We start from the raw sequence: 265156 nt of genomic DNA, 5'->3' as shown, positions 1-265156 counted from the left end.
TAACCATGCAAAAAATCACGCCTATCCATTGCTCCGTTGCGGCGTGATTGAAGGACAAACCAACAAACCGATAAACCAATAAACAAACACACTTTCGCATTTATAATATGGATAGGGATAACCCATATCACATCACAATCACACTAATATTATAAAGGCGAAAGTTTGTATGTGTGTGTGTGTGTGTGTGTGTGTGTGTGTATGTTTGTTACTCCTTCACGCAAAAACTACTGGACGGATTTGGCTGAAATTCGGAATGGAGATAGATAATATCCTGGATTAGCACGTAGGCTACTTTTTATCCCGGAAAACCAAAGAGTTCCCACGGGATTTCGAAAAAACTAAATCCACGCGGACGAAGTCGCGGGCGTCAGCTAGTAATTATTATATCCCACTTTCTCGTATCATTTCCCGCTCCCACCGCAGACAATAGACAAGACACAAGTCTCCCAGAGCACAGTAGACATTAGACGTAATTGAGGCGCGCCGTGACTTGCGGATCCATTGTCCTTCTATACGCGCTACCAAATTACAAGGTGCTACCTTACCACTGCACCAAACGCCTTGTTAGGTGCCGACTACACTCCACTTTATAATTTTATTGACATTGATACCCATTTCATGTTACCGAACATAATATTTTTTAATTAAAAAAAAATTAAGGCTCAGGGTGAACTGAATATAGGTAAGTATAGGTACTTTATTTTTTCAGTAACTTAAATCTTTTTCCAGTAAGTATTTAAAATATCCCCTAAACATAACAGCTGTTTTGAGCCTGTAAGTCTGATTAGGGTATCAAGTAGTTAGTGTCGTAGATTACAATGATATTCGATATATTATGTAAATCTTTGTTCATTCATTTTTCATCAATTTTACTCCAACGTAAAAAGATTACTTCATCATTTCATTACTGCACGTTCACTGCTGAGTAAGGCACCACTAAACCAGGTCCTCATCCTTCCTCATCCAGCCACTTCCCGCCACGCTCTTTTTATCGTCGGTCCATCTTGGTAAGGCATGGCATATCCACTGCCATTTCAACTTGCTGATGGGTTGAGTTATGTCAGTGACCTTGATTGTACTGCAGTTGTCTCTTCATTTCGAATAACCTTGAGAGAAACTCCTAACATAGCCTTCTCAATAGCTCGCTGACAGACTTTAAATTGGTGGATCCAAGCCCTTTTGCCAGTGTTCACGTTTGAGACCGAGAAAGAAAGACTGATTAAAAACTTTCGTCTTCAGCCACTGAAATATTGACGATGAAAAGATCTGACATAATTTTCCAAACGCTGCCCAGCCGTATTATTGGCTTCTTCATCATTACATACACACTATTTTTCGCTCAGTCATAATATTACAAAAATAATACATATTTCCGTTGATATTCCCCAAAAAAGTTGTTGAAAATAAAAAAAATTGGTTGTCTGTAAAGTCGGTTTACTGACGATAGTTAAACTTGACGACAAAGGCCGATTGTGCTTCTTTGTCGCTCGTTCCACGCTCTCGCTTGCACTTCAAGCCTTACATGGAACGCCTCAGAGCGAGGTAACGCCGCATGTGTCATGTTTTTTCGTGCGTGCAGCCGGCTCTATCGAATTATAAGACGTTGTCACGTCAATAAATAATGAGTGAGATCAAGGAAACGAGCATGTAACGGGCAGTGTCACGGTGTAACGTGTATGCTAATGCTATTGTGAAGTAATCATGTTGCGCGGTTTCGTTGCTACGCCTTTGTGCGCGCCGCCGCAATTATTGTAATTATGTTTGTTCTACTACCGCAGGGCTTGCGCACACATTACTACAAAAAAAATTACACATTTTGGCGGCCTCCCTGGCGCAGTGGTGAGCGCTGTGCTCTTATTAGTGGGAGGTCCCGGGTTCGATTCTCGACAAGGGTTCGGAATTCAATAATTTCTCTGGTCTAATCTGGTGGGAGGTTTCAGCCGTGGCTAGTTACATCCCTACCGCCGTGCCGCCAAGTCATTTAGCGTACTAGTACGATGCCGTGTGAAACCAAAGGGTATGGGTTTTATAAAAACTGCCCTTCCAGGTTACCCTAGTTCCACCTTAGACTGCATCATCACTTACTACCAGGGGAGATTGCAGTCAAGGGCTAACTTGTATTTGAAGAAAAAAAAACACGATTGCCCAAAAAATAAGTGTTATGTTATCAGGGTTCATACTATAACTAGGATATAACTAACATATCAATGTATCTGCAGCATGATTCAAATTTTCAATACATTTTTGTATCAAGTGTGCGCATGAACTTTAGCGTGTGCATGACTATTTGAATCTTTTGTATTAAGTACGTGTATAACAAACAACACCTCTTTTGCTTTGCTTTATTCCCGTTAATTACATTTGTTTGGGAATATGCTTCTGTTATAACTTTTCGCGTTCTGAATAGATTAAATAACTGCTGAGTTTCATGCTGGCTCTTCTCACTAGAATATTCTTTCCGACTTAGAATTTTGACTTACATGGAAATAAAGATTTAATTTGGAATTCAATCATGTGTTTTATTATCAATCAAGACAGTTAATTTTTTGCGTTACAAAGATCTATTTTAGGAACTAACGATTTTACAGTTTTAGAATATGTACTGTTTCTTTTGTATGTAAGTAGGTTTTTATATTTCGGGTAGCTGCTTTATTTTTCGATGAGTAAAATTTTAATTCTACGAAAATAGGGCTTAGATTAATCACACCACATCGAAAGACATTAATTATGTTAATCCAATTTGCACACATTGTTATCTTAATCTAATTTGACACATTTTAATCATTTAATCCTAACGCGGATTCTGCTGCTAAATACAATAAATAATAAGGGACAATAAATTGTTATTTTATCCCTCTTCATGTAGGTCTTTATTCGGCATCTTTCATTGGAATGAAATGTCTGAACACAAAATGAATGAAAAGTAGTAAACATAAAAATTAAATTAAAAATTTAAAAAACCCCCGACACATAAACCTCTAAAAAGTAAAAAATAATAGGTAAGTATGTATGGGCCCTTTAAGAATAGTATAAATAGTAAAGTTTTTATCCAAGCGCTCGTTGCGCCAGGGGACCGCTACCTATCATAAACTATGAAAGTCATCTGTTGTAGAAAGAATAGTCTTTAGCGGTCCCCCGACGCAACGAACGCTTGGATAAAAACTTTACTATTTATACTATTCTTAAAGGGCCCATACATACTTACCTATTATTTTTTACTTTTTAGAGGTTTATGTGTCGGGGGTTTTTTAAATTTTTAATTTAATTTTTATTTCACGCTTTTTAAACTTTTATTCATAAATTACCGTTTATTTGTGCCATTCTAAAACCCAATTTCTATTATACTATATATAGCTCGATTACCACTGACTGACTGACTCATTGACATAATTGTTCTCCTAGAAAGAGAAGGAAAATGATATAGTGATGTAGAGGAGATGTGTTTGGATTCGGGAACCCTCTGGGGAAAAATTATGACTTTTCGGAAAAACAAGATGGCGGCCGACGTGATTTTTGCAGCTCCGTTGTTTTCCAACCGATTTCGTTGAATTTTGCAATCTTTGAAGAAAGTAGTAAATGATTGATAAAAAAAGTAGAAAAAATTGGAAAAACAAGATGGCGGCCGAGCCGTAGCGTTTTCAAAATTTTGATTTTTCGACCCCGAACCGCGGCGCCACAGATCCGAAACGGGAAATCGATAATAATTATTTTGTTCTGGTTTCGTCTACGATTATCCTGAATTTTGACAGAACGGGAGTAGTTTTTAATAATTCAAGATGGCGGCTGTCGTGGCGGCCATTATGTTAGAGACACGAAAAATCGCAATTTTAAAAGTTAAATATCTCAAAGTTGCCAACATCGGAGCGATTCGGCTTCTATGAAGCGGTTGTACGTATAGACTCGAGGTATAGATTGGTGGGGAAAAATTACCCCATTTTTCGGGAAATTTCAAGGTTTTTGGGAAAATGTAAAAAATCGAAATACGGACTTTTTGCAAAATCCGAGTATGAACGATTACGTGTTTTGCTCGTACAAATGACATTTGAGTATTTTCGTCGCCGGAGACTGGCAACACTGGAATTTATCAAAAAAAAAGTTATTTTCGACGTGGTCTTTTTTTAGGGGCGATCGTTTCGCGTGGGTGCAAGCGAGAGGAGAGATTGAACCGTCATCGGGAGCGGTATATCCTGTAGTTAATAGGAAAGTTGTAAAATTATCTAATTTGCTTCTGCAAAAAGAGTTGGTGGCCATTTTGTATTTTCTTTAAATTTTCCGATATTTTGATCATGTTTTTGTGGCAGTTGGCAACATTTTGGAAAGTCGACATGTATCAATCGATTGTGTGACTCAACCAGCAGTATCGAAATATGTAAACAGTGTTGCCACATTTGGGGAAATTTTCGAGATTTTCCCCAAAAACTCCTCCTGTAAAATTTTGTATGAAATTATTTTTTTTCACTGATGGTTTCATATAGAAAACAAAAAAAAAATCGAGGAAAAATTTGGAAATAGCTGATGATCGAGGATGTCGGAGACGGGTGAAGGGTCCGCTCAAGGTATTGAAGATAGGTGGGGGGTGCTCGACCAAATGTCATTCATGACGTCATCCAATTGCCAAAAAGCTGAAAAAAAATTCAAAATGGCGAAGAAAAAATGGCCGCCATACAAATTTCACCGGTGTCCAGCTCGGAGGGTATAAAAGATGGAAGTGTGGTTTCTTGGCAAAAGAGAATCAAGATCCGAAGGTCTACTCGATGAATAGAAAAAAAATTCAAAATGGCGGAATTTATTTTTCCATACATTTTGTATGGCGATTATGAATGTCTCATTCTCCTAGAAAGAGACGGAAAACGATACATTGATGTTTGGGAGATATGTTCGGATGCGCGATATGAGTAGGGGAAAATTATGAAATTTCAGAAAAACAAGATGGCGACCGACGTGATTTTTGCAACTCTTTTGTTTTCCAACCGATTTCGTTGAAACTCGCAATCTTTGAAGAATGTACTAAACGATTAATAGAAAAAGTGGAAAATTTTGGAAAAACAAAATGGCCGCCGTACAAATTTCGTCGGTGTCTATCTCGGAGGCTATAAAAGATGGAAGAGTGGTTTCTTGGCAAAAGATGATCAGGGTCCGAAGGTCTACTCGGTGGAACAAACGCTGCATGCTCGCGGACCACTTTAGTGGTCCGCGCACCCACGCACCCTACTAACTTATTATCCTAATTTACAAAAAATAATATGGATATCGTTTTCAGGGTTTCCAGGGTGCTGATTTTGATAATGACATTTATTTTCAAATCCAAGATTGCGGACTTACATTTTCTACAAAAAATAGAAATGCCTGTCATTTTATGGGGTTTTTCGGGGTGAATTATCTTAATAAATCAATTTGGTTTTATATAATAAAAAAGTTAACCTTACCACGTCACGTGAGCTGCTTTAGCAGCTCGCGCACCGAGCAAAAACTAGTTATTATACTATATATAGCTCGATTACCACTCACTGACTCACTGACTCACTCATTGACATAATTGTTCTCCTAGAAAGAGACGGAAAATGATATAAAGATGTAGGGGAGTTGTGTTTGGATTCGGGAACCCTCTGGGGAAAAATTATGACATTTCAGAAAAACAAGATGGCGGCTGAGGAGATTTTTGCAGCTCCGTTGTTTTCCAACCGATTTCGTCGAATTTTACAAACTTTGAAGAAAGTAGTAAACGATTAATGGGAAATGTCGAAAATATTGAAAAAACAAGATGGCGGCCGAGCCGGAGCGTTTTCAAAATTTTCATTTTTCGACCCCGAACCGCGGCGCCACAGATCCCAAACGGGGTAGTCAAGGATAATTATTTTTTCTGGTTTCGCCCACGACTATCCTGTATTTTGACAGAACGAGAGTGGTTTTTCAAAATTCAAGATGGCGGCTGTCATGGCGGCCGTTTTGTTCGAGGTACGAAAAAACGCAATTTTAAAATTCGAATATCTCAAAGTTGGCAACATCGGAGCGGATCGGATTCTATGAAGCGGTTGTACGTATAGACTGGAGGTATAGATCGGTGTGAAAAAATTACCCCATTTTTAGGGAAATTTCAAGATTTTCGGGAAATTGTAAAAAATCGAAATACGCACTTTTAGCAAAATCCGAGTATGAGTGATTACGTGTTTTGCTCGTACAAATGACATTTGGGTATTTTTGTCACCGGAGACTGGCAACACTGGAATTTATCAAAGTAAAAGTGATTTTCGACGTGGTATTTTTTCAGGGGCGATCGTTTCACGTGGGTGCGAGCGAGAGGAGAGATTGCAACGTCATCGGGAGCGGTATATCCTGTAGTTATTGGAAAAGTTGTACAACGATGTAATTTATTTCTGTGAAACGAGTTGGCGGCCATTTTGTATTTTTTTTAATTTTTCGAAATTTTGATCACGTTTTTGAGGCAGTTGGCAACATTTTGGAAAGTCAATATGTATGAACCGATTGTGTATCTCGGCTGGTAGTATGGAGATATGCAACCGGTGTTGCCACTTTTGGGGAGATTTTCGAGATTCGAGACTAAGAAACTCCTGTAAAATTTTGTATGAAAAATTTTTTTTTCACTGATGGTGTCGTATAGAAAACAAAAACTTAGTAAGCCAAAATTATGGAGAGAGCTGATGATTGAGGATATTGGAGACGGGTGAAGGGTCCGCTCAAGGTATTGAAGATAGGTGGGGGGTGCTCGAGCAAATGTCATTCATGACGTTATCCAATTGCCAAAAAACTGAAAAAAAATTCAAAATGGCGAAGAAAAGATGGCCGCCATACAAATTTCGCCGGTGTCCAGCTCGGAGGGTATAAAAGATGGAAGTGTGGTTTCTTGGCATGAGATGATCAGGGTCCGAAGGTCTACTTGATGAATAGAAAAAAAATTCAAAATGGCGGAATTTATTTTCCCATAGAAAATGTATGGCGAATATTGAATGTCTCATTCTCCTAGAAAGAGACGGAAAACGATACATTGATGTATGGGAGATATGTTCGGATGCGCGATATGAGTACGGAAAAATTATGACATTTCAGAAAAACAAGATGGCGGCCTATATGATTTTTGCAACTCTTTTGTTTTCCAACCGATTTCGTTGAAACTCGCAATCTTTGAAGAAAGTAGTAAATGATTAATAGAAAAAGTGGAAAATTTTGGAAAAACAAGATGGCCGCCGTACAAATTTCGTCGGTGTCTATCTCGGAGGCTATAAAAGATGGAAGAGTGGTTTCTTGGCAAAATATGATCAGGATCCGGAGGTCTACTCAGTGAAACAAACTCTACATGCTCGCGGACCACTTTAGTGGTCCGCGCACCCACGCACCCTACTTTATTAACCTCAACTACCCCGTTTTTACAAAAAATGATATGGATGTCGTTTTCAGAGTTTTCCAGGGTGCTGATTTTGATAATGACATTCATTTTTAGATCCAAGCTGGTGGACATGCACTTTTTAAGAAAAAATTGATATGGGTGTGGGTTTTATGTGTTTTTGTGGTGAATTGTGAATCTTACTAGATACTCGTAAAGTTAATATGCCAATATTTATTGTAAACCTGTTTGTATATTGTTTACTAGCTGATGCCCGCAGCTTCGCCCGCGTGGATTGGTCAGATCCCCTGCAGCATCAGGATTGAGGAGTTGGACTCCAAATTTTTTATGAAACAATGTCGCAAAGTTCCTCTATCGATTAAAAAAGAAATGACGCAAATCGGTTCAGAAATCTCGGAGATTTCGGTGTACATAGGTAGAAAAACACAACTCCCTTTTTGAAAGTCGGTTAAAAAAGTAGCCTATTTTACGCCCTGGTCAATCCTCTACTTGCCTGTGAAAGTCCCGTCAAAATCGGTTCAGCCGTTCCAAAGATTAGCCTTTTCAAACAGACAGACAGACAGACAGACAGACAGACAGACAGACAGACAGACAGACAGACAAAAATTTTAAAAACGTGTGATTCAGTTATGGTATCGTTCAAATAACCATATGAGCTTAATATGAGGTAGTTATTTCGAAATTACAGACAGACACCAATTTTATTATTATACTATATATAGCTCGATTACCACTCACTGACTCATTGACATAATTGTTCTCCTAGAAAGAGACGGAAAATGATATAATGATGTAGGGGAGATGTGTTCGGATGCGAGATTCGACTGGGGAAAAATTATGACATTTCGGAAAAACAAGATGGCGGCCGTCGTGATTTTTGCAGCTCCTTTGTTTTTTAAGGGACTCCGTTCAAATTCGAAACTATTAAAGAATGTAGTAAACGGTTAACAGAAAATGTGAAAAAAATTGAAAAATCAAGATGGCGGCTGAGCCGTAGCGTTTTGAAAATTTTGAATTTTCGACCCCGAACCGTGGCGCCACAGATCCGAAACGGGGTAGTCGAGGATAATTATTTTTTCATGTTTCGCCCACGATTATCCTGTATTTTGACAGAACGGGAGTGGTTTTTAAAAATTCAAGATGGCGGCTGTCATGGCGGCCGTTAAGTTAGAGGTACGAAAAAACACCATTTTAAAAGTTAAATATTCTAAAGTTGGCAACATTTGAGCGATTCGGCTTCTATGAAGCGATTGTACGTATAGACTCGAGGTATGGATTGGTGGGAAAAAAAATCCCCATTTTTTGGGGAAAATTCTAGATTTTCGGGAAATTGTAAAAAATCGAAATACGGACTTTTCGCAAAATCCGAGTATGAGCGATTATGTGTTTTGCTCGTACAAATGACATTTGGGTATTTTTGTCGCCGGAGACTGGCAACACTGGAATTTATCAAAGAAAAAGTGATTTTCGACACGGTCTATTTCACGGTATCCCCTTTCGCGTGGGTGCGAGCGAGAGGAAAGATTGAAACGTCATCAGGAGCGGTATATCCTGTAGTTAATAGGAAAATTATGAAACCCTGTAAAATCTTTCTGTGAAACGAGTTGGCGGCCATTTTGTATTTTTTTTAATTTTTCGAAATTTTGATCACGTTTTTGAGGCAGTTGGCAACATTTTGGAAAGTCAATATGTATGAATCGATTGTGTATCTCGGCTGGCAGTATGGAGATATGCAACCGGTGTTGCCACTTTTGGGGAGATTTTCGAGATTTTCAACTAAGAAACTCCTGTAAAATTTTGTATGAAAAATTTTTTTTTCACTGATGGTGTCGTATAGAGAACAAAAACTTAGTAAGCCAAAATTATGGAGAGAGCTGATGATTGAGGGTTTCGGAGACGGGTGGAGGGCCCGCTTAAGGTATTGAAGATAGGTGGGGGGTGCTCGAGCAAATGTCATTCATGACGTCATCCAATTGCCAAAAAGCTGAAAAAAAATTCAGAATGGCGAAGAAAAGATGGCCGCCATACAAATTTCGCCTGCGTCCAGCTCGGAGGGTATAAAAGATGGAGGTGCAGTTTCTTGGCAAAAGAGGATCAGGATCCAAAGGTTTACTCGATGAAAAGAAAAAAAATTCAAAATGGCGGAATTTAATGTTCCATACATTTTGTATGGTGAATATTGAATGCCTCATTCTCCTAGAAAGAGACGGATAACGATACGATAATGTAGGGGAGATATGTTTTGTTATGCAATATGAGTAGGGAAAAATTATGACATTTCAGAAAAACAAGATGGCGGCCGACGTGATTTTTGCAACTCTTTTGTTTTCCAACCGATTTCGTTGAAACTCGCAATCTTTGAAGAATGTAGTAAACGATTAATAGAAAAAGTGGAAAATTTTGAAAAAACAAGATGGCTGACGTCCAAATTTCGTCGGTGTCTATCTCGGAGGCTATAAAAGATGGAAGAGTGGTTTCTTGGCAAAAGATGATCAGGGTCAGAAGGTCTACTCGGTGGAACAAATTCTGCATGCTCGCGGACCACTTTAGTGGTCCGCGCACCCACGCACCCTACTTTACTAACCTCAATTACCCCGTTTTTACAAAAAATGATATGGATGTCGTTTTCAGAGTTTTTCAGTGTGTTGATTTTGATAATGACATTTATTTTGAAATCCAAGATGGCGGACATGCATTTTAAAAAAAAAATCGATATGGTTGTCGTTTTATGGTGTTTTTGGGGTGAATTTGGAATCTTTATAAATAAATTCGTTTCAATACTTATCAACCTAACCACGTCACGTGAGCTGCTTTAGCAGCTCGCGCACCGAGCGAAACACTAGTTATACTATATATAGCTCGATTACCACTCACTGACTGACTGACTCATTGACATAATTGTTCTCCTAGAAGGAGACGGAAAATGATATAATGATGGGGGGGAGTTGTGTTTGGTTTCGGGAACCCTCTGGGGAAAAATTATGACATTTCGGAAAAACAAGATGGCGGCCGACGTGATTTTTGCAGCTCTTTTGTATTCCAACCGATTTCGTTGAGTTTTGCAAACTTTGAAGAAAGTAGTAAACGGTTAACAGAAAATGGGGAAAAAATTGGAAAAACAAGATGGCGGCCGAGCCGGAGCGTTTTCAAAATTTTCATTTTTCGACCCCGAATCGCGGCGCCACAGATCCCAAACGGGGTAATCGAGGATAATTATTTTTTCTGGTTTCGCCCACGATTATCCTGTATTTTGACAGAATGGGAGTGGTTTCTAAAAATTCAAGATGGCGGCTGTCATGGCGGCCGTTATGTTAGAGGTACGAAAAATCGCAATTTTAAAAGTTAAATATCTCAAAGTTGGCAACATCGGAGCGAATCGGCTTCTATGAAGCGGTTGTACGTATAGACTTGAGGTATAGATTGGAGGAAAAAAATTACCACATTTTTAGGGAAATTTCAAGATTTTCGGGAAATTGTAAAAAATCGAAATAAGGACTTTGTGCAAAATCAGAGTATGAGCGATTATGTGTTTTGCTCGTACAAATGACATTTGGGTATTTTTGTCGCTGAAGACTGGCAACACTAGAATTTATCAAAGAAAAAGTGATTTTCGACGGGGTCTTTTTCACGGAATCCCCTTTCGCGTGGGTGCGAGTGAGAGGAGAGACCGAAACGTCATCGGGAGCGGTATATCCTGTAGTTAATAGGAAAATTATGAAACCGTGTAAAATCTTTCTGTGAAACGAGCTAGCGGCCATTTTGTAATTTTTTTAATTTTTCGAAATTTTGATCACGTTTTTGAGGCAGTTGGCAACATTTTGGAAAGTCAATATGTATGAATCGATTGTGTATCTCGGCTGGCAGTATGGAGATATGCAACCGGTGTTGCCACTTTTGGGGAGATTTTCGAGATTTTCAACTAAGAAACTCCTGTAAAATTTTGTATGAAAAATTTTTTTTTCACTGATGGTGTTATATAGAAAACAAAAACTTAGTAAGCCAAAATTATGGAGAGAGCTGATTATTGAGGATATCGGAGACGGGTGAAGGGCCCGCTTAAGGTATTGAAGATAGGTGGGGGGTGCTCGAGCAAATGTCATTCATGACGTCATCCAATTGCCAAAAAGCTGAAAAAAAATTCAAAATGGCGAAGAAAAGATGGCCGCCATACATATTTCGCCGGTGTCCAGCTCGGAGGGTATAAAAGATGGAAGTGTGGTTTCTTGGCAAAAGAGGATCAGGATCCGAAGGTCTACTCGATGAACAAAAAAAAAATTCAAAATGGCGGAATTTATTTTTCCATACATTTTGTATGGCGAATATTGAATGTCTCATTCTCCTAGAAAGAGACAGAAAACGATACATTGATGTATGGGAGATATGTTCGGATGCGCGATATGAGTAGGGGAAAATTATGACATTTCAGAAAAACAAGATGGCGGCCTATATGATTTTTGCAACTCTTTTGTTTTCCAACCGATTTCGTTGAAACTCGCAATCTTTGAAGAATGTAGTAATCGATTAATAAAAAAAGTAGAAAATTTTGGAAAAACAAGATGGCCGCCGTACAAATTTCGTGGGTGTCTATCTCGGAGGCTATAAAAGATGGAAGAGTGGTTTCTTGGCAAAAAATGATCAGGATCTGAAGGTCTAATTGCGAAACAATCTCTGCATGCTCGCGGACCACTTTAGTGGTCCGCGCACCCACGCACCTTACTTTATTAACCTCAACTACCCGTTTTTACAAAAAATGATATGGATGTCGTTTTCAGAGTTTTCCAGTGTGCTGGTTTTGATAATAACATTCATTTTCAAATCCAAGATGGCGGACATGCACTTTTTAAGAAAAAAATTGATATGGGTGTCGTTTTGTGGGTTTTTTGAGGTGAATCGTGTATCTTAATAAATAAATTTGGTTTAGTATAATAAAGTTAACCCAACCACGTCACGTGAGCTGCTTTAGCAGCTCGCGCACCGAGCAAAACACTAGTTATTATACTATATACATATAGCTCGATTACCACTCACTGACTCACTGACTCATTGATACAATTGTTCTCCTAGAAAGAGACAGAAAATGATATAGTGATGTAGGGGAAATGTGTTTGGGTGAGGAAGATGACTAGGGAAAAATTATGACATTTCGGAAAAACAAGATGGCGGCTGACGTGATTTTTGCAGCTCTTTTGTTTTCCAACCGATTTTGTTTAAACTCGCAACTATTTAGGAAAGTAGTAAACGGTTAATGGAAAAGGTAGAAAAAATTGCAAAAACAAGATGGCGGCCGAGCTGGAGCGTTTTCAAAATTTTCATTTTTCGACCCCTAACCGCGGCGCCACAGATCCGAGACGGGATAGTCGAGAATAATTATTTTTTCACGTTTCGCCCACGATTATTCTGTATTTTGACAAAACGGGAGTGGTTTTTAAAAATTCAAGATGGCGGCTGTCATGGCGGCCGCTAAGTTAGAGGTACGAAAAAACGCAATTTTAAAAGTTAAATATCTCAAAGTTGGCAACATCGGAGCGACTCGGCTTCTATCAAGCGATTGTACGTATGAAATTGAGGTATAGATTGGTGGGGAAAAATTACCCCATTTTTCGGGAAATTTCAAGATTTTTGCGAAAATGTAAAAAATCGAAATACGGACTTTTCGCAAAATCCGAGTATGAGCGATTATGCGTTTTGCTCGTACAAATGACATTTGCGTATTTTTGTCGCCGGAGACTGGCAACACTGGAATTTATCAAAAAAAAAGTGATTTTCGACATTGTCTTTTTTCAGGGACGATCATTTCGCGTGGGTGCGAGCGAGAGGAGAGATTGAAACGTCATCGGGAGCGGTATATCCTGTAGTTAATGGGAAAGTTGTAAAATTATCTAATTTGCTTCTGCAAAAAGAGTTGGTGGCCATTTTGTATTTTCTTCAAATTTTCCGAAATTTTGATCACGTTTTTGAGGCAGTTGGCAACATTTTGGAAAGTCGACATGTATCAATCGATTGTGTGACTCAACCGGCAGTATCTAAATATGTAAACAGTGTTGCCACATTTGGGGAGATTTTCGAGATTTTCCCCAAAAACTCCTCCTGTAAAATTTTGTATGAAATTTTTTTTTGTCACTGATGGTTTCGTATAGAAAACAAAAAAAAAATCGAGGAAAAATTTGGAAATAGCTGATGATCGAGGATGTCGGAGACGGGTGAAGGGTCCGCTCAAGGTATTGAAGATAGGTGGGGGGTATTCGACCAAATGTCATTCATGACATCATCCAATTGCCAAAAAGCTGAAAAAAAATTCAAAATGGCGAAGAAAAGATGGCCGCCATACAAATTTCGCCGGCGTCCAGCTCGGAGGGTATAAAAGATGGAGGTGTGGTTTCTTAACAAAAGAGGATCAGGATCCAAAGGTCTTTTCGATAAATAGAAAAAAAAATCAAAATGGCGGAATTTATTTTCCCATACATTTTGTATGGCGAATATTGAATGTCTCATTCTCCTAGAAAGAGACGGAAAACGATACGATAATGCAGGAGAGATGTGTTCGGGTGGGGGAGGCGAGTAGGGAAAAATTATGACATTTCAGAAAAACAAGATGGCGACCGACGTGATTTTTGCAACTCTTTTGTTTTCCAACCAATTTCGTTGAAACTCGCAATCTTAGAAGAATGTAGTAAACGATTAATAGAAAAAGTGGAAAATTTTGGAAAAACAAGATGGCCGCCGCACAAATTTCGTCGGTGTCTATCTCGGAGGCTATAAAAGATGGAAGAGTGGTTTCTTGGCAAAAGATGATCAGGGTCCGAAAGTCCCTTCGACCAAATGTCATTCATGACGTCATCCAATTGCCAAAAAGCTGAAAAAAAATTCAAAATGGCGAAGAAAAGATGGCCGCCATACAAATTTCGCCGGCGTCCAGCTCGGAGGGTATAAAAGATGGAAGTATGGTTTCGTGGCAAGAGATGATCAGGGTCCAAAGGTCTACTCGATGAATAGAAAAAAAATTCAAAATGGCGGATTTTTTTTCCCCATAGAAAATGTATGGCGAATATTGAATGTCTCATTCTCCTAGAAAGAGACAGAAAACGATATATTGATGTATGGGAGATATGTTTGGATGCGTGATATGAGTAGGGAAAAATTATGACATTTCAGAAAAACAAGATGGCGACCGACGTAATTTTTGCAACTCTTTTGTTTTTCAACCGATTTCGTTGAAACTCACAATCTTTGAAGAATGTAGTAAACGATTAATAGAAAACGTGGAAAATTTTGAAAAAACAAGATGGCCGCCGTACAAACTTCGTCGGTGTCTATCTCGGAGGCTATAAAAGATGGAAGAGTAGTTTCTTATCAAAAGATGATCAGGGTCCGAAGGTCTACTCGGTGGAACAAACTCTGCATGCTCGCGGACCACTTTAGCGGTCCGCGCACCCACGCACCCTACTAAATTATTATCTTTTACTACCCCGTTTTTACAAAAAATAATATGGGTGTCGTTTTCAGGGTTTTCCAGAGTGCTGATTTTGATGATGACATTTATTTTGAAATCCAAGATGGCGGACATGCACTTTTTAAGAAAAAAATCGATATGGGTGTCGTTTTACGGGTTTTTCGGGGTGAATTGTGTATCCTAATAAATAAATTCAACCTAACCACGTCACGCGAGCTGCTTTAGCAGCTCGCGCACCGAGCGAAACACTAGTTATACTATATATAGCTCAATTACCACTCACTGACTCATTGACATAATTGTTCTCCTAGAAAGAGACGGAAAATGATATAATGATGTAGGGGAAATGTGTTCGGATGCGGGATTCGACTGGGGAAAAATTATGACATTTCGGAAAAACAAGATGGCGGCCGTCGTGATTTTTGCAGCTCCTTTGTTTTTTAAGGGACTCCGTTCAAACTCGCAACTATTAAAGAATGTAGTAAACCATTAACAGAAAATGTAGAAAAAATTAGAAAAACAAGATGGCGGCCGAGCCGTAGCGTTTTGAAAATTTTGATTTTTCGACCCCGAACCGCGGTGCCACAGATCCGAGACGGGGTAATCGAGGATAATTATTTTTTTTGTATTCGCCCACGATTATCCTGTATTTTGACAGAACGGGAGTGGTTTTTCAAAATTCAAGATGGCGGCTGTCATGGCGGCCGTTTTGTTCGAGGTACGAAAAAACGCAATTTTAAAAGTTAAATATCTCAAAGTTGGCAACATTGGAGCGATTCGGTTTCTGTGAAGCGATTGTACGTATAGACTCGATGTATAGATTGGTGGGGTAAAATTACCCCATTTTTCGGGAAATTTCAAGATTTTTGCGAAAATGTAAAAAATCGAAATACGGATTTTTCGCAAAATCCGAGTATGAGCGATTAAGTGTTTTGCTCGTACAAATGACATTTGGGTATTTTTGTCGCCGGAGACTGGCAACACTGGAATTTATAAAGGTAAAAGTGATTTTCGACACGGTCTTTTTCACGGTATCCCCTTTCGCGTGGGTGCAAGCGAGAGGAAAGATTGAAGCGTCATCGGGAGCGGTACATCCTGTAGTTAATAGGAAAATTATGAAACTGTGTAAAATCTTTCTGTGAAACGAGTTGGCGGCCATTTTGTATTTTTTTTAATTTTTCGAAATTTTGATCACGTTTTTGAGGCAGTTGGCAACATTTTGGAAAGTCGACGTGTATGAATCGATTGTGTGACTCAACCAGCAGTATCGAAATATGTGAACAGTGTTGCCACATTTGGGGAGATTTTCGAGATTCTCCCCAAAAACTCCTCCTGTAAAATTTTGTATGAAAAATTTTTTTTTCACTGATGGTTTCGTATAGAAAACAAAAAAAAAATCGAGGAAAAATTTGGAAATAGCTGATGATGAAGGATGTCGGAGACGGGTGAAGGGTCCGCTCAAGGTATTGAAGATAGGTGGGGGGTGCTCGACCAAATGTCATTTATGACGTCATCCAATTGCCAAAAAGCTGAAAAAAAATTCAAAATGGCGAAGAAAAGATGGCCGCCATACAAATTTCGCCGGTGTCCAGCTCGGAGGGTATAAAAGATGGAAGTGTGGTTTCTTGGCAAGAGATGATCAGGGTCCGAAGGTCTACTCGATGAATAGAAAAAAAATTCAAAATGGCGGATTTTTTTTCCCCATAGAAAATGTATGGCGAATATTGAATGTCACATTCTCCTAGAAAGAGACAGAAAACGATACATTGATGTATGGGAGATATGTTTAAATGCGTGATATAAGTAGGGGAAAATTATGACATTTCAGAAAAACAAGATGGCGGCCTATATGATTTTTGCAACTCTTTTGTTTTCCAACCGATTTCGTTGAAACTCGCAATCTTTGAAGAATGTAGTAAACGATTAATAGAAAAAGTGGAAAATTTTGAAAAAACAAGATGGCCGCCGTACAAATTTCGTCGGTGTATATCTCGGAGGATATAAAAGATGGAAGAGTGGTTTCTTGGCAAAAGATGATCAGGGTCCGAAGGTCTACTCGGTGAAACAAACACTGCATGCTCGCGGACCACTTTAGTGGTCCGCGCACCCACGCACCCTACTAAATTATTATCCTAATTTACAAAAAATAATATGGATATCGTTTTCAGGGTTTCCAGGGTGCTGATTTTGATAATGACATTTATTTTCAAATCCAAGATGGCGGACTTACATTTTCTACAAAAAATAGAAATGCCTGTCATTTTATGGGGTTTTTCGGGGTGAATTATCTTAATAAATCAATTTGGTTTTATATAATAAAGTTAACCTTACCACGTCACGTGAGCTGCTTTAGCAGCTCGCGCACCGAGCAAAAACTAGTTATACTATATATAGCTCGATTACCACTCACTCACTCACTGACTCATTGACATAATTGTTCTCCTAGAAAGAGACGGAAAATGATATAATGATGTAGGGGAGTTGTATTCGGTTTCGGGAACCCTCTGGGGAAAAATTATGACATTTCAGAAAAACAAGATGGCGGCCGAGGTGATTTTTGCAGCTCCGTTGTTTTCCAACCGATTTCATCGAATTTTACAATCTTTAAAGAAAGTAGTAAACGGTTAATAGAAAATGTGAAAAAAATTGGAAAAACAAGATGGCGGCCGAACCGTAGCGTTTTGAAAATTTTGAATTTTCGACCCCGAACCGCGGCGCCACAGATCCGAGACGGGGTAGTCGAGAATAATTATTTTTTCACGTTTCGCCCACGATTATCCTGTATTTTGACAGAACGGGAGTGGTTTTTAAAAATTCAAGATGGCGGCTGTCATGGCGGCCGTTTTGTTCGAGGTACGAAAAAACGCAATTTTAAAAGTTAAATATCTCAAAGTTGGCAACATCGGAGCGATTCGGCTTCTATGAAGCGATTGTACGTACAGCTTTAAGGTATAGATTAAAGAAAAAAAAATTACCCCATTTTTAGGGAAATTTCGAGATTTTCGGGAAATTGTAAAAAATCGAAATACGCACTTTTCGCAAAATCCGAGTATGAGCGATTGTGTGTTTTAATAGTACAAATGACATTTGGGTATTTTTGTCGCCGGAGACTGGCAACACTGGAATTTATCAAAGAAAAAGTGATTTTCGACGTGGTCTTTTTTCAGGGGCGATCGTTTCGCGTGGGTGCGAGCGAGATGAGAGATTGAAACGTCATCGGGAGCGGTATATCCTGTAGTTATTGAAAAAGTTGTACAACGATGTAATTTATTTCTGCAAAACGAGTTGGCGGCCATTTTGTAATTTTTTTGAATTTTTCGAAATTTTGATCACGTTTTTGAGGCAGTTGGCAACATTTTGGAAAGTCAATATGTATGAATCGATTGTGTATCTCGGCTGGCAGAATGGAGATGTGCAACCGGTGTTGCCACTTTTGGGGAGATTTTCGAGATTTTCAACTAAGAAACTCCTGTAAAATTTTGTATGAAAAATTTTTTTTTCACTGATGGTGTCGTATAGAAAATAAAAACTTAGTAAGCCAAAATTATGGAGAGCGCTGATGATTGAGGATATCGGAGACGGGTGAAGGGCCCGCTTAAGGTATTGAAGATAGGTGGGGGGTGCTCGAGCAAATGTCATTCATGACGTCATCCAATTGCCAAAAAGCTGAAAAAAAATTCAAAATGGCGAAGAAAAGATGGCCGCCATACAAATTTCGCCGGCGTCCAGCTCGGAGGGTATAAAAGATGGAGATGCGGTTTCTTGGCAAAAGAGGATCAGAATCCAAAGGTCTACTCGATGAATAGAAAAAAAATTCAAAATGGCGGAATTTATTTTCCCATACATTTTGTATGGCGAATATTGAATGTCTCATTCTCCTAGAAAGAGACGGAAAACGATACGATAATGTAGGGGACATGTGTTCGGGTGGGGGAGGCGAGTAGAGAAAAATTATGACATTTCAGAAAAACAAGATGGCGACCGACGTGATTTTCGCAACTCTTTTGTTTTCCAACCGATTTCGTTGAAACTCGCAATCTTTGAAGAATGTAGTAAACGATTAATAGAAAAAGTGGAAAATTTTGAAAAAACAAGATGGCCGCCATACAAATTTCGTCGGTGTCTATCTCGGAGGCTATAAAAGATGGAAGAGTGGTTTCTTGGCAAAAGATGATCAGGGTCCGGAGGTCTACTCAATGGAACAAACTCTGCATGCTCGCGGACCGCTCACTTTAGTGGTCCGCGCACCCACGCACCCTACTTTATTAACCTCAACTACCCCGTTTTTATAAAAAATGATATGGATGTCGTTTTCAGAGTTTCCCAGGGTGCTGATTTTGATAACGACATTTATTTTGAAATCCAAGATGGCGGTCATGCATTTTTTAAGAAAAAAAATCGATATGGGTGTCGTTTTATGATGTTTTTGGGGTGAATTTTGAATCTTAATAAATCAATTTGGTTTTATATAATAAAATTAACCTTACCACGTCACGCGAGCTGCTTTAGCAGCTCGCGCACCGAGCAAAACACTAGTTATTATACTATATATAGCTCAATTACCACTCACTGACTCACTCATTGACATAATTGTTCTCCTAGAAGGAGACGGAAAATGATATAGTGATGTAAGGGAGTTGTGTTTGGTTTCGGGAACCCTCTGGGGAAAAATTATGACATTTCAGAAAAACAAGATGGCGGCCGGTGTGATTTTTGCAGCTCCGTTGTTTTCCAACCGATTTCGTTGAATTTTGCAAACTTTGAAGAAAATAGTAAACGATTAACAGAAAATGTAGAAAAAATTGGAAAAACAAGATGGCGGCCGAACCGTAGCGTTTTGAAAATTTTGAATTTTCGACCCCGAACCGCGGCGCCGCAGATCCGAAACGGGAAATTGATAATAATTATTTTTTTCTGGTTTCGTCTAGGATTATCCTGAATTTTGACAGAACGGGAATAGTTTTTAAAAATTCAAGATGGCGGCTGTCATGGCGGCCATTATGTTAGAGGTACGAAAAATCGCAATTTTAAAAGTTAAATATCTCAAAGTTGGCGACATCGGAGCGATTCGGCTTCTATGAAGCGGTTGTACGTATGAACTTGAGGTATAGATTGGTGGGGAAAAATTACCCCATTTTTTGGGAAATTTCAAGATTTTTGCGAAAATGTAAAAAATCGAAATACGGACTTTTCGCAAAATCCGAGTATGAGCGATTATGTGTTTTGCTCGTACAAATGACATTTGCGTATTTTTGTCGCCGGAGACTGGCAACACTGGAATTTATCAAAAAAAAAGTGATTTTCGACATTGTCTTTTTTCAGGGACGATCATTTCGCGTGGGTGCGAGCGAGAGGAGAGATTGAAACGTCATCGGGAGCGGTATATCCTGTAGTTAATAGAAAAGTTGTAAAATTATCTAATTTGCTTCTGCAAAAAGAGTTGGTGGCCATTTTGTATTTTCTTCAAATTTTCCGAAATTGTGATCACGTTTTTGAGGCAGTTGGCAACATTTTGGAAAGTCGACATGTATCAATCGATTGTGTGACTCAACCAGCAGTATCGAAATATGTAAACAGTGTTGCCACATTTGGGGAGATTTTCGAGATTTTCCCCAAAAACTCCTCCTGTAAAATTTTGTATGAAAAATTTTTTTTTCACTGATGGTTTCGTATAGAAAACAAAAAAAAAATCGAGGAAAAATTTGGAAATAGCTGATGATCGAGGATGTCGGAGACGGGTGGAGGGTCCGCTCAAGGTATTGAAGATAGGTGGGGGGTGCTCGACCAAATGTCATTCATGACATCATCCAATTGCCAAAAAGTTGGAAAAAAATTCAAAATGGCGAAGAAAAGATGGCCGCCATACAAATTTCGCCGGCGTCCAGCTCGGAGGGTATAAAAGATGGAAGTATGGTTTCTTGGCAAGAGATGATCAGGGTCCGAAGGTCTACTCGATGAATAGAAAAAAAATTCAAAATGGCGGAATTTATGTTTCCATACATTTTGTATGGCGAATATTGAATGTCTCATTCTCCTAGAAAGAGACGGAAAACGATACAATAATGTAGGAGAGATGTGTTCGGGTGGGGGAGGCGAGTAGGGAAAAATTATGACATTTCAGAAAAACAAGATGGCGACCGACGTGATTTTTGCAACTCTTTTGTTTTCCAACCGATTTCGTTGAAACTCGCAACCTTTGAAGAAAGTAGTAAACGATTAATAAAAAAAGTGGAAAATATTGGAAAAACAAGATGGCCGCCGTATAAATTTCGTCGTTGTCTATCTCGGAGGCTATAAAAGATGGAAGAGTGGTTTCTTGGCAAAAGGTGATCAGGATCCGAAGGTCTACTCGGTGGAACAAACTCTGCATGCTCGCGGACCACTTTAGTGGTCCGCGCACCCACGCACCTACTTTATTAACCTCAACTACCCCGTTTTTACAAAAAATGATATGGATGTCGTTTTCAGAGTTTTCTAGCGTGCTGATTTTGATAACGACATTTATTTTGAAATCCAAGATGGCGGACATGCACTTTTTAAGAAAAAAATTGATATGGGTGTCGTTTTGTGGGTTTTTGTGATGAATTGTGTATCTTAATAAATAAATTGGGTTATTAAATATAATAAAGTTAACATACCCACGTCACGCGAGCTGCTTTAGCAGCTCGCGCACCGAGCAAAACACTAGTTATACTATATATAGCTCGATTACCACTCACTGACTCACTGACTCATTGACATAATTGTTCTCCTAGAAAGAGACGGAAAATGATATAATGATGTAGGGGAGATGTGTTCGGTTTCGGGAACCCTCTGGGGAAAAATTATGACATTTCAGAAAAACAAGATGGCGGCCGAGGTGATTTTTGCAGCTCCGTTGTTTTCCAACCGATTTCGTTGAATTTTGCAATCTTTGAAGAAAATAGTAAACGATTAATGGGAAATGTCGAAAAAATTGAAAAAACAAGATGGCGGCCGAACCGTAGCGTTTTCAAAATTTTGATTTTTCGACCCCGAACCGCGGCGCCACAGATCCCAAACGGGGTAGTCAAGGATAATTATTTTTTTCTTGTTTCGCTCACAATGATCCTGAATTTTGACAGAACGGGAGTGGTTTTTAAAAATTCAAAATGGCGACTGTCATGGCGGCCGTTTTGTTCGAGGTACGAAAAAATGCAATTTTAAAAGTTAAATATCTCAAAGTTGGCAACATCGGAGCGATTCGGGTTCTATGAAGCGATTGTACGTATAGACTCGAGGTATAGATCGGTGGGAAAAAAATTACCCACTTTTCAGGGAAATTTCAAGATTTTCGGGAAATTGTAAAAAATCGAAATACGCACTTTTAGCAAAATCCGAGTATGAGTGATTACGTATTTTGCTCGTACAAATGACATTTGTGTATTTTTGTCACCGGAGACTGGCAACACTGGAATTTATCAAAGTAAAAGTGATTTTCGACACGGTCTTTTTCACGGTATCCCCTTTCGTGTGGGTGCGAGTGAGAGGAAATATTGAAACGTCATCGGGCGCGGTATATCCTGTAGTTAATAGGAAAATTATGAAACCGTGTAAAATCTTCCTGTGAAACGAGTTGACGGCCATTTTGTATTTTTTTTTATTTTTCGAAATTTTGACCACGTTTTTGAGGCAGTTGGCAACATTTTGGAAAGTCGAGATGTATCAATCGATTGTGTGACTCAACCAGCAGTATCGAATTATGTAAACAGTGCTGCCACATTTGGGGAGATTTTCGAGATTTTCCCCAAAAACTCCTCCTGTAAAATTTTGTATGAAATTTTTTTTTTTCACTGATGGTTTCGTATAGAAAACAAAAAAAAAATCGAGGAAAAATTTGGAAATAGCTGATGATCGAGGATGTCGGAGACGGGTGAAGGGTCCACTCAAGGTATTGAAGATAGGTGGGGGGTGCTCGACCAAATGTCATTCATGACATCATCCAATTGCCAAAAAGCTGAAAAAAAATTCAAAATGGCGAAGAAAAGATGGCCGCCATACAAATTTCGCCGGCGTCCAGCTCGGAGGGTATAAAAGATGGAGGTGCGGTTTCTTGGCAAAAGAGGATCAGGATCCAAAGGTCTAATTGATGAATAGAAAAAAAATTCAAAATGGCGGAATTTATTTTCCCATACGTTTTGTATGGCGAATATTGAATGTCTCATTCTCCTAGAAAGAGACGGAAAACGATACGATAATGTAGGGGAGATGTGTTCGGGTGGGCGAGGCGAGTAGGGAAAAATTATGACATTTCAGAAAAACAAGATGGCGGCCTATATGATTTTTGTGACTCTTTTGTTTTCCAACCGATTTCATTGAAACTCGCAATCTTTGAAGAACGTAGTAAACGATTAATAGAAAAAGTGGAAAATTTTGGAAAAACAAGATGGCCGCCGTACAAATTTCGTCGTTGTCTATCTCGGAGGCTATAAAAGATGGAAGAGTGGTTTCTTCGCAAAAGATGATCAGGGTCCGGAGGTCTACTCAATGGAACAAACTCTGCATGCTCGCGGACCACTTTAGTGGTCCGCGCACCCACGCACCCTACTTTATTAACCTCAACTACCCGGTTTTTATAAAAAATGATATGGATGTCGTTTTCAGAGTTTCCCAGGGTGCTGATTTTGATAACGACATTTATTTTGAAATCCAAGATGGCGGTCATGCATTTTTTAAGAAAAAAATCGATATGGGTGTCGTTTTATGGTGTTTTTGGGGTGAATTTTGAATCTTAATAAATAAATTTGGTTTAGTATAATAAAGTTAACCCAACCACGTCACGCGAGCTGCTTTAGCAGCTCGCGCACCGAGCAAAACACTAGTTATACTATATATAGCTCGATTACCACTCACTCACTCACTGACTCATTGACATAATTGTTCTCCTAGAAAGAGATGGAAAATGATATAATGATGTAGGGGAAATGTGTTCGGGTGGGGAATTCGACTGGGGAAAAATTATGACATTTCGGAAAAACAAGATGGCGGCCGACGTGATTTTTGCAGCTCCGTTGTTTTTCAACCGATTTTGTTTAAACTCGCAACTATTTAGGAAAGTAGTAAACGGTTAATAGAAAAGGTAGAAAAAATTGGAAAAACAAAATGGCGGCCGAGCTGGAGCGTTTTCAAAATTTTCATTTTTCGATCCCTAACCGCGGCGCCACAGATCCGAAACGGGGTAGTCGAGGATAACTATTTTTTCGTGTTTCGCCCACGATTATCCTGTATTTTGACAGAACGGGAGTGGTTTTAAAAAATTCAAGATGGCGGCTGTCATGGCGGCCGTTTTGTTCGAGGTACGAAAAAACGCAATTTTAAAAGTTAAATATCTCAAAGTTGGCAACATCGGAGCGATTCGGCTTCTATGAAGCGGTTGTACGTATAGACTCGAGGTATAGATCGGTGGGAAAAAATTACCCCATTTTTCGGGAAATTTCAAGATTTTCGGGAAATTGTAAAAAATCGAAATACGCACTTTTAGCAAAATCCGAGTATGAGTGATTACGTGTTTTGCTCGTACAAATGACATTTGGGTATTTTTGTCACCGGAGACTGGCAACACTGGAATTTATCAAAGTAAAAGTGATTTTCGACACGGTCTTTTTCACGGTATCCCCTTTCGCGTGGGTGCGAGCGAGAGGAAAGATTGAAACGTCATCGGGCGCGGTATATCCTGTAGTTAATAGGAAAATTATGAAACCGTGTAAAATCTTTCTGTGAAACGAGTTGGCGGCCATTTTGTATTTTTTTTTATTTTTCGAAATTTTGACCACGTTTTTGAGGCAGTTGGCAACATTTTGGAAAGTCGACATATATCAATCGATTGTGTGACTCAACCAGCAGTATCGAAATATGTAAACAGTGTTGCCACATTTGGGGAGATTTTCGAGATTTTCCCCAAAAACTCCTCCTGTAAAATTTTGTATGAAATTATTTTTTTTCACTGATGGTTTCGTATAGAAAACAAAAAAAAAATCGAGGAAAAATTTGGAAATAGCTGATGATCGAGGATGTCGGAGACGGGTGAAGGGTCCGCTCAAGGTATTGAAGATAGGTAGGGGGTGCTCGACCAAATGTCATTCATGACGTCATCCGATTGCCAAAAAGCTGAAAAAAAATTCAAAATGGCGAAGAAAAGATGGCCGCCATACAAATTTCGCCGGTGTCCAGCTCGGAGGGTATAAAAGATGGAGGTGCGGTTTCTTGGCAAAAGGTGATCAGGATCCGAAGGTCTACTCGATGAATAGAAAAAAAATTCAAAATGGCGGATTTTTTTTCCCATACATTTTGTATGGCGAATATTGAATGTCTCATTCTCCTAGAAAGAGACGGAAAACGATACGATAATGTAGGGGAGATGTGTTCGGGTGGGGGAGGCGAGTAGGGAAAAATTATGACATTTCAGAAAAACAAGATGGCGACCGACGTGATTTTTGCAACTCTTTTGTTTTCCAACCGATTTCGTTGAAACTCACAATCTTTGAAGAATGTAGTAAACGATTAATAGAAAAAGTGGAAAATTTTGGAAAAACAAGATGGCCGCCGTACAAATTTCGTCGGTGTCTATCTCGGAGGCTATAAAAGATGGAAGAGTGGTTTCTTGGCAAAAGATGATCAGGGTCCGAAGGTCTACTCGGTGGAACAAACTCTGCATGCTCGCGGACCACTTTAGTGGTCCGCGCACCCACGCACCCTACTTTATTAACCTCAACTACCCCGTTTTTACAAAAAATAATATGGATGTCGTTTTCAGAGTTTTCCAGAGCGCTGATTTTGATAACGACATTTATTTTGAAATCCAAGATGGCGGGCGTGCACTTTTTAAGAAAAAAATTGATATAGGTGTCGTTTTATGGGGTTTTCGAGGTAATTTGTGTATCTTAATAAAAAAAATCGGTTTAATACAACTCATAAACCTAACCACGTCACGAGAGCTGCTTTAGCAGCTCGAGCACCGAGCAAAACACTAGTTATACTATATATAGCTCGATTACCACTCACTGACTGACTGACTCATTGACATAATTGTTCTCCTAGAAAGAGACGGAAAATGATATAGTGATGTAGGGGAGTTGTGTTCGGTTTCGGGAACCCTCTGGGGAAAAATTATGACATTTCAGAAAAACAAGATGGCGGCCGAGGTGATTTTTGCAGCTCCGTTGTTTTCCAACCGATTTCGTTGAATTTTGCAATATTTGAAGAAAATAGTAAACGATTAATGGGAAATGTCGAAAAAATTGAAAAAACAAGATGGCGGCCGAACCGTAGCGTTTTCAAAATTTTGATTTTTCGACCCCGAACCGCGGCGCCACAGATCCAAGACGGGGTAATCGAGGATAATTATTTTTTTTGGTTTCGCCCACGATTATCCTTAATTTTGACAGAACGGGAGTGGTTTTTAAAAATTCAAGATGGCGGCTGTCATGGCGGCCGTTTTGTTCGAGGTACGAAAAAACGCAATTTTAAAACTCGAATATCTCAAAGTTGGCAACATCGGAGCGATTCGGATTTTATGAAGCGATTGTACGTATAGGCTTGAGGTATAGATTCGAGGAAAAAAATTACCCCATTTTTAGGGAAATTTCAAGATTTTCGGGAAATTGTAAAAAATCGAAATACGGACTTTTCGCAAAATCCGAGTATGAGCGATTATGTGTTTTGCTCGTACAAATGACATTTGGGTATTTTTGTCTCCGGAGACTGGCAACACTGGAATTTATCAAGGAAAAAATGATTTTCGACGTGGTGTTTTTTCAGGGGCGATCGTTTCACGTGGGTGCGAGCGAGAGGAGAGATTGCAACGTCATCGGGAGCGGTATATCCTGTAGTTATTGGAAAAGTTGTACAACGATGTAATTTATTTCTGTAAAACGAGTTGGCGGCCATTTTGTATTTTTTTTAATTTTTCGAAAGTTTGATCACGTTTTTGAGGCAGTTGGCAACATTTTGGAAAGTCAATATGTATGAATCGATTGTGTATCTCGGCTGGCAGTATGGAGATATGCAACCGGTGTTGCCACTTTTGGGGAGATTTTCGAGATTTTCAACTAGAAAACTCCTGTAAAATTTTGTATGAAAAATTTTTTTTTCACTGATGGTGTCGTATAGAAAACAAAAAGTTAGTAAGCCAAAATTTTAGAGAGAGCTGATGATTGAGGGTTTCGGAGACGGGTGGAGGGCCCGCTTAAGGTATTGAAGATAGGTGGGGGGTGCTCGAGCAAATGTCATTCATGACGTCATCCAATTGCCAAAAAGCTGGAAAAAAAATCAAAATGGCGAAAAAAAGATGGCCGCCATACAAATTTCGCCGGTGTCCAGCTCGGAGAGTATAAAAGATGGAAGTGAGGTTTCTTGGCAAGAGATGATCAGGATCCGAAGGTCTACTCGATGAATAGAAAAAAAATCCAAAATGGCGGAATTTTTTTTTCCATACATTTTGTATGGCGAATATTGAATGCCTCATTCTCCTAGAAAGAGACAGAAAACGATACATTGATGTATGGGAGATATGTTCGGATGCGCGATATGAGTAGGGGAAAATTATGACATTTCAGAAAAACAAGATGGCGGCCTATATGATTTTTGCAACTCTTTTGTTTTCTAACCGATTTCGTTGAAACTCGCAATCTTTGAAGAATGTAGTAAACGATTAATAGAAAAAGTGGAAAAATTTGAAAAAACAAGATGGCCGCTGTACAAATTTCGTCGGTGTCCATCTCGGAGGCTATAAAAGATGGAAGAGTGGTTTCTTGGCAAAAGATGATCAGGGTCCGAAGGTCTACTCGGTGAAACAAACTCTGCATGCTCGCGGACCACTTTAGTGGTCCGCGCACCCACGCACCCTACTTTATTAACCTCAACTACCCCGTTTTTACAAAAAATGATATGGATGTTGTTTTCAGAGTTTTCCAGGGTGCTGATTTTGATAACGACATTTATTTTTAAATCCAAGATGGCGGGCGTGCACTTTTTAAGAAAAAAATTGATATAAGTGTCGTTTTATGGGGTTTTCGGGGTAATTTGTGTATCTTAATAAAAAAAATCGGTTTAATACAACTCATAAACCTAACCACGTCACGCGAGCTGCTTTAGCAGCTCGCGCACCGAGCAAAATACTAGTTATTATACTATATATAGCTCGATTACCACTCACTCACTCACTGACTCATTGACATAATTGTTCTCCTAGAAAGAGATGGAAAATGATATAATGATGTAGGGGAAATGTGTTCGGGTGGGGAATTCGACTGGGGAAAAATTATGACATTTCGGAAAAACAAGATGGCGGCCGACGTGATTTTTGCAGCTCCGTTGTTTTCCAACCGATTTCGTCGAATTTTGCAAACTTTGAAGAAAGTAGTAAACGATTAATGGGAAATGTCGAAAAAATTGAAAAAACAAGATGGCGGCCGAATCGTAGCGTTTTCAAAATTTTGATTTTTCGACCCCGAACCGCGGCGCCACAGATCCAAGACGGGGTAGTTGAGGATAATTATTTTTTCCTATTTCGCCCACGATTATCCTGTATTTTGACAGAAAGGGAGTGGTTTTTAAAAATTCAAGATGGCGGCTGTCATGGCGGCCGTTAGGTTAGAGGTACGAAAAAACGCAATTTTAAAAGTTAAATATCCCAAAGTTGGCAACATCGGAGCGATTCGGCTTCTTTGAAGCGATTGTACGTATAGGCTCGAGGTATAGATTGGAGGAAAAAAATTACCCCATTTTTGGGGAAATTTCAAGATTTTCGGGAAATTGTACAAAATCGAAATACGGGCTTTTTGAAAAATCTGAGTATGAGCGATTACGTGTTTTGCTCGTACAAATGACATTTGGGTACTTTTGTCACCGAAGACTGGCAACACTGGAATTTATCAAGAAAAAGTGATTTTCGACGTGGTGTTTTTTCAGGGGCGATCGTTTCACGTGGGTGCGAGCGAGAGGAAAGATTGCAACGTCATCGGAAGCGGTATATCCTGTAGTTATTGGAAAAGTTGTACAACGTTGTAATTTATTTCTGTAAAACGAGTTGGCGGCCATTTTGTATTTTTTTTAATTTTTCGAAATTTTGATCACGTTTTTGAGGCAGTTGGCAACATTTTGGAAAGTCAATATGTATGAATCGATTGTGTATCTCGGCTGGCAGTATGGAGATATGCAACCGGTGTTGCCACTTTTGGGGAGATTTTCGAGAATTTCAACTAAGAAACTCCTGTAAAATTTTGTATGAAAAATTTTTTTTTCACTGATGGTGTCGTATAGAGAACAAAAACTTAGTAAGCCAAAATTATGGAGAGAGCTGATGATTGAGGGTTTCGGAGACGGGTGGAGGGCCCGCTTAAGGTATTGAAGATAGGTGGGGGGTGCTCGAGCAAATGTCATTCATGACGTCATCCAATTGCCAAAAAGCTGAAAAAAAATTCAAAATGGCGAAGAAAAGATGGCCGCCATACAAATTTCGCCGGTGTCCAGCTCGGAGGGTTTAAAAGATGGAAGTGTGGTTTCTTGGCAAGAGATGATCAGGGTCCGAAGGTCTACTCGATGAATTGAAAAAAAATTCAAAATGGCGGAATTTATTTTCCCATAGAATATGTATGGCGAATATTGAATGTCTCATTCTCCTAGAAAGAGACGGAAAACGATACATTGATGTATGGGAGATATGTTCGGATGCGCGATATGAGTACGGGAAAATTATGACATTTCAGAAAAACAAGATGGCGGCCTATATGATTTTTGCAACTCTTTTGTTTTCCAACCGATTTCGTTGAAACTCGCAATCTTTGAAGAATGTAGTAAACGATTAATAGAAAAAGTGGAAAATTTTGGAAAAACAAGATGGCCGCCGTACAAATTTCGTCGGTGTCTATCTCGGAGGCTATAAAAGATGGAAGAGTGGTTTCTTGGCAAAAGATGATCAGAGTCCGAAGGTCTACTCGGTGGAACAAACGCTGCATGCTCGCGGACCACTTTAGTGGTCCGCGCACCCACGCACCCTACTAACTTATTATCCTAATTTACAAAAAATAATATGGATATCGTTTTCAGGGTTTCCAGGGTGCTGATTTTGATAATGACATTTATTTTCAAATCCAAGATGGCGGACTTACATTTTCTACAAAAAATAGAAATGCCTGTCATTTTATGGGGTTTTTCGGGGTGAATTATCTTAATAAATCAATTTGGTTTTATATAATAAAAGTTAACCTTACCACGTCACGTGAGCTGCTTTAGCAGCTCGCGCACCGAGCAAAACACTAGTATTAATATAAATCCAATAAGGCAGCTAATATCTCTTCAAAAGTAACATCAATGTTATGTTAATTATACGTTCCATGAAATATTTTTGACCGAACATCACTAAATCAAGAATTATCTGAATGACTCACATAGTTTAACACGACCAAAACGAAATATCTGTTTCTAACATGTCGTTGCTTTAAAAATGTACCCATTTTACGTAGTCGTATAATAGTTCGCTTTTCACATGGCTTTTCAAGATATACCTACGATTAAATTGAAATCGACTTTCACCCGATGAAATAAGGAATAAAGTGGCTTGTATTTCATTTTGTTTGTTATTGCATGTCAAATTTTATTTGACATAACTTTCAAAAACCGGTCAAGTGCGAGTCTGCCTTACACATGAAGAGTTCCGTACAAGTTTTTTTTAATGTAATGACAATTCAGTTGTCGGATTTTTCTGTTTACTTGGGCCACAGGAGTAGAGTGCTTGGGCTATAAGATATTGCTACCTGCCTTTCATGATTCTACGTAAACGGGAAGTACCCAATTTATAAGTTTTGATTCTCTTGAAAGATGACACACAGACAGACAACGAAGGGGTGAAGGAAAACATCGTCAGGAAACCTGCATGCTTAAGAGTTGGCCATAATGCTCCCTCAAAGGTGCGTGAGGTGTGCCAATACGTGCTTGGCCAGTGTGGTAGCTTCTCATTCTGAGAGGAGACTTGTGCTCAGTAGTGAGCCGGCGATGGGTTGATCCTGATGATGATGAATTTTAAACGTATTTTGTCAAAGTAAATAAGCTGAGTTCAAGCAGATAAAATATAAAGAAGGTGCGCCTAATGCATCATCCAAACCTGCGCGACAAAGCGACTACGATGCGGGAACCTCAGCCGCGCGGAGGGTCATCGCCTCCTACGATATTTAATGGTGACATGCACACCTACGCGACTACAACAGAGGCTACAACATTTTTTTTCTACAGATACCTACTGAACCCTAAAAATAGTTTGACTATGGTTTGGGTTTGGGTTGATTGTTCGTGGCCTTTGGTTGACTGTTGGATATTATAATTGAATTGATGTTTTCTCGTTTAACTGTGATTATAATATTTTATAAATTAGAAACTCCGCGCCTACGATCCAAAGTATCGGAGTTTTCCAAAACATTATTTTCAAATAAATAATTATGTATCTAAGCAACGTCCATCTTGACAGCTTGACATTTGCCAATTGACATAATATTATGAACCTCTGTTACAATAGTGAAAGATCCCAGGGCCACCAGCCGTCACGTATTTTCTGACGAACGAAATGTGGACGATTGAGTAGTGTTAGTATGTACTAAGAACGCATGCCTACAGACCTGCTAGCTTGCTTAGACGGCCAATTTTCAGGTATCAGGTAATCAAGGTACATAAAAACATTACTTACCTCACGTAAATTCTCCAATTTTTTGAATTTTTAGCTGATTTTTTTTAAATATTAATAATTAATTGACATAAGTATAAGAGAGTGAGAGAGAAGTCAATATATCCTAATACATGTCTTACTCAGTCTCATGCGCGTAGATAATGATGCCCTCGCGCTCAAACCCACAGAGGCATTAAAATTGAATTTAGGGGATGATTGGCCCTCTGGATGGGTCTGTCTTCTTGTAAAAGGTTTTAAAATAGTTGTCTGGTGGAATATATAAAAATGGAGCATCAAAATTTACGTGCAGTTAAGTAATTACTTATTTTGGGAGCTTTAAAGCGTCTGCAAAGCAATACGGCCGACGCGGGAAGTGTCTAGGAGTATTGGCGACATATTTTTAAGGATATTGCCTAAAATATACGTAAAAATCAGTTTGGAGAATTTACGTGAGGTAAGTAATGGTTTTATGTACCTTGATTATCAGATACCTGAAAATTGGCCGTCTAAGCAAGCTAGCACGTAGGCTAGGCATGCTTTCTTAATACTTACTAACACTACTCAATCGTACATATTTCCTGTGTCAGAAAATACGTAACCTCTGGTGGTCCTGGGATAAAAGTAATAAGAAAACCAGAAAAGAGCTGATAGCTTCCAAACGGCTGAACCAATTTTTTTGGATTATAGCTAAGAACACTCTCGATCAAGCCACCTTTCAAACAAAAAAAACTAAATTAAAATCGGTTCATTCGTTTAGGCGCTACGAGGCCACAGACAGATACACAGATACACAGATACACAGATACACAGATACACAGATACACAGATACACAGATACACAGATACACACGTTAAACTTATAACACCCCTCTTTTTGGGTCGGGGGTTAAAAACGAGACTATTACTCGAGTTTAACAGTTGTGTGGTACAGCCTTTATATGCGTTTCGCAGAGCTGTGTGGTAGTAACTTTATTATGTCCATTCCCGTGTGGTAGAGCCTTTATTCCCAACTGATCGCAGCGCCGCCCGCCCCAAGCTGTGTCAGCTGTGTTTCGCGGTTTCGATATTAAGAGGGCTCTCTCCGTCACTCGCTTCATACAAACGTAGTTCCAATTTCATTTGCATATTACGCAACCAACGTCGATGAAATTTTGCAGACATATTCTAGAAACTATTATCTATGTCTGTGGTTTTCCAGATTTCTGTTAAAATATTCGGTTTCAAAGTTACGCGGTCTTAAACATTTACATACAAATCTTTGAGCCCCTGTAATTTTAAAATTAGATATTTTTAGAAAAATCTAAAACACCACAGACACAGATATTAGTTTCTAGAATATGTCTTCAAAATTTCATGTGCTTTGGTTGCTTAATATTCAAATGAAATTGGAACTACGATTGTATGAAACGAGTGACGGAGAGAGCCCTGTTAATATTGATGCGTAAAATTGCCCAACTCGCATGCCGGGCGGTAGCGGCGACTGTTCCATATATTCATCGCTATCTAATCTAAGAAAATGCTTCATTCATTGTACTAACCTTGTATTTTCATACTTGTGTTTTGTGTGTGTGTGAGCCTTAATGCGCATATTTTATGTGGTACCTATCCAGCATTTCGTATCTACAGTGTGGTAGAGACTGTATAATAACTTTTACCCTCGTGTGGTAGATCTTTAATTCCTAATCAATCGCAGCGCCCGCCCAAAGCTGTGTTTAGTGGATATATAAAATTGCCCAACTCGTAGGGCGGGCGGCGTAGCGGCGACTGTTCCAATATTCATAGCTACCAACTGTAAGGTAATGCTACATATTTATTGTGCCTGCCTAGTACTTACCTAATTGTTACTGTCATACCGTGATTTGTATTAATGTTGAAGTATCATTACAGATGATTATTTTCAGGTATGTATAATTTGAAACTCACTACAATATTAATAGGTACTTACGTTATAAGAGGGTTTCCAACAATGTTTACTCACTAAGAGTGCATTTTGTAGAAAAAGCATAAAACAAAAGAAAATGATTTCTTTATACCTACCTACTTAATTTAACGTTTAACATTTTAATTTTCTATTAAACTTGAAATACTAAGGGGCTTTTTAGTTACCACAAAAAATTGCAATCTTACCTACCTACCTACTAGTGGTTAAATATTTTTCAGGAATATTGTGCCAACCCTAAACAAACCCTGAAGGTATGGAAAATATTGTGGTGGCCATTGTAATATGTGTATTTATTACGTGAGCGACCGACCAGCCGCTTAAATATTTATCCCGTAATGACATACGGACGTACGGAACCCGCCGCCATTACATGTTGAGACATGTCATTTGTACACATTAAATTGTAACAATATGAAACGGTGGGTAATGTAATACATATGTAGTTCTGGGATCTGAATGGATGTTCAGAAACGTTTATTTTGTCATACAAGTCAAATTAGGTAGGTATAAGGTAATGCTTTTAGTACACTGATACCTGATTGCCTATTTGGATTAGGTATAGCCTAACTTGGACTTTCAACGGGTTAAATAATGTCCGTAACATCCCAGCAAGCTGAGATTAAGACCGAGCGAGTAAATAGTATATCTAGCAACAAGATAAAGTTGAACAGCACTAAAACCCGACTTCTATACTCTCGAACCGCCGAAAGATAGCGATAGATACAATAAAATTGTTTTTCTCTCTGTACAATAGCAAAAAAAAAATCGAGACCCCACTTTTTCGGAAGTAACATCCGTCAGGTCGATTTTTTTCGTATAAAATGTAGCCTATTTTACCCGGCCCATAATAACAAATGGATTGACACCTCATTCATCAAAATCTAAATACAAACCTACATAGACTGCTAAAATCATAAACGTTCTTTTGGCTTTGCCGTAATCGGGTCATAACCGAAACTTATCATAACAAGTGTAAATTAAAAATTTTCAACACCCCCGACAAATCATTTTCAAATAAATAATTATGTATATCTAGGCAACGTCCACCTTGACAGCTTGACATTTGTCAATTGACACTTGAATATTATGAACCTAAGGGTTATCTAACCTTCTTTTCTACAAGAAAACTAGAAAATAGCTGATAACTTTTAAACGGCTGAACCATTTTTTTTGGATTATAGCTAAGAACACTCTCGATCAAGCCACCTTTCAAACAAAAAAAAGTAAATTAAAATCGGTTCATTCGTTTAGGCGCTACGATGCCACAGACAGATACACAGATACACAGATACACAGATACACAGATACACAGATACACAGACACACAGATACACAGATACAGACGTCAAACTTATAACACCCCTCTTTTTGGGTCGGGGGTTAAAATGTCACGAGAATGCACTTCAGGATGTTGATAGAAATCGGTTACATTAAACAAAATATCGAGAAGATCATGCTAAGGCTTAGCAGCTAAGCCTCTGTCACTCAACCACGGATAAGTGGTAATAATCCATATCCATACTAATATTATTTTTTTAAACGGATTTTCGTTTAGGATTTTTTAAAATACATTATAGGAAAGCGCTGGACCACGATCACACTCAATGGAAAGTGATGATGTGACATAAGATGGGACGCGTTTACCTAGAAGCTTCCTAGAAGATGCCTATTCACATAACCGAATTGTAATTGCTAGGAAACAGATGAAAGAGTATTATCCAAACCTTAGCCATGCGTATGAGAAATGATGACGCAAAACGTTTCGTGCGTGTAGATAGGGTCTGTCCAATCTAACTGCAAAAATTCAACGGTTATACATAATTATTATTAGTACCTATTGTAGGTGAGGTATACTACATACCTACTTGCCCAATGCGTTCGGGCACATGAGGCCGAGGACAAAGCCACTTATCAGGCATTGCATCGCCGAACAAAGACGAAAGCCGAAAATCGCAAATATCGTTATAATAAAGCGATCATATTTCGCCGATCGTATCAGCGGGTGACCAAATAAAAGATAATAATAGGTAATCCTATTCAGTGTTTGGGAAAATGATAATTTGCTTTTGTTGAGTTTCGGATGACATTATTCCTTCCTATATTTTGTGGTTGTCCGGTGCAAATCTATATTTGTGAGTTAGCTTGTGGGTTTCGAATAACGGTTTAGAAAAAATCTCTACTGCAGTCGTATTTCGAATACAATATAATAAACTTTATCTATTTATCTAATTTATCCAGGAAACATCATATTATATCAACCCTTGTTTAACATCAAAATAAAACTTAATTTCCGTTTTGAAAAGAAAGCCGTTGAATTTTTGAAATATCCTAAGAAAAAGTTTTTTCTTAATTTCATGACCTAATTACCTTTCTAATAAATTATGTTTCATTATATCCTATTTAAACAGATGTACAAAATGAGAAACGCTCATCAGCCTACAGCTAAAAAGGCTGGATCTCCGAAACTTTAGATTCTGTATATAGGTTATCTCTCTAACTTACCTATACCTATAGACCTCTGCTGAGAAAAGATTTGATACTTATTTCACCATATAAAAATAGATATATAAAAATGAATAGATATAATAATAAAAATGAAACAAGTACGATAGTTACTTAAATGGTAGATACCCATTTACTTTTTAAATCAAAATAAGAAAGAAAGCGGAAGGTAAAAAGGACTCTATCGTACACCTAATAAAAAACCTCCATTAGAAAACCGTTTAGCATTAATAAAGCCATTTAGTATGTAACTGCTTATCTCACGGCAATAGCACTGATAACAATCTTGGCAACAAAACGGGCCACTTTTAGTTATAGAGTGAAAAACGATATGTTTGTAGATGCTATCGCAGCTCCCAAACACAGGCCGGCTCATATTTCACATTCGAAAATGAAAGTTTTTACAATACTCATTGTGCAACAAAAGATTCAGTTTTTGTTGTCACCCTATAAGATAGTAATAACATTGTAAATTCGGCCCCCTGATATAATTTGATGATAAAATCATAACATTATTACTGCTTTTTGAATTTCATATCAATTTTAATGGTTGTTATTTTTATGAGAGCTTACTTAGTTCGTAGTACGAACGAAGTAAGCTCTTCGTACCTATAGGAAGTTTGGTTAATAACTTTAAATGAAAAGAGGAACAACACTAATTAATAATTAAGTAAGTATGTGAACGAGCTTTACAAAATAACAAGAAAATTAGAAATTTATGTAAATGGGTTTTAAAAAAAATCTAAGTGAAAGAGTTCATGACTAGGTAAATTTTAATTAGCAATTACTACTCATGCCCGGTAATCGTTGAGCAGAGTCCGAAATTGTGGACCTCCCATCGGGAACCGCAGCATTGAAATACCCCTCCACTAGTTAGACAGGCAACATAAAACCAGTCGCAGAGAGCCGCTGGATTCAGGCGGCACAAGACAAAGATGTGTGATGTGACAAGAGTCTTACGTCCAATAGTGGTCATCTAAGCTAAGCTCTTTATACCACTAAGCTACAAGGTTCTGTTAGATCAAAGCCAACGTACCGAGGACGTAGTAATTAAGGACGCATAAATTCGGCTAAATATTTAATAACCTGTCATTATTAAGTGTGTCATTTGTTTAGACACAGATAAGAATTTGACAACTACATTGAATCATATACAACTTGTTATTTTAATTTTGAAATAAACTCATTTACTAATTGGTATAGTTCGCGACAGGTCGACATGGCAATCGGAGAATGGAGCGGGAAGACGTCCCGCACACCCGCACAGCGCCCGCGCCGAGGCCCGGGTGTGGTAGCGCTTTTTGGAATATATAAAATATGATTAAAATTAGAGGATGCCCTCGATTTTGGTTTTTAAAGATTTCGTGGAACCGTTTGATTTTCCGGGATAAAAAGTTGCTTATGTCAATTACACGGACGTGAGCTACCTCGGTGCCTTTCATACAAATCGGTTAAGCGGATGGGTCTATAGGAAACCCGTGGGAACACTTTGATTTTCCGGGTTAAAAAGTAGCCTATGTCCGCCCCCGGGATATAAGCTGACCCCGTACCAAATTTTGTCAGAATCGGTTAAACTGTTGGGCCGTGAAAAGGTAGCAGACAGACATACACACTTTCGCATTTATAATATTAGTATGGATAAGCAAAACTAGCTAATATATTTAGAGCCTGTCCAGAAAGCGCGATTTGCGCGCGTGTCCACTCGCGCGTTTTGATTTGTATTGCGTCCAGATGCGGCGAAATCACTCGCGTTTCACGCGCGCATGTGATGAGACGGCTTTAGGCCAGTTATAAACATGGACTCGGATAAAGCGGTTCTGTTGTGGCTTGCATACCGTCGATGGAGACGTCGTAAACGAAGAGAAAGTCGACGATTTAACGTGCATCCCATTCTACGCGACAGAATGACGCATAGTATGTTTATAACTTTATACCCAAAACTCAGAGAATATAGTGAAAAGTTTTTCAACTACTTTCGGATGTCAGTAGCATCGTTTGATGATTTACTAGAAATTATCAAAGAAGATTTGACTCCTTGTCAAAATTATGTGGTACGGGATACTGTTTCTGCAGAAGAAAAACTCGTGATTACTTTGAGGTAATATTTTTTATAGCTTTAGTAAGTATAAACTAAGACCTAATTAACAAAAATAAAGAATTTGAACAAAATTAACAAAAATTAGGAATCATTCTTATATAGGTAGGTACTTAATATTGAATTTAATTATCGTAAAGTTCCATTAATTCAGATTCATTGGAATCTTGTGTAGATGCCGGTGATGGGGTTTTGTAGCTAGACGTCATTGGTGGTCGTGAAGCAGTACAATAACCTCGATTGTAAGTCGAAAAGGTTGCAGGTGGAAACGAAGATGTTGAAGGGTCTGTTGCGGTATACCCTGTTTCTCCAAAATAATCTCTCTGTCCACGTTGAGTCATTCCTGTTTGGTAATGATATTGTGACGAAGGTTGGTAGTCGGAACGAGCAGCTGCAGGTTTAAGGCACAGTACTTGTTGAGCTTGAAGTACTTTCATTAATTCAATTTTTGTTTGAAGTCTGTGTTCCTCTGGTACTTTAAGAAGCTCTTTGTGTAAGGACAAACAAAATAGTTTGTCATCATCTGACTCCGTTTGGTTTAATGTCTGTGGCTGATTTCCAGATGCTAAATTTGTTTTTATGATGGAAAGAAATTCTTCGTCGGCTGCATTTAGTTTTTTCTTCTTTTTCGCCTGACTACGTGGAGGTCTCATTACATCTTCCCCATCGCCCGAAAACTCCTGTTCTTCAACTGCAACAGACGCGGTGTTGATATTACTCTCAGTTATTTTATTCCGTGTCGATCTTTCGAGGAACATCAAACGTTCAAAATAAATATATTTGGCTTTGCTGGAGGCTCCTGATCCAGACGGTGTGGTTTTCTTCTTCTTCATTTCTCTTACAAAGCCATCACGCAACCCTTTCCACTTCTTCTGCAATAAAGTACCTGTAAACAATAAAAAGATTGGAATAAAATAATAATTCTTATGTAACTTTTTTTTCAGATATTTGGCTACAGGATGTTATTTTGCGGACCTGCATTATGCCTACAGATTAGGAAAGTCTACAGTTATCGAAATAGTACAGAAAACCTGTTACGTCATATGGAACAAACTGCAAAATATAGTAATGAGAGAACCAACGAAAGCTGAATGGGAAGAAATTTCGAAACAATTTCAAAAATACACAAATTTTCCAAATTGCATCGGCGCCATTGACGGCAAGCATATCCGTATTATAAAACCTAACGATTCTGGATCTCTTTTTTATAACTATAAGAGTTATTTTTCAACTGTTTTGTTGGCCGTATGCGATGCAAATTATTGTTTTATTGCAGTGGACATAGGCGCATATGGAAAAAGTAATGACTCCACAATTTTTAAAGACTCTATTTTATATAAAAAACTTGTCGAGAAAACTTTAGATATCCCAGATCCAAAGCCAATATCGCAAACAGATACAACCCCCTTACCTCATGTAATAGTAGGAGATGAGGCGTTTAGTCTGTCTGAAAATATAATGCGCCCTTATTGCGGTAAATCTCTAACAACCAAAAAAAGAATTTTCAACTATCGCTTATCCAGGGCCCGGCGCTACATTGAATGTTGCTTTGGCATCTTGGTAAATAAATGGAGAATATTTCATAGACCGTTGAATGTGGACATAAAATTTGCAGAAAACATCATTAAGGCTTGTTGTGTTCTCCATAACTACGTAAGGTTAAGGGATGGCTACAGGTATGATCACACTCTCTACGAAACATCTCTGATTAATTTGAACACTGAGGCAGTGAGGCCTAATGCGAGATCATTGAATGTAAGAGATAGATTTGCTGATTATTTTGCTAACGAAGACAAACTCCCTTGGCAAGATAAAATGATATAGCTTATTACTGTAAAATCTATGCAAGGAATAATATTATTTAATAAAGTATTATTTACTTACCTAAAGTTTTTTTTTTCTCCTCGGAATCACCAGCTTCACAAAAAATTTCTACTATTTCTTCCCAGTTCCTACGTTTAATGATTCTATTAGAATAATCTGATGATTCCATATCCCATATAGCTACCCTTTTCTCAATTTCGTCGATAAAAAGTTCTGTGTCAAAGTTATCACGCTCCATTTTGAACCGAATACGTCCACTCGCCACGGACACGCGCGTAGTACTGGACGCAGCAATGGCGCCGAAGTATCTCGATATGCGCGGCACACGCGCGTAAAACGCGCGAGTCGAGAGTCCCGCTCATTGCAAGCGTTTTACGCGCGTGTGAGGTAACGCGCGAGGGCATCTGGACGGGATGTATGTAGCTCTAGTATCTCGAGAACGCGCGAGTGCTTACGCGCGAGTTGACACGCGCGCAAATCGCGCTTTCTGGACAGGCTCTTAAAGACATCACAAGTACAACGATCCATACGCCACGCTCAATTGTTACAAAAGCTATTAAACACGGCTGAAGTCACACGCAATGGGAATGTTTCAATATTATAATATTAGAATATTACAATATTAGACACAGATTGTGTTACGTTGGCGTTGGAGTCGAGGCGTGCGCGTACAAGACATCAGATAATATCAGTGTTATGTTCTGACACTTGACACGAGCTGGCCACAAGATCGCCACGTCTAGGATACTCCTGATAATGAAATGAATTTATTTATTTCATATAGTCCTAATAATTAGTTGAATTTATTTATTTCATACTAAAGGATGCCCGTGACTTCGTCCGCGTGGATTTAGGTTTTTTAAGATCCCGTGGGAACTGTTTGATTTTCCGAGATAAAAAGTTGCCTATGTCAATAACAGGGACGCAAGCTACCTCGGTACCAAATTTCATATAAATCGGTTAAGCAGATGGGTTTTTGGGAATCCCGTGGGAACTCTTTGATTTTACGGGATAAAAATACCAAACTAACTAACCCTGTACCAAATTTTGTCAGAATCGGTTAAACTGTTCGGCAGTTAGCTGGTCGGACGTTATCAAACAGCTGAGGAGTTGATGAGTTCTAATTATAAAAAATAGACGTGAATAGAAAGCGATCTTCTGGATCACCTGTAAAAATAGGGGTCCCACAAGGTTGTATTTGAGGACCTTTTCTGTTCCTCATTTAAATTAATGACCTTTCTTACCTCGCTAAGTACCTATAATCACGGGATAATAGTGTTTTCTCCTGTATTTAATTACAAGTACGTATTCTAAATAATTTGAACTCATGTTGACCCTACAGCGACCTCCTACCGCTAGCGGCTTGAAGCAAACGCGGTGTTTGACCGCAAATAAACAAACAAACAGGCGAACTTCACACGGACACAGCACCGACTGTCACTTACACTACATCTCTGACATCTCACGCGCTGCGCTACTGAAACAACCGTCAAGGGTGAGACGGAGCCCAGAAAAGTAGTGTTCCTTACCATAAAACTATATCATCATCATTAATTAATTTTATCTCAATACCGCACGCACGAAGGCACAGCTAAATATATCAATCTTTAAAATGTTTTATAGTGAGCAATATAAACGCACCCTTACATTTTAAAGAAATAGTTATACCCACTGACCCAGCACAATCATAATTATATAGTGTATCCTTTTCACTTCCTTACAATTGTGGAAGAGAGAGCGATTTATGTTAGCTCGACTTAGTGAACAAAGATTTACAAAAGTTAAAAATAATACCTTTTTTCTAGGCAGGCGCACTTCGCCTTAGGCTGCATCATTACCTAGCTACTAGGTATTTATTGTGATTGCTGCAGTCAAACGCATTTCTATTTAGTTGAAAGAAAACGCAAAGAAAAATATGTAGTTTTAAAGATTCTTCCTTTCGCGCGGATCTCCAAAAGAACTACAATAAATAAACCCTATACACTCGTGATAGAAGTGTTATATTTACGTATTCAGAGTAGCAGTCAAAGTGAGCCGTGCCTGCCAATCACAGGCGGTATGCGAGCGGTACGTGTAACACGATATACCGGGACGGTACCGCTTTGTGGTACGGTCTACGGTGTACAGCACCGAATTAGATGTGCATTGTACTGATTTGTTTGCTTTTTGTAAAACCAGACTCTATCAACCTAAATACTTCTATCAAACCACGTTTTTTAATTGCGGCATTTTTCACACGGGCATGTAACTAATGGAATGAAATGAATTTATTTATATCTTGTGCCACTTATTATATTACGCATATCAAGACTCTACCACCGATTCAGGAATAGCCCAGTCATATTAGGTAAAAAAAGGGGTCAGGATTCCGAGGTGAAACCCCTAATATGACTGGGCTAAAAGCAGATACTACTGATACAAGAAACTCGGCAGATAATTGCTCTTTTAACAAAATGTTACAATATGTACATATGAACAGGCAATAATATCGTAATACCTTTTTAGCTAACATCACAGAGTTAACTTTACAAGTAAACAAATCGACTCAACTAATACCAAACTACTTAAAATATGATTTAGGCCGGTAATTACCAACAATTACACGGCCGGTACCGGGCGTGCATAAATGACCAGCTAATGAAGTAAACTGCGTGACCACAACATTGAAACATTTTTCCGTCCGATGGGCGGGCGGCGCACCTGGCGATCTTCTCATAGTTCCTTCTACCCTGGTATTAGTTTTTGAATTGCGGCAGTCTTTTTTGTATGATTTTTTCAATTGCCTCATTACAATTCTCCTTAAGAGGGCTCTCTCCGTCACTCGCTTCCACTCGCTTCATACAAACGTAGTTCCAATTTAATTTGAATATTAAGTAACCAAAGTCCATGAAATTTTGCAGACATATTCTAGGAACTAATATCTATGTCTGCGGTTTTCCAGATTTCTGTTAAAATATTCGGTTTCAAAGTTACGCGGTCTTAAAAATTTACATACAAATCTTTGAGCCCCTGTAATTTTAAAACTACATATTTTTAGAAAAATCTAAAACACCACAGATACAGATATTAGTTTCTAGAATATGTCTGCAAAATTTCATGGACTTTGGTTGCTTAATATTCAAATGAAATTGGAACTACGATTGTATGAAGCGAGTGACGGAGAGAGCCCTGTTAATATCAAAGGGGATGTGAAGTTTGCCAATCTACCTACACTTGGTCAACGTGGCGTTCTATGGCTATAGTAAATAATTTTGACGATTCAATGTTCCTATTTGAACAAAAATGTATTACATTCTTGGCCTAAACCTTTCTTCTTCTGAGAGGAGAACCATGTGTTGTTGATAATGGTGATTAGGTACAATTTTTAGGTCAAACTTACCGAAGGAGTTAAATACTTAAAAGTATTGTAGATTTGTGGGAGACCACACCATTATTTTTGACGTCCAATTTGCATAATGGCAAATATAATACCAACTGAAACCCCAGCTAGATTTGAATCATAAGAGAGATAGGTAGTTACTCTTTAAAAGTATGAAAACATTAAAAGCTTAAAAAGTTCCTATCGATGTTAATTTCAAACATGTTATTTAGTTATATTAGTTTCTTCTCATTGAATATGGACAAATAAACCCTTCGATCCATAAAACCAGCAATGAACATCAAACACTAGCAATATAATCATCTACAAGAAATCCCTCGAAGAGCCTCCCTAGTAAAACAGTCCACTCAAATATGCAAGCGATTAAACGTGTACAAGCGATCATTTCGCGATCGTTCCGTAATTTGACGGGGGCCCAACAAAACTGTAATTTACTCCAAGAGTCTCGTTTCACCGTTAATATTTTAGTCGGTTTAGTGTGGCCTGTCCCACTGTTAACACAGGGCTTTATGGGGACAACAAACATGGTGGACAATCACAGCTGACTAAGGAAACTAAGGAAACTTTAGATATGTAAGAAGATTTTAACGAAGACTAACCAATTATACCCGAAATATTGTCTAAGTGTAAACAAACACAGAATCGCTATCTATTCCCTCTCTTTAATTTTTTAGGGTTCCGTACCGCCGGAGAAAAAAGAACCCCCATAGAATCACTTAATTGTCTTTCTGTCTGCCTGTCAAGACTCCTTTAAGGAATACCTATAGGGTACTTCCCGGCAGGTAGCAAATAGCAATGTCTTATAGGAGTTACAGCAAGGAAAAAGGGAATAATCCGAAAACCGTGAATTTGTGGTTACATAACAAAAAAATTTTTTTTTTTTAAAGTTAAAGTAAAGTTAAATTAAAGTCTTATTTCTTGTACGATTGTACGGAACCTTTCGTGTGAGAGTCCGACTCGTACTTGACGTTTTGAACATTTATTAAACAATAAAAAATTAAAACTGTTTTTTGTCCAACCCTGCTGTACAGTAAGTACAACTACTTAGTCATGTAAGTCATGTAGGGAAAGTTAGGACAGTAAATAAATGATGGTAGTTTACCAGCTTTCCAAGAGCAAACTTTGCAACAAAATAGATGGCAGGTAAATCATAATAAATCGGTTTGATGTACAAGTGTAAATTAAAAATTTATAACACCCCCGACAAGTGAAGATTACAGTAACTAGAAAAGACCGAAAAGACCTGATAACTTTCAAACGGTTGAACTGATTTTCTTGGACTACTCCGCGCCTACGATCTAAAGTATCTGAGTTTTCCAAAACATCATTTTCAAATAAATAATTATGTATTTAGGCAACGTCCATCTTGACAGCTTGACATTTGTCAATTGACATAATATTATGAACCTAACGGTTATGTAACCTTCTTTTCTACAAGAAAACTAGAAAAGAGCTGATAACTCTTAAACGGCTGAACCAATTTTTTTGGATTATAGCTAAGAACACTCTCGATCAAGCCACCTTTCAAACAAAAAAAAGTAAATTAAAATCGGTTCATTCGTTTAGGCGCTACGATGCCACAGACAGATACACAGATACACAGATACACAGACACACAGATACACAGATACACACGTCAAACTTATAACACCCCTCTTTTTGGGTCGGGGGTTAAAAACAAGCAACTGCAGTGACGAGTCGCGGTTACCGTGAATTATTGACGAGCACGATCGCCGGCCGTGAGACGCTGCACGTGACAGAGGAAGTGTATGAGGAAAGTAACGGGTGCAGGAAAAAACATTTTTTTTATTAAAGTGGCGAGCAAACGAGCAGGGATATACACGCTTCTTGAAACTTTAAATATTACAGTATTTAATTACCATTTTTACCTAAAATAACTCTACAAAACTGCATTTATAAAAAACTAGAGGATGCCCGCGGCTTCGCCCGCCTGGATTTCGGTTTTTTAAATCCCGCAGGAACTCTTTGATTTTCCGGGATAAAAAGTAGCCTATGTCCTTCCCCGGGATGTAGCCCATGTCTGTACCAAATTTCATCAAAATCGGTTCAGCGGTTGGGCCGTGAAAACGTAGCAGACAGACAGACAGACAGACAGACAGACAGACAGACAGACAGACAGACAGACACACTTTCGCATTTATAATATTAGTATGGATAGACGACATGCCTACTTATTAAAACACTAATAAAGTTATAGCTAACTAGCTGATGCCCGCGACTTCATTCACATCGATATAGGTGATCAAAAATCTCGTGGGACTTTTTGATACAAACAACAAAGGGACAAAAAGTCGAAGAATTCTCTCGCAATCAAATGAGGTATGTAATATAAGGCACTTACTTAACTATACCTACTTACCATCCACTTACGCAATGAGTTAGTGGTACCGGACCTCCTACGGCGTCTTCCCAGCTTCTTCAGATTCCCCACCTCTCGGTTACATGTGGATACATTCTCGAGTGCCTCAGGTATAATTCAACATGTTTAAAAGGTGACAGTTTGGAGTGAGGTCGGCTGGCTGGAGTCGCACCAGGGGTCTTACGTACAACGGACGGCCATGTCTAAGTGCCTAAGAAACCCAGGAAGAAGAAAAAGAAGAAGAAAGTGGCAGTTTATCATGAGAGTTTTTAGCGTGAACAATTTTTTTGTCCGGTCAGCAAACGGTCAAGAAAGATTGCTATACTTTCGTAGTTTCTGACATCTCCCGTTGCACTTTAAACTCCTAGGACAGTTGGAGAGAAAGAGATATTTTTAGGGTTCCGTAACTGAATGATTCCAACAGGACCCTATGGCCTCCGCTGTCCGTCCGTCCCTCCGTCTGTCTGTCAGCGGGATGGATCGCGTTAATTATTATTATTATTTACAGAATGCGTACCTATTTATATATTGGCGTTATAACAAAAAAATAATCACATTAATAGTTCAATGCAAATAATAAAGATTCGAAATTCTATGAAAATAAAAAAAAATGTTATTTCTTGTACGGATGCAACGGAACCCTTCGTGTGCGACTCCGACTTGCACTTGACTGATTATATTATTATTGTATGAGACACATGCTGTTTGTTAAACCATTTCTATTGATACTGAGATCTACCTATTCCTATTACTTATCTACTACTAGCTGATACCCGCGACTTCGTTCGCGTGGATGTAGGTTTTTTAAAATTCCCGTGGGAGCTCTTTGGATTTCCGGGATAAAAAGCAGCCTATGTGCTAATCCAGGATATTATCTATCTCCATTCCGAATTTCAGCCAAATCCGTCGAGTAGTTTTTGGGTGAAGGAGTAACAAACATACACACACACACACACACACACACACACACACACATACAAACTTTCGCCTTTATAATATTAGTGTGATCTAGCTACTGATTCGAAGCTCAATAAAAATCTCTTAAGAAATCTATAAATAACATTTCAAAACAAACCCATTAGTTTAATTAGCCGTGATATCTAAATGGCGCCATAGAATAAATACGCCATAACACAACACTCGCCATATCAGGAGTAGTAATAGCATTCAACCATTCAACGGAAGCCGCGTGCTTCAAGTAATCTATTTGTATGTGAACTGATAACAACTATGAAATGAAATGAAAAATGAAATGATTTCTTTATTTTGCGATATGGATGCAGCTTATCGAGCATAATATACGTACTTACTTTGGATTTTTATACAGATCTCTCTCACGGTAAGTATGACCACTGCATTATCTTATTGGTGCTACAATGTAGCAGCTACATAGACATACAGTCATAGCAAATAGCTACAATCTACATAGTATTTTTTTTTAAATTTATAGACTAGTGGTTGACTGCAATTAGGCTTGCTGGCAAGTGATGATGCAGCCTCAGATGAAGCTTGTCTAGGTATAAGATGCCTATTCACTCTTGACTTGAAGATAACGTTACGGCTACTTAAAAGTTGACGTGTGGTTTCATCTAGTTTTACCCGGCTAGTGCGGCTGATAGCAGTTAATTATAATTAGTGTATCGGTTGCATTCCGCTATGCTACGTTAGAAGAGTTGCTTCATCGTCCCTTCATTCAGCTTCAACTACTCTACCTTCATTACAGATGTTGGCGGCTCACTTCGCTTGTCACCTTCGCCCTTTACCCCGTAAAAGAAGAATAAGTATGTAAAACAAATATAGAAGGTGGGTTTTTTGATAAGAGTCTAGGTTGGTAAATCTTATTCATCTAACCTATTTCTCTCCGTATTGCAGAAGCTAGGTTTCATCTGTACATTTATTTCGTGCAACATATCTACTAAATCCATCACCATTTTAAGCCATGACATAACTTAAAATATTTGAATTAAAACCTTATTAATAATATTCCATGCTACTCGTCATATTATCAGTGGAGTAGTAGTAAAGCGCAACAGAAGCCGAAGCATCAAGTATAGTCTATTTGTATGGGAACTGATAACAGAGTCTCAGCTATGACTCCACTCAGCATTATTCAGATAACGGTGAGTTCATCACCTCGTTAAGATTGCCCAGTTACCTTGCTGGTTCCGTTTAATAGATCCGACCGTGATCCGGTAGTTAAATAATTTTATAGTTCAGGTCGAAAGAAGAACAGTTAATGTTGTTTTACTAATACGTACCGCTACCTATTTGTAATTTGAATCGTTAATACCGCAAAGCCTAGACTAGTTTATAGCCTCGATAGCTCAACGGTTAAAGCGGCGGACTGAAAACCGACAGGTCGCCGGTTCAATCAAACCCCACCCGTTGCACTATTGTGTACCTACTCCTAGCACAAGCTTTACGCTTAATTGGAGGGGAAAGGGCAATATTAGTCAGCATAATAAACTTGGCTAATATTCTTATAAAAAAAGGTCTTCAATAAGTGTGTCCTGCCTATTAATGACATATGGACTATTGGAGTGAAAACGACTGCATCCCACAAATTAAAAAATCACTCAGCGCTCTATGGAGCGAGAAATGTTGGGTTTTCTGAGGGATAAAATCCAGAACGAGGAAATTCGTTGAACAGCGAAAGCGACCGATAGATACTTATAGCTCAAAGGACTAGCAATGTGTCCTCCAGCCAGCCGATGACCTGAAAAAGCTGTGGCAGGAAGCGGATGGATGAGGAAAGCGGAGGACTTTTGGTGGCGCAAAAGCCTAGATCTATGTCCAGCTGCTGTGGATGCATACAGGCTGATAGATTGGATTAGATTTGTAGGACTTATAAAAATACTAAGGCGTATAGTACCTATTTTACAAGTATTACAAGTACTGAATACCTGCACAAAAAATAGCTATTGGACTTTCGGTCACAAATAAAGAATTTTAGAAGAAGTTTTTTAGGATTTTTGGAAATTCCAGCCCCTTGCCATTTTATGAAAAGATCCACTCTAGCGAAGACATCATTCTGGGCATTAGATTAGTATGCCTACATAGGTACCTTGGCTACCTACCTTGGCTTTTCATTACTAAATTGGTAGGTACATTAGTCTCTTACACTTTTAATAAACAGCCATAATAAAGTCCTGCCACTCTTTAACTTTGAAGTCTCTGCCAAGGATATTTTAACCATCTGCAATTCCACTCATTCAATTTTCAACATTGTTTTCACAGGCTTAAAGTTTCGAATCTTTCTCCTATTCTTTCTGGGGCGCATAAATAAAGTTATTCAGTATTTTCTAGATATGTCAAATGATAGGGCAGGAGTCAGGACACACGGACATGTGCCACGGACAAGTCGTGAGCATTGGATTAGAGCGCATCATATTCTCAAAAGAGATCATCAAATGATTTTATTTGTCAGCAATATTCCATGGTAGGTAAACTATGACTCATGGCATAGAATGACCATATCACTCTCTACATCTGTATCGTTCAACTAATTACTGAGATACCTCTGTCCATTAGTCCCATAATGGTATAGGGGTTCTTTTGGGCACATGGGACAGTAATGTATAATGCCGTACCTACGTATAGGTAATCGACTAGGCACTAGGTAATTAGGTATGATCTAGGAACCTACCTACCTACTACCTATGACAAGTCACATCTAAGAACAGTAGCTAAATAATATACGGTTGGTAGGTATATTATTTAGGTATAGTTTTCTATAATATATACCTACACACCATAATATAAATACGTATTTTACATAGGTACTATAAGTTATTATAGTACCTATTTATATGTATTTTACATATAAATCAGGTAAATTAAGTTTTGTGCTGCAATTAGCTCGGATAAAGATTTTTAGTTTTGTTTATTTTATCCGTCTTTGTAGGAAGGTACCCATAACCTTGTAGGTAGTACTGGAACTGCACCAGAAAATATGGCAGTTGATTCTACCTTCAAGATTTCCAAAAAGTGACCTAAGTTTTTTTATATCACACATAATAATATAAAGTTCGGAGCAATTTAAAAGCTACCGCTGCGCTTTGCTGGACTCCCCGCAGACAGACGGACTGACTGCCAACACTTGTTATACAACTTTACTCTACCACTATAACCTACGACTATGTATCTTATGTGTTAAATAATAAGGTTCAAAAGCACTGCAAATATAAAACGGCAATTTTCATTTCAACTTGATAATTACTAATAACTCTCTCGTGTAATTTTGAACTTTATCCGCTAGAAAATTGAGTTTTAAATGTGTATTTTAAATAATTGTAAGTTTGCTTTGAAGTTTTGCTAATGTTATCTACACCTGCTGAAAATGAAGACACATATCATGACCCTCCTTAATGTTGTTAAAATCTAATTACTTACCTAGTTAAAAAAAATATAGAACTAGGTACCTATAGGTACACTTTATTCGCGTAACAAGTGTAAATTAAAAATTTATAACACCCCCGACAAGTGAAGGTTACAGTAACTAGAAAAGAGCTGATATCTTTCAAACGGCTGAACCGATTTTCTTGGATTATAGTTAAGAACACTCTCGATCAAGCCACCTTTCAAACAAAAAAAAACTAAATTAAAATCGGTTCATTAGTTTAGGAGCTACAATGCCACAGACAGATACTTACACAGATACACACGTCAAACTTATAACACCCCTCTTTTTGGGTCGGGGGTTAAAGAGACCGCTCAAAGCTTAGGTACTATTTGCAAGCCGGTTCGAAAGTTAAATAAGTAAAACCTTTGATAAGTGACCTCCTTAGTTGGCATGTTTTGAAGTAAAACATCGTTCCAATTTTAAATTACACGACAGATGAGTTTACCGTGTAATTTATTTGGCCGCTAAACCACGATAGATACCTATGGGATTTTCATACACCATGCCGGCCGCTGCACGCATTGTATTTGGCCAGTAGAGCAATTTTGATTTATTTTGAAGAAGGTTGTCAAAATAACGTTCAAACCAAGCATGTTTGAGAAAAATAAAATAAATTAGTATGAGCTAGAGTTGTGAACATACAAAACACAGGAAGAGCCGAATGAGACAAGTAGTAAGTTGATACAATTGTCTATACATCTCAGTTGTGCGCACGAGTGTCATCGCAGCTCTAATTGTGTGACATTGTGACCGTAGGAGGGCGTCACCACTGAACACTATCTCGAGCCTAACTCGAAACGTATCTAACACAGCTCTTTCAGAGCCTAAACGATAAGTTTCCAAAACCAAAATCAGTTGTTTTTCACAATTGAAAATCGCACTGTACCTACAGCTGCCATATTGAATTTTTTTTCAAAAAATTTAAAGTCAGTGTTGCATGGGATGGCTTAAGGATTCTAACGATACCCCATACATCTAAATCTGTTCAGGCATTTAGAAGTTATACTTAGTGGAATAAAAAAACTCACATACCATGAACCTTGAAAAGATTACACTCCTTTTTTGGGCAGTCTGTAATAAAAAGCAGTGCAACTATGGCACCTTATGATAAGTACCTACTACCTATGATAAATAGTATGATAAATAATAATATCTAAGTTCTACTAATCTAGTAGGTATCTCTTGAGCATCTTAATTCTTAAACCCGTGGTAGCCCTCTAAACCTATCAGAGCTCGCCCACGCGCGACCCGCCATCCAGTGTCACTCGTAATTCAATTTCTCCCTCAGCGTTCGAGTGATGTGCACCTTTCTTCTCCTTCTGTCCTGGGTTCTTTTTCAAAGAATCTACCACTGGTTCGGAATACCATTCCTACTGAGAGGAACCAGCAAGAAACTCGGCGGTTGCTCTTTTCAAATATTGATTTCAAAATCTTAATTCTTAGTCTTTTTTTAAGGGAACTTTCATCCCGTCTCCAAAATCCACGGGTGACCAAAGGTCTGCAGTTACCTCGGTATAATTAGTCTGGCCATTCAACGATGTAACGCAGCCAGAGTTTTGATAACCTTGCCTCGTTACAGAGGTTTCGAATTTAAATGATATCTTTGGTTAATTTTATTTTAAAATTAAGTTTTAAGCGTTTAATTTGTAATTATATACATAAACCACTTGGTTTTAAACAATATCAATATAAGTATCTTGCTATAAGTAAGTATTATTGCATTAGGTACCTAGGTAAGTACTTACCTACCTCTGGTGCTGCAAAATCAAATGTTCATGGGCGGCATGGGTGGCAATCAAATGCTCGTTTGCTTGCTATTTTTTATTTTTTTTTAAATAACTTGAGTCTAATAAATAGTACGATCTGGTTCTTCGGGATGTCCTCACATCACTAGAGGCAGGCAGGCGTCCGCCTCAATTATTTAACCTTACTTAAGGTGCGGGTCACAAACATTGCGCCGGAATCGAAGGTGGGACAACGAGTCGACGTCCATCATTACTGACTCATCGCTATTCTAGCGCTGATAGCCTGATGGCGACCTATTCGGCGGTCCAGGGTTCAATCCCAGGCACGCACCTCGGTATTACTTTTCGGAGTTAGGTAGGTATAGGTAAGTAACCTAAGTATAGCCAGAGATACTTTACTTGTAATAAATTATCTCTAGTATAGCACAGTAAGGATGGTAAAATGCAATTAAATAATGTATGTTCACTTGCTTCAACTTTGAAGGAAATCTACAAAATTGACGACAAATAAAATCTCATAAAAAGTATTATGATCCCATACTAGGAAGTACTAGGTATAGTACGCGACAAGTCGAGATGGCAATTGGGGTGGGACGCCCCGCACAACCGCACAGCCCCCGCGCTTACCTGGTGTGCGGTGCGTGCCCCCACCTCATACCCCGATTGTCATCTCGACCTGTCGCGTAGGTACCTACCTATATAACGGCTATATTCACAATCATTAGGGGAGAGTGTGCATGAAAGAGCCAGGCTTTGAAAGAGCCGATGTGATTTTCCATTACTTATCGATATTCTACCAAAGTTTAATTTTACTCCTTAAATGGCAACACTGGATAGCTGTTACCCACAAACATTTGACAGTTCTACGACAGCAAATGGCCTCACAGGACTGTTACGAAAATTCGGAAGCCAAAAAGTAAGTTTCTTTGTGTTTCTTTCATCTTTTTTTTCAAAAAGGGTATTGCATAAGTTGACAAAACTGATATACAGTATTGGCGTCTATATATTTGCCCTTGTTTTGCATAAATAATATCAGATCAGCGTTCTGGTATAGTGCCTTTTTTTTGAAGTTATATTTTTAAAAGCGTCGTGTTTTGAAAGAGCCAGTTATTTATGCTTTGAAAGAGCCGCCTCTTTCATGACACGAAAACTGGCTCATTCAATACATCGTTTAGTTTTAATTAACCCCCGACGAAAAAAGAGGGATGTTATAAGTTTGACGTGTGTGTCTGTGTGTCTGTCTCTGAGTGTGTGTGTGTGTGTGTGTGTGTCTATGGCCACGTAGATCCTAAACCAATGGACGAATTCTGATGGTTCTTTTTTTTGTTTGATAACTGATGTGATAGAGATTGTTCTTAGCTATAATTTATTTATTTATTTATTTAATCTTTATTGCACAAAATACAAAAAAACAAACAAAAGGCGGACTTAATGCCTAATGGCATTCTCTACCAGTCATATTTATAGAGGTCGGGGGTGTCCAAAATTTTTAATTTTAGTTATTTCATTATTATATGATATATGTTTCAGAATAAAAAGATATGTCTTCGCAAGCGTCAACAGCTAAAAAACGGGTAAGGCCCACAACTGCTGCAATAGAAGAGGCTGTAAAAGAAGTGCTTGCTGGAAATCAGTCCATAAATAGAACAGCGTTAGCGTTATCGTGTGGCCTCAAAGGGGTGATTAATTTCTTCTGCCAAAAATGTTTTTAATTTTAAATTTTTTTTATATTGTTTTTATTTTTTAAGTTATAGAGTAAGAGAGATTTTTATTAATTATTTAATTTTTAACTATGACAAAGTTCAAAAGTTTTAATTGTTGATTAAGACAATGTTTAATTATTACTGAGACTGTTTAAAAATTGTGATTTTCATAGAAATACTAAAGTAAGCTTAGTATTAATCTGATTTTAAATACTTAACATAATTTTAATTGATAATAAACCGTTTAGTACCTCAAAAGTAGGTATCGGCTCTTTCATAACACATGGTGGCTCTTTCATTGACCTGCTGCTATGAAAGAGCCGATTTCCTTTTTTTTTTAAAGTATTTATATAAGAGATTATCAGCGTTGTTATCCTCTTTATTTTTATTTTATAACATTGCCAATTAAAGTGATTATAAGAAAACCTAGTTTCATTTGAAAATAATATAGTAAAAGTGTGTTTTTTTTACACTATTCAAAACTGGCTCTTTCATCCACACTCTCCCCTACTATGAGGTCTCACAGTGCGCTCGAACGCATAGTGTAGGTTCCACCAATCAGATCATTGTAAATTGACGTGATACGGTAATCTGATTGGTGGAACCTACACTGTGCGTTCGAGCGCACTATGAGACCTCATAGTAACGTTTGTGAGTACGGGTATACCTAACTCTGCTGTGGTCCGCCAACTAATCGGGGGTCGGAGGTTCGATCACGGGCACGCACCTCTAACTTTTCGGGGTTAAGTAAGTAGGTAAGTAACTAAGTAAGATAGGTAGGTATATGAATTTTAAATAATTAAATATCACTAGCTTTAACGGTGAAGGAAAACATCGTGAGGGAACCTGCATGTCTGAGAGTTCTCCGTAATATTCTAAAACGTGTGTGAAGTCTGCCAATCCGAACTTGGCCAGCGTGGCAGACTTCGGCCTAAACCCTTCTGATTCTGAAAGGAAACCTGTGCTCTGTAGTGTGCCGGCCATGGGTTGATCATGATGATGATGATGACTATAGGTAACTGCTTACTTACTAAATCGTGATGGAAGTGCTATGCTAAGGCTAAGATACCTAATAGGTAGGTATGCCAAAATTTTATTTTGAAAACTTTATTGCACACACAAACATACCTTAGGTACCTATAAGGAAAATTTGAGAAGAAACTAAGTAAGTATTTTTTTTGTCTAGTATAGTTGCTTCTTACCTATATTGTTTTCCTTATGGTGCAAAGACGGCCTTATTTGCTATAGCAATCTCTTACAATCAACGCTAATTTATATCTAATTCCCAAACTAGCTAAGTACCTACTACCTATGTACCTACCTACCTACCTACTACCTAGATATTTTTGCAAAACCTATTTTCTTATGGTTATTTTCTATTTCAATAATTATTATGGTTATTTTATATATCTTATAAACTATGTAACTTAATGGCGATAGGTAAATACGGCGGCCCACATGGGTAGGTAATAAATGCAATAATATTATGTAGGTAAGTAGGTATATTGTTTTCTACACGTGTAAGAAAATAATGTTTGCTGCCACCACAATAATTATTGATATTTGCCCACAAACTTCACACACGCTCAATTCAACCACGGCACCTGTTCAAACTCTCTCGATATTTTTGCAAAAACATCCGCTGAGTTTGTTGATAGTTCTTCTCGATAGGAAGGACATTCCGAACTGGTGTTGGTAGCAGACCAGGCACTCACCTACCTACTTGTTACTAAGAAAAGATTGAACCACTGCAATGGCGCCGATGCAAGTACCCATAGGTACCTATAGGTAAGTAAATTGTGTGAGTGGGGAAAAAAAAAAACAAATTAAGTAAATTAAATATTTAAAAACCTCCGACACAAAAACTCTCTTAGGAACTCTTTAATTTTCCGAGATAAAAAATTGCCTGTGTCCGTCCCTGGGATGTAAGCTAACTCTAGGTACCTATACAAAATTTCATCATAATCAGTTAAACAGTTAGGTACGTGATAAGCTAGTAGACAGACAGACAGACAGACACTTTCATATTTATACTTAATAGGTAACCTACCTATAGGTAAGTATGGAGGAGATCCTCTACTTATGCTAATATTCTGTCTGTCTGTCTCTCTGTCGGCTAGCTTTTCACGTACCTACTTAGGTAACTGTTTAACTGATTTTGATGAAATTTGCTGCATGTAGACATGTAAACACACAAGTGGGCAAACAAGCAAGCATGCATCAAGGCCAATTGATGAGGATGTAGGTACCTATACCTACCTAGACTAACACAAATAAAATAATCTAATCTAATCTATCGGCAACTAATACCTATCTCCAAACTACCTAAGCATATTTACCAAATTGCAGCATTTCCAATGTAAACATCTGATAGCGATACAACAACCGCATAGTGACCTATTCATCATCATCATCATCCACCCATCACCAGCTCACTACTGAGCACGGGTCTCCTCTCAGAATGAGAAGGGTTTGGCCACAGTCCACAACGCTGACCAAGTGTGGATTGATGGTGACCTTTGGGAACATTATAGAGAACTCTCAGGCATAAAAAACTTCTTAAAACGCATAAAACTCCGAAATGTTAGAGGTGCGTGCACGGTATCGAACCCCCAACCTCCGAATGGAGGCGGACTTCTTAACCACACACACATCACAGCTTGTAATTTATTGATTGAGACCTAAGTAAGTACTTACCTATTTAGGTAACTATACGATCGTACGGAACCTTTCATGTGCGAGTTCAACTCGCACTTGGCCGGTTTTTTATCACACTATAATATTATAAAGGCGAAAGTTTGTATGTGTGTGTGTGTGTGTGTTTATGTTTGTTACTCCTTCACGCAAAAACTACTGGACGGATTTGGATGGAATGGAGATAGATAATATCCTGGATTAGCACATAGGCTACTTTTTATCCCGGAAAACCAAAGAGTTCAAACGGGATTTCGAAAAACCTAAATCCACACGGGCGAAGTCAGAATAAATTTTTACAAGTGCTTTTGAATTGTCAAGAGAATAGGTAGGGACCATTTGGTGAAAATTATATTATTCCAAAAGCATATTAAAACGCTGCGTCCTTGGCTGCGTCTAGGTTAGTATCTATCTAGGTAAGTAAGTAGGCCTAATTACTTACCCAATTCAAACCTTTATACCTACACAATGTACCCACCTGGGTAGGATAAACTCATTCCATATCTCGGTGCCTAGGTAGGTAATGAGGTACCTACCTATTACTAAATCAATACGTACATACCTACCTATAATAGCTAGATTATCAAAATCATTTGCATAATACTTATTTGTACTACCGGCAACAAAGCACTTCAATATAATTACTTAGGCAATTAGGTACTTAGATATAGGTATGTAGTATTGTTTTATTTTATACCTCATAAATTACTTCTGTTTATATTCAGCAATCGACCCTAACGATAATCGTTAATACCACTTACCTACCTACTGGCAAACTCACAATGATTCATTTTTTCTTATCAACATCTTATCAAACAAACATTAATTTAGCTTCGTGTTACCAATTACGCAAGTTGTCAAACTTAGGTATAAAATATAATTAAGAATGTGCTAATATGTTAACGATTATAACAATAATGAATCAGCGCTTTAAAAAGATGCAGTCGAATAAAATGAAACAAAATAAAACTTGAGCTCGAAGTGCAGCGAAAATAAAACGTTAGTAGAGTCGAAATCATTGAATGCAACACGACGAATGGAATGAGTCTCGAAGAGGGGCCTCGCGGAGGGGAAGAGACGCGCGGGGGCATTTCAGAACGAGGGGCGTGGCTTTATATAGAGAAAAGCTCGCTTTGTGATTGGTCGACGAGCGCGCCCAAAGCTTCCGAGGAGGCAAGATTTCCTCGAGGTATAAATATCCCCGCCCGGCTCCCCGCCCGCCAGTCTGCTCGCCGCTCGCACCCAGCGCACACGCGCAGCGCGTCCAGTTACTACTAGCTACTAGTGTTCACAAGTGTATCCAACATGGTGAAGTTCGAAGGAGATTTCAGTATAAACGCCATACTGATGAACCACGCAGCGGCGAAACCTCCCCCCTCGCCGACTGCATCGTCAACAGCTACGCCTTCCGAAGCTGACCTTAGCGATTCGGAATTAGACGTCACGGGCACGGAACCCGTCGACTGCACCAAACCTAAAGAAGACGAAGACAAGAAAGATAAAAAACATGAGAAACCAGCGTACAGCTACAACGCTTTGATCATGATGGCGATCAGAAACAGTCCTGAAAAACGTCTCACATTGAACGGGATCTACGAATACATTATGACCAACTTTCCTTACTACAGAGAGAATAGACAAGGTTGGCAGAATTCCATCCGTCACAATCTAAGCCTGAACAAGTGTTTTGTGAAAGTGCCACGACATTACGACGATCCTGGGAAAGGGAATTATTGGATGCTCGACGCGTCGGCCGAAGACGTTTTCATTGGCGGCACGACGGGCAAGCTCCGCCGACGATCAGCGCTTAACGGAAGATCTAGACTAGCCTGTTTTAAACGTCCATTATTCCCTGGTGCTCCGTTAACTGGCCCGTATCCCCCAGCCACTTACAGTCAACTAGTTGGTCTGTATTCTCAACTATTGTATCAAAGGTACGCACCGATGCAGATGAAAACGCCGCCGGTAGCTCCAAGTGCTGTACATCCAGCGTTTAGAGGAGAAATAGGTTATAATGGACTACCTTACTCCCCAGCTTTATACTCTCCGGAAAGGCTACAAAGTGCTCCTTTCTTCGGCCAGACGTTATTGCAGAATTCTCAGCTAGGACAATCAGCAATGCTTGCGCAAACGTCTCCCTTGTTGCCACCTTCCCCTCCTATGATGCATTCACCCCCTACGTCTGGAGCGTCGAGTCCTGAGCTTCCAGCACCATCGCACCACCCCCTAACGCCGCATATTTACAAACCTGTGACAGTTTTATCGCGACAGTGACTTTGTGAAGACTTTATGTGACTTGAGGGTTGGTAATCTCAAAGAGGCTGACACTCCCACGTATGGGAATAGTGGGACGTTCAATCTGTGATTTAGTTTTAGTTAGTTTAATACCAGTGTCGAGTATTAAGGATTTTAAGGCTGTTTGTTCACCAGATATTATGTGCAAGAATTATGAGCGAAAAAATCAACCAATACCTAAGGTTTTCTTCAGTAAACAGATCTTTTTGAAGTTTTTTTGTAGCTTATTTTCTTCACAGTTTGAAGTACTGGTGAAAAGCTAGCTTTAAGGATTTAAATACAGTAATCTCTAGTTGTATAGTTTGCAATATAGCAGTTATATTGTTGTTCCCTGTAGCATTCCGCTATTGTTTGTTGATATAATATTCTATTATTGTAAATATCTCCAAAGTTGTATATTTATTGAACTATTAGGCTTAAGATAAGAGATGTAAAGAATAAACAAAAGTATTTCTCCTTTAAACATTTCTTTCAATTTTTTAATACCCAATTTATATTGGTCTGGCTGATCCCCTATGGCTGCGCACGGGTTGTCTGCCAATTGTTCTGGTATGTAAAAATATACCTGTTTATCCTCTAAGCGACTTCTGAGAAGCACTCTATCTACTGCAACTGTTATGAAAACTTTAAAAATCCGATCAACATTTTTTTTGGTAACGGGTAAAATGCCGACTTTACTTTTGGTAACAAAGGTTTACCTATTATACCTGCCTATCTAAGTAAGCACTAGGTTGTGTACCTACTTAGTACAATTTAATTAGGTGGGTAAGTGGTATCTACCTAATTAAGTAGGTAATTTATACCAAATGCGACCTACGAATGTTTCATAAGAGTTTTTAATTCAGTAAAATTAGAAGTGAAACAATACTTAGATAAGTAGGGGACATTTTATTCAATTAACATTATATTAACTTACCTCCTAAGTTCTTTTATATCATAATCATTTTGCTTTCTTTTGGATTGAAATTTTTGGGACATGTTGATAGTGTTGCCTTATCAATAGAACTTTTATTTTTCATTTTAATCTCTCTCAATACTCACCTAAATAAATAAAAATATTTTCACTGGACCAAAACCTCTATCACTGGTTGGGAAGAACCAGCAAAAAACTCAGCGGTTGCTCTTTTCAAGGATTTTATATGTACATACAGTACTTAGGTATTATGCCATGTATAAAAGTAATTGAAGTCGCATTGCTGGAGCGAGCCGCAAGTCAAATCCTCTTTTATTATTTACATGATCTTCAATTTTATATTAGGTAGGTACCAATGTTTTGTTCAGGAGCATATTTTTAATAGATTTTTAAACTTGTGTAAAGGCAAATCTAAAACTCTAGGTAGGTACTTACATATTACTACAATAATAATTAATGTAGCTACCTTCTTACTAAGGTACGTTTCCTATTTAACCAAATCTCAGGTAAAAACAGGTCAACTAAAAACAACTCTATAAATGATAGATACTCGTAATTGTTATATGTAGATGACTATAAAAAGCTGTTAAGTTTTGGTGAGAAAATTAAATCGTTTTTTATTATGAATGTTTTTTGTGTACCCAGTGCTTTACAATTTGTTTCAGTGTACCTACCTACCTAAATCTTTTTGTGCGTCGTGGTTCAGCAATTAGAAAAAAATTTTCAAAAGAAAAATAAAAACCGACTTCAAAAACCAAAAACACTAAAAAGTAGAAAATAATTTTTGTTTAGCTACACATGTAATGTACCTAGGTATGAAGTCGAGCGAGCATATTAAAACAAAATTAGAAATCCAAGAGTGAAGCTCGCCCGACTTCATACCTAGGTACATTACATGTGTAGCTAAACAAAAATTATTTTCTACTTTTTAGTGTTTTTGGTTTTTGAAGTCGGTTTTTATTTTTCTTTTGAAAATTTTTTATTTCACAATTTTTAGTGGCCCTACTGTACTATAATATGCTATGCCCAGTTAAAACCCTACTGTTTACTAAGCTATTACAGTGATCACGAGCAATTTGCTCTTATCCATTGAGGAGTTCTGTTCTCCATCTCCGAAGATATTCATTAGATCTTCACCAAATTTATATGGGACCACCTGCACAGTATACCCTTTCAAACAAAAAAAAAAAATTCCAAATCGGTCTAGGGGTCTTTGAGTAATCGGGGAACATACATAAAAAATAAAATAAAAAAAAAAAAAAAAAGATCCCGACGAATTGAGAACCTCCTCCTTTTTTGGAAGTCGGTTAAAAACACGAAATAAGTAGGTATAGATAAATTGGGTAACTAAATATTATTTCCTTAAGGGAAAAGGGTTTTTAAAGATCAATAAAACAGCGTAAGGAAACGTGCATGCCTGGGTAGGTACATATTCTGCATAATGTTCTCAAAGGTAGTAGGCAGGTAGGTAGGCAGGTACCTATATGAAGTTTGCCGATTTGCACTTAGCCAGCATGGTGGACATTGTACTCTGAGGTAGTAGAGCCGTGACTTCGCGTAGATATAGATTGAAGAAACCCGTGGGAACTCTGATTTTCCGGGATAAAAAGTAGCCTACGCCATTCTCCAGGTCTTTAACTACCCAGGTATCACGTAAAATCACGCCGATCCATTGCGTCGTGATTAAAGGACAAACCAATAAATAAACACACTTTCGAATTTATAATATTAAAGTTAGGATGTGACTTCGTCTGTGGTGGCGTTTGCTGGCGCGCGTGTTGTGACTTTTTGGAGTGTTTTTTTGTTAGAAGTGGCCAGTTTTTGTGTTCTGCTGGTGTTTATTGGTGGTGGAACTGACTGGGAAGCGCTCTAAAGGGGCGCCGCATGTATGTCGGCGGGCGTCGGCGCAGACGAAGTCCATACTTATACGTATAGTTACCCTAACTTGTAAATAACTACAAACTTGACATTGGCTAATCAGTGTAAAGCCAGATGAGAGAGAAAAAAAAAAGAAAAAAGTTAGGATGTAGACGGTATAATTCCCAATAGACACACATACAATTTTTTTACCAAGTCTATCAATCGTCATTTAATTCTCAAGGAAAGGAGGGACCACCGCTACCCGTTACGAAGCACAAAACATTTGATTCGCGACCGACGGAAAGTGCAATGTGTTAAAATTCATCCAACACTCATCTATCACAGGCGATGTGGTGCAAGCTGTGTAGTTATAGCGTTTTCAACAAACTATTGCTTAGAATAGTTTTTTTTAATAGACAATCCGGAGAAACAATACTTAACTAATTTTATAGTTTGTGAAAATTTTGAAGTTTCTTGCCGTATTCAATTTTATTTTTTCAAAATACTCTATCAACTCAGTACTGCATAAACAACTAGACGATACCCGGAAATTCGTGTGCGCAGATTTAGGACCTACTTGAAAATCCCGTAGGAACTCTGATTTCTCTGGATAAAAAGTAGTCTACGTCTCTATCTAGAAGCAAGCCGCAACTGTGTCCATAATCCGAGAAGATTTCTACGATATATCTCTAAGGAAGACTAAAGTATACCTAAAGTGTAGATACAGATACCGGTGGCGGTAAATACCTACCTATTGAACTTTAGAAAGAGACTTCTGCTTTGTAGAGCGTTGTCTTTGTCACTCATTCCTATTTGACGTTTCGTCGATCTCAACGATAGAGACCTCGTTCTATAAAATCGTTATCTCTTTCTAAAGTTCGATGTGCAATTATACTTATTTCCTACCGGTTCGGCGCATGTTCTTCAGAGTTCCCGGAGCTACTCAATAGGATTGTGCTGACGAGAGCCACCGAGGGGATTTTAGTGGGTAGAAATCCTACATTACCCAAGCGGGTATCAAAATCAAAGTCAAAATCATTTATTCAAAGTAGGTACAATTGTACTCCTTAGGTATCTTAAGAAGATTTCCCCCTCGAAAAAGAAGAACTTTGAAGTTGATCGTTAAAATCGCTTCCTCTTACAATTGAAGGCAGGCTATAGTAACAGTTCATCTGAGTACAAAGCAGTCACGACAACAAACAGACAATCATGCGCGCCTGTCAGTGAGGCCGATCATTAATCATCCATCATCAGAGACAGTCGGAGCCAGCATCGTGGACCTATCGTGGAATCCGATGAAAAAATCATTTCTTTTAAAGTTTTTCCGCTAGTTATAACTCGAAGAATTGATTCGATTAGCTAAGTATTTTCAACAATTAGTTTTTACACAGTTTCATGATTATATAATATTTTTAGATAGACTTACCTAGATCATTAAAATGGTTAGCAAACTTATAACTAGCATGGAATGTGGATTTTACATATTTTGGAAGACCCTCTATTTAATAATCACTGAGAGATCATATTTTGTTTTTGATAATATAAGATATATCGTATTAAACCACAATGACACAAGTCACAATTATTCACAGTTTTGCGTTTGTTTTCGTAAAATCGTTGTTATACTTAACAATATCAAAAACTTCATCATCATCATCATCTACCGACCAATCTTATGTTTAGTTTTTATAATCACACTAATATTATAAAGGCGAAAGTTTGTGTGTATATGTGTGTGTGTGTATGTTTGTTACTCGTTCACGCAAAAACTACTGGACGGATTTGCCTGAAATTTAAAATGGGGATAGATTATAATACCCTGGATTAGCACATAGGCTACTTTTCATCCCGGAAAATCATAGAGTTCCCACGAACGAAGTCGCGGGCATCAGCTAGTGCTTTATGAATGGCTTTAGGTAAGTACTCAATTACTTTATTTCGTCATCATCAGCAGTAACGTTGCTCTCACAACCATTGATAGACTTCTACTAGTTGTAAATTCAACGTTTTTCGTTTTCTATTGTTGGGTTCAATATGACTAGGTATCTCTGTACTACATTGAGTGCATAAATCTAAGTCAAGAAAATGGCAATCATCGACTTATTTACAGCGAAATCTGATCGCAGATCTCACAGAAACTTGACATAAATTAAGATCTTCAGATTGTATAGAGATTCAGACAGTATAGAGTTCTCGGATTTATGTCCAATAAATTCAACTGAAAACAGGTACCTACCTGCCTAAAGATAGGATGCTACTGGGCTCCCATACAATCTTCTGTAGGTATGTATTGTAATAGAAATTCCTATTAAACTGCCATTAATCACTCGCGGGAACAGGCTTGCCTAACGCGAGTGTTGTGTTGATCGCCAACCTCCCTGAAACGTCCCTAACCTGCCATACTAACCGATCTCTCCCATGGGACTACCTATGGTGCCCATCCATGAGGCTTTATTCATATACTAGAGCCCGTGTAGTGTAGGATTCCGTACCCGAGGGTGCCAACGGGCCCCTATTACCTATTCCTAAGCCTCCGCTGTCCGTCTGTCAGCGGGCTGTATCTCGTTAACCGTAAATATGCAGGGTTGAAATTTTTATAGATTATACGGAATCCTCGTATGCGAGTCCGACTCCCACTCGGCCGTTTTTTCAAAAACTGTCGAAGCTAATAATGATTTTATTAAATATCTAGGTATTTAATAAGGAGTTTATGGCATTACTTGAGAGTCGAGGGGGTAAACCAAATTTTTTTCGACTCTTATTTTTCACGTTTAAGAGGCCTGTTTTTTTTCAAAATTTAAATAAATATAGGTAGATACAGATAAGTTTCTATAACTGTACCTACTGAGTTAGTACCTATACTTAAGTATCAAATTTAAAACTTAATTTTCAAAAGCTTATTTTTTCTATCAAGTGTGTGAATAACATTTGACGACGTACGAGTATGTATAATGAATGTTTTGTGCAGCATTAACTACATCTTAAGGTGAACGCACACTTATCCGAGCCGAACGAAACGGATTTTATAATTCTGTAAGTATATGAAATCTCATGTAACCTCGCGCGCTTCCGATTCGGACGATTCGACGCGAGGAAGTGTGCGAGTTTTCATGAGATTTCATATTCAGAATTATAAAATTTGTTTCGTTTGTTTCGTTCGACGCGTTCGGCTCAGATAAGTGTGCGTTCACCTTTAAATTATCATAAATGCGAAAGTGTGTCTGTTTGTTGGTTTGTTACTTACGCCACGACGACGCAACAGATCGACCGGATTTTTTGCATGAATATAGTTAAAGACCTGGAGATTGACATAGGTTATTTTTATCCCGGGAAAACTAACTGTTCCTGCGGGATGACATGCTATTTTTCACACTTTTGTCCTTCAATCAGCAACAGATCAACGGATCTACGCAATTTATCGCATAGATATAGTTAAAGGCCAGTGACGTAAACTATCTACTTTTATCCCGGAAAAATATAGAGCTACCTAGTATGGGATTTGTAAAATAGGTACCTAAATGAATGCAGACAGAGTCACGAGTATCACCTATGTTCTAAAATATTATTATTTAAAGGTACCTATGTGACAAAATTACGCACTTACTAAACAATTTGATTGTGTGATAATTTCATGCTGCTGTTTTTGACGAACGAGTTTTTTAAATACATTTCAATATGTATTTGTTGACCCCTAGACCAAGTTTTTGTGTAAATAGATTAAAACAATGCCGTTCTATTTACAGTTTGACAAACCTATCCACGCACGTTATTATGTTAACGTAGGTACCCGTACGTATCTTTACGTGATGTTTTTTTTTAATGTTTTTAGGGTTCCGTAACTCAAAAGGAAAAACGGAAGCCTTATCGGATCACTTTGTTGTCTGTCTCTCTGTCCGTCTGTCGTGTCTGTCAAAAAATCCTATAGGGTACTGCCCGTTGACCTAGAATCATGAAAGGCAGGTAGGTAGGTCATATAGCACAAGTAAAGGAAAAAACCGAAAATCGTCTGGTTACATCACAAAAAAATTAAAATGTATTATTCTTGAACAAATAATAATTACTTAGTACTTATTTTCAATTTTCATAGTAAGATATCTAGGTAAGTAGGTATACCACGTGTATTTGTAAGTGTGAAAGGGATTTACCTGTACATTCTAAAAACAGTTTTTAATTTCACTAATGCATTTTGATGCAATGTTTTTGATTTATCGGAAAAAATTCCCGAGTAAGGAACTCTCGGTGCGCGAATCTGACTTGCACTTGGCCGGTTTTTCTTGATTTTGTTAGTGAAAACACCCGAAACTACAAACTATCCCGTGTAATAAACTAAGGCGGTATAATATAGGCAACTTTAAAGTTTTTCCATTGAGAATTTATAATTAGAAATTAGTCATATTAAAAAAAATCGTTTTTGGTTATTATTAATCCATTTCTTTTATTGCTCTTGCTGTCTACAAATAAATAATGATGTAATTATTATTTAATATCTAATCATAAATTACCTATGTGTTATTTTTAGCCTGTTCTTATCAAATAAGTATACAGAGTTTGTTATTTTGTTTTCGTTATCGAATGATAAGTGTATCTTTATTGATCTAGGATTAAAATTTGTATCAGATTTTAGCAAAACAATTTGGAAATAGACTTATTAGCCACTAATTCTTGCAAAATGTACCTACTTATATTCTATTTCTAGTTGTTTCAATATACCCTTTTTAACCCCCGACCCAAAAAGAGGGGTGTTATAAGTTTGACGTGTGTATCTGTGTGTCTGTGTATCTGTGTATCTGTCTGTGGCATCGTAGCGCCTAAACGAATGAACCGATTTTAATTTACTTTTTTTTGTTTGAAAGGTGGCTTGATCGAGAGTGTTCTTAGCTATAATCCAAAAAAATTGGTTCAGCCGTTTAAGAGTTATCAGCTCTTTTCTAGTTTTCTTGTAGAAAAGAAGGTAAGATAACCGTTAGGTTCATAATATTATGTCAATTGACAAATGTCAAGCTGTCAAGATGGACGTTGCCTAAATACATAATTATTTATTTGACAATGATGTTTTGGAAAACTCAGATACTTTAGATCGTAGGCGCGGAATAGTCCAAGAAAATCGGTTCAGCCGTTTGAAAGTTATCAGGTCTTTTCGGTCTTTTCTAGTTACTGTTACCTTCACTTGTCGGGGGTGTTATAAATTTTTAATTTACACTTGTAAAATACCTCCCTATCTGCTTTTAAGGAAAACTTTTATGAGTAAACGGAACTTTATTATAATACCTAAGTAAAATAGGTACACCTGCTCTTAATTCTTTTTTGACCATCTGTGATATTAGTTCCGTCTGTGGTGTTTGGCGGCCACGAAAGTAAAGCGATCATTAGGTTCTTACTTCTGACTGACGGTATCAAGCTATGAACGTATAGTACCCGACATTTCGAGATGACAATCGGGGTTGGGATGCCCCGCACGCCTGCACAGCCCTCGCTCGGTGCGGAATAGCGCGGGTGACGTGCTAGAGTGCAGCGCGTCCCTCCGCCTCATACCCCGATTGCCATCTCGACCTGTCGCATACTATAGGTGGGTACAACTCTACCTGGGTCTAGAAAATAGGTATTGAATATATTAACGTAAGTGCCCTAACAATCCAAACTATGAAAGGATTTTTAGAAATTCCACCCACACCAGTCGGATAGAGTCATACAAGGAATCAACAGCTTAATTTGCTTCTTCTACTTCCTTATGTGCCTCTCCATTACGGAAGGTCAGCAGTTAGTTCTCCGACTGTTTTAATCCCAGTCTACTCCCTTATATATTACGTAGCCATGACTTCTTCCTTCTCCCCTCTTTTTCCAGCTATTTTACCCTGCTAAATGCTAATTTTATGCTAATTCAGCAGACGGTATTGTCTTTAGCAGGCAGGTTTAATTAGCTATGATCCACTAAACCAGACAAATCTGAAGACATGCAGCAAGCGATGTGCACCGCCCGCCCGCCCAAGATAGTTATGTTTGTCTCCTGTAGAGAAGGCTTTACTTGTCACTCTCTCCTTTATAAAAAAAGCTACAACGTCTTCATTCCCTGATCTCACTTGACGCGGGAACCACGAGCGATCGCCCATTAATTGGCAATTAAGCAAACCGATCGAACTCATTACCAACTGACGATCTACGTGACTTGTGACACGGTGCATCGTCGCCAATCAAAACAAACGATTTGATCTAATGGCGCCCATTTTATTGCGATTAACGCGTCAGCACACACCTCAGACATATTCATCCATCCATCCAACCATCAGCCAACCCATCCTTCCTTCCATCCACCCATCCATCTTTTTTTCCGAACCTCAAAAGGAAAAACCGAACCCTTATAGGATCACTTTGTTGTCTATCTGTCTGTCTATCCGTCTGTCTGTCCGTCTGTCGTGTCTGTCAAGAAAACCTATATCTAGGATACTTTCCGTTGAACTAGAATCATGAATTTTGGCAGGTAGGTAGGTTTTATAGCACAAGTAAAGAAAAAATCCGAAAACCATGAATATGTGAAAAAAACAGAAGTGTGTGTTTTTGAACAAATAATTAATATTGTCAAATTATAATATAGTAAGATTAGGTACTAAGTATATTAAGTGGGGTATCATATTATGAAAGGGCTTTACATGTACATTCTAAAACAGATTTTTCATTTATTTTTATGCATAACTGATTTTGTTATCGTGCAAAATGTCGGAAAATACCCGAGTACGAAAATCTCGGTGCGCGAGTCTGACTCGCACTTGCCCGGGTTTTTAATAAGTACGCCTTGTTATACATAACTAACCCTGGTAGATTTATTAGTAGACAAAATGTTTAGCGACAAAAAGTCGTCAATGTAACCCAACAATTTTGGAACGAGTTTCCAATTCCCTCGATGGCCTCATTGAATTCGAATTAAAGTAAGTATCAAAAATATTTTGATTAGTTTCATTGTGGTGAGGAGGAAAATAAACACAATGCTGTATTAATTGCTTTGCAATTAGGTAAATTGACACAACCGGGTATCGAACCTGCTGTTTTACTTGCGAGGTAATTCCTAGCTAAACGTTCCCCTTTACATTAAAAAAAAACACCATCTTTAGAGTTCCGTACCCGAAGGGTGCCAGTCAACGGAGCCCAATTACTAAGCCTCCGCTCTCCGTTCGTCCGTCCGTCTGTTTGTCAGCAGGTTCTATCTCAAGAACCGTAACAGGCAGAGCGTTGATCACTTTGGATTTAGGCTAAGTACTTATATAATATAAGTATAATACTTAATACCAGAAAAGCAAAAAGTTTTCACGGGATTTTTTAAAACCTGCGGGCATCATCCAGTACCTAAATCTAATAAAATATACGTAATAATAATTGAATAGATCATTTTGAAAGATATCCTATCCTATCTTTCAAGGTAAGAAGATGGTGGGTACTTACTTAGGTACTTACTACCTATCCATGTGCTAAGATTGGTCATGGGCCATGGCATGGTCGTTTGAGTTTGGTTGCCAGGTGCCTTTGTAACACAATCAGTAAATAAGTAGTTTTCACCGCCACCTTTTTAAATATAAACTAACTCAAATATTTGTGGATAAATAAGTAAATATAGTTTCAAGTTTCAATTCTCACATATTTACATAATATTTTGTATTCTTTGTTGATTCTCAATGTCGGCCAAGCGTAAAGGGGCTTGAGCTTGTAGGTAGCCTAGAGGTAGCTCCTATCAACTTATGTCTTTTTTTTGATATTTCTAGGCTATCTGCAATCAGTCATATTTTATGTGGACTATAATCAGATTATATGAGTGAGTTAAGGGTCTAAGGGTCTACTTATGTCTAAATAATACCTATAAAAGTAAAAGGTGATTGACTGACTCATATTATGTATCTATCCACGCAGAGGTCAACGAATCGGACTATTTGGCATGTAGATAGTTATTATGACTGAAAATCAATATGATATATGAAAAATCACGCCAATCCAGTGCACAATTGCAATTGTTGAAGAACAAACCAACAAACAAACACACCTCGCATTTATTCGCGTGTCCACAAAGCGGGTGCACAAAGCCGCCTCTTCCAAAGGAAAACAGAAAATAAGATAGGTTCATGAGATTACGCCCACAGAACCCTAAAAAGTAAGTAATTTTGAAAATAATTAAGTAAGTGAATGTGTTATGACATTCATAAACGTTACACGTGTTTTATAAACAAATAACTACACTCTTTTGTTAGTTACACGCGAATTCTGTAATTGTTTGAACAAATTCTCTTACACGTGGATAGTCCGACCTTCATGAAAAAAAATTAAAATACCACGTTTTTAAACGACCTAACAAGTATCATCATCATCATCACTTCCCGCCACCCTCTTTACATATATCGTCGATCCATCGTGCTGGAGGGCGCCTCACAATATACGCTTGTACGCGGGCTCCACTCAATTAAGTAGATATAAATATATTTATTATACCTAGCCTTGATAGCCTACTGGTAAGATGGCCGCCCCTTATTTAGGAGGTCAAGGGTTCGATTCCGTGCACGCACCTGTTACGTTTCGGAGTTATGTGTGTTTTACACTAGCACTTAAGTATCACGTGCTTTAACGGTGAAGGAATCGTAAAGAAACCAGCATGCCTGAAAGTTCTCCACAATGTTCTAAATGGTGTGTGAAGTCTGCCAATCCATAGGTACTTGGCCAGCGTGGTAGACTATGGCCTAAGCCCATATCATTAGGGCATAATAGGGCACCTGTGCTCAGATGATGATAGGTACCTATAGCTATGAGAACTTTGAGTTGTAAGATTTGAGTTTTACGCGCCTTGATTTTTATCTAACGTTTTTGGTTAAAAGATTTTGTTTTGTCCTATTTTTAGACATCTTGCTTCTAATCTAATTCACGCTTCATTAGTTGCGAAAAACAACAAAAGAGTAGTTATTTGACCTTATTAATATCTAAGCCGATAATTATATCGATTATTATTTACTAGCTGATGCCCGCAGCTTCGCCCGCGTGGATCGGTCAGATCCCCTGCAGCATCAGGATTGAGGAGTTGGACTCCAAATTTTTTATGAAACAATGTCGCAAAGTTCCTCTATCGATTAAAAAAGAAATGACGCAAATCGGTTCAGAAATCTCGGAGATTTCGGTGTACATAGGTAGAAAAACACAACTCCCTTTTTGAAAGTCGGTTAAAAAAGTAGCCTATTTTACGCCCTGGTCAATTCTCTACTTGCCTGTGAAAGTCCCGTCAAAATCGGTTCAGCCGTTCCAAAGATTAGCCTTTTCAAACAGACAGACAGACAGACAGACAGACAGACAAAAATTTTAAAAACGTGTGATTCAGTTATGGTATCGTTCAAATAACCATATGAGCTTAATATGAGGTAGTTATTTCGAAATTACAGACAGACACTCCAATTTTATTTATTAGTATAGATTATACCTACTTACATGTCGAGATATTTGTTGGGAGCTAGGAGCTAAGTATGTGAAGTTGTCCAATCTAAGTGAGTTAAATATATTTATTTGCTCACTCTTGCGATTTGTAGGATTACGAAGACAACGGATGCACATAGAGGTCGCAAAGCATCTAGATCCTAGATGCGCCTTGGATCAACTCAGTTATATAACGCCTACGCGGTGGACAATCACACTTAGCGTTAGTGTTTGTTGCGACAATAGGCCAGCGTTGCGTCACCACGCCAGTGTACACACAACAACGGCGGCTGTTGTCATTCCTTCACAGCGTGCCCAAAGTGTGGCGAAAAAATTCATCAGTCATTCATATATTGATGAATGAATGATGATTTTTTTGTCACTTCAGCTTCGCAACCTGCTGGGCTATGTCGGTTACTCCAGAGTTTAGTTCTTCTATGGATCTCCTCATTTCTAATTTGATCACGTAGAGAAAGCTCTCTCCATCGCGCGCTAAATGACTCCGAGCTTTCATCTTTCATAGGAAGTGAGCACGGCTCTCCTCTGAAAAGAGCCGCTTATGGTTCGGTCACGGTGATGATGATGCTTTCCTAGAATATCGCGCGGCATTATAAGTACCTATCATCAAAATCAACGTTCGCTTGTTGCCCGAATTTTGAGGCATTTTGGTCTCGATGACATATGTATATGTATTTATTATATTATGGGAAATATGCGGAAACGTGTCTTTCTATGTATCTGCTAGCTTTTCCCGGCACCGATGTTGATGTAAGAAACAGAGTAACCTTACATCCCGGGGATGGATATAGACTACTTTTTATTCCGGAAAATCAAAGAGTTCGCACGGGATTTTGAGAAAACCTAAATCACGGGCATCATCCTAGTTCTATGTAGCTATTTATAATAGGTATTATTATATTAGCTCATACCCGCGACTTCATCCGCGTGGAGTACACAATTTTCAACCCCCATTTTATCCCCTTAGGGGTTATATTTTCAAACTTTATTTCTTAGCGAATGTCTACGTTATAATAGATATCTACAAGCCTTTCAGCCTGATCAGTCCAGTAGTTTGAGCTATGCGTTGTAGCAACAGTCAGTCAGTTTTTCCTTTGATATATTTAGATTGTGCGAGTAAAGTTTGGGAGGCTCGGTGCAGCTAGACGGCAAGGATGCGGAGGAGGAGTGCCGGCAAACAATTGTCAGTCAAGTGAACACATCCTTATCAGCGTAATGGCTGCTGAGAACGTCTTGCAGCGCTTCCGCCACGCCGACCGACTAGCGGACTAGTGCCAGCGACCCACTGTTGCCTCTACAAGCATTTTACTCCTCATTATAAGGTACCAAGCACTTAGGCACCTACCTACTTACTGTATGCGTTCTTTTACTCATTATTATTAAATAAATTAAATAAATAAACTTTTATTTCAGGCCTCGTGATACTATTACATGACATAACATATTTTAAGGCAATAAGGAATAGTTTGTTCGACAGTTATTACTAATTTGTATTGTACTTTGTGATTTTCGCACAAGCTATTTCAGGCTTAAACGTCATATCAGATAAAAATTCCACGAACAGTGAACGGCCAAGCCGTACTTTTTTAACCAAGATGTAGGGATTGTAGAATCAGAGCTTATAAGTAGAGTTATTTGTTAATTGTTATAAATGTGATACAGTCAAGAGCATTTAAGAGCTATATACTTTGGACTTGGGATAGCTCCCATGGCCAGCACAAATCTAAGCTTAGTTAGGGGCTTGGCTCTACTAGAGATCTCATAACTTTTTAACAGTAAAAACATTATGAACTTGTGAGTCTTGGCAACCTTTACATGAAATGTTTTTGGTGGGATTTTGTCTTACTACGAAAGAAACCAGTTACGTACCTACTTACGAGGACTTTATATACTTTGTAGGTACGATACCAATAATATAATAATTAGAATTTACGGGGGTTCCAACTTCCAATAGCGCCCTGGTCAAAGAAGAAGCCATTTTTTTTTGTTTGATTGCAAAAATATCTATGTACAATACTTTATAAGTTATAGGTAAGTGTTATAAGTTATAACACTTTAAAATGCAAAACAGTTAGTTAACTGTCATAGCGTTCATAGGTTACACATCACACATCCAAGGTTCAATCATCGACATAATGATAATGATGAACAGATTTGATTTAGCTAAATCAACGACCCCTTGTGGGCATACGAGTGGACACACAAACAAACACTAATCAAGTAGCATTGAAACTGAAATGAAACAATTTGTACCACGGGACGGGGTCATGCGCGTGCGCCGCGTTAATTGCATACAGCCTTCGGAAGATTACTTCTGCAACATATTATAGGTAAGTAAACATAATGAAAGCGGTGATAGGCTAGTATTTAAGACATCGGCTTCCTAGTCGGGGGTTCTGGGGTTCGATCCCGGGAACGCACCTCTAACTTTTCGGAGTTACTCGTAAGTAGGTATAGGTATGGCGTTAGAAAAACATCGTGAGAAAACCTGCATTCCTGACAGTTCTCCATAATGTTTTCAAAGTCGTATGAATCCTGCCAATCCGCACTTGACCAGCGTGGTAGACTATGGTCAAACGCATCTTATTCTGAGAGGGGACCCATGCTTAGAAGTGAGTCGGCAATGAGCTGATGATGATGATGATGAATATTTACTGCGAGGCTTGAATTAAGTAAGTATTAGAAGTTATTACTAACATAATCTAGAAGATGTCTGGAACTCTGTGAAGTTCACACAGATTTAGTAAGTATACAAATCAGATTTGATCCCCATTCCCTTTGAAACTACACATTTTAACAAAAATGTGCCAAACCATTGACACAAATTTATTGAATTAATTTTAAAATTAATTTCACATACCTACTTTAATAAACATCCCTAAAGGCAAAGCCGTGCCGCCAAGCGATTTAGCGTTCCGGTACGATGCCGTGTAGGAACTGATAGGGGTTTGGGTTGCCATAGGTACCCCTTCCAGGTTAGCCCATGCTTCATCTTAGACTGCATCATCGCTTACCACCAGGTGAGATTACACGCAAGAACTAAGTTGTAACTGAGTAAAAAAAACACAAACCGAGTTTGTATGGAGAGCGCTGGAAAGCGCGCTAGGGAAAGTTCTACCTATTTTAATAATTAAAATAATTTTAAGGCTAGTGAGTAAGTATTATAAAAGGCATTTAATTACTTTTAACCCGTCACAGCATATCGGGTCCTTTAAGCCGTTTCACAGCCAATGATCAAAACAGATAAAACGTCACGATACGACACATCAAAGGGGTGACACAACAATGCAGTCATCACACAACAATACCCTCTCTAATACCTACATTAGCACTCGGCTGCGATCCGGTGACAACGCCTAATGTACCAACATTCAAAGACTTAAAAAGAAAACAACCAAAGAGTTCCTATACATCTCGCATCTGACAAATTTTCGGACAACAATACCGCACAGAATGATATAAGGGTTAAACGGATAAAATTCTACAACCTTAAACTCGACACTCTAAAAACCTTTTTAATTTTTTCGAACCACTCAACTTTGTTCCGTATTTCTTTTCATTAGGGTTGTCAAAAACTTTGTCATCGTAAAAAGCGAGAGGTAAATTCTCCAGTTGCGTGATAGGAAAGGGCTATAGAACGCGGCTCGTTTGAAGCCGGGTCGGATGTCTCAATCGGGAAGGCTTTGCGCCCGCCGCGGCCGCCTACACTCCCACAAGCGGGAACTATAAGAGCCTTTTTATTGACATTATTGAATATTTTGCAATAGAATTTTTTTATCAACCCTACCTATATCATATTAAGGCGATTATATTTCTTAATAAATGGGATCAAGGAGATATGATTCGTGTACTTCTACTTATTATAAAAAAAGAGTTTAAGTACACGTACAAAAAATCTTCTGAATAGAATATAATGTAATGCTTAATACTTACGGCAATCATATTTATTCTGATTACTGAGTGAGAAATATTAATAAAATATAATATTCTTTAAGTAATTTCTGTTTTTATATCTTTAATACATGTAGGGTATGTAATATTTACTTTGGTAGTTATATTATTTTAAAAAATCAGTTTTTTTTTTTCAGTTTTCACCTCGGCGTAAATAGGTCAGAATGCGTTTAAGGTTAGCACAAAGATATTGACACATTTCGGAAAGGACATACAGACCTACTTTCATAGTAATAATATTAGTATGGAACTATGGACTATGTATGTATAGTATGTAAATATAAGTACGTCAGTATTTCCAACAAAAGATCAGAACTCTGAAGGTCGTAAAGGCGGCGTCGTATAAATAAACATTTCCAATTCTCCACACATGATTATAAAAATTAGAGAATCACACTACGACCGAGGCATGTCTAAACACACGACACATAAACACATGTTCCTCAGTCACGGGTCGTTTTGTACCCGCGAGAATAATTGCCGGCTGTAAATCAAGGATGAGCACCGAGAGGGTTAACGCGGCGATGACAATATACCCTATAATTGTACCCTTTACCCTACTCACGTCAAACTATTAAAATAAAACCTTATGGTGTTTCATTTAGAGTTTAAATTTAATTGAAATAAGTTTTTGTGTTATTAGACGTTTTAAATCGAGAAATAAATAGTTGATAGTCGGTAATGCGGATGTGAAGATTTCTTTGTTTCTTTCTTTGAGGTCTTGTGAGTTGTATTTAAATGGTTTGATTTATATGCGTATATCATTTCAGCTTTCAAATAAATAAGTATAAACATAAACATGCAAGCATTGTGACTTGCAAGTAAATTATGTACTTATTAATTTTATGATACATACTTACTTACGACTTCTTATTTTGCCTTCGTTATGGAATGGAGACCAAAAAGTTGTCACAAAACAAGTTGAAGTTGCAAAACCAGTTGTTATTTAAAAAAAAACATGACTGCTCTGCCAAAAACGAACTAAAAAGCAACAGTAAAAAATTTCACATTTGAAAATGGTGCCATACAGCCTCCATATTGTTTTTTTTTTTGACGTAAAGATTCTAACACCTATACATCCAAGTCTGTTCAGGCATTTAGAAGTTATAGTTGAATAAAGAAACTCACATACATACATAAACCCTGAAAATATTAGCTACACTTCTTTTTGAACCCATCTTAACCCTTCTAACCGCGGGCACTTAAAGCCCCGTAACCTAAAAAGAAGGACACGGAATGAAAGAAAAGCAAATTAAATTGAGGTCGCATACTTTCAACTTTCCATCACAAGTTCAGCGCAATTAAACGTTAAAGTACGCAAGTAATCGCGGCGCACTTAATACCAGGTTACGGGTAATCTAATAAAACTTAACCCTCTCCTACCGCGGGCACTCGGGACCCCTTATAAACCAGTTGAACCCTGAAAACATTAGACACACCCCTCCTTTTTCGGGCAGTCATGCAAAAATACTTCTTATTTAGTGCACATACCTACTTGCAACGTTTTACATCAAGTTATGCGTAATCCGATAGTTCCTTAACCCTTCGACCCAAGGCAATTAAAGCAACGTAACCCAAAAAGAACTACACGGAATGAAATTAAATTGAGGTCGCATACTTGCAACTTTCCATCACAAGTTCAGCGCAATGAGACGTTAAAGTATGCAAGTAATCGCGGTGCATTTAATACCAGGTTACGGGTAATCTAATAAAACTTAACCCTCTCCTACCGCGGGCACTCGGGACCCCTTATAAACCAGTTGAACCCTGAAAACATTAGACACACCCCTCCTTTTTCGGGCCGTCGTGCAAAAATACTTCTTATTTAGTGCACATACCTACTTGCAACGTTTTACATCAAGTTATGCGTAATCCGATAGTTCCTTAACCCTTGACCCAAGGCAATTAAAGCAACGTAACCCAAAAAGAACGACATGTAATGAAAAAAATTTAAATTGAGGTTACATACCTACTTGCAACTTAGTTCGGCGCAATGAGACGTTAAAGTATGCAAGTAATCTCACTGCACTTAATACCAGGTTACGGGTAATCTAATAAAACTTAACCCTTTCCTACTGCGGGCACTCGGGGGCCCTAATCCCTCTCGACGCGCTCAGTAAATCGGAAAACGCAAATTATACAACAAAGACGTAACACATCTGCGTTCGCGCATCCAGCCAAGACACGCAAAAAATCTGGTCAAGAGGAACTGTAGATATAAGATGGAGGTTCCGTTATGACTGCGCATTGCACCTACAAAAATAAATTTCAACCGGGGTTGTGTATATCAATCTTCAGTTAGTCTTTGGTCCCTTGTGTCGTCAGCGGTAGGATGGAAATTCGTGAGGTTTTTAGTCGTACATAACCACTGTGCTCCCCGTGGCCAGTGGTATCCATGGCGAATTTCCCTCAAGATAAAAAAAATGACCTGCGCAAACCTGCATATTGCAACTTACAACTTAGATTGAATTTTTTTACGATTAAATAGAGATAAAGATTTGACACGATTTGACGATGAGACAATGAACAGTAAAGGAAAACATCGCGAGCAAACCTGCATGCCAGAGGGTTCTTCATAATGTTCTCAAAGGTGAGTAAAGTCTACCAATCCGCACTCGTATACAGCGTGGTAGACTATGGATAAATCCTTATACTCTGAGACGATATCCGTGAAACGACTTACTTTTGACAAATTTTCATTTCATTTCATTAATAAGTACCTACCATTTTTCAGTACGTTTTGTGAAAAACAAGATCCTCAAAACTGCAACGGATCCCTAAAACTGAAGGTTTGCGGGATAATTTTGAACCATAATCAAAAGGGTTAAGAGGCTATAAAGGAGTTGCGATAAGATTTATTATTTGCTATAAGATATGTTTAATAAATGCTAAAGGAAGCAGTCGCGCGGACTGGCGAGAATTGAGTGTTCCAGGGTGACCACGGTTTTGATATAATTTGACTATAATGAATTATACGTATAGGCCGAAGTTTAATGTTTTACATCATCATCATTGTCTCGGTTCAAATAAGCTCAGATTTTTCGGAGCTAAGATTTTTTCAGATGTAGACTCCACCATCAAAATCCGATAAGAGCTATAAAGGTACAGATAGCTAATAATAAATAATAATCTTTCCGAACAAAGTTCAACACTAAATAGGAGGAAGTTCTTAATAATATTCTAATGAAGTGGTAATCAATCTGATACCAATCAAAATGATATTGCAAAAGATTGCAAAATGATTCTCTCTGCAAAAGCTTACACTTGACACATTTTGCAGCGCTAGTGTCAATTCAGACGGACCGCGCCTGACACCACAACTACAATGGCAAAAAGTTTCTTCAATCATTGCTATAAAATCTACAATTAAATTCTAATAGGACTGACTGAATTTAATCATGTTATTTTTGCTACAACGAGGTATTTCAGCCAATAAGTGAAAGATAATAATTACGATAAGTCGTCACACTGTAGGTTTTCGTGTGTGAATGGACAACTGGAAAACTGTGCATAAATTGTGATAGTGAAAATTTTCATACAATTTTATGCCCAGATGCATTATTGCCCCTGTGATGTGGTCGTGATTGTGGCAGGTTCAAAAAGAACCTAAATGGCAACCATGCTCCTCTACAATCTTCCGCACTATTTAACAACCTTTCTGGGTAATCTGATTTAAAAAAGTTACCATAAAGCAACATAAGTGTACTACCATCGCCTTAAGAAGGATAGGATGTGTTCATAGAAAATGCCTTCTAAAACGATGTTTTGTGAACAAGCCTTTTGTTAGAAAAATTAATCTTTTCTAAAAATCTCTTACAAAATATAAATTTAATACTTTTCAATCGCTTTGGCCCCATTGAACATTTTTGAAGGGTTAAACATTAACGCTATTAAGAAAACCGTTTACAATATAGGCACTTTATTTTTTATTATTTTGCTGTGAATTACTTTAGCTACGTTCAAAATTAATCAAAATTAAATAATTCGTATTTTTAAAATCGGGTATTTTACTATGCAGTTCTTTCGAGAAGCTTTCTAAGCCTTTTCTAACTTTTGAATTTTAAAAATAAAGTAAATGAATTGTACAAGATAGTTAATTCACAGAGCGGCTCTAAATGCTCCAAATAATAATATGTAATTATTTGGAGTTTTTGGTTTGTTTAGAAATACTCGTTTATTTGCTACTTACCTACCTATAGAAAGATTTTTATTCAAATAATCACTTTTACAAGTGCTTTTGAATCGTCAAAATAACTTACCACTGGTTCGGAATGCCGTTCTTACCGAGAAGAATCAGCAAGAAACTTGGCGGTTGCTCTTTTCAACTGTTCAATTTACAATAATATACCATACTATACAAGCAATTGCAACCCCGCGCATTGCTGGAGCGAGTCAAGTGTTACTATCTCTAAAGTGTGAATATGCGCGTAATAAATAAGAGCCTAGTACCACATTAGTTCAACGGACTCGGCCAATGTGTAAAGTTCCACTTATGTGTGCGGCAAACGGTAGCCTGATCCCTGTTTTAGCTTTCAGTTTTCATAGAAACATCAATGATCTTGGCGCAATTGGCGAGCAACAAGCACAAGCAATTGGCCGGCACTCGCCAAACGCATTGGGCCAATATGTACCTACTGATGTAATTAGAATACAAACAAACAACTAATCAGTTATGTATCTACATAGGTAAGGATTACAAAAGTGCCACCGGCGGCGTAGCCCGTAATATTAATTACTGATAATAATTATATTATAAGCACTTTGTGACAGCAATTGACATATTTTGTTGCGTAACCCGTGTATGAACGCTATTAAATCTTACCCAATAACTGAACCTAGGGCAAAAAACACCCATTGTATGACTTAATAGGTTTTAAGTCCCATATCTACCGACGGCATAGTACTTGATCTATCTCAAACATTATCGGTCCGATGACGGCCGTTGTTTGTATATCGATTAATTAATAAATCGGGCCCCGAATCGAGACATCGAGATGTTGCGCCGGAACATGCCGCCTCTCTAATTGAGTCGTGCCGCCACAAAAGATATTAAACAACATAATCAATTTTACCTTCAAATATCGATTCCAACACTCGATTTCAAATCGTAAGTTTAAACGAGTAGAGACGTATGTAATTTTCGTAAGGCTTAACCCCAAGATGGTTTAGAAAAAAGATAACGCCGAACACTAAATGCCGAGCATTTTACCTGTCATATTATTAAAAAATAAATAGCCTAGCCCCGACGTATGGGAATCGATACGTTTTTGATTAATGGAGGCAAAACTCGATTATCTTGTTGGCGATACAGAATGGTGATTGATAGATGTTGTTTTTTGCGAGTGCAACACTATATGTCGCCCGCATAAGGGCTAATAGAGCCTTTGTTGAGAACCACATTGTAACATTAGTGTTGTTTTTTACAAAAAAAAATATGTTTCACCCGTTCCCACCTGTTCTGTTTTCTCAGCGATTTGCGAATGTGTTCAACGTTCAAACTTGTAAAGAGTTTCGGCTTGTTTGACACCTTATACCTTCGTAACGCGATATCGATCTTTTTCGCGATTTCTGTACGATGGTGAATAGACAATAGCCTCGCACGGGGCTTTTTGTTCTTTTTGGCATCGCGCCGCCCGCTGTTTAGACTGTCCTGTAGCATGTCTAGGTTTTTTATATCTATGTTTCCCTAGACTTCTTATTGCATGGTGGTAGTGGTTATTTTATTGAATAGTCGAGTAGGTAAGCTGAATGAAGGGCGACAGAGTGAGTCTTTTGGCGTAGCCTATTTAAAAACTTGATCTTTGATCATCATCATCTCACTCATCCCCTTCTTCCCTTCCCTTACTTTCTTTCTCCTTTTTTCGCACATCAAGTTTGTGAATGGGCTACGCCAAAAGACACTCCGTCGTCCCTTCATTCAGGATCTCTATCGCGAGCTTCTGGCTTCGCGATTTACAAAAATACTCCATAATTATGACAGACAAGACTGGGTGGAATTGGGGTGCTCAGATTTCGTTCTAATGCTCTCTCTGCTCCCTTTAGTGCTCAGATCGCGTCGTGGCCTTTTTTCATTGCCACAATGAGATGTGAACTGTTTTCGCTCAATGAGCGTTTTCGGTCTTTGAGCGTTACATAATAGATATGTAGGTAAGTATACGAAACGCAATAGGTAAGCGTCAAAACGTTAGAGGTGCGTGCCCAGGATCGTATCACCGACCTCGCGAATAGAAGGCGGACGTCTTAACCACTAGGCTATCACGGCTTGTACGCTACTCGCTAGTATCTAAATATTATAATATGTAAGCATGTGATGTGTACATAAGCGACCGCAGTATTGCGTCTAGTCGCTAGGTAGTGTACCTACTTGTGTGTTGTGGTAGACCACTGCTCGCAAGTAACTAATCCCAAGTAAAGGGCAAAGCAAACAAATGGCTTTGTGTATGACACTAGGATTAAGTATTTATTGGTTTTAATTACACGTGTGTGAAAGGATCATATTATTTGATATGGTATATTTTGTTGTAGGTAGGGAAGAGTCGGATGTATCGTACTAGTTTTCAGTTTTTATAAATTATCTCTTTTTCATAATAAATTTGCAAAAGTAGGTTTCTTTCAATGTAAGCATTTATTATTTAGGTTTTGCCAGCTTTGCAATACAAAAACTGTCAAAAGGTCAAGGTTCCTCAATTAATAATTAATTTGACGTCCTAGCCCAAATGAAATGAATCAAATCCAAGTGAAAGCTACCAAGCCCAGCGTCATCAGTGACCTGTATAAGGTCATCTCTCAAATAACCCCGTATAGGGTTACCCACTTGGCACCTCCGCTGAAACCCTAGCCCCGCGCGCGAAACCCGACGCCCCACACAAGGCCCCTTTCAACCCGGCTCACAGTCTTTCGCGCACATTGCTTTGCGCACTTTGCGCTCTCAATTGAAAGACGAACGAGCTTAATTGAACTTGTTATGTAAATCTGTACGTGTTGTTGAACATTTTGACGGCGCCGACATTCAAATGCTTTCCATTCATAAAGTTTTTAGGGTTCCGTACCTCAAAAGGGAAAAAGCAACCCTCGTAGGATCACTTCGTTGTCTGTCTGTCTGCCCGTCTATCCGTCTGTCATGCTTGTCAAAATACATTTGTCCAAAAATTCATTTTTTTTTGTGATGTATCTACTTAACCACAAATTCAAGGTTTTCCCACCTACCAAATTTCATGATTCTAGGTCAACGGGAAGTACATACCCTATAGGTTTTGATTCCCTTGACGGGTCTTGACAGACACTACAGACAAACAGACAGACAACGAAGTGATCCTATACCTAATACTTCCTTTTCTCTGAAAATACGTAACCCTGAAAACACACTAGTACACGGCAACACATGCCATCTATTTTTAATGTAGGTATAAATTAGTGTGTAATTTTTTATTAAGTTGATAAGCTTTTACTCTACTTTTATACTTAAGTACGAGCATGTATCTTAGATATTGCTAAAGTTGTACCTAGCCAACTTAATTGGAAGCTCTAAGAGTTCTAACTGTACCCATTATGATAATGATCTCGGCGAACAAAATAAACAAATGCGGTCCATTAAGATCGCGCCATTGTTTTACAATTAGATTGCTGCGGACCGACACAGCTATCGATCGATTCATCTAATCCATAGATACCAGTATCCTCGATAGACGTGACTATCATCCAAAGATAGATAGCAGGTAAGTACCTACGTAACCTGCCTGATGCCTCTTACACCATGCTTATCTCCATGAATATGTATCCTTTACTAACAGTACTGTATTCTTATCCAACTACGGATTTAAACACTAGTTTAAAATATCTATTGATAATAATAATTATGCTCTTGAAAAAAGCATACCGAAGATTACGTAAATAATAATTATAAAAGAGCGTGGATTTGACTCGCAGCTCGCTCCAAAAATCCGGTATTGTAGCATCGCAAGATGATGCTGATCATACCTAGTTGGTTTCCTACAAGGTTTACCATTTCAAAGAAATTTCCATTCTTCCATAACTTCCCAATCTTAATTTTTGTAAAAGTGGTGAAAAAATCTATCTGCATTAAAAATAAATCGAAAGTCTTAGAAAAACGGTCACTTTCCCCACTTTGTTTGTTATTTTAATAAAAATAAGCAATTTTGTTAAAAATAAATCTCCGAAGATTAACGCAACAATCCGTAAGCCTTCTAAACACTCAAAGAGCAAAAAACATAAATATTTATTAAAAAATTATAAAAAGTAGTTTTTAAAAAAACCTCCTCTAATCTTTGTTAGCTCTGCTGCAGGTACCATTTCAACGATAACCAAACACAATAACTGACGATTATCTTTCGCTAATCTCCCTTTACTTCTAAACCACCTTATATCAAACATGATAGAGTACAAAATTGTACGACAACCATCTATAGAAGGATCGCACGGTCAACGAAATGTTTCTAATAATTAGTTATCATCGATCATCAGAGCTTGGCCACATTAATAAAGATATTAAATGCCTTCGACAACTGACTTCCTTTCAAAAAGCTACTTTAAACCTAGTAAATAGAGCTTTGATTCCTTCGATTTGAATACCTTTGGGCGGTAAGATCAAAGACGGCGGCGTCTTGATCGGGTTCAGGCAAAACCAATTGTGTGACAGCAGCAAAGGGGTAGGGAGGGGGTGGACAAAATGAAAAAGACATCAAAATGTTTAGGCGTTTTTCAGAGATGCGTCGATAATGCGAAATGATACTAACGCGGATGGACGTGTGATAGCGTCGACAGACCCTTAAGTCGCCGTGGATATTGCAAAACCATGTACCTATAAGTTTTAATGCTCATTCGGTCATAAAATGAAATGGTAGATAATTTTTTGATGATTTGTTAAATGGTAAGAGGAATGGGACCAGTCCACAAATGGGCGATGGACGCATATAGGCTGATTAATACAAAGAGCTAGGTATCCAAGAAACGCAGAAAATTGGCGTTCCGGATGTCACAGTATTTCACAGGACATGGGGTGTTTTATGCAGTAAGTACACAGTAGGGGTGGCTCTTTCAAAATCAATGGTACACAGAGAGCACTAAAAAAAGAGACAGCAATAAATGCATGTACCTACCTACTTACCTACTGCATAAAATCAATAGACGATGCAGCACATACAATATTGTTCTGTTGCCTCAGTTTAAGGAAGAAGAAAGTCGTGGATGAACTGGGAGGAGAGTTTGGGGTGGTAATAATGCTGAAGGACAAAAGGAAGTGGAAGGTGGAAGTTAATATAAGAAAAGAATAAGTTATGGATGGTATAGTGAAAAGAAAGGAGAAGTATAAAAGAGAAGAAAGAAGATGAGACAGATTTTGTCAGTAATGGTAGGCCAATAAGGCGGGAACATTACTGCTTGCAAAAAGGAGGGGTTTCAGCCCATAGGAGTCCGGCACTATCCGATTCGCATATCCATTAGGATTTATCTCTACGAGGAAACAAAGAAATGTTATTTTTATGAAATGAATGGTAAAAATCAACTGGAACAAGAAAAGATGAACAACGTAGAATTTTTACAACATATAGCGATAAGCAGATGTAACGATGAGTAGAATAATGAGTCTTCTCCCTCGCATGATCTTTGGGAGAAGGTCAAAAATAGTAAAGTTTCTTAGGTACCTATAAGATTTTCTTTTACGAGAGGCATATACAAAACTATATATAAGATAAATCTACACTATACACTTTGAAAACTTGCAAATGCTAAAACGGTAAATGGTACGATTGTTTACTCTCGATTCCGCAAAAATGTTAAAGGCACTGCAATTCGGCAATTTACTTTTATTAACTTATTTTTGTTTAGACACAACAGATATGAACTTTTGCAATTTATTATAAAAGTAATTGGGGAGGGACATTGGTTGCAGCCTGCAAACAAAAGGTAAAGCGAAAAGTGCAAAACGATTCGCAGCGAATTTGCTCCTGCTAGACAAGATCGGAGGGTTGAAGAAATCGGTTAAAGCGATACTTACTAAAGGCAATAGTTGTTTGTTTAGCGATGTAGCGGCTTACACGCTTAGAGGCACGCTAACGATATATCTGTATCGCTGACAAGCAGATTGATTGCAGCCGGAACCGCGTCACGAGCTGACGTATTGACCAGGACTCAGGAGTTCACAACTCAACTAATTACTCAAAATATTTTCTAGGTTAATGACAAAGTGGCTTGAATCGACCTAGGACATCTTAGGTATGTACTATGTATCCATCATGACATGACATGATTGCTGTTTATTATACAACTCCCTAAAAAAAGAGACTCCCTAAAAAAGGAATGTACCTACTGTTTCCAGGGTTTAAACCTATATGTTTTATGACTTTATTTACATAACCCCTAAATAACGAAAGTAACGCAATCGTTACTTTCGTCAGTATTTAAAGTAACGCAAACATTATTTCCGTTCGAAAAAAGATCTGAGTTACATACTCTCAAGTCGCGCCCAAAGAAGATTTACTTCAAATTAACCAAAAATCAAAAAATCATTCAAATGCGCAAGCATCAACTACCTATAGTTTTTTCCGATACAAGTTAGCCCTTACCTGGTAAGTGGTGGTGCAGTCTAAGATGGAAGCGAGCTAACTTGGAAGGGGTTAGGTACCCCTGACCAGTTTCTACGCGGCATCGTACCGGAACGCCAAAATGCTGGCGGCATGGCCAGTAGGGTTTTAACTAGCCACGGCGGAAGCCTCCCACCAGACCAGACCTATTTGGTCAAGGTTAGTACATAATATATCTAAAGTTATTTATATGTAAATGCGGCACAGGTTGGGTACCCCTGGCGCGGCGGGCTCAAAGAGGCTTGATCCGTCAGAATGTTGACGTCTTTTGATGATCTCCGACAAATAATAACAAAATCATTAGACTTGCACCCGTCCCGATGATAACGAGCCTATAACTTACTTATGTTGATTCTCTTCGTATTAAGCTAATCACCATAATATTAAGTTTACCTACTTACTTGGCGCAATAATTGTAAACGTTGTGTACATTTATTATTGACTAGCTGATGCCCGCAGCTTCGCCCGCGTGGATTGGTCAGATCCCCTGCAGCATCAGGATTGAGGAGTTGGACTCCAAACTTTTTATGAAACAATGTCGCAAAGTTCCTCTATCGATTAAAAAAGAAATGACGTAAATCGGTTCAGAAATCTCGGAGATTTCGGTGTACATAGGTAGAAAAACACAACTCCCTTTTTGAAAGTCGGTTAAAAAAGTAGCCTATGTTACTCCCTGGTCAATTCTCTACTTGTCTGTGAAAATCCCGTCAAAATCGGTTCAGCCGTTCCCAAGATTAGCCTTTTCAAACAGACAGACAGACAGACAGACAGACAGACAAAAATTTTAAAAACGTGTGATTCAGTTATAGTATCGTTCAAATAACCAAATGACCTTAATATGCGGTAGTTATTTCGAAATTACAGACAGACACTCCAATTTTATTTATTAGTATAGATATACATATCAGTGTACGTTATAGTCCGTAAGTATGTTGTTTATGTAAAATAAGTATGTATATTGGCTATGATTGTAAATATTCCTTATTAAATAAATAAATATAAAAGATATATTAGTTAAATAAGTCCTTTAACTAAAGGCTTTGTTTCACGCAATACAGCGTTAATCTTCCAGTTAATCAGCCCGTCGCCGGCTCACTAATGAGCACGGGTCTGTTCTTAAAATGAAAACGGTTTAGGCCATAGTCTGCCACACTGGTCCAGAGCGGATTGGCAGACCTTACACACCTTTGAAAACACTACGGAGAACTCTCAGACTTATAGATTTCCTCACAATGTTTTTAGACTGCGTGTAGAAAGAACCCGCCGACGTCTTCTATTCAAGAGGCTATACCTAGGCTTTATAAAGCCTATCACATCCTTTTTTAATTACTTGATATTACCTGTGTTAAGTAGGTGTTCTGTGGTACCTACTTATACTTAGGTATTATAATATCTATACATTTGGTCTGTAAAATTTTCATTTTGCTTGCTTTTCAAGCAAATTATTGTAGCTTGGCCCTGTGGCTTGAACCATCTCAAGTATTACTTATGTACGTTAGATACTTCGGTAGGCCGAAATAGGTATCTAACGGTCACAGGCCATCAAAAGCATCAGATCTCGATCGCCTCGGATATGCTCCATCTTATCAGAGCTGCGTGGATTCCTTCGGCGCGGGCGCCGCGGTTCAGATGTCGACTTTTGATCGAGCGGGTCGTGAGTTCCTGTTTGTGTAGGTACAGTTTGTTTGTTGCTCTATTTGAAAAGGTTGATGAACTTTGTAGAGAATACAGATAGGTATTTGGGTTGATGTTAGGTTGAAATATATACACTTTGACTTTGCTTAGATTTAAGACACCGTTAAAACGAGACAGAGTTATATCGCTTACAAAATCTTTTTTTTTAAAGAATATTAGCCATGTTAAATGACTAATATTCCCCTTTCCTCTCCAACTAAGCGTCAGGCTTGTGCTAGGAGTAGGTACGACAATGGTGCAACGGGCGGGGTTTGAACCGTCGCGTCGTCGGCGTCGACCTTTCGGTTTTCAGTCCACTCCTTTACGGGTTGAGCTATTGAGGCTCTATTAACTAGTAATTCTACAATCAGTTTTTTTAACTGAAGCTTAAATCTGAGCAAAATCAAAGTAGGTACGCTCTTAAGATTTAGCCTCAGATCTGCCATTACCAAACTACAAGTTCTTAATTTAAAGTTTGGTGTAACGCCAAGCGTTGCGGTACGTTGCTGGATGATGTAGGTACGACAAAACCGATCAAAGTTATGCTATAACCCTTTCGATTTAGACCGCCTGCCATCTTCACTTATCATCAGGTGAAGTTATAAATAAAGTATCAAACTCAAAACCTCAACAAGGTAAAACAAGACATCACTGTGCTGAGAAGTGCCTATGACTTAATGTTCGTTAAACTAATAAGTAGGTATGTACCTACTTACCTAATAACACCAACAAAATACCAAGATGTTCATTCAATTGTGATTAGGATAACTGAAGTGTTATCATGATGAATAGTGCTGCGGGCGTTGCGGTGCAAGAGTAATTATAACAATTATTGTAATTGTTACTTTACATGTTACATGCTCACGCCTACGCTTCCGGATATTCCCAATTCCGAGAGTAGGTAGGAAATTAGCGATGTTCATTACACCTCTTGTAATTAAAATTACACCTCTCGTTAATTGATAGAAAAGCGGTGATAGCCTAGGGCTTAAGACGTTGACCTCCTATTTGGAAGGTCGGGGGTTCGATTCCGCTAAAACAGACAAATCTATTTGGTAGGTAGTTAGGTAGGTACCTACAGGCTACTCGCAGCATGCAATAGGTATGTAACTATAAAATTATCGCTCGCCCTGCCCCTCTAACACACACACAAACCTGCAGGAAAAGGCAAGCAATGGGTAACTACCACGACCACAGGCCACCAAATAAATCTAAAAAAAATTAAGCAATAAGGACCTGTCACTTGCTTTAACGGTGAAGTGAAACATCGTGAGCGAACCTGCATGCCTAGGAGTTCTTTGTAACGTTCTCAAAGGTGTGTAATGGTAGACTATAACCAAACTCTTCTCATTCTGAGAGGAGACCCGTGCTCGGTAGTGTGCCAGTGGTGACCCACTCTGGAGAATCCTCAAGAGATGTATTTTGGACTCTACACTGCCCTTTTGCTAAGTACCTACCTACAATGTTGTAAGGAGATACCTACAATGTGAAACGCAAAAATCCTACTAAGTAATATTATAAACGCGAAAGTTTGTATGTATGTACTCGTATGTATGGATGTTTTTTACTCTTTCACGCAAAAACCTACTGGAAAGATTTGGCTGAAATTTGGAATGGAGATAGATTATACCCTGGATTGACACACGTTACTTTTTATCCCAATGAGTTCCCACGGGATTTTTAAAAACCTGTAACCACGGGAACGAAGCCACGGGCATCAGCTAGTAAAGAATAAAGTAAGTACCTACTTAATTCTCTCCAATATCTTTAGGTACAGCCGAATTAACACCGCTGTCTTCTAAAATCAATTATAATCACACTAATATTATAAAGGCGAAAGTTTGTGTGTGTGTGTGTGTGTGTGTGTGTGTGTGTGTGTGTGTGTGTGTGTGTGTGTGTGTGTGTGTGTGTGTGTGTGTGTGTGTGTGTGTGTGTGTGTGTGTGTGTGTGTGTGTGTGTGTGTGTGTGTGTGTGTGTGTGTGTGTGTGTGTGTGTGTGTGTGTGTATGTTTGTTACTCCTTCACGCAAAAACTACTGGACGGATTTGGCTGAAATTTGGAATGGAGATAGATAATATCCTGGATTAGCACATAGGCTACTTTTTATCCCGGAAAATCAAAGAGTTCCCACGGGATTTCAAAAACCTAAATCCACGCGGGCGAAGTCGCGGGCATCGGCTAGTTTGATCATAATAATGAAGTTATCAAAGCAACAAACACGTAACGGCGTGTCCGATGGAGGAGTGTGCAATGATCAATGGCAGGGGCGGCCACGCTTGACGGAAAACGTTAGGATCCCACTATTTAGCCAGTAGGATACATATGCAGTTCTTGTATCCTGAGCTTCTACTGCATCTGTGTAATTGTAGGTATAATAAAATACAAAATAGCTTTATTTATTTGCTCTCACAACTTTTTTTGACGTGACAACGTCTTATAATTCGATAGAGCCGGCTGCACGCACGAAAAAAACATGACTCATGCGGCGTTACCTCGCTCTGAGGCGTTCCATGTAAGGCTTGAAGTGCAAGCGAGAGCGCGGAACGAGCGACAAAGAAGCACAATCGGCCTTTGTTGTCACGTTCAACTATCGTCAGTAAACCGCAAAGCACTTGTAAAAGTTTATTTGAATAAAAATCTATTCTATTCTATTCTATTCTATTACATGGTACTTATTGTAACTGTTTAGTTTTTATGAGTTCAAAAGAATCTGCAGTCCAAGCAGGTGGTAGAGACACAGTATAATTTTGATTTTGAATCTTATAAAATTTTCGTTTGGGAGTACTTTCAGAAAGTTCAGCAGACAGTCAGCAATTTACATTAAAGGAAAAATCTTCATAGATATTTTTAATCACTTCTTAATAAGTTGATACCTATCCCCATGGGTATACATAATGTAACATTGTACCTAGGTACTACCTGTACCTACCTACTAAAACCAAACTCCCAATTAAAATAAATATTCTATCCTAAGATTCGAAATAACACTCCAGACATAAATTAAAATCCTCATAAAACATCATCTGCATTAGTTGACAATCGTAAAATTTGACCATAAAACGATAGGGACTCTATAAACCCAAAATAAAACTCAGAACGGCTGAATATAACACAATAATTCGATTTATACGAAACAAATCTGTGATAATATAACTTCGATGTGATCTATAAAACTACAAATTAAGGTTTCTCGGATTTTCCTTTTCCTTGTGATATGAGACCTTGTTTCTTTCTAAAAATGATTCTAGAGGTCAACGTGAAGTGTCTACTGTTATTTTTGATTTATTTGCAAGTGTCGAATTATGCGGCACAGGTAAATTTTATAACTTAGAAGATTGATTTTTTTACAGTCCCAATTCCTTAACTAATATCACTAATGGCGACTAATGTAGGTACAATCTGATAGTCAAACCCACGTCCAGTCCGTCCGATTTAAATTGATTAAGGGGGTGTCCACTGAAGAGTTTCCATATACTTAAATAGAACTATAATAAACATTTTAAATGAAACCAACTTAACGGTAGATAAGTAGGTAGGTATATTCTTTTAAATTAAAAAGGAAACATTGAAATAGGATTGGTTTTAATGGCCTTTTATTAGAGTAACAACTTCAAAAATCACGTCGAACTGAGACCATACTTCTTTTTAAGCCATGTTAAAAATACATCATCGTAAAATCCGACTATAAAATGATGGGCACCCTATAAAATATCAATTCTAAACAAAACGTAGAACGGCTGCACAAAAAAGCATGCGATCGGGTAAACTGATAGGTCGTTTCTATGACTGATGGTCGTCAGCTATCTTTATTGTATCATCTTCATTTACACCTCGGTTAATTTAGTTTACGGACATTTGTTTGGGGACTACTAGTGATATTATGATTATTATTGGTATGGTTTTGGAACCGGAACATTAGTGTTTTTTGTTAAATGTGCAGATGTATGCAGGCTAATTATGGGGAAGATAGCTAAAATAGTTGAACCATTTACTTTATGGGTAGATTTTCAGAGTTGGAGAGTTCATATTTCCATCACCCTTATAGCGTTCAGTTTTCCTTATTTTCTCAATCAGTGATACTAATTTCCAAAAATCCATTCTCAATGCACAGTTGCTGACTTGTTGACTTTGGCCTGGTAATTTTTCTTGAATCAATGAACTCCATCGTAAACAGATCCATCTATAACTTCTGTATATTTATTTAAATATCAAGTTTGAATAATGAATGAATTTGTCTTTTTTTTGTTGATCCAAGTTGCAACACATATTAACAGTTACCTACATAGCAAACAGTATTTCAAACGTTACTGCGAAAAATCTTTTCTTTAATATCAGCTATGGTTCGCACTTCGCAGTCAACCGCAAATCTATTAGTAGATAAAGCGTTCTGGATTGCAACAGATCAAACGAGAATTGCAAGAACGATTGGATGGTAATGCATACTTAATGCAGTAACAGTTGAACCCGGGTCATGTCCAATGAAAAACAATGAGAGCAGTATAAATAACAAAGTTAACCGACTTGCAGATTGCAACGCAGACGCGTGCCAGCCCTCCCAGCCAGGGGTGCAACACTTCGGTACAATTCGCAAACAAACAAGTAATTTAAAAAGTTTTCAAAAAAACCCCCGACTGGAGTGTGCAGTGCATCTTTTTCAGCCCACACATTAAAGCGCATACAATCCACCATTTTGATTTTTAAGATTTTTATGTACTTATCCAGTGACACTCGCGCCGTCAAATTATTAAGTAGGTATGATTATTGTATACTCTTGTGATATTTTTGTTGACATTATACATAGGTTATACATTATCAAAACGAATCTAATGACGTATTTTATTTATCAAAAACAGTTGAAATAAAGACATGTGAGTGGCATAGGCCACTTTTCATCCCGCAAAACCCGCGGAATTTTTAAAAACCTACATCCACGTGGATGAAGTTGCCGGCATCAGCTAGTTTCCTACAACTGAGTTTCGGGACAGAACAAAATAAAAATATAATTTCGAAAATGTTGGGTACCCCGGCGGCGTCCGCGCAGCAATTGCGTCCAGATTATCCAATCAAGGCGCTTTCTCCGCAGCTGTTGACCCTTGCCCTCGCTCAACTTGCTCTGCCTTGCATATGCTACTGTGATTCATGAACAGCAGTGATGCATTCCTACGCCCTAGGTGTCTAGGTGGTGCATATGCAACGAAAACCATGTAAAATATGGTAACTCCCTGACGCAGCGGCGAGCGATCTTATAAGTAAGAGGTCCCGGGTACGATTCTTAGCTAAATTTTGTCAGGACTGGTCTGGTAGGAAGATTTGGCTATGACTGATTATCCCTTGGTGGCACAGTACGGCGTGCCGTCAAGGGATTTGGCGGACTCTTACGATGCCACGTAGAGAAACTGATTATAGGTATGGGTTTAATTAAACTGCCATACCCCTTTTACGGCTAGCGCGCTTCATCTTAGATTGCATTGTGACTTACCACCAGAATAGATCTACCCTGGTTAAATTCCGAAAACATACGCGATGCTAGGAACAAAAATAATATAGTTATGTTGAATGAATTTTATTATTAATTGTTACCTTAACATTTTAAAATACATAATTCAGCTCAAGATACGGAAACAAAGTAATAATTACCATACAAAGAAAGATTTCGCAAAGTACAAAACTTATTTACAAGAATAAAATGGTTCAAATTCTAATATTCATACCCTTACTACCAACAAACGAATCGATACCTCGCTCCGATGTCAACAATTTCTTTGGCAATTTACAAGATGTTCGATCACAAAGAACTCTACTCGCTTGAGTAGGCCTCGGTATTCTCGAACTCACAACTAGGCTGTGCCTAGTACATTCATCATCGTATCGAAAATTAACCTTTTTAACTGCCTCTTTACAATCATAATGATACTTAGAATAGTTTCGATGAGCAAAAGGAATTCCGGGTTCCCTTTCACCAACGTATTTATCAGTAGCCTGTCTGCATTGAATTTTCGTAGAGGGTCTAATAGGACTGTGAAAGCGACTGAAGTCTTTCCTTACTGGACTTTTCATTGGCGGCTGCATACGCATAGGGCATCCAAGAAACTGTGGAATGGTGTTCTCAGCTATAGAATCACTAATTCCTTCATTATACAGATTTTTTCTACCATTCTCATTATCTACAAAATTGTCTCTATTAGGTAGACAAGAATGTGTGTTGATAAATTTTCTCTTTGGAATGGAAATTAAAAGTTTTTCATAATCATTGTCCCTAGTGTCCCTTACAAGTTCATCATACACAGGTACACAACTTTTATTTTGATTGCCATAACTTTGGTAGCAACATGTATCGCATTCACGTTTCTTCAGAATAGGCGGAGGATACCACGAAGACGTTTGATTTTGTATCCTCTCCCTGATATCCATATCCGACGTGGATATATAAACGTCTGAAGTGTTAGGTGTTCTATTTATAGGGTTGTAAGCTTCGCAGCATGCATCTGTTAGTTGCGGTGTCATGGTGCTGTTGTCTGTAAACCTCATGATGTTGTCCCTGAAAGCGAAACTTCTGGTATTTTCTTGAGGCATATTATCCCTAACAGCGTAATCTCTGTTTTCTTGAAGATACTGTCGAGCTTGGCAACGTTTCATTCTGCATTTGTTGCACCTGCAGTGGAATTTTTGCTCCTCAGTTATTTCTGTGTGAGAATCTTCACAGTTTGTTTCCGCGGAGGGATCCCAGCGTAAGTTCTGCACTAGAGAAGGATAGGTTGGTACGACTCGTTTTGGAACAGGTATTATACCGGTGTGAGATGTCATAAAATGAACAGGATTATTGTCGCTTATTCTGCCACGGTAATAAGATCCAAATTCCCTGGACGAGTCATCGGGGTTTTTGACCAAATCCATCATCAACCTTGCTCTAGAACTCGCCACAGCCATACGTTCTTCATCTCCAGAACTGAGAACGAGCGTTCTTCGCGAACATTTTTCAGCTTCATAACTTCTGTTGACATTTGATAAGCCTAACGTATTATTTACAATGATACTATTTTTTTGATTGTGATTCATTATTCACCTTTGGAAATACATACAGCTTTTAATTTTGGATTACATGTTTACATTTTTAGTTGCTTGACAATTCAGTTCAGTTGGTATTCTTTGACATCTTACAATGCTTCTGTCTTCTATTCTATAGTTGCGTTCAGAAAGATTTATAACAAATTGTAGAAGAGCAAGGAGCAGAATAGTTTTCATAACAGTCAAGATAAACTCTACCACCAACCCAATAATAAAAATGATAAAAAAGCAATATAATAGAAAGGCTTGAAGGAATGACATTTTGTAACATTTGGTATCAAACATATCTATGGGTATCAAGTAGTTCAAATAAAATTGAAACTATTTTATGCGTGTGCTTCCAGGCTAGTCCATTCAATCTCTTAACAGCAGAGCAGACAATGAACGGGTGCAGTAGATCTATGGCTCAGTTCATCCTAACCTCTTGAAAATGTCGAGTTTCACAAACTTATACAACAATGTATGAGGATGTAAACATCTGACGCGACGGAAGCAGCTAGTTGATCGCGAACCACTTCAATTCATAATCTCGTGCCAACACTGGATTGAGTAATATATTTCCTTACAAACTTAACTTTGCGGCCACTTGCTAGATCTTTCTAACTTAAGACAGTACCGTTAAGATCTGATCTAACCGTATGAGTAACATTGTTAGTGAGGTATCTTGACCAGTGTAAGATGAGCTTTTGTTGTACTATATCATCTTTGGAGTGGTTAGTTATTATCCGAGAACAAGCGGGACATTTCAAGGAGGTACTTGACATAAACTAGAAAACGTTTGTATTATATGAGTTCCTTTTAACTTCCCTATTCCCTTAAGTATGACAGATAGTAATTGATATGATAACCTATAGTTTGCTCTATAACTTTTGCCAAAATTGTTTCAACTATTTACAGTTTTATAAAGTGGAAGGTTCAGTCTAAAACATGCAATATCGGACTAAGTACATGTCAATACCTACAGCAAAATTGCGCTACTATTAACTATACCTGTCAATACTGCAAATTCGCGAACAAGATTTTACAAAATCAGCCCAATCTTTGACTACAACCCTTATTTTCCAAAAACCCATAATAATTTAAAAAATATTGCAATGGAAAAAATCGTTTTTCCATGATTTTTTCATTATTGATATGTTATGAGTAGATAACATTCATCCCGCCATTTCCCGCCAGGTCTTCGCCTATGAGGAGAGGTCAGCAGTAATTGGAGAGGTAGGCCATGACGAGGGCTCGCGAAGACGGCAGATGCGTTTGATTGGTCGAGTCAAAGATCAGAGGAAGTGAGGCTGGCAGCTGCCGGCCGCGGCCGGCGCGTGCGCAACTTGCGCCTGATTACGAATCTTCACGACGCCGACGCTTAATTGCGCGTTTGTCATCTCAAGGCGACAATTAACCTCGTCGCGTCGAGGATGCAAGCTGATGCATTTTATGGTAGCATAAAAAATGGCGGTCACAGTTAATCATCATCGTCATCGACGGGTGGATGTCCACTGCTGGGCATAGGTCTCTTGTGCACACGCCACGGTCTTGCCGCCACGACTTGATGTCGTCTGTCCACCTTGCAGAACATCAAGAACATCGAGGCGCAAGAGTTTACGCGATCCCTTTTCCCCGCAGCAGCGTCCAAGGTGCAGATATCCCTAAGGGTTGCCAACCTCTGGTAGGAGGCGGCACTTCAAGAATAAGTAGAAGTCTACCTTGCGGAGAGTCTGCCAACACTGCGCTTCCATCCCAGTTTCCATTCTAGTTACCTTGGAAGCCCAGCGTCAATGGGTTTTTGGACTATATGCCCTGCCTAATGGGCAATGTGCGCATGGGAAGCGCAGCGGTGCACTCGGCAAACCCCTCTCTACTTCGGTGGATCGACCACATCAAGCGGGGGCGGTGTACAAGAGAGCTATGCCCAGCTGTGGACGTCTATCGATTTACAATGATGATGATGGTGTTAATGTCTAGAATTCATAATTTGAAAAAATATAATCTTATTTTTCTTTCCTTCGTGATCGTTCCATGGTGGCGGGCGCAGTCGAGGTCCAAAATGCATAAAACTTTACGACCACCTGTTATGTTATTAACGACATAATGTTTAATTGCCTTTTATGTGCCAGAGGCGCAGTTAATGGCTTGTCTTATCGTCCAACTTGTTTTGGGCGTAACATAGTAGTGTAGTCCTGGAGCCTTGGACGAAACCGTTGAACTGGAGTGTGTGAGATATGACAGAACTTTGAAATGTTATATAGAAGCAGTCGTTACTTTGCGAAAGTCCACGAAGTAGAAGGAAAGGCTGGTTTTTCCTGCATGTTTAGCAGTGGGAGGCCGGGCGGTGCATATCGCACGCTGCGTGTTGCACCATACAGATTTTTCGGATTCAGCGGTTTATAGAAAACTAAGCTTTTGGTTCCTTGAAAGTTGCATGTTGGCTGCCGTTGCCGCATATCGGTTAGAAGTACATTATATCCTTGGCCAGGGTCACTTTATTTGACATTCCTGGCAATAAACGTCAAAGTAAAGCCACTTATAAAAGCACGGTGACATCTATTAATTGATTATGCCCATAACAATTTTAACGACGCCGGAACGCGCCGCTTTCCCACTGTTTCACAATATCTGGGGGCACGGTAGTGCCCCCGGGCCAAGTCGAGCTAGAGGCACACCGTAACATCCTTTTCTCGAACCCATTCGTGTCACTTTCGACCCCCCTGTAACTTCGTTGCAGATAAAGCTAGAAGTCTGAATTTTCAGTGACCAAGAGGACATAGTAAAACCAGGTATATGCCCAAATTACATTTAATTTGAACCAGTAGTTTATGAACTATTACAAGTCAAAGTTCCTTGATTCTGTAAGTGACACACTCACCGATCATCAAAATTCTAAGGTACTTCTAGCAGACCTACAAGTTTCAAATTTTGCACACAGTAAGTGTTTAGAGTATAAAGCAAGGAAAAATTTAAAAATATCTGAATTTCAGTCCCGTTTTCAAGATATACTTATTTTTAATTATTACTGCATAAGTAACTTTGTAAACCTATATAAAAAGATTGCAAACTTGCGTGATTACAAAGTTACATTTGCAGTGAATTTCGAATAACTTAAGCGCCTATCTTACTTGAAAATAGACAATAATGAACCCTACTACAAAGTAATAAAAAGGTATATTTGAAAATAGACAATAATGAACCCTATTACACAGTACTAATATGGTGTATTTGAAAATAGAAAATAATAATAGACCCTTTTACAGAGCAGGTAGGCAGTGGGAGTAGGTATGGCATACTTGAAATAGACAATAATGAACCCTATTACAAAGTACTAATATGGTACAGAATATGGTATATTTACTTCGAAAGCAACTTATACGCTACAATAGAAATATACAATAGAAAGCGTGAGTCGGAGTCGCACACAAAGGGTTCCATACCATCGCACAAAATTGAAAATTATGTACTTTTAAATGTAATTTGGTTTAAAAAATAAAAGAGACGCTTTAAAAATATCACATTTCTTGTATAGAGGCCCCCTTTATTTATTTTATTTTCATTATTTACTGTTATAGCGGCAATATAAATACACAATCTTTCAAAATTTCAATTATCTACCTTCATTCTACATTTCATGAGATACTGCCCACTGACAGACAGACGGACAGGCGGACGGCGGGAGCTTAGTAATAGGGTCCTGTTGGCACTCGTTGGATTCGGTCTTCGGAAAAAAAGCTTGTTTCTTTTCAATCAATGCTATGCATTGTTTTTACAGACTCAGTCGTTTAGAGTTATTTGTCAATTTTGCCAGATGTGATATGTCAGTAGGGTTGCCAGTTGCCACCTATTAAATATATTTTCTTTTCTTAAATATCACCCGATTTCATATAAGGATACAAAATACTAAAGGGAAAAACTCACGTTAGTAGTGAACTTAGAAAAATATAATAAGAATAAGAATAAGAATAAGAAGTGTTTATTTATTTTATTTATGATGTATTGTGATTACTTGGTAGATGGTCTTGTTTGCCAATACACAGTCAAATTTTTTATTATATTACCAAGTCCTGATGCCAATATTTATGGCCTTATGGCATAAAGCTATGTGGCTGAACTAAAAAAGCAATATTATTTTTTCTTCTTACATTATTTGATATCCCACAATAGCAAAAAAATCTTAGAGACTCCCACTACCTATTTTGGATGTTAGATTCATCAGGTCGATTTTTTTCGTATAAAAAGTAGCCTATGTCACCCGGACCATAATTACGAATCGACTGACATCTCATTTATCAAAATTGGCTCAGTAGTTTAGGCGCTACAGTGGAACACACAAATACAAACCATACAAAAACTGCTATAATCATAAATAACACTTTCGGCTTTGCAGTAGTCGGGTAAAAAGACCACTAAAGGACTTTATGTAAGAAAGTGAGACATTATCTTGAAGTGGGAAACCGAACGGCAGTTAAATTTAACTGCTACGCATTTCCCCAATTAAACTGGAACATAACTCCAAACACATAAAGTTTCAATGAACCAGTATATAAACTCACGGCGACAAAATAACTAAAGGGTCTTACATATGAAACGCGTGACGGCAAGTAAACATATTCTATTCCAAGAGCGAGCCCTGGTTATAAGACCAAGTATAATATAGGAAAATATATGGGATTAGTTTCATCATCAAAGTTAAAGACTGAAAAACCCGGTCGATTGCGTAAAAATAGCATTTTTTAGCTCTAAGTTTCAAAGAATAAAGTATCAAAAAATGAATGTATGAATTACCAAAAAGTACATTAAATCTATTAAAAATGCTTTAAAGAGCTTTTGTCTTTGTTTTTGTTTTTTTGTTATTAGTTTTTCTATTGCTAAAGGATAATTCTGTTGTACACAACCTCTCAACTAAATTGATATTGCACATTCATACTATTCCCTGCAGAAAAGTATACTAGGTACTAGACATACCTGTCAGTTTAGAGATTGTATACAGGGTAGTTAACAGAATTAGCCACATTGTTACCTAATAGTAGTTTTCATAATCAATCTTTTTATTCAACTCCAAGTTAGCCCTTAACTGCAATTCACCTGGTGGTAAGTTATAATGCAATCTAATATAGTAGCGAACTGACTTGGAAGGAATATGGCAGTTTTTATGCTTCACAAATCAAATTATGGCACGCAATTTTCCTGTCATCTTGCCCCGCAGTTCCCGCCGCTTGTCGTGTTTGTCCCGGGCTTAGGGACTCGTAAAATACAAATTAACGCGCGGTGGGCCACGACAATTAAAGCTATGGCCGATCATATCGACCATTCGATATTTTATCGCCCATAAAGCAAGGGAATGTGTCCATTCCAGATACTTGGCTACTCTTCTCTATCAATAACACGTTACGTTGTCTAACACCTCCCTTCCTGGCGCAGTGGTGAGCTATGTGCTATCATAAGAGCTCATTTAAATTTACAATCCTTAAATTGACTCAGTACCCTTGAGTACTTCGGTCACATCGCAAGGAACAACGCCAGCAATTTTGAAAAACTTATGGTCGCTGGTAAGTTCGAAGGAAAGAGACCCCGCGGACGTAGCCCGAGACGTTGGTCAGACCAAATGAAAAAGAAGCGGTCGACACACCTATCTGCGATGCAATCCACGCGGCAAGAAACAGAGAGCAATGGAGGAACATCGTAGCAAAGATTGCATCTTAGAGGAGCCATGATCCTCAAAATTAAGGGAACGACGCAGGAAGAAGAAATTGAGTCAGGTTTGAACTGGTGGCAGTGGCGGTGGCTATAGTTACGCCCCATGGGCAAAATCGAGCCGCTAAGCGATTTTTAACATTCCGGTAGGTTGCCGCGTAGAACCATGATTACTCCAATTACAACATGGGGGTAAAGTAATGTTTTACGCCACGGGCGCCGGGATAAATCCCAAGCGTAACGAGAGATTTTAGAGTAACTCCCGAGCGTAGCAAGGGTGTTGCATCTAGAATCCTGAGTGAAGCGCCATACCAAAATTATGAGCCATGTTAATTATATTCCTCTTTCCCATCCAACTAAGCGTAGCTTAGGTTTGCTCGGAGTGAACACGAGCCATGACAATAGTAAGTACAACGCGTGGGGTTTGAACCCCTGACCTTTCGGATTTCAGTCCGCTCCTTAGCCGTTGAACTATTGAGGCTTGTTAAAAGGGGTCTCTCCGTCACTCGCTCCATACACACGTAGTTCCAATTTCATTTGAATACTAAGCAACCAAAGTCCATGAAAGCAGACATATTCTAGAAACTAATGCCTGTGGTTTTCCAGATTTCCGTTAAAATATTAGGATTCAAAGTTACGCGGTCTTAAAAATTCACATAAAAATCTTTGAGCCCCTGTAATTTTATAAACTACATATTTAAAAAAAAATTAAAACATCACAGGCACAGATATTAGTTCCTAGAATATGTCTGCAAAATTTTATGGACTTCGGTTGCTTAATATTCAAATGAAGTGGGAACTACGATTGTATGGAGTAAGTGACGGAGAGAGCCCTGTTAAAGTTACATTTAAAGTTGTTATAGTTTATCTGTTTGTGCGTGGATCTAAAATACCTACTCAATTATTTCCCTAAAAGTAACCCCCCTACAGCGTCGGGGGTAAAATTGACCCGATAAACATCTCAATGCATTGTGAACAATTGTGAAGTGTATTTATTTGTTTAACAAAGATATCTTCAAGCGTATCATTTACGTATGAGACAGCTCTTATTAAGGAACACATAAGGCATATTTTAAATTTAAAAGTCAATTTCTACTGATTAGGGACTTGGAAATTATATCGATACTTTTGCACACCGACCATATTTTTACTTATACCAAATATGCAAAGCAGGGTTTTCTGCTGGCTAGTTCTATAGTGCTGGCAAAAAACTTCTTTCATGAACGGAAAGCTAGAATTAAACAAAACAGAATTTTGCTTTCTCTCACTATACCTACTTACTGCTTGTTCCAAGTTTAGACTGGATCAACTACACACATTATCTTAGTGGAATAAAACTCGTTATAGTTATAAACTCGTAATAAGTTTGTATATCATCATAAACGAACTATTGCTAATACTGTACAAAGTTACTGATTTTACTTTTGTAGGTAGTAGGTACTTATTATAAAATCTGATCTATTATTTAAAATTAGTATGGATTGCGGAAACATTTACGTAAAATTGACACTTTGATAGTCATTATCCTGTACCTAAATGGTAGCTTTTTTGAATGATTGGAGAAACCTATGAGTTTAAAATAGCTATTCAACGAGATATCACTCGCAGGCTGGCAAGATGTAATATGTGATATACAGTCGAACAGACGGACTGAACTAAACTATGAGATAAAAGAGTTCTTTGTTGAGTGACTAGATCGCGTGGTTGTTTATCGAGGATTGCAAGTTCGAAACCAACTATCAAGACACTATGCGTTACGCATATGCGGGCATCAGCTAGTAAGTAAAATATCGATAGTTTTCATTGGACACCGAGTCCCCGCGCTACGGCATACACGCGCGATAATAGGCGCCCCGCGGAGCGGCCGCGAGTCTTTTGTATGGGTAATTTCATTCCGCTCTCCCTCGCTCAGCGCCAGAGTTGCAGCTCATTACACACTCTATGCGTCGGATTTGAAGTTACATTGTCAGAAAACTGTTAACAAGCGTTATAATATTATTTGCTTTTTAAATTGTAATAAGAGGTACATTTTGTTGCTACGCTTATTCAAAATTTTGGTTTTTACTTCTCATGTTCGTAAAGCTCTAACTAGCTTATGCTCGCGACTTCGTCCGCGTGGACTACACTAATTTCAAACCACTATTTTACCCCCTTAGGGGTTTAATTTTTAAAAATCCTTTCTTAGCGAATGTCTACGTCATAATAGCTATCTGCATGCCTTTCAACCTGATCCATCCAGTAGTTTGAGCTGTGCATTAATAGACCAGTCAGATCAGTTAGCTTTTCCTTTTATATAAGTATATATTTATAAAATGTAAGTGGACTAAAACTGATCTATCAACGATAGACTCTGATATCAACTGATTACGCTCTCGTGTATAAAATTCTTGTATGGAAATGTATAGTGCCTGAGCCTCCAATGCTCCCATGCTCTGCTGATAGGGAGGTAGTAGGTACTTTATGTAAGCTACAGTAATCGGTGTCACGCAAAGGGTCTCCGACCTTAAAATTGCGCAGTGAGTGATATATTGCTCTATATATTTGGCGTTTCATTCAAAAGCCTCTGACCTTATACCTGTGCAGTGAGTGATTTATCGATGTATGGCTAGAGCACATCATATAATGATCAGAAGATGTGAAGTATGACAGTGAGCTCACCCACCAGTGGGTCGCGTATCACTGTTTCATTTTCACTTAACACTAATCCAATTATGTAGTTGATATCACAGGTAACGATTCAAAATAGATAATTTCAATAAAAACATGTTTTGGACACCACAACTAACGGTTATTAATAACTTTCCACTTATATTTTTTCAAATTAAGGGAATTTTTATGATGTCATAAATAATACTGTAGCATAACATAAAACAAAACAGATAACGCCCCAGAAATCTACTCATTAAGGGCAGGTGTATCGCTCTACGCCGCATTGTATTAACTTGTTATAATACTAATGTTTTATTTTGGCAACCATAGATTGTCAGTAGATTGGGATACAAACTTTGATAAAGAATACAATTCACAAGCGAAAGCGGGAATACTTCTGCCTAATAATATCTTTATAATTCCTATGAGAATCTATACTAATTTAAGTACCTACTTAATATTATAAAAGGTACCAATTAAAATTTATTCAAGCTCGAAATTGATAGCTTTGATGGTGTGACCATCAAATCTGTGTATTTCAAGAATAAGTGTGATCTTTGTTTGAAAAAATAATATCCACAGAACTGACAGACAGCTAGCTCCCAAAATAGTAAAAACTGTGTCAACACAAAATACGACAAACACTACGTAATTTCAAATATTTCCAAGCGACTAGTTGATTACAGTTAATTTAAGTTTAACACTGTCAAATGTTGGATTAAGGGTTGTCAGACAGTTGGTTTTACCGCTGTAAGCTTGTAGTTTGTACGCTAAGCCGTGACCCAGCGCTCCGGCGGGGGTCCGTCAGGCCCCGCGCATCAATTATACCGGCCGACTGTGCTGCCCTCTCCCGGTGTCATAGCAGACGTCAACAGGTGCCCGATGGAGATGTAATTTAATTTAAGAATCACTCGTAAAAACCAGGATCACCCGCTGGAACGAGGGACTTTGAATAAGATGTATCGAAATTTAATTATTTTGAAAGTCAAGGTGTCTGACATGGAAAATTATACTAAAGTAGGGTAGCCTGGTTTAGGAGTACGCACTTAAGGTTCAAAATATTCTAAAAAAATCAAAATGAAGTCTAGTAATCCACTAAGCATTTATTACGTCTACAATTTAAACATCTTTCATAAAATAACATAAAAAAAGGCAAAATTACGTTGTATCGCTAAAAATAATTAAATTAATCAATAATGGGAATTGCGTACTCTTACAAGTACTAGTGGGTAAGAGTACGCGTGTACGTCGATAAGAGTACGCGGGTCGTGTGTTACTTTTTTTTTACTTGCAGAGGCTGTAATAAAACTATATATTTTATATTTTATATATTTTATTATTTATATTCTATATTTTATATTTTTACATACGTATACAATTACAGAGGCGGCAAATAAAATTTCCTGGACCCTCATAGGTCGTGCATGCCTCATGCCACCATTCGGAGCATTTTGAGCATCCTATCCAGTCTTCTGCGGGGGGGTCTACATAGATTTCAGTACATCCTGGGCATCTCCAAACCTTTTTTTTTGGCATTTTCTTTGGCACTTTAAAAAGTTTTTTGGCCTTTTTAGGAAGTGATTTTAAATCTGGTTTTGGGACACTCTTTGGCACTTTCTTTGAAGCCATAGACTCCTCGAGAGCCAGTTTGTATGGAGACCCACTCAAAACATCTGACTTTGCCCTTTTGCGGTTAGATCTTGAAAGAAATTCAGCTCGTGGTAGGGGCACTACATCTTCGAGGGGTACATGAGGCGATTCCATGCTTTGGATAGAACAGGCAGGTGGTGTACGCACTCTTTCTATCTCAACCAACGGCTGAACAGACGTATAATTTGTTGAGCACGAGGGCTGCGGAGAATTGCAGGGAGCGTTATTCCCATAGTCTATATTTTGTACCAAATCATTTGTCGGTTTGGAAATGTTTGCTTCATTATATTCTGTCATTGAAGGTAGATTTTGTCCTAAGTTATCAACCGACGGGGCAATCTGTTCATCACAGGATTCTGTCAAAGGCATATTTTCTGGTAGCTCATCAGCTGATTGGGAAATCTGTGTTCCATGAGATTCTATTAGTGGCCTTTCCGTTACTGCACTAGCTAAGAAATCTTCTTCTCCAAAAATGTCCGGGTTGAAAGGTTGGATTCCGGTTATCTTGAAGCTCTGTATGGCATTTGCGGGAGTAGCTGCTCTAAGGTAAGCTGGAGTCAATATTTGTGCAATTTGATAAACGGTTATTACTCGACCAGGATGGTTACGCATCCATTTTTCACACTCTGATGCATAAAAAATCTTGAGGCTATTATAGATGCAGCGATCAAGTGGCTGAGTTTTGTGACTGCTGTGAGGTGGAATTGTCAGGGCGTGAATGTGGTTTTCTCGGAAGAAATGAACCGCGTTTAAGGTGCAGTGTGACGTGTGATTATCTAGTATTAATAATACTGGATTGTCTTTGCTAGGCTTTGCGTGGTCTTTAAAATGTGATAACCAGTCTACAAATAAAGAACTATTCATGTAACTCGAGTCTGACACCATTCCTATAGAGGAAGGTGGGGCTCCATCCAATAGCTCGGCCTTCATACGTTTTCGTGGAAATATGAAGGCTGGTGGAATAAAATTCCCTGCAGCGCTGACCGCATTCACGAGTGTCACATTGATGCCACGTTCAGCACTGGAAATCTTGTTGACGCAACGCTTCCCTTTAATAGATATCACCTTCGGAACTTTATTTGGCACTGTAGAGACTCCGGTCTCGTCCATGTTATAAATTGCATGTGGAGGGAACTTGTACGTGTCTAACAACTTCGCCAGATTTTCAAAATAGCGATTGCATTGAGGCTTATTAAAACCTATTGCACGAGCAACGCTGGTTGAGGTTGGTGCACGTAACGACAAATCTGGGTGCCGTTTCAAAAAAAGCCGAAGCCACTCCGTACCTGCCATTTTTTTTTCTTTGTTGAAGCGATGTTCTAATCCATTCCTTTCAGCAAAATTATAAGCAATTTCTCGTATTTTTTGGGAGGTTAATCCATAGAACATACTATCCACTTTTTTGATGTAGTTACACAGCTCTATTTCCATTTCATAGGAAAAGGTTTGGGAGTATCTGCCCAAGCTTGAAGCTGGAGACGATCTCCTCAGTCTCTTCCGCAAAGTGGCTTCATGCATCCCCAATGATTTAGCAACTGACCTCTTTGATTCACCTGCCTCGACGCGTGTCTTAGCATTGAGCCACTGCTCTGGAGTACAAAGACTTCTTTCGCTTTTTCTCTGACGTCTTGACATCCTGTGTAAAACATGAACAATTACCTACAAATTACATATTGCATATTATATTTTTATTTATATATTTGCAACTAATAAAAAATAAATACACTAACGAAACAAACTTAAAAATAGTCGCGTGTAAGAGTACGCGCGTACTCATATACGGTACATAACTGCGTACTCATACACACTCTAGCCGAATTGTATATGAGCTGAATTCAACGCCATCTCTCGGCATCGACCGGAATAACGCTAGCTGCATGCACTAGGCCTCGTCCTTGAAAACTCCACAGTGTACTTCATTTTTACAAAATAATTGCATTCTTGTGTCAAAATTACTTGAAAAATGTAAAAAATATATTAGATTTTAAGCAAAAATCTTCAAACTTACGTAATTTCTGTGTTTTCTTCCGGATTAGATTTTTTTTTCGCACAGCACTTCTTATCACAGTTGACATCAAAATACGACTGAAGTTAGCCCCGCATCATAAACAACTTCACGGCTTCTGGTGATGCGTACTCTTATCGGATGCGTACTCTTAGACCAGGTTACCCTACTAACTATGCCTGGAAAATATCAACTACGGTACAAAATATTTTTGCCGTTAGTCACTGAACAACAGCTATTAAATGGTAGAGACAAGGATTATCTAGGCACTAACTACTTGATCTGCTTGTGGTACCATCTTTACAAAATATGGCGGCTTTAAAACAGCCGTTCTATTTAGCGTTCATTTTAGGTGAAAGTAACGGATAAAAGATACTTCCACCTTCCATCCGAAAAAGATCTGAGCTAGGTACTCTTGTTTCGCCACTAAAGAAACACTATTTATTAAAAATATTTTTATTAGATGTTAAACATACTGCAATTTATTTTAACTTGTTATTAAAAGAAAGTGAAAATCCCAATCCCAAATAATAATATAAAAACAATTTACTGATAACAATATTAGGATTTACGGGCATAGATTTTAGAATACTATACAAAAAAAAGTGAAATTTGGTCTAGCGCATACATACTTAATTATTTGTAATCGTGGAAAGAATATTTGTTTTCTTACTATAGTAGGCAGGTATATTATTCAGGTAGGTTATTTAATTCTATAGATATCTAAATAAAATACTACTATCTATCGGTTGATATGAAACGGGATTTCCATTTTACAAACGATCCCAATGACCAAAACACATAATTAGTTTGATATCCCCCGTGTCATTATTCGCATTCCGAGATGATTTATCCGTCTCCGGCGAGCTGCGGCGGCCATAGATCGTGATTACCGCTCACAGCGTGATCGCGTTTCTCAACAAATTGAGACGTGGATGATTATTTACCCCCGATCGCCATTAGCGGGTTAGCAAGTTCAACGCGGTACACTATTAAATGATTTTTACTCGTAAGTAGTTAACAACTTAATACTCATTATTTTATTTATTTACAAGTGTAAATTAAAAATTTATAACACCCCCGACAAGTGAAGGTTACAGTAACTAGAAAAGAGCTGATTTATAACTTTGAAACGGCTGAACCGATTTTCTTGGATTATAGCTAAGAACACTCTCGATCAAACCACCTTTCAAACAAAAGAAACCAAATTAAAATCGGTTCACTAGTTTAGGAGCTACGATGCCACAGACAGATACACAGATACACACGTCAAGCTTATAACACCCCTCTTTTTGGGTCGGGGGTTAAAAACTGATGATGCTTGCAATGTTGATTGAACTCTTTAAATTTTTTCGGGATAAAAAGTAGCATCTCATAGATGTTTATCCATCTCTGAGATGCATGCTAGGTATCTCTGTTCAAAAAAAATGTAACACTATGTATACTCTAATTGATGGTCAGAATTGTTAGCCTTGTAAGATGATAATATAGTGGTGATGTGAACTTAAAACTAAAGCTAAGAGCGGTTCCAAACGCGCCCAGGTCTGAGAAGAGCCCACAACAATCTCAGCCGGATATTCTTTTATTAATTGGTTAAAAGGATTACCTTTACATATTTCTACAAATTGTGATTATTCGTAGCTTATAATATTAATGATATCGATAGTCGATACTGTGTGGAATAACTTAACAGCTTCTTTAATATTAGTACTGTATAATCTGTTATTTAATGTGTTCCAATCTCTCTTGGTAGGTACTTAATGAAACGGCATTATTACTACGAGTATTAGGTACTTGTATCTATCAGGCGTATTATCTGTGGTATTATCTAAAGATCTAGTCTTTCTTATTCGCTAATTATGTATACTTAGAAAGAATTATGTAGTTATCTTATTTTCGGTTATTATTCGATTTTCTTACGATATTCCATTACGAGTTTTGCTTCTTTGTTATTCAAAAGCTTAGTTAGTCACCAACCATTAATATTGGACCACATTTTAATTTTTAACGCTTTTTAACCCTCGACCCAAAAAGAGGGGTGTATAAGTTTGACGTGTGTAACTGTGTATCTGTCTGTGGCATCGTAGCTCCTAAACTAATGAACCGACTTTAATTTATTTTTGTTTGGAAGGTGGCTTTATCGAGAGTGTTCTTAGCTATAATCCAAGAAAATCGGTTCAGCCGTTTGAAAGTTATCGTAGCTCCTAAACTAATGAACCGACTTTAATTTATTTTTGTTTGAAAGGTGGCTTTATCGAGAGTGTTCTTAGCTATAATCCAAGAAAATCGGTTCAGCCGTTTGAAAGTTATCAGCTCTTTTCTAGTTACTGTAACCTTCACTTGTCGGGGGTGTTAAAAATTTTTAATTTACACTTGTTATTTTAGAATTTAAGTTAATCTGCCACCAGTTTAAATATTATTCTAAATAAACCATCAACAAGTTCAGCTCACATTTCAAGTGGACTAAATTTAAATATTTACAAACCCTACTCGCCAGTCATTCAACTCTTTAGGAGCTCTCATAAATAAGCTGCCAAGTTGTAAATTATATTTTACAGTTGTTTATATTCTAGTTTACAGCAACAATGGGCTAACAGAGGGCCTAGAGGTGCCACAACGGACGCGTTTTGTGGCTGATTTTAGTGCCTGTAGAGACTGTAAAATAGTGTAAGAGCTGACAGACATTTTATAAACAAAAGCTTATGAAAATAACTTTTTCTTCCTCGATTTGGTTTCAGTGTGGTCCCACTTAGGATGAACCCCATTTGCCTTCATATTCTCTCCCAATTCACCCGATCTTTGAGTTTACGGTACTAAAAATCTAGGCTCTCAGATCTACGCTCATAATATGCCTGAATATGTGACGCGATAAGATTTTCAAGACACATAACGCTTAATTTGCTATAATCCGCGGAAACGTCATGAAAATAAGCTTTTACTAATTCTATTTACTATTTAAAAAAATTAAAGAAATCAATCTCCATTAGACGAATTTTTAAGAAAAAAGACCTACGTTTATCGACTTCAAAAAAAGTAAGAAATGGCCAGAGGTTTTAAAATCGCACGCTTCATTTCAAATAGAAATCATTTCATCAAAATGGGAATTAAGAGCAAAGTACCAATACCTAGTATGCGCTTGTTTGCAATCACACCAAATAGTAGGTGATGAGTTGATGCTCGTGTCCTTAGGCTGCATCATCATTCATCAGTCATCAGTGACTGATGAATGATGATGCAGCCTAAGGTGGAGTACACCAGCCTAGATGTTTATTTGCTCTTATTTTGAAAATACCAACATTGTAGCGGTAAGTAATTACTGGCGGGGAAAATGGCGGCGTTTTAGTATGATCACTCATGATAATTTTCAGTCATCTCTTGAACTATTATTTTGAATAATTAACAATTTCAGCTGTACAAAACATAACGCCAAACATAAACTCTGTTCGTTCGTCATATGGAATACAATAAACTTGTTTTTTCTCACTTTTCTGTTCCCAAAGTTTAAAACTGCCATATATTACGCGTTCCATGGGATCTACATGGGTTCTATGGTTTTATGATGCCCCTGAATGGTCAGCATTATACAAAAGAAAGTCGCTACAATATGGGCCCTAATTTGTTTTGGTTGTAGCTTTGTTTCCTAGATTTATTGTGTTGATTCCCGCTTGTTTCCAGCCCGCGGGGGATGGAATTAGAAATTTTGTTTTGTTATATCAAGACAAGATTTTTGGACAGAAATGACGCATTAGGAGATAAATGTGAGTCGAGGACACCTATTGTGTTTTCAAATGTTATCTTGAAACTAATAAAATAGATCGTTAATTTAATTAAATTGCTGACTGCACTCACTTAGGTATTTAAGTAATTAATGACAATCACCATCATCATCAATCAATAAACGTCCACGGCTGGTCTTTTGTTGGGATTTCCATACGCCACGCTGTTGCGCCGCCTGAATCCAGCGGCTCCCAGAGATTCGTTTGATGTCATCTGTCCACAGTGACATAGTGAAGGTCTGAACGCTGCGTTTTCTGGTGCGAGGCAGCCATTCTGGCACCTTGGGACCCTGGGGTGATATACCCCCATAATGATTATGTATTTATAATGTAGAAAACTCATACAAAACAATAAGCTACCAAAAATCTTGGCCCTTTGGTGAAGGAATCAGTGAGATCCAGGCTCAAAAGTTTGGTAACCCCCTGGTCTAAGGAAGGCCTATAACTCCTCGAAAGCCGTTGGTAAGTACTAGTTAAGTATATAGGTCCCTAAATAAAGCCATAAAGATAAAGTTTAATAATTTAAACGATAGATTATTTCGCCCGTGATTCATGGGCGGAATCAATTCACTTTACGACTTGACAGGACGTTAAAAATTTAATGGCGCCCGTAGAATTACTGACGTTATCTTTATAACACTTGCGTTTTGGAAATACGTGATCGGTGTTGTGCCTTAACCTAAACCCGCCTAGGAGCTAGAAGTTTTTAAAATTTAATGGGCTACCTGGCTGACTTGGTTATTAAGATCCGGTCAAGTCTGAGTCGGACTCGCACACGAAAATATCTTGTAGGTGGTACGGAATACCACCTACAAGATATTTTAACATTTTTATGTGCAACACTGCAAGTTAATGACAAGAGCGCCATCTACATAATTATAATATGTGAGTTAGTAAATTATTTATTTTCGTGGACACATTTTTTTTGTGATGTTCGGATTTTTTTCTTTATTTTTGTGGTAAAATACCTACCTACCTGCCAAATTTCATGATTCTAGGTCAGACAGAAAGACAGACAGACAAAAAAGAGATCCTATAAAGGTTCCGTTTTCGTACGTTGTTCGTAGTTGAGGTCTACGAAACCCTAAAAATACCTAAGTATGAAATACTTAATTATTTTTTCTTCGTTATGTTCATATTTTTATAAGAAGGTAATCAATACTAATTATTGACTAATCGTACTTTTTTTTTAATTTACTCTATGGCTCTAATAAACTTTCTTATTCCGGGAACGAGGCAACGATCGTGTGCCATTCAGCCACACAGTGGGTGCTGGCTACACGCGTCTAGACAAAGATAAATAAGCATTAGAGCCATTCAGGGGACATTCACGCCACTGTGTGGACAATGTACCCGCAACAATGTACTTAAAATAATGAGACTTTAGCCTGTTGCTACATACAGGATGTTTTTTACCCGCGTAAATTCATGTCTTTGAAATCCTGTATGAACTCTTTAATCTCCCGACATCAAAAGTAACTTCTAGTAGTAGGTATCCTTGCAAAAACGTCGATCAGTTGCTCTGTTACGGCGTGATTATTTAAAGACAAACTAACAAAGAAACACATTTTAGGATTTATAATACTTATTAGCTTAAATAATTTTCTCTCATTTATTTATTATTCTTATACATATTACCTTATTTTTAGAAATAATTACAAAAATAATATAACAGAAAATATAATAACATAAAAACAGACAACTAAAGTAACGGATTAGCTTAAATTATTATTATCTTAACTAGTCAAGTAGTATTGCCAACTAAGCAGGCCATGTCTGTCACAGATTCGAATGAAGTCAATATTTGAAGTGCTTGAAGTTTTAATTCATCGAATTCAACTACATAATATGGGCAACAAGCAAATCTAGTAGGTTTATGCTAGAGTATAGGATCTGCCAATAAATAATCATAATAAATGTAAAGACAACATAAAGACAGGTCCTAGATAAAGACAATAAATAATACCTAGAGACAATAAATCTAATTCGAAGCACAGCACTGATTTATTGTCGAGCACATAGATCGATGCCGGGCAGCGTAACTAATAGATTCAATTAACCTCTGTCTCCGCATCACGCTGTATACAAGGTAGATAATGCTAAAGGCTAGATAATGTCCGTCATCCACATGTTTTTGTACTCACCAAAAAAAAAAACTGGCCAAGTGTAAGTCGGACTCAATTCAATTCAATTCAATAATTCAATAATCTTTATTGTGAATTTGGGTTAGTTTACAGATCTTAAAACTATTATTGTTAGGTGCTGCCAAATTCTACCTTTCGGCATGCAATAATACAATAACATAGTCATGAATACAATCTTGTCATACCATTATAAATATATAATATTCTAGTTATTATTACAATTCATTCAACATTAATAAATTCAAAATTATTTTTAATATGTACCTACTCTAATCAACTTTAATTCTATATACAGTATATATTATTATTTGATGTCAATACTTTTAGTCTAATAGGAATTATTATTTTACAAGTCAACTCGCACAAGAAATAACACTTTGTGATGTTCTTAACCACAAATTATTCAAAGTTTTCAGATTTTTGTATCTACTTGTGCTATAAGCGATTGCTACCTGTTATCGCACATGTTTGCCGCGCTTTTGAACGGAAGTCACGTGACATCTGTTGGTAATGTTTTGAGGAACGCAACGGTGGCGCCACCTCGGAAAACTATCTTAAAAGTGGCCTGCGAGAGTTCGACTCACTTTGGTTCGGTCGATCTTAGTGTGCGGACGTGTTTTATCAATCTGTTATTATTGCGCTAACTTAGTTTTGTTGAGTATCAAGCCTTAATCATGCAAATAAGGGTTATATTTATTCTTTCTTATATTTTTATTGAGGTTCACTTCTGGTATGCTTATATACCTGCCAATTTTCATGATTTTAGGTAAACGGGAAACATCCTATAGGTTTTGATTTCCTTGACGGGTATTGACAGACAGACAGACAGACAGTGTTCCTATAAGGGTTCCTTTTTTCTCTGGAGTAAGTATCCCGTTTGCCATAATATAATTTATAATATGATTTATCAAACACCCTGTGGATACTGCTATTTATGAAATGAATAACGGAACGCATTCCAAGGTCGCCCGACCGCGCGGTAGCTCCCAGCGAGGTGATGGATGACTCCTGCAGGCTCCGGACGTCGCAACTACTTAAACACGGAGCTTTTCCAAAAATCCTTCGAAAAAATCTCAAAATACGACCTAAGACAATGTACACGCGACAAAACATGCCCAGCGCCGCGCCGCCTACACAATGTCACACGTTTACAACGATTCAAGGAAATCGGCTCATTGCTCATTGCTTTGACTGTAAACATTAGCTGAGTTTGTATTGGGTCTTCTCACAGACGCGTTTGGAACCCTCGCAGCTTTAGGGCCTTTTCAGTGCGACGCGGACGACCCACGCGGACGTCCGCGACGGACGGCAAAATGTATGAAACCTCAACAACTCCGCGACGCGGACAGCTCCGCGTCGCTCTGAACGCGCTGTTGAGGTTTCATACATTACGCCCGCGCAGGCCATCCGCGTCGCACTGAAAAGGCCCTTAGTTTTAAGTTAACGTAACTAATTAATCATTATTCTTTTATAATCCAACAATTGCCAGTCAAAAAGTGTACGATGGTATACTTTTAGGGTTCCGTACCTCAGAAGGAAAAACGGAACCGTTATAGGATCACTTTGTTGTCTGTCTGTCCGTCGTGTCTGTCAAGAAACCTCTTGGGTACTTCCCGTTGACCTAGAATCATGAAATTTGGTAGGTAGGTAGGTCTTATAGTACAAGCACAGGAATAAATCTGAAAACCGCGAATTTGTGGTTACATCATTAAAAAAAAAATTAAATGTGTTTCAATTTTCAAAATAAGATAACTTTACCGAGTGGGGTATCATATGAAAGGGCTTTTAGATTCTAACCAACTCGACCACTATATCTCACAAGATCTCACACTATAACCACGCTGCCTGAAGCCTAGGAGTGCTACGAGTAGGACGTACTTCTTTCTTCTGTTAGAAGCCATTTGCCCTGCTATGGGCTATGGAATACTCATAGGAAGTTAACCGCTATACAGCTAACTTACGATTAAAACGATGATAATTGTATAAAACGGGGACATCATTATTGTCGGCTGATTGTCAGCTGTCACGGTGACATTCGTCCATTTTGCAATTAAATAAGCTAAATAAATTGCGCCGTATACGGCCGGTGATCTCAGGCCGTAGCAGCTAAATAAATCAACATGTCAATACGTCCAATCAATTATGCACATAAACAAACAAGGACAATAAATATTGCATTAATAGACTTTAATAAAGCCATTATAAAATAAAAAATGGTTTTTTTGTATTCAGTGACGTAGAAATGTCGAAATTGGCGCGCTTTTGTTTTGTTGTAGTAGGGATGGGTAGGTATGATTGCTAATTTTTTTTTAATCATTTTCATTTGGAGCAATTACTTAGGGACAGTTACGGATTATTTATGGACAGTGATTTTTCAATTTTCGCACTTGCTATATTTATTAACTAAGAATAATTACTTACTTAAATTAAGATTAAGGCTAATAGCGCTGATATTTTGCAGATTCCTTTTTACGAAAAGTGAATTTTCTAAACCATGATTCCAAATGTGAAATTTCGCTTTTCGTGAAACACATCAAACCGATTGTTTGTTGCATTAATAATAATAATTGAACTACGATAGTTTTCCCTTTCTAACACGCAGAGATGTGAGTATTCTCGCTCACGCGCTCTTTAGCTCAAGTCGATAAATAGAGTGGTAAATATAATAATTTTCAATCTTTGTCATTTGTCTATCAAGTGTTACTGTTATGAAAAGGCTTTTTACGTGATTTTTCATATGCTAAGTACCTGTGAAATGGTCCATATCTAGTTAGGTAGGCCTCGAGTAGGCCTGCAGTTTGGATGCGTTCAGAAATAAATAGGAAGTTAGAGGACAATGGGTGCGTTCGTTGCTCGCTGAGCGGGTTCGGTGGGTGGTTTATTGTTTTATGGGGGGCATTACACGCCTCGAGGCAGTCTTACGGGACACAATGGGGGACAGTGACGGGACAAATGGGAGGAATTCAAGCCTGTTGTGAGATGCGCTGATAGAGCGTGGCAATCTGTCTTCCTGTCACACGCGTGTGTTGTGTATATGGCACTGCATGTATGGTAATAATATGTACCTACTGGGTTAGTCTTTTAATTCAACATTTTCTTCTTTCGAAACAGTGTACCTATGTTTTCTGTATTTTAGAATTCTTCGAAACAAATCTTGATTATTGGGTACAGAGTTAGATAGGTATAGGTAAGTATGCCCTATGCCCGAAACTTCCGAAATAAATCTATCTACTTATCTGTAATTTGTCAGAAATTACCCAAGTTTTTTAAATTATTAATCTTTTTAAAGACGTACGTACGGTCTACTTACATAAATTTTATAATTTTAACAAATTTTCAGCCTGTAATTTAAAGACGCCATTTTGAAAAGTTTGTTTTGAAAATAGAGGAGAGGAAGACCGTGAAAGAGGATATCCGTACATAAAGGGGGGGATAATGCATTGACAGATGACAGAAGTGAGTGGGAGGAGAAGCCATGTTCGCCGACCCCACGTAGCCTGCGACAGGAAGAAAAGATCTTGAATAATTTATTCACGAGCCATTTTCCTTTATTCAAGTGAAAAATTGTCTATTTCTAGGCACCTATACTTAATATCTTGCTACATACGTATACCTACCTGATATCAGCCATTATGTCTAGGCAAATAACAAAATGTTTCCAATTTATTAAAGCTTCACAGTTAATTGTAAAGCCGTAGTCTATTATATCGATTCCCTTTGTGTCGATGGATAAAAATCGCCGTCCCGGTGACTAATGAAGCGATAATCATCGGAGATCCCACTAAAGACTTAAACAACACTATAACGCACAATAATTTTGATGTATGGATGCAGATAAATCTATTAGGAGTTGACATCTCCATCGCGCGGCGGCGCGGCGTGGCGGCGCGGCGTGGCGGCGGCGGCGCGGCTCAGAGGCGCATTATTATTATTTTAATGTTATTATTCAAATTATTATAATCTCGGCGTCCATATTTATAGCGCGAGAGTAATCCTTTTTGATACGCCGCTTAAGGATTTTAAGGGCGGCGTACACTGAGGCCATGACAACACTGTATTGGCGATGTCTCAGATTTGATACTAGCTAAGAATAATAACTATAGTGGTGACAGTGCGGCGACAGTGAAGTCGACCTATTTTGAGAGTCGAGATCCGGGCACCTCTAACTTTTTACAATAGAATAGAATAAATTTTTATCCAAATAAACTTTTACAAGTGCTTTTGAATCGTCAAAATAATTTACCACTGGTTCGAAGCTACGCGCGTTTTAAATAAGTAGGACTTACTTGCTTTTTAATGCAGAAGAAAAATGTCGTGAGGTACGTGCTCAATAGTGAGCCAGCAACGAATTGTAGATGATGATCATGACGACCAATTAGATATTATTAGTAGATGATACGTTTGGGACAACGCTTGGAAAACAATTACCTACTCAGATTGATTGCTAGGTATTGTTTCTTAATTTTGTTAATTTTTAACCCCCGACCCAAAAAGAGGGGTGTTATAAGTTTGACGTGTGTATCTGTGTGTCTGTGTATCTGTGTATCTGTGTATCTGTGTATCTGTCTGTGGCATCGTAGCGCCTAAACGAGTGAACCGATTTTAATTTACTTTTTTTTGTTTGAAAGGTGGCTTGATCGAGAGTGTTCTTAGCTATAATCCAAAAAAAATGGTTCAGCCGTTTAAGAGTTATCAGCTCTTTTCTAGTTTTCTTGTAGAAAAGGAGGTTAGATAACCGTTAGGTTCTTATTATGTCATTTGACAATTGTCAAGCTGTCAAAATGGACGTTGCCTAAATACATAATTATTTATTTGAAAATTATGTTTTGGAAAACTCAGATACTTTAGATCGTAGGCGCGGAGTAGTCCAAGAAAATCAGTTCAGCCGTTTGAAAGTTATCAGGTCTTTCGGTCTTTTCTAGTTACTGTAACCTTCACTTGTCGGGGGTGTTATAAATTTTTAATTTACACTTGTTAGTATATATTTTTTATGATTATACTATAAGTAGGTATAGGTACAAAACATCCACACTTACAAAAACTAAATAAGTAGGTATAGATACATTTTTCTGACTACCTATGCAATAGGTACAGAAATTCTAAAGGTAGGTAAGTAGACCAATATCATAGAAAACTATAAAAAGTAGAGTCATAAAAGCATAACCATGATTATAATATAAAAGCAATCTACCAATGTAACTAGGCTCGCTGTTTAGTATGCGTTGAGCCTATAAAGGTGTAAATGCTTAGTAAAATACGCGCGGGGATATATCGGAGACAATTTATTTGAAGATACCTCTTCCCTTCCTCATCCAGGCTCTTTACAAACGAGTTACACTCTTAATTTTGCAACAATAAGGTATCATTTCATTTGATGGTAATCCGTATCAAAGGAAAGGTTCTGAGTAACTTTATGACTTATTCTATAACGAGTAAAGTCCATTTTGATTAATTTAACATGTAGGATACATTCCGTAAGTGTATAAAATGCGTGCAAACCTTGCTGATTGCATTGCAAATAAATAAGTCGCCATGTGGTTAGGGTTAGCAAACATCTAGATTTATGGAGATTTGTTGCAAACTTTAAGATTTGCCGGATTCTTTAGCTTTACTTTGACCCCCACGACAAAAGAATACCCGGCTGAGTTTGTTGTGGGCTCTTCTCAGACTTGGGCGCGTTTGGAACCCTCGTAGCTTTAGTTTCAAGTCTACGTAATTAATTATAAATCTTACAAATCTAACAATAGCGACCATCAAAAGGTGTACATTTGTATCGATTTTGAATAAATGATTTTGAGTTTTGAGTTTTTTTTAAGACGCCCTAAGCACGTCCTCAACAACTCCGACAATCTAATCATGACCGACAATGCAAACTATTTTATACACATCAATCTCTCACAGCGTCTTCGCCGGCGAATACTTACCAACCAAATCCCCGATTTCTAACGTCACCTATATTCACGCCATGATCTGGGGACCACGGGATGTTCAACCAACCCATTCGTCCAAACGTTACTCTTAAGCCGTGGTCCGAGCCTCACAGGAAGCGCCCTTAGCTGGATACTTGTTATCATTATTGTGATTGCGCTATTCATGGTAGCCAATTATAACCGCTATGGTAACCCCTTTGGGTAACCCTAAGGAGTCCCGTGCAGAGGTGCTGAGCTAATTTAGTTGTCACGCCGCCCCGCTGTTTATTTTTAAACATAACTGGGCATTTTTTAAGTTTATGATAGTCAGAAAATACTCTGTCACATTTCGAACATGCTAATTTAGCTGTTGTCAGAAAAGATTTACGTTTTGGGACGGTTTTGTTCCGAAAGACCTAACTGTGGTATCTTTGTTTGTACGCAAGGACAAATTGACCTTTTCCTTTTGTTTTGTTTTGGACCTCACTTTTACGACAAATGAAGAATCATTGCAAAAAAATTGATTTATCTCTTCTTTCATTAAAGGTGGTTTCGTTATAAAATGTTTTCCTTCCATTCCATCAGCCTGTAAGCGTCCAGTGCTGGACATAGGCCTTTCCAAGAGCGCGCCACCAAACACGGTTCTCCGCCTTCTTCAGGTCATCAATCCAGCGGGCTGGAGAAAAAAAATCGAATAATATAGTAGGAGAAGAAAATAAGTATTTATAGGGAAATTTTCATTCTTGAAAATGTGGAATTTCAAATTAGTAGGTACCTACCCCACTATTAGGCAGGTACATAAATAAAATAATTGGTACTCATACAATTCCCCAGAGTACCTACTGGAGCTGTCAAAACGTTTCCTCCACAAGCAGACAGCGGCGGCGTCCTTTTGACAAAAACTGAATGTGTTCACTCTTTGTGCGCCGCCCGCAGTATCCAGTGTCGTGCACCTCCACTTCCCACCTCCTACGCTATGCTCTTGCACTATACGGTCACCTGATCCACGCCAGCGATATAAACGCCCCACTAGATAGGGCGTTTCATGTTCCAACGGAACCGCGCTTCGAAGCAACACAAAATAGCATGCATTCCTCTCTAGCATTCCTAATTCAACGACCCTCCACGACAACACAAAACAACACCACACAAACAAAACTCCGCCGAAAACAGACAGTTACTGTTGCCCAAATAATGAACATAATAGTGCGTGTATCAGGTGACCTATAGTGTAGTGTCAGCGATATAAATTATCCACTAGATGGGGCGCTTCATAGCAACAACATGTTCCAATGAACATCGGTGTCAGCCAGGGGCGGATCTACTTAAAGGCTTTTTGGGCTGCAGCCCAGGGCCCCGCGAATTCAGAGGGCCCCCAACCGAACTGAAACCAATAGACAATATTGTCAATAACAAAAATTATCTAGAATTTTAAAAAATCCGACCATAAGGTTGGCAACACTACGATCAATCAACCCGTGTTTCAAACAGAAAACAGTTTCTTGTCAAAATGGCAAATAGTCTTCAATTAGTTGAGTAATTAGATAGGGTCCCTAAGCAGTATTAGCCCAGGGCCCCACAAATTCAAGATTTGTCCCTGGTGTCAGCGCTCCTGACACCGGCGATGGCTCGATTCAGGATTAACCCGAGAGCTCACTCACTCTAGTTTACTCTGCTATATCTACCTAGGTACTAAAGCTACCTAGTATGTGGTGTGAATAAAAAAAATATGCTTAGTTATCGCGCAAGTTTAATTTTTACAAACGGACCGCGTCTAAAGCGGATTACGATTTACGATTGACAGCAGTGCGGATACCACATTCGTTGGAACTTGGAACGTGTTACTACGAAGCGCCCCATCTAGTGAATCATTTATATCGCTGACACCACACTATAGGTCACCTGATACACGCACTATTATGGCCATTATTTGGGCAACACTAATTGTCTGTTTTCGGCGGAGTTTTGTTTGTGTGGTGTTGTTTTGTGTTGTCGTGGAGGGACCGTGAATTAGGAATGCGAGGGAGGAATGCATGCTCTTTTGTGTTGCTTCGAGGCGGGGTTTTCTTAAAGGGGTAGGCTTTTGAGGTACTTACTTTATGTTTATTTAAGTTCAGCGTATATGAAAACTTTAAAGAAGCTGTATATTTTTGACGTAAAAACTTCTTAAGGTGTGTTGGAAGATTTTGGATTGGATCAAAACTTCAAGCGTCAGCGACATGCTTATGTTATTTAGTTTTAAAATTATTGTTGAAAAATCAATGCTGCTGATTTTTCTTTATGCCAAGCCATTCAATAAGTAGGTAAAGGTACCTAATGTACCTGTTAGGGCACTTTGCGGCTAATTTGAATAAGCACCCTAACTGTAGGTACTAAATACTAATGCCTACCCTGAATTAGAACCTGAAGACCTTAGAAGCTGCTTTAGACAAAGCTTTTCGCATGATGACCACCTAACTTCGAAGATGAAACGTCTTGATGATAATCCCAGCCATGGAAATTGAAAATAAGTATCTACAGTTGCGGCTACATTCAGATTATGACAATGCCCAACAACGCCATAATTATCGCGATAATCAGCTAAGTGGCCACACTTGAACGGTTAACGTCCAATTGAATTGGGGTTAAAATCGTCTAACGCCAAACGGCATTGTGAATGCCGTTGTACGTTGATCCTAGCTACATCTACATTTAACGGGCAACGCCATTGAACATCGCACTGTTGGCCGTTAATGTGGCCGGGACATTAGTCAAGCATCTAAAACATCTAAACTAACAATGTCTATAAATATTTCCAAAACATGTAAAGCATCCGCGTGAGCCGTGAAGCGTGGACTGTCACACGTGACACTTCAAGTATCAATTTAGCTTTTTAACCGACTTCCAAAAAAGGAGGAGGTTCTCAATTCGTCGGGATCTTTTTTTTTTATTTTTTTTTTTTATGTATGTTCCCCGATTACTCAAAGACCCCTGGACCGATTTGGAAATATTTTTTTTGTTTGAAAGGGTATACTGTGCAGGTGGTCCCATATAAATTTGGTGAAGATCTGATGAATATCTTCGGAGATGGAGAACAGAACTCCTCAATGGATAAGAGCAAATTGCTCGCGATCACTGTAATAGCTTAGTAAACAGTAGGGTTTTAACTGGGCATAGCATATTATAGTACAGTGGGGCCACTAAAAATTGTGAAATAAAAAATTTTCAAAAGAAAAATAAAACCGACTTCAAAAACCAAAAACACTAAAAAGTACAAAATAATTTTTGTTTAGCTACACACGTAATGTACCTAGGTATGAAGTCGGGCGAGCTTCACTCTTGGATTTCTAATTTTGTTTTAATATGCTCGCTCGACTTCATACCTAGGTACATTAGGTACATGTGTAGCTAAACAAAAATTATTTTCTACTTTTTAGTGTTTTTGGTTTTTGAAGTCGGTTTTATTTTTCTTTTGAAAATTTTTTACTAACTGCAGTAGCACAAGTATCAAACGTTGTGCAGTTGTACAAATACGAGTGTCTTATTACTACACCAACGCGATATATACGGACTCTTGTGTGACACTTTTGAAGTTCTTTATGTTGGGACCACACCGACCTGACAATGCCTATCTTCACCATAAACAACGCCAAAGACAAGGATTTACATTTATATCGCTGATTTTAACGTGAAAAATTGAGTGAAAAAATATTTTTTTCCAAAATTTAAATATTGCTTTGTGTAGCGGTAATAGCTTCTTATAACAGCTGTACTTTAACAGCTAACAGTTAGGACTAGGTAATCTTTTTCAATTTTTAGGTAAGTATTACCACCCTTTAACAGGGCTCTCTTCGTCACTCGTTTCATACAATCGTAGTTCCAATTTCATTTGAATATTAAGCAACCAAAGTCCATGAAATTTTGCAGACATATTCTAGAAACTAATAGCCTTATCTATCAATACTCATACATACTATAGGTTTGAGTGAAACGCATACGGAAAAAACAAAAATTGATATGAGAACTGAAAACTTTTCAAAACGTTTCAGGGTTCCGTAACCGAAGGAAGCCAATGGGACCCTATTACTAAGACTCCACTGTCCGTCCGTCTGTCTGTCAGCGTCAGCATTCAAAAATTAAAAAACAAAATTAAAAAGTGTTATTTCATTTACGATGGTACGGAATCCATACTGTGTGAGTCCGACTCGCACTTGGCCGGTTTTTTTCAGTTTGTTTTGTTACTTTTTGTTCACTACTCATAGGACAAAGTACAGTTTTGTAAACATCGCGGCTAGACAGATTGGGGTAGACTGTAGGGTATAGAGTTACCTACTTACACAGACAAGGCGTGGGGTTATGGTACAATAAATTAGCCGCCAATTATTTATATGAGTCGCGCCGCCGCTGGTGTAAGATTGTACCACAGAGTAGGTTAAGATACTTACTATGAAATTAAATAGAGAGATTCGACGAAATCGTCTACCGAGCAATCGTCCGGTAAGTGTGGAACGAAGGAGCGTGTGGTATCTTGAATGGTCTTGGTCGTCATACATCACGAGATCAAAGGCGACGGACTGTTAATTACAAGGAACAAAAAGCTTAATTTGCTATAATCCGCCAAACCAAAGAAATCTGTATGATGCAACATGCACCGCCCGCCCACCCACTGATAAACATACAGGAAAAGCAGATATATATCGCCTCAAAATCAATTAACAAGCGGTTATCAGTGGGAGGGCGGGCGGTGCATGTCGCATGCTGCATGTTGCACCATACAGATATCTTTGGTTTGGCGGATTATAGCAAATTAAGCTTTTTCTTCCTTTTAATATGTCATAGACTTCCACAAAATAACGCCTGCTTCTATACTACATGGACTATCAATTGTCTCCCTCCACAGTGTGACTGTAGTCTGTAGGTACCTACTATGAAAATCAAAATCAATAAACTATGAGACGAATAATAATAATTTACAGTCGACTTAAAGACCTCCTACGTATAAGACATACTCAACTCACACTCTTACTCTTGTTTGATATACTTACCTAGGTCATCGTCATCGTCATCGTCAACCCATCGCCAGCTCACTACTGAGTACGGATCTCTCTACAGAATGAGAGGCTGGTATTATACCATCACGCTAGCCAAGTGCGGATTGGCAGACTTTATACTCTCAGGTAGGTAGAGCTTGTCTATTTTGAAATGACACTACATAATTTTGTGTAGTAGTGATGTGTAAATTGCGGTGGTGGGACGCGTCATTTCAAAATAGACGAGCTCTACCTTCCATTGAAACATGTAATTACTAGCTGATGCCCGTGACTTCGTTCGCGTGGATGCAGGTTTTTTAAAAATCCCGTGGGAACTCTTTGATTTTCCGGGATAAAAAGTAGCCTAATCCAGGGTATAATCTATCTCCATTCTAAATTCAGCCCAATCCGTCCAGTAGTTTTTGCGTGAAGTAGTAACAAACATAAACACAAACTTTCGCCTTTATAATAAGTATGATAGATATTTAGAATATGATAGTGTGTGATTTACACCTTACTCATAAAAATTTGATATGCTCGGATATGCCTCGGATTCAAATCGGACATAATATAACGTAGACTAGAGGACGCCCGCGACTTCGTCCGCGTGGATTTGGTTTTTAGAGGTCCCGTGGGAACTCTTTGATTTTCTGGGATAAAAAGTTGCCTATGTTAATTACAAGGACGCAAGCTACCTCGGTACAAAATTTCATACAAATCGGTTAAACGGATGGGTCTTTAGGAATCCCGTAAGAACTCTTAGATTTTCCGGGATAAAAAGTAGCCTGTGTCCATCCCCGGGATATAAGCTAACTCTACTATACTAAATTTCGTCAGAATCGGTTAAACTGTTGGGCCGTGAAAAGGTAGCAGACAGACAGACAGATAGACCAGGGGCGGATCTACTTAAAGGCTTTTTGGGCTGCAGCCCAGGGCCCCGCGAATTCAGAGGGCCCCCAACCGAACTGAAACCAATAGACAATATTGTCAATAACAAAAATTATCTAGAATTTTAAAAAATCCGACCATAAGGTTGGCAACACTACGATCAATCAACCCGTGTTTCAAACAGAAAACAGTTTCTTATCAAAATGGCAAATAGTCTTCAATTAGTTGAGTAATTAGGTAGGGCCCTAAGCAGTATTAGCCCAGGGCCCCACAAATTCAAGATCCGTCCCTGAGATAGACAGACAAACAGACAGACAGACAGACACACTTTCGCATTTATAATATTAGTATGGAAGTATGGATTACTTATATGTCCACTGAATTAACTTGGATTTGTATCAGAGATCGTATTAGTTCGTAAGCAATATCAGAGTTTGGTCCGAATTTTTTATACTTATCCGTATTTTCACGGACTCGGATCGGATGAGTGCGTAACCGCTCTAATACGGGAGGGCTAATTGTACCTACCCTTGTCTTGAAATCCGAAACTCTACTCTGAGATCTACGTTACTGTTTACAAATCTGTGTTACATCTTAGCTTTGTAACAAAAAAGAAAGTAAAAACACGATGGAAGCTTGTTTCTTTATTCACTAGAACTAGATAATGCCGCAACTTCGTTCGAAAAAGGCACACATTGATGACGCCATTGCTCATCAAAGTTGCTCCGAACGCGAGCTGCAGCCTGTATAACATTGTCTTGCTCAGAATGACTAAGTGCGTAGTACTTAAAGGTACATAGTTCAAGTCGTTCGGTCTAAGCTTTGATTTCTATTTAATTTAGCTAAATACCTGGATATATTTTTAAGACTGGGCCAGTTTTGGTGAAATTGATATGGCTTTTCCTAATTTAAAAACTAAATATCTAAACATGAGTTTTTTTTGTAAATAAGATTTTGAAGTAATTGTCATCATCTCGAGGTCTTCCACGCGGACCCTTGCGGGTCCCGGGGTGACTGGTCAGGGCCCTCTTCAGTGGTGGCTACGCCGCCTGCGACTGCGGGCGGGGCACGGCGTTGGACCACTGGTCTGGGAGTCAAGTCCGGATGTCATGTCCGGTGATTGCCGCACGGCAGTGCGATCAAGCCCGCGGATGGCTCGCGAGCGATCGGCTACTACGGCGGACTAAAAAATTAAATGAACGAAAGATTTTTACTAAGTGTATGGTTGCGTCATCTGTTATGGAATAGATTTTTTTAAATTTAGAAAATAAATCAACGCCATCTAGTATCGGATAGCAATTCATGATTGTTCTTTTCTGTACGTGTTACGCATTTCCGATAGATGTCGCTATCACTAAATAAGTACAACATTCCATCTTCTTTTTAACCCCCGACCCAAAAAGAGGGGTGTTATAAGTTTGACGTGTGTATCTGTGTATCTGTCTGTGGCCTCGTAGCGCCTAAACGAATGGACCGATTTTAATTTAGTTTTTTTTGTTTGAAAGGTGGCTTGATCGAGAGTGTTCTTAGCTATAATCCAAAAAAATTGGTTCAGCCGTTTGGAAGTTATCAGCTCTTTTCTGGTTTTCTTATTACTTTTATCCCAGGACCACCAGAGGTTACGTATTTTCTGACACAGGAAATATGTACGATTGAGTAGTGTTAGTAAGTACTAAGAAAGCATGCCTAGCCTACGTGCTAGCTTGCTTAGACGGCCAATTTTCAGGTATCTGATAATCAAGGTACATAAAACCATTACTTACCTCACGTAAATTCTCCAAACTGATTTTTACGTATATTTTAGGCAATATCCTTAAAAATATGTCGCCAATACTCCCAGACACTTCCCGCGTCGGCCGTATTGCTTTGCAGACGCTTTAAAGCTCCCAAAATAAGTAATTACTTAACTGCACGTAAATTCTGATGCTCCATTTTTATATATGTCCACCAGACAGCTATTTTAAAACCTTTTACAAGAAGACAGACCGATCCAGAGGGCCAATCATCCCCTAAATTCAATTTTAATGCCTCTGTGGGTTTGAGCGCGAGGGCATCATTATCTACGCGCATGAGACTGAGTAAGACATGTATTAGGATATATTGACTTCTCTCTCACTCTCTTATAGTTTACTTATGTCAATTAATTATTAATATTAAAAAAAAACAGCTAAAAATTAAAAAAATTGGAGAATTCACGTGAGGAAAGTAATGTTTTTATGTACCTTGATTAACTGATACCTGAAAATTCGCCGTCTAAGCAAGCTAGCAGGTCTGTAGGCATGCGTTCTTAGTACATACTAACACTACTCAATCGTCAACATTTCGTTCGTCAGAAAATACGTGACGGCTGGTGGCCCTGGGATCTTTCACTATTGTAACAGAGGTTCATAATATTATGTCAATTGGCAAATGTCAAGCTGTCAAGATGGACGTTGCTTAGATACATAATTATTTATTTGAAAATAATGTTTTGGAAAACTCCGATACTTTGGATCGTAGGCGCGGAGTTTCTAATTTATAAAATATTATAATCACAGTTAAACGAGAAATCATCAATTCAATTATAATATCCAACAGTCAACCAAAGGCCACGAACAATCAACCCAAACCCAAACCATAGTCAAACTATTTTTAGGGTTCAGTAGGTATCTGTAGAAAAAAAAGGATGTTGTAGCCTCGACTGTTTTAGTCGCGTAGGTGTGCATGGCACCATTAAATATCGTAGGAGGCGATGACCCTCCGCGCGGCTGAGGTTCCCGCATCGTAGTCGCTTTGTCGCGCAGGTTTGGATGATGCATTAGGCGCACCTTCTTTATATTTTATCTGCTTGAACTCAGCTTATTTATTTTGACAAAATACGTTAAAAATTCATCATCATCAGGATCAACCCATCGCCGGCTCACTACTGAGCACAAGTCTTCTCTCAGAATGAGAAGCTACCACACTGGCCAAGCACGTATTGGCACACCTCACGCACCTTTGAGGGAGCATTATGGCCAACTCTTAAGCATGCAGGTTTCCTGACGGTGTTTTCCTTCACCATTTCGTTGTCTGTCTGTGTGTCATCTTTCAAGAGAATCAAAACTTATAAATTGGGTACTTCCCGTTTACGTAGAATCATGAAAGGCAGGTAGCAATATCTTATAGCCCAAGCACTCTACTTCTGTGGCCCAAGTAAACAGAAAAATCCGACAACTGAATTGTCATTACATAAAAAAAAACTTGTACGGAACTCTTCATGTGTGAGGCAGACTCGCACTTAACCGGTTTTTGAAAGTTATGTCAAATAAAAATTTTACATGCAATAACAAACAAAATGAAATACAAGCCACTTTATTCCTTATTTCATCGGGTGAAAGTCGATTTCAATTTAATCGTAGGTATATCTTGAAAAGCGAACTATTATACGACTACGTAAAATGGGTACATTTTTAAAGCAACGACATGTTAGAAACAGATATTTCGTTTTGGTCATGTTAAACTATGTGTCATTCAGATAATTCTTGATTTAGTGATGTTCGGTCAAAAATATTTCATGGAACGTATAATTAACATAACATTGATGTTACTTTTGAAGAGATATTAGCTGCCTTATTGGATTTATATTATTATAGAAATTGGGTTTTAGAATGGCACAAATAAACGGTACCTAATTTATGAATAAAAGTTTAAAAAGCGTGAAATAAAAATTAAATTAAAAATTTAAAAAACCCCCGACACATAAACCTCTAAAAAGTAAAAAAATAATAGGTAAGTATGTATGGGCCCTTTAAGAATCACACTAATATTATAAAGGTGAAAGTTTGTATGTGTGTGTGTGTGTGTGTGTGTGTGTATGTTTGTTACTCCTTCACGCAAAAACTACTGGACGGATTGGGCTCAAATTTAAAATGGAGATAGATTATACCCTGGATTAGCACATAGGCTACTTTTTATCCCGGAAAATCAAAGAGTTCCCACGGGAATTTTAAAAAAACCTACATCCACGCGAACGAAGTCGCGGGTATCAGCTAGTAGTATAAATAGTAAAGTTTTTATCCAAGCGTTCGTTGCGTCGGGGGACCGCTAAAGACTATTCTTTCTACAACAGATGACTTTCATAGTTTACGATAGGTAGCGGTCCCCTGGCGCAACGAGCGCTTGGATAAAAACTTTACTATTTATACTATTCTTAAAGGGCCCATACATACTTACCTATTATTTTTTTACTTTTTAGAGGTTTATGTGTCGGGGGTTTTTTAAATTTTTAATTTAATTTTTATTTACTATCTTCTCTGTTCGATGGTATTATCCATATAATATATTAATATAAAATAAAAATTAATGTGTTCGTTCGTTAGCTATTCCTTCATGCAATCATGTTGAATCTTTGTACAGTTGTTATGGGCACTTGCGTGAAGGTTTTCGGAATGATTTTGTAGAAAATATTGCGAATTGCATTGAAATTTGGAGAATTGGTTAGATGCCAGGCACCAACCTTAACGATCACTAAACACAGCCCAGACGGATCTTTTTATACAGAATTTGAATCATCATCGTGATCAGCCCATCGTCGGCCCACTACTGAGAACAGAGTTTAGACCATAGCCACCATAGTTAGGCCACCATTATGGCCCAGTGTGGTTTGGTAGTCTTTACACCTTTGAGAGCATTCAGGCGCAGGTTTCCTCACGATGTTTTTTCCTTCACCGTTGAAAAGCAAGTGATATTCAATTGCTTAAAACGCACATAACTCCGAAAAGTTAGAGGTGCGTGCCTAGGATCGAGCCCCGGACTCTCCGACTAGGATGCTGACATCTTAACCACTAAGCCATTACCGCTTTTATTTTTCGCCCGGTTGTCTGCTGGTCAGCGGAGTGATTCGAATGTTAATAACATTCAGTGAAGCAGCTGTGTAGAACCTACATGCGACGTGATGATTGGTTAATCGTCGCTACGCATGCACAATCCACTATGTATTTTTTTTTTAGAATTTTCATTTGTGATGTAATTTTGTTCGCAGAAACATTTAGCGTATGTGCTAGTTTAAGAAATAACCTTTTTAGCTATGTGATTTTGATCTAAAAGTAAAGTAACTTTTTCCAAAAAAAAAGTAGTCCCCTGAAAACTTGTGATTTTCCACATAGCGGAGTTTTCATGCGCAGCGACGCAATATCAAATGAGCTCGGCGGCATCTTGAACGCTGAGGTTGAAATCTATTGAGCTCACTTTGACTTTGCTTAGACTTAAGTTTCAGTTAAAACGACAGATTTATTGTGGTACAACAGTTTTAACAGTGTCTTAAGTCTGAGCAAAGACAAAGTGCGCTCTATAGACCCCAGCCTAAGTTAGCGAATCAGCATGCAGGAATATTCTTACACTCAATACAATCTTTAAAAACAGTGAAAGTATTTATTACACAAAAATTTAATACAAAATAAACAGAGTTTAATATAGTTACTCTAAATCAAAATGTCAACTAACACACAACAATAGTGTTGTGCTTGTAGAAACAAAGATACAATTGATTTAAAATTAGGACTGCTATACACATAGTCGGCGCGGCACTGCCGGCCGATAAATCGGATATAATATTATGCAGATAAAATGTTCGACAAACAAACACATTATACATATACCTACAAGTACCCTGGGTACAATTTGGTACATACCAATTTGTCAATGTTGATACACTATAAAATAAAAATCTAATATACAATATAAAATAATAATGATGTAAAATATCGCAACACAGAAAATCAAAGTCACATTTCTACCGATTTTTGTTTTTCAATTTATAATGTTTATGACAGTGTTTTTAACTACACTTCAAGGAAACTTCCAATTTTTTTTTGAATAAATCATATCAAAAATTGCGGAACCGGTTTACCGTAAGTCTAGCGGTCAAGGTGTCCGGGCGCGATGCATAAGAAGACACAGGTTTGAATCCTGCTAGTTCCGCTATTTTTGATATGTATTTAAAAAAAATGTTCTATAAAGATTCTGTTTGGGGCGCCGGTAGTATATGTGTATGAACGATTTCGAACTTTCGATTTGTCAATTGGCGAGCTGAATGAGTCAAACTCACTAGAATAGAAGATACGAATCAAATGGTGACTATGTGTATAGCAATCATTATGTCGCTTACAATGGCACTTATAATACAAAATCATTCACAAATTTTATTCGTGTTCACACATCCAGTATGTCCTACGTGTTATAGGCAAAATCCACAGTGTGGGTAAGCTGACACTGCTAAGGTTATTCAAATAAAAAAATCAGACCACCGTTGGCTCTTACATGTCAAGACAACTTTTGGTTTACCCAAAAATGCATTAAATTAAAAAAAAAAGCTGGTCAATCATGAGTCGGACTCGCACAATAAGTTTATTACAGACAGCGCCATCTATGACCTGATTTAGTAAGCTAATTATTTGTTCGTGAACACATTTTGATTTTTCTTGATGTAACTACTAATTAAAGGTTTTCGGATTTTTTCCTTTATTTGTGCTGTAAGACATTGGTACCTGCCCATGATTATAGCTTAACGGGAAGTAATTCTATAAGGTATTTCCATTTGAAGTATGGCAGCCTAAAAAGTGGTCAAATACATCCCCGTAGTCCATAGACATGCTAGTCACTAAAAACTTTGGCAGTTATATATTATTTTTCGACAGTAGTATTTTTTACCAAAAACATTTTTTTTATTATTAAAAATTTTACTGACAAACCTCTTAAAATTTTAAAATACCCATTTAACAAAGTACTCAAAAAGATGCAGATACTCTAAATTTGGTTTAGAGAAAGACTGACTGATCGACGCCAGTATCAACAATGCACACTGCAGGTCTTGTACCATAAACATTCATTTTTATCACCTAAATCCAATAAGTTAACATTGTAGCTACTAATAACACATTTTTGTAATTATAAGTGGATCATATCTATATTCTATACAGCACTTTCCTTTTTCCTTCCCTATACAAATATTTTGTTTCAAAGCAAGCTTTGTTATAAATACATCAATATCACATTAAGTGTCTCTGATTAATAAACACTATCATTTATATGGGATAGTCCGATCTTGTGTGATCATCTATACACAATGACCCAATGTGAAGGGACTGCTGGCAAATGTACAAACACTGCTTGCAAATTGTGCCAAAATTGCTTGACGTTTGTATCAAAACCAACAAAAGTTGGTAAGCCTGCCAGCATTGGCAAAAGTTGGTAAGCCTGCCGGCATTGGCACTTTGGGTCAATGAGTATGAGGCTCTTTAAAATACACTTGCCAATATAGCAAACATCCATCTTCCAATATTGTTGTGCCTATGTAAATTGTAAACCATATAATATAATATTACGTGTAAACCACCACTCTTGTCGCATTGAGAGACAATACAGTAGGTAAGGGATAAGATAGCACACATAAACTTTACAAAGTATGACAAGATATAAAAGTATGAAAATTAACTTTATCTACGCCGCGTGAAGACACGTTTCTAACAATGAGGCACTTTCCAGAGTGTGTTCCTTAAAAACCACATAGATGGCGCTGTTCATGCTATTCCAAGGAAATAAATAAAGGATGATACTTAAAAGTTCCTACTGGATTTTAAAAACCTAAATCCATGCAAACGAAGTCGCAGGTATCAGGTAGAGTAGTAATAAATAAATCTATTATCAAAACCTAGGTGAGCTTATAAAAACAACAAGTGACATTTTTCAGTGTTTCAGGTTTCTAAAAATGCTAAATAATAAGCCATCTATGAGCTTTTAAGCAACACACCCTAAAGTTGCTCATTGTAGCACCAGGCTCTGATTGGTTCAAGTACAGAGCAGAAACGATGGATTGCAGTTCGCCCTCAGGGTTTATTAAGATCATATTAAAAAAATTAAACAAAAATAGTAAAACATATTCAAAATATCATATTTTCCAAGGTGTGCCATCTTGTTTCCTACCTTCCATGTTGAAATGACCATACAACAATATGGTGGAGTCTAATTATCTGGAATATAGGCCTCAAAACCTAACTGCCTCCAATGGGTCCAATATTTTATACAAGAGAATATGACATACGCCAAAAATGTCTACCAGAGGAAAATTTCAGTTATAGTATAAAGCTCAAAGCTATTAAAATTATGAATGTTTCAATACGCTAACAGAAAAACTTGCGTTGTTTCAACGGAGCACTGTCACTGTCACTGTCGGAGAAACAAGCAGCAAAGCCACTCTTGTCCCTTAGAGAGTCCCTGCTCAAGGACTGTGCCGTTCTGCCCGCTGACTTTTTAACTTTTCTAACACATTTTGGTGTGGATTGTACCAAGGCACAGGGCAAGCCACCAGAAAGTTTTTTATTACTTCCCTCACTAGACGATTCCTTGTAAAATTGTCCTACTTTATCCCTATTCACTGTCCGGCTGCGAAGACATCTGGATGACGTATTGTCCTTCCCCGTGCTCTTAGTGTTGGGACAGGCTACGTTCACCCCTGGACTAGAAGTGACCTGCTCCATGGAACTATCCAACTGCAGCACTGAAGGGTTGGTTTCCTCAACATCTAATTTCAAACCTCTTCTTCTTCCACTTCTAGTCTTGGAAACTACTTTTTCTTCTGAATTTTCCTTCCGATTTACGTTAAGAGTCCCTTTACGCATGTTATACCTCCTACCGGTGGCAATGGGTTTGGAGAGAGCGATGTTAGTTGAACAGTTTGGTTCATGAGTTTCTGTGTTGTTTCTGTGCCGTCTGGGATACCTGGATGCACCGCTGCTTCGGGACTGGAAAGAAATATTCAAATTATTCTTACTTTCTCGTTTATTACTTTTACTAGTGTTATTATTGCCTTCTAACTTTGTCTCCATGAATTTTAGTAAGGAAGTGCTCTTGTTCACCCTAGTGGACTGTTCCTGACTTTTCACTGTTACTAATTTTATGGCATTTTCAGAAGAATCGGTGCTGCAACTCAATGCAGCAGTGTCTGGAAACCCCGTGTTGACAGACTTATTTACACACATCATTATTTTATCGCACTGCACTTTTTGTTTTGAGTGCTTCGTCAGGGCCCTAGTGTTTTGATTCCTCAACTTTTGTGGCCTCTTTGATGAGTGTACTTTGGTGGAACGGATATAGTTGGCTGTGAAACCAGAAACATCACTCAAGTCCTCAAACTGACCATTCAGTACAATGTCATTTGTTCCTTTCCTAGGTGACATTACCTTGCTCTTGCTCTGGTTGTTTGTGGCCACTTTGTTTGATTGTTTATCCTCTTCCTCCACAACATCCTGTTTACCATTAACAATGCTAGCGTTGAATATTTCAAAGGAACTATTGAGGTTACTATTATTCCATTTCTGTTGAGCAGTTCGCAAGCTTCTCCTTAACTGCACAACTTTTGGTGTTGAAGTGCAAACTTTATTCTTTTTAGACTTTTCCCTTGTGAGACAAGTCTTTTGCAACTTCATGTTTTTGGATTTCTTCCGCCCTGATGATGAATTAATATTGAATTCAATATCGGAGTCCGCTCTGTCAGACTTGCAACTGTTGAGGGCAGGTTTTTGAATCTGTGGAGTTTTAAAATAGACATTCTGCTGCTTCTCTGTTGACACAGAATCTTCATCTAACAACTTTTTCTTTTTCGGGGACGGCTCCCGATCTTCGCTTTTAACACTGGGGGGTTTGGCTGTGGAGCACTGCGGCTGCTCAGATTGTTTTTTAAGGATATTGTCATAGTTGAAGAGGCAGGGGGCTCGCTTGGTGTAGATCCAGTAGGATATCTCGTCCATGTTGCTCATAAAGGGAGGGTCCTGGTGCGGAGGGCGGGGCGCGGGCGGGGCGGGAGACGCGCGCGCACGAGCCGCGCCAGGCACTGCAGCGGTGAACGCCAGCCGCACAATGCCCGGAGCACCAGCTCCGCAATGCCGCTTGATCCCGCGCCCGCGCGCGGCTCGGGCCTGCTCGCTCCCATCATCATCACATTCCATGCACCTGCACATTCAACAGGCTCTGAGCATCATCATCACCTACTGAAACACTTTTTAAATTGAAGTTTAGCTGTCAGAGAAACTTCAGATTGCATGCCATCATGAAGATAAGATGCAGGTTGTTTAGCATATCACTACCCATATTATTAGTGCAAAAGTATATTTGTTTATTGATTTGTCCTTCATATTATGTTTGTATAGTTGAATTTGTGTAGATTGACATAGGCTACTTTTATTCCAGAAAATCAATTCCCATGGGATTTTTAAAACCTAAATCCACACGGACGAAGTCGCGGGCATCAGCTAGTTAAAACAATAATTTTGATGTACATTTATACAAAAATCGAACTGCAAAGCATTTTTTGTACAACAAATTACTCAACCAATTGGTACTTGCATGTAGATCAATACATATAATATCAATAATGAGCATATATACTAAACTCAGTTTGCTCAAAATCGGTTGAGTCTAACTCAAGTTACAGTTTGACTAGATTTTCTCGCGAACTACGCCAAGGGATAAGACGAATAGTTTCAAAAGCTTTACTTACAATAGGGAATGATTCGATTGACTCAATAAACTACGCTATTGCAGCTGTACACCTCAAAACCTGTCAGTATGACGCCGTCTTCACATGAACGGGATACGAAGGAAAAAGTTGATCAATTTACTTACTTTTACAATTCCGACTGTGGCAAAACTTGTTTTTACAATTTCCTAATACGAACAGACACACCAATTTTACTAATATAATGAAATTCGACGTAGTTTTCGCAAAACTGGTCAACTGAGAATGGTACCCGACGACGAGGCACTAGTGTCAACACAGGTAAAGGATTTTTTAAGGAGTCACATTTAACGTTCACGATGAAACAACACGCGAAATTTGTGAAATCAAAGCGTACCTATCTCAAAAGGGCTTATTTATTTGAGACGAAATAAAATATAAAAAGAAACATTACGGCACACAACCACAGCAAAGCTTTTTTTTTTTTAGTTCTAGTCCAGTTCCACACCACAGACATTATTCATTAGATAATATTAATAATAGACAGCAGACGCTGACTGTAGATTACAGTAGTCGAGGGTAACATTGTTAACAAGTAAGCAGCTCAATGGAAATAATGGCATAAAAAGATGACAAAAAGTTAAAAAAAAATCAATTAGGTATCTGTAAAAACTTTTTCGAATTAAGCAAAAGCGTTCTTCATCTTTGCATTCAACAAAATAAATAAAAACGTTTGGTGTTTTATTAATGTACCTATATTATTAGTATATTAAGGGTTGTGAGTTTTTTTGGGCTTTTTCAACGGTAATATTCAAACTAGATGATGCCCGCGGATTCAGGTTTTTTATTTTCAAGAGCCTCGATAGCTCAACGGTTGAGGAGCGGACTGAATGATTAATTATTATTTATTGAGCCGTTGACTCACTATTACACGCTTACAATGTTATACGTGATGACTGTACTGCATATTCCGTGCTCCTTCTGCGCATCTTAGGTATCTATTCTGTGGATATTATGACAAATTCAACTGTCAAGCCAGGGCCGTTAAAAAAAACAACTGTCAAGTATCAGTTGGGGACTTCGTCTGTGTTAGCGTTTGCTGGCGCGCGTGTTGTGTCTTTTTGGAGTGTTTTTTTTTTGTTAAAAGTGACCGGTTTTTGTGGTGCTGGAAGTTGGAACCATGCTGGAACTAACTGGGAAGCGCTCTAGGGGGGTGCCGCGCGTATGTCGGCGAGCGCTGGTACAGGCGAAGTCCATACTAATTATATTATAGTTTCCCTAAAATGTAAATAACTACAAACTTGACATTGGCTAATCTTTGTAAAGCCAGACGAGAGAAAAAGAAAAAAAAGTATCAGTTGTCACTTGTCAATGTCAAATAAAATTCTCGAGAAGGTTCACGAATTCACGAAAATTGCGGGTAAAATTGGTTATTGTTGTTTTGCTATAATTTGTAATGATTTTTATTTGTCGTGAAAAATGAACGACATACAAAATATTATCGATCGTCAGCTCGGAATATGTAAGTACATGTGATTTATCAGTTGTTATCAATCACTTTTGCGTTAATCTCAACATATTCAACAGTCAACTTTCGCGCGGTATTTTCTAGATTCCCGTTTCAACTACGACAATGTCTTGAAGAGGCTTGTGGTACACAGCGAGGAGTCATTCTACGGGTTGGGGGGCGATCCGCTGCCGGGTATCTTTGATCTGGACCCGCCGATATTCGCTTGTCGATTTTCCGAAGCCCCCGGCTATGAACATATCCTTGCTCTCGCTAATGAGGATGGCCGAGTGGTTATTCAGGTAAATATACTCCCTTGCAAAACGGGCACCTATTACAAGCTACATCTAAACCTAACATACACCTTTAAATTGTGCAAGCACCCACTGTAAGAAGTGATTTCTTCAAAATAGAATTAGCATAGTAGTAGTATCTGCCAACGTCAGTTCTCAACAAATTATGAATTCAAGCTCCATCAGAAACACACACAACTCCAGGTCTCTTGTGTTCAAGATGCACAATTTCTTTCAAATCTCAAAAGGGTATTCTGGTTGCTCAGGGAGTAACTTGAGAGCCTTAGCTGGCCGCCGAAGAGGCATGTTGGCAGTTAGAAGCCTCTCTTACTGTCCATAGGCTAGCTTGAGCTTCCTGTACTTTTTCTAGGTCCTTTTTGAGGAATAGAAAGTGGCCCAGATTGAACAGGACCTGTTTCTTGATATCAAGTATTTTAAGAATATAATGCAAATATTTAACTTTTACAAATATTTTTGAGTCTAGATCCTTTCTATCAAGTTTTTTCATGCATATCAAGTCATTCATAACCCATTTTATACATTGAAAACTCTTTAGTTGTAAACTATTGTTTTGCAAATGGGTTTAGTTTTTTTTATTAAAGTTGATACACTTAAGATGACACATAAGATGCCTGTGACCTTGAACTGATGATGCAATGGGTGATGTAGTGTATATTGTTCAGCAGTCAGTCTTTCATGTAGCAGACATGAAGGAGCAAGTCGTCTTCAGTAACCCATCGCTGGCCTGTTACTGAGCATGGGTCTCCTCTCTGAGAAGGGTTGTAGCCATAGTTCACCACGTTGATCAAGCTCACCTTTATAGAAATACTTTTATTCAAATAAACCTTTACAAGTACTTTTGAATTGTCAAACTCATATTCTAACACTGGTTCTGTAGAATATCTTTAAAAATATGTATATGGAAAAGTCTCAAATCAGATGATGATTGTTTCCAGGACACGTCCACAGTAAGCAGTGCAGGCTCACTGGGAGAGTACCAGTGCCATATGAATGCAGTGTTTGACCTGGCCTGGATGCCACACCACATGAACTTTGTCACTGCCTCAGGTACATTGTTAAACAGCAAATAAGTATACTGATATAGTAGAATAGATATTTTATTATGTATATGTTATGCTCAAAGACTGAAAACGCTCATTGAGGCTCATAGGGTCGCTTTATTCAGGACCTTCTTTGTGAGCAGGCTTAATGCTTTATAAATTCACTAAGGGTATAATAGACAAGACTGCATGGAGTTGGGGTCCTCTGATTTCATTCTAGTGTAGTGCTCAGAACGCGTTGTGTCTTCTTCATTGCTACAACGCGTTGTGGTTGTATAGAATAATGCAGCATTAACTTCGCAATGTAGTCTGTGTGATTGCCGCGCAATGCGTTGTGAGCGCCATAAGCGCCATAACATGAATTTCGGGATGCAGGTGTTTACAGTGACCTAGAATCATGAAAGGCAGGCAGGTAGGTTTTATAGCACAAGTGAAGGAAAAAATCCGATGGTTTGTGGTGACTGTGAAAGTGCAGTTTTTAGGTAAAAGGACATCTACGAGCATAGTTCAAACAGGATGATCCATTATTATCAGTCTACTGAAAGTGTTGCTTAGATATAGGAAAAGTTTCTGTTGTTGAAGTAAGAGCCATTATGCATGTCTATTAGTAGCCTTACGACTCAGTTGAGGGCCACTGTGAGAATTTATAATTTGTATAGAAGTAGTAGTAGTAGTAGTAGTGCCTATACACAAGACCAATTGTATATAAATCACAAATCCAATCAAGTCAAATATTTGCTGATTGTAGGTTCTATCGGTTACCAGTGTGCGTAATGGCTCTTGATGTGGCGCCAGTTTTTAGGGTTCAGTACCCAAAAAGTAAAAAACGGAGCCCTATTAATGCTACTCTACTATCTGTCTGTCTGAATCATGTCACAGGTCTCTAGCTCGTAGGCGAAATGAGTTACAAACCTGAAATGGTATTTGGTGTAGAACGTTGACCCAAACCCAAAGATTGAAATAGAAATTGAATTAAATTCTTTTTGTTAAAAGCAAAATGTTTTCATCTCTAGGTGATCACACAGCTTACCTCTGGGACGTGTCGGGGTCATCGCCGAAACAAGTCCTCAGATTCGCTCACCACACTAGATCCGTCAAAACTGCAGCATTCCGCCCCGCGGAGCCGTCCGTGTTTGCGACAGGTGCTAGAGACGGCCACATATTGCTTTGGGACATAAGAACTAGCGGCCCATCGGCCGTCTTCCTCAAACCTGACAACGGTTTAATGAACTGTCACGCCAGTTTCACTCCCAAGACGCCGGGCTCGCACGGCAAGAGACCACGCCTCGACAACCAAAGAGCTATCAGCATCACGGGACTCGTGTTCCAAAACGATGTAACCCTGATCTCTTGCGGCGACGGCGACGGCAACATCAAAGTCTGGGATTTGAGAAAGAACTACAACATTTACAAGAAAGAACCTCTCCCCAAACATTCCATCCCATACTGCGGCAGTTCCACTAAAAACGGCTACACGAATTTAATAATAGACGACGCGAGGGTTCGCCTGTACGCCAGCTGCATGGACAACGTCATATACTGCTTCAACATCTCCACCTACAACTGCCTGCCGGAACAGCGCTACATCGGCCACGAGAACAATACCTTCTACATAAAAACCAGTTTAAGCCCCGATAGTATGTATTTAGTTAGTGGAAGCAGTGATAAAAACGCATATATATGGAATGTCAAATACTCCCACCCGGTAGTAAAGTTAACGGGACATCGGGCGGAGGTCACTTGTGCCGCGTGGTGCCAGAAAGGGGACATGAAGATAGTGACTTGTAGCGACGACGCCAAACACAAAATATGGAGAATAGGCAGGGAGTTCCCTGAAATAGATGTGGAGTTGCAGGGGAGAGCGGAAACTGTGCCGCGCGCGGAGCTCACCAGCCTCCCGCAGTGGGGCGGACTGGACAAGACGCCCAAGTCGCTAAAACGCAACATATCAACCCCCAGTTCGTACAGCGCCAAACGCGCTCGCTCTAAAGAGAGCAGCACGAGGAAAACTAAACGGTGCCTCGCAGACCTGATGGCCGCGTCGAAAGACGCCGACGAAGTACCCGCTACCTTGACTAAACGATTCAAACTAGACCTGCCTTGCATTCCTGAAGAGCCCCTTTTGCCGGCTGGCATAAAACGACAGAGACATTCCACAGAAATTTCTCCAGATTGCTCCACACCTTGCAAAACGAAACGTTTAGACCCAGACTCCAGTCCCAAAACCCCAGAATGGACATATTACACCCCCAAAGCGGGAACATCGTTCATGTCGCCGACAAAAAGTTACGAAAAGAAAACATGCAAAATTCTCTCCGCCAAAAGTCCAAAAGCCATATCCTCGAGTACGATACCCCACCGGACTCCCGTCAAAGTGTCCCCGACTAAAGTAAGACTCGTAAGTTTTACTACGCCGACTAAAAATTTACCCAACTTCGTTTTGGACGGCGAAGCGCCACATTTGAGACTGATGTCGCCCGTAAAGATAAAACAGGAAACTACAGATTGGTTAACATTAATGGTTCGCGAGAAAAAAGGAAAACCTGTTGAAACCGTTGAAAAAGTTATTCAAGTTGCACCACTCAGTCCTAAAGAAAATATGCCCACCAGAAGAAATTCGCTCGCAGAGAAAACTCCGAAGTCTGTTAAGAAATCTTTGACTTTACTGAAATACTTTAGTGTTGTTGAAAAGAAAAATGGCGTAATTTAACTCTGAAATTGTACTGTTTTTTTAGATAGGTAAGTGAAATCTTTTTTATTTTATGGCCATAAAGCCATATTAGTTTTTGATCCAGTAAGCGATCGCGATTATTATTATAATGAAATCATTAATGTTTTATCTATACTGACCTAGACTAAGATCTGGAGTTCGATTTCTAATATAGAAATCAAATTAACTCTTTTGGCCCTCAATTATTATTTTTATAAGTTTTGCGTGTTGTGTTCCTATTCCACGATCTCTTAGTAAATCGATGAGAGGGCCGCAAAGCGCAGTTTTGTTATGAAACCCTTAATTTTCTGCTGTTTTCTAAATTGTCAACAAATACCTGACTGTACAAACCTTTAATTTTTATTTCTGTTTCGTATTTTAGACAGTAATAAGCTGATGATAATTAATTTTATGTGAGTACTTGCAGAGGATGTACCATGCGATCTAACTAAGAATAGGAATGACTTTTCGCCATATTGAAACGCTAAGACTTTTCAATATGGCGATCTATCTAGGCTGTCAATATTTTGAATATTTTTTTTAGTAAGTACCTACTAAATCGTCCGTTTACTGCAAGAACTCATTAATTGCGAAAATCAAGTACCTAAGTAGGTTCTTACAATAATTTACAACTATGAAAATCGTCTCTTTCGTATTAAACTAAATTCGTCTGAAAAACATAACCAGTTCATAGTTGTTGTAAACTTGATTGTTTTCAGCAATAATTAATAACTTTTTGCTTTGCACTTAACCAACGGAATTTTTATTTACCTAGATATAAGATAAAATTAATTTAGCAATAAAAACCTTACTTAGACAATATTTTTCGCAAAGCGTTCGTTGTATGGCTTTTGGTAAAAATCAAGAGATGGACAAATGTTGTTCTTGTGCCTTTCATTATTTATTTTGTTTGTTTTTGGTACAAAATAAATATGGTAATATCATATGTTTTAAAAGACCGTTGACAGATCGAAATATTGACTTTTCCTATTCTTACTATGATCGCATTGTACGTTTTTCGGACTAATGACTTTGGTCTGAGACTGTTTTGAATGTATGTGCTAATGTTGTTTAATTATTAGTTGTAGGTATCTGAGCCTCATTTACTCATTGAGCCTCAAAAGCATTTTAAACCTTTTTGTGACTTAAGTAATTTCAATAAAGATGCTATTTTGTCTTGTACCTACGTAGTTTAATTTAACCTTTGATAATCCAGTTTCCTGAACACGTTATTACATGAAACTTTTTTCAGTTTGACTTGTTCGTATAGGTGTGGTATATTATTATCATTATTTCGAAATTGATACAACTTGAACACAACTGATTTTTCAGCTACATTCAACTATCGTATTGAGTTTTACCTCAAAAGGAAAAACGGAACCCCTTATAGGATCACTTTGTTGTCTGTTCGTCCGTCCGTCGTGTCTGTCAAGAAAACCTATAAGGTACTTCCCGTTGACCTCTAGAATCACGTAGACCTGTATGAGAGTACACAAAAAAAATTGAAGTGTTCACGAAAAAATTAATTTACTAAATCACTATAGATGGCGCTGTTGTCATTAACTTTCTGTGTTGCACATAAAATTTTGAAAATATCTTGTACTACGGAACCTTTCGTATGTGGGTCCGACTCGCACTTGACCAGTTTTTTTTAAATATTTTAGAATTCCAAGTTTTTGAAAATATTTTTGTGATTGGTTGGTGAATTAAGATGGTTTAACACCCACCAATAACTCCCACTGATATTTTTGCCTCTATCAATTTGTACGGGATTACGTCACAGAGAGCGCTATACAAACTCCTTTCCTTGGATCTATCCCATATCTATCCACTCTACCATTATTATACTCTATATCTCTAGTATAATCTCTGACCGGGCTTAACACCTGTGGTAAGATTCAATAAAACAACAATATAAGATGTGCCATTGCTCACTCTTTATTACGCTTGTTAATTCATTATATAAAACATAATATAAATCATCTTGTAAATATCACCGATGGTTGTAGCAACGCGCATCGCTGCAAGCCACGTTTGCTGTCGGTAAGCCGATCTTAATGATTTGCTGCGGCTGAATGTGAAAGCGAACAGTGGGACTACTGTCAACTTTTGCTATTACCTAAACAGAACAATATGCTAACGTGCTATACTCCATCTGCGGAGAGAAGTTGGCATAGCGCTCTCTCAGTTACGTAATCTCATACAAATGATAGAGCCATTTTCAGTAGGCGTTAACCTTTTTGAGTCACCAGCCATGTACAGACATGCTTTCAAAAAACATTCCAAATTCAATTTCAAAATGTTTTAAAAAACATTCGAAATTCAATTAGAAAACATAGTTTCGTTTGTGATTGGTTGGGGGCTCAAAATTATTAGCGCTCACTGAGATTTTTGGATTTGTAACAGAGAGCGCTATACTAACTTCCTTCCGTGGATAGGGTATGGCTTCATCGCGTTCACATGGTGCGTTGGCATTGTTGGTATTATTTATTGCCGTCTTTAGTTCAGTTTAGTCAAGACTCAACTAGCGTCAAGAGTAGAGATACTTGCGATGTAAGTTAGCGGTGGGCGATTCTTTCGAATAACAATCGAATAATTGTACAAAACAATCGATTGTTTCCGATTGTTCAATTGTTACATGTCTGGGACGAATGAATCGAAAATTGAACGCATTGCGTTATCGAGTAATTGAATAATCGACTGTCGATTTTTATTCGACTGTTTTTTAATAAACCGATTGTTCGATTCATTCGATTGTTTTTTTGCAATAATCACCCATCGCTAATGCAAGTAGGTATGGTTGATGGTAAACCCACAGTTCTGTATTATTTCTGCACTATGATTTATTTTTATAAAGTAGACAAAAGTGTAAAAAGTTATTTCCAAATATTTTTGAATATCATGTATCTAAAACGCATTGCGTTCGTTCCTAAAGTAATTTCGCATTTAGCCGCAGCAAAGAAGTAAGAGTTCATGTTTTTAAGTAGACACAGTAAAAAATTTGATTTTAAATTACAATTTGACAGCAAAAAAAGTAAAATCAGAAGGGCTACTATGAGTTTTGAAAAAGTTTGCTCGCTATCACTTGCCTTAACAATAATGAGGAGCTGCGGGGTGATTCGCTAACGTAGAGTGTCTATAGCACTGAATGTTAGCCACCGAGCTTTTTGATATTGGTTGGTGCTACAATGCTGCTTCACTGAGTGACATCAAAATAATTTTTCATAGAAAACTTTCAATGGATTAAAAATAAATGTCAAATGGGCTCGGTGGCAGTGTAAGACACTGAGTTAGCCAATCAGTAGGCTGGTCAACAAAATGGTGTGATGACACCTCTGACCAAAATCCTTTTTTTTTCTGTTTAATCTGGACGTTTTTGGTCCACTGAAACTCATTTCTGGCCTAAAACTATGGTAAAATTGAGTCCAAAGTTCGTGATTTCGGTCAAAACTCATAGGATAGATCGCGTCACGAAATCAGAACGCAGTAATCGATTCCAAGGTCTTTTTTGAAGCGCAGTACATAGGCCAAGGAATAATTCATACTTATTACAATGTAAACATTGGGTAGGCACCGATTAATACGATAGATTTGATTTACATACTTATCTAATTTCGACCCAGTTGCATGATTTGTGGTCGTACGACATAATGAGTGTATTTTGCCGGACAGCTCGCAAAGTTCCAGCGAAATGAACAAGAAAGCGGGTAGTTCGATATTGTCCATGACAACTTCATCTCTCAACAATACATGCAACTTGGTCCAAATATCGATAAATCGTCGTAATAATCCTACGTACCCGTTTTAATGTTATATGTTGTTAATCCTCGAAATAAGCCTAAAGTCATCAGGAATAAATTCAATTTTCCACTGAGATCGCGATACACCTATGTACTTAATATAGATTTTTACTCCAACTTTCGTGACGAGTTCTGAAACCCTTAAGCGGCTCGCAGGGATGTCTCACAAATCGGAAACAACACGGACGAGTCAGTAACGAAACGTTTAGCGAAAATAAAAATAACACAAAAGAAATGTTAACAAAAGAGCAGGCGCCGGGCGCCTCCGCCATACAATTTGTTATACCTACTACATCTAAGACTGCACTTAAGGTGTAGCTCCGATTATCACTGAAGCTCGGCCATCGCGAGAAGTGGCGGTAGTTACACATTGCAGCAACTCTCAACTTGAGATGTCATCGATGCATGCGCTGTGATCGATGACAAGACGATATTAGTGCGACGGGTTTTGGTTTGAACCGTTGACCTTTCGGATTTTAATCCACTTTTTAATCGTTGAACTATTGACGTTCTTAATTTAGCAAAATACCTAACGCCATATCGTCTGTTTACTGCTAAAACTCATTAATTGCAAAAAATATCTTCAAGTACCGGTTTACAACAACTATGAACTATAATTACGTAGGTATAGATTTCGTGTAGACCTGCAGTGCATAGTTGTTGTAAACAGTTTACAACCTACTACCTACAAGGTACCTACTTGACTTTGTGCAATTAATGAGAATTCTTGCGTTAAACCGACGAAATACGATTGTAAGGTAATAAATTGTTAATTAGATATAAGTCAATGCTGCAGGACATCTATAATACCGCAGTTTAGAGGCCGTAGGCAGACATTCAGTGTGATAGTCGGAAGTACCCCTTAGAACCCTACGTAACTTAACACTATGTACATACAATCTTTATCCAAGCGATTTTTAAAAAAGTCTTAGTACTTTTATCGTATTAATTTGAAAATTTGTTAAATGTCTTTATCGTTAAATTCACTTGTATCCACTCGCACCACATTTTTATTATATTTTTTTTTTCATTTTCGTTTATAACACAACAAGAGTAACAGAATTAGCCCTGCTAAATAAACTACTAACATAAGTTACAACTAGGTACAACCAATATATTGTACGAACGACGAGCGCGCCATTACGTTCTCTTTCATCTGTCGACTGTCACATCGACAGAAGGGAGGCGCAATTGCGTTTCCCGCGCTTTTTCGCAAAACGTTTCTTTTTACACGCGCCGGCCGGACGACGCAACCACGCTCCCCAGCTTCCATATTTAAACATCTCATAAATTCCGTCCATATTGCACAAAAGGCAGCGCATCGCGTTCATATCAATTGACATTTTAAAAATGATAAAAATATTTTGATAATCTATTATGGAATCGCGCGCGACTCGATCGCCGGAGGCGGGTCGCTGTCGCCGCGCCAGCATCGAGCCGCTGTCGCGATTCGAGATCAAAAGCCGAGGCGATTCTACCGATACGTCACCTCCTATATTCCGATTCACGCGATGCGGGCTTCGCCTGACGCGAGATACGTGGGGTTCGCGCTTCATACAGTTACAACTAAAACCACATACATATATTATTATTATTAGGACAGCTATATTAATTAAATGTAAGTTTAACTTTAGTCTACAGATATACTTTTGTCTGAAAAGTATGTTTTTCGTGTCAAAACCGTGTACAAAACATCTCGGAGAAGAAACCCGCATCCCGTGAACTTCTTCTCCAAAATTCGTCACATCGACGTCGCGTCGAGTGCTCCAGAAATACAACGCCGCGTCGACGACTAAATAATAGAATTCGTTTATGTAACTACCGATGGCCACGCGAGTCCGCGTCTCGTCGCTGCGTCTCACCTCCCGGCTCGCCCCCGGGACTCGGGGAAGCCCCGACTACTAATACAAACATCCGAAACCGATTACAAGTGGCAATAATTTAAACACAGTATTCAAAACGAGTAAATATTTCCAAAAACTACATTCGGTCGGCGAATGCGGCGAACGCGATCGATATAATAGTATTAGTAAGTTTGTACTTTGATCATTATTTGAGTGCAATTAAAGGAACTCGAACACTCGGACGGCGCACCGAGTCGCTTTAACCTGATATGAGCGGCGACTGCGCGGCGTGCGCCGGCGCCGCAAGCCCGGCGCGCGCCACTGCTCGACAACTGCAACACGACAAGGCACACATCACTTGCTGCAATCTTACAAACAGCTTCAAACAAAGAAAGAGTTTATTCGTGACATTAGGTACAAGGAATCAAAAGCTTGATTTGCTATAATCCGCTAAAAAGGCAAATCTGTATGGCACAACGTGCAGGAAAAGCCAGCCACCAAGCAAGCCCCCACGTACCACCACGCACCACCGCACAAATCCACCAAAACCAAAGCGCACGGTTTTTTATAGTTAAAAAAGATGGCTAGTAGTACATGTGCAAGAGTCCCCAGATGCTAATTATAGCGACTTCGCACCGAAAAGTGCAGCGTTACAAGTGCAACGTTATGTCGCTGGCATAAATTTACCTCGTTTTAACTGAAACTTAAGTCTAAGCAACCCAACCCTAGTGGTCCTGCGGTGGACGTCTATCTGTTGACAATGAACCCAAACCCCAGCCGTTGCACTATTGACGTACCCACAGCACAAGTAGTTGGAGGGGAAAGGGGAATGTTAGTCATGATTAAAATGACTAATAAGAAAAAAAATGTTGATGAGCACCTGTGCTTCCTGGGCAGACGTGGTGGTGGGCGCATCACCAGCAGAACACGGACAGCTCGCCGCCGTGCGCGCCGCCCACCGCGCGCCACGAGCGCACGCCGCCGCCGCCCACCTTCAGCTGTAACCGATACACACCAACTACGGTCAACTTGAAGGAACTCGTCGAAAACCGGACAAGCTCACGTACAGTATCTACTTTTAGGGTTCCGTACCTTAAAAGGAAAAACGGAACCCTTATAGGATCACTTTGTTGTCTGTCTGTCTGTCTGACTGTCTGTCCGTTTGTCGTGCCTGTCAAGAAAACTTATAGGGTAGGTACTTCGCGTTGACCTAGAATCAAGTAAATTTTAAAAAAAACCGTGAATTTGTGGTTATATCACAAAAAAAAAACGAAAAATTTAATTCACAAAATCACATATAGATGGCGCAGACCGTTATTAACTTGCAGAGTTCTACATAAAGGTGTTAGATATATCTTGTACGATGGTACGAAACATTTCGTGTGCGAGCCCGACTCGCACTTGACCGGTTTTTATAAATTACGCCGATGTACCTGCGCAGAAAACTTATCTTTCGAATAGCGTTAACTAGTCAGCCAATCATATCGCGCGTCCATCTGCTTGGTTGTTGGTTATGTGCCATGTTTTGTACGCGCGAATTATGAGTCTGTCTGTTGTTCTTGTGTTTAAAATCTTAACGTCAAGCAATAAGGTCTGTATTTCATTGGTTTACATTCGATTTTAGTCCGCGATGATAGGCAAAGATGGCGGCGTCAAACCAGCTGTTCTATTTGGTGGCCATTTTCGAAGACAGCAAAATTGGAACATTAGTATAAATACATAACCAAGCCAAAGTACCATTGCTCGTTATTTTTATTGGGCTGGACATTTTCGTCCAAGTAGCTGTATTCTAGGTAGGTAGATGATCAAGCAAATAAGGCAGTGTAATCTAAGGAGGTGCTGATGAGTGGTAGAACAATTGACGAGGGTCTCGCTGTGGTAAAAATATAATCAAAATTGAAATACAATCAATAACAAGACGCCAAACACAGTATGAAGACGATAGACGTAAGATACCTACTAGGTATATTATGCGCTCAGCATGGCTTCATGTCGCGAATATTAATCTGACATTTGCAAACAGTGTACTTTACATTACGTAATTATGTACATAGGTACCTAGGTAATAAACGCTGGTATCTAACGAGTAGGTAATGGACTGTTATGTCCATAAACGTTCTGAAACCGACAGGAATTCACATAGGTAGGGAGTGTGTGAATGTGAAGTTAATGGATATGTTCCAACTTAAAACCTACTATAATATGCAATGATTGATTTTATAAAGATTAACTTAAGTAGGTAGCTGCTTCGTGTTACTAAGTTACTCATAACTTTCATTTCTTAACCTGGAGTACGTATATTTACAACATATTTATGCAGGTTCCAAGATCACTACTAGTAGGTACCTACTCAGATCAGGTATTAGGATCAGACTGAGGGCTCTTGCTCTCAAAATTTACGTAAAAAAATCTTAGTGATTTACGTAATTATAATTTACGTACTTAAAAAATTCTTAAATCCTTCCCTGGGTCCCGACGATCAATCCTACTATAGGAAATATCTTGTTCAGAAAACGCCGTAATTTGCACTTTTTCCTTTGATGACCTTTGCCATCAGAACTTATGAAGCCTAACCATTTATTTCGGTCCTGTTCATTTGAAAACTTAGTAGGTAGATAGGGCATTGATTTTAATAATTCTATTTAGGTTTTAATTAGAGATTCGAGATTCTATTTAGGCTTTAATAATAATAGAGTTGCTATAAATTAAACCTAATTTAGTTCACAGAAACTTTACAAGTTTCCTCAGGAATTCAGTACATACCTATTCATATTCTTAAGTCGTAACTTGTAGTCTAATAAGTAGGTAGGTATTTACCTATCTACCTATTGATTCAATTAAAAACTTAGTAACAGAACAAGAATAAGTACCTATAATTTTTCTGCATAGTTGAGAAAAATGGAGTAGATATTCTCAGTAATCGTAATTACCACATCTCTATAAATAACGCGAACAATTAACGAGTTATGATGCAATTCAACCACTTAACCGCCCACGATAACACCGTTTAAGGTAAGGATTGCGACTTGCCTGGCATTCATAGCATGTCTTTACTGATACAACGACCAACTAAAAACAGCTTGCAGTAGGTACCTACATACTCGTAGATAGGAAGATACTAGACAGTTATAATGCTCTTACAGATTAAAAGTTATTTTATAAGACATACTTCTGAGCAATTTGGAAAAGGTTAAAACCTTAAAATTGCTCAGAGTTGAGCTTCTTCATATGTGATTGAATTAAAATTTCGACAAGCATGGCAACATTATTTTTATGTTGGTATTCTTGCGAGATTGGTAGACATGGTCGAATTGACCAATAGCAGTTGTTCGCGGATTTTGAAATCTAAGATGCTATGAGTGAGTTACTGTGAAAGTTATCTTGATTAGCTGTTTATTCGTATTGTAGAGATAAATGTTATTTAACATAAGTGTGGTTGCTGTTAGTTAGAAGTGTTAGTTAGAACACTTAATATTACCTATATTAATAGTTTAATACTAGGGTGTAGTATAGTAATAGTATACAGTGGCACTGGCATCTCTTTAATATTCCGTCATACAAAGAAGCCTAGATACGTTTGTTTAGAGCGCGCTGCGAATAAACTCCTCTTGAGAACGATCTAGATTCTAGAATGAAAAGAAGTCAGTTATACCTACCTATACCTACGTTTTTCTTACGCCGGCAATCGTGGATATTTTCCGCAAGCCAATTACACAGCAAAAACTTGAGGGCGACACGAAACGATATCAATAATGCATTGAAAACTCTTTACTCTATGCCCATACGTGACTCCATTAGGGTGCCTCACACTCGTGCAGTTTTAACGCTGCGATTCTAAGCGTGAGATCTATAGAGCGCACTCTGACTTTGCTTAGACTTAAGACTGAGTTAAAGGAAGACAGACGTATATATCTCTGACATAAATCTGTCTCATTTTAACTCAATCTTAAGTCTGAGCAAGTCAAAGTGCGCTCTATAAATCTCAGCCTAAAGCTCTTCATTTACTCTCGATGCTATCAATGCTATCATCATCATCGTCAACCGATGGACGTCCACAGCTGGACATAACTCCATAAGTTCTTGTAGAGATTTTCACGCCACGGTCTTTGTCGAGTTGTGACTTGTTCGATGTCGTCTCATTCGAAGAATGAATGAAGAAAAGAAAACAAGATCGTGCCTAAAGACGGCCACCTTTCAAATGAAATGCTAAGGTGTTACTTGAAATATAGCGCGGAGGAGGGTGAGGATGTTTTTATTCGTAGGTCGTTGGGCAATAACCACAATAGAGTCAGACACGTCAGATCCATGAGGAATTTTGAAAAAAAAGGCTCTGATGAAAGTTGGAGAGTTAAACCTGCACGTATGAAACAGTCTTTATAACCGGGAGTAGTCGTAGGGGCAAAAAAAGCGTTTTGATTCCACGTCGGGCCATGTACGGGGGGCGACGGCGCGGCCGGCCTGCGCGCGCAAGGAATGCCGCCATTGACGACCGCTCAATGGCGCGCGACGCTCCATTGACTTGGCTCCGGCGAACGGACAGACTACCAAATGCCTAGGACGTGATGTTTTGTTCAATAAAGCTAGACTGCTTATTTTGTATGCTTCTGCAAAAAGCATAATATAACTGAATCGAAGATAATGTAAATGGTAAGAGAGCGTGATGGTGAGATGGTGGATTTGACTTGCAGCTCGCTTAGCAATGATTAAACTAAGTAGGTTGCAAGTTGTTAAACTTGAAAATTTTCGCGCTATTAGACATCCGCTAAGAAAGGATTTTTGAAAATTTTACTCCTAAAGGGGTAGGTAATAGAGGTTTGCATTCTGTGTAGTCCACGCGGACGAAGTCGCGCGATTAAGCTAGTTATATAATATAAAGTAACTACCTATCTGATTAACAAAGAAATCTTGAATGTAAGTACAAGTTTGGCATTTTTCAAAATTAAGCTGTTGTTTCCGAGTGGTCTTCTCAGTTCAATCTAAAGAAAAGGTTGGGTTGGCACTTGGCAGGATAGAATGTTCTAAACGCGCCCTGGACGCTTATTTCGTTATTTATATAATACTAGCTGATGCCCGCAGCTTCGCCCGCGTGGATTGGTCAGATCCCCTGCAGCATCAGGATTGAGGAGTTGGACTCCAAATTTTTTATGAAACAATGTCGCAAAGTTCCTCTATCGATTAAAAAAGAGATGACGCTAATCGGTTCAGAAATCTCGGAGATTTCGGTGTATATAGGTAGAAAAACACAACTCCCTTTTTGAAAGTCGGTTAAAAAAGTAGCCTATGTTACTCCCTGGTCAATTCTCTACTTGTCTGTGAAAATCCCGTCAAAATCGGTTCAGCCGTTCCCAAGATTAGCCTTTTCAAACAGACAGACAGACAGACAGACAGACAGACAGACAAAAATTTAAAAAACGTGTGATTCAGTTATAGTATCGTTCAAATAACCATATGACCTTAATATGCGGTAGTTATTTCGAAATTACAGACAGACACTCCAATTTTATTTATTAGTATAGATTTCAGACTTGAGTAGAAAAATTAGAAGCTGTTATCTTCTAATTCTAAAAATATAGAAAATAATTTCATATTTGTGCATTTTGGAGTGGAGAGGACGCAGCCAGCGTTCTGGGCACCCTGCCTCGTTACAGTGATTTGGATGACATTTATGTTTTGTAATTTTTATATTTAAGTACTCGTTTTTATAGTATTTTTAGAAGATAATAAGTATACTAGTTAATAATTTATTGTTTGTGAACTATGCCATTCGTCCAAGGAGGAACCACCTTACATTCATTAAAACAGATGTTTTACACAAGTGTAGTTAAGTAATGCAAAACATTCGTCATCGGAAGCTACAAAATACACCTGACAAGAATGTGAGTTGTGGCCTCGCCATTTTGTGTGTGGCTACTGGCTTACCTATACTTATGTTATTTTTCCGGGATCAAAAGTAGCCTATGTGCTTCCCCGGGATGTAAGCTAATTTTGTACCAAATTTCATCAAATCGGTTAAATAGAAGGACCGTGACAAGTAAACAGACAGGCACACTTTCGCATTGGATTAGGTAATAACACTATCACACTAATATTATAAAGGCGAAAGTTTGTGCGTATGTGTGTATAAAGTGAGTATGTTTGTTACTCTTTCACGCAAACACTACTGGACGGATTTGGCTGTAATTTAGAATGGAAATACCCTGGATTGACCAATAAGCTACTTTTTATCCCGGAAAATTAAAGAGTCCTTAACGGGATTTTTGAAAAACCTATATCCACTCCACACGACACACATTCGACTGACACTTTTTACATCATGCCACGTGTCTACTTGTCTCCTTCAGAATCTATAGGTATAGGTCAAATTAACACGTTAATTTGTTTTTGATGTAGGGATTAAATCAAAACTCTGGCAGGTAATTGAAGGTCATACAGGGCAGGCTGGATGGAGGCTCGCACACATGTAAATTGAAACCTTAATTTACCCTTTATTCCTGTGCCATGAACCTTCATGTTGCGGCGACAGGCTAGGGTTGTCAACGAAATAGCAGGCCTGTTCCGCATTTTAGTGAATTTAATATTATTTAGCAGTTAGCACTTGCTTTAATGCCAGCAATCGAATCCAGGACCTCATTAATCGTCATCCGCATTCGAGCATACTAACCACTAAACCAACTAGATCCCTATTATTGTTTATCATCGAGATTGAGCACTTATGATGTGATCTCGATTATTGTTTTTTATTTGTGCCAGACAGTTGTAACAATAAAGAGAAAAAGAAAGAAAAAGTGGGCAGGGAAACACTTATCTCTATAAGAGATCTCTACCAGTGAACCTTGGCAGTGCGAAAGGTTGTAAAGAGAGTAGAATAGGTACACAAAGATAGAAAGTATTAGTAAGATTATTTGCTTCTATGAGCTTATCGCCAGCCTACTATAATTACTGGTGTCCTCTCAAGAACAGTTTCGGCCAGAGTCTACCATCACCCCTAGTCGAGTGCGGATTGGCAAACACACGCTTTTTAAAACAGTGATTGGCAGCCCTACGCGTAGGCGTGGGAACGTCGTGCATGTGAGCTCATTATGCGCCGCCATGCACCTCGCGCCGTCACTTGTGTTGTGCACCCCCTCGCACCCGCAGCACCCGCACCACCCGCACCACCCGCACCATACCTGCTTATACGTCACGCGAATATAGCACACAACATGGAAACATCCGACTCCTTCCATTTTTCTCATGAAAAATTGTAAAAAAATCGTATTCCTACTATATTGTACCTACACTCCAAGTCGAACGTTGACTGTACACAATACACATACATACGGTATCATTATAATAATAATATAATAATAATAATAATAGTTTATTTTCAGGCAATTTTTTTTTACACCCATTTCTTAAATATAAAATAAAATAAAATAGAATAGAATACAAGAGTAAAATAAAAATTAAAAATTATTTACGGTTGTTGCCACGATGCACGGCAAGCCAGTACTTCGGTATGCGATTTTCAGGACACTCAGAGCATACCCTGAGGATCTCGTTCTGAGAATTGCGGATGCGGAACCAGAAAGCCGCAACCCGAGATCTAATAATCGCGAAATAATCGGGCACTTTGGCGTCAGCAAACATGCCCGACGCGCTGCAGTATTTAGGCAGTTTCATCAGAATACGGTATGCGTTATTATACTGCACTCTGATGCTGCTACGTGCACTTGCGGTGCAGTTGACCCAAAGCTGACACGTGTAAAAGCATTGACAATATGCTCTAAACAGTGTCAGCTTCGCCTCAGAACTACACCGCGCAAATCTGCGTGCGAGCATGTTGCACCGAACAGACAAAGCCCTTCTTTCTCGTTCCATGTCTTGGTTATCACGTAGATCCTCAGTTAAAATATGCCCCAGATACCTGAATTGCGCCACCCTTTCTACAGGAACTCCATCTAAGAAAACCGACGGGATCCTCTCCGGGCCCTTGCCTGCACGGAAAACCATCATCTGCGTCTTTTTAACATTATATTTAAGGCCGTGATCTCTAGCATATTGTTCACAGATGTTGAGTAGTCGTCTAAGACCCCTGATTGAGGGACTTAGAAGTACCATATCGTCAGCATAGCTGATATTGTTAATGCACGTTGTACCTATGTGGCAACCTACTCTAGTATTTCTAAGTCCCTCAATCAGATCATTAACATAAATGCTGAAGAGGTCCGGAGAGGTCAATCCTCCTTGACGCACGCCGCATTCTAATCTATAATCATTAGAGCCGGCGTCGCCCCATTTCACAAAATTAGTTTGGTTCTCGTACCAGTATCTCAACAGATCTACCGTCTTACGCGATACATTAGACTTAATAAGTTTTTGCCATAGTAACTGATAGTTTACCAGGTCAAAAGCTCTACTGAGATCCAGAAAGCATGCGTATACGGATGTGTTTCTATTCGTATAATAGTTAACTATCGATTTGAGACTAAAGATAGCCGAATCTGTTGAGAGCCCAGGACGAAAACCAAACTGCGCGTCATCAATCCTAATGTTCTGATTTACATCAGAATAAATTATTCTTTCCAGTATTTTGCCTATAATGGTACCTAAAGAAATCGGCCTTATATTTATTATACCACCATAACACAATCCAATGCCAATAACCTTAAATAAATCTTGTAGTTTTAGTGATTTAGTATTTATCAAACTCGCATTGTATAGCGTGTAAAACTTGGGTCAGTGACCCACCTACGGCACTGACTTCGAGTGATCTATTTACGGAACGTTCATAGTTAGTCAGATGTTTTATTTGCAATGTATTGTGAACTTTTAAAAAATACAGTACTTTTTAAAAAAAAACATTCGTAGTTCTTTTGTGGTATCTCATCAATAATAATCACCAGTACTAGTTCGTTTTAGCTAGCGTTTACACATGTGTATGTTTTACTACTTTTATTAGGTAGCATCAGTTACCTGCTGCATCTTGTCGAAGTCGAGCGCGGGGCGGTGGCGGCGCGGCGGCGGCAGCGGCAGGCGGCGGCGGCGCGGCGAGCAGGGCGCGCGGCCCGCGCAGCCGCACTCGCCCGCGCGCCGCGGCTTCAGCGCCTCCAGCGGCGGCGACGTGCGGAACCGCACCGGCGTCTCCGCCTGCAACACGAGCCAACCAGCTCTTAGCTTACGATCGTAAGGGCGTTGTCCTCTTCTTCTTCCAGCAGCTTAATGGCTTCAACAACGGCATCAACGGCGAGTAGGCACCAAGTCAACTGATAGCGGACGGACGCGCGCTATGATTGGCTGAGATATTGTATAGAAGCAGGCGTTACTTTGCGGAAGTCCATCATATACAAAGAGTCAAAAGCTTATAGATCTTAACAATGCACAATTATTATTGCATTGTGTCACTCTGCAATTATGCATTTGTCTACATCTCCTGAGGATGCTCCGGTGTCGGAGCGAAACGTGCGTCGAGTGTGTTCTGGTGGATTTGTGTGGTGTTCCGTGTTGCGTGCCAAGCAACTGCATTGCAATGCAAGCTGTTGGCGGGCGGTGCATGTCGCTTTCTGCATGTTGTACCATACAGATTTGTCTTTTTTAGCGTATTATGGCAAATTAAGCTTTTGATTCTTTTTTCTTTGATTGGCTGAGATACTTTCGCGCCATTCAAAAATAATATATCTGCGCAGGTACCGACATCAGCGTAACTTGCAAAAGTGGTAATGCTGTCTAAAATGGATGGTGAGACACACCTTAGTGTCGTCATCGTCGGAGGAGGGCGCCGGGGCCGCCAGCTCGTCGTCGTAGGGCTCCGCGGGCCAGCGGCGCTTCTCGGGCGCCGTGCGCGCCGGGGACGAGGCGCCGCGCCGCCGCCCCTCGCCCCGCGCCGCCGTGCCGCCCGGAGCGGGGCTGCCGTTGATCACCTGCAACCATGGCTCCCGTCACTCACTAGTTTTAAAGAGTTTTTCAAGCCTCGGTTAAGCTAAGTTTGCACCTCGCGTCGATTACGTCACACTGACGCTAAGGCACGGCATGGGAAGCCTACTGACGCGACAAGACGACCGCGGGGAGGTGAGCGGGGAAGTGGGAAGGGCGCCGCATTCCAGCGAGGTGCAAACTTATAGTAGTAACAGACGATCGAACCGAACCACGAACTGAATCACGACGCGGTTTGCCGTCGTACCAATAATGTACGGCGTACCGTGCGCCACACGATCGAACTGGTACGACGGCGAACCGCGTCGTGGTTCAGTTCGTGGTTCGGTTCGATCGTCTGTTACTACTATTAGCGCTACCGAGTTATATCGTATGATGCCCACGCTGATCTGATGAAAAGTGGCAGAGCGATGCTTGTGGCCTGACTTCGTAGTTCGTACATAAGCGGTGCCCGATTATTGGCGAGAAAAAGCGGACACTACAGCCATGGTGGCTGTTTTCGTCGGGTCTTTTCCCCAAGAACAATTGTAGCTTATTTCCAAACGCTAATTTCTAAACAGTAAAATATTTTTTCCCAAATTTTTATGGATTCATGTGAGGTGAAATTGAGAGTAGATTTCAAAGCAGTAAAAAAACCACACCACAACGGTAGTTCCGCCCTTATTCGTAGAATGCGGCGAGATTCACGTGAATAAAATTTGAATTCAGGATTTTAAGATAATATGAGCGTATATCAGATGATTACATGAATTTACCTAAGGAGTTATATCAAAATTACCTATAAGTAATATGAGTCGCTTGATTCGAGTTATATGCTATTCTGACAGGATTTAAAAAAACTTAAATCCACGCGAGAAAATGGAGAAAACTAAGTATTCCCTCAATAGGTAAATTGCAAGAATGTCTCAGGTTAAATCAGTCTTGTCGCAGATTAACAAAAAAGATGGGACGGCTAAGTGGGAGGGAGGAGCGCGGGGTAAAAGGGGTAAAGAGGCAGAAAGGAAAGAAAAGCGCGGTAGTTAGAGTTCGCGACGGACGTCTTCGCTGAATATTTCACCATGTAATTGCGGACTCGCAATTGTCGTCTATCAAAGCGTCGCGTCATTACACGGCTGAATTAATGGCCCGAGTTGTCCCCCCTCCCTCCCTTAGCCCCCTGAAGAAAAAAGCAGCTGGAAATAGCTGGCGAAAACGACGAGCGACGGCCTAATGCTGCGGCCGGCCGCTCGTTCATTATGGATACGAGTCCACGCGAAAAAAACCACAGCCTTTGTTGCTAGTTAACATTATACCAGTAGCACTCCACTTACCGTGATAACCTTATTTGTTTATTTTTTTTTAATAAAAATAGCGAGCAAACAAGCAGGCGAGTCACTTGATAAGTGATTAAAGCCGCCCATGAACATTTGCAGCACCAGAGGAACCGCCAATGCGTTGCCGGCCTTTCAGGAATTTGTTGGTGCGCCCCGTGAATACCTCCATGTTACAATCTAATGGAAATAATGCAGAAGGGAGTTGACTCCACAGTTCGCAAGTGCGTGGAAACAAGGATCTGGCACAACGGGCGGTCGAAGTGCGCCAGACAACCAGGTGGTGAGGGTGACATTGATTGTGTGTTTTAAGTAATAAAATAAAAAAATATCGTGAGGAACCCTGTATGCCTTTGAGTTCTCCGTAATTTTCTCAAAGGTGTATGACGTCGGCCCTTCCACACTTGGGCAGCGTAAACTCTTCTCATATTAAGAGGTGACCCGTGCTACGACTTAAAATTAAAGCTAACAACGATGGTCCCACAAAACACCTAGACGTCGCTTGCCATTTCCGTCTACCTTTAAATAAACTGGATATATCATCAACTGGAATAATGTGAACCGGTAATTATGGGCGCGAGAGTCCACGCCAAAAAAATAGCCGTAGCAGATATATCCAGTCGCCTCTCCACCAGTGAGGGTTGGCTAGGCTTTATTAGAATCGCATAAATTACCGGGCGATTATGGCCGCGCGTAAATGCTGATAAAATTGATAAAACCTTTTTCGATCACGTGCTTTAACGGTTATGATGGCGTTTAGAGCCTATTGCACCTTTTTCTGTTTATCGAAGCGTTTTATGGAAATCCGGATGTTTTCTTTTTCCAAAACACTGTGTTTAGTGGAGAGATTATTAAATATAAGATGGGTAAACAGTTTAAGAAAAACTTCTTTATAAAAAAAACTCCGAAATGTTTTCGGTACCTCTTGGTATGGATTAATTAGATATTTATAGATCCATCAGACATTTTCAGAAGAAGTAAAATTAAGACGAGTAAGTAATATAAAAGTTTAGCAATTTGTTGAGGGGTTGGCGTGATCAGTAGGAATTTTGGCTAGTTCACATTACGCTAGCAGCCATTCCAGTCCGGTGATCTTATCTCTCTTGTCCCTATTTAGAGTTTTGTGAAAACGTGCCTCGATTGTGGTAGGTACTGATTTGATCAGGCTTAAAGATTAAACTCCTGCCTGCTTACTTTGTAATGGCATTGAAAGTGGAAGTCGGTTTTTAACCGACTTCCAAAAAAGGAGGAGGTTCTCAATTCGTCGGGATCTTTTTTTTTTATTTTTTTTTTATTTTTTATGTATGTTCCCCGATTATTCAAAGACCCCTGGACCGATTTGGAAAATTTTTTTTTTGTTTGAAAGGGTATACTGTGCAGGTGGTCCCATATAAATTTGGTGAAGATCTGATGAATATCTTCGGAGATGGAGAACAGAACTCCTCAATGGATAAGAGCAAATTGCTCGCGATCAGTGTAATAGCTTAGTAAACAGTAGGGTTTTAACTGGGCATAGCATATTATAGTACAGTGGGGCCACTAAAAATTGTGAAATAAAAAATTTTCAAAAGAAAAATAAAACCGACTTCAAAAACCAAAAACACTAAAAAGTAGAAAATAATTTTTGTTTAGCTACACATGTAATGTACCTAGGTATGAAGTCGGGCGAGCTTCACTCTTGGATTTCTAATTTTGTTTTAATATGCTCGCTCGACTTCATACCTAGGTACATTACATGTGTAGCTAAACAAAAATTATTTTCTACTTTTTAGTGTTTTTGGTTTTTGAAGTCGGTTTTATTTTTCTTTTGAAAATTTTTTATTGAAAAGAATTTTTATTGTTTCCAGAATATCATAATTTCAGCAAATCCAAACACTTGAGATTACAGCAATAATTGATGCAGCTTATCAGCAAATAGCTTACTGATTGTTACTGGATCGCTGCTGCGTCTGCTATCGCTGCATCTTGTCTAAATTTCACAGTTCACTGGAACGCAAAAAGCCATCCGACTATACTAATCCCGCTGCAAATTTTAGTTAGCCAAAAATTACCTATGCCTATTACGTGGCTGGGTCAAATTGGAAGAGTTTTGAGTATAAAAAGAAAGACAAAATCAACGCGTGACGCTCGCCTGCTTTCAACAATCGTTTACTCAACAATGATTGCTTCAAGAATATCATAATTTCAGCCAACCACAAACTTGAGATTGTAGCAATAGTTGAGCAAGTTTTCAGCAATAACCCTACTGGTTGCTACTAAGTAGATCTAGCGGCTAGAATAATGCGAACCAGCCATATCAGCTAGTATACCTAGCCGTAGCGCCGCGCCGCGCGTCTCGCCCGAATTTCACAGTTCACTGGAACACAAAGAGGCCATCCGACTATACTAATCCCACTGCAAATTTTAGTTAGCTAAAAATTACCCATGCCTATCCGTGGCCGGGTCAAATTGGATGGGTTTTTAGCCCGTCTTCCCTTTGATGCGCTAAATAAAACGAGCAAATTGGCGGAATAGAAGCGATGCTTTTGTATGTGTACATAGCTATAGCTGACTTTACCAGTTACAGTAATTGGGAGTTCTTTGAAGTTGTTAGGTAGGTATAGCGAAGCATACTGTGACTGTGGTATAAGTGCATGAAGTGTGGTTGATGGTTTAAGTTGTTATGACAGGTCCATCGTCAGCGGTGGGATGGAACTTTGTAAATAAAATAATATTTTTATAAATTACTTTCAAAGTGAATGAATGAATGAAAATAATGAAATATGCAAAAAAAGAACAATGCAAATATGCAAAATATAAACTGTAAATTATGAAAAATAAAACTTGTTCATACAGTAGGTAATTATAAAATATTTGATACAGTTATGTAACTAAATAGTAAAATGATGATTGATACAGTAATTTTATTGTGAATTATAAAAAAAAATGTTAATTGAGTACTCCAAAAGAATGAAGATTGTTGCCACCAAAAGTACTTTCATTTTATTATTTTACAAACAATTTGCTTGAGGATTACCTACTGCAAATTTAATTTGAGACGCTAAAGTGGCTATTATGAATAGTTGCATATTTCTCAAAGACGTGGGAGGGTATTCATTTCACAGAGAATGCGTTTCGAAGAATGGAAGCCTTGAGAGGATTCGGGAGGAAGCTCGGAGCTACATGATCTGAGGGAGGAAGCGAGCAAAACGAAGCGCTGAGGCGAAGCTGCCGCATTATATCACACGATTCACTTCTTTCACGAGGAACCCATTGTCCTTTTAGCCTTCTACTTCGTACAATTAAAACCTGGGTACAAACTTGGTGCAAACAAAGGAATTTCTAATTTCCAGCCAGGCGCAAGATAAACAAATGTTATGTAAGCGGCAGACGAAAAAGGAACGAAACGTCGCCGGGCTGGTTTGTCGCTCCCACAAAACGAATAAGCAAACTCGAAATGAAGATGAAGAACGGGTAAACTGCATGCTTTGCTTACTCTTGAAAAATATTCCGTCCAAACGATTTTACAGGAGGTACCTACTTCGGTTCTCTTGAAATTAACAGTAAACAGCAAGATTCCAGGACCGCAGGACCTTATTTATTTTCTGAGACACAAAATTAGACCACAATTCCCCACGTTAGCCAAGGGTCTATTGGCAGACTTCACACACCATTGACAACATTATGGAGAACTCTCAGGTATTCAGGTCCTCACGATGTTTTCCTTCATAGTTACAACAAGAGATATTTAATTGCTTAAACGCACATAGCTCCGAAAAATTACAGGTGCGCGGTTCGCCTTCCATCTTAACCATTAGGAGGCTATCACAGTCTTTACATACAACGGTTTAAATGTCGGCCGAACAGGTTTTCCCATGCAATAAGGTGTTTGAAAAGTCAAGGATGATTTATCACTTAGGTAAGACCGACCTCTGCCTATTTCAGGTCAACTAACATTAATTGAAAGTTGTTTAATTGATTTATTGAAATTATTGAATATCAATTCGAAGGGCAGGTAAATAAGGCTAGACTAATAAGTGATACACAGCGTTCATTTAGATATCATGATCAACCTATTGCTCTTATGTCTCTTCTCTCAGAATGAGAAGGGGTTTGCCATAGACCACTAACTGGCAAAGTGGGGATTGGCAGACTTCACACATGCAGGTTTCCTCACGATTTTTTCTGGTCTCATCACCATTATCAACCGTAGGGGTCCAATACTGCACAATGGCCTCTTGTTGAGATGTCCACATGCCACGGTTTCTCTGCAACTCGTCTGTCCGCCTAGAGGAGGATTTTCCAACACTGCACTTTCCGATGCGAAGTCGCCATGGTAGCACCATGTCTATCATGTTTTTGAACTATTCGTATGTGCCCTGCCCAATACCACTTCAGCTTCGCAAACCGTTGAGCTGTGTCGGTTACCCTGGTTCTGCTATGAATCTCCTCATTTGTGATTTGATTTCGTAGAGAGATTCCAAGCATCGCTGGTCTAATTACTTACTTCATACTTCATTCCAATTGGGATGATGCCTATAAATATTATTTCTTAGGAACTAATAAATAGACGGTCTTCTAAAATTCGTAGTTTTAAGTTTGCTAACCATTTTAAATGATCGACTAAACTAAAAAAGTACGTCGAATTGTGTCACACGTTTATGACGTCAGATCCGTGTATTCCATACAAGCTCTCGTACTAAGCGAGCGTTTTGAAGTTTGATAAAAAGTCGCTGATTTGACTACTGTCATCATCCCTATTTCTATTATTTATTAAAAACTATTTCGACAGTGTCCGTATGTGGCATAGAAGGGAGAAGTTGTAAGAACAACGTGGTTACGTGTTAACCACGTGTGAGCTAGTCTTTTTGTTTTTGTTCTGCTCATTTTTGCTGTCCGCTGCGGGGTCATTCACCCGCCCCGAGATATTTTAATCTCTTTACGCAATGTAATTAGGAGAACTCTTTTTTTATTTATTTATACCAGAAAGTTGTAACAAAACAAAAAGAAAGAAAAAGTGGACAGGCAAGCACTTATCTCTTTATGAGATCTCTACTCTTTTTGTTTAGATCGGAAAATCGTTTAGATATTGTATTTCAAGTTTAACCCAGCGGTGCTTAGTTGTTAGGACATCTGCCATTCATGAGATCGTGAAACCGATCCCGGGCACGCACCTCTTATTGTTTTTTTTTTAAATAGCGATCAAATGAGTTGGCGGGTCACCTGATGTTAAGTGATTACCGCCGCCCATGAACATTTGCAGTACCAAGGAACCGCCAATGCGATGCCGGTCTTTCAGGAATTTGTTGGTCCGTTCCTTGTAATCTAATGGGAACACCGCAGAAGGGAGTTGATTCCACAGTTTGCACGTGCGTGGAAAAAAGGACTTTTCGAAGTTATGTGCGTTTTAAGAAATTAAATATCACTTGTTTTATTCCTAACGGTGATAGAAAACATCGTGAGAGCCAACCTGCATGTCTGAGAGTTCTCCATAATATTGTCAAAGGTGTATGAAGTCTGCCACTCCGCACTGGATTCTAATGATATTCCATACTTCCAAATCTGTTCGAGCGTTTGGTAGAATTAAGAAACTCACAAACAAATACCTACTGAACCCTGAAAACATGAAGTACACTCCTTTTTTAGGGTTCCGTACTTCGAAAGGAACCCTAATATTTGGGTATTCGCTTAGAAAATCAATGATAGCACACTTTAGAAGAAACTTTGTAGTTGCGAGTAGGTACCAAGTCGTAAGTGCACCCATTCAACGTTTGACTACTTTTGCATTTACGCCATATTGTTTAACCTACTCGCAACTAGAGAACTCTCCAGGCAGGGTAGGGGTATTTAAAATTCAGCTGCAAGACCGCCAAAGCAACTTTGTAGCTGCGAGTTGATTACACGCCGCGATCGCCTCTCAGCAGTCGGGAAGTAGCGCGGTGCCAAGTCGCGGTATAATAGCCTGCTTCAGGAGGGTGAGGGGACCAAAGGGGGTTACCAGATGTATAACTCACTTTCTAACACGAAATCTGCCCTGGCTTTTAATTCAAAAAACAAACGAAATACATTTGTAGGCAGGTAGGTATCACGGTATCCAGAGCTTACAAATAATAAATAATAATGTGGAAGGAATAAAGAGGACAGAAAGGCCAAGGAAAAAATCATAATTAGTCCAAAACGTGATTGCCTACCGTGATTTTTAAACACAATTTTTGAAGAAAAAAAAAGTATTATTGTAAGTATGAAGATGAGTTCTAAACTATCAAAGAATTATTTCATTTATCATTTCGTTTGTGCAAGAAAACTGTCGATTGTTAGCACTGTGCCGCCAAAGGGGCCGTCATAAGTTTATTCTCAGACACGTTTCCTCACCATGTTTTGCTCGCTGTTTTGAATTGTAAATATGCATTAGCTAACGAATGACGTTTCCGGAACATGTAGTTTGCACTTCCAGTAAACTAAGTGCAACACTTTACACTAAGACAGGTAAAGATAAGATGGTACAACTTCCTAAACTGCTTATAATTGCAAAAAAATTGAATATTCATGCGTAGGGCCTATTGAAACTGATATTTTTTTCTTGCAGAATTTTTCTTGGTTGCTGCTGGCAAAGAAAACTGAAAACTACAGGTAGGTAGGTCTTATAGCACAAGTAAAGGGAAAATCCGAAAACCGTGAATTTGTGGTTACATCACAAAAAAATGTGTTTCAATTTTCAAAGTAAGATAACTATACCAAGTGGGGTATCATATGAAAAGGCGTTATCTGTACATTCTAAAACAGATTTTCATTTATTTTTATCGTGCAAAATGTCGGAAAAATACCCGAGCACGGAACCCTCGGTGCGCGAGTCTGACTCGCACTTAGCCGGTTTTTATTGAGATTTCGGAAGTAGTTGTTGGGGTTTTAACCACCATAGCAAAAAAAGTGTCATTTCTTGCATGTCTACATCTTTATCTCGTTGAGACAACACAATAAGGGCCCAATTATATCCACGGAACGAACGGACCGGACGTCACAAACTTCATTAGTAAGCAATTTCGCCAATTTTCCATCGTAGTGGCACAATCGTAAATTTATTCAGGTAGGTACCTACGGTTGGCAAAAATGGCGCCGGGCGGAGGCCAATTACCACATCAGCGATTCCTGGCCAGCAATTGTCTTATGCACCCCGTCAATATTGACACCCCCCTTATATTGACACTCCCCTTTATATTGACGTATTGAATAACTGCTGTGTGCTGTGCGTTTTGTGATAGCTGATCGTCGACGCCATAGAAATTAGAATTTAATATAATAGATCGTTGTTTAAATAAGCACAGACAGACGGACAGACAGACAACAAAGTGATCCTATAAGGGTTACGTGTTTCTTTTTGAGGTACGGAACCCTAAAAATTGGTCAGAAGTAGGTTCTAACTAGTCATACTTAGTAGAAAGGTTGAGTGTTGAAGGGGAACAGCAGTGCCGTGTTGCAAGACCCCAGTGATTGTTCCTCCGGCCCTCCCTGCAGCACTCACAGAGGGTCGTGATTATAATCATCAGCAAACGGGGGAGACATGGGAGGTCGTTTCACACGCGTGAGGTTAAGTGCTACACTCCTTTTAAATCTCTACAAACAACGTAGGTAGGTATTATACCGGGTGTAACCAGAACGCAGCAAAAACGAAGACAGATGATAGTACCAAAAAAGCGAAAAAACTAAATAAAATATCCTGTATTTTAAAAGTTCACAATATATTGCAAATAAAACACCTGACTGACGCTAGAGGTCAAGGCATGTTGCGTAAGAAGGCCACTCGGAGTCAATGCCGCGTCGTAGGTGGGACATTGACTCGAATTTTGCACGCTATACATTGCCGGTTTGAATAATACTAAATCACTAAAACTACAAATTAAGGCAATTTATTTATTAAGGTTATTGGCATTGGGTTGTGTTTAGGTAGTATAATAATAACGCTAAAGTCTTTGCTAGCGTTCTGGTTAAACACTGTAGAAAAGGTTGATTGACATAAACATAGCTCAAACTGCGCTGAGACTAAACTTGAGATTTTGGAAGTTCAATTTAATATTCTATCTCTATCTATCTGGAGGACACACTACCGTAACATATTATCCTAGATAACTGACTTTTCTTTTGACGGTCGAAAAGTCTTTTATTTATTATCGCCTACCGGTGCATGGGGGTGTCTTTCGATTTCGTCGTTTTCAGGATTCCGTACCCGGCGGGTACCAACAGGACGCTATTACTAACTTACCCTCGTAAGACAGGCTTGTTCGATTAATGCAGGGAACTAAGGAACTTATGCTAAGGCTCCTAAACTAAATTAATAAGTTTAGAAGTTGTCGCATCAAGAGACCGCTAAGCAAAATATATTCAGCGGTCCCCCGACGACGTGACAACGCTTGGAACAAAATATTACTATTTATATTAAACTTGTAGGGTCAATACTACGCAAAACATATTATTGTTTTACTTTTTAGATCGTTTATGTGTCGGGGCTTTTAAATTTTTAATTTAGTTTTTACCCATAAAGTAAATTCTACATGAAAGTTCGTGACATTGAGCCTTTAGCTGCAGATACTACGCCTATATTGAAGAAGCGAGATCCAAATTAATTTGCGTCTTAATTTGAACTTACCGAGTTTTTCAAATTGTTTCGAGACGGGCGAAACAACCGGAAGGGGAAATAACTTCGCTCAATTTGTATTATTAAAGACAGGCTCGATATTAACTGACGAACAAGTTACTAAGGCTACTACGGGTAAGGGTAAACGGAGTTTTTAATAATAGGAGTTGTGCTTACATTGGCATTTTATTACTTACATTTTTATTTTAAGAAAGATAAAGCAAAATAAAGCCAAGTCCCGTTAGTGGAGCTGAAGCATAACGGCGGTCACCTTGAGTACCTGTCATACCTGCGCGCCTGGCGGGCTCGGGCGACGCCAGGCGCCGCCGCGGGCGCGCACGAGCACGCCTCGCCGCCGCCCATACCTGCGAGACGCACTATATACAGTGTAACGGCGGTCACCTCGAGTTCCTCCTCGGAGGAGTGGTGGTCGTAGAGCAGGTCGGGCTCAGGCGCCGCCAGCGCCGCCGCGGGCGCGCACGAGCACGCCTCGCCGCCCATACCTGCGGGACGCACTATATACAGTGTAACGGCGGTCACCTTGAGTTCCTCCTCGGAGGAGTGGTGGTCGTAGAGCAGGTCGGGCTCGGGCGCCGCCAGCGCCGCCGCGGGCGCGCACGAGCACGCCTCGACGCCCATACCTGCGGGACGCACTATGTACAGTGTAACGGCGGTCACCTCGAGTTCCTCCTTGGAGGAGTGGTGGTCGTAGAGCAGGTCGGGCTCGGGCGCCGCCAGCGCCGCCGCGGGCGCGCACGAGCACGCCTCGACGCCCATACCTGCGGGACGCACTATGTACAGTGTAACGGCGGTCACCTCGAGTTCCTCCTCGGAGGAGTGGTGGTCGTAGAGCAGGTCGGGCTCGGGCGCCGCCAGCGCCGCCGCGGGCGCGCACGAGCACGCCTCGACGCCCATACCTGCGGGACGCACTATGTACAGTGTAACGGCGGTCACCTCGAGTTCCTCCTCGGAGGAGTGGTGGTCGTAGAGCAGGTCGGGCTCGGGCGCCGCCAGCGCCGCCGCGGGCGCGCACGAGCACGCCTCGCCGCCCATACCTGCGGGACGCACTATATACAGTGTAACGGCGGTCACCTCGAGTTCCTCCTCGGAGGAGTGGTGGTCGTAGAGCAGGTCGGGCTCGGGCGCCGCCAGCGCCGCCGCGGGCGCGCACGAGCACGCCTCGCCGCCCATACCTGCGGGACGCACTATATACAGTGTAACGGCGGTCACCTCGAGTTCCTCCTCGGAGGAGTGGTGGTCGTAGAGCAGGTCGGGCTCGGGCGCCGCCAGCGCCGCCGCGGGCGCGCACGAGCACGCCTCGATGCCCATACCTGCGGGACGCACTATGTACAGTGTAACGGCGGTCACCTCGAGTTCCTCCTCGGAGGAGTGGTGGTCGTAGAGCAGGTCGGGCTCGGGCGCCGCCAGCGCCGCCGCGGGCGCGCACGAGCACGCCTCGCCGCCCATACCTGCGGGACGCACTATATACAGTGTAACGGCGGTCACCTCGAGTTCCTCCTCGGAGGACTGGTGGTCGTAGAGCAGGTCGGGCTCGGGCGCCGCCAGCGCCGCCGCGGGCGCGCACGAGCACGCCTCGCCGCCCATACCTGCGGAAAGGAGGGACATGTTACTGCTGCGTAACATCACATGTTACAATAATAGTGGGAGGACACACGGGCAAAACATGAAATGTCACACGAAATCCAAACAAATCGTAATTTAAAAAAATATATAGGTAAATTGCGAGTCGGAGACGGACTAGATGGTTTCCGTACAAGAAATAAAAAAAAAATATTTTTTATTAATTGTCGTCATAGTGGCAATTTAGCACACATTCACTAAAAATTTCAATTCCCTACCTATAGCGGTTCACGAGATACTGCCCGCTGACATACGAACAGATGCCGCGCCGGCGGCCGGACGGGCGGGCGGACAGCGGAGGTTTATGGGAGGTTTAGTTCTCGAAGGGTCTCGTTGGCAATTGGCATCCTCCGCGTACGGAGTCGTAAAAAGATACACGACTGCCCTGCTAAAAACCGAACTCAAAATAATGGCCTTCAGGGCTCTATCAGACGGCACGGCAGTGCCCCCGCCAAGTCGAGCCAAAGTAAAGGACGGGGCACTAGCACGATACCCTTTCTGGAAGCGCTTCGTCGTATTTTCGAACCGTCATAGCTTCCGCCCGGATGACGCTAGAAAGCTGAAATTTTCAGAATAAGGTTTCCTCAGAAAATTTACTAAACATACTAAGTATCAAACATCTAGCATTTATGGTTTCAGATTTATTGACATCTGAAATACGTAAATTTCGTCCCTCATTGATGATCGTCAAAACCTTTGGGGTACTTCCAGAAGTCTTAGAAGACTGAAATTATGTAGGTATGTAGGCTAGGAAATCATACGAACAGCAGAACAATTAAGAAATCAGAAATATTCTTACTTTTTTGCCAATAACTCCAAAAAGAATTAGTGCAATTAACGGCTTTTTAGTTAAACAGCGGTAGATAGGATTAAAGTTACGAAGGATATTTAGGTTTAACTTTAATCCATGCGGATGCAGTCGCAGGCAAAAGCATATGGATAAGAGAAAAGGGGATAGAGTCCTCAAGATTGAATCATGTTACATATCAGCCGTGATCTCCACGCTATGCAACCGAGATGTACTCAGTACCAGCTCGGTGTGCGGGGAGCGCCGGGCGCCGCGCAGTCTGCGCCACACAAGTTCAAGACCACCCCCTCTCACCCCCTCTCACCCACCGTCACCACCCACCCCGGGTAGTTCGCACTGCATTGCTAATTTCATGACTTTTTATTTTGACTGCGTTTTGGGGTCACAAGGGTCTTGAATTATAATCAATACTAATATTCTCTCCTCTAAAACCTGTACAAACAAAGTTAGTTTTACGGTTCGTTAACAAAAGTGATTCTTATTTTACTTCTTCTATAATAGTATGGAAACCTCGGCGCGCGAGTCTGACTCTCTTGGCCGGATATTAGGGTTCCGTACCTCAAAAGGAAAAATGTCTGTATGTATGTATGTATTGTATATCTGTCTGTCTGTCCGTCCGTCTTTGTCTGTATGTCGTGTTTGTCAAAAAAACGTATGGGGTGCTTCCCGTTGACCTAGAATAAAATAAGGTGACCATGCATTTAATTAGTTAAAGTAGACCTTTCTTCCGTTTTTATACTTAAGTACTTAAAAATATTAGATTCAAGTATAAGAAACGGACGGACACCATTTGAATTTTTAATACGTAGGTAGGTATAGTATAATTTAACTTATTTCGTCTAAAATTCAATTACTTATCTTTATTACAGCCAGGGACGGAAAGTGTTTTCGTAGCGTTCAAAACTTGCTAACTTATGACTCACGACTTGCTTTAAAACTGAATTTCGTGCCAAGAGTTGGCATTTTCATAATATGTAATGATAATACCGGTTTATGGCATCACCGAATTAAAAGGTTTGCGGTATAACTTAGTACGAGTTTCCAGTTTGCATCGACAACGCTGATAGATGTCGAGTGAAACATTGATAGTCAGAGTGAAATAGGCCTAACCTTTTGATGACAATGAACTCATTGTCGGCTCACTAACATGGGTCTCCTTTCATAATGAGAAGAGTTTTGGCCATAGTCTCCCCAGCAAAATTCTGATAGCTTCCCAACGAATCACACTGTTACACAATTCATTTGCAAATTATTTACCTTTCTGATATAAAGAAAAGGGAAGGTATAGAATAGAATGGGTTGATTATGATAATGATGATAATGATGTAAAATCAATATACTTAATTATACAAGTATTTGGAATTATATCGTCAACTTATGTATATAGCTTGGTAGGTCGCGTTTGGAGAGTTGACGCGACCTGCAGCCTCGTGAAAGAAATTAAGGAGAGAGAAGCTTAACACTCGGCTAACGAGGAGTAAAAATAACTGTAAAAATCGTTAGCTTAGATTATTTCCAACGTGGCGGGCGCGGCGGGTGGACATTTTTAAGGTTTGTAGATTGATATCATAAAGAAACCAAAGATATCCAGTTCTGCTTCTGAAACGGTGGTAGAGTCTTACATTCCGTTCACTATAACTTGTCCTTTGTCGTCATACTCATGTTGGCACCATTGCTTTGTTTGCTTTATGTCTTAGAACTTAGGGTTTATTATTGTGTAAACAGCAATGGTGCCAACATGACGGCAAGGGACAATTTATAGTGAACGGTCTGTACCTACATGAAATATTTAAAATTTCTTAGAATAGAAATCGTCTTTTCTTCTCTAGCAAGTTCTCGGTATTCAAAAATAATAAATTATTCTAAACGGCTACTTGACAAACTAATAAATTGTATACGCAGCGATTGCTATCTTACATGGGTTACACGTTGTAACTGGTAATTTATTTAATTCAGGACTAGTTACGTAGACTAGTGCCATAAACTAGAAACGCATTAAAATATTATAGTCGATATACATATTTTTTTTAGATAAAAATTGACATTTGAATTATATTCGAGTTTAAATTAATTTTCTTGATAGACATTATTAGAAATTGATAAATTGGTAAAGAACTTCTGGCATATGTACTTTGTAAAAATACTTTGATTGTTGTCTCTGATTAAGCCATGAGTAATATTTTGTTTGAGGCTTTTAAAGATACTTATTACTGTTACTAAATACTTAAATTAAGATTTAAATTATTAATTATTAGATTTAAAATACTATATATACTGACTGACAGTTTCCTGACTAGATGTGTGATGTGGGATGTGTTGGCTCAATTCTGTATTGTAAACACCTTGTCATCCTATATTCAAACAAATAAATCATTTCATTTCAGCGTTGGAAGAGGGAGCCGCTGGATTAGGACGGCGCGGCGCGGCGTGATCGTGGCGTGTGTGCAAGAGACCTATGTCCAGCAGTGGACGACTATCGGTTTAAATTATGATGATGATATCTTTGTTGAAATGATATTGTGTATATCAATGGATCTGCCAGAAGGTGGCGAGAGGCAACGACGTGGGCAATAAAAGTTTCTATTCATGGCGAGCTATTTCAGTTTGTTTCAACTAATGATATTTAACTATATTATTATACTGTACATTTTTAACATTTAGATTAGTACTTTTCTGTAGAAATTCAAATGAAAATTGAAAATTATAAAGGACTAGATGATGTCCGCGTTTTCTTCCACGTGGATTTAGGTTTTTAAAAATCCCGTGGGAACTTTTTGATTTTCGATTAGAATTTAAGGCGATGAATCATGAGAATCCCACTTCTGATGTTAAGAGCATCTTTTGGAACTAAGCATCTATAAAATCCTAAAACTATAAGTCAAACCCATTGTTTTTCCGGCGTACAAGGAAGGGCCACGTACATATCACATAACAGTGTTGTTGTGAATAATTGAAAGACCTGCCTCCTTGCTTGACGCACAGATCTTATCTCTCATCACGGTTTTGCCGACAATCTGGATTTGATCCCACCTTGCGATCAAGGTAATAAGGTAGATTTTAGTCTGGGAAGTGTTTTCAGGGCAGCAAACTTATCTTTGTGCTGCAGAGATCAAGATTCAATGCGCCGTTGACGGGAGCGAGTCACGAAACGACGGTACTGTGTGGTAACCATATTTTTGTATGTTAGGGATGTTCCAATATTATATTTTATGTGGAAATAGTGCATTACTATCCAGACCGGAAATAAAACCACTTACGGCCGAGTAATATAAGGACGAGGACAAGCTGAGTAGGTACTTCTCAAGTGATTTTAAAAGGACAAGACTTGTATAGTACCTACTTTTCTCCCATTTGCGAGGAAACAATCAACAAATTAAAAAAAAAGTTACATTGCATTTTAGTATAGTTAGAAAACGCAAAGATAATAATTTGATCAATTTTGCCAAGTAATAATTCTTCTTCCGATGAACTAATGAGATAATATCAAATATTAAAATTTTATTAAGTTAAACAACCTTATCAACTTCAAATTTGTGGTCAACCATTGTTAAAGTAATCGGGCTTACATCGACTGAACACGTAAGTATAGCCGTAGTAATGTATATACATTGTTCAACTTATATAAAACTTCTATGATCTCGAAGGACTGTTTGAACGTTCAAAAAGTAGCAGAGACAACGAAAAAATCTATGGCACTATTTATTACTACATACCTCATTTTGCCATGTTATAATATAATGTATCAAACATGCTGTATAATATGGGTTTGAGCTGTAGAGTGGTTTGTATACATCTGTCAGTCAGTTTCTTCTTTTATAATACTTACTAGATAATGCCCGCCACTTTGTCCGCGTGGATTTAGGTTTAAAATCCCGTGGGAACTCTTTGATTTTACGGGATAAAAAACCTATGTCATTCTCTGGGATGTAAGCCAACTCTGTACCCGTCGAAATCGGTTGAACAGTTGGGCCGTGAAAGGTAGGAGACAGACAAACAGGCAAACTTTCGCATTTATAATATTAAGTATGGATATGTACAAGATTATGTTGCCTGATATCGGAAACCCTAGCAAGCTACGCAGAACATGTTTGAACATGTCTATAAAGGCAGTTTCCGGGCCCCTCGCGCCGCTTTCAATGCGACGACGTCGCGTTGGCATCGCTTTTCATCAACTCTGCTTCATAAATAATATTTTAATAACGACATGAGTCGTCTACATTTGTACTTGTCTCTTCAAGTCGTATATAACTATCATAACTATGTATTACTTATTACGGAGTTCTGATGAATTAAACGAATCTGTCTTATCCCAGTGAATATACATTCGAGAACTTATATACAAGTTCCTACTTGCTGTTTAGTTTAAATTCCAATTGTGAACAACTAACAAGGTATTTGTATAAAAATATAAGTAAGTACTTAAATTACATATTATTTGTAATTATTTTTTTATTACTTACTGTTCTTTTTTTACTGTGTACAATTAAATTGAAATGATAAAAGTTTATTCAACAATCCATTAATTATTTTAAAATAATCTCTAACTTATTTTAAAAATAAAATCCTACTAAAATACTGAATTGAGAATTATTTCATTGAAATTCGGTAAAAATTAAAAATATAAATTTTCCTTCTCAATCTATTATGTAGATTAGTATCTTTTAGCTGTGTTTTAGACAAACATGTCTATGGAAAATCATTTTGTATTGCAAATTCTGTACTGTGACTTTTTAGGGAAACGTAAAGTGACAGAAAAGTCATTTAATTATTAGTTCCACAGATGTCCCGATTTGGTGCTACTGCATCATGGTCACCGCAATGCAAATGTGCCCACTTGGTCTCGACGTGACTGGTTGTGAGCGTGGGTTGCACGACGGACGCTTACTTCGCTTTGCTTTATCCATCATTCCATCCAAAGACTACGGTGTAGATAAGTTTTTTTCATTCAGATACAAGTTTAGCCCTTGACTGTAATCTGATCTGTATGTAAGTGATGTTGCAGTCTAAGATGGAAGCAGGCTAATCTGAAAGGGGATTGGCAGTTTTTAGGGTTCCGTACCACAAAAGGAAAAACGGAACCCTTAGAGGATCACTATCTGTCTGTCTTTCTGTCTGCTCGTCGTATCTGGCAAGAAAATCTATAGGGTACTTCCCGTTGACCTAGAAGCCTAGAATCATGAAATTTGGCAGGTAGGTAGGTCTTATAGCACAAGTGGCAAAAGTAAAGAGGAAAAAATCCGAAAACCATGAATTCGTGGTTAGGTACATCACAAAAAAAAATTAAAACGTGTTTCAATTTTCAAAGTAAGATAACTATACCAAGTGGGGAATCATATGAAAAGGCTTTGCCTGTACATTCTACGAGACAGTCCCGATATTTACACTGCAGCTGGTTACCCTACCCACCATCCAAGGTCAGCGGCCCGAGTTCTCATCCTGTGTGAAATCTGCCCCTAACGAAAAAAACCGTTTCGTGCTTTGAACGTTTCGAAAGTTGTGGTAGGTACCTATGAAAAGAATATCAGCTTTACTACCATTTATTAAGTATAAATATTTGTTGTAGTTGCAACACTTATTTCTAAACTACCTATCAAATCAACCTATGCTAAAAAAATATTAGGTAACGTAAGTACCATAAATTAATCACCTGTAAATAGGTCCAAACAATATTAATTTAAATCTAAAAGACTATGACCATTCTCGAGGAGATAGTTTTATATCGTGGAAACTGGAAAGCTGCTAATTTTAAAAAGCTTCCAGAAGCTTTTATTTTATTTCCATCTTGCGGTTATTTTAGTTGAAATGCGGCGAAGGTAGAATTTAATATTCTTGATATTGGAGCGCGCTGCCAACGAGCTTAACTTAATGTGAGCGGGATCGAATAATGCTGCGAGTGCAGTTGCTGGCAAACAAACTCAGGTCTCAGCGAGCGAGCGGTTCTTGCTTTGTTTGTTTTGTACATTGATGTGTTGGCAACAACTCGTTCTCACGTTCGGTGTTGCTTGGTGTTGGTCGTTATGCTGTGGTCGTGACGTCAGAGCCCCCTCCATCGAGACGGAAAAGATGGCGCTAGGGCGAGGACGTGGCGTGGAACGACAGGCTTCAGTTGCTGTTTGCGCTCCGACCGATTTACATTGCATTATACGGGTTGATTTTACTATCTGAGAGTCTAATTGTTAACATCAGAAGTGTGTAGTAACTTACGCTTTGAGGAAAAATCGGTCGAAACGCAAACGTACTTTTCCACCTAGAGGTCTTCAAGTGCCAGGACACCGTCGGCCGCGATGGAAACGTAATAAGGTATCTCGTAAAGATACCGAAACTGTGAGTACTTTGAATAATTATTAAAGATTAAGTGAATATGGTTTAAATTACTAAATCGTATTCTCAAACTTTTGTATAGTCAGGTGAGATAATTCGTTACTAAATTAAGTTGAAGGTATCAGCTAAAAGTCTGGCACGATTTAATATTGCGTACAGTCCATAAGTGGTCCTCGTGGGAATAGTAATCGGTAAACGAAATTGTCTTTTAGTTCCAAATTCAAGGGAATATGTTTTTAAAATGGTTAATTTTTAGTTTGTTCGAATTTTATTTTGGAACTAAATGTTAAATTCACGTTTGTCTCAACTTTTTTTTCGAACAAAATATTATTTAAATTATAGTGGGTCAATTATTATAGTAGCATCAGTAATATACGTCCTTAGAAGATAATAATTTAAAAACGTGTGACGATTGAGCTAGTTATTTACATAGAAGTTTTTTATAATAAAAATATTAAACATGTGGGTAGTATACGTGACGAACAAGTTAAAATGTTATAGTGGTAGTGGTAAAAGTAATCGAAGAATGTCTTAGGTTAGTCAAACTTTACACGTGAAATGTTAGCTCAGATATAAATCATGATAACCAATCCCGAACTCGTATACTGAAATGAAATGAAATTTATTTATTTGCTGAATATCAGTTGTTGAGTTCAAAATTATAACTAAGTAGCGACCTTCATATTCTACTTCATAAGCATACAAATATTTAATACTCATCAGGAATAATCCGTACAAATAATCCTGATGAGACCAAAAAGTGAATTAATTTCTATGGTAACATGTCTCTTAATTAAATGTCAATATTAATATTATAATAATAAGTTATTATATTAATTATAAGTAAATGTTACATAATATATGGGGTTAAAAAGTGTATATTTTTGATACATGTCACGAGGCGTTTATAGATATCGGAAGTAGTTGTCCGCGCATATCAAAATCGTTAGTAAAGGGATTTCAGTTTAAAAACATTTATTTATCAATAAAGAGCATAACAGTCCTTTTAGATATCAGGAATTACAGCTATTTACATTTACAATGGTAGGTACTTACGCACATGATATCAAGTATCCATTTTAGTACTTCATATTATCTACATTGAATAATTGTGTGGGTAAGTAATAACATCCATACGTTTATAATACTAGTTTTTAGGGAAGTTTTCGTAATTGTTCTTCTTTTAAAGCATAATTGGGAGTGTATATATCCTGTTATTATTTTCCTGATAGGAATACAAGTTTGAAGCGCGTACGAGTGACTTATATTTAGAATTTTCGTATCTTTATAGAGGTAATTCTTTATTCTTTCTTTATTTGCATTCATGTCTTACATCATAAATAAAAAAAATATCATAATATTACAACATGAAGCCCCGTTGGGGCGTTACAAAGTAAAACATATGTAAATAATCAAAGGTAATATTACAATTCTTATGAAATATGAAATATGAATAGCAAAAATTATGAATTAATTATATGGTCATTAAATAAAAATAAAATAAAAAGGTCACATATAAATAAAGATTATGGGAGTTTTCAAATTATGTCCTATTATAACTAATCAGACTTTAAAAAAAAAAGTACTTACAAATAAAAAGTGGTTAACAAAGTTATTCAAGTAATCTTCTTATATCGTATTATCATATTATTGAGGTATATTCATTCAATAGTTCATGCACACTGTAGTAACATTTTTGGATTAGCCATTTTTAGTTTTGTTTAAATATTGTTTCTTTTGTTTCATCTATTATTATTGCTATACAGGTTATTTAAATCAGTAAATATTTAAAAAAGAGCCTTTGTTGCAATTTTAAATAAGTACTGTACAGGTTTACCTTAGTGCTACCTAAGTAAATAATTAATTAGATAGATAATAACTTTAAATTATTACAGTAAAGATTATTTACATATGAAGTTTAGTTTTATTTTTTATATTCTGCGTGCTCATCGACATAGGCATCCCCTTTTCGATATACTATTCAATATACAATAGAATAGAATAGACTAGACTAGAATAGAATATGATATAATAATTCAAGTAAACTTTTACAAATGCTTTTGAATCGTCAAAATAATTTACCATGCATTACAATATGATGTTTGACTAGATCGTTATAATATTAGGGCGTACTTTTGGCATACAAGATGAATAATTTTACGTAAGGTTTCTATTTAAAGATAAAGCTGAATTTTTTTTGTTGATACAAGGGTTTTTAGCAGAATTACAAAAAGGTAATAAAAAAAAAATGTGTTAACATTCCTTTTGATTCAATTGCGTTCAGCGAATTTATTTTTACGTTATAGGTATGTACCTATTGGGTACTAGGGAGTAATAACTTGCTTGGACGGAATGTAACAGAGTGATCCGATTTGGTTTATCCCCGGGAAAAGTAATGTAATAGTAGTAGACTCGTATACACATTGACCTCTGAAAGCATTTTAGCTATTTTTTGTCCATCCAAACAGAGAACCGTTTTGTATACATGTACAAGTCGATTAGATTGAACTAGAACGAAGGTAAAAGGATTGTACATTATATTTTAATAAAATAGACACAGACAGACTAGTAACGATGAAAGTAATATTTCTCTTCAGAGTTAGAACTATTGCCTGTAGTCTGTTCAATTCAAAAGTTTTGTTGCATTTGTTGGGTACCTGCTTCAAAAACAAATAATAATTACGGATTGTGGTGTGTATAATATGATAATGAAGCTTTATTTAGTTTGTAAAGTCATAGTATATCATTAATAATGCAAATTAGAATAATATTTAAAAAAAATAACTATGATTTATGTTGGTAGTTAATACCTAATATTACAAATTTGGGTAAAAGCTTCACATTTGCGTTGAACAAAGAAATATTCTTGTCCGGATAGCTAAGTGGGTATTATTAACTTGAGAAATTCTCATTTAAAAGATTACAATAAGAGAGTAGACAAATGCAACATTTTTATGCTCTCAGTTGCAATTCTGTGCTATAATCAGGACAGGCCGAAAATAATAAAGAGTGACAGTAAGAGTATATTGTGCGAATAGAAATATTAGATAGCATACAGTGGCAGTAGATGAATTCCCTGCGTGAATGGACAGATGAATGAGTTAAAAATAAAGTCTTGGTTTTGGCAGTGGCATGCATCGGTGTCGCTCATAATCCATGACTCTCTGTTTATCATTTTTAATTAGACTAATAATTATTTGAGATAGCGTAATTAATATTTGCATATATGGAATATGAAATACCAATTATTATTATTGTTTGATACTACAGTAATTCATGAATTAAAATAGTTTGTGGGTTATAAGATTATATTTGGTGACCAACCCTCGTAATTAATAATGCAGTGAACTAGTGAAATCATTAATATAACTGCAGTTAAGATATTGATTAGTTTAAAAAGTGATAGTTTTAGTATGATAATAATTATTTAAAGTTAACTTTGATAGCACCAGCTTTACAATCAAATGATCCGTTTATAATAATAAAGCCTTGATAGTTAAAATAAAATGGATGAGATCAAATATGATTCTTATGAGATCAAATACCTTGTATTATGGTGAACTAGGCACCGGTGATCCCTTGCGTGGATGCGCGGTAGATAAAGATAGTGTGGTGATTGCATACGTGGATGAATAGTGTCGGAGCACTGTGTGGGTGCACGATGCTATGGCATTGAGTATGTGTTCAGAATTTAGTAAAGAATTTTGAGATTTAGTAAAGAGGTATGATCTGATTTTAATCGTGAGTGCTAATGCATTGCTTCTTTAAAGAATATTCATGGAGTATTAAAAACCGTGTTGGCAAGGCTACCTTGTGTATTATGTTGAGTAATCTATTTAAAATTAAGTATGTATAGCAACATAATTGATACAGCGAGCCGTGATAAAATTTTGGAAGATTAATTAGTTGGAATATTGCACCATGGATATAAGATATCACACTGGGATACGAAGCTTGAACTTTGATAAAATATTCGAAAGATAATTGGGAATATTGTACCATGAATATAAAATATCACATTGGAATACGATGCTTAAACTTGAAGGCGAACTTGGTACGCTTAAGTGAGTGAAATGCTCTTTAAGTGCAAGTGGTCTTCAAGTGATCTTCTACGATACTTGACCTTGATGGCGAACTTGGTACGCTTAAGTGAGTGAAATGCTCTTTAACTGCAAGTAGTCTTCAAGTGGTCTTCTATAATGCTTAGAACTTGATGGCGAACTTGGTACGCTTAAGTGAGTGAAATGCTCTTTAAGTGCAAGTAGTCTTCAAGTGGTCTTCTATAATGCTTAGAACTTGATGGCGAACTTGGTACGCTTAAGTGAGCGAAATGCTCTTTAAGTGCAAGTGGTCTTCAAGTGGTCTTCTATGATGCTTGGAACTTGAAGGTGAACTTGGTACACTTAAGTGAGCGAAATGTTCTTTAAGTGCAAGTGATCTTCAAGTGGTCTTCACCAACTTGGTACGCTTAAGTGAGCGAAATGTTCTTTAAGTGCAAGTGGTCTTGACCAACTTGCTGCATTTAAGTGAGCGAAACGCTCTTTAAGTGCAGTTGGTTTTCAACTACGACAAATCTGGTCCCCTAAGTGTGGCAAAGTCCCTTTAGATGCGGTTGTTTTGTTCTTTAAATTGAAAGCTGTTGTTGTGATGAGTGATAACGAATGGACAATATTCCTGGATCTTACGAGTACATAGTGGAGGTATCTTGTTAAGTTGCGAGCGTCGTATGATTGTTAAGTGATAAGTGACAATGAATGGGCAATATTCCTTAGGAAGTTAGGAAGGATCCTTACAAGTAGGTAATGGGAATCAGGTGTTAACGGTTGTTTATTTTGCAGTAATTTTATCCCGACTCGTGGGGTGCCCGGGGCGGGCACCATGCAGCATGGCCGTGTTGGCAACAACTCGTTCTCACGTTCGGTGTTGCTTGGTGTTGGTCGTTATGCTGTGGTCGTGACGTCAGAGCCCCCTCCATCGAGACGGAAAAGATGGCGCTAGGGCGAGGACGTGGCGTGGAACGACAGGCTTCAGTTGCTGTTTGCGCTCCGACCGATTTACATTGCATTATACGGGTTGATTTTACTATCTGAGAGTTTAATTGTTAACAGATGTTCATGTAAATCTGGCAATTAACGCCTAAAGTTCCACCGGCATCACGAGTGCTGGAGACAAGATACACCGTACCTAAATTCGTACAAGATTTCGTCGAAGACCCTCACCACCTGGGTGCCTGGTGCAGCACTTTGTGCCAGATCCATTTCCACGCACATGCATACTGTGGAATCAACTCCCATAGGCGGTGTTTCCACTAGATCACAACACATTCAAGGGGCAGACCAAAAAATTCCTGAAAGGCTGGCAACGCATCGGCGGTACCAGCTCTGGTGCTGCAAATATTCATGGGCGGCGGGAATCACTTAACATCAGGTGACCCGCCGGCTCGTTTTCTCGCTATTTTTTATAGAAAAAAAAGGAAGCGCTGAATGTATGTGACAAATATGATGTAGATAAGAAAAATCATACCTATTGCCATTAGGTACCTTATTTGTAGACAATATTCTCGACTATATGGTTTAAAACAGGGCAGTGATGGCATTGTTATGGTATCTGCGTAAAGTAAATCTACATGTGAAATCGAACACCATCGTCGGAAGAGCGTGTAGTGAGCATACTAATGCATCGGCACTCGGTAGTCAAGGTTGAGTCGCTTTGTGAACGTGTTGTGATCGAGAAAATAGAGAGATAACCACATGTAGAAAGCAACCAGTCTAGATTAAAAATTAATATACATACTTATCCCTATAGATATGTGTAATTCATGGTTGTATATGTAGGTCTTAGTTTGAGCATCATCTTCAACACAGCTTTCCTCTTAAAATGAGAAGGTTTGGCCTTAGTCCATCACGCTGAACAAATACGGATCGGCAATTCCACACACCTTTTAGAACATTATGGAGAATTCTAGGCATGCGATTTCCCTCACGATGTTTTTTTTTTCACCGTCAAAGCAAGTGATACTAAATTATCTGAAACGCACATAGATCCGAAAAGTTACAGGTGCGTGCCCGGAAAAGAACTCTCTACCTCCCGAACCTATGTGTTTCAGGATTTTCGAAAACTCAACGATTTTCGAAAATTCCACTTAAGCAAAGCTGGGGGGGGGGGGGGGGGGGGAGGGGGGTCCGCTTCTTCACAAGTGTACGAAGTATCACTAGCATCTACACTAGAAGAATTTAAAACTTCTCCATAGATCTCGTTTACAAGTGCACTGCCCAAAAACTGTTTACTGACACAACATGAGCACAACAATACTTGTCGTTAGTTAAAAACCTGCTTTGGTGATGACTGTGTAGCTATAGCCCGGTATGTGCCAGCATTGGAAAGGTGTTAAAGCCTGAACTGTTTGCTTTACCACTTGGAACTGCCGTGTGTGTGAACAGCGACGCACGATAAAGTATTACGTTGGAAATTGTATATTTAGAAGACCTTTCATTTACATCTGCATCTAAAGTAAACTGATTATACTCGTATAGCAGGTAAATATGCAGAGACATAAGCTACAAGATACACAATCCACAAAATATTATGTTGGATACCTAGTAGACTACCTAGAACTTTAGATTTGGACTCCATTGCATAACACAGTGCTAAACAGAGTAGCGTTTTAGAGAGCGAGAGTAGAGTTTTAGGCCGTTGATCATAAAAAAAATTGATCAGAAGTATTATCACACCGTTTTGTTTAACAGAATAAGAACTTGAGTTATATTTTTACTGAAACCAATTTGAAACGCTGATATCTAAATAATAACCAGACATGGTAGAGTTCAGTAAACGCCAGGATTATTGCATCAAACTAACAGTTATTTGAGACTTGAATGTAAGTTTTCAGCTCGTCACTGAAGGTAACTTTTCCGAATTCTTTCAAGATACCGAGGCTGAAACGGGGCCAAGGTCTGGTAACTTTGCAGAGTTAGACTTTGTTTAAAACATGTCATATAGCTACCACCGCGTCTGTGTGACACACAGAACACCCATCGTAATTTATGGACACCTAGCCAATACGGCAATCACCATTTGCCAAAACGCCACATCGTTGAAAGCAACTACCGGCAGTTTGGAATGGCTTCCAACGATGTTTTGTGTTTACAATTATATTTTATGGCTCACAACGATCACAATATAGTTTTCCATTACGGGCGGGCCATTCTCATACGTACGATAATAAGCGGTGCGCGGCAGACTCGTGGGCGCATATGTAATTGCCGGTTGCCGTAACGCTCGCCTTGGCTTCGGCGAGCAAGGCCAAGGCCGTTCAAGCGTACCGCGCCTCTGCCCCCGGCCGCCGCACCTCCCCGTGCCCCCTCCGGCGCACTGCATGCGCACGCGCATTTTTTGCGCAGTGATGTAATCAAAAATTCGGCGCACAACATGGCTGCCGAACGCCTGTCACGCACAGGCGAGTCAATATCGTTTTTTGTAACTTTTGTTTCTACTATACACACGCCCGTGTTTAGCTAGAAGCTACAATAGGAATAATGCCAACAAAGTTATGCTTGAGTAAAAAAAAAAACAATCTTGAACACGCAAATCAGAAAAAACACGAGATGAAGAAGACCTAACAAGTAACAACGTAATGCTCGAAACGACAATGGGCAAAACCTTACAAAAATATAATCTACTAGCTGATGTCCGCGACTTCGTTCGCGTGGATGTAGGTTTTATAAAATTCCCGTGGGAACTCTTTCATTTTCCGGGATAAAAAGTAGCCTATGTGCTAATCCAGGGTATAATCTATCTCCATTCTAAATTTCAGCCCAATCCGTCCAGTAGTTTTTGCGTGAAGGAGTAACAAACATACACACACACACACACACATATAAACTTTCTCCTTTATAATATTAGTGTGATATACTAATAAATAAAATTGGAGTGTCTGTCTGTAATTTCGAAATAACTACCGCATATTAAGGTCATATGGTTATTTGAACGATACTATAATTGAATCACACGTTTTTAAAATTTTTGTCTGTCTGTCTGTCTGTCTGTTTGAAAAGGCTAATCTTGGGAACGGCTGAACCGATTTTGACGGGATTTTCACAGACAAGTAGAGAATTGACCAGGGAGTAACATAGGCTACTTTTTTAACCGACTTTCAAAAAGGGAGTTGTGTTTTTCTACCTATGTACACCGAGATCTCCGAGATTTCTGAACCGATTTGCGTCATTTCTTTTTTAATCGATAGAGGAACTTTGCGACATTGTTTCATAAAAAATTTGGAGTCCAACTCCTTAATCCTGATGCTGCAGGGGATCTGACCAATCCACGCGGGCGAAGCTGCGGGCATCAGCTAGTTTCTAAATACGAGTATTAACACAAATCGAGTAAGTACCTACCTATTAATTAGGTAAATTAAATTAAACACAACGGAGCCTACAACAAATTGGATTTAATAATATACTGTAAGTAGTGAGCTTAGATGCATTTTAAGAACTAGAAATAATAATACTAAAAACAAGGAAGGGGAGGGTAATGAACAAATGCATTTAGCTGGAATTAACTAAACTGATGAACTTTTCAACGGCCCTTTTCTGAAGCTATACTAACAAAAAATCTTTAACAAGTGTAAATTAAAAATTTATAACACCCCCGACAAGTGAAGGTTACAGTAATAACTAGAAAAGAGCTGATAACTTTCTGAACTGATTTTCTTGGATCATAGCTAAGAACACTCTCGATCAAACCACCTTTCAAACAAAAAAAAAAACTAAATTAAAATCGGTTCATTAGTTTAGGAGCTACGATGCCACAGACAGATACACAGATACACACGTCAAACTTATAACACCCCTCTTTTTGGATCGAGGGTTGAAAATGACATTGAATGAATATCTTGAGACTTTACTCAACAAGACTTTACTTTGGATTTTAGCGGCATAGCTCAGTGTTGTTGTTCCTAGACCCCCGTGTATATCAAATACAACATTGAGATTTTCGGTGTAGCGTCAATATCATACTGCTACAGCACATTATTTAATAGACCACAAGGTCAATATTCCGAGTTTTGTGACAATAGGTACTCTATACTTACAGATTCTAATAAATGGGAGACCAATTAATCTCAACCATTGCCTAGTTAATAAGAATCATTGAAAAATTATTCGTCTTCATATTTTCTGCCAATTAAAAGCAATTATGCATTCAGTCGAGAAGTATACCGCACGGGTGAGGTTTTATTAGTTTCATTATCAAAACCGGTATATTGGTCAACATACATTGCATACATCGGATACATGACATGTCGGAACAAGTAGAACCAGTTTGTTGAATCAACATGGTTTCTTAGGTTTGAGTTTGCGAATTTCAATTAGGCAAGCAAGTGCAGAGATTATATTTGAATTCAAGAAAGCTATTGCAATTGAGACAATGTTAACCTAACACAGAGAGTAGTGAACCTATGAAAAGGTTAAAGATAAAAAGATGGCAAGAAGAACTAGTGACAGGAAACACTCATAAGATAAAAATGGAAGGAGGATTATTTTTCGAAAAAAAATTGATATTAGGATGTACCTATTCACTCTTCCTTCAAAGGTCCAAACCAAACCAATCCATCCATATTCCATACTAATATTATAAAGTGGAAAGTGTATCTGTCTGTCTGTATGCGGCCTTTTCACGGCCCAACAGTTTAACTGATTTTGATTTTTGGTACTTACTTGGAATTAGTTTATATCCCGGGGAAGGACATAGGCTACTTTTTATCCCGGAAAATCAAAGAGTTTCCACAGGATTCTTAAAGGCCTATCCGTTTAACCGATTTATATGAACTTGTACTTGTAGGCAACTTTTTATCACGGGAAATCAAAGAGTTCCCACAGGATTTAAAAAAAACCTAAATCCACGCGGACGAAGTCGCGGGCTTCATCTAATATTATATTAGGTATGTGCTCAGTGTAGGCAGCCTTTGAGGGTCTTAACCAACAAAATCGATAAACGATAGCAATGGAGGGCCGTTAGCCATCCGGCTGACCGCAGGCCGCAGGCAGTCCTGCCTGCTAACATTACATGAACAATTAAACTGGAATGTCGCTCATACTGCATCTGCAACTAAATGCATTACTGGCTTACTTCATTCTTTCATTCGTTATGAGTTAACATTCCAAGCGCACCCATAGCTAAGGCTTCATCATAAACCCCTCGCTGGTCCACTACTGAGCACGGGTCTTATCTATAAATGTGGTTTAGTCCATGTCCGCCACGCTGGCTAAGTACGGATTTTCAGACTTCACGCACACTTGAGAACGTTGTGGAAAACTCTCAGGCATGCAGGCTTTACGTCGTGTTTTACTTCACCGTTAAAACAAGTATAATAAAACTTCTCCCTTGAATCAATATTAATTATATATTATATTACTTGATTTACATACAGCTTGTTTGTTACTTAAGGAATACACTTCTTCACAATTTATCTGTTTGAATGCTCAATAAGAACTAACTTAAGTAGTCAGCCATCCGGCTTTAATATCATATTTTCCATTCATTAAATTACTGAACTGAGAAGAGTCTGTGATTGGACTGAACTTAAATTGAATTGACCAATGGGAACCTTTTAAAATTCCATCCAATGAGATTCTTTCTAAAATTCAATGCAGTTGTAAAAACAAGTATGTGATTTGACTGAAACAACAAACTATTTACGTCAAATCACACACTCTCATTTTTCTAATCCTAACGAAATACTGAATTGACCAATGAGATCCTCTTAAAATTCTATCCAATGAGATTCCTGCAAATTTATAAAAAGTATCTGATTTGACTCAAACAATAAATTATTTAGTCAAATCACACCCTCAATTTTAAAATCATACCGAAACAATGAATTGACCAATGAGATCGTTTTAAAAATCCGTCCAATGAGACTCTCTCCAAGCTTCAAGTAATTGTAAAAAAAAGTATGTGATTTGACCAAAACAATAAATTATTCAAGCCAAATCACACACCCTCAATTTTAAAATCATAACAACATACTATTAATTGGAAAATCATGACACAAGTAATAGCTGATAGATACATTTTAAGTAAACTAAGGAAACTAAAGTATACCTACCACAGACCTACCTACGAGTATGTCCATGATTTTCTCGCTTCTGACTTGACCGATTTGAATGCGATTGTTTTAAGTTTGTTTCATACGGACGTGCCAAGTAGCGAAGACAGGATTATATTACTAGTATTTACTCCGTTTTCATAATCATAATTATTTATTTTGCTAGAATATAGCCTACATAAAGTTATTATTATTTCTGACATAAGTATTTCTTTTCTTTTTTAGGTTTCCGTGCTCGAAGGGTGGAAGTAGGGATACTACCCTCAGGTGTTTCAGCTGTCCGCACGTCACTTCCGTCCGTGCGTCCGTCCGTCTGTCTGTCTGTCAGAGGGCTGTATCTTATGAATCGTATTAGGTAGAGAGTTGAAATTTTTGTATAATTTGTCGCTGTAGCAAAAAATAGTTAAAAATTCAAAATGGCTGCCATGAAAATACGGAATACGGAATCCTTTTCGCGCGGGCCCGACTCTTGGCCGTTTTTTAAATCCATAGGTACATACTTGCTGCCAGAAATAAATGTTGAGTAGTAATACATAGCACGGCCATATGTGCATATGTTATCGCAAAAGATTGAGATGACACTAACGTTTTATGTCACTCTGAATGTATCTTCTATTAAGATTGATTTGGCTTTAGTTTAGGAACTTTAATTAAGTACGCAAAGTTTTTCCTCTGGCACCATTAAAGTTTTGTCGTGTAAGTACCTAGTTATATGTATAATATTATATTCTGTGGTGTATTTTGGCACGCGGTTGAGGATATGTAGTGACTGTATACCTATACCTACCCGGATGCGTATAGTGCTACTGGCTACCATTCATACAGAAATAGTACCCGGGCGCAACGGACAGCCAAATGTCTCTTCTCTATTATGATAACAGCTAGAAAAATATTATAATTCAATCAAACATACTGTACATAAGTACATATATTTTACTGCCTAATAGGTCTTCTAAATTATCCGCCGGCCATAAGTTTCTTGGCAGACTGACAGATTACAAAGTGATCCTATGAGGGTTTTATTTTTTACTTTTGAGGTACGGAACCCTAAAAAGGCCTTAAGATGGCTTTAAAGATTTCGGTCGGCACGTAATGATAAACCAAAGTCATAAAGTGGCTGGAACGATCGCCCACGCGGCGGCTCCCACGCGGGTTGGTTCCGTACACCGGCGTACTACGTGCCACATCTACTACACTACACTATAGTATAGTAGTCCACAGTATAGTAACGCTGTAGTAACACCACTAGCACCGGCAACGCTTGCCAAAATCAACACTGATGGTCCAAGATCCTAGGATCGCCAGACGTTATGTATTTTTTGAGAAACAAAATGTTTGGGGTAGAGTAGTAATAGTGTGTACTTTGTGAATAATTACGCATATTTGTGTGTGCCGACAGCCAATTTAAAGATATTAGCTGCTAAAGGTACGTAAAACATTACTCACTTTTGTTAAAGTCTGAGTTCTGATTTTTAAGTACCTTTAGCAGCTGAAATTCTATAAATTATAATTCGGCACAAACTAGCAGATAGGCGTACATATTATATAAGTACACAGTGAGCAGGTACACTCGTATACTAAATAGGTACTATATTTCACAGATTTTGTTTATTAGAAAATAAGTAACTATGGTAGTCCTGGGATCTTGCTAAATAGAAAAAAGATAAGAATAGTATACCTACCTACTGGGATAAAGAGTGAGATTTCGGGAGTGATTAGATAGAAATACATAAGATATAGGTACTTACCTACTTTGCTACACGCATCAAAAAGTCTAAGCAATACCTTTCGAGTTTTGACGACCTCTTATAAAGTCACAGTCAAAAAAAATTTTTTTTATAAATAGGAAGGAGGACCCGGGTTCGATTTTCACCAGTGACAATTTAAAAATTTTGCCCGGTTTTTTCATTAAATTACATTTAAGACATTGCATTCGTTAAAAATGTATAAATAAAATAAGAAACTTTTCTTTTTATGGACTAAAACAGGTACCTGCCTAGCTATTTGAAATTGTAAGTAGGTACCTATTCGATGAATCATGCTCATTATTTTGTTATTTATGGAAACATTGCGAGGGAAATTAAGCAAACACACGAAGCAAAGGTTAACTTAGCGTTAACTCACTGATGTCGGTGACGTCATTCCACTTCATGATGACGTCAGCGCAGTATTCACCTGAAACAGAAAATTCTAACTTAACATACAGCATTTTAATTCAAAATTCGTTTATTTCATGTAGGGCAAGTAGTGTCATTTATTATTTTGATGTAGTACAATCTGTGCCTCTACCACCGGTTCGGAATTCAGTTCCACTGAGAAGAGCCGACGAGAAACTCGGTAGCTGCTCTTTTCAAAAATTCAAAAGTTACAATATGTAACAAAACTCTACACCATCTTGTGGGCTACTGAAAGCTTAGCAACTGCTTCCGCGCAACCATGTCACTATAATTCATGAATAGACTTTTGAGATATTTTATTAGATTAGATTGATTATACGAATTTTGGTATAAGAAATAATTTATTTTAGACGTAGGCATCATCCCAATTGTACATAGGTAATTTGTAATAGTGTGTTTTCTATTAATATGCAGGCTACAGGTCTGGAACTCTAACAATGTCGAGAACAGATTCTCCTCAGAAGAGATGGCAATCACAGACATGGATGAAACTCGGCAATCAAGTATACCCAGTATACACATTTCACATCATAAAAAGTTGGCAAATCTAAAAATAAGCAGGCAGATAATGTTATTTATCTAAATATTGTACTATTTATAAACTTATATTAAAATACATAAATAGATTATAATTCACAATTGTGTTGAGATATTGATAAATCGGCAGCAAATAGCCGCTTATCACTTCGATTAGATTATGTGGCTATTTTTAAACAAAATTAAACTACCAAAAACTCATAATGCTGCATGTTATTAGCTCTCCAAAGGATGAAATAATTTCATTTTTTACCCAACTGCGGCAAAGCCAAAAGGAAGGGTTAGAAAATAAATAAAAAGGTGTGTATAGTTATATTAACTTATTTGTTTTTAGGCATTGCATCAACTGCACATGAAATGTGAACAGGACAGGGCTTTAAACAGGCTTACTTAATGAAGAAAACACAGTTGCACAAACAGTAAAAACCTCACTTCCTCATATCGACAATAACAATTCCAAGAGAAAATTTAAGAGAACCATCATGGGTCCCGTAAAATTTCTACAACATGAGTCTTCCATTAAGAATTAGCACATAATACTGTTTTTGTCCGATTGTGGGAAACTGAGAACGGGTATAATTACAATGGCAGTTCCTTCGATTAAAAAGAGGTGCGCTGGAACCAATTGAAAAAGTGTTGCATACAATGAATGCAGTGTCGACGCGCACGCAACACGCAGCCTAGCACAAGCTACTCTTGATCATTCCAATTAATCATAATATTGAAGTATTTATTTATCGCATTTTTAAATGTCTCGTCCCATCTAGTAATCATTGTGAGCTCAGCACTCAAAATTGTAGACCTGGGACAGCCAATTCAGCTAGGTAGGTCCAATTTCGGGAAAGAGATTAGTCGCCGAATCCAACTCGACTGGGCAACGTTCGGGAAGTTTCGAGATGTCTTCTCGGCCAAAATTCCTGTGCTTGAAGACCAGTCCTCGATCAGCGGACCCGAGGACATGGTCGCTAAGGGCCTCATAAGAAAGCTCAGGGTCACACAGAGAGCTATGCTAAAATATAATCCAATGAATATTTCTGGACCAAACTCCTTAATTATTCTGATGCTGTAGGGTAAGGTAACTGCCTAAAGTCATGAGGATTCAGGAACTGTTGGTTGTAAACTGATATTACAGGTACCAAGAAACGACTTAATGGTTGAACTTCAACACACAACTCTTCAACCTTGATGCAGGGTACAGCATTCCTAAACCATTCAAGAACTGTTAATGGTGAAAAAATATTTTTGAGACTGTTACGCTGGACGACTTCCATCATCAGCAAAACGTGCCGAGAGAGTCAAATAACACCATATACAGAATGCAGACTACAATCGAAGCCTTCGTTACCTAGCATCGGTGCGAAACGGACGTATCTCTAATTATAATATGTAATTTTTATGTAAATCAGTACCTAATTAAACCATTCCACAACCAAAAGGATTTCTACTTTCTCTACCAGCTCTGGACAGTCGTCCTTATGTAACTGGCGCAGTCTTAAAGGATATAGTCCTGGATGTTCAAGGTCGTCGTGGTGCATCGCCTAAAAATCAGGTCAACGCCTTCAACTTCCTTGTCAGGACTAGAGAACCTACCAGGAGCTACTGTCATAGGAGCTGCCGCTGAAGACTTCGAGTCATACTGGAAATCGATGGATCGAAGCTCGCCAGCGACTTGGGTTTTGTAAGTACATGAAATCCTTTTTATTGGTTGTTATATTAACTTTTGCGCAGGGTAGGTACTATAATATATTACGATCTTTGCTCACCCGCGTAGTTTAATTACAGTACTATTTTAATTTGATGAATTTTTGTTAATTAATTATTTGATAGATAATTTTTACTTAGTTATATAGAAAAAAAAAATGCCGGAACTTAGTCAAGTAGAACTGTTAGATAGAATAAATAAGTCTCTTAAGTTTTTACCGAATTTTGATGGAAATTCTCACACACTAACTAGATTTATAAATTTAGCCGACGAATTAGTACGCTCATTTTTAAATCCCGCTCAAGAGTATGACCTTTCAAACCTTTCCTTGATTAGTGGTATTCTTAATAAAATTACTGGATCTGCAGCAAGAACCATATCAGCCAATGGAATTTCCGATGATTGGAATAAAATTAAAGCTACATTAATTAACAGTTTTTCCGATTACCGAGATGAAATAGCTTTACTTACAGACTTATCATATATAATTCAAGGTCCTGATACAGTTCAAATCTTTTACGAAAAGGTTCAAAATTTACTCTGCACACTTATTACGTACGTAGACCTACACGATACTGTCAAAACTACTGTCGATGTAAAAAGAACGCTTTACCAAAAATTAGCCCTTAAAACCTTCTTAAAAGGTTTAAGAGAACCTTTAGGGTCAAGAGTAAGGTGTATGAGACCCCCCACATTACAAACTGCTCTCGAATTTGCCAAAGAAGAATTAAATATAATACATCTGCAAAATAGAACTAAATTTTTCCAAAATTATCATAAGCATACTCGTAGACCTTATTCCTTTTATTCACAGCGTAATTATTACAGTGACACGAAATTCCCTTCTAGATCACGAAGATATTCAATGTCCCAAAAACATGTTCCTTCAGAACCTCAATACCCATCAAGTACTTATATCCCATGTCAACCTTACCCTGTTCCACAAAATTGCCCACAGGTGGAATTAAATCAACTAGAAATTCTAGAAACCAAAATTCCTGTAAATTATTATAAATCCGATCAATATTATAACTCCCAAGAAAACATGTCGACCCGGTGTGAAAATGAAATTGACACCGCTGCTGACGATAAGCAGAATCATGAGTTCATATTATCACGTTTGCCCATAGATCAGTTAAATGAAGAAGAGGCTACTAATTTAATTAATTTAGCCAAAGAATTTTCCGATGTATTTTATTTAAAAAATGAAAATTTAACTCAAGAATTTCGACAAGTTAACTTCTGTACGATGGAAAATTCGTATCCGATTTCAAATTTAACCGACGTTTTAGACAAATTAGGAAGGTGCTTGTACTTTACTACCCTAAGTCTTAATTTAAATAATGAGACTTTTCAAAATTTTACTGACAATTATCTTCAAGGCCTGCCAAATTCCATAGCTTACTTAGGCAAAATTTTAGTTTTCTCTACATCGTTACAGGAACATATAATGAATTTCCGTGCTATTTTAGAAAGATTAAGGAGTTTGAATTTTAAAATTAAAATAGATAAATCGGAATTCTTTAAACACGAAACGCCTCTGTGCCATATCTATTCTCCGCATGGCATACAAGCGAACCCAGATTATATTTCACATGTTTTAAATTTTCCATTACCTAACAGTCGCAAAGAAATTAAAGAATTTTTAAGTATCCTTGGCTTTTACAGAAGATTTATACCAGACTTTGCAAAGGTGACCAAGCCTTTGACATCTTGCTTGAAAAAAGGAGCAAAACTTAATCATGATTCAGATTTCATTAATTCTTTCGAAAATTGTAAAATTCTTGTAAAAAGTATCCCAGTTATAGCTCATCCCGATTTTAAACAGGAATTTAACTTGACAACCTTTGCCTCTGATATGACTTTAAATGCAGTATTATCCCAAGGCCATATTGGCACCGATGTACCTATTGCATATGCATCCCGAACTTTAAATGATAGCGAGATTAAATATTCCAAGACAGAAAAAGACTTTCTCGCAGTAGTCTGGGCCACTAAGTACTTTAGGCCATATCTTTTTAGCAGAAAGTTTAAAATAATTTCCGATTTTCCTGATATATTGAATTTAAAAGACCCGAGTCCTCGTATTACACGTTGGAACTTAAAATTAGCAGAATACAATTTTACGATTGTTAAGAAAGTAAAGCCTACTGCAGACGATCACTTGAAAGAAACTATACCAGTACGCGTTAATCACTCTAAAAATTCAAAATCTGTTAAATTTTCAAAATCCACAGTCAGAAATTCATCTCATACGGACACCACTTGCACTAACTTACCCAAAAATCCCGAAATTCCTATCCAAAGTTCAATTACTCACAACCAAGCTATATACATATATACTTCGAGAAAAAACCGGAAAAAACCCTTTCCAAAATCCCGATTTAAAAAGGTCAAATAAAATGAATTTTCATATTACGTTTTAAGCCGTTAGGTATCTAATCTAACTTCCATAAGTCCTCGCGACGTTCCCACGATCGAATTTCATCCTACTGATAGGAGTACACTATAAGTATATTATTTTATTCAATTAATGCTTTTTAATTAGAAATTTAGCGCAACGCATCAATTACAGTACTGAGCCATCATAGTCCTAAGGTATCTGGTTACATTTAGCGTATTTTATCAGTTTAGCTTATTTCAAGTAACGTAACACTATAGTACCACCTGCACATTCTTATATCAACCAATTCTAAGGCTTTCATTTACATAGAGGCTGAATGCCCGAAGGTCAGGTCTTCAAAATTATGTGAGCAGAAGATATCACTAACTGAAGAACCAACTTATCCGGAGAACACATCTACTAAAATCATGCTGTTACAGGAGATAGATGAAACCCTCAGAGAGAGCAACTCAACCATTACTCCATGAATCAAGAACTTCTTTAATACTACCAGTATGCCGCAATATTCGGCTTCACTTTCAGCATCACCGAATAATTGCGCATCCAATGGGGGAGGTGTTACGCTGGACGACTTCCATCATCAGCAAAACGTGCCGAGAGAGTCAAATAACACCATATACAGAATGCAGACTACAATCGAAGCCTTCGTTACCTAGCATCGGTGCGAAACGGACGTATCTCTAATTATAATATGTAATTTTTATGTAAATCAGTACCTAATTAAACCATTCCACAACCAAAAGGATTTCTACTTTCTCTACCAGCTCTGGACAGTTGTCCTTATGTAACTAGACTTCATTGTTAGTAAATAAAAGAAGTAGTCGATACACCTATCTGTGATGCTATCTAAGCGGCAAAAAATAGGGAGCAATGGAGGAACATTGTAGCAAAGGTTGCATCTAAGAGGAGCCACGATCCTCAAAATTAAGGGAACGACGCAGGAAGAAGATTGTTAAGTAAATTCTACCTTCACAAAATACAAGGCGTCACGCTCGCCACCAGGGTGAACCGTTGAGGTAAATTTCAGCCGCGAAGAACTCCGAGCGAGATACGGGCGGCGGCCTACTTTCAGCTGAATGAATTATTCTAATTGGCAGGGGCGCGGGCGGGTGCAGGCGGAACGAGAGGGGGGGGGGGGGGGGGGGGGCGGAGGGGGCTGGAGGCAATCTTCAGAGCTCGCTGACTGTCATCAGATCGATGACGATAATAACATGGCGACATCTTTACACGACTACCCCAAAGGAGTGAACTGTTTTAGAGGTTTTTATTCCATCATAACTTCTAAATGCCTGAACAGATTTGGATGTATGGGGTATCGTTAAATTCCTTACACCATCCCGAGTGACAAGACGACCGCCTCCCATTTGGGAAGTAGGGGTAAGATGGGTAAGATCCAATGCACGGGGTACGCGACAGGTTGAGATGGCAACCAGGGTGGGGTCGCCCCGCGCAGCCCCTGCGCTAACCCGCTGCAGGGGAGCGCGGATGACGTGCGCGTATACTATACCCATATTATTATAAATGCAAAAGTGTGAATATTTATTAGTTTGTCCTTTAAGAGGGCTCTCTCTGTCACTCGTTTCATACAATCGTAGTTCCAATTTCATTTGAATATTAAGCAACCAAAGTCCATGAAATTTTGCAGACATATTCTAGAAACTAATATCTATGTCTGTGGTTTTCCAGATTTCTGTTAAAATATTCGGTTTCAAAGTTACGCGGTCTTAAAAAAATTCATACAAATCTTTGAGCCCCTGTAATTTTAAAACTACATATTTAAAAAAAAAATCTAAAGCACCACAGACACAGATATTAGTTTCTAGAATATGTCTGCAAAATTTCATGGACTTTGTTTGCTTAATATTCAAATGAAATTGGAACTACGATTGTATGAAACGAGTGACGGAGAGAGCCCTGTTAATCACACCGCAACGCATCGTTGTGATTTTTTGCACGGTTAGTAGTTACGAGTAGTAACAAATATTTGAACATAACACTAATCTTATTATTGGTTTCAATGCAGATAGATGAATGTAATGTCATCTCGCAGTAATGGCGGATCACACTTCAGAGTAACGATGCTGCGTCGCTCCGTGAACTCCTACAACTGTTCAATTCAAAGGTCATCGACTGCACAGGCCAAGCCAATAGTGGGTACACTGTAGAGCAAACTGAGCGACGAAAGAGTTGCTTTCGAAAGGCAATGACCGACGCTGAAACCATAACGATATAGAGAAAAATATTACTCAAAGATTCAAGATTCTTTATTGGCAGAATCATTTTTTTACAATGACATGTTATTACATATTATTGACCAGTAGAAATGTTCCAGGTATGCAAAATTAGTACAAATACTACCCATATTATAAATGCGAAAGTGTGTTTGTTTGTTGGTTTATTGGTTTGTCCTTCAATCACGCCGCAACAGAGCGACGGATCGGGGTGATTTTATGCATGAATATGGATATAGTCAAAGATCTGGAGGGTGACATAGGCTATTTTTTATCCCGCATAATCAAAGAGTTCTCACGAAATTAAAAACAAACTAAATACACGCGAATGCAGTCTATCAGCTATAGTAAGTAATAAACTAGTTTTTTTTTTATAGATAATAGAGTATATGATTTTATAATATTACTGCTCCTAAACTGCGGTTTTGGTGTCACTCCGGAGTTTCGAAAGAATATAACAGGATCGTTTGTATATTAAGACTCAATATTTTGCAAATTCAACATAATGAGAACTTGACATTTTAGGAATTCAACATTTTGGGCCTGAAGCGTTTGTAAAACCGGACTTGTCGTGAACATAACCGGAGTTTCAATTTTCATTTAAAAAAAGTTTAAATCGGCACGAGCTTTTTCAGCAGTTACATAATATGTATATGATTTCTTGAATTTTCTAAATTTTTATTTAACAAATCTAATTTGTGAGTCCGGTTCATAATAATATCTCGTAAAATGACGTTTTATATTCATTTCATGTCATGATTTAAGAATCACAGCCTACTTTATGACAAACAGGTATGTCAGTGAAGCTTCGAAACTCCACAATTGAAACTTTGAGCATCGAACCCCAACTCCGGAGCTGAAAAATAGTTCGAATTTTACTCCCTACAACATAGTAAGAGCAAAAACTACATTAAGTATATAAAAAAAAACCTCACCCTTAGCACTATTGTCGCACCTACTCCTAGCACAAGCTTTACGCTTAGTTGGAGGGGCAAGGGGAATGTAAGTCATTATTTAAATGACAGATTTTTTTAAAAAGATTATATCTTTAAATAAAACATGAATGTTCATCACAAAACGTCACCCGACCACGTGTGGTGAAATGAATAGCATTTAACAGGCGATAGCATAGGCATAGCATGAGAGTGTACGGACACGGTATAGCAAGCGTACAGTTTAGAAATGACGTTAATATTTGTGCAGGGTTCAAGGCTTGCGAACGGAAAGGTGAACTGACCAAGCAGTTTAAGAAATGCTTATAAAACACGTCTCAATGTGTAGGTATTTGTGTGCGCTTGTGTTTTGTGATGCGAATCACGATTTCCAGTTGTTAATTTTTTTTTTGTAAATTGTTTTCCAGGGGCCCTTGTTTTGTTTTTTTAAATTTTTCTTCGGCTCCTTTTTCATGTATTCCCATACATGAAAAAAACACCGAAGAAAATTTTTTCTCACCCTAGCATGTGAGGTATCATTGTCTAGAACTCATTGAGTAGTAGAGTACGAATGAATTTTTTATTCTTTTTTTATCTGAAGAAATAAACAAATGGGGGCCGTAGAAGTTGTCAGTTTTAGACCATTTTTGTGACGGACTTTATCTCAAAAATAAACCTAGTTAGGAATATGAAATTTCGGCATATTATGTACCACATACAGTAATTAAACAAAAAATACTGAAAACAACGATTTATAAAGTAGTTTGTAAACTGTGACCAAAAAATTAACATTTTTTTTTGAGTTTTTCTTTCACGGTTCATAATTATTTCATACACCCAAAATATGATGTTCATAATTCTGTACGGAACCCTCAAAATGCGAGGCCCGACTCGCACTTGATCGGTTTATTTCGTTTGTATCATCTATATCATCACTGTACGCTCGCTAAGCCGCGGCACGGTGCAGGCTAGGCTAAGGCTAGGGCGTTCACCCGCGCTGAAACCGGGTCGCGAAGGTTACCGCGCTCCGACCCGGCGCGCTCCGTTCCCTACACACTCAATAGGCCTGCGTCTGATCCGCTGCGACTGCTCCCACTCTCCCAGTTACCAGCCAACCCTCTCGATCAAACCATACTGCCGAATCCATACAAATAAATACAGTCCAAGTTTCTACATTCAACTGACAGACAAATCCCAGCTTAAACCGGTGCATGGGTCTGGAAGAACGAAAATTTGTACAGGAGTTCCTGGATACAGCCTCAACAGCTCACGAAGGTCGGCGGTTACACTATTGTCGCACCTACTCCGAGCACCAGCTTTACGCTTAGTTGGAGGGGAAAGCGAAATATTGGTCATGATTCGTCATGATGGAATGTTATTCGTTGGCACGACACATTTTAGACTTAAGTTAGATGATTTTTGTAAATGTTTAATGTATTTAATGTTTAATGTGTTGTATCAGCAAATAAATATAATTCTATTCTAACACAATATAGTAAATTTTTTTTAACTATACCGATTACATAAGAAAATACCGTTGGTGAGCACTGAGCCCTAAGAAAGCATTTTTGAAAATCCATCCCCTAAGAGGGTTAAATAAGGGATGAGAGAAATTCTTCAGAGACACGCCTAGTTACAAAATTTAAAATAATGTCTATGTTTGTTCGTACTAATGTTCGGAATGGCTGAAACAATTTTGACGAGACTTTCACAGGCACCAGACAATTATAAAAGCTTTTTGTCCTGGGACTATTTAGATAGAATTGCCGCGTTAAAAGAAGTAGGTAGGTACAAAACTGAAATTTTACAATTAATAAAATCTTTAAAATATCTGGAAAAAGTGAAGGTAGGTTAACCTCAATGGTGTGCGCAGGTTTGAAGCCAGGGTAAGCATAAGTTAAGGAGCAAAGACGGAGGAAGAGGATGCATTGAGATATTACAACTAGGGCAAGCAGTGCTTTTGCGCCTCTATGACCTGCAAGCCGCTGGCTAATCTATATTAATTCCTTATCAAATCTAGCCGGAAATTGAACATATCGAAATTAGGGATGTGAGATTAATGGAAAAGAATCGATTAAATAAAAATCGATTATTTTTAACATCCCATTCGAAATCGAATCAGGGCAATCAACTAAAGGGCATTATCTTGTTTTTAATAACAAAGCCCATAATCTGTGGTGGCACAATTCCACGGCGCAAGTGCACGCTGTCCTCCGCACTGATAACAGCGCGATGTGAGTTGCCGAACTCGAGTTATCGCGATAAACAGCTGATTTACCTACTCTATTTAGGGTTACATACACTTCAAATGGGAAAAACTGGCCAAGTGCGAGTCAGACTGGCATACGAAGGGTTCCGTACCATCGTACAAGATATTTTAATATTTTTATGTGCAACATAGCAAGTTAATAACAACAGCGCCATCTAGATATGGTGATTTAGTAAATAATTTTTTTCGTGAACACATTTTTTTTTTGTAATGTAACCACGAGTTCTCTGTTTTCGGATTTATTCCTTTACTTGTGCTATAAGACCTACCTACCTACCAAATTTCGTGATTCTAAGTCATCGGGAACTACCCTATAGGTTTTCTTGACAAACACGACGGACGGACAGACAGACAGACAGACAGACAAACAAAAAAACGATCCTATAAGGGTTCCGTTTTTCCTTTTGATGTACGGAACCCTTGGATCACTTTATTTTCTGTCTGTACGTCTGTTTGTCATGTCTGTCAAGAAAATCATTGTATTAAAATATACTATTCCTGGTTAAAAACCTACTGCTTACTAAGCTATTACACTGACCGCGAGCAATTTACTCTTATCCATTGAGGAGTTCTGTTTTCCATCTCCGAAGACATACATCACATCTTTACCAAACTAAAAGCATGAATTTAGAGTTTTGAAAAATGAATTTATTGATTTCCCGGGATAAAAAGTAGCCTATGTGGCTATGTTAATTGAAGGACTGAACAGGTTTTCTTCAAACACAGCTAATCTAGCTATATTTAGCTGGAAAATGAAAAGAATTCATTATTTATTTCAAATCACGACTGAAAACTCAAATAGTTTTGGATTTTATTTTAAAAAACCTCGTGATTCAAAAATCAACACATTCTAAAATCGTATCAACTTATGCACTAATGATTTTGTTTAGAATTAATTTATTATGTCCTCCTTCATTGGTCATCCAGAAATTGCTACATGAAACTTATCGAAGTTAAATTGGCAACCGAGTTGATTGGGATCAAATTTTTAATGTTGTATCGGATTCGTCGAAAATTGCCCTCTGATAATATATCTCCTAAAGACGATATAATATAGTGAACTTTATGACGAAGACGAACGGAGGGTGGAGGGGAGAGACGGGCAATCGTAAAAACGACTCTGCTGTAAAGCCATCTACAGATATTCCAACATTTCCAACATCTAACTTATACTTCCTTATAGTATAGTAGGTCTGTCTCCAGCATTTAACAAGGGTTTGTTAAGCGGATTTGATTTAAGACTCTTTCATCTGATTGTCTGTCTGTCTGTATATCGTGTCTGTCAATTGGGGGGAGTCAAAACCTATAGAATACTCTTTCCGTTGACCTAGAATCATGGGCACTGTAGCAATGTCTAATAAGCCATAGCACTAGTAAAGGCAAAAATCCAAAAACAAAGTGGATATATCACAACCAAAATAAAAATATAAAATGTGTTCATGGACAAATATTCGTATTTTCAATTTTCAAAGTAAGATAACTGTACCATGTGGGGTATCATATGAAAGGGCTTTATATTCTGAACAACCTATAACAGATTTTTATTTATTTCATGCGTCTATTGCACATTGATTTATCGTGCAAAATGTCGGAAAAATAATACCAGAGTATGAAACCCTCGGTGCGCGAGTCTGACTAGCACTTGGCCGGTTTTCTTTTTCTCAGTATAAGGATATTGGTCTGTTGGCATGTGCGTAGACGCTCATAAAAATGAAACAGGCTCCGGGGACCGGTTTCGGCTGGTTCGCGTCTCGTGACATAAGTTATAATAACAAGTCGCGCTGTTGACGGAAATCACGTAGCCAGAGCGAGGGCTTTTTACCACATTATGACACACATCTTCTTAATTCAACGACGCCCGACAATTGACAGCGAGCTTCGCAACCAGTCCGCTTCAATGCAGTTACATTGTGAATGGGTAGGCTTCCAGGAAGATGCGTTGGATTTAATGAAGGCTGCCTTAAACGGGTAGCACTTTTTATTGTATAAAAGTACAAGAATCTGAACATGAATCCGAGACATGGACGCTAAGTACGGGCCTGATAAAGCTCAGAGACACTCAGCGAGCGATGGAGGGAGGGAAGAAGCTATGCTTGGAGTGATCAAATCAGCAGATCTTGGAGCAATGGGCAGGGGCATAGTTCGATAAACCGATACATGTAGGGGTTGTGGCCAACTCTTTTAAAAATAAAGAATAACACGTTATAGGTACAAACCAAGTGTACGAAGTTCTCCCCATCAGGTTGCTGCAGAATAACTGTCAATTTAAAATAAACTAAAAAACTCACCGGAGTGGATTTATTGTGCTTAGTTATCAGTGCTTCTGATTACGTTTCAATCGCGCCAGCTGACTGACGGCGAGGGCGGGGGTGGGGGGGGAGGGGACGATGCAGTGACGCGATTGGTCGACACGCCGTAATCTCATGCGAATGGGCTGCGCGTGCGCCTACTTGTGTCATATTAATTTCTAGTTTTGTATGCAGGGCCACGTTTTAGTTTCTGATATTTCTTCCATTTGACGTACGAATATACTTTTGCCAACTGGGCATTTCCCTAAGAAGCAGCCAAGTGGTTTAGCACACATATTACAAGTGTAAATAAAAATTTATAACACCCCCGATAAGTAAAAGTTACAGTAACTAGAAAAGAGCTGATAACTTTCAAACGGCTGAACCGATTTTCTTGGATTATAGCTAAGAACACTCTCGATCAAGCCACCTTTTAAACGAAAAAAAAACTAAAAAAAATCGGTTCATTACTTTAGGAGCTACGATGCCACAGACAGATACACAGATACACACGTCAAACTTATAACACCCCTCTTTTTGGGTCGGGGGTTAATGTCTTATAGTACATGATGCACACGACTTCTGCGTGGATATTGTGTTACAAATCTTGCGGGAACCATGGATTTTTACGGGATAAAAAGTAGCCATGTGTAATCCCAGAAATCTGCGAGTATCCAAATCCGTCTAGTAGTTTTTGCGTGAAAGACTTACGCAAAAACTCACAAACTTTCGCCTTTATAATATTAGTGTGTGATAGACAAGTACCTAATATACCTACCTTGGCTACTTAAGCAAATGCCCAGTCGACAAAGGGGTTTCAAAGGGGGGCTAATTGACATCATTGGGAAAGAGAAACCACGTATAATTAGTTCAAGTCGACAACAAATAAACAGAGCTAGGTATGTTTTGCAATTAAACATTATGAAGAGACCTGCAAATATATGTTCTACATATAAAATCAATTGGGGTCAGAGTTCAGAAATATATTCCCAACTGGTGAGTGCAGTCAATGGTTCAACATCTCACTAAAATAGACGGCAAAACAAACTAGGTACCTACTATACAGTTATACACTTATAGCGATATTGATTCGCCTAGTACTCAGAAAATAGAAATCACAATACATAGTTTCAAGCGATTTATATTTTCTAGTACTTTAAAAAAATTGTCTTTTGTCCTCGTTAAATAACACACTTAGCTTATTAGTCACCCGGTTGAATCATTCAAAAAATCTTTGAAAATCAAAAAGAAAATATTGTCAGGCTGTAATCGAAATCATGTAGAAAAGATTGAATAAAACGCGTCTTGTGCGTTATCAGAAGCAGCGTCGATGTCGGCAAAACTTGTAATTTACCGGAATGCGTGGCCAATGTTAAGCTAAACGGCAGTTGCCACTCGGTTACCGGTTACACAGTTGCCGGTTACCAACTCTCTAAAAGCGGTGATAGCCTAGTGGTTAAAACGTCAGCCTCCTAGTTGGGGGGGAGACTAATTGACCTGACAGGGAGGGGTGTTGTCCGCGCGTCCCTCTAAATGTCCCGAGCAGAGGGCGCAGGAGGTGCACCTATGAGGCATAGCCCCAAGAGCGGAGGATGTGGCTGTGTTTGGTGGTTGGTGATGGGGCTTCATCACCCATCCAATCACTGGCTGCCGCACATGTTTCTCGCCTGTCCAGTTTGGTGACGGGCGAGGGAGATGTTGAGCATGGTGAACGTGGAAAGGGAATTGCCCGTCCCGCGATCTCTAGCGCTCGGGAGGAGCTGTGGATTATGGACACGGGGCGATCCGTCGTTCACAGTGTGGTCCTCGGGTTGGTGGGCGTGCTATGGTTCCGGCATGCCTCTAACGATGTTTAGGGGCACGTAGTTTACCAGTGGGGAGTCTGCTGCAGTGCACTTCCGCTGGTGGAGTAACGAGGGGTTGTCGGTCCCTTGTGCTCCGTCGTCAGCGGTGGGATGGAAATTTTCGAGGTAGTTGTTCATTTTAAGCAAATAAAATGTCACTCGCTTTAACCACATTAGTAGATATCGGTGAAGCCATCCATCACTGGGCGACTATTATTAAAAAGTTTGGAGAAAGCTGAATGTTTATACTTATGAAAAACTACTTGCTTAAAACACTATGCAAATGATATGCGAGTAAGTATATTGCGTCAACATAAAAGACTGCTATACTAGACCAAGCAAGTTTTCCACAATTCCAAAGGTGTTGGAAAGTATCAGTTTTTTGCTGATTCAGCAGAACTAGGGAATTCTGTCTACTTCATCTAACTCTGATGAATCAAAAACGTTGAATTGTGTACCAATTTGTATTGACGTGTGTACGTCATATTGGCAAGTGAACAACGTGATGTAAGATAATAAATACCTAACTAACCTATCAAATCTAATCAAAGTTAGTGCGAAATCCGGGCGAAATCTGATTCCAAGATTTTATAGGTAAGCACTCGCTAAAGATTGCTTTCTTCTGTGCTGTAAAGAACCCATCATAATATTGAATAGGTATTCCATTTAATGGGATTCAGCCAACTCGCAAACGGAATTCTAAACGATGGAGTAGTAAAAAAAGCAGTTCTTGATTCTGCAGAAACACATTAGCGTCGCTGTTACTACAGAATGGCACTGCGATTGTTTTTGCCTGATAGACGTGGGTCTTGCGTCTTGCTTCCTCGTGTAGCATTCGGTATATGTGCGAGAGGGGAAAGACTAGTGGTTTTTGCGGCTGTCGCTCGTCGCGCCATGTTGAGACGCGTGAGCAGGGGGCCCATTCACTGTGCAATTGCCAATTGATGGTACAAAACGATTCACAATCTCCTAGGGCTGTCAAGTATGGCTGGCAAGCCTTTTTTGGAGTGTTTCAACCAACATTCAACGCCAACTTAGGTTGGAAGCCGACTTGTTGAGACGTTGGTTGGTTGCCAGCTAGTCGATTTCGGAAAATCTGCATCAATCATTATTCAAATCGCAATTGATACAATTGGCTGTATTTATGGTATGTATGTATATGGAAACAAAGCAATAATGAGGTTGGAGCGAGTTTGCCTAAAAGATGCCTATTCACTCTTGCCTGGATTGGAAGACTTCACACACCTTTGAGAACATTATGGAGAACTCTCAGGATGGCAGGGTTCCTTTACTGTTAAAGCAAGTGATCTTTTAATTTCTTAGATTGCTTAACCACTAACCACTAGCCTAGGTGGCGCGACTCTTTACTTGACGTAACTTTCTACTTACGAGTATTTTCTTGAGTTCAAATCAACCTCTTTGGAACGCTAAGATATGGAACACCCTTCCGGTATCTGTTGTTCCCTTCTCTTTTAATGTATGGATGACTTTAAGTCAAGAGATCTTCTAAGCAAGCGCTCCATCTTAGGCTGCAGCGTCACTTGCCAGCAGGTTCATTGCAGCCAAGCGGTAGTTTATAATTTAAAAACCTCAAAAGCCCTGGTAAACTCAGCACATAAGCGTTTGACATTGGAAAAAACTTTTAGAAAGCTTTACAAAGCCTATTCCGATAAGTTTTAGGTACCACATTGGACAACCCTTGACCATACGCATGTTCTGGCGACGCCGCCGTGCAGTTCCCTGTAGCAAGTCTAATTAATTTCTCCAGTTTTGGAGCGATGTTTAATTCATGCCATCTCTGTCGGCCGGCGCACAACGCACAACTTGAGGATACTCCTAATGAATGGAAGACTGCTGGCAAACCTACAATATATTATTGTATTGTATGACGCTTTTTTTTTGAAGCCTAAAGCCGGTATTAAAATATCTAAAAACCATTTCTATTACCTAATTTAGAATTCTGTGGGTAAGAATGTCGCGTCGTTGATCATAGATATAGGTACCTATCTGGTAGGACGGTGCCCGTAGGTACCATTGTGAGCTGGCGCCATTGTACCGGCGGTATTCACAAGATACCCGGCGTGTCAAATATTGTCATTAGTTTGTATGACGACGCTTTCATACAAGCTTCATACAGGTTCCATACAAATCGCCCGCATCGCCTGAACCTGCCAAGCATTTCACACGTCTGATGGCTTTAGAATGGCTTTTTTGTGGAGTGCAAACATACTATAAGCCGTAACGGTTCTTTCAAAATTTCTATTTTATTATTTGATCACAACCTAAGCATCGCTGGGGAAGCATTCTGAATTCTGAAAATTCTTACGCATATCCATACTAATATTATAATTATGCGAAAGTGTGTCTGTCTGTCTGTCGGCTGCTACCTTTTCACGGTCCAACAGTTTAACCGATTCTGACGTTTAGTACAGAGTTAGCTTATATCCCGGGGACGGACATAGGCTTATTATCCCGGAAAATCAAAGAGTTCCCACGGGATTCCTAAAGACCCATCCGCTCAACCGATTTGTATGAAAGGTACCGATAGCTTGCATCCATGTTATTGACATAGACAACTTTTTATCCCGGAAAACTAAACAGTTCCCACGGGATCTTCAAAAACCTACATCCACGCGGACGAAGTCGCGGGCATTCTCTAGTATGTGATAAGTCATCACTGGCAAGTGGCAAGACGCGCACTGTTCGAAGACTGAAGAGTCTGACTCGCACTTGCCCGGTTTTTTTAATTCACTGATATCACATAGATGACAGTCATTATTATCAATGAGCTGTTTGCACTTGCACATTCAGACCGCGTGGCTCCTTGATAAAACATTAGGCACTTATGTAGGTATATAAAGTATAGCTAAGTTATTGGCTTGACAAGTAGCATCGATATTCCATGGATATCGGAAAGCAACACAATGTAAGAAAAGGTAGATTAGTGTCTTGAATACAGTAGAACTCCAATTATCCGAACTCCGACTATCCGAATCGCCGATTATCCGAATCACAAAAAATTGTCCAAAAAAAGTCTAAGTGCGCTATTATTCTTCCCCCCGCGAAGCCAGTGTTTGCGCGTCAAGTCTTGACTTGACTTGTCTTAACTTGCCGTTGTGCCTACACTGACTTCCCCCCGCGAGGTCGGTGTAGGCACGGCGGCAAGTTAAGACAAGTTCCGGCGCATTGCAGTCACGGCGCACCTGTCATTGTTTGTTTTGATTAGCCAGTGTGCTATTGACCTTGCTCCAGGACGCTACTCTTTCGCTACGGCTTACTTTTGTTTGTGCGTGTACAATACTGTATTGTTTTTATACCATGGCTTCGAAAAGAAAACGTGTTGTGCTATCGTTAGCGGACAAACTGAAAATTATAGAGCAACTCGATAAAGGTGTAACGGGTAAGAAGTTGTCTGAGATTTATGATGTTGGACAAGCAACAATTTCTGACATTAAAAACAGTAAGTCAACACTTTTAAACTTTGTTTCGGTGCTTGAAAATGAAGATGGAAGTTCCTCCAGGAAAACAATGAAGTCAGCAACCAACAAAAATTTGGAAGATGCCGTGTTTAAATGGTTTTTGCAGCAACGTTCTATGGGAAATCCGATTTCAGGTCCAATCCTTTGTGAAAAAGCCAAAATCTTAGCAGAAAAGCTTGGTTATTCATCTTTTAAGGCTAGTAACGGCTGGCTAAGGAATTTTAAATTCAGGCATGGTGTACGCGAGTTAGATTTGGCTGGTGAGAAGCTTTCAGCAGACTCTGCAGCTGCTGAAAATTTTATTGAAAAATTTAAAACTGCATCAGAATCCTATGATCCGGAGTTTGTTTATAATGCCGATGAAACTGGCCTTGTTTGGAAAGCATTACCAAAAACCACTTTGGCTTCTAAAAGGGAATCTAGTGCCCCTGGACATAAGGTCAGTAAAGAACGTGTTACAGTGCTTAACTGTGCCAACTCCACTGGAAATCATAAACTGCCACTTCTTTTGATAGGAAAGTCAAGAAATCCAAGAGCATTTAAAAACGTAAAAAAACTTCCACTCTTCTACAAAAGTCAACCCAAGGCCTGGATGACTGCAGCTTTGTTTACCGAATGGTATGATGAAGTGTTTATTCCTGAAGTGAAAAAGCACCAAAAATCGGTGGGAAAAGAAGGCAGTAAGGTGCTTTTAATTGTTGATAACGCACCCACTCATCCTACAGCAGAACTGTTGGAAAGAGAGAATGGGCAGTTTAAAACGACGTTTTTGCCTCCCAATGTTACAAGTTTGCTGCAACCCATGGACCAGTCTGTTATTGAAACAATGAAGCGCCATTACAGAAGGCAACTGCTGAGAAAACTGCTGATCGAAGGTGCTGAAGATGAAGAATTGGTTTTGGCAAATCATAGCAAAATAAATTTAAAGGACTGCTGTTACATGGTAGCGGAAGCTTGGAGTTTGGTTACGGCAGTGACGCTAAGACGTGCGTGGAATAAACTGAAAGGCCTACCGTCTGAGAAGAACAAAAAAAAAGAATCTGAAGAAAATGAGAAACAAGAATATGGAGAGGATGATGATGATGAAGATGCGTTGTCACTAGAGGAAATAAGAAAAATGATTGTAAAAATTCCTGGTTGTACAGAAGTAAGTGCTGAAGATGTAGGAGAGTGGATGGCTTGTGACACGTCTGACCCTGGTTTTCAAATTCTCAATGACGATGAAATTGTTGTAAGTGTGAGAGAAGATGTTGAAGTGGAAGAAGAACTTTCTGCTGATGTTGAAGTAGACGCTGGACCATCAGCTAGTGAAGCATTTGCCGGCCTCGAGACTGCTTTGAAGTGGATGGAGCGTCAGCCCGAGTGTGACCACTTGCAACTGCTTACCGTCAAGCGAATGCGTGACCTGGCTGCCCGAAAACGGTTGAAGACCGCAAAACAGCTTACATTAACGGAGATGTTTAAAAAACAATGATTTTTATTTCTAAACTTGTACATAAGTACATTTTATTTATATTTAAAACATGTGAAAATTTCATGTTTCTTTCATTTAATTCAATAAAAAAATAGTGCAATATCAAAACGTAGCTTTTATTCTCTCCAATGGCAATTTTTTAAAAAAAAATCCGATTATCCGAATATTTGATTATCCGAATGGGTCCCGGTCCCCATTAATTCGGATAATTGGAGTTCTACTGTATATTGATGCATTTGATAATAATTTACCTGTCTAAGTGAAATTATCAAAGATTACGACTTACAGGTGAAATCTATAGGGTTGTTTTAGCGTTTAAGTTTGAAATCTATAGAGGGCATTTTGACTTTGCTTAGACTTAAGTTTCAGTTACAAGTGTAAATTAAAAAATTATAACACCCCCGGACAAGTGAAGGTTAGAGTCACTAGAAAAGAGCTAGATCAAGCCACCTTTCAGACAAGTAAAGAGGTTTGTTCAGGGACTCTGCGTCGGCGAAAATGGTTTCTAATCCGTGTAATGTATCGTATTGATAGTGTAGAATGTGACTTCCTGAACAGTCGACTTTGCGCGCTGTAGGAACTTCGCCCGCAACAAACACACCTATGCATTATTGTGTTGTATGCATAGCTGTATGTAGGTATAGGTATGTCGGCAGGTATGGCGCGGCTTCGCATGATTAAGCGCAGACCTTGACTTTGTCGCGACTTTGGTGATAAAATACGCGAGATTACGACACCGAGACTGTATGGACACATCGACGGTTTATTGTTGTGGCTTTACGTTTATTCCTGCACCGGCGAAACTTCAACACTAGCCTAATCTTTAAGAAATTAATGACCAACCTCTTACTGTTTCTTCTCTGTAGTGCCAGTACTATTATTATAGATTCTGTGGTAGTGTGGCCATTCCGAATTAGGGGCAGACTCGAAAGCACTTTGTAGGGAGGTAGGATAAAGTTTATTTGATTACAAAGAAAGTCAGTCAATTACCAACTTAATTTTTCTATAATTTTCATAGAATCTCTGGTCCGCTCTGATGGTTTAGCAAAGCTGCAAGCTGCACGATAATCGATTTGAGGTTCCGGTACCTCGTAGAAACGAAGGGTCTAATCACTAATGTAATAAATTGTCATACGTCTCCCCTCCCTCCTCCCTGGCGCTGTGGGAGGTCCCGGGTTCGATTCCCGGCAGGGGTTTGGAATTTCTAAATTTCTGGTCTGGTCGGAGGCTTTGGCTGTGACTAGTTACTACCCTACTGGCAAAGCCGGCCGCCAAGCAATGTAGCGTTCCGGTACAATTCCGTTTAGAAACCAAAGGAGTATATGAAAACTGCCATACGGACCCCTTCCAGTTTAGCCCGATTCCATCTTAGATTGCATCATCACTTACCACCAGGTGAGATTGCAGTCAAAGGCTAACTTGTATCTGAATAAAACATTGAACCACAAGGACACATCTAAGAAGGACTTTAGTTAGTTTAGTTGACTAAGAAAGCGAATTCTGTCATTTATGTAGGTTACAGAAGTGATCAAGAAATCGAGAAGAACTCTGCAAAATCACTTAGACAAGTAAGTAGGTTAAAGCTTGAGATTGACTGAGGGTCTTATCTAAGCTAAGGGAAGGTTATCAAGTATATCGTGCGCACTGTAGTTCCTATTCATTCAGCACTAACCTAGGTTACCTATCTATCTAAGATCTAGTTAGTAGCACTAGCTTCCAGCCTACCGGCTACATAAAATGGCGATGCTCATTCGTTTTAAACTTGCCACACGTTAGTATCGCTATCGATAGTCGATACATTTTCATAATTCCATATCCTCGACGGCTAACGACTTGCTGATTGCATGCTAACGCGCTTGTAGTTTTGTAAGCATTTCGCATAATGTAGTGCCACCTATATAAAAGTTCAAGGTCGTGTTTCAAGGTCACAAATACTAACAAAGAAATTGATTTGAAACAACCGCAAAATCTACTGAGAAATCTACCAGGATCAAGGTACACCATGCACATGAACGTCCCTGATGCGTTGTAGTCACAATGATTTAGAAGCCAAGTCACTTACGGTCGTTCTAACTTCTAACAATTCGCTCGAAGTTTAGCTCGCTCAAACCGGTACGCTAATAGGAACTAAATACTAATGCTGGCAACAATTGTGAACGATTCAACCTTGTTTTGTTTTTTTTTTTTTTTCATTTTGCATAATTGTATTTATTTACCAATCCGACCGGGCAAGTCGGACGGGTTATACACGATTGTGAACTGTGGTAAAAGGTTTGATTTGTTTGCAGTTTTGCTTGTGTAGGTAGGGGAGTGGAGCACGAGGACGGAGGAAGTAAACCGGCCGGCGAATGGTGAGCGCGAGTACGCTCGTGTTTGTTAGGGGCTGGAGCCGAAGACGGCCCGGGCAGTGGGCACTCACCGGTGTCGGCGCGGTCGGCCTCGTCGTCAGACTCGGTGCCGGAGTCCCGCTCCTCCACCTGCAAGCAGAAACGTTCGCTGAGTCTCGGATCAATCCCGGTCGCCATCGCGCGCCGCCACCGACCCCGCTCCTCCGTACCGATAGGCGTCAACTCATGTGGTCGAGGAGCGAGCCCGCATCGCGTCGCAGCGAGGCGCCGAGCGTTCCGCTCCTTTGTTCTCGAGCGGGCGGCCATTTTCTGGTGGCGGTGTGACCTTCGCGGCGGCCCGGCCGCGCCGACACCCACCTTCTCGGAAACGTTCTCCTCATTCAGCGAATGCGTTCGAAGCTTATGCGTCAGGAACTTGAGCATTATTGAGCCTCGGCTCCTCCCGAGTCCCGAGTCCTGCACTCACTCACTCGCGCCCCGCCCGCCCGCACGCTCGCACTGACTCGCACGCCGGCACGCCTATGGCGAACGTTCCAAAGACATCCTAAACCTCAGTAACATATCCGCACAGCACTGCGCGAGCACCCGACCGCCTCCCTCGAACGCCGGACTACTACTAGTTCGGTTGGAGTAGCCTTGCGTACGACGCAGTCAGCTGAAGTGGGTACGCCTCATTAATGCCGAAAGGGCCTAACGTCGGTCGCGCCGAGTGCCGCCCTGCCAGACCAGATCTCGCGCTGGACCTTTGGAAATCGGCTCGGACGATCTTTTACAACACTTCGTAAGCTAAAAAGCAGCTCGAATTTAGCGTAAATAGTTCTCAAGTGGCACTCGAATCGGTCTCGCCCGGCGACCCATTGATGACAAAGAACCGGAACACGCAGAGATCGGACGCGATTGGACAAAACATTACAGAATAGGATCGAAATTTAATGCAACATCGTGCGTCCCGCTCTCGCCACTCGCGGCGGGAGGCTCGCCTGCCCGAGCGCCCGCGAGACAGGGACGGCGACATCGGCACAGGTCCACGTTATATAACACGACTTGATTATAATATATCGCTGATAAAAACTTGCGTGTGCAAGAATAGCATGGATACGCCTCGGGTTGTGTCCATTTCATTCAATAAATGAATCGATCCAACAGAAAAGTAACTGATCCTTAAGTTTCTTACTCGCTCTTCGCAGTGAAATGTCCTTTCCGAACCTATGGTAGAGTTTTGAGTCCTGACGAAACACCTGGTACCAGGTACCAGATCACTGGTCAGGCGGCAGGCAGACAAATAACAAAAGTAGAGAACAGTCCTTTAATTCTTCTACAATCTACATCCATTATGATACGCCATAATGCTTCGAATTTATAACGCAGGTGCCCACCTACCTACCATACTTACGATGTTCGACAGGGACTTTTATAGGTGGCCTTTAAGGGAGCCCCATGCATTGTTATAACTACAAGTAGGTTCGAGCGGTAGTGGAGCGGTGCGGGAGGGTCTCGTCATCACACCGCAGGAACCTTCTCAGTTATGCGTCATACCTGTACTTATAACAATGGGCTGGTATAAAGATCATCTTTATAAACATCAAATTTAAAAAGGCAGATTACAAACCAGCATCAGATAGGCATGTCTACAGCAGCTATCACCATACATCTACACTTGGCATAATGAATAGCGAGCATACCTCCCGGCTCCCTGCCTGTACCTGCGTGCGTGCTCCGACTGCGCCCGACGCCAGCCGAGCGCACGCGACTGCGCTCTGTGTTGACGCGGCTAACTCAAACACCGTACGCAATACAGGTGGGCCTACAAATCAACATGAGTACGACGAAAATGGAGAAAGCTATGTTAGACGTCTCCCTAAGCCTTAGGGAAACGCCTTATCTTATCCCTAAGGGCCTAAGGGATAAGATCTGCAGCAGAACTAAGGTCACTGACAGTCCAAACTATTAGCAAACAGAAGTGACAGTGGGCAGGCCATGCCTGTCGTAGAGGCGATGACCGTTGGAGCCGGTAAATCCTTGAGTGTAAGCAAGCGTAGTGTGTGACGCCCTCCAGCACGATGGACTAACGATATAAAGCAGCTGACGGGAAATGGCTGGATAAGAAAGGCTGAGGACCGGGTGAGGCGGCGCTCTTTAAGGAAGGCCTAGTCCAACAGTGGAAGCTGAAGACGAAAATGTCTAATGCTCATGGTCCCATCCCATGTGAGAGCTCTGCAGTCAAAATTGTAGACGACTAGATATACCTCAGACACACAATCCAGCTAGGTAGGTCCAATTTCGAAAAACGAATCTAATTCAGCTGGGCAGCGTTCAGAAAGCTTCATGAAGTCTTCTCGTCCAAAATTCCTCAGTGCTTGAAGGTCAGTCTTTAGACAGTGCGTGTTGCCAGTGATGTCATATGGATCCGAGATATGGTCGCAAACTATATGGGCCTCATAAGAAAGCTCAGTTACTCAGTGGGCGATGAAATCATGTTAACATTAACAAGTGAAAAATAAACGTCTGTGTGTCCAAGTTGGTACTATGTCGCTTGCGGTTTTGAGAGCTATTTGAGCCAGGGAAAATTAGAATATTAGTTGAAGGTTAACTTAACTTTCCAATTTCCATTGACCAGCAGGCAAATTAATAGGTGGTCTTTAAATTAAATGAATAGAATCCCGATTAAAGTAAGAAAAACTTATTTATCGTAATCGTAATCGACAGCAAATTCTGCCCCTTGATTGGTCGAATTCGCTTTTTACATTTTTCACAGCCAATCAAAAGGCAGAATTTGATTATGATTACGATGAATACGTTTTTTTTCTTACACAATCGGGAATCTTACACAATAGGCTTTCTAAGAAGTGCCTTTTATTTTAGCAGGGAACTGTGTGCGACTTTTCATCCCAGATTAGCAACCGTTGGAACGTAACTTGGGTAAAGTTGGCACCTTGTGAGGAGTCGCCACCTTGGACTGGGAGGGTCTATCCTCAAAATGAGACCACTTGCGTGTTTATGGTACACGTCTTGTACATTTAATAACAAAACTGTAACAATAATTGACATATTTTATACAGCATAAAGCGAAAAAGAAGACTTGATTTTACAAAAATTACCCGCTAAGTAAATAAACTTTTCCAACTTTTCCCAAAACTCAAATCTGTGTTCTACCAAGTTCACTGTTAAAACTAGCTACAATTTTTTTTGGATATGCCATTTTTGTTTTCAAGGTTTGAATTGTTGGTACGTTTTGTTTATATGGCGTTCCACGTTACAATCTACATAATATTGCAGTCGTGTGTACCGTTGGCAACTTTCATAAAATCAAACCATATCAAATAAGTGTAATCCTAAATTATAATTGCACAACCAAATCTAAATTTTTCCATACTTATTTCTCTTATATTTTTAGGCGCGCAATTTTAATTTAGACCATCTCTATAAAGAAAACAACTATATACACAAATCAGGGGTCAGCACTTTATATACACAGCAGCCCTATCACCAAACTTGCCAGCTATCAATGTCACCCACGGAACAGCAAGGTTATCCATACTAATAAGGCGAAAGTGTGGCTGTCTGTCTGTTTCTCACAGCTCATCCGTTTAAACTTTAAACTTTAACTGATTTAGACGGATAGCTGACATCCCGGAGACGGGCGTAGGCTACTTTTTTAAATTTTTATTTATTTGTACCAGAAAGTTATAACAATAAAGAGGAAAAGTGGACAGGGGAGCACTTATCTCCAAGAGATCTATCTCTACCAGTGCCCCTTGGCAGTGCGAGAGGTTGCAAAGGTTAGGTAGGTTTATTATCCCGGAAAGTCAAAGAGCTCCCACAGGGTTCTTAACAAACCGGAATCCACGAGGACCAAGTCGCGGGCATCATCTAGATTTGCTATAATCCGCTAAACTAATGCTCTTATTTTTATTATTTCTAGTCGTATTTATATTGTCATTGCTGAGGGTCGCGACCGCTTTCCATTAGTCACATAACATTAGGAGTTCTCCGCCAACTCTTGGATTTTCCGGGATAAAAAGCATCCAATGTCCGAAATGCAAGCTTTTCCGTCAAAATTGGATATCTACAAGTTTGGTGTTAGGGCTGATTACTATGACTTCACTTTGACAGACAACATTTTCATAACTATTTCCTAAATGCACAAAATAACGTCTAGTAGCTTACCTACAATCCACATACTTATTAAAACTTATGGATCTAACTGAAACGCTTGTTTATAAGAACATTTTTTTTCTTACAAATTACAATATACCTCATCAATCATCATAGAAAACAATTATTGTAAAGTTTAAAAATATTGTAGTTGTACAAATTGCCCTAATAAAGCATTTTACAAAAAATATATATCACGAATATTGTGATGTTAAGACTTTGGCTTACTTTAGTATAAATAGTAAATAAAATAGATTGTTTTATTATTATATACTTCGTCCGCGGTATATGATATGTCACAGGGAAATGATAAAACCGGGATTTGATCAATTTCTTTAGAGATATGATCAAATCTCTTATGGATATGATCAAATTCCGGCAGACGTTATAATAACAACTCAAATTGAGTAGATTTTGCTCTGAGCCACATTCGATTTAATCGCAAAATCCCAAAAGAAGAAGAATGCCAAAATTAAAGTTAGGTTAGGTTAGAACATAAATAGATGCCCTTTATGCGTTTCATCATTTCATCATGTCCTTGCGACATATTACATACAACTTATAGCCTATAAGTAGCACTTGGGAATAATGTGGCTATCTATCAGGTAAAGAATTTTTAGAATCATATCATTAGTTCCGGAGATCATCCCTTACATCCAAACATACAATGTTTACCTCTTTGTAGTGTAGAAACAGCAATTTACAAAAATATATCACGTATATCACAATGTTGTGTGACTTTGCCTTACTTTAATATAATTGTAAAAAAAAGGTTATTTTATTATTTACGAAAATGAATAATTAATAATTTACTAATCAAAATATTTTTATTCAATTAACCTTTTACAAATAGGTACTTTTGAATCGTCAAATGCATCTACCACTGATAAATTTTGATTTTAATGTATATCTTAAAATATACATTATAATTGGGAACAATACGCAGAGAAACTTTCAGCTTTTATAGAATAACGAAGGTCTGGCCCTCGAAGACTGAGTCTTTCAGGTCGTTATTTCTGGGTGTTTCTGTTCATAATAAAACTTAGCGTAAAAAATACAGCGTTTAATACAGCGATGATTGTTTACGTTACGGAATAATTTGGGTGCGATGCGGCTCGTGGCGTGACCGTTAGCAGCAGATAACAGGCGCCACCAACTAAAGCTACCTAATCCACAAAACTACAATTTTATTGGAGTGAAAAATTCTTTAGACCCATCACGCAAGACGCCTGGAGACACAGTCGACGGCGACCACTACATTCTGTAAATTATATGAAAGTCTATACATATTTTCATAATGTTTATGATAGTGTTTTTTACCGACACTTCAAGAAAATTTCTAAATAATTTTTGACCGATCCCGTATTCCGCCCGATGCCGTGGCTTAGCGGTCAGAGCATCGGGCGCGAACCCAGAAGACGCAGGTTCGAATCCTGCCAGTTTCGCAATTTTTGATATATTTAATTATGCGCAGTCGCAGCGCGAGCGCGACTAGTCGACCGCGTGTAGTGGCTCTTAGGCGCGTTTGGCGAATTTTGGATGGGTTAAAACTTCAAGGTCGCGTTAGCGATTTGCTAATATGATAATAATTGATTATTTATCTTTTAAAAATTGAACCCCAAATCGGAAAAATAGTTTTGCTCAAAAATTTTTGTTAGGAACCGATTTTTCAATCGTCAAATAACTTTTATCTGAGGCATAAATTTAACATATTGACAGATTTCCTACACAAAAACTGACAAACCCTCAAATTTATTCCTCAGATAAAAATTATTTGACGATTGAAAAATCAACCCTGAATGTATAAAAGCGGGAAACCTGCCAAGTCCATTCAAAATTACTTTCACACTCTATTTTAATCTCCTCTATCTTTGTTATTCATATTGACATAGATATACACTATAACCTATTTCTAACTAACCTAAATCTATAAAGGGAGAAACTAACTAACTGATATACCTTAAACCAGTGCACAGTGACTCAAACGAGAGATTTTGCATGTATGTTGTTTTTCCTATAACAGACTCTCCACTAAGAAAGGATTTAAGTATAAACTAGTTTTCAGTACACATAAAAATTGTAAATCTCTTGAAAATCAGACTTGAATAATTTTAAAGTGCATTTTGTATTTCATTATCTTTATATTTCTTTAAACCCTCCAAAAAGATCTTATGAGGACTTTTTTAACAAAAATGTAAACTATATTGTTAGTTTTTGATAACGTCACGTGAAAAACTTAAAATTGTAAAATTTTAAGTTAGGACACTTTCTACTGATAGTTGATCCAAAATAGATCTTAAAATTAAACACACAAAAGCTAGAATCCAGCGTCAAGTTGTATCCACAAGCGCTGCAATCTCGAGATAAGTCGAATGTAAACAATAGTATCTTGACCCCTCGCTTTATCTCTTCGATAACTCTTTGCAGCAGATACAACTAAATATAAAAATATTCAGTTTTTAGGAGTCTGTACCCAAAGGGTGCCAACAGGGACCCTATTATTAAGTCTCCTCTCCATTCCGTCCAGTTGTCAGTCCATCTGTCTATTATAAGCGAGCTATAATATCTCATACACCGTAATAAATAGTGAGCTGAAATTTTCGCAAAATGTTTATTTCTATTGCCGCTATAACAACAAATAACAAACGTTTCAAAATAGCCGGCAGAAAAATTAAAAAGTGTTATTTCTTGTACGAGGGTACGGAACCCTTCGTGTGCAACGCCGACTCGCACTTGACGGATTTTTTATAAATTTTATGTAAATGCCTACGTGATATGTTTCTACTGACCTAGATTCAAATAAAGGTGGTAATTCGGTACGAACTATTTTTAAACTAATAAATACTACATACAGAGTACAGACAAACATAATACAAAACACCTGGTCAGAACTTCTTACGCATGTTTCTCCTTACTATAACGACGAACTACACATTTTGCTTATACAAATTACAAATCCATTTACATACTTACATATTATTATGTTATTATGATTTCATATATAGAAAGTCTAGTCAGTCAGCAATAGTCAGTTTTATATGTATAATAATAATATAAAAAAAATCGATCTCCTATTTCATTTTTCACCAACTTCAAAAAAGAAGCAGGTTGGTAGAATATGTAGGAAGGGGGAAGGGGGGAGGGCTCTTGGAGATGATTAATATCTACAATTTAACCTACGCCTTGACCTTTGTAACTCTATTGATGAGCTTTGCGCCTTAGTAGTAGTAACATGTATGCAGAAAAATCGGAGTGTCCACCGCATTATTACCAGAAAAAAGCCCCTTCCATTATTGAAGGGGTTACGATTCTCATGCTGATTGCCTCAGTTGGTCCCATCACTCGAGCACTAGGTCTTGAAATAGATAGTCCGGGTTATCGCGCGCGAACTTGTGGAAGTCTTCAAGAGCTTCCGTGAATAGTTCTAGAAGATGCTGCGCCGCAGGGTTGAGCGGGAGGTCGCTGGTGGGGTGGGAGGGCGGCGCGAGGTCCCGCAGCAGGATGGTGGCGGCGTGCGGGAGGGGGTAGCGGCGCTGCGGGGTGAGGGCCGGGACCACGTCCCCGTGCTGCAGGCCCGCCACGCTGCAATACCAAATAGTGAATATTATGTCGCAGTGGAATGGCATAAGCCGGGAGTTTGCCAACTCCCTTAGGGATAACTAACGCCCGGGAGATTTTAAAACGAAGACTCAATTAGACTCTTTCAATAAACAAATCTAGTGATATTATAGAACACTGAGCATCACACTAATATTATAAAGGCGAAAGTTTGTGTGTATGTGTGTTTGTTACTCCTTCACGCAAAAACTACTACACTGAAATTTGGAATGGAGATAGATAATATCCTGGATTAGCACATAGGCTACTTTTTATAACTGGAAAATCAAAGAGTTCCTACGGGATTTCGAAGATCCTAAATCCTCGCGGACGAAGTCGCAGGTACCAGCTAGCTGCACAATAACTTCATACGAACAAACGAGTATGGTACTCACGTGGCGACGTAGTACTTCTTGTAGGGCAGCGGCTCGTGGTGCGCGCTGTCAGCCAGCAGCCGCAGCGCCAGCAGCAGCTGCGCGTCCGCCGCGTGCGGCCGCCGCCACGCCACGCGGCTGCCCAGCAGCGGCGCCTATGACACACGGTTAGGCTATCCGGCTCGAAGGACCAACCTCCGTGTAAGGGTCTCGGCATACGTAACGTGTTTTAACGTGCACGTGACGAGACGGGAAAATTTCTTGACACACACACACAGATCCAGTAAACTAAATTGTAACCAGTATTTTTGCACATGTACTACCTTGCTATTTTTCCAATTGTAGTCAGTTTTGTGGACTGAATAAAAATAAAACAAAACTACCATTGGATACCTAGTCCCGTCCGTTTTGAGTTATCCATAGTAGTTCAAGAAATCTTCTCGTTCCGTCCCATGTACGTTAAAAGACGTTACGTATGCCGAGACCTTTAATCAACGATAAAGGTTCGTTTATATTTTAAGGGTTCCATACCTCAAAAGGAAAAAAGGAACGCTTATAGGATCACTTTGTTGTCTGTCTATCCGTCTGTCTGGCGTGTCTGTCAAGAAGACCTATACGGTACTTCCCGTTGACCTAGAATCATATAATTAGGCCGATAGGTCTTATAGCACAAGTAAAGAAACAATCCGAAAACCATGAATTTGTTGACCGCATTGCTCTAGTGAGCGATGTGATCTTATATGTAACCACCAAGGAGGTGGTTGTCTACACGGTGTTGGAGATGATGTAGTTCGTTGGTTGATGATGATCAAAGTCTTGTATGTACGTACTTCAAGCGTGGGCGAGCCCTGCTGGTCCTCCTTGAGTCTCGCGCAGTACATGTCGGTGGCCGGGCTCTGTATCAGTAGCACGCGCGTACCGGTACGCAGTAGCAGCGCCCGAAGCCACGGCCCGGCGGCCGGCGCGGACGCCGCCACAGTTTCCGGGCTATACAAGTCTATAACCTGCAAACCGATAAACCAAACATCACTTTCAAAATGTACCCAATCAGCATTACAGGCAGAGGATATTTTTAATTTTTCTTTTTATTCAGAAATTTCATTAAGAGGATGGTCTAGTTGTAAATTTTCATACAACTTTTTGTATGAAAATTTACAAACTTTACAGTAAAACGATAACGTTTTTCTAGCTGTAAATGTAGTCCAATTTTCATTAGGATAAAAACGTTATCACCTGAAACAATATTTGAAGAATAAAATGTAGGCAAATACCTATGAAAAAAAAGAAAAATTTACAATTAGGCCATCCTTTTAAGGTGTATATTCCTCCACCACCTTCCTGCAAAGTTATATGCGTAAGGAATTACGGAGTTTACCGCAGTATGTGTTTGATAGCAATGGACGCGAGGCCGCAGTGTCTCACCTCACAGCCCGTGAGTTGCTGCAGCAGCGCGGCGAGGTGCCGCGCCGCGCGCTCCAGGTGCGCGCAGTCGCGTGCGTACAGCAGCAGGATGCGCTCCGCCGCACGCGTCTCGCGCGGACGCTCCAGGCGCCTGCAAGCGCCGACGACAAACTCAAAATGTTCACACAAAAAAAAAAGATTCCGACGAATTGAGAACCTCCTCCTTTTTTCAAGTCGGTTAAAAATAAGCTTTCGATCGCAATAATACGGCATACAATTGGCATGTGATGCTGATGACGTATGGAGCAAGAACGTAGACACTGACAGTTGGCCTCGTCCACAAACTAAGTCACTTAGCGCGCTATGGAGCGAGCTATGTCGGGTATACTACTCTCAGAGATAAAATCCCGAACCACGAAACGTGGGACGACCTCCAGCCCGCTCCAGCCGGCGGGGAGCGGGTGGATGAGGAAGGCGGACTGTGCGTGCGCGCTCTTGGAAAGGCCTATATCCAGCAGTGGCTATACAGGCTGATGGAATAGACACAATAGGGCATACACTGGCCTGCACACATGGCCAGCCGCGAAGCTATTGTGAGGTATTACCATTGTTTCGAGGTCTTGCAACCGCATGCTTGTGTGAACACATTCGTATTGAAATACTATTACCACTAAATCGAATCTGACATTTTTAGTATAACTGGACCGATTTGTAGTCGCAGAATCGGATAACGAATATAGCTGTTTTTTAGTGGATCATATAATCGTATGCTTATGTGAACGCGTGAATTGGAATACTGTATGTTGTATAGAAGCAGGCGTTATTTTGCGGAAGCCTATGATATACAAGGAAAGCAATTAATCGGATTATAGCAAATTAAGCTTTTGGCTTTTGTAAGATTGGAATACTGTTGCCACTAAATCGGATCCTACAAAAATCAGTCCTACTAAGAATGGGATGTGTCAGTGTGAACGGGCGGTTAGTCCGCGCTCACCGAGTGATGTCGTCGATCCAGCTGCGCAGTATGTTCCGCCGGAGTTGGCCGGCGCTGGCCGCGCGGCACAGCAGCAGCGCCAGCAGCGCGAGCAGGCCTAGAAGGAAGGCGCTGCCGATGCCCACGAGCACCCACCACAGCTGCGGACTGATGAGCGGCCTGTCCGGCCCTTTCAGGGACGCCGACAGATTGTGACCTGATCCAACCGAGTGATGATTTGATGCAATGATTTTATTAGTTACTAGCTGATGTCAGCTCATTCACGTGGATTTCATTTTTTTTAAATCCCGTGGAAACCTATTGATTTTCTGGGAAAAAATCACTTATGTCACTTTCCATGTCTTCAGTCATACTCGTGCAAACAGTTTTCTTTGCGACGTGATTAAAGGACAAACCAACACATAAACACACTTTCGCATTTACATATAATATATGTAGGTAGTGATGTGCAGTTGGCACACACAGTAGGTAATAACTATAACATCTTCTAAGGACGGTATTGCAATAGTTTGATAACCTGAGGAATAAAAAACTTGCAGAACCGGCAGGATTCAAATCTGCGTATCTCTTGGGTATCGGGACACACAGACGCTATGGTGAAAGTTAATGAACGGAGACTCGCGCAGCGAGATCCACGGCGCCCTGTCTAGCTCGCGTTGACGAGCGCGCGGCAGTTCACTTGCTGGTGCGACGCTGTGCAGCAGTTTATGCACACCTGTATCACTTGTGTTGTGTTGTGTGTCAGCACTCACAGAAGGTGTAGTGGAAATTGATGGATGGATGCGTGTGCAGCGAGATCCACGGTGCCTCGTGTTTGAACTGCGCGCTGTAGCAGCTCTCGTTGGCGCGCGCGCGGCAGTTCACTTGCTGGTGCGACGCTGTGCAGCAGTTTATGCACACCTGTATCACTTGTGTTTAGTTGTGTCAGCACTCACAGAAGGTGTAGTGGAAGTTGATGGATGGATGCGTGTGCAGCGAGATCCACGGTGCCTCGTGTTTGAACTGCGCGCTGTAGCAGCTCTCGTTGGCGCGCGCGCGGCAGTTCACTTTCTGGGGTGACAAGGAGTTGCAGTGCTTTTCCTTATGCCACACGATGCTGCAGTTCATGTACACCTGCAATGTAACACATACCCTTTTTTAGCAACTTTATAAAGGGAGTTTCTCAATTTGGGACATTTTTTAGGGTTCTGTACCTTTAAAGGAAAAACGAAACCCTTATAATTGAAAATTGAAACACATTTTAATTTATTTTTATGATGTAGCCACAAATTCGCGGTTTTCGGATGTTTTCCTTTACCCACCAAATTTAATGATTCTAGGTCAACAGGAAATACCTTATAGATTGTATTGACAGACACGACAGATGGACAGAGAGATGGACGGACGGATGGACGGACATCAAAGTGATCCTATAATGGATCCGTTTTACCTTTTGAGATACAGAACCCTAAAAAAACAAACAAATGTACTTTCATAACCTCTAAATAAAACAGTGATAGCATAATCAAATGGGGATAAAATTTTGCTCAAGTTTTCCTCATAAACAAACTGTGGTTTCAGATAAATTTTGTCAACAGTAATATAATATGAACATAATCAATAGTATAATAATATAATATATCAATAAGTAATAAATGATTATTTATTTATCTTGTCTTCACACAGTGTGACAAAACTACTGCCTACTGATTTGGTAACTCAGTTTCTAACACTGAATGATAGGCACTGAGCTCATTTGAAATTTATTTTTAATCCATTGAAGGTTTTTTATGAAAAATTAATTTGTGAAGCAGTAATGTTGAACCAACCAAGTAACAAATGAAGTTAGTGGCAAAATTCAGTGTTAAGAAACTGTGTTTATCGATTCACCCAGTTGGACTGAATATTCATTTAAACTAAGAATAAAAATCACATAATCTTACTTATAATGCTTTATGTTTTAAGCTACAGAAGCAAAAAGGCATACCTTGTTTTCAGTAGTAGTATCAGTGCCATTAGGACTGATGAACACCTCATACTGAGATGCAGGAATGCCAGGGAACCAATCAAGTATCACCTCCTCCCTGAAAAAGTTCACAATCAAATGAAGACCACACAGGAGTAGCAAGGAATATCAATTAAAATCATAAATTGAGTTAGAAATTTTTCACTTTTAATTAGAAGTGAAAAATTAATATATGGCAGTCCCTTCCGAAACAGAATCCTGAAAAACAAATAGATATATTTGTGTTGCTTCCATTTAGATGAAGCTGACAACTTCATCTGTGCAGATTTGGGTTTTTAAAAATCCAGTGGGAACTCCATTCCATTTTGTAGTATAAAAAGCAGCCATAACTCATATCCAGGATGCAAGATAACTTTGTACCACATAGATGCCCTCTATTTTGGCCATGTCAATTCAGGTTTTGTTGGAAAGTTCTGTAGGAACTCTTTGATTTTCTGAGATAAAAGTAGCCTATGTTCTTTTCTGGGATGATGGTTCAGCATCATTATCATTATAAACTCATTGTCGGCCCACTACTGAGTATGGGTCTTCTCTCAGACTGAGAATGGTAGAGCCCTAGGCTGCCATGATGGCTAAGTGCAGACTGGCAGTCTTCACACACACCATTGATAACATTGTGGAGAACTCTCAGGCATGCAGGTTTCCTCACAATGTTTTCCTTTACCAAAGCAATTAAAACAAGTGATATTTGGTTGCTTACAGCGGACAGATTAGAGATATGTGCCTGGAATCAAACTCTGTCCTCCCAAATAGGAGGTGGACTTTTTAACCACTAGGCTATCACAGCGTTTTTAGTAAGATTATCATTTTTGGTTGTGATTTTTTGAACATGGGTTTATCTACTTGACTTTCTATTTGATTTGGGCGCGTTTGGAACCCTTGTATGTTTAGTTTAAAGTTTATGTAATTAATTATCACCAATATATCATCTTAAACTCTAACAATTCTGATTTTTTTACTTTCAATAGATGACTTTGATTTGATTTCACATTGTGTATTGTTATACTCACCCGTTACTCTGATAATTAGCATTAGCTCCCATTGTAGTGACATCTTGGATTGTAAGTGTTGTGCTGGTAACATTCTCCCTGACATATTGATAGTGTGTGTACTCAGCTAGTGGAGAGGTAACAGGAATATGATACACCCTGTCTGGAGTCACAGTGAGTTGCTTTGTGATGATTTTGTAGCATGTTGAGCTGAATATTGCATCCAGAGTGGCAGTGTAACAAACCTGCAAACCAACAAACTAGGTTAACTTAATTACAACTTATTTTAAACTTGAGCCAACTGCTTGCTTACCTTTACAATGTTATTAAGGTCTGTCATGTCAATGGCTCTACATAAAATTAAGTATAGGTATAGAAATGAATTAAATAAAAAAACAAACTGTAGTAGTAGTAGTAATACATACATTTGTGCAATTTAAGTTGACCTGCACAGGTACCTCGAAGTTTGAATGTTTGTTGAAGCTGTCGTATAAATATTTATTGCACTGTTCAGGCTTCAACGACGCATCATAGTCCAAGCGTAGGTTCCACTTGGTGCCATTCTTGTTAGCTAAGGCACTGTCACACCACTTCAAAAAGAATCGCCCTCGAACACAAGCAACAGGCTCAAAATATAGACCCCTGTCCATACTTTCGTCACATATCACATCGTAAAAACTATTATTTGCCTTCGACACCACACATGAAAACAACAACAGTAACAAAGTTTTCATTGTATCCTTAATGATCAGCTATTTAATATAAGACATCCTGGCATCCTATGCAGAGATTTTTTAACTACATATACAAAAACACCATTCCAAGCCGAGAAAGACCAAATGACCAAAGCCAGACCCAAAGAGTCCAAAGACCAACACAGAGAGTACTTTTTAGATACCTTTTTTTTTTCTCTCTCTCGTCTGGCTTTACAAAGATTAGCCAATGTCAAGTTTGTAGTTATTTGTAACAAGTTAGTTAAACTATACAAGTATGGACCCCGTCTGTGCCGGAGCTTGCCGACATATGCACGGCACCCTCTTAGAGCGCTTTCCAGTCAGTTTTAACAAAAAAAAACACTCCAAAAAGGCAGAGCACGCCCGCCAGCTAACACCAACACAGACGAAGTCCTTTTGATACCTTAACCTACGGGAAAAATCACAGACCACGAATCGAAAAAATGCCGAGAACGGCCACAAAGAATAACATCGATTTTTTTTTTTCTCTCGTCTGGCTTTACAAAGATTAGCCAATGTCATGTTTGTAGTAATTTGTAACAAGTTAGGTACTTAAATTATACAATTATGGACCCCGTCTGTGCCATGATTCCATAGACTATACTTATACGAGCTCTATGGACAGGTTGTGGGTAACTTAACTATAGAACAGGCCCGTGACACCTTTAGTTCTTTCTTAGCCGCAAAGCGCTAGTATCGCAACAAGCTGCAGCCATATTCTTTTTTCTAGTCGATGGCCATATACATAGACTCTGTGGCATACTATTCTCTCGTTAGAGAGTAGTATGTACCTTGCTCTGTGGTATATATACTGGGAAGCCATATTGTTTATTGTTGTTGTCTCCAAAGGTTAATAAATTATGGGAATTGTGGTGATCCCAATTAATTCCTGTAAATATAGGACTCAGTGCTTTGCCGAAGGCTCAATTGTTGAACAGACACGTATGCCAGAAGCACTTCGATAGACATCAGTTCGACAGTATGGGGTGGTATGGGTACCCGACGTACGTATGGTTATCTCTACTTGTTTACTGAAAAGGAAAATACTTCACGGAATTCGTGAGCTCATTAGGTAAGTTGATTTCATGTTAAAGATGTATTAAGCACTAGGTATTCCCTAACATAGTTTTTACTTTGTGCTTTCATACCATATTTCATGTGAATAAACTGTGTAAAATTCTTTTTTCAGCTGAACATGATTTCAGTGATCACAATTTTATTATGCTTTACAACCAACTTCAGATCAACAGAGTTCAACATTCAGAAGATTCAACAGTATCTACTCAAAGTACAATAATAATAATTAGTGGTGAGTTAGTACAAAATTATCTGTCCTGTGTCTAGTAACTATTTTATTTATTCTTTGCTAACATTGCCTTAATTATTATGGCTAAAGTCTTATATGCAATACAAATATTGATGTGATGGTCTCCACGGAACCACTACTTTAACACTACTGATGTCCATACAGTAGATTTTATCCATACTTCCATACTAATATTATAAATGCGAAAGTGTGTCTGTCTGTCTGTCTGCTACCTTTTCATAGCCCAACAGTTTAACCTATATTGACGTAATTTGGTACAGAGTTAGCCTATATTCTGGGGATCAACATAGGCTACGTTTTATCCCAGAAAATCAAAGAGTTCCCACGGGATTCCATAAAACCCATCATCCTCTTAGCCGATTTGTATGAGATTTGGTACTGAGGTAGCTTGCATCTAGTAATTGACATAGGCAACTTTTTATCCCTAAAAATCAAACACTTCCCACTGGATCTTTAAAAATCCTCCTAGTCCTCTAGTTTTAGTTTAGTTTATAGCTGTATTTTTTAATCAATCGGTTATATTATTATTAGACCAATTTTAATATGTAGGTACCAACTATCAGTCGTCTCATTAAGAATCCATGTAGTTTTTCATACATAATTTCTTGTTTATATAATTTAATTTTTCATTAATAAAATAATATTATTCCTTTACAGCCAATTTGACAACCAAGTGCAGGTATTTTATTAAAAGAATAAAAGAAATGTTTATCAAAGAAAACAAGAAGCAAAGGCTATTTTCAGAAGGATCCTCAAAGATGACTTTTGGTAAATATATAAAGTGTATAGATTAAGAAGCAAGAAATATAAAACTGAATTTGATAAGTTGTTTTATTTTACACCTAAATATATGCAAAAAAAATAAAATTATAGAGGTACCCCGTTTCAACGTTGTCATGGGACATCACTATGCTATCGATATCGACATCGACACAAGGTCGGATTGTGTCCCAACACTTTTTGCGACACTAGCGCTATGCGGCTACAACGGAACTAACCGTTAACTTTTGCACTGTCCTATCTGTCTTTAGACTGTATATAGTGATCTGTGCTATAGAAGCATTTATAATGTGAACAGCGGAAGTGTTTCCGTAAGTGACGAAGGATGATATTCCAATATTTTGAATATAGACGTGATTTTCGTAGGTATATTTATTATTTATGTATTTTTAATCCCCGACCCAAAAAGAGGGGTGTTATAAGTTTGATGTGTGTATCTATGTATCTGTCTGTGGCATCGTAGCTCCTAAACTAATGAACCAGTTTTAATTAAATTTTTTTTGTTTGAAAGGTGGCTTGATCGAGTGTTCTTAGCTATAATCCAAGAAAATCGGTTCAGCCGTTTGAAAGTTATCAGCTCTTTTCTAGTTACTGTAACCTTCGCTTGTCGGGGATGTTATAAATTTTTAATTTACACTTGTCAATACACAAAGCAACAACGAAATCGATATACGTGGTCGATACGGACTCGTGCAACACTCATTGACGGATTAAGACTACTTGATGCCCTAAGCAATCCATGCCTGTGGGCCCCCCTATCCGTATGTTTACTAGAATCGGTCTTTTTAAACCTTTACTGCCTAAAAACATTAGTTTTTTGTAAAATAAGATGATGAGAGGTAACGTACTTTAGAAGTGGAGTAGGTGCGACAACAATAAAAAACCGGCCAAGTGCGAGTCAGACTCGCGCACTGAGGGTTCCGTACTCGAGTATTTTTTCCAACATTTTGCACGATAAATCAAAAGCTATTAGATATACATAAAAATAAATAAAAATCTGTTTTAGGATGTACAGGTAAAGCTCTTTCAAATGATACCCCACTCGGTATAGTTATCTTATTTTGAAAATTGAAACATATTTTAATTATTTTTTAAATGATGTAACCACAAATTCGCGGTTTTCAGATTTATTCCTGTACTTGTGCTATAAGACCTACCTACCTACCAAATTTCATGTTTCTAGGTCAACGGGAAGTACCCTATAGGTTTCTTGACAGACAGACAGACAACAAAGTGATCCGTTCGTTAAGGGTTCCGTTTTTCCTTTTGAGGTACGGCACCCTAACAAAGCATAATTTATTTATTTATTGAAATGCGCCTTGCGGCTTTCGGGGGCATTCGAATTGTCGAATGCACAAGCGGGCAGCGAGTGGGCAAGCGGGAGTGGAGTTATGACTCTAGGTCGGACTCTATGTCAACTTAAAACGCGCGAATTTTCAAATTAGTCCTAGAAACTTTTTTGGTGACGTGAGAGTGAGATGTGATGCCCAAAGAACGGATTTTTTTGTGCTTCTTCTGGTGCCCCCTCAGACGTGATGCCCTAGGCAATTGCTTAATTTGATTAAGGATTAATCCGTCACTGGCAACACTAAAACTATCAGCGGGACACTCGGGCGTCCCCCCTGTACGGCTCGCCTCATACCCCGATTGCGACGTCGACCTCTCGCGAACTATTGCTTTTAGCAGGAGTTGTACCTGCTTACCATGCAATATAATATCGGTATCAAGTGAGTACCATGAGTAGGATATTATATTGAGTACCTACGTAGGTGGAAGCTCCCGTCAACACAAAGGCGCTCGCATTGAGTGAATAGGCACTCTCTAGGTAAGCGCGTCCCATCTTAGACCACATCATCACTTTCCATCAGGTGTGATTGTGGTCAAGCGTTTGCCTGTAATGAATAAAAATAAATAAAAAAAAGAGCTCGTAGCTCGATGCGCGGCGACCATGGACGAGTCGTACCCACTTATACGTTGCTGTTTCAACTAACAACTTGCAAGTAGTATTAAAAGGTAAAAAACGGTCAATTAGGATTCCGACAGGAAAGGTTCCGTACCATCCCATCGTACAAGAAATAACTTACATGGGGGTAATTACCAAAATGTTTAATATTGGTTATTATAGCGGCAATAGAAATATATGTTCTGTGAAAATTTCAGGTCTCTACCTATTATGGTGCACGAGATACAGCCCACTGACAGACAGACGAACAGCGGAGTCTTAGTAATAGGGTCTCCTTGGCACTCTTTGGGTAAGGAACCCTAAAAATCATTGTTTTAACTTTTTTTATTGCCTAAAAGAAAATGGGTGGTATTTTGTACTTTTTGGCTGAAAAGCCCGATATCAAAGTATAGGATGTAGTATGAAATACAAAACACAAAACAGTTTTTAAAGTTTAAAGTAATTTACTACATATGTGCTTAAAAATAATCACCAAGGGCCGATTTTTCAATCATCAAATAACTTTTATATGAGGGATAAAGACGTTTGACAGATTTTCTATACAAAAACTGTCAAATGTCTTTATTCCTTAGATAAAATTTATTTGACGATTGAGAAATCAGCCCTTAGTAGATACAATTTTTTAACTTTACATTTAAGAGTTGATCAGAAACGAAAATTCTTAAAAATAGCCTTATTTTCCTATTACATATTTAATTACCTATTATAATATAGTTTTAAATTTTGTTCAATAATATGTTCACATAGTGCAAACCATTTTTATATTTTGCACAGCCTTTTATTAGCTAACTTTTAGAAAAGGAGGGTGTTGCTCTTAATGCAATATTTTTGTAGTTGACGTTGTTCTAGATATCTTCAAATACTATCACTAATAACTGTGATAAATAAATAATTATGTAATTGTTAAACCTTAGAGTCCAAATTGCAAACTTAGTTCAGTTATATATGGAAGGTCAGATCCTTCAATATACTATAACTCAACTCAATTATAACCCCACCACAAAATTATACTAACTCCTACTTTTATGTGATTATTGGAATAGAACCCAATTTCCAACAATGAAGAGTGTCACACAGAGTTTAAAAACAGGAACTTGGTAGAATGATAGAGATTGTTCAGAACAAGAAATGTGAGTATGGTAGTGCAAGGTCACTGATCACTGGCGCTCCTCACTGATCAATGATCACTGTTGCTGCTCAGTGGTCACTGCTGCTCCTCACTGATCTATGGTCACTGTTCCTGCTCGCTGATTACTGTTGCTTCTCACTGATCACTGTTGCTGCTCCCTGATCACTGTTGCTACTCACTCATCAGTGATCACTGTTGCTCCTCACAAATCAGTGATCACTATTGCTGCTCCCTGATCACTTTTGCTGCTTACTGATCATTGTTGCTACTGCTACTCAGTGATCACTGTTGCTCTTCACCGATCAATGATCACTATTGCTGCTCAGCTCACTGCTGCTGGTGGGCGGCGTACAGCGCCAGCGCGGCCAGGCCGACTCCCGCGGCGTGCGCGGCGCGCATCCACAGCAGCGCCCACGCGCTTAGCCCCAACGCGTGCGCTATTGCGTCCTCCAATAGTGCTCTGTGGGTGCAACATCAAGACTATTTAGCAGAATATTTTTTATTGGGTAACACACACGGAGAAAACTTTTATCTGATTTTCCGCGGTAAAAAGTAGCCTTAGTCACTGTCCAGGTTTTTAACTATATCCATGCAAAAATCGCAACAATCCATTGATCTGTTGCGTCGTGATTAAAAAACAACAATCAAATAGATCAACTAGCAAATAGTTTTACTTTTTCCTTGCCTCATCTTAAATATGAGTAACTAGGGGATGCTCGCGGCTTCGCCTATCCCAAGTATCCCAAGTCTGTACAAAATTACATTAAATTGGTTCAGCGGTTGGGCCGTGAAAACCCAGCAGACAGACAGACAGACAGACAGACACACTTTCGCATTTATAATATTAGTATGGCTGAGTACAAATATAATTTTCCCAAACAGCACCCTGAAAAATATCCAAAATGGCATCCATATGCATCATCATACAATTCAAGCTTCGCTTCTATCAGGTGGCCTACGATTTTTATTTTCAGCGCTTTTCTTGTTTATGCTGCGTACCTGTAGGGGACCAGCAGCAACAGCCCTGCAGCCCGCGGCAGCAGGTGGCGCGGCAGGTCGCTGCGCGCGCACAGCCACACGAGCGCTGCAGTCGCCGCGTGCTGCAACAGAGCCACATTGGACTCCGCACAAGCGCGCACGTAGCGCCAGTCGAACTCCGAGCCGCGCGCGCCCACCCACAGCAGCACGCTACGAGATACTAGCACCTGCATCAAGACAGAAAAACCCTTTAAACTGCTCAAGTATTTGTCAAAACAACAATTGTATTAGGTAGGTCTCCATAGTTAACATTTTGGTAAGGAAAAATATGGACACTTAATAACTTAAACTCATTACTTTGATCCCAGACACACTGTATAAGTAATAAGTAATTAAAAATGTTTTCAAACAAGCCCCCACTGCAGTTTGCACTGCATCTTTTTCAGTTCTCACATTAGCACATAATATTTGCCACTAGCTGATACCCGCGACTTTGTTCGCGTGGATGTAGGTTTTTTAAAATTCCCGTGGGAACTCTTTGATTTTCCGGGATAAAAGTAGCCTATGTGCTAATCCAGGGTATAATCTATTTCCATTCCGAATTTCAGCCAAATCCGTCCAGTAGTTTTTGCCTGAAGGAGTAACAAACATACACACACACACACACACACACACACACACACACACACACACACACACACACATACAAACTTTCTCCTTTATAATATTAGTGTTAAATATTAGTGTGATACTGAGTTTTCAAAAATTTGATGTACCCAGTGACACTCACACTATCAAGATGAATATAATAAAGTATAATTTATCAAAATCGGTTGAGCCATTGAGTAGTTACAAGCAGACATAGGCACGGACATTCATACAACAATGCAGGTCAAACACATAGCCCTCCTTTCAACTTTGCCGCAGTCGGGTAATGATAATCACAGCTTATGTTAAGGCAACTAATCACTGAAGTCCAACCATTGATATTGCAACAAGCATTGATTTAAATGTACATACCTCAGCACTCGCCCAGCCTATGGCTGCAGTAAGGATCTTCGCATGCCCCTTACCGGGAATTGAATTCAGTGCAATGTAAATCCCTAAAAGATCTGCTAAGTCTACTGTTGCTTTAAGAATTTCCTGAAAATTACCAAAAGGATCCACAATGAATAAAAAAGAAAGTTTTTGGGAAAGAATCTGGAAGCCCACTTTACTGCAGAGTTGAAGGCCACCTCTATTAGTTGCAGGCCGGCTCACATATCAGAGAATTCCTCTTGAGATGAGCAGCTTTCTTAATAACTCATTATTCTGGCCTTGTCAAGAAGATTTAGACAGCAATATCTTGAAGGCATTTTATTTGGTGGCTGAATAATTTACGAGTGACAATTATGTTAACAATATGCATGCTTTATGCCCCTCGATTCGAAGGTGTGTCCCTGGATGATGTGTAAGGGGAGGTAAGGATCCACACATTCCTACCACTTCACTTATATACTGTAGTCTTTGCACTGCACTGTGCACTGGGTCAATATGGAGTAGATACATAATTCAATAATGGTATATTCATGCCAAAAACTTAGCTATAATTTAGCAAAACAGTAACCATTTTAATAGAATACTTACTAAAAACACATTGTTATCTCCTCCACTATGAATATTATCGGAATCAGGAAAGAATGTGGCTAGCAACAGCATTTTGCATAACTGTGTGAAAATATATAGCCCGCCGGCATATACGCATTTTGAGAACGTTGCATATTCCGATCTGAAACCAGAATAGAATCAAAATATGGAACATTCAAAAAAGTATGGAAAAATCTGAATGCTCTAAATAACATACTAAGTACTAAGTATAACCTAATTAGTTAAAAAACTTACATCCCTGAAAACTTGTAAGCCATATGATAGGGCGCATAAACCAATGCCAGACAATTTCCGAAATGATAGAGGGTCATTTTTATTTATAACTATAGAGTTTTTAAGTAATTTTAAAATGATTTTAATTATTTTCTTCTTTTTCTCCACAAAATTCTTGGATGTCACATCACAAAATGTCAAATTGATGTGTTGATGACATTTGTCAGATTCGTGGTCTGTGTTTTTTTTTTTTCTCTCTCTCGTCTGGCTTTACAAAGATTAGCCAATGTCAAGTTTGTAGTTATTTGGAACAAGTTAGAGAAACTATACAAGTATGGACCCCGTCTGTGCCGGCGCCCGCCGACATACGCACGACACCCCCTTAGAGCGCTTTCCAGTCAGTTTTAACAAAAAAAAACACTCCAAAAAGGCAGAGCACGCCCGCCAGCACAGACGAAGTCCGTGGTCTGTGTTTCAGTAAGTGGGTCAGACCATAGACATGAGACCATAGATTAAAGAAAAAATATGCCGACTGAACGTTAACACTGACAGACGATGGCAATTTACGTGAGACGGAACGTTTAATTTAAGTTTGGTTTGCTTTTGAAGTTTTGGTCAAGTTACAAAATGTTATTTTTAAAATAATATACTTTTGCTTGAAAGTATTGTTAATTGTTATGTATTTCATGATAATTTCTGCTAAGATAAATAAGCAGGGCTTTCTTGCTTAAAATTTTATATGCTTATTGAACATTGGCTGATACAAAAAAAAGTTATGATACATTTTATATTTTGCTTAGTAAGTAGCTATAATATTGCTAAATTATATATTTCCTAATTGCATTTGTCTTGTATATAGGAAAGTGCAGCAAAAATGACACCAGTACTTTAAGTTTGTGTATAAAAAAGGGGTGCCAATGTGAAGACAGAGATAAAAAATAGAGGGTTGTATTAAAGGGGTACTTTTTAACCCTTTATATTTTTTAGCACACGCGCAACGGGGTTGGGCATTTGTTATCCAATGGCAAGGAAGGGTTTAGAGAATGTAGATTTTATTTGTTCGAGGAACGGTTTGGTCCCTGTTCCGTGGGTGCTCCGATAGACATTCTACGGCAGTCTTTCTTCGGATGTCAGGGTACAAACCTGTCTGTTTAATTTGCATACCACCCTTGTTGAATAAAATAAAATTTGAATAGTAACAGAGGTGCTCTAGTGGTGATAAGGATAATATTTTAACTTATCTTTTTAATTTTCTCGGGGGATACCAATTTTGCTGGATTTCTGACTGAACTTGGTGAGCATATTTTGTGTTTTGTGTACATTTCAACTACTGATTATTTGTTTAAACCTGGTAACTTTCAAATAGACATGTATTTTTGTAAATTATAATAATTTATGTACCATACCTACATGGAGAACTTATTCACAATGATTTCTCTGTGTTAGGATATTATCTTTTCTGATGTTTTAGGGATTTAAAACTAATTAGATTTTTATACTAGGCATGTTTATAAACCCAAGGAATATCTTATTGGATCTATAGGGTGGTATACATTATCATACTGTCTTAATATTTTTTTAATTTACTGAGAAACTGCAGTAGTGTATAATAGTAGTAATGCATCATAATGATAAGAATTTTATAGTTACTTGGTCAGAAGAATAATATAATAATAATGTCAGCTTATTGTACAAAAAGGGTAATTACTTACCTAGGTCATACCCTAATATCCACTAGTACTAGATGTCTTAATTTATTACCAACTCAGGCAGGCACTTAAAAAATCTTTCGATATTGCCAAGTTTTCTTTTTAAAAGATTCGAAAAGCAGTTTCTACTAAGAAGAGTTGGCAAGAAACTCAGTAAGTAATTGTTTATTAGGTCTGGAAACTTGAGATTTTGCATTTCCTCTATGAAATAAACCCCTAACTCCCAAAGGAGTCTGAGTCCTAAGGAAGGATTTTGAGAAATTCCAATGGGGATTTTAAGAACCCTAAAAGTTAGTGAAACTAAAAGCTTGGTAGTTACTTCGTTTTTCACCATCTACATGTGGAGTAAGTATAGAACTATTCTTTCGAAATGTAAGAAACAAACCGAATGGTCATCAAATACGAAAATTCAAGGAAAGAAAGTTCTCTCACAAAAAGGATGAGTAAAATAAAATGCTCGTCCTCCGGGTTCACTCACGTTATCCCTCCATTACAGCATTGTCCTCTCACAATGGCCCTGGACTATAAAGAATCGCGACCATTAGGTAAATTTCCGCATTCATTTTTTTGCGTGACACCCTCCTAAGGGTTCTAGCCCATCGCGGCTACGGCGACACAGCGCGGGACTGTTTGCTACACGAGTTTCTTGCCGGCTCTTCTCAGTAGAATCTGCTTTTCGAACCGGTGGGACTCTTGACTCTTTCGTTACAATTATTTTAATATTTTTTTGTGACAAAGTATTCAATGTGACTAATTTTACCTAAATCGTGATTTACACAAGTTGTTATATCGTAACATATTGCATGCTAATAGACAGAATTGGCTGTACCCTTTTTGTTTTTGTAACATCTCCACTGTTTACCCCATGGTTTACCCATATTCGCAATAAAGAAATTTGAATTGAATTGACATATCATGTTGCCCTCCACGAAATAAATTCTTTTCATGTGGTAACTAGTCATATTAGAAATGAAGTCCCGGTCGGGTTAAAGTTACCTGTTAGATTTTTCTGTCAAGATCAGTAGCTGCTCGGATTTGGGAAAATGACAGTGCTACACCGTGCCTCGGAGAGCACGCCAATCCGTTGTTCCTGCGCCTATTTCTCTATGATGGTGTTGAATTGCCGTATCGTCGGGTTAAGACAGCGAGTGCACTGTTTGCGCATATATTTTAACACTAGGTAGGTATAATATTATCTCGTGCGGACCGAGTTGGCTACTCTCCGTTAGGTTTGACTGCCTTGGCCGAAATCACTCTTGGAAATATAAAAGTATCATGTGGTTACGTGCACCGATACTGTAAAGAGAATAGGTATAGAAAGATTTTTTTTGTGAATCTTGACTCACCATTGGAAAATAAAATCAAAACCGCTACCGTCTCAAAAAGCCGTCGTGGGCAATGGCCCTTATTCATTTTTTGCGTGATGCCCTCAGCGTAAAAAGCGGCAGAGATGTTATTTATCATGTGGAGACGCGTGGTGGTGCTGATGCCCTCGAGATCTCAATCTTGCGGTGGCGTGAGCTTTTTGCTACCCCCTCCAGTTCGCCTAATCTGTACCTAATCGTTGTAACACTTGAGGTGTCTTAACTCTTGTTTCTTTAAGATTTTACAGGATTTTTCACATTCACTTACATAAGCACACTGTAAACAAATTGTGATTATACAAATACAGTCGGAATAACCGTGAGCAAAGAACTCTGAACCGTGATAGCCCAAGTGGTTTGATCTCGGGCACGCACCTCAATTTTTTCGGAGTATGTGCGTTTTAAGTAGGTAAATAATTCATTTACCTACTTTAATGTTGAAAGAAAACTCCGCGAGGAAACCTGATGCTGAGAGTTTGATAGAGCTGAGATATTGTAATAGGCATCTTCTAACTTGAAATCTCAGGTAATGGCTACTTCTTGGTTTTGTGCTTATAGGCACTTCGATTGAAAATTTTGCTAATTTATATTCTATTTAAAAATTTATAATTCCCAATTGCCGCTAGGTATTGGAAATCCCCGAGATTGCTTATAAGATTACAGCTACTGCGCTAAGGCGGTCGTCAAAACTCAGAAAGTAGGGAATCTTATAAGAATACCCATCATTACTGGAGAGTTATGGAAAAATGATTTCAATTTGGGGGTGCGAGTGTAGGTAGTAATGTATTATTCACCTCACGCGCGGCCGCGTGCGGCAGGCAGATAAGCGCGCATGGAGCCCGAGTGCCGACAGTACCCGCGCCCGGGGCCTTATCGGAAACGGCTTACGCTGACCCCATGCAAACTCCCTAATGCGACATTCCTCACCGGCCCTCGCAGCGCCCTCCGATCGATCTCAATGCAAACTCACTGCCCGAGACTACCCCGCCGCCGCCGCTGGGGATACCTACGCTTTTGTTTCCGACTAATCATTTTATTTTATGTCTTTATTCATGTTTCTTTTTTGCTGTACTTTATTGAGCCTAGTGGCAATAAATTTCGACAGTAAATCCATGTTTCTTCTGCTGTTACGATGCTATAAACAGTAGGTATTCCTGCTTTTAAGATCAGAATATTTGAGTAATAGGTGTGTATTTACCTAAAGAGTAACCGCCGAGTTCCTTGCTGGTTTTTCTCGGTAGGAAAACTTGTGCTCAAGCGGTCGACCGCGGCGACGATGTGTTCAGGTGAAGCTGTTTTTTAGACACTATAAGCCATGTTAATCACGTCTACTATTCCTCTTTTCTCCTCCATCTAAGCGTTAAGCTTGTGCTAGGAGTGGGTACGACGTACGACAATAGTGCAACGGCCGGGCGAGGATTGAACCGCCCGCCCTTTCAGATTTCAGTCCATTGAGCTATTGAGGGTCTCCGATATTGTGTTTTTTGAATGTAGCATCCTGGTAAGGGTAACATCAAGTCAAAATTCATTGTTTATGTATAGCCTATCACCGGGTGGCATAAATATGTGGTGTCCGATCAAATAAAATCCAATTCGCTTTTATATGCCACTGAATATTGAACGACGGACGAGCGTATAATCCGCAATATTTTGCAAACATAGCTCCGAGGGACAGGCCTAGTTTTACATCTAAAAGGAAATAATATATGGGAGAAAGTAGTTTTATTTACTTGTAGGCAATCGCTTTTATTTAACTTTTTTTTACTGCTCCTTTTAGGTACCTATTTACTATTATTTCTATATATGGCAGTAATAATATTATTTTAGCTGATTTTCTGATAGTTCGATTCTGGGTACGAACTTCTAACTTTTCGAAGTTAGGTATGCGCGTTTTTATATCACTTACTTCGGTGAAAGAAAACATCGTGAGGAAACCTGCATGCCCGACAATTCTCCATAATGTTCTCAAAGGTTTGTGAAGTCTACCAAACCGCACTTGTCCAGCGTCGCGGACTATGGCCTAAATCCTTCTCAGACCCGTGCTTAACAGTGGGCGCGGCAATGGGTTGATCATGATAATTTGAATAATTGAATAATTTATTTAGCTTAAATACAAGAATACATTATTTACGAGCTTCCTACCCTCGGCACATAATAATATAATGACGATAGCTACAGATTAATCAATAAAATATCTCCTTTAACGATTGTTCTTGACCTAAAAAGTATAGCATTAGTAATGTATGAGAAGGAGCTGTATTTTTTACGCTCTCATAAATATTAAAGATCAGTCGTGGTTGTAGGATTTTCAATTGGAGCCCGACGTGGATCCCCTAAGATTCAGGCTCTCAGTTCGCGGATTAGAGCGATGTGATGTATGGCCGCGGGCGGCGGTAAATCAAATTTTGATTGCTATTTTCTTTGTGGAAAGTTGGAGTGTCCTGAGGGACGGAGGAGAGGCAGACGCGGGTAACATGGGTTAACCGATCCCCTGGCGAACCGACGCGACGCACTTATGCGGATTGTACTGTTTTCCAATTCCTACTTTTGGAATTCTTTTTGATAAGTTATTAAGGCTTGCGTTTCGTTATGCTAAAATTGAAAATTTTATAGTATTAGCTATGAACCAGTTTAGCTTACAGGCTTGACTTGTTTATTCCGCTACAAGTTAGCTCTTGACTGCCACTTCACCTGGTGGTAAGTGATGATGTATGTCATACAAAACCTTAATGCATTGCATAAAGGTTAAATACGAATCAATATACCATTTGAATCGGTCCTCTAAAGTAGCCTGACTATGAATTCCAGTGTAAGATGGAAGCGGGCTAACTTCAAAGGGATACGACAGTTTTATTAAACCCTTACCTACCCCTTAGCGTTTTCTACTGTCTACGCGGCATCGTACCGAACCCTTAATCGCTTGGCGGCACGTCTTTTGCCGAAGGGTAGTAACTAGTCATGGCTGAAGCCTCTCACCAGACCAGACCAGAGACAAATTGAAAATTCCCAACTTGGTCCTACTTTTTATCCACATCTAAAATTCTTACTCGTAGTTCGTAATTCCATTGCTAGTCCAATAAGATAACGCTTGAAGTATTCAGCGGGTATAAAATGAATCGTCCGACGGAATGGCCGGGAGCTATAACGGCTTTTAGCCCGGTCGGGGCTCCAAATTGATACAAATTTAAGTTTACTTAGGGCTATTGAAAACGAATTTGCTTGGATAAGTTAATTTCAGCGCAATACTTGGCGGAGGCGCTCGCAACGGCTCGTGTGATCCAATTGCGGCCACACGCGGTCCCCGATCAAATTCGGCCTCTCTTTAAATATTTGAACTGATGTTACTACAGGGGATAGAGTAAATGGATCCCCATAAAAAGCAATGAGTTTTCCTATTACATATTTTGACATTTTTGGGTAGTTTTCATAAAAAAATAAGGAAGTACTTAGGTAGGTATATGCTATTGCCCAAAAACCCACGACTCACGATGAATTATTTCACTGTCAAAAAAGTTATATATTTTAATTGCTTAAAACGCACATACATAACTTCTAAAAGTTAGATGTGCGTGCCTGGGATCGAACCCTCGATCGTGGCTATCACGGCTTTTTAAAAAGAATATTAGGTACATTCAGGTTTTTCTAGAACCCACAGACAAAGGTCGGGGTGTTATCCGTGCTCACAGATTAAAGATAAGATTGAGACAAATCATGATTTAAATCTAAAAAAAGACTACCCTGCCAAAAATTTTCATTTGAAAATACAGCACGCAACGGCCATATTGAATTAAAAAAAAAGTAAAACAAGTGTCACTCGGGATGATGTACAGGGATGCTGTCGAGACCCCATCATCCAAATCTATGGCATTTAGAAGTTATGGTGGAATAAAGAAACTGTGAAACGGTGAAAGTAGAATACAGCAAAAAAAAAAAAAATAGCGAAGCAACACCGTTTTTAGTAGGTAAGGTATATACCGACCGGACGTAGAGCGGGTGACGGGTCGGGGGGTGGGCCCGTCGTCGGATAAAAAAGGATCTCGAGGAAATTCCCGACCCTTTTTATACTAAATAGGCAGCTAACACGGTCTGAGTGGAGTTTCAATAGATGCTTTCTCGATGGGAGAAGCGACCTGTAAGGAATCGAGTGGAGGGACGCGAAAAACTCGGTTATCTATACGTACATACGTCGGGACTCGGGACGCGTGTCACACGGTTTTTCCTTTTATTTTTTACGCGTGCCCTCCTCCGAGGGATAAAAGGTGGAATTCTTTTTAAATTGGAAATGTTTTCTAAGAGGATTACGATTTGCGGAGGTGCTACGATTTGAGCCTTGGAAATAAGGGATCGCGTTGCCGGGAGGTGCTTACTTGTTGTGTGTAAAACAAGCTTGCGATTTGTACCTACAATATTGTTCTTATGTAGGTAGTTAATCTAATTACAGTACAAATCATGCCCGCGTAGAATGGTGCTAAGAAATGAGCCAGCGCTTCTGTTTCTACTTAATATTGAACTAAGGGTTTACCATAAGTCACCCTTTTCAACAATATACCTACACAATACTCATACAATAGTGTGGAATTTTAATACAATTTTCAAGTTGCTTAATAAAAATGAGTTAAGTACTCTTACATCGACAGAAAAATTATTAGATTTTACTTACTTGGCAAGTTTTCAATTCATTATTATTGTGTGGTTTTTGCACACAATTTGAATGTTGCACTGGTTGTTATAATTATTACTTAGTGGACTGTATGATTGTTATGAAATATGACGAAATCTCTTGCCCAAATAGATAGGAAAGTATTGCACTAACCTGATATCTTCTTTAGCATATGCTTCGTCCCTTCTAGTCACGCACGGCGCACTTGATTGGTAAGCACACACACACTCGAGATGTAGGCAGAGACTCCTTTGACTTGTTTAATCCTTTAGGAAACGTTCCATGTGGATCCTTGGGATTTGATAGGAACACAAAATACGATGTCCTACTTCGCTCGCACCCGCAAGGCAAGTGAGTTGTAGATTGGTGGCGCCACTGTCTTGCGCAGGCGCCGGACTTGTCATTTACCAAAGTAAATACAAGTTAGTACAACTTAATATAACTACCTATCCATATATAGGCAAAAGATCCGACATACCCCCCACCGAAATCAGTATGATGATTTCCCTTATGAGTGTAAGGTATGAGAAGTAGAGAAAATTCTCTATAGGTTTCGAAACTATGAATTGTTATGTGAGACATGTACTGTAGCTGTACATGTAAATATAGCGGACCTACCTACTAACTAATTAAGAAATATTAAACTAATCTAAAAACTATGAGCGAATCACGGATTCACTAATTAATTAGCATAAGGTAAAGGACAAATTTTATTTACAGGCCTTTTATAAAGCCCATTTTTTGTGCGAACAGTGACCACGCGAACAATGTTATCGACACCTGGATGAACTTCCACTATTCTGCCTAAGGGCCATTGTAAAGGTTTAGCAAGATCTGATTTGAGAAGAACCAGGTCTCCAACGTTAACGTTAGGTTTCGATGTGAACCATTTCTCTCTTTGTTGGAGTGTATGAACGTAGTCATCTGACCAACGCTTCCAAAAAGATTGAGTAATCTTTTGGATTGCTTGCCACCGAGACAGTCTGCTCAGAGGAACGTCCTCAACATCGTATTCCGGGACAGCTAATAGACTTTGTCCAATTAAAAAATGTCCTGCAGTAAGCACGTCAAACTCGTTCGGATTATTGGATAATGAGCACAACGGACGTGAATTCATCATAGCTTCTATTTTACAAAATATGGTGTTCAGCTCCTCGAAGGTGAGGATGCGAGTGCCAATTGTTCGGTACAAATGATGTTTAGCTGACTTTATACCAGCCTCCCAAAGTCCGCCCATGGCAGGGGAACTGGGTGCATTTGTTCGCCAATCAATGCTACGGGAAGCAAGACCGTCCAAGATGGTATTGCAATTGGCCTTATCACGAAAGAAATTGCCAACTTCCTTTAAATGCTTGGCTGCTGCAATTAGATTTCGGCCACAGTCAGAAAAAAGACACCTGCAGAGCCCTCTGCGACTGACGAGACGATCTACTGCAGCAAGGAAGCAGTCGCATGATAAATCTGTTAATACCTCCAAATGCACGGCTTTGGTGGCAAAACAAACAAAGAGGCACAAATAGGCCTTACAACTCTTAGCATTGCGGCGTTGACTTTCTTTAACAAAGAAAGGACCACCAATATCGCAACCGACGTTAACAAATACTTTCCCGGGTTTTAACCTAGAAGCGGGTAACGTACCCATCGCGGGTTGAACGATATTTGGATTAAATTTGAAACAATTAGCGCATTTTGAAAGCACAGAGCGGATAATGCTACGAGCATTTATAATCCAAAAGAATTTGCATAATATTCCTTGTAATGTACGAGGACCCGAGTGTAAATACACCTTGTGAAAATACTCAATTAATAAAAGAACAGTGTGACATTTTTTAGGAAGCAACAAGGGGTGCTTCGAATCATAGGGTAGATCAGATTGTGAGATTCTACCCCCCACCCTGAGGAAACCATGGGAGTCAACAAAGGGGGAAAGTTTACGTAGTGAAGCTACGTATCCCTTTTTATTTAAAATTTCAATCTCAGAACCAAAATGGTTCGACTGAATTACACGCACGATAGTGTCACGGCTTTGTTTTAATTCACAGGAATTCAATGGACCCGAAATTTTATCCAAACGATTTCTTGAATTATTTATGAATCGATGACACCAAGCCAAAACGCGTTGCAATCTATTAAAAGAAGAAAATTTGTTGAAAGTTTCTTCAAGGTCGTTTGTTAAAATGGTACCTTCACTTGAAGTTAATGCGAATGTATCTACATTTGATTTTAACTCGGGAATATTGTTTACATTTTTTACGAAAAAAGTACTGGAAGGCCAGTCACTAGGGTCCTGTAATAACTGATGTGAATCAAACGAGTACATGATGGGAACTGAACTTTATTATATTTATTTTCATAATACCCACTTCTATACAACATCTTTCCCCTTATTTTTATAAAGTTAAGAACACAATATATTCTTACAATATTATTAATTGATCAATAGAGAAACTTAAGACTGAAATTAGGTATACATTAATATACGTAATCCAATTTAACATTAAGTAAATTATTAAAACATTAATTAATTAAAATATTTAAACATTACATACTACTAAAAATAAAAATTAATTATACATGCATATTGTTTATATATTAGAATTAATCTAGCTGTAATGAATTGTACCTATTTAATTAATAAATAATCATTTTAAATATTTTAAATTCATGCGAGCCTTGACAGCCGCCGGTCTGCGTGCTGCTATTTTATTTTCATTATTTGGCATACTCTCATTATCATAGACCGTAAGGGTTTCCGCGGTAGTAGTAGCAGTAGGATGAGTATCCTGAGGTGTATTATGATTGTCGCCTTCTGCGTCACTCCACTTATCTTCCTCCGTTGCGCGAGCTTCAACTGGAGGCATGAGTAGTAAATGACGTCTATTTCGTCTGTAACGTCTCCCGGACACATTGTCCTTGACGAAGTACGAGCGCGGTTGAGGCGCTGCACTTTGTACTACGGCATGCTTCCGTTTGCCTTCATCAACCATAACTACACTCTGTCCCGGTACTAGTTCGGGCAGAACTCGCGAATGCTGATCGTAATAAGTTTTACTCTTAACCTGCTTACCTAAGATGCTTTGGTAATCCGCGGTGTTATCACGCTGGGGTCTAAGAGATCGCTCATGCGCTGGAAGCCTGGTATTTAATCTGCGCCCCATGAGCAGTTCAGCTGGAGAGCTTACTCCATCGCGTGGACATGCTCTAAAGTTCAGCAGTCCCAAGTGAAAGTCTGATCCCGAATTAGTTGCTTTAATTAACATATTTTTAATAGTTCGTACGCTTTTTTCACTTCGGCCGTTAGCTTGAGGATAGTTGGGTGACGTAGTGATATGAGAAAACCCCCATTTTGTTCGGAAATCGGCAAATTCCCTTGAGCAATACGCCGGGCCGTTGTCAGTGACCAATTGAACTGGAATGCCATGCCTGGCGAACTGATCCTTCATAGCTTGTATGACCGCCTTGCTTCCTATACTACTGAGCGAACTGACTTCTATAAAGTTTGAAAAATAATCTACGAGAATTAAAAAGTTTTTATTTCGATACTGAAAAATATCCGAACCTACCTTCGACCACGGAATATCTGGTATCTCGTGCGGTATCATGGGTTCTCGCGAGGGTCGCGGCGCGTGCTGCGCGCACGTCGCACACCGGCGCACCGCGCGCTCCACGTCGCGCGCCATGCCCGGCCAAAACATTACCAATCGAGCGCGCCGCTTGCACCGATCGATGCCCATGTGACCTTCATGAACACGGTTTATCATTTCTGTACGAAGGCTTCGGGGTATGTAAACCAAATTATCTTTTAAAATAATATTATCTATATATTCAAAACTTTCTCTGTATGACCATAAGTGCCGCACACATTCATCGGCATCATATTTATTTACTGGCCACCCATCTTTTATGTACTTGATAATAGTTTGGCATTCCTTATCCGACTCGACGCCTTTTTTAACTAATTTAATTTTTTCATCACTAAATCGGACGTTATTAATTACAAAACAGGAATGCGCCTCGACTTCAACCGAGACGTTACTGCTCATCAGCTCTGGCAGCGGAGCGCGCGACAGAGTGTCCGCAACGAACATATATTTCCCTGGCTTATATACCACTTTAAAGTTATAACCTTGAATTCGTAGCATCATGCGCTGCAAACGCGCAGGCACCGCGTCTAACGGTTTATTAAACAGGGCTTCTAAGGGCTTATGATCTGTTTCGACCGTGATGTCACCCCGGCCGTACAGATACTGATGAAATCGCTCTAGAGCAAATACAATGGCAAGCAACTCCTTTTCTATTTGCGCATACCTGGTTTGCGTGTCGGTGAGAGTGCAGGACGCGAATTCCACGGGGCGGCCCGCCTGCAGCAGCACCGCGCCCAGCGCGTGCGAGCTGGCGTCCACGGACAGCAGCACGGGCTCGCGCGGCGAGTACAGCGCCAGCACGGGCGCTGCGCATAACTTTCGCTTCAGTTCACGCACGGCGTTATCATGCGCCTCTTCCCAACGCCACACTACGTCTTTTTTCAATAAACTGCGCAGAGGTGACGCTAACTCTGAGTAATTCGTAATAAATTTGGACAAGTAGTTAACCATGCCTAAAAACCGTTCTAAGGCAGACCTATTTTGGGGCATAGGCATGTCTTCGATAGCCTTTAGCTTGCTTTTGTCGATTGACATGCCCTCCGAGCTAAACGTGTGCCCCAGATAACTCACTTCCTGAACGCTAAACTCACATTTTTCTCTATTAAATTTTATACCTACTTGCCTCGCCCTTTCTAATAAACATTTTAGTCTGTCATCGTGCTGCGCCTTAGTCGTACCCCATACGATGATATCATCCACGAACGAATCTACGCCCTCCAGATCTTCCAGGAGTTGCCGCACACGAGCGTGAAACACCTCCGAAGCGCAATTAATTCCGTAAGGTAAGCGTAAAAACTGATATCGTCCAAAAGGTGTTCCGAACGTGCATAGATCTGCGCTCTCATCATCAATCTGAATCATCCAGTAACCCGAACGAGCATCTAGCTTGCTGAAATATCGCGCACCCTGTAGCTTGGCGGCTATTTCCGTGAGTGTAGGTAGCGGGTAATGCGCGCGCCGCACCGCCCGGTTTAGCGGTCTCGGATCGAGACAAACACGTATACTACTACCATTTTTCTTGGCTACTACTACTATCGCGTTCACCCAATCGGTAGGATGCGATACTTTCCTTATAACACCCATATCTTCCATGCGCTTTAGTTCCACTTTTAACTTATCACGAACACCGATAGGTATTTTTCTGACGGGACAGACCGACGGTTGTACTCCTGAATCAATAATAATCTTGTACTCGCCTGGCAGTTTACCTAATCCTTTAAATAAATCAGCATATTTATCTATATTAATAGTGAACACACGTTTAACAATACCTAACTCCTCACAAGCATATTTACCTAATACACTCTCACAGTCATATTTACAAATGCAAAATTGAAGATTATATATGCTATTTTTATACATCCAAGAAATATAACACGATCCCAGTATAGGTATTTTAGAACCACAAAAGGATTGGGCCCGAACGTTATTTTGTTGTAAGGATGATAACTGAAAACCTAGTTGTTTATATTTTTCTAAAGATATAACGTTAAGATCCGATCCAGTATCGAGTTTGAATTTTTCCGTTTGAACACTATTAAATAATTGTAAAGTTTCATACCATCTGTTCCTGTCCTTACACGTTAAGTCACCGTCGATTGTCCAGATATCATACGATTCCTCATCCGTATCGCTGTTTTCCACTATTTGGTACACATTCTTTCGTGAATTTAAAGCACAGACGTTTCGAAAATGCCCGATAGATCGACATAAAAAACAGATAGCCTCGCGCGCCGGGCAATAATAACCACCATCGCACTGAAATCCGCCACATTTTTTACAACGCCGCGACGCCACGTCCGTCGAGGAGCCGCGAGGAGGAGCGCGAGCCACAGCGCTCCGCGCGCCGCGGCCGCCGCGCGCCGGGACGCGCCCGCGCCGAGCCCACGGCGGCGGCGCCGCGCCGCCCGCGCCTCCGCGACCGCCTCGTATCACGTCCACTGACGTCGATGATGATGACGCACACGCCTCCTCAGCCTTCGCCTTGGTGCCTTCGATGTTCTGTTTCTCTTCAATCGACATCTCATTAGCCCGGCATATCTTAAGAGCACTTCGCAAAGTTAACTCTTCTGACCTCAATAATCTATCTCGTACTTTGCTATCCAATACGCCGCAAACTATTCGATCACGAATAAGGCCTTCCTCTAAATGCTCGAATTCACAATGTTCTGATAAAATTTTCAAGGCCGTCACGTATTCGTCGATCGACTCGCCAGATTCTTGATTTCGGGTAAAGAACTTGAAACGTACCATAGTTGTGTTTTGTTTCGTGCCAAAGTGTTCGTTGAATTTTTTTACCAATGTATCAATATCTTCACGATTTTCTTCTTTTGTGTATTTGAACGTCGTATAAATATCATAACCCTCCGATCCTATCAAGTTTACTAGTAGGCTTGCCTGCACATCCGTAGATTCCTTGTGAACGCCGGCCGCTTTTAAAAATACATAAAACTGCTGCCGCCATTTTCGCCACGCGGTTGCACGGCACGCCGGCCCACCTTCCAGGCACAATTCCGCTGGTGGCCTCGCGTGTTCCATTTTTATTATTTACTTATCACTGCACACTGCATCCAAAACTTATCTTAACGTACATTACACAGTTCTACACGCGCAATTATTATTTAATTACATTCACCGATGCCACCATGATGTGAATCAAACGAGTACATGATGGGAACTGAACTTTATTATATTTATTTTCATAATACCCACTTCTATACAACAATAACCACTCCGGCCCGTGGAACCAAGTTTTCTCGACGGCGAGAAATTGACTGGGTAATGTACCACGCGAACATAAATCAGCAGCATTATTCTCGCTGTTTACGTGATACCAACGATTTGGTGGAATTACATCGATAATCTCACTGACCCTATTTGATACAAAAGTCTTTAATTGATATGGCGGCGTTTGTAACCATGACAAAACGACACTGGAGTCGCTAAAGGCGACTATGGAAAAATTAAAATCAGTTAGGTTTTTGATTACGAATCGTAAAACCTTTGCTAGCAGCACGGCCGCCATTAATTCAAGTCTAGGAATTGATAAAATTGGTTTTAAAGGTGCAACTTTAGATTTGCTTGTCAGTAATCGAACCTTAACCCTTCCGCCCTCGTCTATACTGCGTAAATAGACGCAACATGCATAGCCGCGCGATGACGCATCACAAAAGCCTATCACTTGCACGTCCGAAAAGTTAGGTATTAATAAGTGCCGCTCGATTCTTAAGTTCGCTAGGGTTGACAACTCACAAATAAATTTATTCCATTTTTCATAGATCTCAGCAGGTAGTGAATCGTCCCAACCGAGGCCCAATTTCCACAAGTCTTGCATGACGCATTTTGCAAGAAAAGTGCAAGGTGAGATAAATCCGATCGGGTCAAATATACTCGCGAGCAATGTCAGTACCGAGCGCTTCGTAGATTTAAAGTCAGTTAAATTATAATTAAATGAGAAGCAGTCAGCAGAGGGTAACCAAGTCAATCCTAAAACTTTTAATGAATTCGATAACGTATCGTCTTCAAAATTAATCTTTGAAATATTTTCTGCATTGAGTCTCAGAAGAAATTCCGGACAGTTACTGGCCCATTTTTTTAAATCAAAACCCCCACTTGTAAGGAGTGACATAAGTTCGTCTTGTAAAATACAGGCTTCGGTAATTGTTTGGCACGACCATAACAAATCATCTACATAAAATCCCTGCGTAAGTATAGCAGACGCGCGACTTTGTGGGTTGTCTAGCGCGAGTTGATGCAGTGTGCGCACGGCAACGTACGGCGCACTACGGAGACCGTAGGTATTTGTTTTTAGTTCATATATACGGACTGGCTCCGACGGAGCTTCACGCCAAAGAATATGCTGATAATTTCGCTCCGAAGGGTCTATAAGAACCGCGCGATACATTTTAGATACGTCAGCTGTAAAACAAATGTCATATAGCCTAAAATTTAAAACTATCTTTGATATGTCAGTATGTAATTTACGACCTGTCAAGAGAATGTCATTTAGGCTTACACCACTAGTCGTAGGGCTGGACCCGTTGTAGACGACCCTCAGGGGAGTAGAACTGCTAGAAGGACGCAAGACGCAGTGATGAGGAATAATATATTTGGAGGGTTCCGTACCCTTATATAATTCCATATGCCCTAATGATTCATATTCTCGCATGAAATCTACGTATGCGGTTCGCAACTCGGGTGAACGCTCTAATCTACGTTCTATTTGACAGAGACGTTTTAAGGCTATGTTATACGAATCTCCTAGTGGTTCGTGGTCAGGGTTGATTAAAATCGGAGAAACATAACGGCCAGTTTCGTCACGATAATGTTTCTCTATATATATTTTTTCAGCAATCGCCTCAGACGGACTCATTGGGGTCTCGCACGGCGCAGACTCCACCTCCCAGAACGTCTTGAGAGTGTCATTGAGACGATCGTCTTCACTAGTGTACGACACAAGTGATGTTGTAAACGTTACAACATTATTACTAGAGCGTTGAATCGTCAAACTTCCCGAGATAACGTATCCAAACACGCTGTTGAGAGCGGCGGGAATATTGCGATCAAAAATGACCTTTGTTCCATCATAAACGTGAGGAAAAATGTCACCAGCTAAAATTATATCGATTGGTGATGATTTGTAAAACTGGGGATCAGCTAAGAATAAATTATTGTATTTTTTGACTATATTTTGCGGGATTTTAACAGTAGGCAAATCTGAAGTCAGTTTAGTTAATACTACAGCGTCAATATCAAAACTTGGCGTGTCATTGTGACGCGGCCTTACATTAAATGACGTCATGCCGTGATTTTTTACACTTTCACCTGCAAGACCGAAAATATTAAAAGAACATTTTCGCTGAGACAAACCTAAACGCTGCAAACACGCTAATGAAATAAAGTTCGATTGAGCGCCTGAGTCAATTAGCACTCGACAGGGTTGGTAAGAATCGTATTTATCCTTTACGCGTACAATTGCGGTGCCGAGCACAACTGCAGTATGGCTACGCATAGAAGTCGCGTGATGATTCACTTGCGCTGTGTCACAAATCGAGGCGGACCGCGGCGGCACGGCAGTCGCGGCGCTCGCGTTCGAAACTGACGGAGTACCAGGTTCAATTCCGTTATCAATGTGCAGTAAAAAATGATGAGGCTTAGTACACACGGCACACAAGAACGTACTCTTGCACTCACTCTCTCCGTGATTTTTTAGGCAAGATTTACATAACTTTAAATTAGCAGCACGGCTGACTCGTTCAGCGCTGGTCAATTGACGAAATTGGCTGCAGCGGTAGATCATGTGATTTTGCCCACAGTGAACACAGATAACGCCCCTTGAATTAGAACTAGTATAAGAGAAATTTTTAATTGAACTTTGCTCAGCTTTAGATTTTTTGTCTTTGTTATTAAATTGTTTTTTATACTGATTTTGATTTGTAGTATTATTAGAACATGAATATGACGCAGAATGATCTAACACTTTGATATGGTTATGGATAAATGACATCAAATCTGTGAAACCAGGAATGGTACTTTGATCGGTATGTTGTTCAAACGACTTTCGACTTTGTGGGTCTAGGGCCCTTAGTGCGATATGACACAGTATATAGCTTTCTAAATTATCAATTTTTAGAGCTTGAATAGCCTTGTACGAGTGTTCAAAATTTTCTATAAAAGTGTTTAAGTGTACAGATGTCTCTTTCGTTAAAGGCGTAAAATTTAACATTTTGTCTAAATATCTGCCGACTAACATTCTTTTATCCTGGTATTTATCCAGTAAGCTTTGCCACACTACATCGTAATTGTCCGCAGAAATCGGAACGCTTTTGACGATATTTAATGCAGGACCTGTCGTACATGATATTAGGTAGTGAAATTTATCTATTTTCGTAACACTCGTTTGATTATGAACCAAAGAACAGAATGTCTCATAAAAAGTCGTAAAGTTTTCGATTTGACCGTCAAAAGTAAATAACTCCAACTTGGGAAGACGTGGCCTTTGGTCAGTTGAAGGAGTTTGTTCCTTATTACTAGGGTAATTAGGTTCATATTTGGCTGCAACTAACTTCGTTCTATAATATAAATCTTCAAAGTTTTTAAAATCCTGGCTATGGAATGATGATGTCTGGTCAATTTCAAGTTCCTTTTCAAAAATATTATAAATTATTTTTTCAAATGTTGACCTTAAAGTGTCAATTTCCTTAACCCGCAGTAAAAATAAATCCCTAGTTTCATCATCGCTAACCTTTTTGGACAAATCAAAAATGGTTTGTATTTGTTCAAAACATCGTTCTTTTCGTTTTATTAAAACAGTCAACGCTATAGGTACGTTTGAATTAGGATCTTCCTTTGGAGGCATGATTTTCAATCTACCTACAACCTTCAATAAAATGAAATGAACAAAATATTATTTTCTATGAATTATACGAAAAGGGATGTAAAATATCTAAAATATATATACTTGAACGTCAAGAAATATGTAATAAACGTTATTACAATTAGATATTTTCTAAATAACTAGCACATTTAAATATTTTACGCAATAACTGCCGCGTGGTCACTGTTACCTATTCACAGGTTATTGTACGTAAGCTATTTTTAGACAGCGATAGTTTTTAGATTAAAGGCACCACATCGTTCTAAAGGTATCCAAATTGTAAGAAACCTATAGATGGCACCAGAATTGTATAAATCTGAAGGAATATGCCATAAATTATGGCGAAACTCGGTTCGAATGGACCAAAAAATTGTGTGGTTTTTGCACACAATTTGAATGTTGCACTGGTTGTTATAATTATTACTTAGTGGACTGTATGATTGTTATGAAATATGACGAAATCTCTTGCCCAAATAGATAGGAAAGTATTGCACTAACCTGATATCTTCTTTAGCATATGCTTCGTCCCTTCTAGTCACGCACGGCGCACTTGATTGGTAAGCACACACACACTCGAGATGTAGGCAGAGACTCCTTTGACTTGTTTAATCCTTTAGGAAACGTTCCATGTGGATCCTTGGGATTTGATAGGAACACAAAATACGATGTCCTACTTCGCTCGCACCCGCAAGGCAAGTGAGTTGTAGATTGGTGGCGCCACTGTCTTGCGCAGGCGCCGGACTTGTCATTTACCAAAGTAAATACAAGTTAGTACAACTTAATATAACTACCTATCCATATATAGGCAAAAGATCCGACAATTATCGTTGTCTAAATGTGCAAACTGCAATGTAACTTTTTCTTGAATCCGTTTGTTTATTTCCTTGCAAATAAGATAAAAGTGCTATACAAATTTTGAAAGAAATAGCTATTAACGATCTCGTGTTATTAACATTACTTGGCCGGCAATTGCTTCATTTCCGGCCTGGACAATAATGTTTACCTATTTGGTAGAGAGCATTTTACGCAAAAGCAAAAAGTAAAAAAAAATGTACCACGTTCTCACGTGCTTTAAATTTAACACTTGCATCACGCCTTCTAAATTGCAAAACTACAATATTGCACACTCCCACGATGCGATAATCCCCTTCAGAAAAAACTACATTGAAAATGCTTTTATTACGCTAACGATCGAAAACTGGGAGTGACCATTACTTGGTCCATGCCGGAGTAAGCACAAATCCCTTTAGAGCCAGCAAAAACGAATAATTGCTGCAAGTTTCTGCTGAACGGCGATTTTACTGTGTTGGAATAGGGTCTGTTTCGCGCATTGTATAGATTTAAAATGTTGCATTGTGCGCTATAATAGATTCCGACATGCACTCTCGCAGTGTCAGTCAGGGGATTTATTTTAAGGCCAATATCTCACTAGGACACCATGGTGGCGCCATCGGTCGCGCCACCGTGGTGTCTTGAACTACCCAACGAGAAATACTAGAGCAGACTCCAGAATCGTCAGTTACAGTGACATTATTATAAGTACATTTTTCATCTTACATTTGACAATAACATTAACAACCAAAAACCATATTAAGTATACTACTTTCTGACCGAAGACAATCATGCTAAGTACAATGAGCACAATCGTATCGTATCGTATCGTATACACGTGACATCGTCACGCACGAGCAATGTGCGTGAGGGGCGTCCCTGGTAGCGCAACTGGTTGATGAATGAGTGAGGTGCAAAATAGCTCTATACTTATTATGGTTGCGTCATCAGCGGGGGATACTGGCTGCCGCCACCAAGTTAATTTCGCAACCAAGCGGACACCAATTGAGGTGGGGAGATAGGATTGGTAGCTGTATATATTTTGTTAGTAGCGCGACTGCTTGCGTCGCCACTGGTTTCCTAGTGAGATAGTGCCCTTAGTCGTCCCTTTCATAGGGGCGCGTAATTTAAATAACTTTTGTACTAAAACAACTTATTTTTAAGCTCCATATTCCTCTCCTCTATTAAAGAAGAGGTGCCTAGCAGACATTTAGCAAAATAATCCAAGTTATTATTTTAGCAGGATATTTCTGAGAGTATACAAAGTCAATCAAGCCTAGAAACTCGTAAATCCTAACGCCCAAAATAACCGCACTAGGTATAGAGTCAATCAATCCTTTTACTAAAATCAGATATAATATGCCCTACTAATGAATGCCCCCGGCTTTGCTGGGTGACAATATAAACCTCTTTATTCCTTATTTCGTGGGATGGAAAAATTGGTCTTATTTCTTGTCTACATTATAAAGAAAACTTCTGTGCTTTTCGCTTTCTAGAAGTTTGGGAAGGTCGATGAGTCTGTAAGTGAGCCAGAACTTTTGCTTTATACCACAGAAATCATGTAATTATTTAGATTAACATTTTGGTTTTAGACATCAGAAATTTTTAGGTAGGTAAGTACGATAAAAAATTAGTATGATAAAATTTACTAAACTTTTTGGTGACTAAAATTATTAGATTATCGATCTGAATTCTGCTAAATTACGTAAATATATTGATTATCTCCCTATATTGATTGATCCGGAGAATTAACACATTATCGACCATATTATATTACTCTTCATAATAGTTATTGTACCATTCGTAAAAAAAATGTGGCTTCCTCAAAGTGCAAGTTCTTGTTAGGTCGCTTATTGTCCCATATTATGTCGCCCACTAAAGTAAAGTTACGCGATATTAAGATCATTTTACTATTCCGAGTTACGACTAGCGCTAGCCACATCCTGCGAGACAATAAACCATTTTGTACCGAGAGACCGGACATTAGGACTACGCCAAATGCTTCAATCGCCGATCTTCATATCATTTTTTTACTACAGTTATCCTAATCCCAAATATTATTAAAGTAGTATATGACAATAAAAACACAACATTGTAGAATTAGGTACTTATTTATTGTATACTCTGAGCGACTGCCCAAAAACAGGAGTGGAATGTTTTGAAGGTTCATATTTTATAGCATGTACCCACTTACCAACACATGGATCTATAAATAGATTATGTGAGTTTTTTATTCCACCATAACTTCAAAATGTCTGAACAGATTTGGAAAAATGTGGTATCGTAGAAACTGGCAAGTGACACATGACTATTATTTAAAAAAAAACAATACGGTGGCGGTGGCTGAATAGCACCATTTTCACATGTGAATAATTTTACTTTTTAGTTCGTTTTTTGGTCGGTCAGTGGTGTTTTTTCTTAATTACTATCCCACGGTGGTCGATGGCCGAGGCGTGCCTGATTGTGCAGAACTTTTTACGATGTTCCGTTCAGCGTATTAAAACATACCGCGACAAAACTGACTAAGTAATAATTATTGCTACGTATCAAAAAGCGTGAAATTAATTGATGAAATTATTCAGCACTGTCCTAGTAAGCAAGAAGCAAGAAGTAAAAATTCAGAGATATTTTGTCACTGATAAGTTTCTATTTCTTCCTTCTAAGTTGCATTCTTATGACTTAGGTCTGTTGGTACATTGTTCAGATTTTTTTAAAATCAGCTTTTTTGCACCTCACTACCAGACAGTTGGTAGGTAGGTACTTAATATTTTTGTAATTAATGTAAACATAACATTATAAAAGCCTACGGCCGTCTCCGGTAGTGAAGTGGACTAGAGGTTCCCTGTGAACTTTCACATCCAATTTTCGAAAGTTTACCTACTTAATTAACTATCACCACTAGGATATCATCTTACAAACCTAACAATTCTGACCATTAAAAGTGTACAATAGTACCTACTTTTAATAAATGAGTTTGAGTTTTTTTTAAATTATAAAACGTAGATACCTACTTACTGCAATTTCCGCAGTATAAATGTGGTATAAAGAGAGATTCAATAATAATCTAATACCTTTGATCTCTTGGGTCGACCATTCGTCCCGCACTTACCGCATGATTGCTCTGCCTAGACGGCTTCGTCGAACCTCTGTATGTAAAATCATATCCTTACTCTGTGGAATCATTAACACGAACTCCACGCTATGGTAATAAAAGAGATACATTATAAATCGTAAGGGAGATATTGTTCTCGGTTATTACACGCGGGATGTGCGCGAGGCGTGGTGTAGTTAATCTTTTATTGTGCTTTCACGACGGCATTTACATCGCTATGTAATAATTTTGTCCTTAGTGCACACTAAGCAAGGAAATGTGATCGTAATAAGTCGCTATGCTCGGGGAAAATTGGCCTCGTTAAAGAACTTAGGATATTTCCTGAATCCCGGTGTGTTATGGCGTCGTTTGAAATCAGTAAAATATTACTGATCTTAATCTCGATTTTCGTCGAATTGAATGGATATTCAAACTAAACCTGTACTTAAACCTAAACTAAACTCAAGCCTGCAAATAAAAGTTGAATATATTTAATAAAAAAAATTAAGAAGTCCTAAAAACCCTAGACTGCGAACTTCTAAATTATAAATAAACTATCTTTTGCTGTATGCACTCAAGAACTCCCTTGGGTAGTAATAGATACCTAAGCGCTGTGCTCTTATAAGTGAGAGGTCTCGTATTCGATTCCCGCTAGAGCAATTTGGGAGTTTACAAGAAATCAAAGATTTTCCACGGGATTTTTAAAAACCTAAATCTACGCGGATAAAGTCGGGGGCATCCAATAGTAAGTGTATAAGTATATTTTGTCTTGTTTGTTAGTAAGAGCATCATAAATGATAGATAGTAGGAGTTGACAGGCTGTTGGCAGGCGACGGGAAGGGTTACACTGCTGATGTCCCAGTAATGATGGATGGCTTCTTTGTCTACGCGATATTGCCATTAACGGGCTGCGTGAGCATCCATGATATTCATGTCATTTATGAAACTAGAAACTGTACCTAGCCGAAAGTTTCCGATAGCGTTTTAACTCTTTGCAGAATGAAGTTTGCTGCCATCTTCTTTCGGTGGAACGAAGTTATGTGTCGGATAATTTCCCTGACCTTAAAAATTTCCTACCTAAAACGAAAATGTAAACGTTATCTATACTGAAAATCCTTTCATTTAGGTTTGCTACTTATAGAGAAAATCGTATAGATAGTAGAATCAACTATTGCAGAAAACATAATCGTAAAATCTCATTATTTCAGGAATTTGAGGTGTAGGTACGTAACTTACCTACTTTTTGTAAATTGGTATAGTAGACAATTCAATTCGTCACAAAATTCATGATTCATTGATTACACATTCAATTTTCTGATTTTCATTACCATAAGTAAACTAAAAGATCATAGATATCCAACATCCGTGTAAAAGATGCTGCATTTTGGTTGGGAAATTGACGTAATGACTAATATTTCGACCATGACTTGCCTAAGCTGACCGGATGGCCATCGTTCATTCGTTTGAAATTTTGTAGGTTTGGCTTGTATGATATGCAAGTAACAAAATCACAGTTAACAGGGGTGTAGCTTTTAGAAGCTTTTCATGCAATTTTTATTGTAACTTCTTAAGAATACGATCCCTGTTAACCCGCTTTCAGCATCACCAAGCGAGATATAGCAGTCTAGACTCTAGGGGTGACATTGGAATTTAAAAAAATGTTATGACAATTTATTCTGAATGCAAAGAATTACTTTATATCTACTTACGTCTTCTGTGTATGGTGGTTATACCTACTTGAACCTCGGCTACAATCCATTAAGGGCGAACACTTGAGCTTCGCCGGCGCTGGACTCCGCGGCTCATACAATAAACATAGCGCACTTTTTGCGAGGGACACTAAGAACGTGTATTTTTTACACAGCTGTAGTGCGTTTTTTGCGCGCCCTCGTTATTCTCCGAGAGTTGACTTACAAATATAAAACATGTCACAGTCCTGAGAAAACAAGCGCTGGCTTCCAGTTTTTCTGTACCCCATAGTTTAAAAACGAGCCAATGCGACATTAAATTCATAACCTTCGCATGATTAGCACAATATTCCCTTTGATTTCAGCCCTCAAATCCGACGAAAGACATGATAAAAAAGAATTTGCACTACAAAACCATTCATTTGATACTAAATTCGATATGCTACTAATTTTTTCTTTACTGCGTTTTTTGTCATGTCCGTCATGACATGATGTCATCACGTAGCCGCAGATCGCTAAAACAAAGGCAACTTGACCTGATGTCCATTAGCTGGTATCGCTTGAGCGATCGCTCGTGTCAGCAGATGAGCGGCTGGTCCGTAAACCTTCTTCACCTTTCTACTATTGTACCGGAAGGCATCGTCAAGGTCTGCGTCCGTAGTTAGTCGAAACTCTACGGAGTAGTAAGTAGTAGTAGTATAAAACAAAGAGCTTCTATTGAAAGCTCTACTCGTAATAAATGTCCGGAACCCTGAAAACATTCCATTCCTTTTTCTGCGCAGTCTTCTAAAAAGACTTAAACTTAGGGACATTCCATCCATAGCTTGGTAAAACCATAGATATGTAGGTAAAACAAATCCTAACATACTTAGTGACCTACGAAGATATAGGTACATTTAAAGGGATCGTGCGATTATGTGTTTATTATTCCACGCATAAAGTGGGGTATATTTTAGGTGCGGCCGTTGTCAGGGGATTTTGAGCGGCGTCCCAAAAAATTGATGCGACTTATCTTGCGCGGTGGCCCCTGCCCTGCCGCTCCACCCGCGACCCTGTGGAGATGTTTTATGCATGTCCGCTAGACCCATTATACCTACTACTACCAGCTGATGGATCGCACCTTAATTCTTCCATTTTATGATCACTTATTGGTCAAATTAGAGTTAACGATTTCGTTAATACATATTTCTAACAGGAATTTGTGTTTTAAAATTTTTAATTCAATATTTTTTTCAAACACGAATGGTTTAATAATTTGTGAAAGTTATATGGATATTAAGCCAAGGACCTAGGATAAATATGTTACTTTCTTCCATAAGCCACTGAATACCTGAATACATACCTATTTTACACTTCATTTAATTTCTTTGTCTATTTTGAAAAATTGGCAACAATATGTAGTTCTGCGTGAAATTGAAACACTTACCCAATGATGTGTACCTATTGTAATGCCACCACTAACATCCATTAAAATTCCAAGGAAAAAGCGTCTACTGTTTACTCAATTTTTAAACCAACATCATAATAATATTTATTGTGTGATGTATTAGGTAGTAAGCTGCATCTTACACGGTCCTTCGTGCCAGAGGCCAGAGCTATGCATTGCTCGTTAATAGATTTGAGGTTATGAATTTCAATGATAAAACCCTTTGCTTAAAACATAATATGGCAACGTCTTTGTCATTTCTTGTGGACAGGTTTATAATATAGCCCCGTAAGCCGGTGCCGTGGTCGCGGCGCCGTGTGTAGGGTTGTTCTCTGTAAAATCTATAAACTAGCGCAAGGAGCTTGGTAACCCCGGATTTTCAGGTATAAAACCCGGATGTAATTGACTGCATATTTTATTTTTATTATTTATTCAAATATACAAGTTAGTCCTTGACTGCAATCTCACCTGGTAGTAAGTGATGATGCAGTCTGAGATGGAAGCGAGCTACTCGGGAAGGGGTATGAGAGTTTTTATTAAACCGACACCTCTTTGGTTTCTATACACGGCATCGTACCGGAACGCTATATTTTCTAAATAACTGCATGTATTGATGAGCATCATTAGAATACCATAGGTAAGCTTTGATAAAACTTGATGCGACGAGGGATCACGCATCATGCGGACACGCCGCGCCGCGCTGTATGGAGAGGAGAGGGTATTGAAATTTGGACAGTATGCAAAACAACGCCCCTGGACGTCCTCCAAGCTAGGACAAATCCGGGAAACCCGGACGGCTGGCAACCCTAGCCGTGTGCAATAACGTTCGCCGTTTACGTGTAATGAATGACACTTTTATGTCGCTCCTGCAGTTTAATAAAACTAATTTGAATACAGGGGTAAGCGGTCTACTATGGAATGTTTCAGGAACTATGCTTACAATTTAGCCCTCCACTTGAGTTACTAAACTCCAATAAGCTCAATAAGTAGGTAATCCTGCACATGCCTCATCCGCACCTCGTACGTGGACACCTCGACAGTATCCTTCGCTTGATCACATTACCGACTCTCACCTTTTAGACTCCTCCTTGAAACGTTCGTTCCAGATCCGTTTTTTTTAAACTCGTTTTTATTGCTCGAAAAATAAGGCTGAATATTCGACGCTGAAAACACTTGCCCTTACTAAGGTTCAAGGGACAATATGTCCATCTTTTTGAACATTTAAATAGGTGTAAATAAAAGGTAATTATGTGTACCTACCCTCTGTAAAAGAAATCATCAAGCAATTTAGGTAAAGTGTACTTAAGAGGGCTCTCTCCGTCACTCGTTTCATACAATCGTAGTTCCAATTTCATTTGAATATTAAGCAACCAAAGTCCATGAAATTTTGCAGACATATTCTAGAAACTAATATCTATGTCTGAGGTTTTCCAGATTACTGTTAAAATATTCGGTTTCAAAGTTACGCGGTCTTAAAAAATTTCATACAAATCTTTGAGCCCCTGTAATTTTGAAACTACATATTTTTAGAAAAATCTAAAACACTATTTTATTTTTCATTTCATCATTAGATTTCATTACGTAACAATGAGCACAGTGATTTGTTACATTGCTATAGCTATTGTAAAGTTCGAGCATATATATAGAGTTCGAGTTACTTTTTGAAAAGAGTTGGTGATTTTTTTGTCGACACTTCTTACCAGAATCTACTTTTCGATCAGGTCATAGAGTCTTTTATATAATATATTTGGAGTTCTGTGGCCTTGACTTACATTTTGAGTTAAACTAAATCATTATCGTCAACCGATAGATCCACTGCTGGACAAATAAATCTCTTCTAGGGACTTCCACATGCCACGGTCTGGCGCCGCCTGGATCCAACAGCTCCGTGCGACTCGTTTGATGACGTCTGCCATGTATTGTCTTCCAATGCTGCACTTTCCGATGCCAGATCGCCGTTCCAGCACCAAGTCCCAACGTCCATCGGTTTTTAGAGCTATGTGCCCTCCCCATTGTCACTTCAGCTTCGCGACTCATTGAAAGTTGTCAGTTTCTCGGGTTCTCCTACGGATATCCTCATTTCTTCGATCACGTACCTAGAGAAATTCCAAGCATATAGTTCTCTCCATTGCCCACAGAGGGACTCTAAGCTTTAACTTATTAGGCCCCTTGTTAGTGACCATTCTCGGATCCAATAGGTCACCAGTAGCAACACGCCCTGTTGGAAGACTTTGGTCTTCAAGCATTGAGGAATTTGACTAAAAAAAATTGATTTCTTTGATATGAACTTCGAGACTCCCAATTGAAATGCACATTTTTTTATCAATATAGATTTAATTTGGAATGGTATTTGTTTGTTTGATAGAGTTAGCGGCGCCCTTTGTGTCGGCGAATCCAGGCCGCCTTTAAACCTAGTGAATGCCTAATGAGCCGCGAATCACTCAGGGCTTACACAATCTGTTTCCTTTCCTTTCTAATATTTACCATAGACTACCCAAAAAAAGCTGTGTACCTATTACACGACTACCCAAAAAAGGAGTTTAATGTTTTCAAGGTTCATGTATGTATGAGAGTTTCTTCATACCACCATAACTTCTAAATGTCTGAACAAAGGATATACTTTTCGGGTAAAGTTAGAATCCTTACATCATCCCGAGTATAATTTTTTTTCAAAAATAAAAACAATATGGCAGGGCAGCCGTATTTTTTCATTTGTTCAATCACTGCACTTTTAAACTCAATTTTTATCTCTATTGAAAAACTACTTTTAACCCGTGGCTTCATCCGTCCTGAATTTAGGTTTGAAATTCCACGGGGTACCTACTTTTGTTTTTCCAGGATGAAAGTCAATATAGCTACTTCTCTAGCTTACTAGCTCTATTACGTTCTCACTGGTACAAAGTACAAACGTTACAACACATAAGGTTTTCATAAAATTCAATAAATATTACGTTTAACTTTCTTTTAAAGGATAATTTAATTATTTTCTTATGAATAAAATAAACTGTTGCAATAAACTCACAGGACTAACGTGGAATCTTAGAAAATAGTTAAAATATTTTATTCAAAGGATAAGGATTAAGGTCTGGGTAATGTTGGCAGCCCTGCCCCTTTGCGGCGCCGACGTCAGCTGTCATCCATCAGTCTGCGACAACGCGCATGCGAATACCACGCACACATGCACACCACCCACACTCACACACACAAACCTGCTGTGTGGGTACACTGTAAATAAATTCAAATTTAACGGTACACATCGACGGACCCACGCACACGCTGAAGTTTACACAGAGTATAAAGAGGGATATTTAAAAGTTATGCAGGATAAAGTACATGGCAAGAAAAAGCTGCCGTTTGGCTACTTTTTGCTCAAGTGACAGTGTCAATAGAGATTTGTAGAGATATATCAGGGAGGCGGTTTCTTACAATAGTAAGACTATTCAAGCTGAGTTATGCAAATTAAATATACCTTCTTACGTAGCGCATAGCAAGCATCGCAATTCGTATATAAAATTAATATCTCCTAACTACTATGCATCTATGTTAACGAATGTACGTAGTGATAACACTAAAGTCTTCAATGAGTTCATCCTACCTGTGCTACATAAGTATGGAGCGGAAACGTTAACACTGTCAGTAGACCTTGTCTACAAATTCGATTTAGTCGCTCAACGCGCTATGAACCGCGCTATGTCGGGCATCTCCTCAGAGATAAAATCCAGAATGAGGATATTCACAGAAGAATAAAAGCAACCGCCATAGCTGCTCAAAGGATTGGTTATGGAGATCATGTCTGTCACGGAATCGATGACCGATGGGGCAGACATATTCTGGAATGACCTAGTTGGTCTAGACTCTAGAGTACATAGTTGGTTTACTTATAATATTTCGCAGCGAAATGGCATAAACCGGGACTGGGTCCTTAGGGATTAGGGAGGAACTAGATTTGTGTGTGAAATGTCCTAATTGAGTTGTCGTTTTACATCTCTCGGGATTTCACCATATCCCTGAGGGATATAGCCAAATCGCGGTTTATGCCATTTCGCTGCGACATATTAGGAAATTAAAATCTGATAATAGAGCGGAAAGGTGGTCATAGGAACTCAACTTTAAATGTGAAACTGGCTGAGTTTTTGATGATGATGATAATGAAGTCGGAATTAATAGAAAAATTTAATTTAATATTCGATGAAAAAGTATTTGAAGTAGGTACTTAGGTATTCACAATATAAAAATTGATACGGTAGAATCTACGTTCCAACCGCCGAGTTTCTTGCTGGTTCTTCTCGGTAGGAACGACATTACGAACCAGTGGTAAAATATTCGACGATTCAAAAGCACTTGTAAAAGTTTATTTGAATAAAAATCTATTCTATTCTATTCTAACCCCTTGCGGTAGAGTCATAGAAGTAAAAAGTAGGTACCTAATTAGTACCTGGTAGAGTTAACAAGTTACAACAATCGTAATAATTTGGCGTTTTTGGCATATACCTATTCCAACAACAATGTTTCGAATTCCCACTCTATGCTCCAAGTGAATATCTTCAAGTATAAGCATAAACAAATTCAAATTTAACGGTACTGGTGCGGAATGCAACAAAACAATTTGCATTCCGAGTGCCGGTGACGGACGCCGACGCGCGACACCGCAGCGGCCGGCGCGGGCGGCGGAGAGGCGCATTTGAATAGAATGCGAACGGATTATTGCCTTATTGCCGTGGCATGCTGACCTTCGCTACTTTCTTACGGTTGACGTTTTGATCGCCTCATTTCATGCTAATTTTTTTTGAATAAAAATAGCGAGCAAACGAACAGGCGGGTCACCTGGTGTTAAGTGATTACCACCGCCCATGAACATTTGCAGCACCAGAGGTACCTCCCTACCACCGATGCGTTGCCGGCCTTTCAGGAATTTGTTGGTCCGCCTTGAATAACCCCATGTTGTAACTAGTAATCTAGTAATGTTGTATAATTTTTTAAAGTTTCCAATATCATCTAATACCATTAACATAGAGCTTGGATAAAGGTTATCGTCGTCAGCCAATAGACGTCCACAGCTGGACATAGGTCTCTTGTCCACACGCCAGGAATCTGGATCACAGTAGAAGCTAGTTGGTTCGTAGTTCGTACCTAAAGCTCAAACCGGCTAAGTTTGGAAACTAGAGATTTTACATTAGGTATAACTAGCGACCCGCCTCGGCTTCGCACGGCTGCAATGTAGGTACTAATATGGAGTCAGTGTGGACTGACATAGCCCAAACTATTAGCAAGCTGAAGTGGCAATGGTAGGCCATGCCTGTCGTAGAGGCGTTGGCCGTTGGGGCTGAAAAGTTCTTGAGTGGAGACCGCGTATAAGAAAGCGTAGTGTGCGTAGCTCCAGCACGATGGGCCGACGATATAAAGAGGCTGGCGGAAAGTGGCTGGATGAGGAAGGCTGAGGAGCGGGTGTGGTGGCGCTCTTTAGAGAAGACCATGTCCAACAGTGGAAGTCCACATGATGATGATGTGGACTGTGGAATGATTTTGTAGTACCTATTCCTCAGCGTACATACTTAGTCGGCGCTAGACCGAGTTGATGATGATGATGATAAAATATAAACCCCCCCCCCAAAAGAGTTAATTTTTGCAGAAATTCCATAGGTACGAACGAAGTCGGGGCGGGTCGGCTAGTTTTAAGTAATTAAAGATAATTATTATTTAAAAAAAAAACATTTCATTGGTTGATCTTTAGTTCCAATATTTTTAATTTGTGAGAAATGAGAAAGTCCTGCAGATGTCTTATTATTGACCTTTACATAAGGACAGTTAATAAAATTACAAAAAATACTTTACTTACTAATTATTACCCACCTAAAAGCTAAATGCCATTCTGGGCCAGTTTTTTCCTCTAGCGTAAATTATTATTTTGTTGAATAAGCAATGAAGTGGGTATCTATTAATTTACAACTTTTATTAAATTATTAACTTTGGATCATATCAACACCCATGAAAGATTTAAGCATTTTATGACTTTTGGAAGTTTTTTTATTTGAAAACTATCACACTTCACACTAATATTATAAAGGCGAAAGTTTGTGTGTGTGTGTGTGTGTGTGTGTGTGTGTGTGTGTGTGTGTGTGTGTGTGTGTGTGTGTGTGTGTGTGTGTATATGTTTGTTACTCCTTCACGCAAAAACTACTGGACGGATTTGGCTGAAATTCGGAATAGAGATAGATAATGTCCTGGATTAGCACACAGGCTACTTTTTATCCCTCAAAACCAAAGAGTTCCCACGGGATTTTTAAAAAACTACATCCACGCGAACGAAGTCGCGGGCATCAGCTAGTAAAATATCACACTAATATTATAAAGGCGAAAATTTGTATGTGTGTGTGTGTGTGTGTGTGTGTGTATGTTTGTTACTCCTTCACGCAAAAACTACTAGACGGATTGGGCTGAAATTCAGAATGGAGATAGTATATACCCTGGATTAGCACATAGGCTACTTTTTATCCCGGAAAATCAAAGAGTTCCCACGGGATTTCAAAAAACCTAAATCCACGCGGGCGAAGTCGCGGGCATCGGCTAGTAAACTCTACAGTAACTTTAATGTCTCTTTGATGTGTACTTTGAGTCTTTAACCTAAATTCCTCTCGAAATAGAAACATGATTGGATACAATTTTCTCTATAAAAAGAAATCCGGAAACTGCTCAAAATATCTAGATTTTTTTAGTTTTAATTGGGAACAGGTTTTGATACAAACAAGAAGTTTACTTCCGCGTAACCTCACACATAGATGTACCTAAAACTTGACAATTCTTCAAGGCAACAGTAACAAGTATATTTTCTAGACCTCATCATTAGTGTATCTAGTTATCTACTTTTCATCAGGCATGATTCTCGACAGCCGCAAGTCTGTCTTGCATAAAAAATTACGACTAAGTAGTCAATAAAATAAATAGAGAATGCCTCCCCAATCAATGTCAAGCTATAAATTAAAATACTAATTTCCTTTTACGCGGAATGGATTTTATTACCATTTCAGGTTAATTTAGTCTGATTAAGCGAAGCTATTTGGTTTTTAGGGTTCCGTATCTCCAAGGAAAAAAGGCACCCTTAGAGGATCACTTCGTTGTCCGTCTGTCGTGTCTGTCAAGACCCGTCAAGGCAATCAAGTCATGCTGTACGGACTATACTTTGCTGTCTCTGATTGGTCTCTAATACTATGTGAAGTCATATGTAATATTTTGTTTAAGATTTTTTAAGATACTTATAATGATTTAAGTTATACTTTATCAAAAAAAATGTATGTCAGGGTTTCCTGACTGGATGTACCTATTGGCTCAACTGTGTATTGTGAGCACTTTGTCATCCCATATTCAAAATACCCGAGTACGGAACCTTCGGCGCGAGTTTGACTCGCACTTGGCCGGTTTTTTTTTAATAGGTAAAATAGTCTCGGCTCACCAGTCACCGCGTGCAGGTATTCAGCTTTGATCTCAACCGCAGGAGTTGCCTATTTACTGCCAGAGCGTGCCGTACCTACTCGATGGGGTATGTTTATAGCCACCCGTCACACTCCTTCCTGTTCAGTTTAATTAACAACAGATAACACACTTTAATTAAATTAAAGTTAAGTATCTCTAAATTGTCTAATGTATTTAAAAATTATGTAGACCTTGAAGTGAAGGTAATTTAAACACTATAATAAAAAAACAGGCCAAGTGCGAGACAGACTCGCGCACCGAGGGTTCCGTACTCAGATTTTTTCCGACATTTTGCACGATAAATCAAAAACTGTTGTTCGTAAAATAAATAAAAGTCTGTTTTAGAATGTAAAGATAAAGAAAGCCCTTTCTTATAATACCCCACTTGGTAAAGTTAACTTATTTTGAAAATTGAAACATATTTAAAAAAAAAATCTGTGATGTAACCACAAATTATCTGTTTTCGGATTTTTTTCTTTACTTGTGCTATAAGACCTACCTGCTTGCCAAATTTAATGATTCTAGGTCAACGAAAAGTACCCTATAGGTTTTTTTGACAGACGGACAGACAACAAAGTGATATAAGGGTTCCGTTTTTCCTTTTGAAGTACGGAACTCTAATTATAAATACCTAGTATAAAGGTGTCATTTCTCGTTCAAAGAGCTGCATTGAAGTATGGGCATTTGAAAGCGAAATAATTTGTCAGTTCCCTTAAGTATTATTTTTCGCACATTTTTTAATAGTGCAAATAGCGTGGTGCGTGTACGTCGCATGAGCGTCGTAAATAATAATAACACAGTTGACCTTTCCATGTCAATTGTGATGACTTTTTATAAAGTTTATTTTTTTGTACAAACCTTTAACTTTCTCTTTGCTAATGATAATTTCTCGCTGTAAACAATTCTTGGTGTTTATTTCGAAAATGCAATTCCAAAATACTTTCGCAATATCTACTTTCATTTTATAAAGTCTAAATTGGGTTGGTTATTTTGTAAGTCAAGCCTATTCTTTTTAGTCTAGTAGGTATTTTATATGTCGAGTTTTTATTAATATACATTAATTATATAATATACTTTTTTATTTTATTTTGCTGCCTATGCGTAGAAACTATAGCCTACCTTACCTATATATTTAACATAGGTAATTTTACAGTTTCTACAAAAACCTTCGTAAATAGTAGTTGGAATACAACTAAAGTAATTTAAACATTAAAACAATTTCAATTGCTTTTAAGTAATTCTAAGTTAGATTCAAATTATTTACAAAAAAAAAAAACTAAGACCCGTGCTCGTTAGAGCCGACGATGGGTTAGTGATGAAAGTTGTAGCAATTAAGTAGCATAGCTATGGAACCTTCTTTTATGTACTAGCTA

General features: G+C 38.9%; 9 protein-coding genes and 2 long non-coding RNA genes across 18 annotated transcripts; 4 read left to right on the top strand and 7 right to left on the bottom strand.

Moving 5' to 3' along the window:
- The first annotated feature begins 37725 nt into the window (after positions 1–37725).
- LOC123869481 (protein ALP1-like) lies at positions 37726–39915 on the top strand. Its single transcript, XM_045912404.1, has 2 exons — positions 37726–38027; positions 38969–39915. Exons 1-2 carry the CDS (start codon positions 37726–37728, stop codon positions 39846–39848), a joined length of 1182 nt encoding a protein of 393 aa, XP_045768360.1. The 3' UTR covers positions 39849–39915.
- Positions 38025–40086, bottom strand: LOC123869483. Its single transcript, XM_045912406.1, has 2 exons — positions 39909–40086; positions 38025–38910 (listed from the first exon to the last, which is right to left on the bottom strand). Exons 1-2 carry the CDS (start codon positions 40084–40086, stop codon positions 38150–38152), a joined length of 939 nt encoding a protein of 312 aa, XP_045768362.1. The 3' UTR covers positions 38025–38149.
- A 17301-nt stretch (positions 40087–57387) lies between these two features.
- Positions 57388–58898, top strand: LOC123869482 (fork head domain transcription factor slp2-like). The gene has a single exon (XM_045912405.1). The coding sequence runs from the start codon at positions 57457–57459 to the stop codon at positions 58423–58425; it is 969 nt and encodes a 322-aa protein (XP_045768361.1). The 5' UTR covers positions 57388–57456; the 3' UTR covers positions 58426–58898.
- A 44410-nt stretch (positions 58899–103308) lies between these two features.
- Positions 103309–106102, bottom strand: LOC123869306. 2 transcript variants are annotated; one of them, XM_045912170.1, is made up of 2 exons: positions 103661–106102; positions 103309–103571 (listed from the first exon to the last, which is right to left on the bottom strand). In XM_045912170.1, exons 1-2 carry the CDS (start codon positions 105567–105569, stop codon positions 103558–103560), a joined length of 1923 nt encoding a protein of 640 aa, XP_045768126.1. In that variant the 5' UTR covers positions 105570–106102; the 3' UTR covers positions 103309–103557. The 2 variants fall into 2 exon arrangements, with proteins under 2 accessions (XP_045768126.1, XP_045768127.1); XM_045912171.1 differs by having other exon boundaries at positions 103309–105570; positions 105943–106102.
- A 7470-nt stretch (positions 106103–113572) lies between these two features.
- LOC123869882 lies at positions 113573–128847 on the top strand. Of its 2 annotated transcripts, none has more exons than XR_006796975.1 (3): positions 113573–113585; positions 116756–116762; positions 128762–128847. It is a non-coding gene; the product is annotated as an uncharacterized LOC123869882 (long non-coding RNA). The 2 variants fall into 2 exon arrangements; XR_006796973.1 differs by lacking the exon at positions 116756–116762 and adding an exon at positions 115540–115545 and having other exon boundaries at positions 128759–128847.
- Positions 128848–131306: 2459 nt separating this feature from the next.
- Positions 131307–134630, bottom strand: LOC123869877. 2 transcript variants are annotated; one of them, XM_045912954.1, is made up of 3 exons: positions 134304–134630; positions 132863–133631; positions 131307–132424 (listed from the first exon to the last, which is right to left on the bottom strand). In XM_045912954.1, the coding sequence occupies exons 2-3, from the start codon at positions 133625–133627 to the stop codon at positions 131804–131806; spliced, it is 1386 nt and encodes a 461-aa protein (XP_045768910.1). In that variant the 5' UTR covers positions 133628–133631; positions 134304–134630; the 3' UTR covers positions 131307–131803. The 2 variants fall into 2 exon arrangements, with proteins under 2 accessions (XP_045768910.1, XP_045768909.1); XM_045912953.1 differs by having other exon boundaries at positions 131307–133631.
- An 884-nt stretch (positions 134631–135514) lies between these two features.
- On the top strand, positions 135515–140116 carry LOC123869876 (protein lethal(2)denticleless). The gene is made up of 4 exons (XM_045912952.1): positions 135515–135658; positions 135749–135945; positions 136893–137004; positions 138011–140116. The coding sequence occupies exons 1-4, from the start codon at positions 135616–135618 to the stop codon at positions 139705–139707; spliced, it is 2049 nt and encodes a 682-aa protein (XP_045768908.1). The 5' UTR covers positions 135515–135615; the 3' UTR covers positions 139708–140116.
- Positions 140117–140253: 137 nt separating this feature from the next.
- On the bottom strand, positions 140254–209710 carry LOC123869879. 4 transcript variants are annotated; one of them, XM_045912959.1, is made up of 9 exons: positions 209098–209710; positions 208812–208869; positions 187180–187230; positions 166550–166650; positions 155080–155250; positions 154307–154480; positions 146232–146349; positions 144193–145683; positions 140254–140411 (listed from the first exon to the last, which is right to left on the bottom strand). In XM_045912959.1, the coding sequence occupies exons 1-7, from the start codon at positions 209161–209163 to the stop codon at positions 146266–146268; spliced, it is 705 nt and encodes a 234-aa protein (XP_045768915.1). In that variant the 5' UTR covers positions 209164–209710; the 3' UTR covers positions 140254–140411; positions 144193–145683; positions 146232–146265. The 4 variants fall into 4 exon arrangements, with proteins under 4 accessions (XP_045768915.1, XP_045768914.1, XP_045768912.1 ...); XM_045912958.1 differs by lacking the exon at positions 166550–166650 and adding an exon at positions 166688–166788 and having other exon boundaries at positions 209098–209703; XM_045912956.1 differs by lacking the exons at positions 166550–166650; positions 187180–187230; positions 208812–208869; positions 209098–209710 and adding an exon at positions 165998–166538.
- Positions 192163–204077, bottom strand: LOC123869881. The gene is made up of 3 exons (XR_006796972.1): positions 204067–204077; positions 198475–198479; positions 192163–192309 (listed from the first exon to the last, which is right to left on the bottom strand). It is a non-coding gene; the product is annotated as an uncharacterized LOC123869881 (long non-coding RNA).
- A 2022-nt stretch (positions 209711–211732) lies between the features above and the next one.
- On the bottom strand, positions 211733–223113 carry LOC123869878. The gene is made up of 9 exons (XM_045912955.1): positions 222681–223113; positions 222277–222500; positions 221228–221324; positions 220197–220374; positions 219262–219457; positions 218289–218418; positions 217697–217870; positions 216888–217021; positions 211733–216477 (listed from the first exon to the last, which is right to left on the bottom strand). Exons 1-9 carry the CDS (start codon positions 222987–222989, stop codon positions 216234–216236), a joined length of 1686 nt encoding a protein of 561 aa, XP_045768911.1. The 5' UTR covers positions 222990–223113; the 3' UTR covers positions 211733–216233.
- Positions 223114–227479: 4366 nt separating this feature from the next.
- Positions 227480–231228, bottom strand: LOC123869488 (transmembrane protein 147). Of its 2 annotated transcripts, XM_045912411.1 has the most exons (6): positions 231048–231228; positions 230793–230934; positions 230187–230309; positions 229188–229393; positions 228511–228648; positions 227480–228416 (listed from the first exon to the last, which is right to left on the bottom strand). In XM_045912411.1, the coding sequence occupies exons 1-5, from the start codon at positions 231122–231124 to the stop codon at positions 228516–228518; spliced, it is 681 nt and encodes a 226-aa protein (XP_045768367.1). In that variant the 5' UTR covers positions 231125–231228; the 3' UTR covers positions 227480–228416; positions 228511–228515. The 2 variants fall into 2 exon arrangements, with proteins under 2 accessions (XP_045768367.1, XP_045768366.1); XM_045912410.1 differs by having other exon boundaries at positions 227480–228648.
- Positions 231229–265156: the final 33928 nt, after the last annotated feature.

The sequence above is a fragment of the Maniola jurtina genome, chromosome 11 (genome assembly GCF_905333055.1).
Source record: "Maniola jurtina chromosome 11, ilManJurt1.1, whole genome shotgun sequence".
In the NCBI taxonomy this organism is placed as follows: Eukaryota; Metazoa; Arthropoda; class Insecta; order Lepidoptera; family Nymphalidae; genus Maniola; species Maniola jurtina.
The sequence above is the reverse complement of the archived record's forward strand: the minus strand, read 5'-3'. Positions and strand labels throughout refer to the sequence as shown.

Excerpts from the sequence above, each read along its gene's own strand:
- LOC123869481 (XM_045912404.1), top strand. The coding sequence starts at position 37,726 with ATGGACTCGGATAAAGCGGTTCTGTTGTGGCTTGCATACCGTCGATGG. Across the intron at positions 38,028-38,968 it reads AAACTCGTGATTACTTTGAG|ATATTTGGCTACAGGATGTT; the intron begins GTAATATTTTTT and ends CTTTTTTTTCAG.
- LOC123869483 (XM_045912406.1), bottom strand. The coding sequence starts at position 40,086 with ATGGAGCGTGATAACTTTGACACAGAACTTTTTATCGACGAAATTGAG. Across the intron at positions 38,911-39,908 it reads GGAGAAAAAAAAAACTTTAG|GTACTTTATTGCAGAAGAAG; the intron begins GTAAGTAAATAA and ends TATTGTTTACAG.
- LOC123869482 (XM_045912405.1), top strand. The coding sequence starts at position 57,457 with ATGGTGAAGTTCGAAGGAGATTTCAGTATAAACGCCATACTGATGAAC.
- LOC123869306 (XM_045912170.1), bottom strand. The coding sequence starts at position 105,569 with ATGTCAAGACGTCAGAGAAAAAGCGAAAGAAGTCTTTGTACTCCAGAG.
- LOC123869877 (XM_045912953.1), bottom strand. The coding sequence starts at position 133,627 with ATGGAATGTGATGATGATGGGAGCGAGCAGGCCCGAGCCGCGCGCGGG.
- LOC123869876 (XM_045912952.1), top strand. The coding sequence starts at position 135,616 with ATGAACGACATACAAAATATTATCGATCGTCAGCTCGGAATAT. Across the intron at positions 135,659-135,748 it reads CGATCGTCAGCTCGGAATAT|ATTCCCGTTTCAACTACGAC; the intron begins GTAAGTACATGT and ends GGTATTTTCTAG. Across the intron at positions 135,946-136,892 it reads ATGGCCGAGTGGTTATTCAG|GACACGTCCACAGTAAGCAG; the intron begins GTAAATATACTC and ends GATTGTTTCCAG.
- LOC123869879 (XM_045912956.1), bottom strand. The coding sequence starts at position 166,510 with ATGGGCATCGAGGCGTGCTCGTGCGCGCCCGCGGCGGCGCTGGCGGCG. Across the intron at positions 154,481-155,079 it reads CCGACGATGACGACACTAAG|GCGGAGACGCCGGTGCGGTT; the intron begins GTGTGTCTCACC and ends CTCGTGTTGCAG. Across the intron at positions 146,350-154,306 it reads ACTTCGACAAGATGCAGCAG|CTGAAGGTGGGCGGCGGCGG; the intron begins GTAACTGATGCT and ends TATCGGTTACAG.
- LOC123869878 (XM_045912955.1), bottom strand. The coding sequence starts at position 222,989 with ATGAAAACTTTGTTACTGTTGTTGTTTTCATGTGTGGTGTCGAAGGCA. Across the intron at positions 221,325-222,276 it reads GCTAATTATCAGAGTAACGG|GGAGGAGGTGATACTTGATT; the intron begins GTGAGTATAACA and ends GAACTTTTTCAG. Across the intron at positions 217,022-217,696 it reads AGGGCTCGCCCACGCTTGAA|GCGCCGCTGCTGGGCAGCCG; the intron begins GTACGTACATAC and ends CGTGTGTCATAG.
- LOC123869488 (XM_045912410.1), bottom strand. The coding sequence starts at position 231,124 with ATGACCCTCTATCATTTCGGAAATTGTCTGGCATTGGTTTATGCGCCC. Across the intron at positions 229,394-230,186 it reads TAGGCTGGGCGAGTGCTGAG|GTGCTAGTATCTCGTAGCGT; the intron begins GTATGTACATTT and ends GTCTTGATGCAG. Across the intron at positions 228,649-229,187 it reads TTGCTGCTGGTCCCCTACAG|AGCACTATTGGAGGACGCAA; the intron begins GTACGCAGCATA and ends TTGCACCCACAG.